The sequence below is a fragment of the Notolepis coatsorum genome, assembly GCF_963971535.1.
Source record: "Notolepis coatsorum genome assembly, chromosome: 1".
NCBI classification, from domain to species: Eukaryota; Metazoa; Chordata; class Actinopteri; order Aulopiformes; family Paralepididae; genus Notolepis; species Notolepis coatsorum.
The window spans coordinates 176,502,403-176,754,566 of record NC_140165.1 but is presented as its reverse complement, the minus strand read 5'-3'; the positions used below and the strand labels follow the sequence as shown (position 1 = coordinate 176,754,566).

The 252,164-nt window shown below is 44.2% G+C and overlaps 2 protein-coding genes across 2 annotated transcripts; both read right to left on the bottom strand.

Annotated features, from left to right (window-relative positions):
- Window positions 1-28,291: 28,291 nt before the first annotated feature.
- On the bottom strand, window positions 28,292-177,280 carry slc5a2 (solute carrier family 5 member 2; the record flags this gene model as incomplete). Its single annotated transcript, XM_084332380.1, has 15 exons — window positions 177,203-177,280; window positions 163,875-163,946; window positions 159,009-159,113; window positions 157,911-157,970; window positions 127,931-128,035; window positions 121,371-121,476; window positions 121,188-121,268; window positions 117,663-117,892; window positions 113,951-114,086; window positions 63,968-64,075; window positions 63,519-63,669; window positions 63,115-63,283; window positions 62,737-62,952; window positions 36,453-36,588; window positions 28,292-28,509 (listed from the first exon to the last, which is right to left on the bottom strand). The coding sequence occupies exons 1-15, from the start codon at window positions 177,224-177,226 to the stop codon at window positions 28,292-28,294; spliced, it is 1,917 nt and encodes a 638-aa protein (XP_084188506.1). The 5' UTR covers window positions 177,227-177,280.
- An 8,018-nt stretch (window positions 177,281-185,298) lies between these two features.
- Window positions 185,299-246,758, bottom strand: LOC311228121 (kelch repeat and BTB domain-containing protein 8). The gene is made up of 5 exons (XM_084314034.1): window positions 246,324-246,758; window positions 245,629-245,782; window positions 217,289-217,367; window positions 189,631-189,858; window positions 185,299-189,324 (listed from the first exon to the last, which is right to left on the bottom strand). Exons 2-5 carry the CDS (start codon window positions 245,780-245,782, stop codon window positions 187,803-187,805), a joined length of 1,983 nt encoding a protein of 660 aa, XP_084170160.1. The 5' UTR covers window positions 246,324-246,758; the 3' UTR covers window positions 185,299-187,802.
- Between the last annotated feature and the right edge of the window lie 5,406 nt (window positions 246,759-252,164).

Genomic DNA, 252,164 nt, shown 5'->3' with positions numbered 1-252,164 from the left:
CGTGTTGCAGACGACTCCGTAATAGCCATACTATACCGGTCCCCGTAACATTACAGTCAGCCTATCAAGACGCAGAGATCTTATTCCAATCAGGAGAGCTGACCCCAACTTTGCTGAGCGAAAAAAGAAAAACACACCGCTGAGCGCACGCCACAGAGGAGGGACATTCCTGGTTTACAGAGGTGAATTCTGGGAGATGAGAGGAGTTTTTAATTGAAAGGAGGAGTGAGAAACACTGGGGTTGGACTGGGAAGAAGAGAGAAAAAAGGAGCAATTTGATGTCACTTTGCAAAGGCCTGATGTCACTTTGTATAAAGGTTTGATTGATTTGCCTGTTTATCTATTTTCGTTAATTTCTTTTATTGTTGGGGTTGTTTTATTTTTCTTGGGGTGGGTGTGTGCGTGAGAGAATGTTTGCCATTATATTTCTGTTTATTTTGAGAACAGTGTTCTCCCCAGTATCATTCGTTGCCCCTCCTCCGCAAATCCATCTTTTTCATTTGAACCTACAACCCCCTTCTCTTCCTTTCCCCTCTACTCCAACAGACGTACAACCCCTCAATGATGCCCCCCATGCTACCCACCTCAAGCCTCTTAACCCCCCATGCTACCCACCTTGAGACTCTTAACCCCCCATGCTACCCACCTTGAGACTCTTAACCCCCCATGCTACCCACCTTGAGACTCTTAACCCCCCCCCATGCTACCCACCTTGAGACTCTTAACCCCCCCCCATGCTACCCACCTCAAGCCTCTTAACCCCCTCTGCTACCCACCGTAAGACTCTTAACCCCCCATGCTACCCACCTCAAGCCTCTTAACCCCCTCTGCTACCCACCTTAAGACTCTTAACCCCCCCATGCTACCCACCTTGAGACTCTTAACCCCCCCATGCTACCCACCTTAAGACTCTTAACCCCCCCATGCTACCCACCTTAAGACTCTTAACCCCCCCATGCTACCCACCTTAAGACTCTTAACCCCCCATGCTACCCACCTTAAGACTCTTAACCCCCATGCTACCCACCTTGAGACTCTTAACCCCCCCATGCTACCCACCTTGAGACTCTTAACCCCCCCATGCTACCCACCTCAAGCCTCTTAACCCCCCCATGCTACCACCTTAAGACTCTTAACCCCCCCATGCTACCCACCTTAAGACTCAACCCCCCCATGCTACCCACCTTGAGACTCTTAACCCCCCATGCTACCCACCTCAAGCCTCTTAACCCCCCCATGCTACCCACCTTAAGACTCTTAACCCCCCCATGCTACCCACCTTAAGACTCTTAACCCCCCCATGCTACCCACCTTAAGACTCTTAACCCCCCCATGCTACCCACCTTAAGACTCTTAACCCCCCCATGCTACCCACCTTAAGACTCTTAACCCCCCATGCTACCCACCTTAAGACTCTTAACCCCCTCATGCTACCCACCTTAAGACTCTTAACCCCCCCCATGCTACCCACCTTAAGACTCTTAACCCCCCCATGCTACCCACCTTAAGACTCTTAACCCCCTCATGCTACCCACCTTAAGACTCTTAACCCCCCCATGCTACCCAGCTTAAGACTCTTAACCCCCCCATGCTACCCACCTTAAGACTCTTAACCCCCCCATGCTACCCACCTTAAGACTCTTAACCCCCCCATGCTACCCAGCTTAAGACTCTTAACCCCCCCATGCTACCCACCTTAAGACTCTTAACCCCCCCATGCTACCCACCTTAAGACTCTTAACCCCCCATGCTACCCACCTTAAGACTCTTAACCCCCCCATGCTACCCACCTTAAGACTCTTAACCCCACCCCGACACACACTTTTGAAATGGACACAGACTGAACATGCACAGAAAAGTGTTCTAGCAATGATTTAAAGATGGAGGAGGGGGGTATGGGAGACCACTGTTAGGATACCAGACATGTACAATGCTAATGGGGGAAATATCTGCTTAAATAAAAACAGAAGTGATGATTAAAACTGGAAAAAGTTCCCAGACTTTCTCTGTTTTTCTGTGTCTGTGTGCAAGATGTGATTTGAATAGATTTTGTACGAATGAAGAGTCACATAGGAGTGTTTGTGAAGAGTTGCAGAGGTCTGATTGAAACCTTTCAGGAGGACAACATCCATTTTATACCATATATTATTCTTACATGCCAGGACAGTACAGTCGGTATTACATTTTTTTAACCACTTTTTCTCCTCCTGTTTTTCTGTGTTTTTCTCCCATCCCAATTTAGTAGTCATGCCAATTCCCCCCCTCCCTGGTCATTGCTCGCATGTTCCCCCCACTGGTCGCTCTAGGGAGGGTTGATGGATACTATCACATGTCCCCTCCGATACATGCAGAGTCAGCCAGCCACTTTTCACCTGCCAGCGCGGACTCTCATTGGTGAGGTGTAACGTGTGGGAGGCTCACACTACCCTCACCATCTCCCTTCCTCGCTGTGCAGGCGCCCTGACCGACCTGTAGGAGTCGCTGTTTACAACGACCAGATTACCACATACCGGCTTCCCTACCGCTGACTACCAATTGAGCCAGTATGACGGCCGGCCAAGCCGGAGGCAACGCTGACAGCCGGATTTGATACCAGTGTCTCGCGTTGGTGACGAGCGCTTAGTCCGCTGCGCCACCCAGCCTTTATTGGCTAGACTGAGAGGAAGGATGGGAGAAGATAGGGGGGGGGGGGGCATTCGGCAAATGTCGCCGGGTCCGGGAGTTGAACCCGGGCGGGCCTCGTTGCACTGAAGTGCGTTACGTAGTCAGTATTTATGAACAGAACACACACACTCCTCTCTCCTAAAACTAGAACTTTGAGAGAACCCTCCAATCGGTGACGTCACCTGTATGTAAGAACTGTGCACTAGACTCCGATATGACTGGGCCTCTGAAGAAGTACAGTGAATGGGCCCCCAATCATATATTAAACATGTTTATTGCTGGCCTAGCAGCTCGGCTCCGGAAATCCCCCCGCCTTATGGGCATTGGGCAGCCCTGATGACTATTGTACTTTATTTTATTTTTTTTTTTTTTTATATATCTTTTTCCCCCTCCTTCTTTTTCCGATTTTCTCCCATCCCACTGTTAGTCGTTATGCCAATTCCCAACCCCCTTCCTGGTTGTTGCGCACTTTCCCCTACTGTTGGTCCGAGAGGCCGGAGACTGTCGCATGCTTTCCTCCGACGCATGTGCAGCCAGCAGTCAGCCAGCCTGGACGCGCAGATTCTCACCGGGAGAGTGTAACGTGTGGAAGGTCGCACTACCTCTCTCCAGATCCTACCCTTGCTGAGCGACCTAACTGTAGGGGTCGCTGTCCACAACGCCCAGGACCCACCCACGGCTCCCCTCCCCCTAACTCAGCCAAACGAGTTAGTATAGCGATCAGCCCGAGCCAAGGCAATGCTGACTCTCCGGGAGTCGAGACCGCAGCCTCTTGCATTGGTGACAAGCACAATCTCCGCTACGCCACCTGACCGCCTTGTATTGTAAGTTTAACAATTGCTCTGAAATATTGCCTAAAAATGTGTCCTTAGAAAAAGCATGACTATAATAATAGTTTTCTGACCACCAGAGGGCATTGTAAATACAACATGTATAAACATAACATTGCCTTGCTATCACAATCTTACAGCTATGTTTCAACTACATACATAGCTTTCTGTTGGGCATATCGTAAACAAGGGTGATGATGGCCAATAATGAACATTAAATACCGGTACTTCATTTACAAACATGATACTAAGGCATATTAGGGCCACAACATTTTTAATGGTATTATGGAACAGGGTGAAGGGTAATATTCAGAGAAAACATTTGAGATTATAATCAGATTTTTTTGTTTTGATATAATCTAAGATTAAAGTCATAAATGTATGAGAAAATAATCTGAAATTGTGACATTGTCAGTAAATGTGTAGCTCCATGAGTCTGACGTCCATGCCCGGCAAAGGAAGAGCTGATGGAAAGTAAGCTCCTGAATAACCATGAAGGTTTTACGTGCCTGCAAAATTGAAAACGAATGAACCACATTGGATGTACAAGGGTCACGTCACGTGTCACCATATAGGCTACTATATTTCCCCTGATCATTTTACTAGCCACGAATACCCCCACCCATGACCCATGTTTGTCATATTTGGACATTGCGGCAATGTCTTGTTCCTCTTGAGTGAATCTTATTTGCACATATGATTTATACCTGGCTAGCCAGTTTGGTCCTAGATTGCAATGTGAGTCCCAGTGCGTCTGTACTGCATTGGGTAAACAATGTGCCAAGTTGCGCACATTAAGTATCAACTCCCCACATACATATCTCAGCCTGGGGCGGCTACATGGCGTAGTGGGCAAGGCGCTCGCCACGAATGCGGAGACGCTGGGCTCGCCTGTTCGAGCATTGCTTTCAGTTTAGCTGGTCGTTCATACTAATACACATTGGCCGTATTAGGGGGTGGGAAACTGATGGGTGGGGATCGGGCGTTGTGGACAGCGACTCCTACAGGTCGGTTGGTGCGCCTGCGCAGTGGAATCAGGAAGTGTCGGGGGCAGCGTGAGCCTCCCACGCGTTACTCCTCGCCACTGAGAGATCGAGCTGCGCAGGTGAAAAGATGCGACTGCTGTTACCTCAAGTACCGGAGGGGACTTGTGCTATGTATGACTTAGTCCACATTGCAGCCGGCTTGTGGGAGGCAAGAAACAGCGTTCGTGACAGGGGAGGGTTGAATTGGATGATACGAAATTGGGATGGGAGAAAATATAGAAAATGGGAGAAAAAAGGCGGTTAGGTGGTCGAGCGGAGATTGCGTTCGTCACCAGCCCCGGAGCTGTGAGCTTGGTTCGCCTGTTCGAATCCAGCTCACAGCTCCGGGGTTGTCACCAGCTTGGCTGGCCGTCTGCACTGATACAATTGGCTGTATCAGAGGGTGGGAGAAGCTGGCGGGGTGGGTCCGGGTCGTTGTAAACAGCGACTCCTACAGTTTGGTCGGGGCGCCTGCTAAGCGCGGATTGGACGTGAGGGGGATAGTGTGGTCCTCCCACACGCTACGCCCTCTCAATGAGAATCCGCGCTGCCAGGTGAAAAGAAGCGGTGATTGGCTGGACGTGTGTCGGAGGAAGCACGTGGTAGCCTCCACTCTCCCAAATGATCTGACTGTGGGGGGTAAAGCGCAGCGACCAGGAAGGGACTGGGAATTGGCATACGACTAACATTGGGATGGGAGAAAATCGGAGGAAAATGGAGGGGGAAAAAGACCAATAAAAAAAAAAAAAAAATGGGAGAAAAGGTGGATAAAAAAAAAAAACATATCTCAGCCTGGGCAGCTGTTGGACCTGGACTAGCCCCTTTCGTGACTGTGATGCACGCCAACATGGTTTGGCCGAGTCAATCCAGTCACTTGCTACTCCATAGCAAACCAACCTAGATTAAAAAAATATTTAAAATGTTTATTAGCAACGCTGAGCTTTCAAACCATCACGTTTCTGTCCGAAACCCTCGTGCAACTGTGAGTACCTTTGAAATTTCTCTGCGATACTTGTATAACAAACGGTTCGGGCAGAACCAGTTCTTCATGGTAAATCTAGGTTGGTTTGCTATGGAGTAGCAAGTGACTGTGGATTCACTCGGCCAAACCATGTTGGCGTGCATCACAGTCACGAAAGGGGCTAGGTAGGACCAGTTCATCATGGTAAATCTAGGTTGGTTTCCTATTGAGGAGCAAGAGACTGTGGATTCACTCGACCAAACCTTGTTGGCGTGCATCACAGTCACGAAAGGGGCTAGACCTTGTTTTAGAAAATATTAAAGGACAAAAGATGAGCCGTTGTATAAATCATTCCGAGTTATTAAAAAATACAAAGCATAGTTTAATTATTTCATCTGTGGCCACAATGAAAGGACAGTTTACAATCAGAGACAACATGTTCACACACAAGCGTGTGTAATATTCCCACGACAACCTGGACAGGAGAGCGTGCGGCTTTGAGCTGGGCACTGACTACTAGAGTGAACCATAACATCTAGTGTACATGTAGGGCGGCTATGTGGCGTAGTGGGCAAGGCGCTCGCCACAAATGACGGAGACGCTGGGCTTGCCTGTTCGAGCCCAGCGCTCCTCATTGCTTTCAGTTTAGCTGGTCGTCCGTACTAATACACATTGGCCGTATTAGGGGGTGGGAAACTGATGGGTGGGGATCGGGCGTTGTGGACAGCGACTCCTACAGGTCGGTTGGTGCGCCTGCGCAGTGGAATCAGGAAGTGTCGGGGGCAGCGTGAGCCTCCCACGCGTTACTCCTCGCCACTGAGAGATCGAGCTGCGCAGGTGAAAAGATGCGACTGCTGTTACCTCAAGTACCGGAGGGGACTTGTGCTATGTATGACTTAGTCCACATTGCAGCCGGCTTGTGGGAGGCAAGAAACAGCGTTCGTGACAGGGGAGGGTTGAATTGGATGATACGAAATTGGGATGGGAGAAAATATAGAAAATGGGAGAAAAAGTGGATCAAAACAAAAAAACATCTAGTGTACATGTGTTGTTTCTATAATCACTTCACATACTATGTAACCCAAACGGGAGTACTGACAGAGTAGGTTATGCTATAAGGACACAACTGCACACATGTGACTGTAGTAGTGTAGACTAATACCTATCTGTATGTAGCAGGGTGGATTATCCCTGCTTCGTGGGAACGGTTGCTGGCAGTCACGAGGTAGCTGGACACAGTAGAACTCTGTCTGACTGTACCCTCGTCTTTGGGCCTGGGGCGTCGACTGGAGGCTGGTAGTGTGAGTGGATGGGGCCCGGGATTTACCAACCTGGTCTGGTACTCTGGTCTTCCTTCCCTGCAGCAGGGCGGTCAGCAGTACTCCCCAACACGCTCCCACTCCCCCCAGTTGCTCCTTAAACCCTCCCACACCTCGTGACTGAATTGTAATCAAATACTCTGAGTTCCCCCCGCAAGCAGTACCCTCCCTCAATGACCCTAGAAACCTTACAATGAAGAGGGAACGGTGGAATAGGAAAGGGTTAATTATATTAACATTACCCACACCAAAAGGATTGTCAACCGGCCCATGGATAGACACACACACCAAATCTCCCATCCGATTCTTTAATGTTATGTACTGGTCAGTTACAATGATCTACTGCTAGTGGTCAATTGGACTGAAGTCCTACTATAGCTCCTGTGTGTAACTCAATACCTCATAAACACGTATATTATGCACCCACCTCTGGGTTAATACCAGGGATAATATACTTCACTGTGTTTGACTCATCACCCACGTCTGGGTCTTCACCCTGTATAATACCTCAAAAGGCTTTAATTATACGGCCAGAATAATACCTCTCTAGGCTTTATTTATAATACACCAGGTCTGTAACTTCCCCACAGGGAAAGGGTTAATTGGATGCGAAAATATTATTAAACACACATGTTATCACGCTCAAAGGAAAGGAACGAAAACAAAAGTGTGGGCCCACTAATACCTTGCAAAAAGCCCTATTCTAATGCCGGCATATATAGTCTGGGGTACCCCTTAGACACTGGTTGTTAGTGTTCACTTCGCCCGCAGGCCGCACCACACTGTGTAACGTGCAATAGATCCTGGGCACCGAAGCCCTAATGTTACTCTACCAAAATGGCGGCCGCGCCGCTCCACCACCGTCCTGGTGGCAAGATGGCGTTGAACGCTCTCGTCGCAGGTGCTAGCAAGCGGGGCTGGAGCAGGGGCAGTGATGGGTTGAGAGTGCGTGCTGTGTGCTGGCGACCTCTGCTGGACGGGACGACTCCCGTGCTGGCTGCTCCCAGCCGGGGCAGAGTTGATGCAGAACGCCGGTGAAGACAGCTGCTGACGGCCGGAGCAGACTGTTTGTAGGTCCACGCACGTATCTGGGCTTGCACTCTATACCGGCACAGTAACTGCTATAACCCGACTTCTAAGGACTCAGATATGTTATTAGCCGCACACTACTTATACCGCACACAGTAACTACTATAACTCGATAGTGTTAGTAACTTGTTCTATACCGTTTGCTCACACATTATCGCTGGTACTTCTAGGACGTCGCGTCCACTAGCAAGTACTTCCTATCACCCGTCACTATTCTACGGGGCTCTCCAGCTTCACTTCTTCAACAGGGCTATTCCAAAGCACACGCCCGCTGTGGCTGCGACCGTTCACGGCCAAGTCCAAAGCCGAAGAGGTTCTCCTTCCGTCTCTCAGTTCCATATATCTTCTCCCATCTCTCTCTGCCTGCTACTGCCCCCTGCTGGTCCCGCCTGCCAGTCACACAAGGGAAGGATGATGAATCGAGTCCAGTAATGCCGCTTATAATCCATATTCCAGCGATATAAGGAGTGTCATTGTTCGTGCGAATATCAATGAAACTAATTAGAATGTCTTGGTGCAGAAAGGGGAAACAAAAAGGCAAGTCAGCAGCTCTGAATAATAAGCAATATCTTCAGGCTGCTACATGTATATCAGAAAATGTATCCGCTCCCCCTCAGAAGTTAATTAACGTCTGACTTCAATATCACATGTACAGTAGTATGCGGAGTATGACGCAATGGCATTCCTCCGTGTGTCAAAGGATGGAGTGGCCCGGAGCAAAAGGACCGACTATATCGAGATGATCACTGGCGAGCAATGACCCACACAGACGCAAGAAGCGCAAGTGGCATTTGATAAAATGTGTGCTGTGGAAGGAAACTCCTATGGAATCGTCAACATGTAGCTAAATTCGAGACATGAGGTAAAACAATTATCCGTGGCCTTGCCATCTGTGACGGAGTCCTTCTCCTCTCCCCTCCAAACTCACACAAATGATGGCGTAGTCGAAAGAATTATCTTGGTGTTGTTTTATTTGCCGGCCATCCACGGTGCAGAGGTGATATTAGTTTACAAAAAGTGACAATCGAAATAACAAATTACACTATACTACCTGGAATATCAAATGAGTTCCACAATAACTTCATTTGATAAACAGACAAACAAAACTCTTACGGCACTTCCCTAAGTTACCTTCATTGTAACAGAGCAGGGCAAGCCCGACACAAAAGAAACAAAACTCTTACGGCGCTTCCCTAAGTTACCTTCATTGTAACAGAGCAGGGCAAGAACCCCAAACCTTGGGCACGCAGCCCTCATGACACCTGGACTCCTCCCCCTCCACAGGTGCCACACCTAATTAAATTAACATTACTAAACAGGTGCTACACATCAATTGATTTGCCGTTTCCTACACACATTATATAAAAACAACCTCCAACACCAATACCCTCACAACCCAATAAATAAATACATATACACAACCCAATAAATAAATATATGTACACCACACAACACAATAAATAAATAAATGTATGAATGGATATATGAATGTATGGTAATATGTATAAATGCATGTATGATTAGATTAATGAATATGTATGAATGTATATGATGAGTGAATGTTGTGTGTATGTGTGCGTGTGTGCTGCCCCGGTGTCAGTGACAGACCCACTCTGTCACACCATCCATTTGAGCACGGAGGAATGCTATTGCGACTTTATACTCTACCTCCACGGCTATAACATAGTTAAATCCAGATTGTGTCACGGCATCACGTGGCTTGGCCGCGGTCCAACATCAAGCAAGTCATAGGAACAAGACATTACTGAGGTTGGTTGTCCAAAATCACAAACGGTGGGATCCTGATTCGGGGCAAATTTCAATTAATGATCAGGGGAAGTATAGCACTGAGACGTGACCTCTCTACATCCTAATGGCCTAAACCTATGTATTAGTTGCATAATTAATTTGTCAATTTTGCAGGTACCTAGAGCCTTCATTTGCTATCATTTTTATGCTGACGACAGCCAGTTATATTTTTCTTTTAAACCCCAAAATGTTCATAAGCTGTCGGCTCTTGTTGATTGTTTTTCCAAGATCTATTCATGGATGGATAGTAATTTCTTACAGCTGAATAAGGGGAAAACAGAGTTACTATACTTCGGGCCGCCTGACACACAAAAAGCTGATGTTGTAACTGCACTTGGTCCACTAGCCGCTTACCTGAAGCCAAGCTCAAGAAATCTGGGGGTCATCTTTCATCAGTTTCAAAATGTTAACGAGCACTTATTAAAGTCACTCACCCGGTGACACCAAAATTGTGCCCTGTCGTGGAAAATATTATCATGTCATTATAGATCTGTGTTGAGATATCATTTTACAGCTTGACTGGTTCAGTGTGACCAGCTAGTGTAATGTGTGTGTGTCTCTTTAAGAGACTCCAAGGTACCAACATCTCCCCAGCCAGCCAAAGCAAGGTTATTATTACTTCCCGTAACTGGGAACCATTTTTATTTACTTTCATCATATATCTATTCTAATGTTACGTCTTGCAAGTGTGTATAAACTATGTTCTGCCAAGACCTCTTGGTCACTTTATGGCCAGACGCTAGTGTGTGAACATGATGTCTCTGTCTGTAAACTGTCCTTTCATTGTGGCCACGGTGAAATAAACTTTTCTATTATTAATAATGACTCCGAATGATTTATAAAACGGCTCATCGTTTTGTCCTTTAACATTTCCCATAACAGCCCCAATATCAATATCCCATATCATTGTCTTGAACAGGTTATTCATGTCTTTATTTCTTCACAAATTGACGACTGTAATTCTCTGTTCACTTACTTTAGCTTTGGCTAAACTTCAAACCATTCAGAATGCGGCCGCCAGATTGTTAACCAGAACCAAACACAGAGAACACATTACCCCTGTATTAGCCACGCTACATTGGCTACCTGTAAAATACAGGATTGGTTTTAAAATTGTGCTCACCACCTACAAAAGGCTTTAAAGGGTGAAGCCCCAAGCTACATTAGTGAGCTTATAACCTACTGCCCTAATAGGGCTCTCCGCTCCTCCGACCAAGGAGCGCTCATCGTCCCCCGGACCAAACTAAAAACCAAGGGTGACCGGGCTTTTTCAGTCGTAGCACCCAAGCTATGGAATCAGCTACCTTGTGAAATCAGGTCTGCTGTTAGTGCGGAGTCTTTTAAACAAGGTCTAAAAACCTTTTTATACAGTCAGGCTTTTAATTGATCATGTATGTGGTGTAACATTTGTGTATGTGGTTGTATTTTAATTAATTTAGTTTTTGAAGTATTCTACAATCTTGTATGTGATGTAACATGTGTGGTTATTTTATTCTGATTAACTTTTTACTGCCTGTAAAGCACTTTGTGATTTTAATCTGGAAAAGCGCTATACAAATTAAATGTACCTTACCTTACCTTCATGGTTGTTCCTGAAGCGCACTCTCCACCCGCCTTTCGGTTCCCCCAGTCTGGCGCTATGCAAGCTTTACCCATTAATTTCACTTTAATCTAAGAGAATATCAGAGTTTTTCGTTGTACATTTACTACTCTAATCTCAGAGAATATCCAAGTTTATTTCTTGTACATTTCTGACTTTAATAGAATCTCTGAATATTACCCCCTGGCTCTATAAGAAATGTATAGCCTACATACAACCCTAATACATCATAGTGTTCTGTAATTAAGATAATGATAAATGCATAGGTTTAATAAGCCTTAAGGCTGCTTTTCTTTATCATAAATCTATCAATAGAGACCGTATTAGATCCCTAATTATCATATCATGGGGTATCATTGGAAAGCCACACTCATTGGCTACAACTCTGTGCAAAGATTTCCGAGATCGCCAAATGATTGACAGAGCTAGAGCCCCGGGAGTCGGGGGTGGTAATGTGTACTTTTGCGTACTTTGGGGCACGCCTCACATATCGGCATGTAACTCGAGAACCGCTGAACGGATTTTGTCACCTGAAAGGGCAATCGACAGGCAACAAATAGGGCTTTAATTCTATATATATATTGTATTAAAAGAAATGCACACCCGAGCCACTAGAGGTCGGCAAAGAATCGTCCACATGTGGGCCCTTGGATGTTAAGAGGTTAATGTTTTTAAATATTCTTTTTGTAGCCAAGAGTAAAGACCATAACCCTATCAAAAACAGTAGTCAAAGTGTATACGATTTATCGGAAATACGAATTTATCGGAAAATGCTAATTATCGTAAAAACCGCAAGGAAATGACTAAATCCAGATTCAACCCTGCCATTGGAAAGAGGAGCATTTTCCCTATCCATAGATGTATGATTTGGCCATAATAAGGTCAAGGTCAAGTTCAGGGTTAAATATGAATTGATAATTAAAATCGATTATCATTCATTACTGTATCTACAAATCCTTCTGTTTTTTTTTTTTTGATAAAATTTTTATTATTATTCACATGAAACAAGACAACACATTAACCACAATCACAGTACATAGAACTTCACAAGAAAATAACAAAAACAATAATAATAATACAGACTAACAATTATACAGACAAGAGAAATGAAAACAGAGTTCAACCTTCTAAACTTAAATCCAAGGGGTACTATCTAATAAATGGTCTTTCCCAGTGTTCAGCCCCGATTCCCGGCCGTGTGACCCTATATTAATAAAACGTACATCTCCAATCCACCACAAGGACCATTTTTTGAGAACACGACCCGAAAACAGAGCAATGAACCTTCATGAAAAAACAAAAACCTGTAGAGGTGTTCCATAGACTCACAGAGACCGTGTAAAAGTGGCCAAACAGTGAAGAAATAGTTAAATAGCTGCCCCCCCATAATATCCCCAGCTAAACTCAAGATGACAAGACAAAAGACAAGACAGACAAAACATTTCCTCCTCCCCCTCCCAAGAGACCGCCGGACTCACCCGAACATGCACCTCAACCCCGCTCAGCCGCACACTGCGGTCTTTACCTTCTCAGCTGCTGCGAACCATAGGTCAATTCCAGCCTGCCCCACCCCAATCACCCGGGCTGTGGATATCTCAAGATAAATCACATCCAATAGAGTTAGGGACCAGTTAATCATTGTAAGCTTCTCAGGCTCCTTCCATCTCATTGCTATTAGCTTCTTCGCTGCTGTGACGCCCGCTAGGACAACCCTTTTCAGTTGTACGGACGCGGGTAGTGTCGTTATATCGTTCAGGAGTAGCGTAACAGCTGTGAATGGGATAGTTAAGCCACACAGATCTGAAAGTTTGTCCGTTATTGACCTCCAGAAGCGGGCCACTGGTGGGCAATCCCAATACATATGCATATAAGTGCCCGTGGCCTTTTGAGAGCACAAAGTGCACCGAGAGTCGGTTATCAGTCCCATAGCATATAGCTTCCTAGGTGTAAGATAGGTCCTATGAATATAATTAAAATTAATTTGCTGGTGATTGGGGTTGCGGGAAGATAATGCCACATTTGCCCAAACATCATCCCAGTCAAACTCGGGGTCCAACTCCGGGATATCCACACGCCAGATTGTATCCAATGATAAATTTTTATACGTGGATTGAATTAAGAGCGTATAAAAGTCGGAGACAAACCCTCTGGATGTTGTCCTGTCCACTATGAGCCTGAGGAAGGGGTGTGGGTGCAAGGCTTGAGCCCACGGTACGCCATGCGCCCTCAGTGCTGACCTTAGTTGAAGGTAAAGAAAGAAGGACTCGCCGGGAAGATCATAAAATTCTCTTAAGTCCTGAAACGCACGGAGGCCGTTCTTATCATAAATATCCTCCAGAGTATGCACTCCCCTCCTTTGCCATTGAGGAATATTAACCGGCTTGTGTCCAACAAGTAATTGCTGGTTATTAAAAATTGGAGAGTCCAGGTGCCAAGGGCATTTAACCCCACACGACCTCTGTACATTACGCCACGTTTGGATCACGTGAGTTATGATCGGTCCATACCTCAGCCGGCATTTCGAAATAGAGACAGTGGAGTACACTACATCCGGCAATCTTAGCGGAGATACCGCCGCCGCTTCTAAGGAGCGCCACGATACAGCCTCTACAGGGTCTAGCCAGCACATCAGAGGTCTCAGTGAAAAGGACCAGAAATAAAGTTTAAAATCAGGGATTGCGAGGCCCCCATCTTGTTTTCTACGTTGAGTAGTAGCCCTTTTGATTCTCGGGCGTTTGTTATTCCAGATAAACTTAGATACCATCGATTGTACCTTGCGCCAGTGGTCTATTGGAGGGGGCAGGGGGAGCATTGAGCTAATAAAATTTATCCTAGGCAGGATGTTCATTTTGATTATGGAAGCCCGGGCTTGTAAGGAGTTAGGAAGGGACGACCACCTGTCTAGATCCTGGCGTATTTTATCATAAGTACCCGTGAAGTTGTACTTAGTAGTTTGGTTCAGCGTGGGGAATATCTCTATGCCCAAGTATTTAAAATGTTCTACTATGGGGATATCAGCTGGTAGTCGTACCGCCTTGGCCAGATCATTAAGAGGTAGGCAGGCTGATTTGTTCCAGTTAATCTTAAAACCTGACAATTTACCAAAGTCGTCGATTATCCTCAATAATTTTGTGGCCGACCGGGAGGGGTCGTCCATGAAAATCAGCAGGTCATCCGCATAGAGAGCAATTTTGTGTGGAGTATTGTTGACCATTATGGGGACGATGTCCTCCGATTGCCTAATAAATTGGGCCAAAGGTTCGAGGGAAAGCGCGAACAGTCCCGGGCTCAGAGGGCAACCCTGTCTAGAAGATCTGGAGACTGGAAAGAGTGTGGAACAGTTTTTGCCTGTCAGTATCATCGCAGACGGCGAGGCATACAGGACTTTAATCATATGAATAAAACTCTTTCCAAGACCCATGACCTCAAGTACCTTCCACAGGTATGACCACTCAAGTCTGTCAAACGCCTTCATGGCATCCAAAGACAGAACTGTGGATGGAGTTGTATTGTCTTTACTGTTATCGATTACATGCAACAGCCTCCTAAGATTATCTGCAGCCAGACGCCCCGGGATAAAACCAGTTTGATCGCAGTGTACCAATACAGACATAAATCTCTGCAGGCGACGGGCCAGCACCTTGGCAAACACCTTTAAATCGGCCCCGAGAAGACTCAAGGGTCTATAGCTACCACAATCATTGGGATCTTTGTCCTTCTTGAGAAGTAAAGAAATCAACGCCATATTGACATCTCTTGAGAACTCCCCTTGTTCGATAGCGTAATTGATCATATCGAGCATCAATGGACCCAGTTGGTCCCAGAAAGCTAAATACACTTCGGGTGGAATACCATCCCAGCCCGGTGCCTTACCCCTCTGCATTTCAACAATCGTCTCCCTCAATTCTACGAGAGTAATCGGTCTCCCCAGTTCCTTGGCCTCTTCCTCAGAAATGTGGGGTATCTCAAGCCCGCCAATGAACGATTCAAATTTAGAGTCATCAAGATTACCCTCTGAGCTATATAACTGTGAGTAAAACTCTTTAAAAGTGTCATTGATCTTTTTCGAATCAGTAGTGACTGCACCCTGGCTCGTCCTAATCGAGGGGATATCCGAGAAATGATCATTTGAGCGTATTTTCATTGCCAATAGATGGCTAGGTCTGGAGCCGTGAAAATAGTAATTTTGTCTTGTCCTATGTATCAAGAACTCAGACTGTTGTTTAAGTATGGAGTTTATTTCTTTTTTGACTATCTTACGTTGTGTGTTTAGTCGTTCATTATAGTTAGTTTGCAAGGATGCGTATAGGTCCGCATATAATGATTCCAGTCCTTCTAGCTTTTTTGACCGGGATTTTCGCAAATTGGAGGCAAATAGTGTGACATGACCCCTGATAAATCCTTTCAATGCGTTCCACAGGACCCTAGGGTCTTCTACTGTGCCAACGTTGATCTGCAAAAATTCAGCTAGTTTACTCCTGAACTCAGAACAGAAGTCATCGTTCTTTAGCAAGGTCGAATTAAAACGCCATCTGGGAGCTCTTGCGGAGAGCCTGCCAAAGGTTGCCGTAAGGAAAATCCCCTTGTGGTCTGAGAGAGCCAAGGGAACCAATGAGACATCGAAACTATCAAACATATTAGGGGACGCGAATGCATAGTCAATTCGAGAGAAGCTTTTGTGTCTGTCTGACAGGTGAGAGTAATCTTTGAGGGTGGGGTTGCATAAGCGCCAAAGGTCTGTGAGCCCCGTGTCTTTGGCCCACATCCTAAGGGCCTTAGAGGCCCGTTTTTGGTCGCTCGTTTCAGAGGGCCCGGACCTATCCATCTCCGCATCCCAGCACGCATTAAAATCACCACCCACAATGAGAGCGTATCCATTAAGTTCCAACATATTCTTCGTGATTGTATTATAGAACGCTGAATCAAATGTGTTAGGGGCATACAATGCTATTATAGCCATCTTCCTATGCAAGAATTCAACTTTTGCTATAGTAATCCTTCCCTCCGTGTCCGACCATACATCCAAGATTTTGATATCAAGGTTACGTCTTGTAACTATGACTACTCCTTTCGTCTTATCATCGGCTGAGGATGAGGAGATAACGTGATATTGCCGATTTGCCAGTCTTGACACGTCACCTACCAATAAATGCGTCTCACTAAGGAGAGCAAGGTCAATATTTCTCCTCTTCAATAGCCAAAGGACACTGGCAAGCTTGTGTGGGGCGTTAAGCCCTCCTGCGTTCCAAATTAAAATATTCAATTTAGCCATGGTCGAGCTTGTATAAATGCGTAGAGAACATACCAGTGCAGCCAGGCTGAGTACAGAGGTGCTGATCCCGGCGGGCCCGGACGGTCAATCCCAGGAGTTCAGAGGAGGAACAATTACACACATATAAGACAACAGTACATAAAACACATAAAAATACCACCCCAGCTACAACCCCCCCTCCTTCTACTCTAAACCCTAACCCCCCCGTCCTATTATAAGGCCCCCTATACCCACTCTCCAATCCCCACCCTATGCCCCATCCACTGAGGATGGTCATCTTCCTATCACTTCCCACTAGAGACATGGATCAATAAGACGCTCCCCACTCCAACCCCCCTCTAGATAAACCCCTGAGTAAACCCCCACTAGTCCAATAAACACAAATAATAATAAAAATAAAATTCAATAAAGATATCGGTCGAAACCCACCTGAGCCCTGGCCCCAACATGAGACAACCATAATGGTAAAAATAGCCATTATTAAATAATAACTCCACATCAACCTGCAGCCAACTATTTCCGACTCTGCGCTTCAACGTCGCATTGTTATAGCCTAAAAGGGTATAGGAAAATTCAAAACAAAATTAAATTAAAGCATCCCAGCCGATAGTCTAAGGCAGGATCGGGTCACAGGTTAATTGTGCAAAATTGTGTGAACAATGTCAATTAAACAATGACAAAAAAAAGGAAGGGAGAAAAAAAAAGGGTTATGGTCAAAGTGCACCCCTTTAGCTGTCCCTCTGATCAGGCACAACGGCTGAAATGACATAACCTATGTAAGAATAGAATTAAACACATTCATTAATTAATCCGGGGATGGTAATAAGCAACACCTGACACCACCTGTTATCATACATTGTTTCAATAAAGATATCGGTCGGAGCAGTTAGTCCAAGGTAGGATCGAATCACAGTTAAATTGCTCATTCAAATGCCATTAAAACAGCGACAATAATTATTATATAATTACTCAGCATCAACCCTGTAACCATCTACCTTGGAGTCTGCATATTAATGTCGCAACGTTATAGCATAAATGGATCACGGAAAATTCAAAACAAAATTAAGGCAAACCAGCAGTTAGTCCAAGGTAGAATCGGATCACATTTAAATCGCGCATACAGATGACATAAAAACAGCGACAATAAGAAAGAAAAAAGAAAGGAAAAGAGGGTCATGGCTAAAGTGCAGGCCATATAACCATATAGCCATGAAGTGCAAGCCATACCCGACCCAACCTGTTATCATATATTGTATATGCATATTCAACCGACCTTGGCTTCTACTATGGATCCCAAAGCCCAAAACAACCTGGATATAAAAATAAAAGCATACCAGAAGTTAGTTAGGGATTCGATCGCTCTTGAATTGTGCAAACCAATGTCCCTTTGAACAGCAACAGCAACCAAAATACGTAACCGTTGACGGGTCTCGAATGTCTCAGCGCAGACTATAGACGAAGCCCGCTGGCTAGCCCGAGGCTAGCGCGTAAGCTAGTGATGAATCCGGATAGCACGTTAGCCTATTATGTACATTGTTCAGCTAGCTCGTTAGCTTCCAAAGAGGCGATACACAAGTATGACCATGAGGTCAGCTTTAGCAAGTAACAGAAGTCATTGGGAAGCCCCGCTAGTTGGATGGGCATTGGGCAGTTAGCATGTCTGGGCATGACAGCAAGTATTTGTGAATAGTCGGCCTAATCAATGTATATAGGCCCGAACCGCCAAGTCACTCACCCGCCATAGATATCAAGCAACAGACTCGGGTATCTCCGCGAGATATTCCTTCGCTTTAGCCAACGACCAAAACAAACGCTGACCACCGACCTTCTCCAACACAGATAATTTCGCGGGAGCGAATAACGTGGGCCTCAGGCCTAGTTTCCATAGCTTAGTCAGGACCACCTTGTATTCGCCTCTCTGTGCTTGAACCTCCGGTGTAAAGTCTTCGAAAATGGCCACTTTGTGATCGCCAAGCCTCAGATTACCCCTTCTGGTACGAGCCGACCGCATGATGAGTTCCCTCTGCTGGAGTCTGTTCAGCTTGACTATGATGGGCCTCGGCTCTTTGTTCACGCCGGGAGAAAACCTGCCCGCTCTGTAGGCCGATTCACAGATAGGAGGCGAAGGGAGGACGTCCGTCCCTAGTATTTTCTGCAGCAGTTCGGGCACGGTCTCAGAGAGACGGCCTTCACCGCTGGTCTCCGGTACTCCAACAATCCTGACGTTGTGGCGTCTATCCCGGGACTGCATCTCCTCCATTGCCGACTGTAGTTTGTTGACTTCAGCCTGCCTAGCCAGCAGGGCGGATTCGAGACCCGCCATCTTCTCGCACTGTAATGATACCTCCGTCGTTAGCGTGGCTAGTTCGTTAGCATTAGCCGAGGAGACAGCGTGCATCGTCTCCATCTTGTCTGTCAGCGGTACTACCGCCAGCCGTATTTCTTCTGATATCTCACGACGGAGGCTGACACAAAAATCCGCCAACACTTTCTTCTGTGCTTCAGCGATGCGTGTCTCAGAGTCTGCGTGTAGCTTGGTCATGACCAAGAGCACAGCTTCGCTTAACTCCCCGACAACGGGCGACGGTGCGGCCAGGCCCGGCGGTGATGGTTTGCTGGTTGGGGCAGTCATGGCTCTAGTTTCCACCCCCGTCATCGTAGAAAGTCGAAAAAAGTCGATGAATGTATACTAAACACGACGACCTAGCAACCAGATAAAAAACAAATAAAAATAAAATAAAGACTAATGGGGAGAAACGTATATTCAGCACGGTAGAAGGGAGCTCATGTGAAACACGTCTACTCCATGATCGCTCAGCTCCGCCTACAAATCCTTCTGTTTAACACTTTATCCATCCCTCGCCAGCTCTATTTGTCTATGGAGAAGTTCCCCTTCTTTGCAGGGCTATAACTTTTTAAATTCGATTGCTAAATTGCCATTATTATGGCCCATTCAATGTCCTATATGTATTGTTCAGGGTGTAGCAACGTTAAACTTTTTCATTCACATATTCATACTAAAATATGGTCTAAAGTATAAGTATGTTTTTATCGTTTTCTGCAGCTTTCTTCAGAACGTGATTTATAGCCCTAAATGCATTATATTGATGATCAAATACAGTTTGGTAGGAATCTGTGCGAGATAAAAAGTTTCAACTGGACGTGGTTCTAGAAGTTTCTACGCATCATCTGATGATGACCGGATGGGCGGGGGATCGTTTATAATTCCGTGGGCAGCGTTAGATGATTCATCCAGAGTGGGTCATATGTTCATCAGATCAGTTAGTATAGAATACGTTAGAAAATAACGCTGAATCTTACCGTGGCTTCCTCGCGCCGCTGGCAGATGAGCGTGGAACAGATTTTTTTCTATTATGGGATATAGAAATGCCCGATCCATTTCCAGGTTGTATAATAGTATATACGTCCAAATAACGTTGTTTATTGAGTTAGGGCGAGCGATCTATTATCAAGTGTTTCAAGATGGAGTCGCGGGAGCTATAGCGAGTGGCCGGACCACATATGGATGAGCACTACCGGTTCAAAGGTTAATATCCGGTTGGCGATCTGCCGATCGGCCACCAGATGGCGCTCTTGAACCGCTAGAGAGTTGAGAGGAGATCAGCAGTGTGTCTCAGGGCTCCGGAAAGGAAATATGATTTCGATGACAGATTTTTGAAATATTGACATCAAAGACGAGTTACGGCGTCTTCGGCAGAATGAGCATGGCTCGGAATGACGTGAAAACTCGTCCGCGGCGATCATAGTGTTAATCATCTTCCCTGTATTCATTTGCTTAGATTTTTTTGTACACATGATGATCTCAATAAGGTGGTGAATGAGCTCAGTGAGCATTTTCTCGTACCCCGCAGATTTAACATGATCAAAGATGCAAAAATCATAATTTATATTCTTGGGGGTGGCTACGTGGCGTAGTGGGCAAGACGCTCACCACGAATGACGGAGACGCTGGGCTTGCCTGTTCGAGCCCAGCGCTCCACATTGCTTTCAGTTTAGCTGGTCGTTCATACTAATACACATTGGCCGTATTAGGGGGTGGGAAACTGATGGGTGGGGATCGGGCGTTGTGGACAGCGACTCCTACAGGTCGGTTGGTGCGCCTGCGCAGTAGAATCAGGAAGTGTCGGGGGCAGCGTGAGCCTCCCACGCGTTACTCCTCGCCACTGAGAGATCGAGCTGCGCAGGTGAAAAGATGCGACTGCTGTTACCTCAAGTACCGGAGGGGACTTGTGCTATGTATGACTTAGTCCACATTGCAGCCGGCTTGTGGGAGGCAAGAAACAGCGTTCGTGACAGGGGAGGGTTGAATTGGATGATACGAAATTGGGATGGGAGAAAATATAGAAAATGGGAGAAAAAGTGGATAAAAAAAAATCATCATTTATATTCTCCTTTTCATCATTACAATTTACTCAGCCTAGTAACAGACACAATATTTCTGACACTGGAAATACATACCCCCAGGTCCCTAGATGTTCCTAGATACCAAGAACATGCTAATTGACCTTGCAGAAGTGGAGCAATCTTCTATTTACTTAGGCATGTACCTTTAGGCGAAATATTCCTATAGACTACAAGAGTCTTTCTTTTATTTATTTTTTATTTTATAACATATGGGAGTGGGTAGGAAAATAGGTGGAGCTAAAGCACGGTCTGTCAACAAAGGAAATAGATAATGGAATAACAACATAATTGCCGCTGTAATGCAGGGTTGATTGAGTAGGACACCATGACTCAATGAGGCCTTCTGATATCACTACTGCTTGACCTTACTCCTAAAACCCACCTCACCCCTGCCCATTTTGACATCCTAGGATGGCTTAGAGTAGACGATAGAGTACAGCAGCTTGCAATGGGCCTTGTAACTGAGGGGTACAATTCCCTGACTGTATTGATAAGTATGGTATCATTAAACCACTACCGCTTTATGTACTTTAACTACTGGCCATACAGTACACGATATCTAAATATGATGAACACTTTCCACAATGAAATCGGTTCCAGTCAAAGGTAATAATCAAATATTTAATGGAGCAAAAGGTACATAGAATATTTATCTTACATTTATCATTTGAATGCACTTGTAAGGCAAATGAGTACTCGTAGGCAAATCAACACTGAATGTCCAATCTCTGGTTACGCAGGAAGCAAGTATACAACCTGGCTCTTAGGGAATTATATCTATGGTACACTTAATGATATAGCGGGATATTCTGGAGGGGGTCCTCCCGGTTGTAAGCCGGTAGGGGGGGTAGGAGAGCCGTCGGTAGTAGACCGTCTGGTCAACGATATCTATGGAGACTTCAAGTACAGAAGACAGTGCAATAGACTCTTGATCCGTAGATGAATACACCTTGGTTCTCTTGTAGGCTGTAGCTCCACAATGAAGAAGAAGCTAGGCGACCTCAGTCTCTCTGAGCGCCGACTCAACTTGACTCCTCTCGGGGGTAAATCCAACACTCACAGGCGTCGGCGATTATCCGCTCCACAAATCACAGTACCAAAGCAAATATATATTCCAGCCGCATAGGGCTCAGCAGTCGTCGGGTAGGTAATCCAGTGTACATGTCCCTCGGTCCTCGCCTAGATCTCCTCGGATGAAAGCGCCATGTGGTCGGCCCAACCTGGATAAGACTCTAGATAACACGAGGAAGCGTTGGAGATGCTGGTCACTTTAGAACTCTAACCGCACGATGCACCATACACGATAGACTATTATTACTTGATAGAAATACGTCGCGCTCGACGGTACAGTGCCAAACTCTGACAATTCAGTTATTAATTCGCACGAGGTCTCAATGCTATTCTAAGGCCAAACAGGCCATACTTCACCGCACGTTGTATCGTGGGTGAGGCTTCACGTTCTGTTACTAAGTTGGGAAGAAGGGTAAGGGACTTCTACATTTACTTGCGCCATATTTATATGCACGGTGAACAAATAGTGCCACTCTCATTTCGGTAGCCGTATCCCTGAGCGGAGCCGGGGCTAGTACGGACATGTCTCGTCGGTACCTTTGAACTTGACGCCAGGGGCTGGTCCCCTGGCGCCTGGTCCTTTGTCCAATAAGAGAATGAACTATTATGGGCTATAGTAGGCTAAAGGGATATTCCGTGCATATGTACAAGGAATATACAAGGGATATCAAACGACATACAAATACTATTCAATATATATCCATAAATAAATATATATATTCGGTTTAATCTGATCCTTCGTAACAGGCCTTGTCTACAAGATACACTACACGACTAAGGTACCCATGTACATGTCGAAATAATTCCCAAAGGTCAGTGAATTCCACGACCACAACACCAGAGGGAGTTCCACAAATCATGTTCAACCCAGATTCGGCACAAACAAGGGACTAAACACGTTTTGCAATTATGCCACAACAATGTGGAACGCACTACCCAAAGCTGTAAAATAATGTGAATCCCTACCCACCTTCAAAACCACCCTCAAAGAAAACCTATGGGAGGCTGCAATTAGAAACTGGCCCCCGTAAATGTCCAAACACCCACCCACCCACCCAACCCCCTCCTAATGTACAGTTTCCTCCCCCTCGAATGTATATAGTTTCTGTTAGGATCTCTGTTAAACAGTAGGGGAGAGTGGGGTGAGTAGTGCCACTTTTTACTTAAAGTACCTTTAAAGCAAGAGGATTACAGTAATGCCCCCAACCAGGGGTGTAGCTCCAGATTCTGGGCCCCATGAAAGAATGTATTTGTAGGCCCCCAGTGAATGCGAGCGCGCGTAAGCGGAAATTTTTTTGGCCATTTTTTTATTGATGAAAACGCATAATATGGTTTTTACCTATACATTCGGATCAGCAGTTCAGCACCTGCACTGTTGGTGGGTGAGCCTAGTAAAGGATGTCGCATTGCGTTCATCTTCAATGAATGGACCAATGCAATAGTCTACCAAAGCCCCCCCTCTCTCTCTATATATCTCACACACACACACACACACACACACACACACACACACACACACACACACACACACACACACACACACACACACACACACACACACACACACACACACACTTCAGAAACAAACATAGTATCAATGAGAGCATCAATAATACACCTGAGTGATGTCTAGTAAAAAAAAAAAAAAAAAAAAATGGGCCCCCCCTCAGTGCTGGGCCCTTGGAATCAACCTAAGCTACCCCCCCCCCCCCCAGCTACGCCCCTGCCCCCAACTAAAATATGTACATATAGTTTAGGATGTTGTGCATCCCTGGGGACAATCACTTTGGATCTTAAATAAACTGTTTCAGAAATATAGCTTTAGAAAAAAAAGTTTTTGTGGCACAACTTGCCCCCGGTGTGGGGTAAGTTGTGACATTAGAGAGAATACACTGGGGTAAATTGTGCCATTGATCATTTTAAGTAAAACAGATCATTTTAATCTCAAAAGCGGTAAAAGCATCCTGCAGATCTTCATCTCCTTTCCAACCTGACGTATAGTCTTCCCCTGTTGCACCTCTTTCACTGCTCTTTCCAACTTCTCAAGAGGAGTTGAAACCCTGTCTGTCTTCCGTTTGTATATCTGCATGGCATGATGGATTTTGGTCTAAAATTAAGAATATCACATAGTTTTAGTGATCAAATGCAAGAATGCAATGTACAATAACAATAAAATACAATAAAGTAATATATATAGTTAATAAAATAAGTTGGGGCAACTTAACAAAGAGAATATCTGGCACAACTTAACCCAGGCCCTTTGACACAAATCACCCCAAGCCTACCATTTTGAAAAAAATGCATCCCCCAGCTGTTTTGAGCTAGCATCATGCTAACTGTATAGACTCATGGTGTAGCTTACTAAAGCACTAAAACATGTGTGAACTGTTTTCAAAGTTGTCTATAACCCAGTGAGCAAAAGACGTCTTTTCAACCAAGCGTTTCTGCATAGCTCTCGTATAACCGAGCCAAATCGTGTTTTTTTGTAGACGTATTTTAAACTATGCACTAAGTATATTATTTCAATGCATTAACATCTCCCAATATGAAAAATATGAACCACAGACGTCCTGTAAACGCACCTACAAATATATGAGCATGATATTTTCGAAGATTTTATGTGACGTCTATCCATCTCTCGCATTTAGCCCAGGATAATCTTGTCTAAGCTTAGACGTATTTTAAACTATGCACTAAGTATATTATTTCAATGCATTAACATCTCCCAATATGAAAAATATGAACCACAGACGTCCTGTAAACGCACCTACAAATATATGAGCATGATATTTTCGAAGATTTTATGTGACGTCTATCCATCTCTCGCATTTAGCCCAGGATAATCTTGTCTAAGCTTAGACGTATTTTAAACTATGCACTAAGTATATTATTTCAATGCATTAACATCTCCAAATATGAAAAATATGCACATGCAGATGTGACCCAGATGTGTGAGTGTAGGGAGGCGAGTGTAATGGGGAAGCTGCCCTCTGAGCAATTTTACGTTGAATAGACGTTTAAAAGACCATGGTGAGTCTGCTGTGCAGATGGTTTGCCATTTGATCAGCAGGTGGCGCTGATAGTGCTGGGAAACCTGACTGATCACAATCCTGCATGATTAAATAACATGTCTGAACGTTCTTCTGACTGTGTGTGTGTGTGTGTGTGTGTCTATCCATAGCTCTCATTTAGCCCAGGAGAATCTTGTCTAAGCTTAGACGTCTACCAAACTTTCACTTTTCACCCCATTTTAGACATTGTTTAAACGTCTAAGCTTAGACGTTCAAAACACGTCTAAGCTTAGACGTTCAAAACACGTCTAAGCTTAGACGTCTACCAAACTTTCACTTTTCACCCCACTTTAGACTGATTTTAGACGTCTATGTCATGACGTTGAAACAACGTCTAAGCTTAGACGTTCAAAACACGTCTAAGCTTAGACGTTCGAAACACGTCTAGAATAGACGTCTACCAAACTTTCACTTTTCACCCCATTCTAGACTGATTTTAGACGTCTATGTCATGACGTTGAAACAACGTCTAAACATAGACGTTCAAAAAACGTCTAAGCTTAGACGTCTACCAAACTTTCACTTTTCACCCCACTTTAGACTGATTTTAGACGTCTATGTCATGACGTTGAAACAACGTCTAAGCTTAGACGTTCAAAACACGTCTAAGCTTAGACGTTCAAAACACGTCTAGAATAGACGTCTACCAAACTTTCACTTTTCACCCCATTCTAGACTGATTTTAGCCTAGCCTTGATTGACATTTTTTATTAACAGATTGCATAATGGGTACAGTACAGTACAGCTCAATACACACAATTGTTAACCCTTTCACTGCCACACTACCAAACGGTTAACCCTTTCACTGCGACAATACACAGTATGTTAACCCTTTCACTGCATATATGTTAATTGTTCAAACACAGCAATCAAAAAACCTTGATCATACAAATTTTACTTTGGAGGGCAAAAAACTGTTTTTTGAACTTAAATGTGCTTACCTCTCAAGCCAGGTGTCTCCCTTCTCTGCAGGTTGAGTGAAATGGATGCCTCTTCAAAAATATGTTGTCACATGACCAACTTCTTCTATGGTTTTCTAGATAATAGGGGTGGAACTACATGCCCCATGGCACTACTCACCCCACTCTCCCCTACTGTATATTTGTATATCTTGTATGTCATAAATGTCATGATATATATCTGTATATCTTATGTTGTGTATGTCATAAATGTCATTATGAATTGAAAATGGGGGACCCTGACGTAAACAAGACGAAAGTCTTTCTCTGGTCTGCATCCCCTTAACAATTGTGTGTATTGAGACGTACTGTATTGTACCCATTCTGCAATCTGTTAATAACATTTTCAATCAATCAATCAATCAATCAATCAGGGTTGTTTGAGTGGTCATAAGACGTTTTGAAAATATGAAAAATGCTCTCAGAAAATAATCATTGCAGCTTTATAATTAGTGACATTTCCCCTTAAATTCAAACCATACTACAGTACACGGCAATGTTGGTGATAATTTATTTTCACATAATCCAGTAAACAAATTGCTTGTTTGGTTCAGTGTTTTAAAGTGCAGTGTAGAGTCGTCACCAGCAGATGGTGACGCAGGTTTATCATTACAGACTCTGGCATGATAGCGATTCGTGATCGTGATACCATCTCAAAACTATTTAATCCATCAAACGTTGAACCATATACATTTTCAGATGGAAAATATTTTCAAACTTAATTACATAAAGATGGAAAATTGGAGTGCTGTGTAATTAAATACAGCAGAGGTGATAGGTACTTGCTATCCATAGCTAAAGATTGCACAGGGAAGCCACGCCGTTATTAGACTGTCTTGTTTTTTCTTGGACTTTGATAGTTCCTCCAAAGAGGTACCGTCTGACATCTGACTTGAGCTGCTGTTACATTTAGTCAGGATTTCTGACTCTCTGACAAGTCTGAAATGCAGTTTAAGACAGGGTTCCTGCCATCATGGAAAACCTGGAAAATAGAATTTAACATTTTTACTTTCCATACCTGGTTATGTGAAATAAAAATGTATATCCAAAAGATGTTGTAATGTAATCATAATCTTTAATTTTATTTAATAATTTCCTCCAATCAGTTCTTCATAATCACGCTTGTCTATTAGTCAAATCTAAAGGAATAATGGCCCAAATAACACAGTTCTAGATTATATACAGTAAATCCCATAGTTGTTGCTAGCCAGATCAAGACCTGAGTTATTCAAATCAGCTTTTCTACCATGTAAAATCAATACACATACAATTACTCCACCTTTCCTATCTTTAACTAAATGTACACAATCTAATCTAATAGAACCCCTCAGACTGTTCTGAATGATTTTGAATCCAAATCAATAGGAGTGTCAATGTGATACATCAACATTAATGTTGATGTATCACATTGACACTCCTATTGATTTGGATTTAAAATAATTCAGAACAGTCTGAGGGGTTCTATTAGATTAGATTGTGTACATTTAGTTAAAGATAGGAAAGGTGGAGTAATTGTATGTGTATTGATTTTACATGGTAGAAAAGCTGATTTGAATAACTCCGGTCTTGATCTGGCTAGCAACAACTATGGGATTTACTGTATATAATCTAGAACTGTGTTATTTGGGCCATTATTCCTTTAGTTTTTACTAATAGACAAGCGTGATTATGAAGAACTGATTTGAGGAAAATTATTAAATGAAAGATTATGATTACCGGTACATTACAACATCTTTTGGATATACATTTTTATTTCACATAACCTTTCCAGGTATGGAAAGTAAAAATGTTAAATTCTATTTTCCAGGTTTTCCATGATGGCAGGAACCCTGTCTTAAACTGCATTTCAGACTTGTCAGAGAGTCAGAAATCCTGACTTACTAGGAAAAATGTAACAGCCGCTCAAGTCAGATGTCAGACGGTACCTCTTTGGAGGAACTATCAAAGTCCAAGAAAAAACAAGACACAGTCTAATAACGGCGTGGCTTCCCTGTGCAATCTTTAGCTATGGATAGCAAGTACCTACCATTAGCTTGGCTAATGTAAATATCAACCACTAGGGCAGCAAAACGACCATGGGCTTAGTTACTCTTTAAGATTTTTTCCAAGCCAGACCCCACCAAATAGGAATTTCCGACATCCAACTTTGAATGGAAAGTAGCATTAGGACAAGATTTGGTGGTGTCCAGGCTGCTGTTAGGCGTAGTAACCCCACACAAACACAGCTACAGCCATCATGATGAGAGCATTGGCATTCACTACATTTTTCCACACAGAGTCCTCGCTGATATCAGGCAGCTGTTTAGACGCCTCGGGAACTTCCTGCGATGCGGTCAGCTCGGGGTCCTCGGAGCTACCGCCCACACCACAGAACCAGCCAAACAGACGACAGACGCCCGACTTCTCCTCGGCCACTGAAGAGAAAGTGAAATGATTCAGAACTATGTATGTATGTAGATGTGTTTTGTGATAGGGTGTCTGGTGGGTGGTGGTCAGAGAGACCATTTAATAACCAGAAGGTCATGGGTTTGCAAAAGCCAATGGTCCTCATTCTCGAACGGACTTACAAGAAAAGTTACGAGCAAATTTCATCGTAACTCCACTTAGGGCCCGCGTCCACTTGGCGCATATTTCTGACCGCACGCATCTGTTTTCAATGTATTCCAATGGGGAGGGAGCGCATGCGGCCGCCTCTAGGAAGTGCGCTGCCGTCGGCTTCTTTTCTCAGCTTTTTTGTGCGGCCGAAAGTTGAAACTTTCTCAACTTTCAGAGCGATGCGCTGGAGCTCATTTTCAGACAACCAATCACAGCCATTCATCTACCACTCTGTTTGTAACCTGACACCGGAGCTGCCTGCCTGTCTGGCTGTCTCCCACAGACCATTGAGATTCGCGACAAAACTAATAATAATAACTACACGAATACACTACTAAAAAGCTTGTCTCCCACAGACCATTGAGATTTGCGACAAAACTAATAATAATAACTACACGAATACACTACTAAAAAGCTAATAAAAAGCAAAGGGCGAACTGTGGTGTCAGGCAATAACTATATATATAATTAATATACAATAAAGTTATTCAAATATGCTATAATATGTGCAAAACCGCGGCATGGCTGTAGATTTCTTTCTGTCATCTACGTTTTTTTCTCTGTCACCGCATGCATGCGCCCCGCCCCATTCTACCGGGGGCGCACTCCCAGCATGTTTCACGGAGAAATATGCGCTAGGTGGACGCGGGCCCTTACTAACCTCTCTGGTCGATTTTGGCATTCTCGAACAGTTCCTTTTCGGGGATTCGCTCATAGCTAAGAGCAGGATTTACGAGAGCGGAAAAGCAGTTGTAAGTAGGACAGACTTGTGTGCACCCGTGTTCTTAAGGGCTTCATTTAGGAGAAATCATGGTGATTGTGTTCATGTCGATTCTACAGACATCCTCAGATTTAAATAATTATAATAATAATAAATACGACAATATTTGTATCATTAACAATTACGATTTACATTTATAGTCATGACTCATGACTCAACGAGGCATTGTGATGTCTGAAAATAAATAAAAACACTACACAAACACTGCAAATGACAGTGAATGAAAAAATTTATAAATAAGAACTAAACTCAATCGTGCGGATATAGCTATAGTGGAATAGAATGGACACATACATTCTGCTCTCAGCACACCCCATTCCTTTCATGTAGGCTATATATTTGCCATGTTCTCTATTATTATTCATTGTTGGTTTTATTTATTTGGTACATTGAGAAACATTCACGAGTTGTCGGCGTATTTAGATCACTATCACTGGGGCACGTGCCCCAGTGTTGATCAGCTGTGCCCCAGTGATCCAGTTGATCAGGACTGCTGTTAATACTTCGCTTTGAAATATTTTGTATTTTATTTTTTTATAATTTTTTAAACAAACATATAAACAAACATGACAACACACGATAAGATATACAAGCATTAATTGTCAGGGCACATCCAATGAGATCACATTTTAGTTAGTTGTCTTATATAAGATATACCCCTAATACCTGTTATCTAAAAAAACCTACACACATATGCTCAGCTCGAACCCCCCCTCCCGGACCCCACCTTGAGAAGTACCTCCACTATCCCTCGCACCTAACCAGACACTACCATTATAAGCTAGCTTTTATTCTCTCCACCACTTCTAACCACATTGACATTTTGGATTCATTGAGACCCAGAATTCTTGCTGTAGATATTTCATGGTAAATTACATCGAGATATGTAAGAAACCAAACTTTACGGCAAATTTTTTCCGGTTGAAACCAGCGTGATGCGATCAGCTTTTTGGCTACTGTGATACCCGATAAAACCAATCTCTTTAGCTGTGGATTCACTGCAAACTCAAAAACATCATTCAATAGTAATACCGAGGGGTGTACAGGTATATTCCAAGATACGAGTTTTGATATTTGTTGGGTCACATCTTTCCAGAATGCCTTAACTGGTGAGCAGTCCCAATACATGTGCATAAATGTCCCTTCGTCCCCATTTGTACATTGGGTGCATTTGGAATCTTGTTTAAGCCCCATTCGGCACAGTCTTATAGGAGTCAAGTATGTCCTGTGAATATAGTTAAGATTGATTTGTTGATGATCCGGGTTCCTTGATGTAAGTCGGACATTTGCCCAGGCTCCTTGCCAATCAAAGTCATTTTCCAGGTCTGGTATATCCCTCCTCCAGACAGAGTCAAGTTGGAGGGTTTCATACGAGGACGTTAGTAATTGATGATAAAATTCTGAAACAAAACCTCTCGATGTCTCTCTTGCGTAGAAGAATTTGTGGTATCTGTGGTGTTCAATTGGTCTGTCTAATGGAACACCGTGAGACTTCAAACATAGCTCTAACTGTTTGTGAAAAAGCCATGTGGACTTGGTGAGATTAAATTTTTTTTTTTTTTTTTTTTTTTTTTATTATTGCAAAACAAAACTTATTAAAAGTCAGTACTCAACACACAATGTATAATGAAACTTTCAGTAAATGTGGTTAAAATATATGCAAGCTCTTCCCATATAGGGAATCTTATAGGTCGTTTTCCAATTAAGAGTGCATTGTTATTGAATAAGGGAGTATGATTGTGCCATTTTTGTGGGTTAGGATTTTTTTTTTGTGATTCACGCCATATCCGGATCGCATGAGTAATTATGGGGCCAAATTTTCGTTCACAGTGCTTGATTGGTAGTTTAGTGTATGCTATGTCCTTCAGTCTATGTGGGGCTACTATGTTTTCTTCTATTTTTCTCCAGGATGCTAATGCTTGGGAGTCAAACCATGTTGTCAATGGACTTAATGTGTACGCCTTAAAATATAGGAAAAAATCTGGAAATGCCATGCCACCATCTGCTTTATTTCTCTGTGCGGTGGATCTTTTTATACGTGGTGGTTTGTTATTCCAAATAAATTTGTATGTGGAGGAGTGTAATCTTTTCCAGTAACCCTCTGGAGGGGGTAACGGTAGCATTGAACTGAAGAAGTTGATTTTAGGTAGTACATCCATCTTAACTATTGATATCCGTGCTTGTACTGTGTTTTTAAGTTTTGACCATCTATCAAGGTCGTCTTTGATTTTGTTTTGGATTTTTGTGTAGTTGTGCTTCACCGTTTGTCTTATGGTAGGGAATATTTCCACTCCCAAGCATCTGAAATGTTTTACCATCGGTATCTGTCCTGGGAGGGTTGTATCTTTTTTTGCAGGGGTGTTAAGTGGAAGGAAAGCCGACTTCGGCCAATTTATCTTAAATCCCGATAAATCACCAAAGTCCTCAATCAACTTGAGCAGATGAGGCAATGTGGTGTTGGGGTTTTGCATGAACAATATTACATCGTCCGCATATAAACACATTTTTTGTTGTGTGCCCTTGATTACGATTGGTTCTATGGATTGGGATTGCTTTGAAATATTATAGTGAAATATTTTGCACTGTTGTCGCATTTATCTTGTTCAAATCCTCCAACAGGCTCTTTTTTGTAAGTTGACTGGTTTGCACACCCCTATGACAGCTAATACATGGTACATCCCAGCAGTCAGCTGGCCTCGCGCAGTTCACAGGTAAAATCACACAGTGCTGCGGTCGCATTCTGTCATGATGGCAACCCCGCCAGCTAAGAAAGTTAAAGCAAAAGAAATTCGGGCATTCCATTCCAGCACTTGTGGACAGACTACTACGGGTTTGTGTGTCAGAAGGACCAGGGCCGGACTGGGGAAATAATTCATACCGGGAGATATAGCGCGAAATATAGCCCCAATCAGGCCCTTTTTAAGCGGGGGGTCTGGGGGTCCCCCAACAGGAATTTGTTTGTTACAAAGACTTAATTTCCTGCATTCTGGTGAATTTTAGTGCATGTGAATCACAAACTAATGAGCCAACAATTGCTTAGTACAATGTACTGTTATGGACCTCAAATAAAACTGTTGTGGCACTAGCAATGCTACTCTCTCCACCTTCAAAAAGAAAAAAGCAAGAGCACAACATATTTTTCTATTTACTATTATAATACAGTTAACCACTCTCTCCTGTAAGGGCCTTTCTTTTTCTTTGTTTTATCCCTCTCTCCTCCACCCTCTCTCTTTCTTCCACTGTCCATCTTGACATCAACGTTAATTGACTTTCGCTCTCTGATCTCTACCGAGTTCCTCACTACCTGGCTCATTGCCTGGCTGTTATTCTGCATCTGAGTGCCGTCTGCCATTTCATTCGCCGCTTCCGCTGTCAATCAGTTGTATCGCCTGGTCCCGCCTCCGGCCCTCCACCAATCACAAGCGGCAGCACGGCTCCATTGTGTGTGTGTGTGATCCGCGTGAGGGAGAGAGTCAGATAGTTCTCCAACTCTGTCGCAGACAGTGAAATCCTGAAACAATGACGTGGCAAAAAAAAAAAAAAAAAAATTATTATAATAATTTTTTTTTTTTTTTTTTTTTTATAATTTTTTTTTTATCTGTGCAGGCCAGGCCACGGGAAAACTCCCGGTGCTCCCGATGGCCAGTCCGGGCCTGAGAAGGACCGTGCTGTGTGTACTTATGTTGAAGGCTTGCCAAACAAAGAGACAATCAAATCAAGGATAAAAGATATCCCCATGTCAGCTCGAAGTGTCGAGCGACGCATCAACGAAATGTCCGAAAATATCAGAGAACAGCAAACAGCTGGATTAAAAGATGCTCTGGTGTGCAGCTTAAAGGGACCAAGTAAGCAAAACAGTGCCAGGGATCTCAGGTAGGCTGCGGCAGCTGTTTATTTTCCTACACATGGCATGTTAACTTGAACGTCTTTCTCTCTCTCTCCCTCTCTCCTCTCTCCTCTCTCCTCTCTCTCTCTCTCTCTCTCTCTCTCTCTCTCTCTCTCTCTCTCTCTCTCTCTCTCTCTCTCTCTCTCTCTCTCTCTCTCTCTCTCTCTCTCTCTCGCTCTCTCTCTCCCTCTCCCTCTCCCTCTCCCTCTCCTCTCCTCTCTCTCCTCTCTCCTCTCTCTCTCTCTCTCTCTCCTCTCCTCTCTCTCTCTCTCTCTCTGGCCTTGCTCCGGTGGAGGGATTGGAGGAGGGTGTGCCATCATGTTAACGCAGCCTCAGTTAAACCTTGCGACGACTGAGCTGTGTTCTGGTCATGTGACACTACACATATTTAATTGAGACCCTTTATTATTTCAATTTAGCTGGAAATACATTGATACATCATTCAGTAACATTTTCAGAGCCTTATAACAAAAACATTATTACGGTCACTGTAACTGAGGGGTACAATTCCCTGACTGTATTGATAAGTATGGTATCATTAAACCACTACCGTCTTATGTACTTTAATTACTGGCCATACAGTACATGATATATCTAATGATGAACACTTCCCCACAATGAATCGGTTCTACACAAAGTTGTATTTAAGTATTTATTGGAGCAAAAGGTACATAATATACTTTACTTTACTTCACTTTGAATGCGCTTATAAGGCAAAGGAATGTGCGTAGGTAAATCAATAACGAATGTCCATTCTCATATTACGCAGGAGATAATCATACAACCTGAATCTTAGGGAATTATATCTATGGTACACTAGTAATATAGCGGGAGATACTGGAAGGGTCCCCCCGGTTGTAAGCCAGCAAGGGTAGAGGATTTGTCGGTAGTAGAGTCTGGGTCAACGATGATAAGGAGACTCCGAGTACAGGAGTCGGTGCAATAAGATCTTGATCCACAGACGAATACAGCTGTTCTCCGTAGCATGTAGCTCCACATGGAAGAAAGCTAGCCGGCCTCAGGCTTCTGAGGGACGGACTCGACGTGGCTCCTCACAGGGTAAATCCCACACACTTGTGGGTGTCGGCGATTCTCCGCTCCATTAATTACAGGACCAAAAGCAAATATAATCCAGCCGAAAAGGGCTATGCAGTCGTCGGGTAGATAATCCAGTGTACATGTCCACATGGTCCTCGTCTAGGGCTCCTCGGGTGAAAGCGCCGTGATAAGCAGCCCAGCCTGGATAAGCACTCTAGCTGATACGAGGAAACGTTGGTGATGCTGGTCACTGTAGAACTTTAGCCGCACGATACACTATACACAAATAGACTATTACTGACTTAATAGAATAGGTCGAATTCGACGGTACAGCGTTAAACTCTGACACTTCAGTTATTAATTCGCACGCGGTCTCAATGCTCTATTTGGGGCCAAACAGGCCATACTTCACCGCACGTCGTATCGTGGGTGAGGCTTCAACTTATTGGGTAACTCTCTAAGACTAAGTTTCTGTATTCACCTGCACCGTATTTATACGCTTAGATGAATAAACTAGTACCAGCTTTATTCCTGTCTCATATCCTTGCGCAATACCGTTCATGTCCAGGCATGTCCCCGGCGGTGACTTTGAACCTGACTTTGGAGGCATGGCCTTGGCGCCTGTGGACCGCTGTCCAATAGGAGAATGAAATATTATGGTCTGTACTAGGCTAAAGGGATATTCCGTGTATATGTACAAGGAATATACAAGGGATATCAAACGATATACAAATATTATGCAATATATATCAATCAATAAATATATATATTCGGTTTAATCTGATCCTTTGTAACAGTCACCATTGTGACCAGTGGGATTCTTTTTACTCAAAATGTGAGTATTACCAAGTCACCTTGTGTTCTTAAAACAATGACAATAAACATAGTTTTATTAGGTTGAAATAATGTGGTTGTGTACTTATTTTTTCTGTTAACTTATTATAGATTGAAAACTGAAAACCAAACAAAATGTGCTATATATAGCCTACCGTCTGCGTCGAATATGAAATAAAGGCATCTAAATGATAAATTTTTTCTTTAAAAAAAACAAGCTCAATCAAAAGATTCTACATGATTCCAAAATAGTGAAGAAAATGACTTTAGGAAGAACAAAGGCAGAGGCTCTGGTCCTTGCTCCAAATGCAGTGGGTGATGTTCTCAAGGCCTTAACATCAGACAAACCCCTCCCATTCTCCATACAGATGGATGCATCTAACCTAACCCTAACCCTAAAACCGAAATAAAGTTAAAAATAAAATAGTTACAAAATCTGCCCATTTTCGCCCAAAAACCGGGCAAAAGCGGCACAAAAAAAATTCACATACCTTGGTGCCCCCCTGTGCCCCAGTATAGTGCTTGGTCTAGATACGCCCCTGAGTTGAACCCACACAAATAACAACAGACACAAAGGATAAGTAACGGTTTCCATATAAATCTATAGTTTATGCAGGTGGCTTGGTGATGATGCACACAGAGCTGCGTGCTCCTGGGCCACCACACCTCCAGTACAGGTAATGTCCACCATGGGCACGTGCGCATCAAGGCACCCTCCCCATATCTCGTTTCCATATCTCAACAGAAAGCAATACCACTCCATCTTTCCTGGATATGCACTGTCCCCCTTCTGTCTGATTGTGTAGGTACTGAGGGTAGTAGGGTTAGTAGCTTCTGTCTGATTGTGTAGGTACGGAGGGTAGTAGGGTTAGTAGCTGCTGTCATTGTGTAGGTACTGAGGGTACTAGTAGGGTTAGTAGCTTCTGTCTGATTTTGTAGAGAGACACCCTACCTGCTCTAGGAGCACCACAAATGGCAGACTTTGTCCTCTGTCCCCTCTGGTGAAATGCCTACATGTATGTGCATCTCAGAGGGATATGCAAAGAAATACATTCATAATCACATTGTGTGGAATAGGGCCATTGACTGCTCCAGATTCTTCCATTTCTTAAAGAGGATTGAGAAATGTGTCTATATGTGTGCCTCTCCATCTGTTTGACTGTGACAGCTCTCTCTCTCTCTCTCTCTCTCTCTCTCTCTCTCACACACACACACACACACACCTGGGTTGCTCTCAGCTTTCTCTCTCTTCTTCTCCTCCGCCTCTCTGCGCGCTATCCTCCCTCTCTCCTCCTCCTTCCAGTCCAAGTCCTCCCTCTCCTCCTTGGAGTGGCGCAGACTGAATACCAGGCGATAGAGCTGAGAGAAGAGAGAGAGAGCGATCTCTGAATTCCATCACTCACTCACTATACAGTTATATTGTACATGTGCACGGACACACACACACACACACACACACACACACACACACACACACACACACACACACACACACACACACACACACACACCAGTCAGAACACACTCTTGTGAAAAAGTATAGTTTGATGGTAATTTCAGTTTTACTATGGTACTGCCATAGTAAAAGTTATGTATCGCCATGATACCACTTTTGGATTGTACTTCAAATTCAAGTTCAAGTTTCTTTATTAGTTGTCATACAAAAGTACAGAATACTTTTATATAAAATGCTTCTTTCTGTTTTGCGCCAGAGATTGTGCTAGATAAAAATAGATAAGTATAAAATAAGTATAATAAGTATAAAATAGAAGTCAAGTACGTAGACAAAAGTGTTCAATATATACAATGCAGAGTAGAAAAGTAACTGAGTTACAATACAATATACAGTACAATGCAGAAATGGGATGAGGTACAATTTAGGTACAATTTACAGTAAGGTGTAATGAGGTATGAGTTGTAGTGCAAATTCTTTACCAATAAATATAAAGTGTGTTAAGTGTCTGTTGTGAAGGGCCAGATTAAACCGAATATATATATTTATTTATATATATATATTTAATTGTATTTGTATATTCTCTAATATTCCCTGATATCCCTTGTATATTCCTTGTACAATATGCATTGAATATCCATTCTAGCCTACTGAACATCCCATAATAGTCTCCATTCTACTATTGGTCGAGACCTTGGTGCCAGGCTGCCATACCCCTCAGACCCAGTTCAAACGTACCGCTCGACATGTACGAACAAGTCCTAGTTCCGCGTAGGAATTTGGCTACCGCACCACTAATGGGACTATTTGTTCATAGTGCGTATATATACTGCGCTACTAAAGTAGGACTTTCTTTTCAGTCCAGTTTCTTACCCTCCAATAGAGTCACAGACGTAAAGCCTCCCCGCGATACCACGTGTGGGAGTAAGGCCAAGTTCGCCTACCATCGGTATTGAGACATCGTGTATATTAATATTTGAATAGTCATATTTGGCACTATATCGTCGAGTTGGACGTAGTCTATTAAGCTAATAATAGTCTGTTAATATATAGTGCTTTGTGCGGTGAGAATACTACCGTAGTCAGTACCCCATCGTTTCGGGCAGAGAACTGGCTGCTTACCCAGGGTGGTTGACCCTATGTGAAGCTGCACCCGAGGAGCCCCAGAGCCGACGAGCGAGTGGACCTGTATACCGGATTATTCTACCGACGACAGCCCGCCTTCCCAGGCACGGATTATGCTTTGGATACTTTGATTATTCTATGGATAAAGACCCCCGACACTACCGTGTGTTGGAACCCCCCCCCCCCCTGGAGAGGACGCGAGGTGAGGAGACGCTCTGCAAGACGAGGTCTCTCCACATCTCTCCCCCGTGGACCGGAGAGAGCCGGCCCACAAAGAGTCCACCTGCTTTCATCTGTGGTCCAAGGATCGCCGGCGCATTGAACGTCACTACAGTGGGTTCTCCTGGGATACCCTTGGCCGGACGAGGCAGCTGGATTCTACCCCCCCCCCCCCCCTCCTACTCCTGTCGGCTTACAAGCGACCGGATTAACCCCCTCTAGTGTATCCAGCCTATAATCATTAAAGTATCATTGCTGTTATTCCTTAACTATTCCAGGTCGTATATTTACCACCTGCGCCTTCAGAGATTGGACATTATCTATTGATATACCGACGAATACTCCTTGCCATAAAAGTGCATACTATTTCAATTCATAAATGTAATTAAGTGATTAAGTGTTTATTCTACACACCATCGCTGTGTAGGAGAATAAAGACCTATTTCTAATTCGTACATTTGTGTTGGATCCGTTTCATCTACGTGAGAGTGTTCATGATAATATATTTATGCCGTGTACTGGGTGGCCGAATATTAAGTACAAAGGTAGTGGTAGTAAGTATCATATCTAGTAATACAGTCAGGGAATTGTACCCCTCAGTTACAATTGGTCCTTCGAGCCGGATGGTAATCAGTGTAATATTAATATAGTGTTATTAATATTGAAATGGCCTATTATGAACACTCCACGAAACGATCCTCCTAACCAACGCCCGCAGCGCGAACGACGGCTCCCTCAGTACTTAGAGGCTTACGCTGTCAGTCAACAACCTAGTCTTCTACTAACAGTAAACGCGGTAAAACTAGAAAGTAAAAGTATGTCTAACCCCAACGCCCAGACTACCCCGACCATAGAGGCCCCTACGGGCTCTAATGTAACTGACCAAGTTCACGGTGGGGACCAGTGGGAACCAGACATGACTTCACACCCCGCCAGTACTGAAGAAGTAGTCCCCGATGAGTCCCGGGAGGAATACAACGCTACCGAGAGAGAACTCGGCACGGAAGAAGACGGGGAGAGCACCGTGGAGATAGAGCTCCAAGGCTCCGCAAGGAGTACCCCGAGGGAAGGCTCCCCTATACAACCGCCTTCTCCCAGCGAGGCAGAGAGGACCCTACAGCAGGCATTCCTCGTCAGCCTGAAAGCCTCTACTGAACGCGATAGACTCCAGGGTGAACGCGATCGATTGCAGATACAGCAACGGAGCGAAGAAGAGCACATACGCCTGGAAATAAGACGCATTCAGATGGAAGAGAATGTGACCCGAGACCGAGCAGACAGCCAGCGAGCAGCTGCTGGTGCTCTACGGGACGCAGAGCGCGACAGACAGCAAGCGCAACTAATAGAACAGCTGATCAGACGGACAACACCCTCTTCCTCCGCCAGAGGCTCCAGGAACTCGTCTAGACACACCTCCAGGGCGGCATCCCCTAGCCGAGTAAACAACCCTGAACTTGACCAACAGACGAGGTCTATACCCCCCACAGACCACCTCCCCCCACCGGTCCAAGCGAGACCTAGCAACCGGGAAGGAGCAGCATATCCTGTGGAGAGGCTAAACCAGAGACTACAAGCACTGGATGACCTAACTGAAGGCGAAGAGGAAGAGGAGGAGAACCGCGCCCGAAGACAGCACAGTACTCTACCGGACCAGGAGGTCCGGTACAGCCCAGGCTATACTCCCGCGGAGCTGCGCTACAGACCCCCGACTCTATACACGGGTGAGCACGACGCACGACCCGCACCGAGGAACAGCACCTGGACAAGCGGGCCATGGTACACTGCCGGTACCAGCCCATACCAAGGAGCGGGAGGAGACTCGCCTAGGAGGCCTCTCCCCCAACGCTCGCCGATGTATCCACAGTCAGCGTCATACATTGGCACGCCTATGGTACCCGACTTCACCCAAGAGAACCGGGCCCAGTATACAGAACTCCGCATGTGTCTGGAGACCATGTTGGTGGATGTATTGGATGAACGCCACAAATACGCCATCCTACTGCAGCACTTAAAGGTGCCCCGCGCACATAATATAGCGCTCGCCTACGCGACTTCCACCACCCCATACACAGCAGCACTGGTAGCATTGGACCAGAGGTATGGGCGCATATGGGATTACGTGATCCAGGAGATCCGACACATCGACCGCTTACCCCCAGCAATAGACAATCGAGCACTGGACGACCTGTCCATCAGAGTGCAGTCCCTGGTAGGGATGTTGGGAGCGCAAAGAGAGAAGGGGAAGTATGAACTTTACGCCAACTCAAATGTGGAAAGGATCCTGGAGAAGCTGCCGCCCGCTCGTCAGGAGCGCTTTAGGCGGCAGAGGGACCACAGAGACCCGAATGGCCCCGAACCGAACCTCCTCGATCTAGCAGACTTCCTGGCGAGAGAAGTCAGCAGCCTACGGCTAGATACATTCGGACGGAGCACCCCTGGCTCCAGAGAAGGAACCAGACGACTAAATGATGGAAGAAGATCGGTGACTGTGATGCACCAATCGGAGTCAGTACCGAGCAGCAGGAGCCACAGTACCCCCTCCAGAACGGAGAAGTGGAAGATAGTGTGCCCCTACTGTGAGAAAGAACACTGGCTAGCGCAATGTGACTCCTTCCCCAAGCTGAACGCGGAGGAAGCAGGTCAATGGATAAAGTCCAACAAGCGCTGTTTTCGCTGTGCGCGCTCACACATGGCAGCCGAATGCCGCTTAAAGAAAAGGTGCACCAAGTGCGATGGAGCCCATCTGGACATACTTCACGACAGTAACAGACGGCGCCCTTCACCTGCACCATCCAGCCGCAAAGCGAGCGTCATGTACATCGATCCCGCCAGCAGCAGTGGAGCCCGAGTACTCCTAAAAGTAGTGCGTGTGACACTAAGCTACCAGAATAAAGTCCTGGACACTTACGCCGTCCTCGATGACGGGTCAGAGAAGACCCTGCTGCTCGCCTCCGCTGCGGCCCAGCTAGGGCTGCGGGGAAGCGAAACCCAAATGACAATTCGGACAATAAGACGAGATTTGAAGACGATAAAGGGCGAGAATGTCTCATTCTCTATCGCAGCAAGCGGCCAGCCTGAGCGACGGTACCAGATTGCAGACGCTTTCACCAGCCAAGAAATAGGACTGTCGCGGTACACATACCCCGTCGCCAAGCTGATGGAGAAATATGCACATCTGCGCAAGTTACCGATCCCGCTCATAGACAATGCTATGCCGACCCTGTTGATAGGCTCCGACCATGCAGACCTCATTGTCCCGATAGACCGGGTTCATACCGGACCCCGAGGCTGTCCTGCAGCAGTCGAGACCCGTTTGGGATGGACTCTCCAAGGCCCGCTCGCCAAATCTCTCAACCGAAGTACAGCCACTAGATGTCTCCACTCCCGAGTCACAGAGGGAGAAACCGCACTCCTGCAACACGTAGAGCGGCTATGGAGCTTGGAACAAATGCCCTTTAAGAATGGAAAGAAAGACATTCGCTCTAAAGATGACATTTACGCCATTCACCTCCTCGAGACAGGGACCAAGAGAGTCCCGGTCAACGGCGTGTTGAGATACACCACGCCACTCCTGCGGCGAGAAGGAATGCCTACTTTCCACGCCAAGACAGACGCCATAGAACGGTACCTGCTGAACACGGAGCGGCGCTTAGCCAAGAACCCCGCCCAAGAGAGTGTATACCGCGCTGAGATTGAGAAGCTCATCACAGCGGGACACGTCACAAAGATGGACATTAAAGAGGCTGACCAGACCACTGAATCGTGGTACGTGCCCCACCACAAGGTCCATCACAACGGTAAAGACCGCATAGTATTTAACTGCAGCTACCAGATCGGATCCCAAAATCTGAATAAAGAGTTACTGCCCGGTCCCACACTCGGCCCCTCCCTACTCGGCGTTCTACTCCGCTTCCGCCAGGAAAGGGTGGCCATCAGCGGGGACATTAAAGGAATGTTCCTGCAGGTGAGATTAGTAGAGGCGGACAAGCCCCTGTTACGGTTCCTATGAAGAGAGAAGCCAGGAGATGAGCACCCAGCCATCTACCAATGGGAAGTCCTCCCCTTCGGAACGACGTGCAGCCCCTGCTGTGCGACATTTGCACTACAGAAACATGTAGCAGAGGACCCAGCAGCGGACGAAGAGGTCCGACACAGCGTAAAGAACAGCTTCTACGTAGACAACTGTCTACAAAGCCTTTCAACCCAGGAAGAAGCCGAGGCTCTCCTGATTAAACTCCGCGCCTCATTGATCAAAGGCGGCTTTGATCTCAGGCAGTGGGCCAGCAGCGATCCGCAAGTACTGCGCAGCCTCTCCTCCGAGGACAAGGCAGCCAGCAGCGAGACCTGGATGGCTACAATCCCGGGAGAAGCCCAGGAGATGACCCTGGGATTGGTGTGGCGATTCAAAACAGATTCGCTTCACTACAGACACAAGCCCCTGACTACGGAGCAGGGAAGGCCGGCGGCGGCGCCGACCACCAGACGGAGTGTGTACACAACACTCGCCCGACAATATGACCCGCTAGGATGTATTTTACCGTACACCACCAGGGCAAAAATTATTGTACGAGCATTGTGGGACAAGGACCAGGGCTGGGACGACCCCATTCCCGCACACCTTGCATCCACCTGGAGAGAGTGGGAGATGGAGCTCCACTCACTCCCAGGCGTTAATATGCGCCGAAGCTACTTCCCACCCACGGTGAGGCCAGAGACATGTAAAATGGACTTACACGTCTTCAGTGACGCCTCAGAGGTCGCATACGGATCAGTAGCCTACTTGCGGGCCCAAGACCAAGGGGGAGAGATCTACACAGCATTTGTCCTCGCCCGCTCGAGAATAGCCCCACGCAAGCAACAATCTATCCCACGTCTAGAGCTCTGCGCAGCCCTAGCCGGAGCGCACCTAGCCACGCTCATCCAACGTGAGCTCACCATACCGGTGTCTAGAACAATCCTGTGGTCAGATTCCACGACGGTACTCGCCTGGATCAAATCGGACTCATGCAAGTACAAAGTCTTCGTGGGAGTCAGAGTCACCGAGATTCAAGACTTAACCGAAGAGTTAACCGGAGAAACAGAGTGGCGCTACGTTGATACAAAACAGAACCCAGCTGACGTCATCACCCGGGGGATGCCCCTGGATGACCTCACCCGTCGCAATGTCTACAGTGACGGCCCCGCATTCCTAAGACTCCCGGAAGGACAGTGGCCCATGCCTATCCCGAGGGAAGCCAGTCCAGAGGAGGTGGAAATTAAGAAGTCTGTGTTCTGTGGATTGAGCACCGTAGCCTCCACCGACCCTAACATAAACGATTGCACGTCCATAGAGAGTGCACAACAAAGAACATTCCTGCGGTACCACCCGGAGTGCAAGTCCCCCGCTGATATGTCAGCGGCTAACTACGAGGAAGCAGAATTGCTTCTACTGCAGCGAGCCCAGAGAGACTCGTTCCCCGATGAATTGGCCTGTCTACAGGGAGGAAAGCCCGTCCCATCCGACAGCAGATTAATTCACCTGGCCCCCGAGAGCGACGCTCACACCCTCATCAGAGTGGGTGGTCGCCTACGCAGAGCCCCCAATCTACCGGATGACATTAAATACCCGATCGTATTGAACAGCCGACACAAGGTCACAGAGCTGATTATAAAGAAATACGATGAGGATGTACATCACGCAGGCGGCGAAAGAGAGCTGAGAGAGAGCTTCCAAGCTATGGGCCCAGAACTTAAGACCCACCTCGCTCCAGCACAGGTTGATTTCCAATTCAACCCCCCAAACGCACCCCACTTCGGTGGCACTTGGGAACGAGAAGTGCGCTCCATAAAGACAGCCCTGTACGCAGTACTTGGGGCCCAGACTGTGGCGGAAGAAGTCCTAATGACAGTCCTCACGGAGATTGAGGGAGTACTTAACTCGAAGCCCCTCGGATATGTCTCCAGTGATGTGGCGGATATCGACCCAGTTACCCCCAACACACTCCTGATGGGGCGGCTAGATCCCACATTACCCCAGACAATGTACCGGCCTGAAGAAGCGAACGGCCGACGAATGTGGAGGTACAGCCAAGTATTAGCCGACAAGTTTTGGAACAGTTTCCTACTGCACTACCTACCGTCTCTACAGACCCGCCAGAAGTGGGTAAAGGAGAGAGACAATTTGACAGAAGGAACAGTCGTCATGATTATTGATCAATCACTGCCCAGAGCTATGTGGCCGGCCGGCCGCGTAAGCAAAGTGATCACCGGTGCCGACGGCAAGGTCCGAGCAGCTGAAGTGCTCGTCTAGGGTCGCACTTACACCCGTCCCGTGGCAAGGCTCATAGAACTGCCTCTACTCCCAGACACAATCGATGATGACCATGACCCTACAACCCTATGACTTTGTGAAGTTGACTGACCCCTACAGCAAACCCTTATGTGTAAATAGACAACGCGATTAATCTGTCTCCGTTTAACTGATTAGGTCTGGGACCTATTCAGGGGGTGGCTGTTGTGAAGGGCCAGATTAAACCGAATATATATATTTATTTATATATATATATTTAATTGTATTTGTATATTCTCTAATATTCCCTGATATCCCTTGTATATTCCTTGTACAATATGCATTGAATATCCATTCTAGCCTACTGAACATCCCATAATAGTCTCCATTCTACTATTGGTCGAGACCTTGGTGCCAGGCTGCCATACCCCTCAGACCCAGTTCAAACGTACCGCTCGACATGTACGAACAAGTCCTAGTTCCGCGTAGGAATTTGGCTACCGCACCACTAATGGGACTATTTGTTCATAGTGCGTATATATACTGCGCTACTAAAGTAGGACTTTCTTTTCAGTCCAGTTTCTTACCCTCCAATAGAGTCACAGACGTAAAGCCTCCCCGCGATACCACGTGTGGGAGTAAGGCCAAGTTCGCCTACCATCGGTATTGAGACATCGTGTATATTAATATTTGAATAGTCATATTTGGCACTATATCGTCGAGTTGGACGTAGTCTATTAAGCTAATAATAGTCTGTTAATATATAGTGCTTCGTGCGGTGAGAATACTACCGTAGTCAGTACCCCATCGTTTCGGGCAGAGAACTGGCTGCTTACCCAGGGTGGTTGACCCTATGTGAAGCTGCACCCGAGGAGCCCCAGAGCCGACGAGCGAGTGGACCTGTATACCGGATTATTCTACCGACGACAGCCCGCCTTCCCAGGCACGGATTATGCTTTGGATACTTTGATTATTCTATGGATAAAGACCCCCGACACTACCGTGTGTTGGAACCCCCCCCCCCTGGAGAGGACGCGAGGTGAGGAGACGCTCTGCAAGACGAGGTCTCTCCACATCTCTCCCCCGTGGACCGGAGAGAGCCGGCCCACAAAGAGTCCACCTGCTTTCATCTGTGGTCCAAGGATCGCCGGCGCATTGAACGTCACTACAGTGGGTTCTCCTGGGATACCCTTGGCCGGACGAGGCAGCTGGATTCTACCCCCCCCCCCTCCTACTCCTGTCGGCTTACAAGCGACCGGATTAACCCCCTCTAGTGTATCCAGCCTATAATCATTAAAGTATCATTGCTGTTATTCCTTAACTATTCCAGGTCGTATATTTACCACCTGCGCCTTCAGAGATTGGACATTATCTATTGATATACAGACGAATACTCCTTGCCATAAAAGTGCATACTATTTCAATTCATAAATGTAATTAAGTGATTAAGTGTTTATTCTACACACCATCGCTGTGTAGGAGAATAAAGACCTATTTCTAATTCGTACATTTGTGTTGGATCCGTTTCATCTACGTGAGAGTGTTCATGATAATATATTTATGCCGTGTACTGGGTGGCCGAATATTAAGTACAAAGGTAGTGGTAGTAAGTATCATATCTAGTAATACAGTCAGGGAATTGTACCCCTCAGTTACAGTGTCTAAAGTTAAAGTGTCCAAGTGTCTAACTTAAACAATACCATCATCGTAGTGACCAGAAAATATACCTAGCCTGGGCTACACTATAAGGTTGAACTAGCCTGGGCTACACTATGAGGTTGAACTAGCCTGGGTTACACTATAAGGTTGAACTAGCCTGGGCTACCCTATAAGGTTGAACTAGCCTGGGCTACACTATGAGGTTGAACTAGCCTGGGCTACACTATGAGGTTGAACTAGCCTGGGCTACACTATAAGGTTGAACTAGCCTGGGCTACACTATAAGGTTGAACTAGCCTGGGCTACACTATTGAGGTTGAATTAGCCTGGGTACACTATGAGGTTGAACTAGCCTGGGCTACACTATGAGGTTGAACTAGCCTGGGCTACACTATGAGGTTGAACTAGCCTGGGCTACACTATGAGGTTGAACTAGCCTGGGCTACACTATGAGGTTGAATTAGGGCTCAGGTCCTGGAGCAACTCCACCCGGCGATCAAACCCCACCTAGACCTGTAATAAACACGGAATGTCCAGTCAGGTATCTTTGTTGAGGTAATACTGTATATAACGTTGTTGAGCATATACACAAGCGAGCCACATGCAGACAGTACGTAAGTCGGTCTAACGTCGTAAAACCCCGTGTTACCATGGTGACGTACGGCAGGTTACCGTAATGACTCTAATACTCTGACATCTCCCCCTTTTAATTTTACTTCCTTTGTTAACATAAACAAATACACTTTCTGTATTAACAAGGCTATATATAGCAAACAATAGGAACATCCTGTAAAGTGGAAACAGTGCTATTCTACTATAACATCAATAAACAATATTCAACATTCAGAGTAGCAAATGATTATTAAATCGCAACAGTTTACATTCTGGAACTCTTTTGACATTTGTTATGTGGTTATGTGGTTTACATTCTGGAACTCTTAACATTTCGTTATGTGGTTAACGTTACCACCTGGAACTCTTTTCCCTCATTTCCCCCCCCTGAAAGGCCATGAGTGTGACATCATGTCAACTCACAAGTCCAGTCTGACAACTGGCCTAAGGATCCGTCCAGACCTGGACTGTGACAGTCCTTCAGTACCAGCAGGCACGTCGACACTGTTACCTGGCTCTTGACCGGTGTCCTTGGGAACTGGTGAGACTGGTGCTGTGCTCCCAACTGGCCCTGGGGAGGGTACCCCCTGGAGGTGGCGCCGGAATGACGCTCCCTGCTGCGTCTCAATGATGTAAGAGCGTGGCGTGACACTCTCGCTGGTCACTACTGCAGGGGCTGTCCAGGATTTCTGGTGGTCCAGCTTGGTGAGGACATTACCACCAGGCTGTAGTGGAGGTAGGGGTCTCGCCCTGTGACGTCGGTTGTAGTAGAAGGCTTGCTTCTTCTTTTCAGCCTCGTCCTTCTGCTTGATCTGTCGCTTGTCTGGCCATGAGGGCTGCAAGTTCCTCTCGAGTGTAGGCAGTGTCGTTCTCATTTTCCGACCCATCAGAAGTTCGCTGGGCTGGCCCCTGTGGTGCTACACGGTGTCGACCTGTAGCACATGAGTGCGATGAGAGGGTCCTTCTGTTTCAGGATTCGCTTTGCGGTCTGCACCGCCCTCTCCGCGTGACCATTGCCTTGTGGGTTGTGTGGGCTTGAGGTGATATGTTTGAAGTCAAGCTCACAGGCTAGGTCTCGAAACTCAGCGCTCGAGAACTGTGGCCCGTTGTCATGTGCAGTATCTCTATATATCTAGAGTAGTAGTCTGAGATTATCAAGTAGCTCTGTTTGTTATGCTCACATAAATCTAGAGCTATACGCTCCCATGGTCTGTCAGGGAGCGGAGTCGAGATCAACGGCTCCCTCTGTTGCGCTCTTCTCAGCTCACAGCAGGACTGACGCCAGAGGCATCGACCACCTGCCCCAGGAAATGGATCTGCTTCTGCCTGAGCACGCACTTGTCCTTGTTGAGCTTGAGCCCAGCAGACTCGACTCTCTCTAGGACCTTCTGGAGGCAGAGGTCATGTTCTTCCACATCTTTCCCGTACACTATGATGTCGTCCATATAGACGGCGACGCCTTGCAGGCCTTGGAGTGTCTCTGTCATCTTCCTTTGGAATATCTCCGGCGCGCTTGTTATTCCAAACGGTAGGTGCCGGAAACAGTACCTGCCGAATGGAGTGATGAAGGTGGTCAGCCGGGCGCTCTCGCTGTGCAGAGGTATCTGGAAGAACCCTGAGGCTGCATCGAGGCTGGAGAACATTGTTGCTCCACTCAGCTTGGCTGTGATCTCTTCCGCTGTAGGTAGGATGAATCTCTCTCTCTTGACCTGTACATTTAGCTTCTTAAGATCAACACATACACGCGCCTTTCCAGTCTTTTTGAGCACCGGCACCATGGGGGCACATCAGTCCGTTGGCTCGGTTACCACCTCTATGATGCCGTTCTCCTCCATGCGGCGAAGCTCCTCCCTGACCTTGGGCATGAGTGGTATTGGGACTCTGCGTGCTGTGTGCACCGCGTATGGAATGGCGTCGTCCTTGAGCCTAATCCTTACTGGCTCTGTCTTTAGTGTGCCATGGTCTCCAAAGGCACCGTGGACCTCCTCAATCCGTTTCACGAGGCCCATCTCTGCTGCTGTGGACCGGCTGAGTAAGTTATTGACAGACTTCCCTCTGATGACAAACACTGGGAATGAGTATGATTTGTCCTTGTATGCAGTGCTGACTTGAAATTGTCCTTGACAATCTAATTTACCCCCTGGGCTGCTCAGTGATACGCTGGTCTGGCTTAGTTCCCTCTCTGGGATAAGCACATTAAAAGTCTCCTCGCACATAACACTAGCATCTGCCCCAGTATCAATCTTGAACTGCACTGGTGTTGCACCAATGAGGAGCTGCACTGTCCACTGCTCATTACCAGTGTTTGCATTCACTGATCCCAAGAAGTATTCACTCTGTTCATCTGTCTCTGTTACTTCACTCACCGCTTTGGATTTGCACTAACTATGCCAGTGCCCAGTCCTGTTGCATTTATTGCAAGTTGAATTTCGTGCGGGGCACCACTCTGGATCCTTGTGCACCATTTTCCCACAACGGCCGCACTTCCCTCCGTGTTCCGCGCCTTTTCCTCCTCCCTTGGCATAGCTCCTCCCTTGCCATCTGGGGTTCTCTCTCCGCGCTCCCCGTACCTCTTGTATGGCCGCGGCGGCTCCCGTAGTCTCCCCCTGTGCACTGACTTGCATGTTAACCGTCTCTGACTGGCGTACAGACTGTATAGTTTGCGCTAAGGTGAGGTCTGACATCATTTGCAATTTACGAGACTGTTCTTTATCCTGAATCCCCACTACGATCCGGTCTCGGATGTTTTCATCCCTACACTGACCGAACTCACAGTGTTCTGATAGATCGTAGAGCGCTCTGATAAATGTTTCTGCCAGCTCTCCCGCCCGCTGCACTCTCTGATGAAACACAGCACGCTCATGAATCACGTTTCGTTTAGGGAAAAAATAGCCATCAAAATTCTCCAACATTTTTTTTTTATGTGATTGGTGAACTTAGTGTATTTTTTATTTATTTTTTTTTTTAAACAAACACATAAACAAACATGACAACACAAGATTAGATATACAAGCATTAATTAACAGTGCACATCCAATGAAATCACCATTTAGATAAATGTCTTATACAAGATATACCCCTATCTATTACCCTACACACATATGCTCTTGCTCGCACCCCCCCCCCTGGACCCCCCCAATGGATAATCCATCCATTATCATTCGCTCCTAACCAGACACTACCATTATATGCTAGCTTTTATTCTCTCCACCACTTCTAATCACATTGTCATTTTGGATTCATTGAGACCCAAAATTCTTGCTGTAGATATTTCTAGATAAATCACATCGAGATATGTAAGAATCCAGACCTTCCGGCACATTTTTTCCGGTTGAAACCATCGTGATGCTATCAGCTTTTTAGCCACTGTGATACCAGATAAAACCAATCTCTTTAGCTGTATAGGTACTGCACACTCAAAAACATCATTCAGCAGTAATACAGAGGGGTGTACAGGTATATTCAGAGTTAAGAGATTTGATAATTGCTGGGTCACTTCTTTCCAGAATATCTTAACTGGTGGGCAGTCCCAGTACATGTGCATAAATGTCCCCTCGTCCCCATTTGTACATAAGGAGCATTTGGAGTCTTGTTTAAGACCCATTCTGTTCAGTCTTATAGGAGTCAAGTATGTCCTATGAATATAGTTAACATTGATTTGTTGATGGTCCGGGTTCCTTGATGCAAGTCGAACATTTGCCCAGGCTTCTTGCCAATCAAAATCTTTTTCCAGGTCTGGTATATCCCTCTTCCAGACTGAGTCTAGGTGGAGGGTTTCATACGAGGACGTTAGTAATTGATGATAAAAATCTGATACAAAACCTCTCGATGTCTCTCTTTCATAGAAGAATTTGTGGTATCTGTGGTGTACAATTGGTATCCTTAATGGAACACTGTGAGCCTTCAAACATAATAATAACTGTGCGTAAAAATAATATGTGGAACCGGTGAGATAAATTTTTTTTGTGTATTTCATCATAACTACAAATACCCTGTTTGTTGAAAACATCTCCCAATGTATGTATGCCTTGCTTTTCCCATCTAGGGAATCTTATAGGTCGTTTTCCAATCAGGAGTGCATTGTTATTGAATAAGGGAGTATGATTATGCCATTTATGTGGGTTAGAATATTTATTTTGTGTTTCACGCCATATCCGGATTGCATGAGTAATTATGGGGCCAAATTTCAGTTTACATTGCTTAATTGATACTTTGGTGTATACTATGTCCTGCAGTCTATGTGGTGCTACTATATTTACTTCTAAATTTCTCCAGGATACTGATGCTTGGGGTTCAAACCAGGTTGTCAGTGGTCTTAAAGTGTACGCCTTAAAATAGTGGAAACAATTTGGAAATGCCATACCTCCGTCGGCTTTGTTTCTCTGTGCGGTGGATCTTTTTATACGTGGTGGTTTGTTATTCCAAATAAATTTGTATGCGGAAGAGTGTAATTTTTTCCAGTAACCATCTGGAGGGGGTAACGGTAGCATTAAGCTGATGAAGTTGATTCTAGGTAAGACATCCATCTTAACTATTGAAACAGTTGTACAGTGTCCCCGACCCACCCCTCCTACCCAACCTCCCCCCACCCACCTCCAATGTACAGTACCCCCCCCCCACCTACCCAACCTCCTCCAATGTACAGTTTCTACGTCAAATGTATATACTTCTTTTCTGGACTCTTTTCGTATCACAAACAGTACTGTATTTGCAAATCTGGTATGTCATAAATGTATAGATGTAGCAGTACTGTCTATCTGTATGTCATATATGTTACGATGAATTGAAAATGGGGGACCCTGATGTAAACAAGACGAAAGTCTTTCTCTGGTCTGCATCCCCTTAACAATTGTATGTATTGAGCTGTACTGTACTGTACCCATTCTGCAATCTGTTAATAAAGTTTTCAATCAATCAATCAAAACCTGTGCCTGTACTGAGTTTTTAAGTTTTGACCACCTGTCAAAGTCGTATTTGATTTTATTTTGGATTTCTATGTAATTGTGTTTCACCGTTTGGCTTATGGTAGGGAATACTTCAACTCCCAAACATCTAAAGTGTTTAACCATTGGTATTTCTTCTGGAAGGCGTGTATTTTTTGCAGGGGCGTTCAGTGGAAGGAAAGCCGACTTTGGCCAATTTATCTTAAATCCCGATAGGTCGCCAAAGTCATCAATCAACTTGAGAAGATGAGGCATTGCGGTGTTAGGGTTTTGCATGAACAGTATTACGTCGTCCGCATATAAACAAATTTTGTGTTGTGTGCCCTTGATTACGATTGGTTCTATGAATTGGGATTGTCTTATATATTGTGCTAAAGGTTCTAGTGATAAATCGAATAGTCCGGGACTAAGAGGGCAACCCTGTCTAGAAGAGCGTGATACCGGAAAGATTTCGGAGGTGATTATACCTGTTGTAATCATGGCCGATGGGTCTTTGTATAATACTTTAATCATATCAATGAATCCTTTTCCTAACCCCATCCTTTCTAATACTGCCCATAGATATGACCATTCCAACCTATCAAAGGCTTTCATTGCATCCAGGGACAGCATCGCCTTAGGTGTGGTGTCGTCCTTGCTGGCATCTAGTATGTATAGTAGTCGTCTTATGTTGTCAGTCATCAAGCGGTTTCTTATGAAGCCAGTTTGATCCGGATGAACTAAAGACATCATATGCTTTTGAAGTCTGATGGCTAATACCTTAGAGAACAGTTTGATATCGGTTCCGAGGAGGCTTAAGGGTCTATAACTACCGCACTCGGTGGGGTCTTTGTCTTTTTTAAGGAGGACTGTTATGAGTGCAATATTGTCGTTCTTATGAAAGTTCCCCTCCTTGACTGAGTATAAAATCATATTAAGTAATAGGGGTCCAATTATGTCCCAGCATGAGAGGTACATTTCTGGTGGGATACAGTCTCTTCCAGGAGCCCTACCATTTTGCATTTCGGATATGGCCTTCCTGAGTTCCTCTAGTGTGATAGGTGTTTCTAACTGTTTAGCGTCATCCTCTGAACGTTTGGGGAGGTTAATTTGATTTAGATATGTGTCCATTTTGTTTTGATCGAAGTTCGTTTCTGATTTATACAAGTTGGAGTAGAACTCTTTGAATGTCGCGTTTATTTTTTTGGTGTCTGTTACAAGTCCTTGTTGTGCTTTAATGGTAGTTATATCTGCAAATTTTGCGTTAACTCTTAATCGCATAGCTAGTAGGTGACTTGGTTTGGAACCTTGATAGTAATGCTGTTGTCTTGTGCTATGTATTTGTACTTCAGATTGTTGTTTATAAATGGCGTTAATCTCTATTTTTAGTAAATTAACTTGAGATTCCAGTCGAACCGAGTCATTGTATTGTAAAGAAGTAAATAACGTAGAGTAAAGCGTTTCCAGTTCCGCCAGTTTTGAGCATCGATTCTTGCGTATTTTGGAGGAAAAGCTATCAGTGAAATCCTTGATCATTCCCTTTACCGACATCCATATTATTCTAGGGTCCGGCACCGATTTCACATTCTCTAGTAGGAATACTGAAAGAGCTTCTTTGAGTTGTGTAATGAATTCCTTGTTATTCAGCAGTGTCGTGTTAAATCGCCATCTTGGGGCTCGGGATGATAGTATACCAAATTATCCTTTTAGGAGTAAATAACAGTGATCTGATAATGCATTGGGTACCATCTCCACTTCATAGTTATCAAATAGTCTCAGGGTTATGAAAACATTATCTATTCTGGAAAGTGTTTTATGTCTTGCTGATCGACAAGAGTACTTCCGGGTCGTGGGGTTGAGTGATCGCCATAGATCATTTACACCTGTATTCTTCGACCAATCCTTTAACGCATTAGATGAATTTTTTTGTTCGTTGGAAAAGTTGGGATAAGATTTATCCAACCCAGGATCCCAAATGGCATTAAAATCCACACCAATTATAAATGAGTATTCTGGAAGGTCTAAAATGTTTCTAGTGAGTGCAGTGTAGAAATGAGTTTCGTATAGATTTGGGGCATATACCGCTACCAACGGTATTTTCCTATTCTTGTGTATAATCTTAGCTATGGTTATCCGACCATCTGCATCAGACCATACTCCCTTCAATTCAATATTCAATTTCCGTTTCACGACTATAGCAACTCCACGGGTTCTCGTTCCAAAGGAAGAGTGACTAATGTTATGGTATGTGTTGTCCGCTAACGTAGCTTTGTCTCCCACTAAAATGTGCGTTTCGCTTAAGAGAGCCACATCAACCTGTTTGTTTTTCATCAATGTGAGCACGCTTTTGCGTTTATGTTGATTATTTATTCCCCCAGTGTTCCAGATCATTATATTCAAACTAGCCATAATCTATACATATTGATTTGTATTTGTTGGTAATACTTCTGGAGTGCGAATTCACAATGGATTTACATCCCACTGTTGAGGTCCCGTTGAGAGCCGAGCATAAAAACATACATATATACAAATAAACCCCTGATCCCCCCTCCCTTACAGAGTCGTACAAGGTACCTATTTGATACCTCCTTCGCATACAACTTCTTCCTTTCCTGCACCTCCGGTCAGCCCAGAATGAGCAATTTATCCTAAGCTTTCCTATGTATACCATAGAATCTATACTTTTAATTCTAATTTAATAGAATGTCACCTGTGACCAAGCCTCTCTCCCGTTAATGTAATTAAACAAAATGAAAAATATACCTCAATTAGTATACTCATTTAAACCTCTTTTTTTTCTTTTTTTTTTAACCTTCTGCTAACATTTATTGGTTAGAACATTTCAGAATAAAGAAATAAAGAATAAGAATAATGATGTTTAGAATTAGATATCGAAACCCATATAATCCGGGAATATCTACTTAAATTAAAAAAAAATTAAATAACTTTGCATGTTTACACATCTAAACGACAATGAGATTTTTAAATACTTGTATGCAGATCGTTTTGATTAGAAGCATGTGCACGCACATGCACAGATGTGCACGTGCACACAGGAATGCGCTGCACTCACCAACTCGCTATAAGTACTACTTTGCATATCAATAGCGCCGGTCGTCAGGTGTGTTAAATACGTTCTCAGATACATTCACACCTAACTTGTGAATGAAATGTGTTACAGCCATGCATAGAGGCAATTAGGCACTGTCTTTAGTCTGTGCTTAAGCAAGGGAACATTTATGCGCACGCGCCGGGAGCACGCGTGCACGTGGCGTCATTAGCGTGCGTGCAATCAGAGTTGATATGAGGAACGCACCTCTGACTATCTAACGGGCAGACCACAGTATGTGCGCCTACAGAGCTGTGTGTCAGACAGACTGGCCAGCAACACCGGGGCCCCGCAGGGGGCAGTCCTCTCTCCCTTCCTCTTCACTGTCTACACCAACGACCAGAGTCCTGCCACCTTCAGAAATGTTCTGATGACTCTGCGATAGTGGGATGTATTAAGGACGGTGATGAGGAGGAATACCGGGCACTGGTGGTGGACTTCGTCACATGGTGTGAAAAGAACCACCTTCAGCTAAATTTGACGAAGACCAGGGAACTGGTTGTGGATCTGAGGAGGAGGAGGAGTGCACCTGTGACCCCCGTTTCCATCAGAGGGGGTCGACACGGTTGAGGATTACAAATACCTCTGTGTACACATCGACAATAAACTGAACGGGTCAAAACACCGACTCTACTTCCGACTCTACTTCTTCAAAAGGCTGAGATCCTTCAACATCTGTACAAAGATGTTGAGGATGTTCTACGAGTCGGCGGTGGCGGGCGCCTTCTTGTACGCTGTGACCTGCTGGGGCAGCAGACTGAGAGTGGGGGTCGCAAACAGGCTGGATAAGCTGGTCAGGAAGGCCAGTAACGTGATAGGGGTGGAGCTGGACTCTCTAGCGGTGGTGGCGGAGAGGAGGAGCCTTGCTAAGATCCACGCCATCATGGACAACCCATCCCACCCACTATACACAGACTTGGCTGACAGAAGGAGCATGTTCAGTGTTAATAATAATAATAATAATAATATATAATAATAATAATAATAATAATAATAATAATAATAATAATAATAATAATAATAATAATAATAATAATAATAATAATAATAATAATAATAATAATAATAATAATAATAATAATAATAATAATAATAATAATAATAATAATAATAATAATAATAATAATAATAATAATAATAATAATAATATCTTAAATTTATATAGCGCCTTTCAGGAGACCCAAGGCGCTTAACAGCTAAGGGAGGGGGACAGGGAACAACGTAACAACAAAATATTAATCAAAAGGAAGGAAATAAAGAAATAAAACGAAAGAAAAAAGGGGAAATCAGGCAGTCATTTACAAATTTGGTGAAAAGGTGGGTTTTGATTTGAAAGAGTGCAGGGATGTGGCACTATGGATGTTTGGAGGGAGTGAGTTCCAGAGGGTGGGTGTGGCCACAGAGAAGGCTCTGGTACCAACAGCCCGCATGTTGGTGGTGGGGATGGAGATGAGACCGGAGTCAATGGACCGCAGCCTCCGGGGCGGGATGTAGGGATGGAGGAGGTCCGCTAGGTACCGGGGGGCAAGGGAGTGAAGGGCTTTGTAGGTGATGAGGAGGATCTTGAAATTGATGCAGGACTTGACTGGAAGCCAGTGGAGGTGGATGAGGGTGGGGGTGATGTGGTGCCAGGACTTGGTGCGGGTGAGAACCCTGGCAGCAGAATTTTGCACATATTGTAGCCTGTTCAGGGCATTACTGGGTAGCCCTATGAGGACAGAGTTTGCGTAATCAAGACGGGAGGTGACGAAAGCATGGATGAGAGTCTCTGCTGTTAGACTAAGACTCCCAAGATGTAACACTGAACGGCACAGGAAGTCCTTCATTCCGACAGCCATCAGACTCTATAATGCATCACTGTGCCTCACTGCATCACTGAGCACAGGGTGACAGTACTATCTTCCTGGACTTTTACTTTACTCTTACTTTACTCTTAAATTGACACTGTACAATTCCACACTTTTTACTGTACACTTAATGTATATTTCTGTATATTTTGACTGTATATTTTACATTAGAATTAGGGCTGTCAGTTTATTGCCTTAATTAGATTAATTAATTATACAGCAAATTGTTGCGTTATGAAAATTAACTAAAAATTAATTAAATTAGGCGGCTGAGTGGTGCAGTGGGCAAGGCGCTCGCCACTAACGCAGGATATGCTGGTATCGAGCCCAGCTCTCTGCATTGCTACCGGCTTGGCCGGCCGTCATACTAACACAATGGGCAGTGTTAGAGGGTGGGAAAGCCGGTGGGTGGGGATTGGACGTTGTGGACAGCGACTCCTACAGGTCGGTTGGGTCACGGGTGACGCCTGTACAGCAGAAACAGGAAGTATCGGGGGCAGCGTGAGCCTCCCACGCGTTACTCCTCGCCACTGAGAGTTCGAGCTGTCTGGTGAAAAGATGCGACAGGGGCGGCTAAGTGGCGCAGTGGGCAAGGCGCTCGCCACTAACGCAGGAGATGCTGGGTTCGAGCCCAGCTCTCGGCGTTGCTTCCGGCTTGGCTGGTCGTTCATACTAATACAATTGGCAGTATTAGGGGTGGGAAAGCCGGTGGGTGGGGATCGGATGTTGTGGACAGCGACTCCTACAGGTCGGTTGGTGTGCCTGTACAGCAGAATCAGGAAGTATCGGGGGCAGCGTGAGCCTCCCACGCGTTACTCCTCGCCACTGAGAGATTGCGCTGTACAGGTGAAAAGATGCGACGGCTGCCTCCTCGTGTACCGGAAGGGACACGTGATGCAAGGCTTCGTCCACATTGCAGCCGACCAGTGGGAGGCATGGTCTAGCAACGTTCGAGACAGGGGAGGGAAGAATTGGATAATACGAAATTGGGATGGGAGAAAAATAGAAAAAACGGGGGAGAAAAAGTAGATTAAAAAAGGCAAAAAAAATAAAAATAAAAAAAGATGCGACAGGCTGCCTCCTCGTGTACCGGAGGGGACACGTGATGCAAGGCTTCTATCCTCACTACAGTCGACCAGTGGGAGGCATAGTCTAGCAACATTCAAGACAGGGGAGGGAAGAATTGGAAATACGGAGTTGGGATGTGAGAAAAATAGAAAACGAGGTGAAAAAGTGGATTTTTTTTTTTTTTTTATTAAATAATTTTTTTATTTAGAACGTAGAATGCACATTTTACAGATTTTTAAAAAAAAAAATTATTATCTTTCCCCCCCTCCTTTTTTCCGATTTTTCTCCCATCCCACTGTTAGTCGTTATGCCAATTCCCAACCCCCTTCCTGGTTGTTGCGCACCCCCCCCTACTGTTGGTCCGGGAGGCCGGAGACTGTCACATGCTTTCCTCCGACACATGTGCAGCCAGCCGGCAGCCAGCCTGGCAGCGCAGATTCTCACCGGGAGAGTGTAACGTGTGGAAGGTCACACTACCTTTCTCCAGATCCTACCCTCGCTGTGCAGGCGCCCCGACCGAACTGTAGGGGTCGCTGTCCACAACGCCCAGGACCCACCCACGGCTTCCCTCCCCCTAACTCAGCCAAACGAGTTAGTATAGCGATCAGCCCAAGCCAAGGCAATGCTGACTCTCCGGGAGTCGAGACCGCAGCCTCTTGCATTGGTGACGAGCACAATCTCCGCTACGCCACCTGACCGCCCTAGACTTTTTTTAATATGGGCCATTTGCATGTTCTTGGTATCTGATTCTAGGGACATCTATGGATCTCAGGGAATGTATTCCCAGTGTCAGAAATACTGTGTCTGTTACTAGGCTTGATTAAATTGTAATGAACCAAATGAGAATATCAATAACATTTTTTTTTTTATCTTTGACTGTGAATAACACCATGCTAAAATTGACCAGACCTGAAAAATCTAAGCAAATGAATAAATGGAAGATGATTAAACAGAAGGTTTTGTAGATACAGTACTGAATTCTGCCATCCGGACACATGCCATTTGAAATATGATTATAGAATATAGAATATCAGGCCTAAAATGGTCATGCGATGATTAAAATGTGATTAATTAGATTAATTAATTACAAATCCTGTAATTAATTAGATTAATTTTTTTAATCGCCTGACAGCACTAATTAATAATAATAATAATAATAATAATGCAGGTCCTCTTTAGAGGTCTTTATTCGGCATACAACGAACTGGGACATGCAATGGGAGCGGCACACACACACTGGAAATCTGGAATACACACACACACATGCATTGTCTTTTTTCTCAGTCACCGATGCGATTGAGCTCTGCGCTTAACCCATCCCGTCGTCCTTTTCCCCAAGGGCAGCCGGGAGCAGACAGGGCGTCGGCGAGGTACCGTGCCCGGGGACCAATCCAAGTGCTCCTGCCCGTCTTCATCAAGGACGCGACAGTGTCAGCGATCTGTTGTGTGCATGTTTTTCCATTGGGTTTATCTTATCGGGGGGAAAACCCTTGCGAGCACAGGGAGAACATGCAAACTCCACACAGAAAGGCCTGGGAGATCCCCCACCTGGGTACCTGGCAACGCGGAAACCTGGTCCCCAAGCGGGAATCAAACCCTGGACCTTATTATTAGAATGTATATACATAATGTATATCCCGGACGCGTGTAGCCTTTTTCCAACGCGTCCGTGTTTCCGGGTTCCCGTTTTGCGCTCTGATTGGCCGCTGACCTACGCTAGTACGCCCCCCCTCGCTATGAGCGTAGCAGGAGGACGGACGCTGAAATCGAACAGCTGTTAGCGCCATAGCCGCCGTTCTCGAAACCTAACAATGCCCGATCTAAACTGGTTCTCTCCTCTTTGTATACCTTTGTCCTCACAAGTATTCTGCCAGGGAACTTATGGACACGACAATAGTAATAAGTAATAACATTCTGCAATGTTAAATAACGTTTATCCATTCAACTAGCCGTACTAGGTAGCTAGTCTAGCCGCAATGCTATGGTCGATCCCATTCACGTTAGCATGTAACTAACAACAGCGTTAGTGCAGCTAAAGGGGCTATCGTATCAACATCAGCGTCCGTCCTGCTCAAACACCTTATAACTACTACTATTGTCGTGTCCATAAGTTCCCTGGCAGAATACTTGTGAGGACAAAGGTATACAAAGAGGAGAGAACCATTTTAGATTGGGCATTTTTTCGAGAACGGCGGCTATCACGCTAAGCTAAGCTACGTTAGCTACTCACGTTGTATACACAATATGTACAATTACACAATGATTTACATTATTACAAATATGGTAACGTGGTTGTGGATTCTGCCAGGGAACTTATGGACACGACCAGTGATGCCAGTAACGCGTTACTAAGTAACGCGTTATTGTAATCTGATTACTTTTCCCCGAAAATAGTAATCTAACGCGTTAATCTTTAAAAGCCAGTAATCTGATTGCAGTTACTTGTCCAAGTGGCTGTGCATTACTATTTCGTTACTATCTCATCATAAATTCATAATGCAGGCGGAATGCAGTATTTTATTTCGTTTTCGACAGTCAAAAATACATTTTGAGCTGTTTTTCTTTTGGGAGTGACGTGGTGTGGCAGTGAAAGGGTTAAATACAAGAATGTGTCCCGCGGCGTGACTGGTCCCTCTGTCTATGAGTGACTCTGCTTTGGTCCAATCACATTCCCCATCCACAGTCTGCGAATCAGAGGCAGAGTAGGGCGGGTCTTCACAGCACGCCATGTGACATATGCGCCAATCGTGTGACAGCAGGGCTCCGTCGTCGGAGAATTCCACCCCAAAACGCTTGGCAAAATTAAAAGTGAAACCGCAAGATTACTTTAGCGGTTTCTGTTCAGAATTCCACCCCAAAACGCTCGTCTAAACGTAGCCTCAGTCACTACTTCACGGCGGAGGAAACAAAATACTGTCTACCGCTAAAAACAGCACATCCAATTGCATTGAAAGCATCTGGAATCACAACACTAGCCGACGCTTCGACTAGGTACAGGAGGGTTGATGGTGGCAGAGCAAAAGCTCTTATTTGCCAGATTTACAGTTAATTTACATGTTAAAGAGAGACTGATTGTATGTTTATAGAGAGACATTTATAAAAACAATTTAATAGTTACAGTCGATATAATTGAATAGTTCAGCCTGCATTTGTTAGATGTGATACACTGGTTTTGTAAAACCACTGGCTGGCTGCTCTAATGCTGTGAGCATCATAGACTGTTGCTTTACCATACTTGATGGTACAGAAGCTGAAGCACTAGTTTAACAATTTACGTTATGTGCAGAGAAACAAGTTAAAAACAATTTATGCACTTTCAATAAAGCGTTTAAAAAAAAACTGTTGGGGGAACGACGACGACTTCGTAACCTAGTTACTTTCAAAGTAACTAAGTTACTCTGATAATCAAGTAATCAGTAAAGTAACTTAGATTACTTTTTAAAGGAGTAATCAGTAATCAGTAATCAGATTACTTTTACAAGTAATCTGTGGCATCACTGGACACGACAATAGTAATAAGTAATAACATTCTGCAATGTTAAATAACGCGTATCCATTCAACTAGCGGTACTAGGTAGCTAGCCTAGCCGCAATGCTATGGTCGATCCCATTCACGTTAGCATGTAAGCTAACAACAGCGTTAGTGCAGCTAAAGGGGCTATCGTATCGCCATCAGCGTCCGTCCTGCTCAAACACCTTATAACTACTACTATTGTCGTGTCCAAAGTATTCTGCCAGGGAACTTATGGACACGACAATAGTAGTAGTTATAAGGTGTTTGAGCAGGACGGACGCTGATGTTGATACGATGTTGTTAGGTTTCGAGAACGGCGGCTATCGCGCTAACAGCTGTTCGATTTCAGCGTCCGTCCTCCTGCTACGCTCATAGCGAGGGGGGCGTACTAGCGTAGGTCAGCGGCCAATCCGAGCGCAAAACGGGAACCCGGAAACGCGGACGCATTGGAAAAAGGCTACACGCGTCCCGGACCGTATTTTATTCTTAGTCTTATTTTTATTCTTATTCGTGACTTTTGTTTTTGACTTACCTAAATGTTTACTGTTTACTCTGAGCGATCTGTAGTGCCAAATTTCCCTTGGGATGAATAAAGTATTTCTATTCTATTCTATTCTATTCTAGGTCTCAAGATGGCGTTATCAAGACGGTGGCAGAATGAAGCCTTCTCTTTAGACATACTTCGTATGTGATCATAACGCACATGTTCATCCTGTATGGACCGAGTACAGTAGCTGACCAGCAGGGATCATAACTCACATGTTCATCCTGTATGGACCGAGTACAGTAGCTGACCAGCAGGGATCATAACTCACATGTTCATCCTGTATGGACCGAGTACAGTAGCTGACCAGCAGGGATCATAACTCACATGTTCATCCTGTATGGACCGAGTACAGTAGCTGATCAGCAGGGATCATAACTCACATGTTCATCCTGTATGGACCGAGTACAGTAGCTGATCAGCAGGGATCATAACTCACATGTTCATCCTGTATGGACCGAGTACAGTAGCTGATCAGCAGGGATCATAACTCACATGTTCATCCTGTATGGACCGAGTACAGTAGCTGACCAGCAGGGATCATAACTCACATGTTCATCCTGTATGGACCGAGTACAGTAGCTGACCAGCAGGGATCATAACTCACATGTTCATCCTGTATGGACCGAGTACAGTAGCTGACCAGCAGGGATCATAACTCACATGTTCATCCTGTATGGACCGAGTACAGTAGCTGACCAGCAGGGATCATAACTCACATGTTCATCCTGTATGGACCGAGTACAGTAGCTGACCAGCAGGGATCATAACTCACATGTTCATCCTGTATGGACCGAGTACAGTAGCTGACCAGCAGGGATCATAACTCACATGTTCATCCTGTATGGACCGAGTACAGTAGCTGACCAGCAGGGATCATAACTCACATGTTCATCCTGTATGGACCGAGTACAGTAGCTGACCAGCAGGGATCATAACTCACATGTTCATCCTGTATGGACCGAGTACAGTAGCTGACCAGCAGGGATCATAACTCACATGTTCATCCTGTATGGACCGAGTACAGTAGCTGACCAGCAGGGATCATAACTCACATGTTCATCCTGTATGGACCGAGTACAGTAGCTGATCAGCAGGGATCATAACTCACATGTTCATCCTGTATGGACCGAGTACAGTAGCTGATCAGCAGGGATCATAACTCACATGTTCATCCTGTATGGACCGAGTACAGTAGCTGATCAGCAGCACCAGGGCGGAGGTGCAGAGGAAGAGGAGCAGAGCAAAGTGCAGGTAGTGGAACCCGCACACGAAGCGGGGGCAGTCTGAGGGGAACAGACAGCTGCCCGTGCCGAACCAGAACTCTGGGACCATCCGACATAGACCCATGGCCAGGCCACCCATCAGACCCCAGAATGCTGCCTGAGGAGGAGAGGAGAAAAGAGGAGAGGGGAGGAGAGGGGAGTGGGAGAGGAGAGGGGAGTGAGGAAAGGAGAGGGAGGAGAGCTGTACTGTATTTCACCCACAAACACATCATGTCAGTTTAGTGGAATAGTGAGTGAAGTGACTCCAGCTCTGTCTCACCGGCTCATTGACCCTCTTAACGAACACTGCCAGGAAGAACACCGATGCGATGGGTGGAGCTAGATAGCTGGTCACCGATTGGATGTAATCGAACAGCTGACCGCTCTGAGCAGCCTGGACGACGGGGATCCAACAGATACTGATGGCCACTATAAACAACACCCAGACTCTGGAGAGGAGAGGAGAGGAGCCGAGGAGAGAAGGGGAGAGGAGGGGAGACAAGGAGAGGAAGGGAAAGGAGAGAGGTGAGACAAGGAGAAGAGGGAAGGAAGGAAGAAGATGAGTGAGGGTTTGAGTGCAGGAGATAAATGGAAAGGAGAAGAGTGGAAAGGATGAAGGTTTGGGGTCAATTCATTCCCAGTTAAAAACAAAACAGAAATTGAGCATTAACTCTATTCCATTACCTCCCCACAACCATGAGCTCGCTCTCTGGGGCCTGTGGTCTGATCCTGGTCCAGATATCCATGGTGAACAGGGTGCTGCTACTGTTGAAGATGGAGGCCAGAGAGGACATGAGGGCCGCTAGCATCACCGCCAGCATCAGACCTCGCAGACCTAGAGAGAGAGAGAGAGAGAGAGAGAGAGAGAGAGAGAGAGAGAGAGAGAGAGAGAGAGAGAGAGAGAGAGAGAGAGAGAGAGAGAGAGAGAGAGAGAGAGAGAGAGAGAGAGAGAGAGAGAGAGAGAGAGAGAGAGAGAGAGAGAGAGAGAGAGAGAGAGAGAGATGAAAGGACACAGATGGTAATATCATGGTATTTCCCTAATTATTTGGTCACTACCATCATCGTATTGATAAAGAAATTATAGTAATAGGATTCAGGCTATAATATAGTCAGTCACTGTATTGGTTTCTCACCGTTAGGCATGATGGACACCACCAGTTTAGGGTAGGCGATGTTGGAGCAGCCCACTTCAGTCCCACATACCTCCTGACACACTTCTGGTACCACACAGCCCACCTCGTCTGAGGACAGAGGACATGCACACTATTATTGGATACTTTTTATGGCCCTTTTAAGGGCCACCTTGCAGATTTTCAACCTCTATTGTTTTGTTGTGAGGAGGACAGTGGCTCAGGATGTAGAGTGGTCGTCTGGTAATCTGAATGTTCCCAGTTTGATTCCCACTCCTCCTGGCAACCTGGCAGCGTGTCGAAGTGTCCTTGAGCAAGACACTTGCTCCTAACTGCTCCCGATGAGCAGGTTGGCTCCTTGCATGCAGGTGGCCTCCGCCGTTGGTGTGTGAATGGGTGAATGTGAGGCATGAGTTGTAAAGTGCTTTGGATGAAAGCTGTTACGAAGGATCAGATTCAACCGAATATATATATTTATTTATTGATATATATTGAATAGTATTTGTATATCGTTTGATATCCCTTGTATATTCCTTGTACATATACACGGAATATCCCTTTAGTCCAGCCCATAATAGTTCATTCTCCTATTGGACAGCGGTCCACCGGCGCCAGGGACCGGCCCCCGGAGCCAAGTTCAAAGTCACCGACACGACATGTCTGTACTTGCCCGGCCCTGCCCAGGGATACGGCGACAGAAATGAGAGTGGCACTATTTGTGCACCGTGCGTATAAATACGGCGCAGGTGAATGTAGAAGACCCTTAGCCCCTTACCTCCGTACCCTTCGTGCACTTAGCATGTTACCGATAAGTTGAAGCCTCACCCACGATACAACGTGCGGTGAAGTATGGCCTGTTTGGCCTCAGAGTAGAGCATCGAGACCGAATTAATAACTGAATTGTCAGAGTTTGGCACTATACCGTCGAGTGCGACATATTTCTATTGAGTCTTTAATAGTCTATTCGTGTATAGTGTATCGTGCGGTTAGAATTCTATAGTGACCAGCATCTCCAACGCTTTCTCGTATTAGCTAGAGTTCTTATCCAGGCTGGGCCGACCGCATGGCGCCTTCACCCGAGGAGACCTAGGCGAGAACCGTATGGACATGTACACTGGATTAATCTACCCGACGACTGCATAGCCTTTGCGGCTGGAATATATTTGCTTTGGTCCTATGATTTATGGAGCGGATAATCGCCGACGCCTGCACGTGTTGGATTTACCCCGAGAGGAGTCAAGTCGAGTCGGCGCTCAGAGAGCCTGAGGCCGCCTAGCTTTCTTCACTGTAGAGCTACAGTCTACCAGAGAACCAAGCTGTATTCGTCTGTGGATCAAGAGACTACTGCACCGGCTTCTGTACCTGAAGTCTCCCTAGTCATCGTTGACCAGACGTCCTACAGATCTTCTACCCCCTTGCTGGCTTACAACCAGTGGGAACCCTTTCCAGTATCTCCCGCTATCACTAGTGTACCATAGATATAATTCCCTAAGACTCAGGTTGTATAATTACCTCCTGCGTAACCAGAGAATGGACATTCGTTATTGATTTGCCTTACGCATACTCCTTTGCCTTACAAGTGCATTCAAAGAATAATGTAAAGTATCCTATGTACCTTTTGCTCCATTAAATACTTGATTAATACCTTTGACTGGAACCGATTTCATTGTGGGAAGTGTTCATCATATTCATATATCGTGTACTGTATGGCCAGTAATTAAAGTACATAAAGCGGTAGTGGTTTAATGATACCATACTTATCAATACAGTCAGGGAATTGTACCCCTCAGTTACAAAAGCGTTATATAAAATGCAGTAATGTGATGAGCAGACATACAAATGACCAACGTGTTCTGTGTCTTTATTCTTACCCTAACCATATATATATATATACAGATGAAGCTCTTCAGATTCGGTGCTCTTCTACTGCTCTTGTACCACCCTTCTACCACTTTAGAACTAGCACTCAGGTGTTATATTTCGGGGGTGACTGAGGCCTTGTCCAGACGAAAACGATTTTGATCTTTTTCCTTTTTGATTCGTTTTCATTTAAAAAAAGGTTTCTGTAAAAACGGAAACTTCTCAATATAATAAGTGCGTGCCACAAATTTACTAAATAAATGTCTTTCCTGTTTTAGGTGTCGCTCTTTTATTTTGAAAACCCCAGACCGGAAGTGTTGTCGTTGTTTTCGATAACTTGAGCTACCGTAACGTTAGTTTTCCAAAGGAGTGGAGCGAGAGACAGAGACCGCGGCTCAAACTACCTGTGTTGTATTAAAGTAATTGATTGATGTTTAACTTGCCCCTGTGTCATTTCGACTAGCAAAACGTTTGTTGTCTGTATTTAACGTTACCTCAGGATACCACTGTCTATTGTAGTTAGTTGGTTAGCTATTTAGCTAATGTTGATAGCATTTTGAATAGCATCAATGCTAGCTGGCTGGCTACAGCTTTATTTACTAAATATGGAGGCTTTTTAATCGTCAAGGTAAGAGAGGATTTGTCATGATCAACTGAAGGCGTATGCTATGGAACAATATGTGCTTGGCTACTACTTGATGCCATTGTTGTTTAATAATAACTCCTGGTGTTTAATAAACACTTCTAGCCAGGACATATAAGACATATATGTATCATGTTTCTTTTTTTGTTGGCTGGGTTTGCATGCGGATTAAGGGAGATGTCAATCTGTTGTCGATGGTGGTAGTACAGGTGCAGTACATTTAGCTGTAAAAGCCTGATCAAGCTCAATAGCTTCTGTAACACGAACGCAACTACTCTGATGCCATTGTTGTTTAATAATAACTCCCGGTGTTTAATAAACACTTCTAGCCAGGACATATCTGGACATATAAGACATATATGTATCATGTTTCTTTTTTTGTTGGCTGGGTTTGCATGCGGATTAAGGGAGATGTCAATCTGTTGTCGACGGTGGTAGTACAGGCGCAGTACATTTAGCTGTAAAAGCCTGATCAAGCTCAATAGCTTCTGTAACACAAACGCAACTACTCTGTACGATGCCATTGTTGTTTGCACATGCGGGTTAAGGGAGAGGTGGGCCATCACGTCATCGGTTTAGGAGAAGACGCGTATCGCTTGTAAAGACGGTGACGCAAGGGGGGCGTTTTCAGAATTGCGCACTCTGAGAGCCGGTCTCAGAAAGTAGCATCTTCAGGCTGCCAGAACGCAGTTCCGTGTGGATGAAAGGTGCATACGATCAAATACTTTGACTGATACGACCGAAATCGGTTTCGTCTGGACATGGCCTGAGCTGACCCTGGGTCCCCAAGAGAACAAAGGGAAGGTACTTGACTCAAGTGCTCTCCCAGAGAGGGGGTTGGGGGCTCCTGCCCCCAGACCTCCAGAATATTTTAGAAGATATTTTAGAAGGTTCTGGGCAGTCTGGTTTGGGGTACTGCCCATATGGAAGTGACTCAATGTGTAATAATAATCGTGTGAAAAAATCGGAAAAGATCGGTTGGAGCTGGGGCGATTGGGAATAATTAAAGTCCATAGTGGGAAGCAGTCCCACTACTCTGAGGGGGATTTGCAAGGAGGGGGGCTGATGGCTCAGTGACTGAGCTGGCCCTGGCTCCCAAAAAGAACAAATGGAGGGTACTTAACTTAAGTGCTTCCCCAGGGAGGGGGTCAGGGGCTACTGCCCTCAGACCCCCAAGATAATTATTTATAAATGGGTTCGGGGCAGTCTGACTTGGGGTACTGTGTTACGATTCAAGGTAGGAGTTGAGTCCAATAGTAGAAGGTAATAAGGAGACAGAGATGTGGTTGCTCTTCTCAAAAATATGTGTTATTTTATTATCAGAATCACTAGAGCAAGATACTGTAACGAACAACGAATAAGTAGCCAGGCTACAACTGAGGGTATATAAGGGAAAGAGAAACTAAATAATAACAGCAAAGACAAGAGGTCCCACTTCTATCAAATAAAAATGTAAGATGAAAAAGTCTCCCCAGCCTGATACACTGTGGGAGGCAGTGGAGGTGTGAAATCTGGCCCGGTCCAGAACAATAGGAGTCACGAAATCAGTTTGGCCCGTGGAGTGGTGGAGGAGCGGTAGAGGAGCAGTGGCGGTTTGAGTCTGAATAGCTGTATCTGTATATATTCACATCTGTCTGTACCTACCTACATATAATCCTTTTTACATATCTGTCGATACTATATCTATATTTGTACATATCCCTTACTAGTTATGCTGCTGGCCAGTATGACTTATGTCGTGGAATATATTATCATGTCATTATAAACAGCTTGACTGGTTCACTCTGACCAGCTATGTAATGTGCTCAGATACTGGCAGACACGACTGTCCCTTTAATGTGGGGAGAGGATGACTTTTGACCTAATCTTTTTCTCTCCTAGCAAGGATTGTTTAGCATTCCACATAACAAACAACACCGCCTAGCCAAGGCTGGTTCTCCTTTGGGCAGACTTTGTTTACCTGTCTGGGTGTCTAGTGGACGTCATTTCAATTGTGTATTTAATATACGTGTGACTAGAGCTCTTGGTCATTTTATGGCCAGATGCTACTGTGTGAACATGTTGTCTCTGACTGTAAACTGAACTTTCATTGTGGCCACGGTGAAATAAACCTTTCTATTATTAATAATGACTCAGAATGATTAATGTAAACGGCTCATCGTTTTGTCCTAATATTTCCCATTACAGATGGCGATGAGAGATGTTTATGGGATTTTTTAAACTAGTTTTATTTTATTTTTAAACCGATGGGTGTCGAGGTCGGCCGCCAAACGGACTCTGCAGAGAGGGTGAATCCTGGGATTCCAGGGGAGCGCTGCCCTGTCTCGACCTCCTCCGCGCACTGGGGGGGAGAGAACCGGCTGCGCCGTCCGCTTGGCTTTCACCTCCGGCATGGACCTTGGACGTGTGATAAGGAACACTCGGTGGCTGTTGACATTCTGATTTCTGTTTAAAACATTTTTGTTTTTAAATTTATAATTAGTTATGTTACAATTAGATTAGGGTGTCTAGATTGACCAGACAGCGGGTGAAACAGAGCATTTAAACATTGCCGGCGAGCAATCCGGGAGTTAATATTTTTCCTCGCCTCAACCCTCCGAGAAAAGATAAAGGAGAGAGAGGACGCCTGGGTACCGACTGTCTTGTCATCTCTGGCAGATTTACCCGTGTGGATGCGTGCAGGAGTTTGATTTGGGCGAAGAGTTGTTGAGTTTCTGGGTCCAGATGTTGTCTAGGACTAGAGCATAGTATTGTTTTTTTGTGTGTTTCCCTCTTGCTTTCCTCTGAACACTTGGATTTAAAGGTAGGTTCCGGAAGTATTAGGCGAGAATTACATTTGTACCCAGACGTAAGGTGGGGTGCAAAGTTGTACTGCGTGTATACTGGAGATATTATTTAGGTCATACAACAGTCCCAGAAGTAAGGCGAGGGCTGGGGTTTCAAATATCTTTTTAGGCACTGCTCTGTTTTTTATGTTTTTTCCTCACAAAGAGGCGGGAAGTTGAACGTGCGTGAGAGACTTCAGTGTTAAAATGGAGGATATGGGCAATTTAGAGGGGCAGGGAGCAGCCTGTCTGTCGACATGGAAGACTGGGGAGAAGAGGGGAGTGAGGAAAGAGCCTGACACTTTGTTTTCTTTCTCTTCCCCCACGGCGGTGTTGTCGGGGCTTGCAGTGGACTCTGGCCTCAGTGCTTTCCCGTGTGCGTTACCGCCCCTCCCGCCACGTCAACTGCCTCATCGACGACCGCCAACTCCGCAGCAAGGAGATTGGCCTCGTATACCACCACCACCGCAACGGTCTGGCCTGTTTCAACGTCCACGCACAGGGCTGGATCAATAGCAACAGATGAAATGGCCAGGCAATTAAGGGAGCTGAGTCTGCATGTTCAACAGCTGATGGAGCGGTCACAATTGTCGCTGATAAAGACGGTCGGACAATCACAGTTCCCTGGTGGTGAGAACTTTCTCACAGCTTGCAAAGGACGACTCAGTTGGGCAGAGCATCCCGAGATGGGAGAGAAAGACTCAGCGCAAACGTACTGGTGCTTGTTTTGTATGCGGCCAGAACGGTCACTGGTATAAGGACTGTGCCTATAAAGAGCATTTTGAGCGGAAGAAGGCGCAATGGAGAGCAGAGTTGCCTCAAGGCGGGACGGAGCCATCATCACATTGACTGGGCGGCACTGCGGGAAGGCATCGACGCGGAGGACATGTGTAGCAGGCAGAGTATATAACACACACATGCTTACATGCACGCACGCTATGAAAAGGGAAGAAAACAATTCTAGTTTAAATGCAATTTTTCATTAGATATTTCCACTAAAAAACCCTATCAGATTTAGAACAGGCTTGATCCATTTCCAGGTAACTGCCTGTAGTGTCATAGAAGAGCACAGTGTACATTGAGGTCTGCACACAGCAAAGTGCTGATCGATAGAAATACAAGTACAGAAATCTACTAAGACCAGCCATGTAAACAAATCACTGACAATGGCCCTTCTGAATGTTAGATCATTGAGCAACAAATCTTGCTTAATCAATGATCTGATAACTGAAAGTAGTTTGCAATGCATGTTCCTAGTCGAGACCTGGCTAAATGGCATTATTTTTATAGCGCAGGTTTTGCTGTCCCCCTCTCCCCATGTTATGGCTGTTATGAGGCTCTAAACAGAAGAGGGGGAGGGTTGCTGCTATTTTATCTACATCGTTTGTATGTAATGTATGTAATGTATGTAATGTATTTAACTAAATAATATTTCTGTAGGAGTTCTCAGAAGCTAATCTCAGTTGGTATCCTTAGATATGGAAGATTAATCATACATGGAGATCTGAATATTCATATAAATAAGAAGAACGACCCCAAGGCTATTGAGCTTACCAACCTACTGAGCAGCTTTGAGCTAATACGACATGTAAATGAACCCACTCACCAACATGGTGACATCCTAGACTTAGTAATGGCAACAAGGTTTGAACATTGATAAAGTATCAGTAATCGAATTACCTATATCTGACCATCACTGTGTATTCTTCAATGCTAACCTAAACTTAACAGAGAAAAAAAAAAGGTAACCGTTGTAAAGCGAAGAGTATTAGATGACATTGCAGAAGCTGAACCGTCCAGGCTGGACTGTTCTTTAAACTGCATGGTTGATATATATATATAAGGAAGCCAGGACTGCCTATAACAAAGAAATACGAGTGGCAAGAAAGGACTGTTTTCCTAAGATTATCACAGATAACACTGCCCCCACCCCTCCACAGTCATCTGCATCAAAATGTGAAGAACTAGCATTATTCTTCAATAACAAAATAACTTCAATTAGGGCCAGCATTAGTCCTGATACAAACATGGACACGATCAGCAAAACCCTGCGGAAAAGTAACTATAGGAAAATGTGCTTGCGTTACATAAACTGAGCTTTACAAAACTGTCATGGAATGTAACTCCTCCACTCAGGGGTGTAGCTCCAGATTCTGGGCCCCATGAAATAATGTATTTGTAGGCCCCCAGTGAATGCGAGCGCGCGTAAGCGCGCGAGCGGAACTTTTTTTGGCCATTTTTTTATTGATGAAAACGCATAATATGGTTTTTACCTATACATTCGGATCAGCAGTTCAGCACCTGCACTGTTGGTGGGTGAGCCTAGTAAAGGATGTCGCATTGCGTTCATCTTCAATGAATGGACCAATGCAATAGTCTACCAAAGCCCCCCCTCTCTCTCTATATATCTCACACACACACACACACACACACACACACACACACACACACACACACACACACACACACACACACACACACACACACACACACACACACACACACACACACACACAAACATAGTATCAATGAGAGCATCAATAATACACCTGAGTGATGTCTAGCAAAAAAAAAAAAAAAAAAAAAAAAAATTTTTTTGGGGCCCCCCTCCAGTGCTGGGCCCTTGGAATCATCCTAAGCTACCCCCCCCCAGCTACGCCCCTGCCTCCACTTCCTGTATTGACCCTATACCCACAATATTGAAGGTCAAATGTCTGATTTAGAACCATAAAGGTGATGTTTTCAAAAATAAATTAGCAAATATATTTTTATAGGAGCCATTTCATTGTGAAATTGTTATTTGACTTCAAAGCAAAAGATGTTAACTTGTACATTACCCACTGTCAGCCCACACCGATTCACTGAGAAGATAACTTTGACGGTTTTAAGGCTTGAATTCTACCTGGAACCATTTCTGTGTACTGGGGTAATTAATTTGTAGCCATATTTGCAACATAATGTCAATCTCCACATCCAACAGTAAAATCGAGACCATGGAACTTATTCCCATTAGAGTCATTTCCTTATAGACTAAATAGCATGTATCATGAAGTTAAACTACAGTCCTGGTTAATATAGTTCCGGTAGTGTATTTTGTGTTTGTGTCCTTAATAGCACCGCTTAATGCCTCTCACTTCTTTCAAACATGCTTCTGAGTAATCAAACTATAATCACTGCCTTTTGGTCGTTATGGTCTTGTTTACGTTTGTTGGCTGTTGTCTAGTACCTTGTGTGAGGGGCCTTATTAACACGTTGAATGCCCATCACGAGATTTCTCAGTATTTTTTTTTTTTTTTTTTATTAGCGATCTGAAATCATATTGCATCAAGCGAGCCTACCGTTGGATATCCAGGCACCGCCGGCACTCAGATGTGAAAAAAGTGCCCCCTATCATCTCCCAGATGGTAAATCACCCTTTTGGAGTGGACTCAATGAAAGTGAATGGGAGAACGGATTTCTGACTCCACATTTTACTTCTCACTGACCGGGGTCTACCAGAGTTCATTCTGAAACCTTGGTGCCACGGCGAATATGTGTTATACTGTACACACGCTGGATCAATACAATTATCGATTTTTTCGAATGGTGATCAGGAATTGGAATATACCATTTGGATACCATCTGATGTCAGGTAAGGAATCTATGTTATCAGTCTTAGGATAATCAGACTCGTTTTCACAGAGATATAAGCGTTTCCACTATATGTGATATTGCTGTTTCACTGTAAAAGCCATCAGGAAATAATAGCAGCGATTATCAGCGCGCGGCATGAGCGTGCGTGCGCACACATATACTATCGATCATCTAGCGTTTATTTGAAAACGATTCATAAATAGGCCGACAAATGACAACATTCTGGAATATTCCAGTAAAAGACGATTATCATCATAGGGTTGTTTTTTCAGAGAAAACAAGTGATTTTCAAAATGCTATCAAACGGAAATGAAGCGATAAAAAAACAATCTGCCTTGACAATGTTGACTGGAAAATGAGTCTTTGATAAGCGATGGGCAGATTAGACACATAGCCATAATTTAAAACATAGATTAGGCGATATTTGGGCATCAAGGGGGTAAAAAGGAAAACATGGCGTGGCATCCAAAGTGTTAAAAGAGTGATAGACAGGTCATTCCCACATATCCTCATGTTCTTCTGAAAGGGGGGGGGGGGTTCAGATTTGTCTAATTCTGAGGACTATGTGTAATATATTTTCATCACTCCTAACAATTAACCTTGTGCACGGAAAACACAAACACAACCAATAAGGGCATTACAATATTTTTTTTAAATGCTGTGTGCCAGACTCTGGCCAATAGTGGCAGTTGTGGAATTAGATTAGCAATGCAACAGCTTATGTGCAGTCACTAATGCACAATACAATATGTTACAGTGCCTTTCAAATAGTTAGATGCCTATTCTAACTCATTAGTTGGGAGTGGGCATTCTTGAGATTTTCCGGCACAATCGTCTTCAAAATGCTAATTCAGCTAAACATAGTAATTCCTTTAGTTTTTGTCTCAAAGCACTGTCCTGGTGCCTGCCACCTCCAGTGAGGTTGTGCACAAATTGCAGCTTGTATCATTAAAATCTGGGTGTGACACTGAGAGCAGATGACAAGTTGGTACATACGATTAGTTTGCTTAATAGGAGTATGACACTCACACTAACGTTAGGTTATGACTATAACCAAGTTCTGTTAATTAGGGGTGACGCTTGGCATCACTACTGCACTCGCTCGCGTACGTGCACGCGCACTGAATAAATTCCACAAATGTACCTTTAATACCAGTATTAGTCTGACCACACCCCTCATCAGCTTACCTTCATAAGCAGGTGTGTGGTCACCTGCTCTCCTCCTTCCCAAGCTTTCACCACAAGGTGAGGTCAAGGGCTGCAGCGGCCGTCTGATGCCAAGCGTCACCCCTAATTAACAGAACTTGGTTATAGTCATAACCTAACGTTCTGTTTCATTAGGGGCTCTGCTTGGCATCACTACTGCACAAAGGGAGGCCAAGCGGAGCCGCTGGCTGACAAATACACCCCGCTGACAGCCCCCCAAAACCATCAGAACAGGGAGGGCCGAGCCCCCCCGACCCCCCCTAATGGAGGGTATCCCCCCTATTAGTCCATGGGCCAGAGGCCAAAATTTCACTTGTCGGTGCCACTCACGGTGAATAAACTTACATATCATTTTTTCGAATATCTATGTCTGTAGATGATATTTTTGTATGATAGCCCTTCCAGAGTGGTAGCTTAATCTTAATTATCAAGTCATGAAGTATACCTACCCCCTCAGGAAATTGCATTTCAGATGCTGGCGCATATCCTGTTTAGACTCACGTAGAGGACATCTGTCAATGTTTCACAATATTGTGTTTGGTATCATTTTAAAGGGGACTATGTAATCTTTCATTCAAGCTAAGATGTGAATCTTTCTGACCAATATAGAGGTCACTGGAGCTCTTTGAACAGTCAACAACACACATTTGACACGATTTCCGCCTAAATGATATACTATCTTTTAGCCTTGTGTCATCTAGGAGCAATAGGGACACAAAATACAAAATCTACAACACTCTCAGGACCATAAGGATTCAGGAAATGTATAATATGCCTATACTATTTCTTATCAGGGGTGATTGTGAGCCTTAAATTAGAAGAGCGGTATTAGGCTCCTATTAAAACTATACAGAACAGCCACTAGGATAATGTCACAAAGTGGTCTGTCTTTATCATACATATACAGGAGCAACAGGGGCACAAAATACAAAATCTACAACACTCTCAGGACCATAAGGATTCAGGAAATGTATAATATGCCTATACTATTTCATTGTTACGGGTCATTGTGAGCTTTAACCTGTCCATGAATGAACTTGCCAAAGAAAACCAGTCTCTTAAAAGGGAGCTTCAGACCTTGAAAAGTGCTAGTGCCCAAGATGTCATAGCCAACACAGCCATCAAGCTGAGAGAGGACATCAATAATCAAGATGTTCCTCAAGCCTGGCCACCTGACATCAAACCAGAAGCAGAATGTCCTGTCATTCCAGAATCCCTTAAGAGTCTTTCTGTGCTATCTACTCTCTGGCACTAATGATCCTGATCATGCATCCCAGAGAGTTTTGCGGCTCATACAGTCATTCGGCCATGACATGGTATATGCAGTGACAAGTGGAAGGATCAAACCGTCCAAGCACATAGTTTTGCCATTCAGTGTCAAGTCATTGACAGGGAATGTAGAGCTGATAAACATCCTCAACCTACTTGGTCACAGCGTGTCCTACTCACAGATGGAGGAAATCGACACTGCCTTGTGGCTGCAGAAACTCTCAGCATCAGGAAGTGACATTGCCTTACCAAGTAACATCCATCCTGGTGTATTCACAACTTTAGCCTGGGACAATATTGATCGTCTTGAAGAAACCATCAGTGGAGAGGGAACATCTCACAGAGTCAATGGGATTGCTGTGCAAGCAAAGATGGTCAACCCAGTCCCTGTCCAACCCATGCCCACACAAAACAAAGCAGAGAAGCATTGACTCATCCCAGCCAATGTTACCAACTTACAACGCTGGACAACGGGCTGGGCCACCACAAAGCAAAAGTGCAGATGCTGATACTGCTGCCAATACTCAGCTTGCCAGAGAGAAGAACCTTGTTTGGGTCCTAGCAAGAATGTCACAGCAAGATGACCAGTCAGTCAACATCCTGACTCGCGGTGATATGACAGTCATCCCTCACAGTGTAGGCTATCTGCCTACCATCAATGCTCCAGCGACACAAATGTCTACTGTCAACGAGGTGCTTAACCAGTCACTAAGCATCATGCAGTGCTTAGACCTGACAAAGATTGTCTGTGTCTTTGACCAAGCCCTGTATGCAAAGGCTGTTGAGATCACATGGAAACATGCTGGCAAGTTCCAGAATATCATCATCAGACTTGGGGTATTTCACACCATCTGCACACTGCTGGCAATCATAGGAAAGCGTTTCCAAGATGCTGGACTCCAAGACCTGTGCATTCAGTCTGGCATGATCGCAGAAGGCTCCATTGCTTGGGTCATGGGTGGCCGCAAGTACAACAGGGCAGTGCGACTACACAAGCTCTTGTATGAGGCTCTCATGCGACTGACATGGAAGGGTTTCCTCTCTTGGTTGGAAACAACTGAATGAGATGGTTTATTTGGATGAAACACTGAAGGTAATTGACAGCCTTGGGGAAAATGTCTCACAAGCCACTTTGAAGGAAGCCCTCGAGAACTGCTCTTGTGCACGCATCATAGAACTGTTTGAAGTCTACCGCAAGTTCCTCAGAGGTGGGAACAGCAGCCTCTCCAGCTTCTGGGTGTCCTATTTGGACATGGTCGAAATCTTGCTGGGGCTCATCCGAGCATCCCGAGAGGGAGACTGGATGCTACACTTGGCAAGCATTCGAGCAATGATCCCATGGTGCTTTGCCGATGACAGGATGAACTACGCACGCTACCTCCCCTACTACTACGCCCAGATGTCTCAGCTGTACATCACACACCCAGATGTGTACACAGAATTCATGAAAGGAGGCTTCTCTGTCCAACTGGGCCCCACTAATCCCTTTGGCAGGATCCCAGTTGACCAAGCTATAGAAGAAACAGTGAACAAAGACACCCAGACAGCTGGAGGGATGAAGGGATTCAGCTTGAAGTCAGGAGCTGTGGCCAAGTATTACCTAACCGCTGAGTATAGAAGCATGTACCTCAGACAGCTGAGAGACCTGACAGATCAAGGCACGTCCAAACTGTCCCATCCAGATCTACAGCGTCCAAGAATCAAGAGAGATTAAGCCGATGTCCAGTCTCTTCTTGACCTTATGCAGAACAAGTGGTTCAAACCTATGTCCCCTGATGAGAACGATCTGGTTAGCCTATCCACTGGCTTCATGGCTCCACCTGATGTGACAAGAGATCTCCTGAGAGCTCATGAGATAGGAGAAGAGGCATACCAGGTATTCAAACAAACAAGGTTAGATGAGGACCCACCATCTTTAAAGTTTTATGACAAGTCAGAGGATTGATGTTGTGTTTGATGTTTACCGCCAGACTTCAATCAAAGATGCTGAACGACAAAACCGGGGTGCAGACACTACGGTCCAATACAAGAACCTGGCAGGAGGACACCACGTACAGCAGTGGAGAACTTTCCTGTGCAGTCCTTCCAACAAGACCAGTCTCATCAAGTTTCTGGTGGAAGAGTGGAACCTCCCACAATACAGAAAGAGGCTGCATGGCAAAGTGTTGTACACAACCTGTGAGGAAACCTGCTACAGGTTGACAGATGGTGGGTGTGAAGAAGTAGCAGAACTGCAATCAACACATGAAGATGCTGACACTCGCCTGCTCCTGCATGCATCAGATGCTGCAAACATGGGCTCAAAAGCAGTCATCATCATAGCTGAGGACACTGATGTCATGGTGCTTTGTCTTGCCTTCCAGAAGGACATCACCTGTCCCATCTACATGAAGTGTGGGACCCAGAACCGCACACGATATGTGAACATCAGCAAACTTGCAAGCTCAGTTGGAGACAGCCTCTGTGACAGCCTAATTGGCTTACACGCCTTCACTGGCTGTGACACTGTCAGTGCATTCGCTGGCCGGGGGAAGCTGAATGCCCTGAAGATGGTGAAGAAGGATACTTCCTACCAAGAAACCTTCAGTGGACTAGGGCAGTCATGGGATGTGAGTGAGGAGCTGTTCCAGAGAATTGAGGAGTTAACATGTCGCATGTACTCTGCTAACAGCAGCATAGTAGAGGTGAACCAACTGCGCTACCAGCTCTTCTGTACCAAAAGGGGAGAGGTCGAGTCCAGCCAGCTTCCACCATGTAGGGACTGTCTCTTCCTGCATGTTGAACGAGCCAACTATCAGGCAGCAATCTGGAAGAGCAGTCTGCAGTCTAACCCTGTGGTCCCAAGTCCTACAGAGCATGGATGGAAAGACGATGAGGGCAAGCTGGCAATTTACTGGATGCGCTCCCCACCTGCACCAGATGTAGTCCTGGAATTGCTAAGATGCAAGTGTGTCCGTTCATGCAAAATGCCAAGCTGCACATGCTTATCAAATGGACTGGCATGCACAGATATGTGCAAGTTACAGACATGCAGCAACCAAAAACTGCAGGATGATCCAGAACCTGACTTCGAACTCGAGGAGTCGGAGGATGAGAGAGACGAGCAGTTTGAGTGATTCGATGTACATTTAGTATATAATGTTGTTCTGTTTAATAGGTTGTTCATAAAACTCTAAGTGGTTCCTTATCTCATTGTGGTGTCCTTTATGTCCTGTATATGTATGATAAAGACAGACCACTTTGTGACATTATCCTAGTTATCTGACCCAGTTAATAATGCCCATCTAATTTAAGGCTCACAATGACCCGTAACAATGAAATAGTATAGGCATATTATACATTTCCTGAATCCTTATGATCCTGAGAGTGTTGTAGATTTTGTATTTTGTGCCCCTGTTGCTCCTGTATATGTATGATAAAGACAGACCACTTTGTGACATTATCCTAGTGGCTGTTCTGTATAGTTTTAATAGGAGCCTAATACCGCTCTTCTAATTTAAGGCTCACAATCACCCCTGATAAGAAATAGTATAGGCATATTATACATTTTCTGAATCCTTATGGTCCTGAGAGTGTTGTAGATTTTGTATTTTGTGTCCCTATTGCTCCTAGATGACACAAGGCTAAAAGATAGTATATCATTTAGGCGAAAATCGTGTAAAAATGTGTGTTGTTGACTGTTCAAAGAGCTCCAGTGACCTCTATATTGTTCAGAAAGATTCACATCTTAGCTTGAATGAAAGATTACATAGTCCCCTTTAAAATGATACCAAACACAATATTGTGAAACATTGACAGATGTCCTCTACGTGAGTCTAAACAGGATATGCACCAGCATCTGAAATGCGATTTCCTGAGGGGGTGGGTATACTTCATGACTTGATAAGTATGATTAAGCTACCACTCTGGAAGGGCTATCATACAAAAATATCATCTACAGACATAGATCTTTAAAAAAATTATATGTAAGTTTATTCACCATGAGTGGCACCGATATCTGGTCTGGCCCATGGACTATATTAGAGGCTTCACGGGAAGGCGACGGACCCGACCGTGCGAAGAGGCACTCAAGCAACTCAACGCACAGGGTGAGCAGACCGTGGCTTGACCCCACGACTACACACACGCACAACCCGCATGCCACCCGGGAACGAACGGAGGAACAACCTTGTTACTGCCCCCAGAATCACTGGGTCAAGGGCAAACCCAACCCCGTGGCAAGGCCGTAGCAGCGGAGCGCGAAGGAAGACCCAGACCCACCAAAAGGACTGGACTCCCTGGAATGGGGGCCCGGAGAAGTCCATGATGTCAGCATCAAGACCCCACCAGGTGGGCACGTAGTGCCCCGCCCCCCACATCGCCAGCGTATTCAGACAAAGGCCCCTCAGTTACTGCACCTGGTATTCCGAGGCGGTATCCCAACCAAGTACTAATCAGGCCAGAACCTGCTTAGCTTCCGAGATCGGACGAGATCGGGCGTGTTCAGGTCGGTATGGCCGTAAGCCGAGCGGGCCCTGTCCCCCCAATAGTACACCGCCTGGCACACTGACCCTGCAGAACAGGCAGTCAGCATGGCCGTAAGCACACAAAAAAGGTTAACCAACGGAAGCAGGCAGCACACCGGGGAAAAACCAGGCAACAGGCTGTTAACCCTAGCCTGGAGACTGCGGACGAGACAGGCGCCAGAGGGGACAGCTGAACACAGCCGCCCCGGCGGAAGGAGCGTAAGCTGGCGGTGTTGCATGACCAAGCCTCCATTTAAAAACCCCCACCCAGAGGGGTCGAGGCAGAGAAGGCTGACACGATTGGCAGACGTCATGAACGTGCAGGGGCACCCTCAACCGGTGAACCCGGGAGTTGACACTGCTCCAACACACCAGGGAATCAACCACCTCGGTGTTACCCAATGCGGTGGTTGTTCCTATAACCCCTCAAGAAAAAACTCCAAAACACACCTGCGGGTATACACCGGCTATACCGCAGTACAAGTGTCTCAGTTTTCAAAAAAGGTTAACCCAGGCCTACGGGTCGACGAAACATTACTTCGGACCGGGCCTGGCGGTACGGGAAGCACAGGGTCACCAGAGGAGGTCAAAAAACCACCCCCACAGGCCCCTCATCGCCATGCGTGAGAGAGGAGCGAAAAAGAATGGAGAACCAGCCCCTAAGCACACCGTACTTGGTATTCCCAGGCGGTCTCCCAACCAAGTACTAACCAGGACCAACCTGTGTAGCGGCCGAGATCCGACGAGATCGAACGTGTACAGAATGGCATGGCTGTAAGCCATTACGACAGTGCTGAGTAAAAACGCACCCAACCAGGGTCTCCATAGCGCTTAACCCTGTGACACCCAGACCGACCTGGCATTTTTCCCCCTGAAAAAAGCCCAAGTCCCTCAGGGTACCAGAACAGCAGATCTGCATCCCCGGCGGACAACGGGTTCAACTGATCTGGACCAGCGTGACCAGAACCAGTCCCGTGCCCTAACCACGCCGGCATGCCTACTCCAGGAGAAGGGCAGATATGCGTGTTGATCTTAACATGAAAAGAAGGCGCCACCCAGACGTTCGGGTGAACCGCGCCTGGTGGCCCACCCCAAGGGCGTGAGACCCCTCTACATATGTTCAGATCCATTCCGTCATCATCCCCCAGATATGAACGAGAATCCGTCGAAAAACCAACCCAGGTCATGGGATTTGGTCGTCGGAAGAGGAAAAACCCCCATCTCAGTTGCTTTATAAAAACGCTGTTTCAACCACAAGCAACCAAGGCGTGCCAGTCAATCGCCTGTTTACAGCGAGCTAGCACTATACGTGCGTCGGGACACACCCCCATCAATGAACAGGCCATTTAGACCTGTCATTGAATCCCCAAGGCGCCCAGGGGAACGACAAGAGGGGTGTGACACTCCCTAACTCCAACACTTCTGGAATAGAAAAGAAGGAAGCATCAACAGTATGTATCCCAGTCTACACAGCCGGGGTAAAAAATGTACACATTTTTACATCCCACCACCCTCCCATAGGAAGGAGACGGGGATCCCCAGAGAGACTTCCCACGCGAGCTGTACAGATTGAAAAGAATATATTGCACCTTGAGCCATGTAAAAAATTGGTTTTAGGGCTCTCCGGGGAAGAGGCACTGAACCCATACACACTCAATAATCGAATTGAATCGAATACATATACAATAGAATAGGACCCTTCTAGAGGGTCCACTCACTTTGACAATCTGAGGAGGAAGGCTCTGTACTCTGATGGAGGCTCCCTCACATGGAAGAAGGAGTCCGAACTCACAGAAGGCCCGAATAGGCGCTTGGTGAGGAGGAGCCCTGACCACCCCCCCGAAACAGATCCATCACATGGACCTGAACAGCACACGGAAGTCCTACCAACAGAGACGCGCACGGTGACGTACTCTATGGCGGGGGAATTCCTGCGGTGCACACGCCCAATATACCAGGCAACTCCCCCCCCCCCCCCCCCCCCCCCCGTAACGTGCCGAACCGCCACGTGACGGGAACCTTGAAGGACAGGGGGTGTACCCCTGACCGACAGAAACAAGGGGGAGAGGAAAGGTTACCAGTTCACCCCTTCACGACCCCACACCCATGATACGATGTAATGACAAAAAGAGAATATGACACAGTCATAGTCAGCTCTATGAAGCGTTTGACAGCTCCACACAGCGCATGAGCTAACCTGCTATCTGATTTTTACTAAGGAAAAACACAGAATAGAGAGGGCTCTAAGAGCCCCGGTCCAACATACACATGTGCTTCTGTGGCCAGTCCAACCCAGTTGTAGGTCACACACACAACCCATCATCACCTACAAAAAATGGCAAAAAACACTCAACAGAGGAACGCCGTTTTTCACAATGAGAGAATACATCATTCTCGATTAGTATCGGCCACAGGCCTTGCTAAGCACACATGACAGCGACCAAACCATTTTTTCTTTTAGGAAAATAAAGTTTCTCCAGCAGATTTAGCACAACCTCAGCAATCAAGCTAAGAGTTACATCGCATCCCTACCACACAAAAGACACAATTAGTGCACAACATGTCTGATAGGAGGATGAAAAAGTCCCCAGGGAACCGGGGGGAAACACAATCCTCTTATTTTACCCTCAATACGGCCAGTTAAAACAGGAAAACCTGTTAATATGTGAACACACTGTTCATTGTCATCACAGGCTGAGAAAAGAACATTCTTTTACTCACTTGTCACCAAGCATAGCTTCATAGGTTAGTTACCTTAGTTGTGAGTACACGGTACATATAAACACCATGATGTTTCTCACACAACAACCAGATCATTACATCCCGATTTGCACGGAGAAGCTAACTGCCAGTGACAAAAACAGCTCACACATAACCCGCGCCGTATCCCAAATGCATTGCAGCAACACACGTTTTGGGAAAAACATCGTTATTCACAATACATTTAGAAAAGTAAAACCAGAAAACGTGTTATTAGGTCTGGTCAAACCTGTTCCTACCCGGAACGTAGATCAGCGAAGTGCAGTCACAGACACCGTAGGAACACAGCCGCTCCTGTGTTGATCGAACTGGGCAGCGTCGCCGCCCCAACCCGCACTACAGTCCTTTGTCCATGCAACCTTGCCGTCCTGGCTCTGGGCAGGGTCGACGAAACATCCCCTGTCAAGGATGACGTCGTAGTCAAGAGTGTAAAACATGTTAAAATCAAAGCACGTTCAACAGAATAGCATCAAGCTAACGGCCGCTCCAACCGTTCGGGTGCTACTGCTTCTGCTCGCGAGACGCCGAGCTAACGACGCATGCGATCAGAAGCGAGCCCACGGCGGCGCGCGAGAAGCTAAGCTACCCCGCGCCAGGCCATGGCCTATAGCAGCAAGCTAACGTTACCTAGCGATCACGACATGTTAGCACCGCAGCTAACAGCTGACTGGCTAACAGTAGCCCCACCTGAGCAGGCCATGTAGCGATCCCAGCAGGCTAACGCAGCAGTTAACAGCTGACTGGCTAACCGTAAGCTAAGCAGCTATCAATTGAACCTGTAACAATGACATAACACTCACCCAGACAGGCCGCCGTTCTGAACCTCTCCTCACTTTTTAAGAGAAAAGAGAAAACAAGATGTCAACACCGCTTCACAACGGTGATATTACCAACACCCGACGGAATCAGCACAATACCAACTGGCCTGTGTAGCTGACTTTGAACATGAATCTGCCGCTATCGCACATTCATGCACATATCCCCTCGTGAAGGAATACTCTCATTTGGATATGAAAGATGGGGCCTTAACACGGTGACAGAGAGAATCCACTCGTCCAAAACACACAGGGATCACCAGTGTTAATGGTCGCGGCCCACTAGTTAAAACTATAATGGTCTTCAGACCAAGGTCTTCTGTCGCCTAGGTGGCTGAACAAAGGACCCTAGCCTGGGGCCGGTTTCCATAAACATTGTCAAGTAGCCCCCATAGCACTAACAGACAAGTGGAGCCTGCCAGCAAACACTACTCACCCAACCTGGAACGCACCGCTTCTCACAACAGCGGCATGTCCGACAGTTCAGCTGTGGCCTGACAGGTTTCACCCCAACAAACACAGCAAGGAACTGCAGATGAGAAGCATGCAGCGGCGTGCTCCCAATACGAAAAACCGGTGGAGGGTTTTTAGAATGATCATCATCTTCTAGACACTCCAGTACGAAGACAATATCGCCGTATTTTCTCGAAAATAGTGAGAGAGAAAATAAAGATATGATGTCAACGTATCTCCTTCCTTGTAAAAAAAAATAAAAATAAAAAATTCCCTTAACAACACGTCAAGTGGGGTACTACCGAGGCACTTTCTTGTGGTGAAAGCGAGAAGGAGGAGAGCAGGTGACCACACACCTGCTTATGAAGGTAAGCTGATGAGGGGTGTGGTCAGACTAATACTGGTATTAAAGGTACATTTGTGGAATTTATTCAGTGCGCGTGCACATACGCGAGCGAGTGCAGTAGTGATGCCAAGCAGAGCCCCTAATGAAACAGAACAGTCAGTTTAATTAATTGGCGTTGTCGGCAGGACACCAGTCAGTTTAATTAATACACCAGATGATCCCCAATAAGAGTCCTCTAATCAAAACCAAGACTTGGGAACCACAGCTCCGTCTAGTAGTTAGAGCCACTGCTGCGGGTTAGTATGCAATGTGCTGAAAAGCTTAGGATCCTTATTGAGGATTCCCTGTGTGATGAGTAAAACAAAAGCAGGGTGTTTTGTTCATAGTTATCTTGCTTCTTGATGCGTGTATGTGTGAAACTTTATTTTGGATGATGTGCTGCATAATATGTGTATATAAAGGCAGCGCGCCGTGAGCTTGGTGCTGTTTAAACATTACGTACTGCGGCCTCTATAGGCCCCAGCAATAGAGTTCGCTTAGCAAGCATTATCCATATCCATGAGACGTTCTGTTTTCCAACAATAGTATGGCTGACTATTTAAAAACTACGTTAGATTTCAAATTGGACGTCTAAGCTTGAACATGGTGCCTGTCAGAGCTATTTGTTTTGGGTATATTACTGTGTGCTTGGTAGACTGACAATTGTTACCCGAAAGTAAGGCGAGGTGGAGTGTACCACGATTATATTGGAGATATTATTTTTAGTTCAGGCAACAGTTCTGAAAGAAAGGCGAGATCTTTTAAAACGCTGCTCTATTTTTACATGGGGCTTTTTTCTCACAAGGGGTAAGGAATTGGGACTGCGCATGGGGGAATCCACCTGTTGTCAGAAGAAGAGACAGCTGTTTTGCTTGTTTGTAACTGATTTCCTAATACCTTATCTGGTCAAAACTGTTGAATATTTACAGGGAACTGACTTTTCTACCATTTTATTTTGTGATATTATATGGGAGAGGCAACGTGAGCTGCTCTGTTCGTGGAGCTATTGCAAAATAAGAGAGAAGGTTTTTTACACTGTACTAAGTTAACTCTGTCTATTGTTTTATTACAGGTTCAAAACTGTCAGGTATTAAACTGTGTGTATCAAACAAGAGAAATGGTCAGGTATTAAACTGTGTGTGTATCAAACAAGAGGAACTGTCAGGTATTAAACTGTGTGTGTATCAAACAAAAGGAACTGCCAGGTTTTAGAACTGTGCAAAGGTATGGAAAAACCTATCAATAGGACTTAAATGCACCTCAGATCCTTCTTAAATTCCGGTGACAGTAGTGTTGCACTAAAAACAGTCAAACAGTTACAATAAAGCATACCAACACATTTGCTATGTATAGAAAAAGGTGTTATTCCCATAGCAGGAGTCGAACCCGCGCCTCCCTGTTGAAACCAGGGCATCCTTACCGCTAGACCATATGGGATTTGCATATGGTATACTGTACAGAACCTGTATACACTCCGACAGGGCTCCGGGGGGCGGATATTTATCTTTCTGTACACGTTTTTTAAGTGAAATATATTAGTAGGACTCTTTTTACATCATTCTATATAAGACTTGTAGATATATAAGAATATCTTATAGAACATAAGACATGTTTTGATATTATAAAATATTATAAAAACAAAATATAATCGATCCACTATACCCCTGGATTCACTATACAGTGAATCAGTCCGGATATTATACATTATTTTTACACAAACAGCATATTTATTGTGTGAATGAAGTAAATCTTTCATGTACAAATAAGACATGTCGACCATGTAACAATCAACAAGACCATCACTGAAACAATATGAATTGTTTTTGCTAGTAGCCTATGTAAAACCCTGCATAGTGCAGGGAACTTTCGCAGAGTACATTTCACATTCCTATCTCTGACTTCACAAGTCTGTCCAGGGTTAATGATGTTACTGAATGTATCCTGGATACATTCCTATCTGTGAACACTATAATCACGGTAAAACCTAACATTGCATTATTTTCATGGTTATAATGTATAAAATACATCTTTGTATTAAGATGTTTCATGCTAAATAGTTCTTAAAATGAATTTCCTTCAATCATCGGGACAAAAATCAAACAACCTCGCCGGTAATACAGTGCATTTAGCTTTTTTTCTGCAAAATTATTATGAATTATAATATTCTATCAACAACTCTAATAACGGCTTTATGTTACTTTCATACATGTTAGCCATACTATACACTAACTATGGTGAGTGAGTTAAAATGTATTTGCCTTAGAATTATCATCTTTGAGCTGTTTGAATTTCCTATCGTGTGTAGGATTTAATGCATATCGAGATATTGAGAGCATAAAACTCAGGGGGCTTTCTTATTGCACAAATATTTAGTGTGGCTAAAAAACTAGACACTGCAAAGTAATTCAGAAATGTGCTATTTGTTTACCTTAGAACAGGTTAAAGAAAATACATTTGGGGCTTGAGCGTACTAAAAAAATTCATTTGTATTGTTTTTACCTCATCAGTGTGTAAACGTCTGTTTTAAGTGTATCGGTCAGTTTCATGGTTTTAGATGTCGATTTCAAGTGTATCATTGACCCTCAGCCTATAAACAAAGAATTCAGAATTCAATAGGATTATGTGTTATCACGTAACGAGCAATAACACTATACAACAAACATCAAATGCACTCACAACACACAATTGGATTCAGTGATCATAACATGCTTGCTATGGCAAGAAAAGTCAAAGTCCCCAAAGCAGGTCCTAAAATCATACATAAAAGAATCTATAAACATTTCTGTGAGAATTTATTTATTCAAGACGTGCACAAGATAAAATGGGACAGTGTATTTGAGTGTAGAAATAAGACATATGAAGTTATTTTCCTCGGTCTGTGACAAGCATGTGCCCATAAAAAAACGTTTTATAAAAACTAAACACTGACCTAAGGAGCAACATGAAAGAAAGAGATAAACTGAAAATAATCGCTCTAAATTCACGGAATTCAGAAGATTGGTTAGCATATCGCTCTTTAAGAAATAAAGTGACCAAATTAAATAAACTGAAAAAAAGGCTATACTACCAATCCAGAATTGAAGAAACAAAATATGATGGTAAAAAAAACTATGGAGTACTCTGAATCAAATCAAGGGTAGAGACAAAATGGGTAAAATACCATCATTTATTGAATCGGGGGATGGTTTCATCACTAAACCCTTGGATATTGCAAATTATTTCAATAACTATTTCACAAATAAAGTAAATACTATAAGAGACAACATGCCACCTGTAAAGGGTAACTTATCAGATTCAATTATAAAAAGTCAGATCATGAAGGACAAAGAAATGTGAATTTGAATTTTTGCTCACAAATCTTTCAGAAATTGAAAGGCTATTGTCTGAATTGAAATGTGACAAACCCTCTGGTCACTACAATCTGGACAGTAGACTTGTGAAGCTGTAAGTATTGCTGGTCCGATATGTCATATATTCGAGTCTTAAGGAAGGAATTTGAAAAAATATAAAAAAAAGGAAGGAATTTATCCGCAAATATGGTAAATAAGGTCACTCCTCTACCAAAAGAAAATAGAAAAGAATCATTCACTGGACCAAATAGTAGGCCAATCAGTATTTTACCTGTTTTAGGTATACTTATGGACAGAATTGCATTCATACAAATTCAAAATGACTTCTCCCTTAATAACATAAATTCTGACTTTCAACATGCTTACAAACCAGGCTATTCAACATGCACCGCACTTACACAATTGGCTGATGATTGGCTAAGAAATATTGACTGTAAATTATTAGTTGGTACAGTACTGTTAGATTTTAGCGCAGCTTTTGATCTCATTGATCATGAACTGCTGCTTACAAAACTAGCTGATTACGGTTTCGAACACTCAGCTACTAACTGGATGAAAAGTTATTTATTCATGAGACAACAATGTGTCCTGTTTAATGGAACTTTATCAAGCTTTAAAACGCTACAATGTGGCATTCTTCAAGGAAGTTGCCTTGGACCATTATTATATTCAATATTTGTAAATGATATGCCACAAAATTTAAGAAATGCAAGCAGTTCCATTTATGCAGATGACACTACAATGTATGCTTAGGCAAGCAAAGTGAGTTAATGCAGATTTCTGAATGGGTCACGGTAAATAAGCTGAAACTAAATGCATCCAAAACAAAATGTCTAATTATTTGTTCAAAGCATGCTCACAGAGAGAATCACAGATTAAATATTTCTTTGCAGGGTGCAGATATTGAGCAAGTTAAGGAGGCCAGATTGCTTGGAGTTATAATAGATGAAACACTCTCTTGGTCAACTCACATTAACAATATTGTAACAAAAATGAGCAGAAGTATTTCAATTATTAGACGGAATGCCTATTTTTAACAGACACATCTACCATGCAAGTCATACAATCACTAGTTTTGTCACATCTGGACTACTGTCCAGCATTCTGGTCAAATGCATCCAAACAAGACTTAAATAAAATACAGCTTACTCAAAATAGAGCTGCAAGACTTGTATTGCATAGCTCAATTAGAAACAGTGTTGAGAAAACTTAAGACAATGTTGGTGAATGAGAGTCAATGAGAGACTAGTGTGTAGTCTTATTTTGTTTATGAGAAATATTTATACTTTACATAAACCTGTGTGCCTCTTTTTTCAGCTGGTGCTTATTAGTGATGGTCATGGCTATGGCACTAGACAAGGCTTGAGGGGTTGGTTCGCCCTGCCGAGACCCCGAACTGATGCCTTAAAGAAAACTGTAATGTACAGGGCACTGTCCTACTGGAATAGACTTCCACAATATTTGGTTTCAATTACCAGTAAGGTGGGATTCAAGAGGAGACTACGAGTGGGTGTAATGCAGAAAGAGATTGATTTTGGGTGGGTCTAATCTGTGTCTAATGAATGGGTTCTTGTGTTGGGTTGTTGTGAAGTGCCACAGAACAAGTGACACTTTTTGACAATGACATCCTGAGTCGTTCCAATACAGCCCTATATATCTATTTTTCACATGTAATCATATGCTTCATTTTTCCATTATTCAATTGACGATGGACAAAGACCTCACAGGATGGCAGAGTGGGTCACAAAACAAGCGACACTTTTGGACAATGACATCCTGAGTCGTTCCTATGTGACCAGTATAATCTTTAAACTGAACTTTGGAAGATAGCTTTATGCTGGCTCTACTTATAAAAAATGGAAATGAGCCTTTAATATCTGCAAGGCATGTGGGCCTCAGCAGAGGGGAGAGGGGAGAGAGAGAGAGACATAGTGTGAGAGAGAGACACACACACACGCACACACACACAAGGAGAGAGACATAGTGTGAGAGAGAGACACACACACACAAGGAGAGAGACATAGTGTGAGAGAGAGACACACACACACGCACACACACACAAAGAAAGAGACATAGTGTGAGAGAGAGACACACACACACGCACACACACACAAGGAGAGGAGAGAGACATAGTGTGAGAGAGAGACACACACACACGCACACACACACAAGGAGAGAGACATAGTGTGAGAGAGAGACACACACACACGCACACACACACAAGGAGAGAGACATAGTGTGAGAGAGAGACACACACACACGCACACACACACAAGGAGAGAGACATAGTGTGAGAGAGAGACACACACACACGCACACACACACAAGGAGAGAGACATAGTGTGAGAGAGAGACACACACACACGCACACACACACAAAGAAAGAGACATAGTGTGAGAGAGAGACACACACACACGCACACACACACAAGGAGAGGAGAGAGACATAGTGTGAGAGAGAGACACACACACACGCACACACACACAAGGAGAGAGACATAGTGTGAGAGAGAGACACACACACGCACACACACACAGAGATATAGACAGAGAGACAGACAGAGATGGAGAGAAGGAAAGAGACATAGACAAAGAGAGAGAGACCGAATAGTTGTATGGTATTAGGTAGAACAGGGAATTGAACCCTATACCAGTATCGTATGTGTGAAATGCCACAGTTTATATAAATCTTTAAAACTAAACTCTGGAAAGAATATGATGGAACTGAGCCTTTAAATGTCTCCATAAAGAGAGGTCTGTTCTCCACAGTGCTTCACAGGCAAAAGGGAGGAAACCTGCGGAATGTGGGCCCCAGCGAAGGAGATAAGAGAGCTGTAAGATGTTAACCCTTTCAGACGGGAAGGGTTGCTGGTTGAAGTCTTGAATCAGAAGAGGAAGGAGAGGAGAGCAGACTATAATGACTATAATGTAATGTAAACTAATGTAATATAGTACACCGAGTACTGTATTGTACCTGTAACCTATTGTACCTGTATATATCTGTATATGTATGTGTTGGGCTATGTAAGATATATTACGGCAGTCTGCCTCGTCCTCGTCTCAGAACGAAAGAGGCCCCATGCAGTAGGGAAGTGACCGGCTGGAATGCAAGGCCAAGAAGAGGGAGCTCTAGTCAGAGGGGCATTGTATTCTTATGAATTACTTGATTTGATATGTAACTGCAAAGTAACAAATAACTGAAGGAGGGATATGACACGTACTGTACAGTGATTGGAGCTATGTACTGATGATGGCGTGACGTGACGGACCTTATAAAAAGGGCCAACTGGCGAGAGCACAGGGGATTTTTTACACTGAGTGTGGAGAGAGAAGAAGAATGGTGCTTAGAGACTTTTTTGAGAGATTTTGAAGTTTTTACCATTGTGTGACTTGGAAGACAAGATGTTGCTTGCGGGCACAAGACGTGCCAGATGAGATGTTTTTTGTTTTATACTTCTTTTAAGCTGTAATGGATATTTTAGCTCGAGTCTTTTTCTGTAACTTCATTGAAATAAAAATGACTTTTTATAATCCATTGAGTTCGTGGACTGATTCCTGCCAGCAAATACCAGCCGCGCCCTGATTTCCTCTGAGGTGACTATGTCCTGAAATACAGATTGAATCAATTGACTGGTTAATGCTTTTCAGCTAAAAAATATATATATATATATATATATATATATATGTATATGCTATGTACTGATAAGAAATACTATGCATGTAGATGGGTGTTGTTTGCGGGTTCCGGTGTCTCTGTGTCCAGACGGACTCTGTCTTATGTGGGACCTCGACCGTCTGAATCACTGCAGGGTTCAAGACGGTCGGTTCCGCTGACGGAGGAGGAGGAGGAGGAGGACAGGAGGCGCCGGGGAGTGCAAACAATGATTACGTGTTAGTACAGTGGTAATACTTATTAAAAAAGTAGTAATACAACCAAGCTTTCAAATGAGCAGTATTACAAGCCCTTTCGTAAAATGATGATAATAATAATATTATTTTTATTACAGGCGATAATGGTTCTCCTAGACATATATTCGGTTTATTTCAAACAAGAAGAGATTAACAACTCTTCATGATTACATTTCATATCAACTGGATATCACAAGACCAGTGACTTGAAGTAATCTAGACAGAAATAGTAAAATGACTCGAGAACTTGGCGAGTTTAGCACCTCGCCAGGGGATATCGAGCGGCCGCAGGTTTATATCTCGAGTAGGTGATTGAGATATATAGAGGCGACCTGTAGCTTTCAACATGGCGTCCCTGGTTAGGGCTGAGATCGGTAAGATAACAGCCAAAATAAAATAAAATAGAAATATTGGAGAAAAAAAAAACGGAGAACCGAGTTTTAGAATACACCAGTCAAAGGATATTGATCTGTAGGGCCCTCGATGGAGAGCAGTGGCAAATTAAAGGCATCTGCATAGTGGGGGCATTGCTGGTGGAGCGGTTGAGCCCGCAAAATTGGATTAAAAAAAAAAAAAAAAAAAAGGGGTAAAGAAAACCCTCTCTCTAAAATGTCTGGCAGTTTAGAGAGACAGAAGCGCAGTCAAACGACCGTTCACAGAAAGGCGAGGGCTCCCTAGCCCAGAGACACCCTGTAAGGAGCGGAGTGTGGATGTGAAGCGAGCCAAAACGGCCGTTCACAGAAAGGCGAGGGCTCCCTAGCCCAGAGACACCCTGTAAGGAGCGGAGTGTGGATGTGAAGCGAGCCAAAACGGCCGTTCACAGAAAGGCGAGGGCTCCCTAGCCCAGAGACACCCTGTAAGGAGCGGAGTGTGGATGTGAAGCGAGCCAAAACGGCCGTTCACAGAAAGGCGAGGGCTCCCTAGCCCAGAGACACCCTGTAAGGAGCGGAGTGTGGATGTGAAGCGAGCCAAAACGGCCGTTCACAGAAAGGCGAGGGCTCCCTAGCCCAGAGACACCCTGTAAGGAGCGGAGTGTGGATGTGAAGCGAGCCAAAACGGCCGTTCACAGAAAGGCGAGGGCTCCCTAGCCCAGAGACACCTTGTAAGGAGCGGAGTGTGGATGTGAAGCGAGCCAAAACGGCCGTTCACAGAAAGGCGAGGGCTCCCTAGCCCAGAGACACCCTGTAAGGAGCGGAGTGTGGATGTGAAGCGAGCCAAAACGGCCGTTCACAGAAAGGCGAGGGCTCCCTAGCCCAGAGACACCCTGTAAGGAGCGGAGTGTGGATGTGAAGCGAGCCAAAACGGCCGTTCACAGAAAGGCGAGGGCTCCCTAGCCCAGAGACACCCTGTAAGGAGCGGAGTGTGGATGTGAAGCGAGCCAAAACGGCCGTTCACAGAAAGGCGAGGGCTCCCTAGCCCAAAGACACTGTTTGTAAGGAGGGGAGACTGGATGTGAAGCGAAGTCAAAAAGAATTCACAGAACTGCAAGCTAACTAGCACTACATCGGCTAACAAGCCAGTGCTAACACCCATGAGCTGGCCGTAGCCAGACGGAAGCTAACTAGCTCACCATCGGCTAACAAGCCAGTGCTAACACCCATGAGCTGGCTCTAGCCAGACGGAAGACCCATGAGCTAGCCAGACGGTGCGACCCATGAGCTGGCTAGACGGAAGACCCAGGAGCTGGCCGTAGCCAGACGGAAGCTAACTAGCACTACATCGGCTAACAAGCCAGTGCTAACACCCATGAGCTGGCTTTAGCCAGACGGAAGCTAACTAGCTCACCATCGGCTAACAAACCAGTGCTAACATGATGTCTCACAATCATTCCCACATCATAGAGGAGGAATCACCCTCGGATAAGGGATTGGGAGTGTCCATACCCGACCTGGGTCTAGACTACCTAGGAGAACGGGAGGAACACCCAGAGTCCCCTGAAACGTTTGCGGGAAGTAAGGAATTCACAGAACCAAGCAAATCACAATATCCAGAGCTGCCGGCTGTACAGCAAGCAGTAATTGGCACAGGAGAGAAACCTTACTGTTGTGCCCAGTGTAAGAAGACCTTCAAGACGAAGGGAGAGCTTAAACGACACCACTTGGTACACACAGGAGAGAAACCTTACTGTTGTGCCCAGTGTGGAAAGGCCTTCAAGACGAAGGGAGAGCTTAAAAATCACTGTGTGATACACACAGAAGAGAAACCTTACTGCTGTGACCAGTGTGGGAAGACCTTCAAGACGAAGGCAGAACTTAAACAACACCACACGGTACACACAGAGGAGAAACCTTACTGCTGTGACCAGTGTGGAAGGAGCTTCAAGACGAAGGATCACCTTAGACGTCACCACGCGGTACACACAGAAAATAAACCCTACGGTTGCGTCCAGTGTGAAAGGAGCTTCAAGACGAAGACTCACCTTAAACATCACCACCTAATACACACAGAAGGGAAACCTTACTGCTGTGGCCAGTGTGGGAAGAGCTTCAAGAGAAAGGAAAACCTACAAATACACCACATGTTACACACAGGAGAGAGACCTTACTGCTGTGCACAGTGTGGGAAGACCTTCAGGACGAAGGGAGAGCTTAAAAATCACTGTATGATACACACAGAAGAGAAACCTTACTGCTGTGACCAGTGTGGGAAGACCTTCAAGACGAAGGCAGAACTTAAACAACACCACACGGTACACACAGAGGAGAAACCTTACTGCTGTGACCAGTGTGGAATGAGCTTCAAGACGAAGACACATCTTAAAATACACCACATGGTACACACAGAAGAGAAACCTTACTGCTGTGCCCAGTGTGGAAAGACCTTCAAAACGAAGGGAGAGCTTAAACGACACCACTTGGTACACACAGGAGAGAAACCTTACTGTTGTGCCCAGTGTGACATGAGCTTCAAGACGAAGACGGATCTTAAACGTCACCACATGGTACACACAGGAGAGAGACCCTACTGTTGTGACCAGTGTGACATGAGCTTCAAGACGAAGACACATCTTAAAATACACCACATGGTACACACAGAAGAGAAACCTTACTGCTGTGCCCAGTGTGGAAAGACCTTCAAAACGAAGGGGGATCTTAAAAGTCACCACGTGGTACACACAGGAGAGAGACCTTACTGCTGTAACCAGTGTGACATTAGCTTCGAGAGAAAGAAAAACCTACAAATACACCACATGTTACACACAGGAGAGAAACCTTACTGCTGTGCACAGTGTGGGAAGACCTTCAAGACGAAGGGAGAGCTTAAACGACACCACTTGGTACACACAGGAGAGAAACCTTACTGTTGTGCCCAGTGTGACATGAGCTTCAAGACGAAGACGGATCTTAAACGTCACCACACGGTACACACAGAGGAGAAACCTTACTGCTGTGACCAGTGTGGAAGGAGCTTCAAGACGAAGGATCACCTTAGACGTCACCACGTGGTACACACAGAAAATAAACCTTATGGTTGCGTCCAGTGTGAGAAGGCCTTCAAGACGAAGAGAGAGCTTAAAATTCACCACACGGTACACACAGAAGAGAAACCTTACTGCTGTGACCAGTGTGGAAAGAGCTTCAAGGCGAAGCGTAACCTTACACTACACCACATGGTACACACACGAGAGAAACCATACTACTGTGACCAGTGTTACATGAGCTTCCGGAACCTGCAAGGGCTTAAGAGACACAGACGGCGGAGGCAGCCATGCAAGGTGCCAACCTGCTTAACGGGGGCAGTAAGGGGTGATGTGTCTCGCTCAAGAACACTGCGACGCACTATCGAAGATGAGTGTGGAAATGGAAAAAACCAAGAAGACGATGTAGTCATTCTTCCTCTTTCTGAGGCGCCAGGCTCCACCTCAAAACGAGTATCTCCCTCCACTGACATAGAGGCGTTCAACTCTCTAGACGAGTACCTAAAGGCCAAAAACATCAATTATGAGCACTGTTCCATTTTCTATGGCTCAGAAGAGGAGGATGGCGACATTCAGATCAAGGATCAGAACCCGAGGCCACAGATGACACCTTCAGGTGAAACTGAGTCTGAGCCTGAACAAGATGGGGAGCTAAATACCTCTGAAACTGAACACAGTTCTGATTACTCAACATATTGAGTAATAGCTCAAGAGAAGCTAGCACAAGAGAAGCTAGCTCAGGAGGAGCTAGCACGAGAGAAGCTAGCTCAAGAGGAGCTAGCACGAGAGAAGCTAGCTCAGGAGATGCTAGCCCAGGAGAAGCTGGCACGGGTAGCTCAGAAGAAACTGGCGCAGCAGATGCTAGCTCATGAGAAGCTGGCGCAGCAGATGCTCGCTCAGGAGATACAAGCACACGAGACGCTAGCTCGCATGTTGAGACATCTCAAAGGACTAGAGATCCCCGAAAGGGCCTCAATGGACCAACTGATGGAAAGAGAAGTAAGGACCCCCGGTCAAGATCCAGGGTATAAGATGGTGGAGAAACTAATCCCAGAACAGCAAGCAGAGATGAGGGCAACAAAGGGAGAAATTACCTTCGGGGGCCCTGACACGTGACACTCAAGCAAGTGCAAACTGCACTTGACATACCGCTCATCTGTCAAGAGGAAGAATATGTAGTGTTATTGTCATTTAGGAAGGAACATGACATAGAATACTACATGCATTTTGTATATATTTTAAGTATAATATGTAAAGATGTCCGTCCTTGCTCTAAACCCAGAGTAAAGTAAAGTGAATTTGTAATCTATTTCATTCAGAAGGGATTTCCTGACAGCAACCATTTGGTAGGTTAGCACCCTACCAACCATATCAGCTGCATGAGATGTACACTCACCAGCGCCTATGGGTAACAAATTGAGACTCTGCAAACTCTCATCGAGCTTAGCACCTTGACGCGGGGGGACAGAGCGAGCATCAGGGTCTCTGTATCCGACGGGCCTATCAGATTTGTGGAGACTTGGAAGCCTCAGCATACAGGACGCTGTGGTGCTTAGGCGGCCAAGTCACTGGTTTATAGGTCTGTCAAAACGGATTGGAGGTTCCGGGGCTTAGAACATGAGTTCAAGTGAGTTGGGCTGTATACTAATTAAATAGGTATCAACAGCCGAAAGAATATTAACTGAAATAACTGCTGTCAGGTGTCTCTGGAGTAGAATTAGTTACAGATTTGAGTCAACCTTACTCAAGATTGGTCTTATCGGCAGAACCTCTCCAACCAAGACTCTTCCTAATGTTCGAGATCTGGAACACTGGTGACGTAGATGGTCTGCAGAGCGCAGCAGACAGCCAAAAGTATATTGGTAAAAAATCTATCAGGAACAAGAGAGGGTTGATAAGTAACGACTTGAAGTAGCGGTTACTCATGACTAAAAAGTTACGTAATGTTTTCTTACAGTCAAAAACGTAGAAGGTTCTACTTAAAGAAAGAATCACAATTAAAGTATATTTTTGTGAAATACGGTAAAAAGGTTTACTCATGACTTGAAGTAACTAAATGCTTACTTAAAGTCAGAACTTAAGTAGAAAAAACTCTACTTTGTGAATAGCAGGCTGAAATAGCCATTGCAAATAGCAGGCTGAAATAGCCATTGCGAATAGCAGGCTGAAATAGCCATTGCGAATAGCAGGCTGAAATAGCCATTGCGAATAGCAGGCTGAAATAGCCATTGCGAATAGCAGGCTGAAATAGCCATTGCGAATAGCAGGCTGAAATAGCCATTGCGAGCAGGCTGAAATAGCCATTGCAAATAGGAGCGAATAGCAGGCTAACTAGCCATTGCTAACAGGACGAGGCTACTCACATGATCAGACAGGTATATGATAACCCTGGACATGCCGGAAGTAGGAGGATGTTGGTATACCTGAGAACTAACAACATTCTCATACATAAAGCCAAACAAAGAGCGATAACAGTCCGAAAGGCCTGTGAACAATGTGGGCTGGAAAAGGTGCGCTGGTAAAGGGACAAAACCTGAACCAGTGCCGCATTCTTAGACAGGGGGGGCTGTCCCCCGAAGTCAGTGGACGACGCAGCGAATGGCAAGAAGGAATATACTGACTCAGGTCAGAAATCGGAAATGGAGGAAGACCGGGATAGGTCAAGCTACAGAGCATCCTCAGGGTCCTCATCTAGACCTCCCAGACCTCCCAGACCTCCCAGACCTCCCAGACCTCCCAGACCTCCTAGACCTCCCAGACCGGACAGAGAGACATCGGCCTGGACCCAGGTTACAGGGCGACGAGAGCCCTGAATGGACCTGAAAGAGAGAAAAGAAATGAGTCCTCTGTGGACTGTATCTGTGATGTCCTGCGAGGCCTACGGACAGGGTCACACGACCAGGCCAACCACACTTCAATAGAGGACTGCTGCTACAATTCTCGGGGACCCGTGGGGGTCGCCCGAGAAGTGACAAATCAACCTACCTCAAACTATGGGAGAGATCCAAGAGGTCAGAGGGGGCGACCCCAAGACGACCAAGATGACCAAGATGACCAAGATGACCAAGATGACCAAGATGACCAAGATGACCAAGATGACCAAGATGACCGAGACGACAACAGCCTGGGTGCATCGGCCGGGAACAACAGATGCAAGTCTTCCCGCCGGATACCAAGCAACAACGTGACTCCTATCCTGTCGAGCCGTCCAGCCAGGGAACAACAGATGCAAGTATTCCCGCCGGCTACCAGGGTAACAAGGTACCAAGATGGCAGAGGGGGTGTGGAGAGTCACAGCCACGTGACCCCACAATCGCCATCTCGTCCCCCAGTACAGACGCTATTAAGACAATGGAAAATGACCGCCCAGGATGACAGAGTGGGTGTGAAGTGCCACAGAACAAGTGACACTTTTTGACAATGACATCCTGAGTCGTTCCAATACAGCCCTATATATCTATTTTTCACATGTAATCATATGCTTCATTTTTCCATTATTCAATTGACGATGGACAAAGACCTCACAGGATGGCAGAGTGGGTCACAAAACAAGCGACACTTTTGGACAATGACATCCTGAGTCGTTCCTATGTGACCAGTATAATCTTTAAACTGAACTTTGGAAGATAGCTTTATGCTGGCTCTACTTATAAAAAATGGAAATGAGCCTTTAATATCTGCAAGGCATGTGGGCCTCAGCAGAGGGGAGAGGGGAGAGAGAGAGAGACATAGTGTGAGAGAGAGACACACACACACGCACACACACAAGGAGAGAGACATAGTGTGAGAGAGAGACACACACACACAAGGAGAGAGACATAGTGTGAGAGAGAGACACACACACACGCACACACACACAAAGAAAGAGACATAGTGTGAGAGAGAGACACACACACACGCACACACACACAAGGAGAGGAGAGAGACATAGTGTGAGAGAGAGACACACACACACGCACACACACACAAGGAGAGAGACATAGTGTGAGAGAGAGACACACACACACGCACACACACACAAGGAGAGAGACATAGTGTGAGAGAGAGACACACACACACGCACACACACACAAGGAGAGAGACATAGTGTGAGAGAGAGACACACACACACGCACACACACACAAGGAGAGAGACATAGTGTGAGAGAGAGACACACACACACGCACACACACACAAAGAAAGAGACATAGTGTGAGAGAGAGACACACACACACGCACACACACACAAGGAGAGGAGAGAGACATAGTGTGAGAGAGAGACACACACACACGCACACACACACAAGGAGAGAGACATAGTGTGAGAGAGAGACACACACACGCACACACACACACAGAGATATAGACAGAGAGACAGACAGAGATGGAGAGAAGGAAAGAGACATAGACAAAGAGAGAGAGACCGAATAGTTGTATGGTATTAGGTAGAACAGGGAATTGAACCCTATACCAGTATCGTATGTGTGAAATGCCACAGTTTATATAAATCTTTAAAACTAAACTCTGGAAAGAATATGATGGAACTGAGCCTTTAAATGTCTCCATAAAGAGAGGTCTGTTCTCCACAGTGCTTCACAGGCAAAAGGGAGGAAACCTGCGGAATGTGGGCCCCAGCGAAGGAGATAAGAGAGCTGTAAGATGTTAACCCTTTCAGACGGGAAGGGTTGCTGGTTGAAGTCTTGAATCAGAAGAGGAAGGAGAGGAGAGCAGACTATAATGACTATAATGTAATGTAAACTAATGTAATATAGTACACCGAGTACTGTATTGTACCTGTAACCTATTGTACCTGTATATATCTGTATATGTATGTGTTGGGCTATGTAAGATATATTACGGCAGTCTGCCTCGTCCTCGTCTCAGAACGAAAGAGGCCCCATGCAGTAGGGAAGTGACCGGCTGGAATGCAAGGCCAAGAAGAGGGAGCTCTAGTCAGAGGGGCATTGTATTCTTATGAATTACTTGATTTGATATGTAACTGCAAAGTAACAAATAACTGAAGGAGGGATATGACACGTACTGTACAGTGATTGGAGCTATGTACTGATGATGGCGTGACGTGACGGACCTTATAAAAAGGGCCAACTGGCGAGAGCACAGGGGATTTTTTACACTGAGTGTGGAGAGAGAAGAAGAATGGTGCTTAGAGACTTTTTTGAGAGATTTTGAAGTTTTTACCATTGTGTGACTTGGAAGACAAGATGTTGCTTGCGGGCACAAGACGTGCCAGATGTGTTTTTTTTTGTTTTATACTTCTTTTAAGCTGTAATGGATATTTTAGCTCGAGTCTTTTTCTGTAACTTCATTGAAATAAAAATGACTTTTTATAATCCATTGAGTTCGTGGACTGATTCCTGCCAGCAAATACCAGCCGCGCCCTGATTTCCTCTGAGGTGACTATGTCCTGAAATACAGATTGAATCAATTGACTGGTTAATGCTTTTCAGCTAAAAAATATATATATATATATATATATATGTATATGCTATGTACTGATAAGAAATACTATGCATGTAGATGGGTGTTGTTTGCGGGTTCCGGTGTCTCTGTGTCCAGACGGACTCTGTCTTATGTGGGACCTCGACCGTCTGAATCACTGCAGGGTTCAAGACGGTCGGTTCCGCTGACGGAGGAGGAGGAGGAGGAGGACAGGAGGCGCCGGGGAGTGCAAACAATGATTACGTGTTAGTACAGTGGTAATACTTATTAAAAAAGTAGTAATACAACCAAGCTTTCAAATGAGCAGTATTACAAGCCCTTTCGTAAAATGATGATAATAATAATATTATTTTTATTACAGGCGATAATGGTTCTCCTAGACATATATTCGGTTTATTTCAAACAAGAAGAGATTAACAACTCTTCATGATTACATTTCATATCAACTGGATATCACAAGACCAGTGACTTGAAGTAATCTAGACAGAAATAGTAAAATGACTCGAGAACTTGGCGAGTTTAGCACCTCGCCGGGGGATATCGAGCGGCCGCAGGTTTATATCTCGAGTAGGTGATTGAGATATATAGAGGCGACCTGTAGCTTTCAACAGTTGTGTGTTGTTTTGGAATGTGTTTGTCTAGTGGTTATGAGGAGTATTAGAGTATGAGTGTATGGAATGTTGTGCTGTTTTTGAGCACGTTTTAGTTTTCTCTGAGATGTCTTTGTTGTTTTATTGATATTTGTTGTTTTATTGATATTTGTTATTGTTCTATATTAGAAAATTTGGCATACATGTTTGGTTGTATGTCTGATTTTGATTGGTTTAATGTTCTATAATTGTTTGTATATTTTATTGGTGTTTTATTGATATTTGTTTTGTTTTTATGTTGTTTATTGATTATTCTTGTTTAATTTTATATGTTTGGATCCAGACCCCAGGAAGAATAGTCGCTGCTGAGGCAGTGACTAATGGGGATCTGAAATAAAGAAATAAAGAAATCCTACAGTTACACCTTGGGGGACTGTGAGTTTTCTTGGCAATCATGTTATGATCACTGAATCCAATTGGCAATTTACTAATTGCTGAATTAGTAAAAATATGACAGAAGGTGAATACACTAGTTTCGAGCCATCCCATTAGCCCTCGTTAAACTACTATGACAGCTAAGGGGGATGTCACTATCAGAATTTTCAGAGAACCTGCATCGTTTCATTTCAATCTGCTGAGAGACACTTGAGAGAACACACAGCATGGGGAGAATTCTTTCTACACACCAACAGCAAACAGACACATTTGAAATGCTTATTCTTAAGATACACTTATTCTGAACACAGATATATTGAACATTTCTGAAGAAGAATAATACATTGTATTTTACATTTGGAATTTGGAATACACAAAATGTATTTTACATTTGGCATTTGGAATACACAAAATGTATTTTATTCTTAATTCTGTAACTTAATTCTCACACACAGTTTAAATGTTTAATCTGTACACCTTGGAATACACACATTTATTGTGAAGATACACAAATACATATTGTGAAGATATTGTATTTTTCTTAAGACTTTTGGAATACAGAAAATGAAATACATATTGTGAAAACCTTGGAATACACACAATCTGTAAATAAAAAAAATTTGAATCTTTTATTTTGAACTTTTTTTTTGCAAAAAAATAAAACTTTTATTTTGAAAAAATTCTGAAAACTCCTCCCCTTCCGTAACCAGATGTCCCTCCCCTTATGAAACCGGATGTCCCTCCCTCGAAACCGGATGTCCCGCCTCCTTGAATCATCGACCAATCAGAGAAGGGGGCGGGACTTAGGGGGTCATAAACCATCTCAAAAGGGGGCGTGGTTACAATCAATCAAACTAAAAGGGGCGTGGATATATGCCCTTATAAGGTCTGACACATTGTGTATCCCTAATCTCTCTCTGTGTATCAAACAAGAGGAACTGTCAGGTATTAAACTGTGTGTGTATCAAACAAGGGGAACTGCCAGGTTTTAGAACTGTGCAAAGGTATGGAAAAACCTATCAATAGGACTTAAATGCACCTCAGATCCTTCTTAAATTCCGGTGACAGTAGTGTTGCACTAAAAACAGTCAAACAGTTACAATAAAGCATACCAACACATTTGCTATGTATAGAAAAAGGTGTTATTCCCATAGCAGGAGTCGAACCCGCGCCTCCCTGTTGAAACCAGGGCATCCTTACCGCTAGACCATATGGGATTTGCATATGGTATACTGTACAGAACCTGTATACACTCCGACAGGGCTCCGGGGGGCGGATATTTATCTTTCTGTACACGTTTTTTAAGTGAAATATATTAGTAGGACTCTTTTTACATCATTCTATATAAGACTTGTAGATATATAAGAATATCTTATAGAACATAAGACATGTTTTGATATTATAAAATATTATAAAAACAAAATATAATCGATCCACTATACTCCTGGATTCACTATACAGTGAATCAGTCCGGATATTATACATTATTTTTACACAAACAGCATATTTATTGTGTGAATGAAGTAAATCTTTCATGTACAAATAAGACATGTCGACCATGTAACAATCAACAAGACCATCACTGAAACAATATGAATTGTTTTTGCTAGTAGCCTATGTAAAACCCTGCATAGTGCAGGGAACTTTCGCAGAGTACATTTCACATTCCTATCTCTGACTTCACAAGTCTGTCCAGGGTTAATGATGTTACTGAATGTATCCTGGATACATTCCTATCTGTGAACACTATAATCATGGTAAAACCTAACATTGCATTATTTTCATGGTTATAATGTATAAAATACATCTTTGTATTAAGATGTTTCATGCTAAATAGTTCTTAAAATGAATTTCCTTCAATCATCGGGACAAAAATCAAACAACCTCGCCGGTAATACAGTGCATTTAGCTTTTTTTCTGCAAAATTATTATGAATTATAATATTCTATCAACAACTCTAATAACGGCTTTATGTTACTTTCATACATGTTAGCCATACTATACACTAACTATGGTGAGTGAGTTAAAATGTATTTGCCTTAGAATTATCATCTTTGAGCTGTTTGAATTTCCTATCGTGTGTAGGATTTAATGCATATCGAGATATTGAGAGCATAAAACTCAGGGGGCTTTCTTATTGCACAAATATTTAGTGTGGCTAAAAAACTAGACACTGCAAAGTAATTCAGAAATGTGCTATTTGTTTACCTTAGAACAGGTTAAAGAAAATACATTTGGGGCTTGAGCGTACTAAAAAAATTCATTTGTATTGTTTTTACCTCATCAGTGTGTAAACGTCTGTTTTAAGTGTATCGGTCAGTTTCATGGTTTTAGATGTCGATTTCAAGTGTATCATTGACCCTCAGCCTATAAACAAAGAATTCAGAATTCAATAGGATTATGTGTTATCACGTAACGAGCAATAACACTATACAACAAACATCAAATGCACTCACAACACACAATTGGATTCAGTGATCATAACATGCTTGCTATGGCAAGAAAAGTCAAAGTCCCCAAAGCAGGTCCTAAAATCATACATAAAAGAATCTATAAACATTTCTGTGAGAATTTATTTATTCAAGACGTGCACAAGATAAAATGGGACAGTGTATTTGAGTGTAGAAATAAGACATATGAAGTTATTTTCCTCGGTCTGTGACAAGCATGTGCCCATAAAAAAACGTTTTATAAAAACTAAACACTGACCTAAGGAGCAACATGAAAGAAAGAGATAACTGAAAATAATCGCTCTAAATTCACGGAATTCAGAAGATTGGTTAGCATATCGCTCTTTAAGAAATAAAGTGACCAAATTAAATAAACTGAAAAAAAGGCTATACTACCAATCCAGAATTGAAGAAACAAAATATGATGGTAAAAAAAACTATGGAGTACTCTGAATCAAATCAAGGGTAAAGACAAAATGGGTAAAATACCATCATTTATTGAATCGGGGGATGGTTTCATCACTAAACCCTTGGATATTGCAAATTATTTCAATAACTATTTCACAAATAAAGTAAATACTATAAGAGACAACATGCCACCTGTAAAGGGTAACTTATCAGATTCAATTATAAAAAGTCAGATCATGAAGGACAAAGAAATGTGAATTTGAATTTTTGCTCACAAATCTTTCAGAAATTGAAAGGCTATTGTCTGAATTGAAATGTGACAAACCCTCTGGTCACTACAATCTGGACAGTAGACTTGTGAAGCTATCAGCTGTAAGTATTGCTGGTCCGATATGTCATATATTCGAGTCTTAAGGAAGGAATTTATCCGCAAATATGGTAAATAAGGTCACTCCTCTACCAAAAGAAAATAGAAAAGAATCATTCACTGGACCAAATAGTAGGCCAATCAGTATTTTACCTGTTTTAGGTATACTTATGGACAGAATTGCATTCATACAAATTCAAAATAACTTCTCCCTTAATAACATTAATTCTGACTTTCAACATGCTTACAAACCAGGCTATTCAACATGCACCGCACTTACACAATTGGCTGATGATTGGCTAAGAAATATTGACTGTAAATTATTAGTTGGTACAGTACTGTTAGATTTTAGCGCAGCTTTTGATCTCATTGATCATGAACTGCTGCTTACAAAACTAGCTGATTACGGTTTCGAACACTCAGCTACTAACTGGATGAAAAGTTATTTATTCATGAGACAACAATGTGTCCTGTTTAATGGAACTTTATCAAGCTTTAAAACGCTACAATGTGGCATTCTTCAAGGAAGTTGCCTTGGACCATTATTATATTCAATATTTGTAAATGATATGCCACAAAATTTAAGAAATGCAAGCAGTTCCATTTATGCAGATGACACTACAATGTATGCTTAGGCAAGCAAAGTGAGTTAATGCAGATTTCTGAATGGGTCACGGTAAATAAGCTGAAACTAAATGCATCCAAAACAAAATGTCTAATTATTTGTTCAAAGCATGCTCACAGAGAGAATCACAGATTAAATATTTCTTTGCAGGGTGCAGATATTGAGCAAGTTAAGGAGGCCAGATTGCTTGGAGTTATAATAGATGAAACACTCTCTTGGTCAACTCACATTAACAATATTGTAACAAAAATGAGCAGAAGTATTTCAATTATTAGACGGAATGCCTATTTTTAACAGACACATCTACCATGCAAGTCATACAATCACTAGTTTTGTCACATCTGGACTACTGTCCAGCATTCTGGTCAAATGCATCCAAACAAGACTTAAATAAAATACAGCTTACTCAAAATAGAGCTGCAAGACTTGTATTGCATAGCTCAATTAGAAACAGTGTTGAGAAAACTTAAGACAATGTTGGTGAATGAGAGTCAATGAGAGACTAGTGTGTAGTCTTATTTTGTTTATGAGAAATATTTATACTTTACATAAACCTGTGTGCCTCTTTTTTCAGCTGGTGCTTATTAGTGATGGTCATGGCTATGGCACTAGACAAGGCTTGAGGGGTTGGTTCGCCCTGCCGAGACCCCGAACTGATGCCTTAAAGAAAACTGTAATGTACAGGGCACTGTCCTACTGGAATAGACTTCCACAATATTTGGTTTCAATTACCAGTAAGGTGGGATTCAAGAGGAGACTACGAGTGGGTGTAATGCAGAAAGAGATTGATTTTGGGTGGGTCTAATCTGTGTCTAATGAATGGGTTCTTGTGTTGGGTTGTGTGTTGTTTTGGAATGTGTTTGTCTAGTGGTTATGAGGAGTATTAGAGTATGAGTGTATGGAATGTTGTGCTGTTTTTGAGCACGTTTTAGTTTTCTCTGAGATGTCTTTGTTGTTTTATTGATATTTGTTGTTTTATTGATATTTGTTATTGTTCTATATTAGAAAATTTGGCATACATGTTTGGTTGTATGTCTGATTTTGATTGGTTTAATGTTCTATAATTGTTTGTATATTTTATTGGTGTTTTATTGATATTTGTTTTGTTTTTATGTTGTTTATTGATTATTCTTGTTTAATTTTATATGTTTGGATCCAGACCCCAGGAAGAATAGTCGCTGCTGAGGCAGTGACTAATGGGGATCTGAAATAAAGAAATAAAGAAATCCTACAGTTACACCTTGGGGGACTGTGAGTTTTCTTGGCAATCATGTTATGATCACTGAATCCAATTGGCAATTTACTAATTGCTGAATTAGTAAAAATATGATCTATATTTTTTATCTATGATTTGTTGTCATTAATGAAGTAATTGGGACAAGTTGCATACCGTGGCTATGTCATTAAGCTTTCTTCTCATAGAGCAGGTATTAGATAACCATTCTATGTTTAGGTTTCAAGTTTCAAGTTTCTTTAATAGTTGTCATACAGAAGTAAAGAATACTTTTATACAAAATGCTTCTTACTGTTACGCTCCAGATACTGTGCATTGGGGGATTATCCATGAAAACAGACACCCTCACACATATACACGCATAGCCACACACACACCCACACACACCAAACTGCCAGAAAGGGGAAGTCGCAGGGTCATAAATCTGCTTTTGACAGAAGGTGAATACACTAGTTTCGAGCCATCCCATTAGCCCTCGTTAAACTACTATGACAGCTAAGGGGGATGTCACTATCAGAATTTTCAGAGAACCTGCATCGTTTCATTTCAATCTGCTGAGAGACACTTGAGAGAACACACAGCATGGGGAGAATTCTTTCTACACACCAACAGCAAACAGACACATTTGAAATGCTTATTCTTAAGATACACTTATTCTGAACACAGATATATTGAACATTTCTGAAGAAGAATAATACATTGTATTTTACATTTGGAATTTGGAATACACAAAATGTATTTTACATTTGGCATTTGGAATACACAAAATGTATTTTATTCTTAATTCTGTAACTTAATTCTCACACACAGTTTAAATGTTTAATCTGTACACCTTGGAATACACACATTTATTGTGAAGATACACAAATACATATTGTGAAGATATTGTATTTTTCTTAAGACTTTTGGAATACAGAAAATGAAATACATATTGTGAAAACCTTGGAATACACACAATCTGTAAATAAAAAAAATTTAAATCTTTTATTTTGAACTTTTTTTTTGCAAAAAATTAAAACTTTTATTTTGAAAAAATTCTGAAAACTCCTCCCCTTCCGTAACCAGATGTCCCTCCCCTTCCGAAACCGGATGTCCCTCCCTCGAAGCCGGATGTCCCGCCTCCTTGAATCATCGACCAATCAGAGAAGGGGGCGGGACTTAGGGGGTCATAAACCATCTCAAAAGGGGGCGTGGTTACAATCAATCAAACTAAAAGGGGCGTGGATATATGCCCTTATAAGGTCTGACACATTGTGTATCCCTAATCTCTCTCTGTGTATCAAACAAGAGGAACTGTCAGGTATTAAACTGTGTGTGTATCAAACAAGGGGAACTGCCAGGTTTTAGAACTGTGCAAAGGTATGGAAAAACCTATCAATAGGACTTAAATGCACCTCAGATCCTTCTTAAATTCCGGTGACAGTAGTGTTGCACTAAAAACAGTCAAACAGTTACAATAAAGCATACCAACACATTTGCTATGTATAGAAAAAGGTGTTATTCCCATAGCAGGAGTCGAACCCGCGCCTCCCTGTTGAAACCAGGGCATCCTTACCGCTAGACCATATGGGATTTGCATATGGTATACTGTACAGAACCTGTATACACTCCGACAGGGCTCCGGGGGGCGGATATTTATCTTTCTGTACACGTTTTTTAAGTGAAATATATTAGTAGGACTCTTTTTACATCATTCTATATAAGACTTGTAGATATATAAGAATATCTTATAGAACATAAGACATGTTTTGATATTATAAAATATTATAAAAACAAAATATAATCGATCCACTATACCCCTGGATTCACTATACAGTGAATCAGTCCGGATATTATACATTATTTTTACACAAACAGCATATTTATTGTGTGAATGAAGTAAATCTTTCATGTACAAATAAGACATGTCGACCATGTAACAATCAACAAGACCATCACTGAAACAATATGAATTGTTTTTGCTAGTAGCCTATGTAAAACCCTGCATAGTGCAGGGAACTTTCGCAGAGTACATTTCACATTCCTATCTCTGACTTCACAAGTCTGTCCAGGGTTAATGATGTTACTGAATGTATCCTGGATACATTCCTATCTGTGAACACTATAATCACGGTAAAACCTAACATTGCATTATTTTCATGGTTATAATGTATAAAATACATCTTTGTATTAAGATGTTTCATGCTAAATAGTTCTTAAAATGAATTTCCTTCAATCATCGGGACAAAAATCAAACAACCTCGCCGGTAATACAGTGCATTTAGCTTTTTTTCTGCAAAATTATTATGAATTATAATATTCTATCAACAACTCTAATAACGGCTTTATGTTACTTTCATACATGTTAGCCATACTATACACTAACTATGGTGAGTGAGTTAAAATGTATTTGCCTTAGAATTATCATCTTTGAGCTGTTTGAATTTCCTATCGTGTGTAGGATTTAATGCATATCGAGATATTGAGAGCATAAAACTCAGGGGGCTTTCTTATTGCACAAATATTTAGTGTGGCTAAAAAACTAGACACTGCAAAGTAATTCAGAAATGTGCTATTTGTTTACCTTAGAACAGGTTAAAGAAAATACATTTGGGGCTTGAGCGTACTAAAAAAATTCATTTGTATTGTTTTTACCTCATCAGTGTGTAAACGTCTGTTTTAAGTGTATCGGTCAGTTTCATGGTTTTAGATGTCGATTTCAAGTGTATCATTGACCCTCAGCCTATAAACAAAGAATTCAGAATTCAATAGGATTATGTGTTATCACGTAACGAGCAATAACACTATACAACAAACATCAAATGCACTCACAACACACAATTGGATTCAGTGATCATAACATGCTTGCTATGGCAAGAAAAGTCAAAGTCCCCAAAGCAGGTCCTAAAATCATACATAAAAGAATCTATAAACATTTCTGTGAGAATTTATTTATTCAAGACGTGCACAAGATAAAATGGGACAGTGTATTTGAGTGTAGAAATAAGACATATGAAGTTATTTTCCTCGGTCTGTGACAAGCATGTGCCCATAAAAAAACGTTTTATAAAAACTAAACACTGACCTAAGGAGCAACATGAAAGAAAGAGATAAACTGAAAATAATCGCTCTAAATTCACGGAATTCAGAAGATTGGTTAGCATATCGCTCTTTAAGAAATAAAGTGACCAAATTAAATAAACTGAAAAAAAGGCTATACTACCAATCCAGAATTGAAGAAACAAAATATGATGGTAAAAAAAACTATGGAGTACTCTGAATCAAATCAAGGGTAAAGACAAAATGGGTAAAATACCATCATTTATTGAATCGGGGGATGGTTTCATCACTAAACCCTTGGATATTGCAAATTATTTCAATAACTATTTCACAAATAAAGTAAATACTATAAGAGACAACATGCCACCTGTAAAGGGTAACTTATCAGATTCAATTATAAAAAGTCAGATCATGAAGGACAAAGAAATGTGAATTTGAATTTTTGCTCACAAATCTTTCAGAAATTGAAAGGCTATTGTCTGAATTGAAATGTGACAAACCCTCTGGTCACTACAATCTGGACAGTAGACTTGTGAAGCTATCAGCTGTAAGTATTGCTGGTCCGATATGTCATATATTCGAGTCTTAAGGAAGGAATTTATCCGCAAATATGGTAAATAAGGTCACTCCTCTACCAAAAGAAAATAGAAAAGAATCATTCACTGGACCAAATAGTAGGCCAATCAGTATTTTACCTGTTTTAGGTATACTTATGGACAGAATTGCATTCATACAAATTCAAAATAACTTCTCCCTTAATAACATAAATTCTGACTTTCAACATGCTTACAAACCAGGCTATTCAACATGCACCGCACTTACACAATTGGCTGATGATTGGCTAAGAAATATTGACTGTAAATTATTAGTTGGTACAGTACTGTTAGATTTTAGCGCAGCTTTTGATCTCATTGATCATGAACTGCTGCTTACAAAACTAGCTGATTACGGTTTCGAACACTCAGCTACTAACTGGATGAAAAGTTATTTATTCATGAGACAACAATGTGTCCTGTTTAATGGAACTTTATCAAGCTTTAAAACGCTACAATGTGGCATTCTTCAAGGAAGTTGCCTTGGACCATTATTATATTCAATATTTGTAAATGATATGCCACAAAATTTAAGAAATGCAAGCAGTTCCATTTATGCAGATGACACTACAATGTATGCTTAGGCAAGCAAAGTGAGTTAATGCAGATTTCTGAATGGGTCACGGTAAATAAGCTGAAACTAAATGCATCCAAAACAAAATGTCTAATTATTTGTTCAAAGCATGCTCACAGAGAGAATCACAGATTACATATTTCTTTGCAGGGTGCAGATATTGAGCAAGTTAAGGAGGCCAGATTGCTTGGAGTTATAATAGATGAAACACTCTCTTGGTCAACTCACATTAACAATATTGTAACAAAAATGAGCAGAAGTATTTCAATTATTAGACGGAATGCCTATTTTTAACAGACACATCTACCATGCAAGTCATACAATCACTAGTTTTGTCACATCTGGACTACTGTCCAGCATTCTGGTCAAATGCATCCAAACAAGACTTAAATAAAATACAGCTTACTCAAAATAGAGCTGCAAGACTTGTATTGCATAGCTCAATTAGAAACAGTGTTGAGAAAACGTAAGACAATGTTGGTGAATGAGAGTCAATGAGAGACTAGTGTGTAGTCTTATTTTGTTTATGAGAAATATTTATACTTTACATAAACCTGTGTGCCTCTTTTTTCAGCTGGTGCTTATTAGTGATGGTCATGGCTATGGCACTAGACAAGGCTTGAGGGGTTGGTTCGCCCTGCCGAGACCCCGAACTGATGCCTTAAAGAAAACTGTAATGTACAGGGCACTGTCCTACTGGAATAGACTTCCACAATATTTGGTTTCAATTACCAGTAAGGTGGGATTCAAGAGGAGACTACGAGTGGGTGTAATGCAGAAAGAGATTGATTTTGGGTGGGTCTAATCTGTGTCTAATGAATGGGTTCTTGTGTTGGGTTGTGTGTTGTTTTGGAATGTGTTTGTCTAGTGGTTATGAGGAGTATTAGAGTATGAGTGTATGGAATGTTGTGCTGTTTTTGAGCACGTTTTAGTTTTCTCTGAGATGTCTTTGTTGTTTTATTGATATTTGTTGTTTTATTGATATTTGTTATTGTTCTATATTAGAAAATTTGGCATACATGTTTGGTTGTATGTCTGATTTTGATTGGTTTAATGTTCTATAATTGTTTGTATATTTTATTGGTGTTTTATTGATATTTGTTTTGTTTTTATGTTGTTTATTGATTATTCTTGTTTAATTTTATATGTTTGGATCCAGACCCCAGGAAGAATAGTCGCTGCTGAGGCAGTGACTAATGGGGATCTGAAATAAAGAAATAAAGAAATCCTACAGTTACACCTTGGGGGACTGTGAGTTTTCTTGGCAATCATGTTATGATCACTGAATCCAATTGGCAATTTACTAATTGCTGAATTAGTAAAAATATGATCTATATTTTTTATCTATGATTTGTTGTCATTAATGAAGTAATTGGGACAAGTTGCATACCGTGGCTATGTCATTAAGCTTTCTTCTCATAGAGCAGGTATTAGATAACCATTCTATGTTTAGGTTTCAAGTTTCAAGTTTCTTTAATAGTTGTCATACAGAAGTACAGAATACTTTTATACAAAATGCTTCTTACTGTTACGCTCCAGATACTGTGCATTGGGGGATTATCCATGAAAACAGACACCCTCACACATATACACGCATAGCCACACACACACCCACACACACCAAACTGCTAGAAAGGGGAAGTCGCAGCGTCATAAATCTGCTTTTGACAGAAGGTGAATACACTAGTTTCGAGCCATCCCATTAGCCCTCGTTAAACTACTATGACAGCTAAGGGGGATGTCACTATCAGAATTTTCAGAGAACCTGCATCGTTTCATTTCAATCTGCTGAGAGACACTTGAGAGAACACACAGCATGGGGAGAATTCTTTCTACACACCAACAGCAAACAGACACATTTGAAATGCTTATTCTTAAGATACACTTATTCTGAACACAGATATATTGAACATTTCTGAAGAAGAATAATACATTGTATTTTACATTTGGAATTTGGAATACACAAAATGTATTTTACATTTGGCATTTGGAATACACAAAATGTATTTTATTCTTAATTCTGTAACTTAATTCTCACACACAGTTTAAATGTTTAATCTGTAAACCTTGGAATACACACATTTATTGTGAAGATACACAAATACATATTGTGAAGATATTGTATTTTTCTTAAGACTTTTGGAATACAGAAAATGAAATACATATTGTGAAAACCTTGGAATACACACAATCTGTAAATAAAAAAAATTTGAATCTTTTATTTTGAACTTTTTTTTTGCAAAAAATTAAAACTTTTATTTTGAAAAAATTCTGAAAACTCCTCCCCTTCCGTAACCAGATGTCCCTCCCCTTCCGAAACCGGATGTCCCTCCCTCGAAACCGGATGTCCCGCCTCCTTGAATCATCGACCAATCAGAGAAGGGGGCGGGACTTAGGGGGTCATAAATCATCTCAAAAGGGGGCGTGGTTACAATCAATCAAACTAAAAGGGGCGTGGATATATGCCCTTATAAGGTCTGACACATTGTGTATCCCTAATCTCTCTGACTCACTTAATTAATTACATATTAATACTATAAACTATGTACACACATCTGATTAGCACTATTACTCAGTAGTACTATTAATCACTTGTACATTGTATATTACTATTGCACCTTACTGTTACATTTCCACTCTGGTTGGATGCCAAACTTATTTTCGTTATACTTGTGCTGTACAATCAGAGGTGCGTTGCTCATGGGACGGGGTTGCACGCCGTGCAACCGCACTCTGTGAGCAGAAGCACGCGCACGCACGGATGTGCACGCGTGTGCACACAGGAATGCGCTGCACTCGACTGATGCGCCAACTCGCTAAGTACCCACTTGGCTACTTTGCATATCAATAGCGCAGGTCGTCAGGTGTGTTCAAATATGTTCTCAGATACATTCACACAAAACTTAACATTACATTCCATTCGTAGAGGCAATTAGGCATTGTCTTTAGTCTGTGCGGATGCGAGGGAACATTTATGCACATGCGCAGGATTAAAACATTGTGCAGCCAGCTTTGAAATGAGGAACGCAACACTGTGTACAATACAATACATTTGAATCTAATCTAGATTAACTTCCTGCTGTTATCGCCCCCTCCTACAATACATACAGTTATGTGAGTTCTGGACTAAATCATATCTAATGACTAAATAATCTTGTCAGCTGATGGTCACACAAACACATGCACACACACACCCCTACCTGGGTACAGGATCCTGCTGATCATGCCTGGGAAGACCATTAGAAACATGGGCAGCAGTTTGAGATAACCACACATGATACAGCCTGCCTTCACATGAGTCAGACTACGAGCTGCCAAGCACCTCTGAACTATCACCTAAAGAGAGAGAGAGAGAGAAAGGGAGAGAGAGGGAGAGAAACAGAAAGTAGAGAGAGAGAGCGCATGCAAGAGAGAGCGAGAGAGAGAGAGAGAGAGAGAGAGAGAGAGAGAGAGAGAGAGAGAGAGAGAGAGAGAGGAACAACAGTACAGTAAATATTTCTCAAAAGGAACTCCAAATTAAGACTTAATAAAGAGTCATGACAGGCTGAAAACATCTGAGATCCATACGGACAATGAACCTGAAGCTGCAGCTGGTCACATGTACAGTAGGGCTTAACGATATCAAATAAATATTATATTGCGATTCTTTTGACAGATATTGCAATTGCAATACGCTTTGTGATATTAGAGGGAATGTCAATATTTTCATTTAGAAAAAGTATTCAAATGATGATGATGATAATAATGATTGTAAGTTGAAGGACTCTCATGCAGTGGAGGTTTCTCTATGACAACACGTGAAATACAAATTCACTCATAATTCATAATTATTATTAATTTACATAACCTATATATATATTTTTTTTTTAATTATTATTATTTTTTTTTATTATAAATGTTTTCCTCTGTAAAAAAAATGCCAGTGAATTTTTTTTTCTTCAAAAATGGCCAAAATTGACAGCTCTGAGCAGGCCTGCACTGCAGTATTGCCTGCAGTAATTATTCGTGAAGAAAACTTCACAGGTGTGACCCATTGTTAATAAATAATAAATAACAGCGAATCAAAATAGGCTATTAACTTCATCTAAGCACGGTCTGTGCAGTTAAACTCTTGCCATTGAATGGATAACAAGGCTGTCAATCATTCAATCCACCAATCAGCTAATGGTTTCTCTTTGGCTGTTCTGTGGCTCTGCAGCTAGCATGATTGACAGCCTTGTGGCCCAATCAGATAATGGTTTCTCTTGTGCCGTACTGTGGCTCTGCAGCGAGCTTGTTTTCAAAAGAATTTTTATCTCAGGAAGATAACTTGTCGACGTCGTTACGCAAGTCTTGTGAATGTCTAAACAGGGCTGATGACATTGATGAAGATGATATCAATAACAACAATGCCTCTCCATTGTGCATCGTTTGATGATATATATTTTTTTTATCTCAGTCGTTGTAAAACGAAAGCCTGCAGTGCTTAGCCTGGACGCAGCCGAAGTGTAGTAGTTCTAACGTCACTCGGGAGACAAAAGCCAAACATCAATTTGATGCAACAAGCTGGCTCGCGATGCACTATTGTTTACATTTTCCATGGGATTAATGCAAGTGGCTCGAGTCGGACTCATCACATGGAGAAGCTGCACTATTCAACGATATGGGTAAGTCGTGTCTTCTTGGCTTTAGAATGTCAGTTTGTGTAACGTTACTGTAACCGAATTGAAACCGCATCATAACTCCTACATCGACCATGTCACTTTTCAAAAGGCATGAATGAATGAAAACTTTATTTAACAGATTGCAGAATGGGTACAATATACAGTACGGCTCAATACACATAATTATTAAGGAGATGCAGACCAGATAAAGACTTTCGTCTTGTTTACATCAGGGTCCCCCATTTTCAATTCATAGTGAAATGTATCTTGTGTTATTAGGAGCCCTGCTAAAGTTGGTAGCTAACGTTATATTGATAATGTTTCAATATTATCAGGTTGATATTATTAGGTTGATAATGGTGTCAGTGTTTCAGATAGCAAGGTGGAGATCTTTGTTAACTAGTAGAGCTTTGGTTGAGAGAGATTACAGTGCTGTCTCTTAAAACTCATAAACAAGTATTGAGCAAGACGAGTTAGTCTGTTGTGTTGTGCGTATTGTATGGGAGGGATAATGATGACTGTGTGTAACTAGGAGGGATATGAGGACTGTGTGTATGTGGCACTGAATTGATGTAAACAAGACGAAAGTCTTTCTCTGGTCTGCATCCCCTTAACAATTGTGTGTATTGAGCCGTACTGTATTGTACCCATTCTGCAATCTGTTAAATAAAGTTTTCATTCATCATTCATTCATTCATTCATTCATTCATTCATTCATTCATTCATTCATTCATTCATTCATTCATTGTCCTTGTGTTACATAAAACCCATCTGTGGCCTTGTGCAGAGGAAGGTGGTAAATACATGTTAGATATTCCAATGTACAGTTTTGCATACCATTGACTCTAAGGCTACGTTTAGACGAGCGTTTTGTGAACAGAAACCGCAAAAGTCATCTTGCGGTTTCACTTTTAATTTTACGTTTAGACGAGCGTTTTGGGGTGGAATTCTCCATGCAGACGACGCTATAACGACGGAGCCCCGCTGTCACACGATTGGCGCATATGTCACATGACGTGCTGTGAAGACCCGCCCTACTCTGCCTCTGATTCGCAGACTGTGGATGGGGAATGTGATTGTACCAAAGCAGAGTCACTCACAGACAGTGGGTCCACTCACGCCGCGGGACAGATTCTTGTGTATTTAACCCTTTCACTGCCACACGACAGCCGGTTGTGTGATAGTAAAGGGTTAACCTTCTGTCGTGTGGCAGTGAAAGGGTTAAAAGTACTGCCAATGTAGCCTTCAGGTGATCTCCGTTGATAATAGTCAGACATACTTGCTTTGTTTACGTCTCGGCTACTGGCGCATACCTGCTACCTGTGACGTAAGCAGTACGCGCGACCAGAGCCGTGACAACCCTTTCGTCATCGTTTTAACAGATTTATACGGTTTTACAGTTTAGACGAGAGCGCAAAGCTTTTGCGTTTCTAGGAATTCCACCCTGGAAGGTAGTCTCACTTTTTTGCGGTTTCACCCCGTAAAAACGCTGTTTCCGTATAAACGAAAGGCACATCCGAAAAAATATTTTTGCGGATTCACCTGCTAGCGTTTCCATCTAAACGGGGCCTAAGAATGGTCTGTGTTATTGAAATCGTCACAGCAATATAGTTTGTTTATACTTCAGAAGTATGATATTTAAACATGGTCCCCAAAATGAATGGAAGCGAATGAGGAGCCTGACACCTGGGAGGAATGGGGGTGTTGCAGCGTTGGGGATGTTTAAAAAATATAATTTAATATATAATATAATATAATAATTTGTGCTTCACCTAAAAATTTGGTCAGCAGCCTCCACTGCTCTCATGATATATCGCAAAGACAGCTGTTGTGCAAGGTTATGGATACAGGTCTTCTCTGCAGCACCAAAATGTTATTTTAACACACATTTGGTTTCTATAAAAAATCCTGCAATTTGGATATTGTACTAAGCCATATTACAATTCCAAACACACATACACACACAGCAACACCAGGCGAAACTAATGTCAACCCCTCCCCTGCCATTTAGATGTGTATTGGCTAGATCTCATTGCACAGAAAGACTGTGACGTGGAAGTGGGCCATCACTTGTGGGCCAAGCTGCAAAGTCATAATTAATCATTTTATTAAGTAATAAGTAATATAAGTAATACTTTTTACCTTTCACTATGAACCTATATCTCCCCTTAACCATGGCCTTAACCTCACCAATCACAGCCAGGTCCTCCCGGGTCATGGGACACTACCATATCCCAGTCCCTGTAGTCAAGAGAATCAGTGAGGTCACCTGGTCTGTGCACCAATACCAGCCTCCGACGATAGCGATCCCAAATAGCACACCGGGCCAGGGCAGGTCCCCTGTGGTGGGGTCTCTCAGCAGGTTGAAGGCATCCGATCTGGGGGTGAAGCACTGGGGGGAGATGTTGTAGCGCTGGGGGTCCAGGGTGGTGGTGGCGGCCGGCAGAGCGGAACTGTAGCGCTCTAGCAGCGCACTGTAACCTCCCACCTCCACAAAGGCTGGGGGGAGGGGGGGGGGGGGGGGTGACAGAGAAAGGAGCAGCTCAGTGACAGTAGAGGACTGTGGTTGTACTGGGCACGTCTCAGGTCACAATGTGTGGAACTGAGTGTAAAGCAAGAGGATGCTTTGTGGGCCTTGCACAGAATGTTTGTGTAGCACCCAGATGCTAAGTAGACCATTAGCCTGCCTATTACTCTACTCTGAAAATGTTTCCTTTCCCTCCTACTCTGCAATTTCTTTACCTCTCTTCCTCCCCTACTTCACCGTTCTCCCTGCTATGCTGACACTACAATGTGCCTCATACCTATCTCAACACTCTGCTCCTCCAGACCAGATTCAACCCACCCACAACAGTTTTGTAGCAACCCGGCTAATCTCTCCTACCCCCCCACAGCCACAAATATACCGGTCACTGTACATGGAGGCTTATGGAATTGTCAATCAGCCGTCAGGAAAGCTGACTTCATTACTGCCTACACCCATAGTCAAAACCTACAGCTTCTGGCTCTAACCGAGACCTGGATAACGCCCAATAACTCGTCAACACCTGCAGCCTTATCTACAAACTATAACTTCACTCACACACCTCGACCTTCCAGACGGGGTGGAGGCACTGGCCTCATGACATCTCCCTCATGGGCTACAAACTTAACACCACTCTCAGCGCTGTCACTCTCCTCTCTTGAATATCATGCAGTATCTGTCTAATCCATTCAATCTCACCATTGTTACACTCTATCGCCCTCCAGATCCGCTCGATCACTTCCCAGATGAGCTGGACATGCTTCTAAGCTCCTTACCAGAAGATGGTACCCCCCCTCCTTCTAATGGGCGACTTCAACCTGCCTGACTCATCTCAGTCAGACACAGTGGTCATCCCCCTACAATCCTTTGACCTGACTCCCACTGTCATGCCTCCCACTCACAAAGCAGGCAACTCCATGGATCTCATATTCTCCCGTAACTCCAGCATCATTAACACCATGGTAACTCCCCTGCATGTGTCTGACCATTCCTTCATATCCTTCTCACTAACTCTCATGCTTAACTGAAAGCCCTCCACTCCAACTCAAACCGTCTCATTCAGATGCAACCTGTGCTCCCTATCCCCCATCCACCCTCTCCTCTGACATACTATCCGCTCTACCTTTGAGTGACACCTTCTCTGCTCTCCCCCAGATACGGCAACCTCCACCCTCCTCTCAGCCCTCTCAACCTCCTTCGACAAGCTCTGTCCCCTCGCTGAGAAACCTGCCTGCCGTTCCCCACCCAGTCCATGGCTGATGGATGCAGTGAGAGAACAAAGACAGGTCCTGAGAGCGGCTGAGAGGAAGTATAGAAAGGCACGCCTCACTGCTGACATCGACACATATCACAACCTCTTGTTAGCATTCTCCAAAACCATTACTACTGCCAAAGCTTCTGTTTTTCACCATAGGATCGAGGCCTCTGCCAAGAACCTTCGCAAACTGCATGCTACCATGTCCTCCCTCCTCACTCCCCCCCACCTCCTCCCCCCTCATCTCTCTCTGCCGAAGACTTTGCGATCTTCTTTGAGGAAAAAGTGGACCGCATCTCCTTCTCCCAACCCCCACCCATTCCTAATACTGAAGCGAGAACCTCATCCTTCACTCTGTCATTCTCTCCCATTACAGACGCCGAGATCCTGACACTGGTAACATTGAACCGTCCGACTACATGCCAGATGGATCAGTTACCCACCCCACTCCTCCAGACCATAGCACCAGACATTCTCCCATTCCTAACTGCAACCATCAACTCCTCCCTCATCTCGGGGGTGGTCCCCACCTCCCTAAAACAAGCCAGAGTCACACCGCTCATAAAAAAAAAAAAAAAAATTCGATTCCCAGAGGGAGAGTCGAACACGGGTCTCCCACGCCGTGGGCGATAACATAGACCGCTGCACTAAGAGGTGAATTCACTCCTGGATACCGTACCGTATCTATGTGTCTATTAACCCTGTATGGGGAAGTGAGTTTAACTCTCAGCCCGCTTACTGCCACAGTCACTTCTCAACACACGCGTTTATCATGACTGTGGATATTACTCACGGACCTCCGTTACACTCACCTCCCTAAACTCACGTCACCTCAGGACATCCGGGTCATACGGCACCAGTGTGACAGATCGTAAGTGACTCCTCTGCATTGTGTATTAAATGTAGATGCCCCGAGGGAGAGTCGAACACGGGTCTCCCACGCCGTGGGCGACAACATAGACCGCTGCACTAAGAGGTGAATTCACTCCTGGGTACCGTATCTATGTGTCTATTAACCCTGTTATGGGGAAGTGAGTTTAACTCGCAGCCCGCTTACTGCCACAGTCACTTCTCAACACACGCGTTTATCGTGACTGTGGATATTACTCACGGACCTCCGTTACACAGGCTTCAGGACTGGTCACTCCACAGAAACAGCCCTCATTGAGGTCACAGAGACACTTCACTTAGCAAAAGCAAAAGGCCTCTCCTCTGTCCTGATTCTCCTAGACCTGTCTGCAGCCTTCGACAACCATCAGATCCTCCTCGCATCCCTCGCAGGAATGGGAGTGGCTGGCACTGCGCTGACATGGCTGACATCATACCTCAATGGCCGCTCCTACCAAGTGTCATGGAGAGGGACCCTGTCGGACACCCACCCCCTGCGGACGGGTGTCCCCCAGGGCTCAGTCCTTGGACCCCTTCTCTTCTCCCTCTACACTAAATCTCTGGGTAACATTATCACGTCTCATGCCTTCTCGTAAAAAAATAAAAATAAAAGCGTCAGCTAAATGACAAAATATAAATGTAGTTCTCCTTCTTCCAGCATGGCTGCCTGTAACCATTGGTAACCACTTTCAAAAGAAAATGCCTAATTTCTGTTCAGTGGTAAAACACTGGAAAAGCACGATATTACGTTTTGATTAGTTTACAAGACACCAATTATTATGTTTTTGTAGATATATTTATAATATCAACACATAGCATTGCCATGTAGAAAACAATGTGGTTGCTATGTTCTAGGCAGCCATGTTACATTCCATGCAAGGCCTTTGTTACACTAGGTATAAGGTGTTTGCCCTCAAAATAATAAAGTAAGAAAGAAAGAAAGAAAGAAAGAAAGAAAGAAAGAAAGAAAGAAAGAAAGAAAGAAAGAAAGAAAGAAAGAAAGAAAGAAAGAAAGAAAGAAAGAAAGAAAGAAAGAAAGAAAGAAAGAAAGCGGGTTAACAAACAAAACTGTAATGTTTCAATGCAACACAGGTTCAATACTTGAATAAAGTGCATTTCTGACGTACAGAAGGCGGTGAGAATCAAGGCCCCCACGATGATCACACAGGTCTGAACCGTGTCTGTGTACATCAGAGCTGCTAGGCCACCTGCACACACACACATACACAAATAGTACCATACCATCATTTCCCACTGGCTTAACATGATGAGGATCTTTTATACAGTATATACAATATTCACACAGGCACCTGTGACGGTGTACAGTGCTGTGATGGAGAGGAGAGCAATGACTGCAACATAGATGTTCCATCCTAATGCCTGCTGGATAAACACTGCTCCTGAAAACATGTCCACCTTGAGAGAGAGAGAGAGAGAGAGAGAGAGAGAGAGAGAGAGAGAGAGAGAGAGAGAGAGAGAGAGAGAGAGAGAGAGAGAGAGTGTGTGTGTGTGTGAGAGAGAGAGAGAGAGAGAGAGAGAGAGAGAGAGAGAGAGAGAGAGAGAGAGAGAGAGAGAGAGAGAGAGAGAGAGAGAGAGAGAGAGAGAGAGAGAGAGAGAGAGAGAGAGAGAGAGAGAGAGAGAGAGAGAGAGAGAAGTCAAGTGAAGTCAAGAGTTTTATTTGTCACGGCATACAAGTATACAATGAAATGCGGGGGGTCTTGCCCGCAACGATTGTGTGGGCAAGAGAGAGAGAGAGAGAGACATGGATCAGACGGATCGATGCTTGGCACTTGTTTTATGACTAGCCTTCGAACCACGTTTAAAAAAGGTTCTTACACACAAATGTTGTGTTAATGACCAAATCTAAACCAAAGTTTTGATTTATCAATAAGATATCTTGATGTCATGATCAGCTGTTCATATTTGTTTATATCAAAAGCCACATTTCCTTTTTTTCTTTTTTATCCACTTTTTCTCCTATTTTTCTATTTTTCTCCCATCCCAATTCCATTGTGCCAATTCTTCCCTCCCCTGTCTTGAACGTTGCTCGCATATGCCCCCCACTGGTCGGTTGTAGGGAGGATAGAAGCCTTGCGTCACGTGTCCCCTCCGGTACACGAGGAGGCAGCCTGTCACATCTTTTCACCTGCCAGCGCGGACTCTCAATGGCGAGGTGTAACATGTGGGAGGCTCACACTACCCCCGCCATTTCCTGTCTCTTCTGTGCAGGCGTCCCCAACCGACCTGTAGGAGTCACTGTCCACAATGTCCAGATTACCACCCATCGACTTCCACCCCCTAACTCTGCCAATTGAGTTAGTATGACGGCTGGCCCAAGCCGGAGGAAACGCAGACAGCTAGAGTCGAACCCGGTGTCTCTTGCCACATTTCCTTTCTATCATTACCAAAAGTATCAATGTTGTATTTATAATAAAACACAACATACTTCTTGTGCCCTAATGATAAGGATAAGCACTCAATGAAGAAACCCAATCTCATTTCCAAAAGAAAGTCTGACATGCCTATAAACACTTGTACTATGAAATTACACACCATAGATGTATTACATGGTCCATAACGGCCCCCAAACAGCATTGACTATAGATATAATATAATAGATATATACTACATATATATAGACTTAGGGTAAGGTAAGATGCTACTACATGGTTTCAACCTTACAACATGCTCTACCTATGGAGCTATAAGGGACTTGCTCAACTGCATTTTTCTTACCAATTCCACTGGCTATTTGTACTGCTTGGCCAAGTGGTGCTGACTGATAAGCAATTTGTAGGTTATCAGATAATCCCAGAAGCGTGAGAGAGGTGAGTTTCATGTGAACACAGGTTCCCTCCACTCAAAAACATGTTTTCTTTCATTCAAGTGTATTTATCTCCTGATTCTGTCACCGGTTGACAGGACCCCTGCTTTACAAACTGCAATTTCCCTTTTTTACGAATGAACTATGTGGATTTACTCGGCCCATAGAGACTAGAGACATTGAATGTGAATAGGCTCAGGTGAACAGCTGAAGGAGGGGGGGGGGTTATGTTTTCCCCCCGGGGTTGGCTAGAAGTATTTTTGGGCCTGCCTCTCTTCCCTCCCTTGCTGTTCTCTCAAGCTTTCATATAGGATTGTGATGACATCATGGGTTGGCACCTGGGACTTGTGTATAATGACGAAGGAGACTGGTTCTACGAGGTGGTCTCACGACAACACGTTGTCTGTTCCACCTGCTTCACCATCTGCAACGCTCACACCCACTACCTCCAGTCCAGCCATCCACTACTCATTCAACTCTCCTTTTATTGTTATTGTTATTATTATTTATTGTGTTTTAGAGCAGGTAAGATTCCCCGGCCAGGTAGTACTTTTAGCCTTCCCTGTGTGTCTTCCCTTGTTGCCCCCCCCCCCCCCCCCCTCTAGTGTACACAGACCCTCAAGGTGCCCTCAAGCATAGCTGAAGGGGACATCTGTGTGGCTGAGGTACTACTGTCCCCTAACCCTATACAGCCCACTGAGCGAGTATTGCATGTATTGCATTAAATGCTGTACAGTGAAATTATGGACTAATCAAGTGTGTTGCTGAAGTAGCATTAGTTTAGCTCCTGTGAGTCTTCCTTTTGCTTTGTATCAGAGTGGCCCATCATGGCGTGCTTGTAAGACGTAATGCTTTGTGTATGTTTCTGCCTAGTGAGAAGGGCTCGCGTATTTGTGACGCCAGTGCTAACCCAACCTCCACCATTTAGGCCAGACCTGGGCAATTTACGGCGTGAGGTCAATCAGAACATGAATGAAAATATTTTTTTATGCCGTTGATGCTATACAAGTGTGTTGCTTATGGACGCACGTGCGTACATCTACTGTATGACGTGCGTGCGTGAACAGAGACAGGTGATGCCATCCAAATGTCAGCTCACGCCAAGAAAAGAAAAGTTGATACAGAATGCCGCGTTCAACAAGACATGGACTGCTAAATATTTATTTATAGAAGTCAAAGGTAACGCGGTGTGCTTAGTTTGTGGTACACAGGTCGCCGTATTCAAAGATTACAATTTAAATCGCCACTAATTGACCAAACATGAGGAGAAATACAAGAACTTGTCTGCTGAAGAGTGTGCAAGGAAGTCGGATACTTTGCTAGCTAAACTGCAAAACCAACAAGTACTTTTTACAAAACGTTGCGCACCCAGAGAAGCAGCTGTCAAGACAAGTTATGCCATAGCCTATCCCACAAAATCTCCAGAAAAAGTAAGTGTTTTTCTAATGGAGAGTTTATTAGAGTGTTTGTTGGACTCTGCTCATCTTCTTTGATTGATTGATTGATTGATTGATTGATTGATTGATTGATTGATTGATTGATTGATTGATTGATTGATTGATTGGAAATTGTATTAACAGATTGCAGAATACGTGGGATAACTGCAGACTTTAAAATCACGGAGGAGCTGGCAGCCATGCAGTCATGAAAGGGACAACAACCGGGAGTGATTTGTTCACGGAGGTAAATGCATGTTTGGACAAGTTGGGACTTAAATGGGACAAGCTGGCTGGTGTGACAATGGATGGTTGTTCAAATCTAAGAGGGAAACTGTTGGACTTTTGAGGAGAATGCAGGATAAAGTGACAGAAATTAACCCTGAGCAGAAATTGACATGTTTGCATTGAATTATACATCAGGAGGTGTTGTGTAAGTCAGTGTTAAAAATGAATCATGTTGTTGATGTTGTAACTAAAGTAGTTAACTTAATCAGGGCGAGAGCATTTAATCACAGACAGTTTGTTGCACCTTTGGAGGAAAATGAGACTGAACATCGTGACCTAATCTACCACATAGCTGTCAGGTGGCTCAGCCTGGGCAAAGTGCTGAAAAATGTCTGAGACCTGAGATAGGAGATTCAGGAGTTCTGTGTGAAGAAAGGAAAATATAGCTTTCAGATGCAGACTGGCTGGCTTTGTTTTGCTAGATGTGACTGCACTAATGAATTAACTAAATGTCAAACTGCAATGCAAGGGCCTTTTTGTGCATGAAATGTACAGATAAAGTTGCAGCTTCTTTTAAGCCAAATGAAGGACAACAATCTTACCCACTTGCCAACACTGAAGGAAGCCACACTATCAGCTGATCACCTCCACAGATACTCATCCAAGGTAGAAGCACTGTATGGTGAGTTTCCAAGGCGATTTCAAGACTTTAAAACAGTTAGTGAGTGAAATGCACATGGTTTCCTCTCCCTTCACCTGCAGTGTGGATAATGCACCCAGTGATGTTCAGATGGAACTCATTAACCTGCAGTCTGATACACTTCTGGCAGTCTCACTGCTGGATTTCTACTCTCCTCTAGAAGAGGATAACTTTCCACACATGAGGAGGCATGGTCAGAAGATTCTAGTCCTCTTTGGATCTACCTACGTATGTGAACAAACATTATCAGTGATGAAGTTCAACAAATCCAGATACAAATCCTCTATGATCACCTCTCAGCTCTCCTTCGCATATCCACCTCAGATATTCAGCCAGATTTCAATGCACTTGTTCAAGCCCAAGCCAGACTGGATTTCTCTCACTGAACAAGTAAAAATAACTGACATGTATTGCTTTTTGTATAAATTTGATCAATTGCATAATTATCTTTAACATACTGCAAAACACCTTTTCAGTGTTTGTGAAGATTAACAAGTTAAAAATAAAATGTAACACTGATGTAATGATTGTTTTTGTTTTTACTGTTTATTACTTCTATATTTGTATATATTTATTCTTCTGATTACCAGTAGCAGCTAATCAAAATATATAATTGACTACTTTTTACAATGGGAGATAATGAATATTGAGCAGAAAGATCGTTGGTTCGGCCCTCCAACACAGTTCAGGTTTCTTGCCCACCCCTGATTTAGGCAGTAACAGTGAAGCTAGCCTGTGAAGCTAGTAGGGTTAGAGGACCCTGATGTAAACAAGACAAACGTATTTTTCTGGCCTGCATCCTCTTGGCAGTTGTTTGTATTTAAGCATTACATCACGCGCAGGAGTGGTTTGTGAAAAATAACCCATGCCTAGGGGTGGTTGTTAGACCCCCCTAGGCATGGTTTATTTTTCACAAACCACGACTGCAAGTGGTGTAATGCTTTTATACAACTGGCACATTCATCCAACCTTATTGCTATACAATAAACACACATTAATCGAAGATTTATTGAAAAAACCATCCGCCAGAAAAAGTAGTTCCCACAACAACAAAAAAGAGAAGTTGCCTCCATGTGGAAGCAACTCGGAAGTGCATCCAACTGTTCTCAGTAGGACATCCAACAAACTAACACATCCAACTGTCTTTCAACTAAGACATCCAACCAACTAACACATCCAACTGTCTTTCAACTAAGACATCCAACCAACTAACACATCCAACTGTCTTTCAACTAAGACATCCAACCAACTAACACATCCAACTGTCTTTCACCTAGACATCCAACCAACTAACACATCCTACGTTTCTTTAGTTTTTAACATACTTTCTATAGAACTTCATTCTTAGATGCTTCTATATAAAGTAGGTAAAACAAATTTAAAAAAGTTTTCTTTGCCCTATAGGAATTTTTTTTATTTATTATTTTTTTAAACCTACTTTCTATAGAAGCAGCTGAGGTGCGCTGTTTTAAGTGAGCGTGGGTTATTGAATTGATTGATTGCTAATTTTATTACTGTCCGCCTTGTTTCCAACTGGTTAAGTTTAGGCCCTCTTTCGAAGTTGGTTAAGGTTAGAGTTTGGAACCAGGGCTGGTGGTCTATCGCCCTGCTCTAAAGACAAACTCTAACCTTAACCAACTTCGAAAGAGGGCCTAAACTTAACCAGTTGGAAACCAGGCGGACAGTAATAAAATTAGCAATCAATCAATCAATCAATCAATTCAATAGGCCATGCTCACTTAAAACAGCGCACCTCCCAGCTGCTTGAAAGTAGGTAAAAAAATAAAATAAAATTTGCAAATTAATCAATCAATCAATCCGTGCGATTTTTATTTTGTTCCACAATGACTCATGACCCATCAATTACATCATCCAACATTGTTTAAAGAACTAAGACATTCGCCGTGACAGAATCGGTTTATATTTAGTCGTTATGACGCTATCAACATATCCATTTGTTAAAGATTATTGTCCGCCATCTTGTTTTTTCCTAAAAATCCGCATGGCGGAGTGATTGTAATTCGGTTGTGGGCGGGTCCTGGGACCAGGAGCGTGGAATTGTGAAGAATACATACGTGTAAATTGACTGTTTCAGCCAATCAGAATCGAGAAATTTGCATGCCGTTGTATAATGAGCTATACTGTATTGTACCCATTCTGCAATCTGTTCATAAAGTTTTCAATCAATCAATCAATCAATCAAGCCCTTCCCCTTTGTTCCTGTAGTGCTGCTGCTGTCCACTGGGGGGCCCCTGACACCACTTTGGCTCCCCTGCACTGGAGCGAAAAAGGGACATTTCCCAAACTTGTGATTGTGATTTAAAGTTTTGTACAATAAAGATTGTTCCTGTGTTTTCTCCATCCATTGTGTCTGTCTTTCTCTAGGTAGAGCTGTTGTCTGGTAATCGGAAGGTTCCCGGTTCGATTCCAGCTCCTCTCCTTGAGCAAGACACTTAACTCCTAACTGCTCTCCATGAGCAGGTTGGCACCTTGCATGGTTGCCTCTGTCATCGGTGTGAGTGAATATGTTAATGTAAGGCATACGTTTTAAAGAACTTTGGATAAAAGCGATATATGAATGCAGTCCATTTACCATTTACTACGTCAGGTCGATTCAGACCTGTGACAATTCCTCATCTGAAGAGAGCTACAGTACCATTTTCTTAGGCGTGATGTACTCACAGAGATCTTGGTGAAGATGTAGAGGAACAGAGAGATGACTGACAGGTAGAGGCTAATCCTGGATCCACCAAACCTCTTCTTCAGATACTGGGGCATGGTGATCACCTATAGGAAAACAGCAACACATTGGCACATAAGATAAGATAAGTAAGGCTGTCAATCGATTAAAATATTTAATCTGATTAATCGCATGATTGTCCATAGTTAACTCTTGCCTTACCTGCATTACTGCACAGAGGTATGGGGTAACACATACAAAACAACCATAAATACATTGACTATCCTACTAAAAAGAGCAATAAGAGTAATAAACAATGCAGGATATCGGGACCACACACACACACACACACACACTGTTTCTACAATCACACATTTTGAAATTCATTGATATGGTAAACTTTAAAACTCTGCAAGTTATGTACAAAGCAAGAAATAATCAATTACCGGTAAATGAAAGAAGCACATTTCTGGATAAAGAGATACAACCTCAGAGGACCATTGAACTTCAAAACACCTGTGATGAAAACAAACCTGAAAATAATGTGTATCTCCTCTTACGGAGCCACCCTGTGGAATGGGCTAGGCTAGAGGATGAACTTAAATATTGTGAAAACATAAATCAATTCAAATCTAGACTAAAGGGAAGAAGAGCTTTAATTACATATTAATTAAAAAAAATACGTATGATACTGTATTGTACGTTATATCATATTACATTATATAATCATATTATAATTAATTTGTATATTATATTGAACTATATTTGCACGGTGGTGTAGTGGTCAAACACTATCGCCTCACAGCAAGAAGGTCCAGGGTTCGATTCCCGCTTGGGGACCACTGGTTTCCATGATGCCAGTTACCCAGGTGGGGTATCTCCCAGGCCTTTCTGTGTGGAGTTTGCATGTTCTCCCCGTGCTCGCAAGGGTTCCCCCCCCCCGATAAGATAAACCCAATGGAAAAACATGCACAACAACAAGATCGCTAACGCTGTGGCGTCCTTGACGAAGACGGACAGGAGCACTTGGATTGGTCCCCTGGCGCGGCTCACGTTGACGCCTGTCTGCTCCCGGCTGCCCTTGGGGGGGAAGGACGATGGGATGGGTTAATCGCAGAGACGAATCGCATGCATGCATCGCATGTGTGCCAATTGATGACCTCTGAGCAGGTCCTAAATTATTATTATTTTATATTATGGTATTATATTGTATATATCATGTACTATATATCTCATATCACATTATATATGTGCTGTATACACTATTATGTACTATATACTATATACTATTATATACTGTAGCTATACTATACTGTAATGTGTACTGTAATGTGTACTATATGTGTGTACTGTAATGTGTACTATATGTATGTACTATGTATGTATGTAAATGAAAAAACTAAAGAAAACGAAATGTAAGTCTTCAGGGGTAGGGCCCGATAAGCTAGTGCTTCTCCCTTCAGCCCTTTTCGGACAATTGGACAATGCTGCAATAGCAGCTGGTAAAACGTTGGCGATTTATGGAATGACCGTTGTTATGTGTCCAAAGCCCGAAATAAAAAATAACTGAACTGAACTCTAAATTAATCGCAAATTAATTGCATATTTTGTATCTGTTCTAAATCTACCTTAAACGGATCTTTTCCAAGTTGTAATACTCTTATCAACATGAGTCAACAAATGCTTGCTTTATGCAGCCATTTAACACAAAAGGATGACCTTCATGCATTGCAAATTTGCATAAAATTCAAAACAGAGTGATGCACATAATAACTTAAGGCCATGCTCAAAACCCACCTTTTCGCCATAAAAAATCCATGAGCTAGTTATTGTATTGTAATATGACTGCCTGGTGTATTATGTCTGTCCGTTCTCTATCGGCTTGGTTGGCTTGCATGTATTTTTTTCTGTTTTCGTATTGTTCCTGTCTTTCTGTTCTGTATCGTATTAGCTCCGCTCAGCGTCAACTGCACAGATCTCACTCCAGTGACGTGCACTGAATAAAAACTCACAAATGTACCTTTACATACCAACATCCATCTGGCCACACCCCCATCTGCTACCTACATAAGCAGGGGTGGGGCCACACACTCATCTCCTTCTCAAAATTCACCACAAGAGAGTGCCTGTATTGGCTGTATACACCACTTGACGGGGTGTTTAGCTGAAGAAGGAAAACAGAAGAACAAGGAGATACGTTGGCGTTATATCTTTATTTTCTCTCTCACTATTTTCGAGAAAATACGGCGATAATGTCTTCGTCACTGGAGTGTCTGGAAGATGATGATCATTCTGACCTCCACCGGCTTTTTCGTATTAGGGGCTCGCGTCGCTGATATACTCCCCACCTGCAGTCCTCCTTGCTGCGGCTGGATAGGTATTGAACCTCCGGTCATACAGCTGGACTGTGGGAGGCACCGGCTGTTGTGAGAAACTGGTTGCTTCCGAGCTGGGTGAGTAATGTTTTGCTTGCGAGCGCCAGTTGTCTGCTAAATGCTATGGGGGTTAGCTGACAATTTTACGAAGGCCGGCCCCAGATTGGGGTCCTCTGCTCGGCCTCTTAGGCGGCGGACGGAGGCTCCTGGTCTGACGCCCATGATGGTCAAACTAGTGGGCCGCGACCGAGACCTGGTTTGAACCCGGGATTCTCTGGACAAGCGGATGCTTCTCTGTCCCGTGCAGGCCCCATCGTTCATATGAATGTGAGAGTACACCCTAACGAGGAAATGTGGGTATGGATCTTCTTTATCGGTAGTTCCATGCTCAAGTCGGCTGCAGCCCGGATGGGAATTGTGCCGGCTCCGCTGTATGTCTGGTAAATCACAGTTGAAAACTGTGTTGGCATTTCTTTTTCTCTTCTCTCTTAGGATGAGGAGGGACTCAGACGGCGGCCTGCCTGAAGTGTGGCTTGTTATGTCGTTGTGTACAGTTCAGGTGATAGCTGCTTAGCTTGCGTGCTAGTTTGTGGCCTACTGTTAGCCAGTCAGCTGTTAGCTGCGGCGCTAGCTCGTTGTGTTCACTAGGCTAGGAAACGTTAGCTTGTTGCCATCAGTCGGGAGCGGCTGTTAGCTTAATGCTACACTGTTGAACGTTACTGTGAATATAACATGCTTTAAACACTCTGACTACGACGTCATCTTTGACAGAGGATGTTAGTCGACCCTACACCGGGTGCCATGCCAGCGAGGACTTTGTCAACATGGAGAACGGCGACTGGGTGGGTGGCGCAGCGAACATTACCCTTGTCACCAACGCAGGAGACGCCGGGTTCGACTTCGGTGTCCCGTTAACCTGTGTTGCAGTCCTCTCGGCCTGCGCTCAGGGTAGGAGTCCTGACCGGACTTTAAACACTTCTTCTTTCCTTCCCTTCTAAATGTTTTGTAATAACGATGTTTTCCAAAACGTGTGTTGCTGCAATACATTGAGGATACGACGCGTGTTGTGTGTGAATTGTCTTGTCACTGGTATAGCTTCTCTCTACATAGAAAATCAGCGTTGTTTTTTACATGTGTAAAAATGAACTGGTTAGTTGTGATGAGAACATGTGTGTTCATGTAACGTTTGTAACGTGGGTGAACTCACAATTAAGTGGGTTAATTAACCTGTGAAGCTATGCTTAGTGACATGTGATTGAGGAATGAATCCTTTTCTCAGCCTGTGATGAAAATGAACAGCATATTCACATATTAACAGGGGTACCTGTTCAACCTGGTCGTATCAAGGGTAAGGTAGGAGGGGTGACCCGCCCGGTTTCCCTGGGGCTTCCCCCCCCTCCTCTCAGACATGTTGTTTACAATATATTGTGTCACTGTGTTTGTGGGGATACGATGTAACCCTCAGCTTAGGCTGCTGGGGTTGTGCTTCCGCTTGAGAAACGATTATTTTCCTAGGGAAAAGGTTGTTTGGTTGTTTGTGTGCTTAGCAAGGCCTGTGGCCAATACGTAATCAAGGACTTATGTCTCTCTCGTTATGAAAAACGGCGTTCCTCTGTAGTAAGAGTGTACTTTTGCCATTTTTTGTTGTGATGAAGGGTTGTGTGTGTCGTTGAGATCTACAACTGGGTTAGGTTTTGGCCCACAGAAGCACATGTGTAAGTCTGGTACCGGGGCTCTTAAAGGGGCCCTCTCTGTTCTGTGTTTTTTCCTTAGTAAAAATCAGATAGCAGGTTCGCACATGAGCTATGTGAAGCTGTTAAATGCTTCATGTAGCAGGCTATGACTGGTGTCATGGCTCTACTTTGTCATTACATCGTATCAGGGGTGAGGGGTCGTAAAGGGGTGAACTGGTAAACCTTTCCTCCCCTTTTCTGATTGGTCAGGGGTTAAAACCCCCTGTGTTGTAAATTCCCCACTATTTGTTATGCTGTGTATTGCTATTTCCATGCAGGCACTTCTTTGATGGCCCAGGGGCCCTATTATTTATAGTCGAGCATCTCTCTGGACAGCCCGGGGGTCCTAATGGGTTTAAATACAGTGGCCATCTTGCCGCCCATGTGTTCCATTGCTGTCTGCTTTCCCAGTGAGAGTGCGTTCATGAAATAAGTAAGTCACCAATAGCCTACAAATATAGTGCCTATGGTAATGATAGATACATGTCATATGTAGCCTGCCTTGTGTGTTGAGATGCTGTGACATGCATGTGTGACTATGATTTGGTTTGCTACGTTGTGTTGATTCATGCTGCTAATTGAGCTATGCTAATGCTAATAATGCTATAGCATCTCTTCAGTTGTGTGTATTCTGGATGCCATTGCATTCTGCCAATTACTTGTGTTATGTTTGGTCCATGCGGCCAATGCTAATATGCTAGATAGCATCTTTAGTTGTGTGTGTTCAGGTTATGATTAGTAAGTATGTACCTCTGTTAATTATTGTATGTTCTGCTTATCTGTTGCAGAATACCACTCACTCAATCTTTGATTGCTCCATCCAGCCCTACGACCTGGATGGAAGCACTCTTGAGATATCACTCAACAACAGAATCCTTAATAAAATACGAAAGGACTGTTCTCTGTGTCTGCGTCCGCTCTCTGACCGGGGTGTGCCGTTCTGGATGAAGTGGCTCCAGCAAACCTTGCAAACAAACATTATATCTTCAATATTGGTTCTTCGAGCTGGAGAACTTCACCCACAACAGCGCCATGGACACGCAGAGCACAGCAGCAGATGAAAATGGAAGACGAGGAGGAAGGCTGCGACAGCTTCCAGCACACCTGCAAGGCTATCTGGTTAGCTTACCACAGTCCCTCATGCCTAATACTGCACCGCCTCTACCAGATGACAGCGAAGGTGCCACCGCACAGCAGCTGCGGTCACTCAACCTGCAGACCGAGTTTGCAGCTATAGGTGACCAGCTCCACACTGCGCTATGGCCCCCTCCCTGCCTCTCATTGCCGGGAGCAGTCGATCAGATGCGACACTGGGACCTATCACCGTATGCTAACACCCGGCCTGACCAGCGGGAAGTGTGTGTGGGGCTCACATCGCCATCCCCATCAGAGCAGAGCCATCACAGTCGGAGCCTAACAGGTGGCACCTCTGACGCAAGAGGACCTTGCTCTACCATGCCCCTACGCCTTCCACCACCATTGTCACATCATAGTCTGAGCTAATACCGCTGCTGTGCCCAACAACTGCAACGTTACAGTCTCAAGCCACAACCTGTACACCGGGCCAAAGGCAGCAAGCCTACATGTCGACTCAGTCTCTACCGCCGACAGTAACCTCCGCACCGCTGTTCGGGGCAGCTCCGAGGCCCCCAGCCCCCACCGCGATAAGTCGGGTCATGCCACAGTCTGACTTCCAGGTGATGCAAGCAGTGGGTCACGTGGGCCAGCAAATGCCAACGGTACCAAGTTACCAGCCTCCCTACCAGTCAAACCAGCCTGTGTCATCGACTGTGGAGAGAATGCATGGCAGCACACCAGCGGCCGCACAGACCCGGTATGAGCTTACGCCAATGAGATCTGCATATCAAGTGCATCAATATACTACAGCTACGCCTGCACAGCCTAATTATCAACCTCAGACTGCAACAGCACTCTACCCTGCACGATGGTTACCCACTGCAGCTGCTCTCCAGCCAGTGGGCCAACATACAGCAGGTGCACCTCAGCAGTCTACCTATCAACTACGCTCCTGGACAGCGCCGCCTTCACCATTCACAACCGCTGTCGCAGCAGCGAGGGCACATCAGCCTCCACCAGCATTCCCTGCTCAGCAAGCGTATCAAGCGCTGCCGCACCAGCTGAGCCACCATCAACAATCATCATATCAGCCTCCACTAATCAACACTGCTCAGCAATTGCATCAAGCACTGCCGTACCAGCAGAGCCATCAACAACCAGCATATCAGCCTCCACAAGCCATCCCTGCTCAGCAAATGTATCAACCACTGCCACACCAACTGAGCCACCATCCACAACCAGTGTATCAGCCTCAGCCTGCTGCATCGACTCAGCCAGCCTATCAGCTGGTGCATCCAACACCTGGTCCAGCACCCTACTATTCTGTACCAGTTCCACCGGTCCAGTATGTCCGTCAGCCTCGGTATACATCACTACAGGATTCATACGCTCTCCAGCCTCCACGGCAGCCGGTCCCTGTACCTAAACTGCCTAACCTGGTCCATGACAGCGAGAGAGAATTCACTGACCTTAAGATGGCGCTGGACCACCTACTCGATGCCCACACTGAACTTTCTGAGCACTACAAGTACCGTGTACTTATGGAGCAGCTGGTGCTGGATGAGGCTAAGCTAATAGCCCAGTCCTGCAGGCATTACGCGCAACCCTACACCGCCGCCATGCAGGCCTTGCAGCGGCAATATGGACAGCCACATCAGCTTGCACAAAGCGAGATTGCCGCAATACTGAACGCTCCTGATCTCAAAGCGGGAGATACCAAAGCCTTCCAGAGCTTTGCCCTTAGCATCGACTTGCTAGTGGGAATGCTGACATCGCTGGAAGGACCTAACGGGATGGAAGTCATGTGGACCTGCCATGTGGACCGGCTCCTTAGTAAGCTCCCTAAGCAAGTGAGGGACGGCTTTGTGGAGCACCTACTGGCTCAAGGTCGCCTCAACACGACTAGCCTAAACCCGTACAACCTTCGAGACCTCGCCGACTGGCTCAGGGTAAAGGCCGAAGCTCAAAGACTGTCAGAGAGAATGGCACAGCGCCATCGGATGGAAGGGACACAGTTCTCTAACAGAGACAAGCAAGATCCCCCACCCAGACCTTGCAACCAGCCTTTCTCGGTTTATTATGGCTCCGCCAAGCCTAAACAAGACAGCCACCAGCCTGTTGAGACATCTCAATCAGAAGCCAAGAAGCAGAAGTTCAAGAGGATGTGTCTCTTCTGTAGGAGTGCTGAGCACTACCTATCGCAGTGTCCAGACATTGTCCAATGCTCGCCGGGAAAGGTTGAGAAGTGGATAGCAAATGGCAAACGTTGTCGTCATTGCGGTCGTACCAGCCACGAGCAAGATGCTTGCACCTTGAGGAAAGCATGCAGTGAGTGCCAGGAGGTCCACCTCAGAGTTCTCCACGCTATTGCCAAGCCAGGCCCCCGCTTCCACCTCATCACACCGAAGGAGGGCGCCTCTCTCTCCAACTCCAGACAAGGAGGAAAGGTGTACCTTAAGGTGGTACCAATCGTCATTACTAACGGGAGCAAGCCACTGCACACTTATGCGATCCTAGACGATGGAGCTGAACGCACGATAATACTGCCAGCTGCAGCTCGACACCTGGACCTTAAAGGCGAAGCGGAGTCCCTCGCACTGCGGACGATTCGCCAGGACGTGGTCGCCTCACTGGCAAGTCTGTGACATGCATGTGTGACTATGATTTGGTTTGCTACGTTGTGTTGATTCATGCTGCTAATTGAGCTATGCTAATGCTAATAATGCTATAGCATCTCTTCAGTTGTGTGTATTCTGGATGCCATTGCATTCTGCCAATTACTTGTGTTATGTTTGGTCCATGCGGCCAATGCTAATATGCTAGATAGCATCTTTAGTTGTGTGTGTTCAGGTTATGATTAGTAAGTATGTACCTCTGTTAATTATTGTATGTTCTGCTTATCTGTTGCAGAATACCACTCACTCAATCTTTGATTGCTCCATCCAGCCCTACGACCTGGATGGAAGCACTCTTGAGATATCACTCAACAACAGAATCCTTAATAAAATACGAAAGGACTGTTCTCTGTGTCTGCGTCCGCTCTCTGACCGGGGTGTGCCGTTCTGGATGAAGTGGCTCCAGCAAACCTTGCAAACAAACATTATATCTTCAATACCCTGTCCTTCAGGGTTCCAGTCACGTTGCTGTTTCGGCACGTTCCAGGGTAGGGGGGGGGTTTCCTGGTCCCACGCCCTGAAAGATTGGGCACGTGCACCGCGGAAATTCCCCCGCCATAGAGTACGTCACTGAGCGTGTTTCTATTGGTAAGACTTCCGTGAGTTGTTCGGGTTCCATGTTATGGATCTGTTTCAGGGAGTTGTCAGAGCCTCCTCCTCACGAAGCTCCTCCTCAGGGAGAAGAGCCTTCTGTGAGTTCGGACCCTCCTTCCCAGTGAGGGAGCCTCCTCAGAGTTTCAGAGCCTCCTTCTCAGATTGTCAAGGTGAGTAGAACTTCAAAAAGGAGTTCTGCTCTATTGTATTCGATTCAATTCGATTATTGAGTATGTATTGGTTCAGAGCCTCCTCCGCGGAGAGTCCTAACCCAGGTGTTACATAGCTCAATGTTGCAATATTTCTTTTCAATCTATACAGCTCACGTGGGAAGTCTCTCTGGGGGTTCCCCGTCCTCTCCTTGGAGGAGGTGGACAGGGTATTGTTTAGGGTTTACGTCGCTCACCGTCCCCTCTTATGAAGTGTGGTTGACGGGGTAGTGTTTCCCTCAGCCGCGTCGCATGGGACCCATGTCCGTATTATTTTTTCTTTTTTCTGAAAAATGTAAAATAAAAAAAACGGCTTCTTGTCGTTCCCCAGGCGGCTTGGAGGAACGGTATCTGGTGTCTTGTTAGACTATCCATTGATGTGTTTTGGGTCTCGACGTGTACATAGTGCTGGCTCTGGGTGTTTCTGATAGGAATCACGCATGAGGCTGGTGCGCCTTGGTTGCTCGTTATTAAAACAGCGTTTTTATAGGGCAACTGGGATGGAGTTTTTCTCTTCCGAGCGCCAGTTTACTAGGTTGTCTCGACGAATTCTCGTTCATATCTGGGGGATGTTAACGGAATAGATCAAAGCATACAGTAGGCAGAGGGGTCTCATGCCCTTGGGGTGGGCCACTGAGCGCGGTATGAATAGACCGTCTGGGTGGCGCCCTCTATAATGTTTTAGATCGACACGCGTACCTACCCCCCCTCCTGGAGTTGGGGATGTCGGCGTGATTAGGGCACGGGACTGGTTCTGGTCACGCTGGTCCAGGTCAGTTAACCCGTTGTCCGCCGGGGACGCAGATCTTCTGTTCTGGTATCCTGAGGGACTTGTGCTTTTTTCAGGGGGAAAAATGCCAGGTCGGCCCGGGTGTCACAGGGTTTGATATTATGGAGATGTCTCCATTCTTTTCGCCCCTCTCTTCTCCCGCTTACGCATGGCTGAGAGGGGGCTGTTGAGGTGGTTTTTATAGTACTCCTCTGGCATCCCTGTGTACGTCCCGGTCCGCTGGGCCCGGTTCGAAGTCGTTTTCGTCGACCCGTAGGCCTGGGATAACCCCTTTTTGAAAACTGAAACACTTGTACTATTCACCGCCGTCTGTCCGTGGTCCTGTCAACTGATTAACAGACTGTTAACAGATTAACAGTCAACGCGGTTTCATTGCTGGGTTAAGTACTTCTATTCTATTCACATAATACGCTTACTTCATATATCTACTCCATTCACATATATGCCTACCACTTGTATCTATTGCTATGTCCGCCTACTACAATCTCATGAGCTGTCTAACGCCTGTCCCGTCTCCCTGTCTTCCTATGACTTGCTGTCCTGGAGTATTGACCGGAGTGTTGGACGTCCCGTGACGAAGGCCGGGAGATTGCGACCCCCTCTGCGTGCCCCCCTGTCTCCGGAGGTCTCGTAGTGGTGACCGGAGTGCCGGATGTCCCGCGATGATGTCGAGGAGTCCGCGACCCTCTCTGCGCCACCCCCTATCTCCCTGTCTCCGGCTGTCCCTGAGCAACGACCGGAGTGTTGAATGTCCCGTGACTAAGACGGGGAGGACGTGACCCTCTTTACGCCGCCCCTGTGCCTCAAATAGATCCGCTATCAACTCTATCTTTAATCTTTCAAAATGTTCAGTTGCTATCGCTATTTGCTCTATCTTTAATTTTTCAAAATGTACAGTTGCTATTGCATGCACTCATCTGTGTTTCACCACACACATGAGTGCATGCTTACCAACTGTCCGTCTGCAACACTACTATCACCAACATCTAAGAAGGGAGATCCCCCCTTGAATGGCCCTTCTAAGGTTTCTCTCCTCCACACCGCCTGTGGAGCTTTTTTCCCCTATTGTTAGGTTTTAGTGAGTTTTTCCTTACCTTCGCGTGCATTCTTTCATTTATTTGCATTCATCTAAAAAAATGTTTGGACCCTATTGTGTTCTTGTTCTGTTCTTGACTTATTGTTATGTTGTCTTCTTGACTTGTTTAAAGAAGACCTGTACGGCCCATGGGGACATTAACGTGTGTTGTCGGGCCCTATAAATAAATTTGATTTGATTTGATTTACTGCGGTATAGCCAGTGTATACCCGCAGGTGTGTTTTGGAGTTTTTTCCTGAGGGGTTATAGGAACAACCACACCGCATGTTGAACCAAGAGGGTGGTTGATTCCCTGGTGTGTTGGAGAAAAGTCAACTCCCGGGTTACCCGGTTGAGTGTGCCCCTGCACGTTCATGACGTCTGCCAATCGTGTCAGCCTTCTCTGCCTCGGCCCCTCTAGAGCGTCTGGGATTTTTTGGTGGAGGCTTTGACATGGTGCTCAAACAATGCCAGCATACGCCCCTTCCGCCGGGGTGCTGTTTTCAGTTGACCCCTTTGGCGCCTGTCTCGTCCGCTGTGCTCCAGGCTCGGGTCAAGTGCCTGCTGCCTGGATTGAGGGATCGGCCTCTTCTGGAGGTCGTGTCCCCGGTGCGCTGCCTGCTCCCTCTGTAGTGTAGCCTCTTGAGTGCTTCGAGTTACAGCCATGCTGACTGCCTGAGTATGCCAGGGTCAGTGTGCCAGGCGGCGTGCTAGTGGGGGGAAGGGCCTGCTCTTGGATGGGCCCTGTCCGAATCCGCTGGCGATGTGGGGGGCGGTGTCACTAGTGACCGCCTGGTGAGGTCTTGATGCTGTGGCGTCATTGGCCTCTCCGGGCCCCCTTTTTTCCGGGGGGATCCAGTCCCTTCTGGGTCTCGGTCTTCCTTCGCGCTCCGCTGCTACGGCCTTGCCACGGGGTTGAGTTTGCTCTTGACCCCGTGATTTTGGGGGCGGTAACAAGGTTTGTTCTTTCCGTTCGTTCCCTGGTGGCATGCGGGTTGTGCGTGTGCGTAGTCGTGGGGTCAAGCCACGGTCTGCTCACCCTGTGCGTTGAGTTGCTCGAGTTCCTCTTCGCATGGTCGGATCCGTCTCCCTCCCGTCCTCCAATAGGGAGGGTATCCCTCCATTAGGGGGGGTTGGGGGGCTCGGTCCTCCCCGGTTCTGATGGTTGTGGGGGGCCTCAGTGGGGTACATTTGTCGAGCTTCAGCTCCCGCTCAGCTTCTGTTGTGCAGTTGACGCTGAGCGGAGCTAATACAATACAGAACGATAGTTTATGAATATAACCGTAGTTAGTATTAGTGACGCTCAGTGTCACGACGCCACTGCAGCCCTTGATCTTACCTTGTGGTGAAATGATTGAGAAGGAGATGAGTGTGTGGCCCCACCCCTGCTTATGTAGGTAGCAGATGGGGGTGTGGCCAGATGGATGTTGGTATGTAAAGGTACATTTGTGAGTTTTTATTCAGTGCACGTCACTGGAGTGAGATCTGTGCAGTTGACGCTGAGCGTCACTAATACTAACAGAACTATGGTTATATTCATAACCTATCGTTTTTCTTTCTTTCCCAGGCTGCTGCCCCGGGCCGATGTAAAGTGGTTGAGGGGCGCAATATAAATAAATGTATCATCATATCATATCATATCATATCATGACAAAGAGGGATGTACAGAACTGAAGAACTAAGACAAGGTTTGAAATGAGAACAATTTCTTTGTACACTGACCAAGTGATTTCTGTCATGAACGTAAAACGTCTGGGAGATTATTAAAGTTATTAGCTGTTACAAAACAGCAGTTTTTGCATTGGCAATCTGAGATTCTGGGAAACACTGAGTGATGAATATCTAGTAATTCGATTGCTTCACATTCCAGTCAATTTAGCAAATAACTTGCTAATTTGATTCAATGTTTTGATTCAAACTATTTTGCCCTAGAGGAATTTTCATTTGATCGTTTTCTACTATGCCTCTGAATCATTTATAGGGTGGAATGTTTAAATTCTAACTGAGCAGTGTGAATTTAAATTGGTTTAAAAAAAGGTAAACATTTGTGTAAAGATGTTGTTACCTCAGGTTCCCTGCTCAATGCTTCCACAGTGCAGATGACACGTCCTCTCAAATGTACTTATGTCATAAGCAAAGGTCTTAAAGGAACATGTACAAATGATGGGAAATGTGCTTACTATCTTCTCTACAGTCAGACAAGAAGATAGATTATAGATACCAATTTCCTCTCTGTGCGTTCAGTAGAAAGCTATCTAGCTGCAAGCTAGCCTTGCTTAGCACAAATGAATGGAAACGATTATGGACCACTAGTAGCATAAAGCTCCAGGAGGGTTTGCTGGTCCATATCCCTTCCATTAATTTGTGCTAAACTAGGCTAGCTTGCAGCCGGATAGCTTTCTACTGGATGAGAGGAAATTGGTATCTTCTTGTCTGACTCTGTTCTGAAGAAGTGAATTTGTGGCTTTCATTAAAAGTAATTTAGTTATCTTTGATCATACCTGTATCTGTATGTAACCTGTATAGAGTCTTTCTGCATCAACTGTATCTGAACTGTATTAGAAAAAATACAGTCTACAATGTGTAGACTCTCTGTGGGAATTAAAGCATAATCGAAGCACACATTTAATTGAAAAAACTAAAAAACAGATTGTAGCCGAGGCAGTTATATTGGTGGGGAGTCGTAAGCCACCCAGGACGGTGCTCAGGTGATGGTATGATCAGCATGGACCACCCAGGACAGTGCTCAGGTGATGTATGATCAGCATGGACCACCCAGGACAGTGCTCAGGTGATGGTATGATCAGCATGGACCACCCAGGACGGTGCTCAGGTGATGGTATGATCAGCATGGACCACCCAGGACAGTGCTCAGGTGATGTATGATCAGCATGGACCACCCAGGACGGTGCTCAGGTGATGTATGATCAGCATGGACCACCCAGGACAGTGCTCAGGTGATGGTATGATCAGCATGGACCACCCAGGACAGTGCTCAGGTGATGTATGATCAGCATGGACCACCCAGGACAGTGCTCAGGTGATGTATGATCAGCATGGCCCACCCAGGACAGTGCTCAGGTGATGTATGATCAGCATGGCCCACCCAGGACAGTGCTCAGGTGATGTATGATCAGCATGGCCCACCCAGGACGGTGCTCAGGTGATGTATGATCAGCATGGACCACCCAGGACGGTGCTCAGGTGATGTATGATCAGCATGGCCCACCCAGGACAGTGCTCAGGTGATGTATGATCAGCATGGCCCACCCAGGACAGTGCTCAGGTGATGTATGATCAGCATGGACCACCCAGGACGGTGCTCAGGTGATGTATGATCAGCATGGACCACCCAGGACGGTGCTCAGGTGATGTATGATCAGCATGGACCACCCAGGACGGTGCTCAGGTGATGGTATGATCAGCATGGACCACCCAGGACGGTGAAAGACACCAGAAAGAAAACCAGTCTCTTAAAAGGGAGCTGCATACCTTGAAAAGTGCCAGTGCCCAAGATGTCATAGCCAACACAGCCATCAAGCTGACAGAGGACATCAAGAATCAAGATGTTCCTCAAGCCTGGCCACCTGACATCAAACCAGAAACAGAATGTCCTGTCATTTCAGAATCACTTAGAGTCTTCCTGTGCTATCCACTCTCTGGCACTATTGATCCTGATCATGCATCCCAGAGAGTTTTGCGGCTCATACAGTAATTTGGCCATAACATGATAGGGGAGAGTGGGGTGAGTAGTGCCAATTTTTACTTAAAGTGCCTTTAAAGCAAGGGGATTACAGTAATGCCCCCAACTAAAATATGTACATATAGTTTAGGATGTTGTGCATCCCTGGGGACAATCACTTTGGATCTTAAATAAACTGTTTCAGAAATATAGCTTTAGAAAAAAAAAGTGGTTTTGTGGCACAACTTGCCCCCGGTGCGGGGTAAGTTGTGACATTAGAGAGAATACACGGGTAAATTGTGCCATTGATAATTTTACGTAAAACAGATCATTTTAATCTCAAAAGCGGTAAAAGCATCCTGCAGATCTTCATCTCCTTTCCAACCTGACGTATTGTCTTCCCTTGTTGCACCTCTTTCACTGCTCTTTCCAACTTCTCAAGAGGAGTTGAAACCCTGTCTGTCTTCCGTTTGTATATCTGCGTGGCATGATGGATTTTGGTCTAAAATTAAGAATATCACATAGTTTTAGTGGTCAAATGTAAGAATACAATGTACAATAACAATAAAATACAATAAAGTAATACATGTATATATAGTTAATAATTATAAGTTGGGGCAACTTAACAAACAGAACACCTGGCACAACTTAACCCAGGCCCTTTGGCACAAATCACCCCAAGCCTACCATTTTGAAAAAAATGCATCCCCCAGTTGTTTTGAGCTAGCATCATGCTAACTGTATAGACTCATGGTGTAGCTTACTAAAGCACTAAAACATGTGTGAACTGTTTTCAAAGTTGTCTATAATTGTTCAAACACAGCAATAAAAAAACCTTGATGTTAAAGTTATGTGATGTGTACGATTGCATGTAACTGTCTAACTGTTTCCACAAGAGGGCGCTATAGGTGGAGTAAAGCCAGGTAAGAGGTATAAAAGGAGATGTTAACTCCCCCTCTGTCTCTTCCCATCTACCTCTCACAGAAAGAAGGTCTCATGTGCTAGTATGCTCCATGTGATAATAAACCACGCCGATTAATGGCTAAGTGAGAGGACCTTGTCGTCATGACCAACTTATTGTCGCCCCATAAGTGACTCTGTCAACAGGTTATGGGCCCAGATCACGCAGGGGCGAAATAATAAGGGTAGCAAGTTTAGCTGAAGTATAGGCTAGGTTAGCACCGGGAGCACCGTGTGGCTAAAGGCTAGGCCAACAGGAGCTAAAGCTATGCCTACCATCAAAAAGAGGATGGCGACAAGAGGAAGCAGCGAGTGGCCCTCGTTCAACGGAATGGCAGAGGACTACGAGCTCTGAGAAGAGCGAATATTGTGCTGTATGCATGGAGTGGGACTGAAGACAACGATCTTGACGGCCCCCACGGGAGAACTAACGGCGGAAGCGCAAGCCCAGGATACCAAGCTAAATGCTGACGCATACTGCAAGTTGGCACCACTGCTGGACGACACGAGCTTGGGGCTGATATTCCGCGACACAAAGGACAAAGGCCGAGAGAGCCTGAAAGTGTTGAGAGAACACTTTGGTACTGCTCTTCTAATTTACAGTTTTTCTCAGTCGCTTTGGTGCATTTCTCACATCACTATTTACATTTGCACAACAGTTAGTGCATTTCTCAAAACAATTAGTACAAACTGCAAAACCTAGTTGATAACCTGCAAAAGCGTGTCACTTGCTCAAAATGGATAGTTTTGTCTTCAAAAGCAAGTATTCATGTCAATGAAAGTGTCAGTGTCATCAAAATGAAAAGTCCTGACACCATTGTTTATGAACGAGATAGTCAAATGGCTTTGTCATGTTTTCATTATGACAGATCACTCTGTAAGTGTTTTCCAATGCAAAAAAGTCAGATCTGGGTGACACTACCTGAAAATGCTCAAGACAGCACTAAACACTATTTGCACAGCCATTTGACATCTACAGTTACACATTACTGTACACACTGTACACATTGTAATATTCCCTCCTTGTTGGTCTGGGACAATGGTTGCTCTCTGTCCAATGTGATTTCTTCCACGCCTTCTACCTTTTTCCAGATTGAAACCCGCCTCATCAACGTATAATGTGTGGAGCGGTTCCTTGGTACACGCTTTATCCCAGAAGAGAGAGAGAGAAAAACTATAAACTTTTCCTGCGTAACATAATGCATTTTGGACAACATATTGTACAGTATGAACTGTCATGTTAGTGTACTGCATGGCACTACACAAAGTAACCAGTTTACAGCACTGAACATTAGAGTATGTGTAGCAGTCTGGAAAATATGGTATATTATTCAGAACTGCTGACTGGTGTTTTATATCCCTTTGGTACACAAAGACATTCTAACTAGTTTCATTGATATGCACACGAACAATGACACAAGCGTCCCCTTCATAAGAGCACTGGAATATGGATTATAAATGACAGTACTGGATCATATTCTACAATGCGTCTCCCCTTGTGACTGGCAGGCGGGACCAGCAGGGGGCGGTAGCAGGCAGAGAGTGGCAGAGAGAGTTGGGAGGTGATATATGGAGGAGGCAAGCGGAAGCCGTCCTCTTCGGCAGTGAACTTGGACAACGAGTAGTCGCAGCTAACGGGGGCTCTGGAGAGCCCTGTTGCTGACGTTATGCCAGAGGGCCCCGTGAGATAGCAACGGGTGATAACAAGTACTGGCTAGTGGACACGATATCCTAGCAGTACCAGCGATAGTATATGAACAATTAGTGCAGAGCCAGGCACTAGCAATCGGGTTATGATAGTTACTGTGTGCGGTATAAGTAACGTGCGGTTAACCAAGTATCCAAGTCTTTAACCACCGAGTTATAGTAGTTACAGTGTGCGGTATAGAGTGCGCGCACCAGGACGAGCGTGGGCCAACAACCATTCTGCTCCGGCTGACTTCGACCAGACCTGCACCCGGCTGCCTGCATTCAGCTTGCTCCGGCGGACTTCACTCAGACCTGCACCAGGCTGCCTGCGGCTAACGGGAGTTCCTCCCATCCAGCAGGGGTCGTCATCGCTCAGCACACGCTCTCAGCCGGCGCTGCCTCTCTGCCCAGCTCCGCCTGCTAACATCCTCGCCGAGAGCGTTCGACGCCATCTTGCCTCCCGGACAACAGTGGAGTGGCGAGGCGGCCATTTCGAATGAGTACAAATGAGCATTGATGCTCCCGATTCCTTATACAATACACAGTGTGGTGCAGCCTGCGGGCGAAAGTAACATTGCTACTACCATTCCATAGGGGTACCCCGAACAATATATGCCGGCATTAAGATAGGACTTTACTGGTATTTTGTGGGCTCACTCTTTTGTTTCATTCCTTTTCTTTGAGCGTGATAAGGTGTGTGTTTCATAATATTTCCCGTTCAGTGAATCCTTCTATTTTCCTCCCCTATGTTCCCCCTTCCTTCCCCATATTACCGACCTGGAGCAGTATATGTAATCCCTTAGAGAAGGTAGATACTGTGTTCAGCCCAGACGTGGGCAGCACTTAGTCTGGGTACCGTGAGAGCACTTGGTGCCTGGGTGTAATTATATAATTGATTATGCCAGTGTAATCATTGTGTGTTGATACCCATGGTGCAATAATCACCAGACGTAGCATTGTTGTAACTAGGACACATTACAATAACACTCATCCAGAACGGGAGCACTGTGTGTGTGTCTTTTATTGAGCCTAACCCTAACCCTTTGATGCGGGTAATATATCCATTGTTAACCCCTTCCTATTCAACCTTCCATTTCCCACTGTAAGGTTTCTGGTGTTACTGAGGGAGGGTACTGCTTGCGGGGGGAACCAAGTTATTTCTTTACCATCCAGTCATTAGGTGTGGGGGGGCTATGGAGACAATTGTGGAGGGTGAGGGTGTGTTGGGGAGTACTGCTGACTGCCCAAGAGAGAGGGAGGAAGACCAGAGTACCGGACCAGGTTTGTAAATCCTGGGCCTCATACACTCCCACTGCCAGCCTCCAGTTGACGCTCCGGACCCCAAAGACGGAGGTGCAGCTGGCCAGAGTGCTACTGTGTCTCGCTACCTAGTGACCGTGCACCACAGTTCCCACGAAGCAGGGATAATCCACCCTGCTACATATGCATAGAACACATAAATGTTTTACTTGTACATACTGGTGGCGGATCTCCTTCACTCTGTCGCTGTTCCGGTCAAATGGCACATTGTACTACAATTGTTTCATGCGCATTTAATTTCCCCTGAGCACTCTGTCAATTGTAGCGATTGAAACAGATTCAATATTCCCAAAGATATTGTCATCCTCTATAACAGCGCTTTGTATCTCTCTCAACCTTATGGCATTGTTTGCAATCACCATTGCACAAATGGCTTCCTCTTGTTGCGGAGTAAAAAGGGGCCCTCTTCCACCTCTGCGAGGTTGTCTTGCAATCCTATGTGGTGCAGAGTAAAATTACAGTAATGTACAGCAAACATGAGATATTGTAACACTTCCCCCGGTCCTGTGGGACCAGCCGGCAACCCTCCGCCCGGTTCGGTTGGTCCAGGACTCAGACATTCACAACCCCCCTTTAATACACTTCACAATACAACATTGGCAACCGGTGGGCTGAGCCAGATGTGGCAGATCTGGCATCAGCTCACGCACCTAATTAACATTGTCATCTGCCATTTATGTTTGTTATGTTCATTGTCTATGTTGTTGTTGTTGTTGTTTCCATTTTGTTAGATTTGTGTTTCCCTGTCTGTGTTTTGTAAATGTGTTTTAGTCTGTTGGTCTCAGTTTGTTCTATTGTTATTGTTTTCCCCTGTGTGCTCTGTGTTCTGTGCTCTGTGTTCTGTTAGGTTTGTCTACCACACCTGTGTCCTGTTTGCAATTACCTTTTGTCTCTAATTAGTGTTTGTATATTAAGTGTCTGGACCAGCAGAGACTTGCTGGTTCATTGTCTAAATGTTACCTGTGTTTGTCAGTCATGTATCCTGTCTTGTGAGTAAAACATTGTTATCGTCACCACGCCGTCTCTTATCTGCTCATTTCAAGCCTTCTTTCGTATTCACTCTGCTATCTGGGTTCCAATCACCATGCCGAGTAAGCGCACTCGTAACAGATATACTGCTTTACAGTAACCCATATTACTGTAGTGTACAATAACAGTGCTTCCCACTTGTAAAATGCTGCAGTACAGTACCATACTGTAAATATGGCAAATATTTACTGTAACACTACTTTACACTACAATACAGTAAATCTGTGCTGCAGTAAAGCTGTCTAAATGTCAAATGTAAAAAGTGACAAGTTCTTGTCCCACTGCAAGCTTCATGTATGACACAATGGCAGTAGTGCAGTGCAGATTGTTTAGTGCTGAATTACTGTCCAGTATACACACCTGCTCTCCCGACGAAATGTTTGAATACAGTAATTTTATTTGCAGTGGTTCTCTCAACATTTGGCTGCACCCTTCAACCAGCCTCAGCCATTGTGAGGCCGTGATTGACAGATTTTGACAACTAGTTCAAAATGTTTGTATGTAATGACTTAAGTAATGAAATTAGGACTATTAGTTTTATAGGGAATGACTATTCAGCTGTCATAAGTATAGTTAATTTTATTTTTTTTAAAGCAAAAGTTTTTATTGGTGAAGCAAGTTTGTACAATTACAAAGTCAGAATTATTCATTCACCCTTTTTTCCCTTTTTTTTTTATAATCTACCCCACCCATCCCACCCCCAAACCCACCCCCAAACCCACCCCACGAATCAACAGGTAGGGTTACATACATAACATGCAACCAGAGAATTTTTTTTTACAGACAATAATAACAATTGCTACTTACAATGATACAATTAAATTAAATAATACAAAATACAAAAATAACAAAGACAAATTAAATAATATAATAAAAAAAAATAAAATAAAAAAAAAAAAAAAAAAAATAATAAATAATAATAATAATAATAATAATAATAATAATAATAATAATAATAATAATAATAATAATAATAATAATAATAATAATAATAATAATAATAATAATAATAATAATAATAATAATAATAATAATAATAATAATAATAAACAAAAGGAAAATAGTCTGAGTCAGATATGGTACATTAATCAATTATAGAGTATCTACATAGTTATCTGGTGGTATTACATAGTACTGTTGGGCCTGGTTAGATGGGAGGATCATTCAAAGAAGGAAGACACTCAGTCAGGAGGGAGAACAGATAGGCTGTTAAAGTAAGAAATGAACGGCTGCCACTTCTTAAAGAATTTTTCGTTAACTCCTCTAAGTGCATACTTAATCTTCTCTAGTTTTAGAAACGAGACCATATCTTTTAGCCAGGCGGAGAAGGGGGGAGGTGTAGACAGTTTCCAGGCTAGGAGTATTCTCCGTCTGGCCAAGAGCGTGGCAAAAGCCAACATGTCGGTATCGTTTGGCTTAATAGGGAGAGGCTCAGCCGGTACGCCGAAAATGGCCAACAGTGGACAGGGCTGTATTGTGGTATCTAGTACTATCGAGAGCACATTGAATATCGAGGACCATAATGGTCTAAGCCCCGGGCAGGACCAAAACATGTGAGAGAGATCAGCTTGTGGGCTATTACAGCGGTCACAATTGGGATTGGAGTCTGGGTAGATTTCAGCTAGTCTTGCTTTGCTGTAGTGTACTCTGTGTACCACCTTTAGCTGTATTAGGCTGAGTCTGGCACAAGTGGAGGAGGAATTCACCCTATCCAGTGCTCCCCCCCACCACCCCTCTGTCAGTTCCACCCCCAGCTCTTCCTCCCACCTGGATCTCGTCTTAGCGCTTTTGTCTTTGGTCAAGCACATAGTATTTTGATACATTTCAGATATAAGCCCTTTTTGGTTTGGTGATAGACCCAAGAGTCTCTCCCAATTTGATTGTTGAGGGGGGCTAGGAAATGAGTCAAATTGTGAACGTACAAAATGACGTATCTGAAGATAGCGAAATAAATCGGAGCGTGGAAGACCAAATTGGAGACACAAGGAGCTAAAACTGGAGAAAGTGTCACCGTCATATAGATCCTTGAAACTATTTATTCCAAGTCTGTTCCAGCGTGTAAAAGACGAGTCCAGAGTGGAGGGAACAAACAGGTGGTTATTACTAATAGGCCCCAAGACTGATGCTGCACAGAGTTTAAAGTGGCGACGAAACTGTATCCAAATCTTTAGAGTGGACAGAACAACAGGGTTTGAGGAGTGCCGGGAAGGAGAGAGAGGGAAAGAAGAGTAGACCAGAGCTGCCAGGGAGGATGAACGGCACGATTGCGCTTCTAAGCTACACCAGTCAGTTTCTGGGGCTTTCAACCAAAGAATAATTTTATGGATGTTGACAGACCAGTAGTAGTGCATGAAATTAGGGAGCGCAAGTCCACCTGACCCCCTAGGTCCTTGTAGGATGGCTTTGCCTATTCTAGGGATCTTTCCCCCCCAGATAAAGGCAGATATTGCTTGGTCTATTGTGAGAAAAAAGGATTTGGGTAGAAATAGAGGGAGACATTGAAAGACATACAGGAATTTGGGCAGGATATTCATTTTAACACATTGTACTTTACCGGAGAGTGAGAGGGGCAGGCTGCTCCAACGTTGAAAGTCAGCTTTCATGTTAGTGATTAATGGGGGGAAGTTAGCTTCAAAAATAGAGTTTAAGGTGTGGGTGATCTTTATGCCCAGATATTTAAAGCCCGATTGTGACAGACGAAAGGGAATTGAAGATTGTGTAATTTGTAAGGCTGAGTTTTTAATGGGGAAACATTCACTTTTATGAAAATTTAGCTTATAGCCTGAGAAAGAGCCAAACTGTCTTAACATAGATTTTATGTGATGGATGGAGGTAATAGGATGCGTCAAATAGAGCAGAAGGTCGTCAGCGTAAAGGGAGACCCTGTGTTCGACTCCGTGACGGGTGATACCACGGAAGTGGGGCGAGGACTTGAGTGCAATGGATAGAGGTTCAGCGGCGATGGCAAACAATAATGGAGACAAAGGACAACCCTGGCGTGTCCCTCTGGAAAGTGGGAAATAAGGGGAATTTATAGAGTTGGTAGTGACACAGGCCAAGGGGGCGGAGTAGAGTAGCCGGACCCATGAAATAAATGTGTCCCCGAACCCAAATTTCTGCAGAGTCGTGAACAAGTATTCCCAAGTATAGTTAATTTTGACTGACATGACATAAGCAAATGATAATGTTATAAAACAGCAGAGAATTGTATGAAAGCAATTGATGCATGTCCAAAAGCATTTGCAATTTGTTCGGAGGAATAAGAAACTGATACTATGATGTGCACAAATGACTGCATAGCTGTGTTTACTGGAGATGGAAATCCTTTAGTTAGTGTTGTACCTGAGATGATGTATGAGATGTATTGATTTGACAAAGGCAAGCCTGTGTTTCATTGTGTACTTTCAACTACAGTATATGGACCCACCGGTGGGCCCATCAAGTTCAGCATTCACTGCATTCACTGTGATGTTGACTGTTGGTCAGGCTCATAGTCTGGATCGCTGTTGTCTTCCATTTCTGAGACATCCTCTATCTCTGGTGCAAGCTCCTTCATCTGGTTCAAGAATGAGGTCCAGAGCCTCTCTGACAGAAAGTCGCCTGATCAGTCGCCTACTCATTGTGTCAATGAGTCAAATGAGAGCAAGGCACAAATATATATGCATGAAAGAGGCATTTAGCGCGAGAAAGTGGGAGGTTTTTCTTTCTCGAGGGGCACAGAGCTTGCACCTGTGAGAAGATATGATACATTTATATCATCAGCGGAACGAGAGCGCCTCCAAGCGCAACAACAGAGTGCGCGCGAACAGTCTGCAGTGGAGCGCGAACGTCTCCAAGCACAGGCACTTAGTGAGCGCGAACACTCTGCAGTGGAACGAGAGCGCCTCCAAGCGCAACAACAGAGTGAGCACGAACGCATCAGACTGGAGGAGAGGCGCCTCCAGACTGAAGAGAACATTCAGCGAGAACGCGCCAATGCACAGCGCGAAGCGGAGCGCGACCGTCTGCAGGCGCAGATGATAGAACAATTGATCCAGAGGGCGACCCCCCCCTCCTCCACACGGAGCTCCCGGAGATCATCACGACACGGGTCTAGGGCACCTTCCCCTACCCGACAAATCTACACGGGACCCGGCCAACAGGAAGAACCTGCCTACGGCGCCGAGCCCCCTCCCCGACCGGTCTATACGGGACCCAGCCAACGGGGAGAACCTGCCTACGTCGCCGAGCGACTAACTAGAAGACTCCAGGACCTAGCGGAGGACGAGGAAGGACAGCAAGCCCACCAGCACGAACCTACTTTGGCCCAGGAGGCCCAGTACAGCCCCGACCCCAGCCCTGAGTCACTGCGTTACAAACCCCCAACCCATGGGTGAGTTTGATGCACAGTCAGCACCGAGGAGCAGCACCTGGGGGCCCGGCCTCTGGTACCCACCCAGCACTAACCCACGACCACCCGTACGGGGAGACTCGCCCAGGAGGCCTCTCCCCCTACGCTCATCGGTGTCCCAGCCATCCATGGCATCTTACCTTGGAACACCGACGTTCCCAGTCTTTACGCGCGAGGACAGAGCACAGTACACAGAATTACGCATGTGTTTAGAGACTATAATGTCCGATGTCCACGACGAGTCTTATAAATATGCCATCCTCCTCAAGCATCTCAAAGTGCCCAGAGCACATAACATAGCGCTGGCATATTCGAACTCAAGAACCCCCTACTCAGATGCTCTGGTGGCCCTCGACGCGCGCTATGGACGCATATGGGATTACGTGATCCAAGAAATACGAGATATCGACCGCCTCCCCCCAGCCAAAGACAATAGAGCACTAGATGACCTCTCTATCAAGGTACAATCCCTCGTGGGGATGCTGGGGTCACAAAAGGAGAAGGGGAGATATGAACTGTATGCAAATTCCAACGTGGAGCGGATACTGGAGAAGCTCCCTCCAGCCCGTCAAGAGCGTTTTCGGCGGCAGAAAGACCACCGTGACCCCAACGGCCCAGAACCATCCCTCCTAGACCTGGCTGATTTCCTCGCCAGGGAGGTCAGTAGTCTACGATTGGACACATTCGTGTGGAGTGGCTCTAGCCCTAGAGATGGACCGCGGAGGTTCAATGACAACCGCCGGTCAGTGACAGTTATGCACCAGGCCGAGTCAGTGCCGCAGCACAAGAACCACAACACCCCCCACGCGAAGGGAAAGTGGAAGATTGCCTGCCAGTACTGTGAAAATGAACATTGGCTGTCTCAATGTGACACCTTCAAGAAGTTGACTGCTGACGAAGTGAGTCAGTGGATCAAAGCGAACCGCCGCTGCTTCCGCTGCGAGCGCAGCCATATGGCAGCTGAGTGCCGCCTGAAGAAAAGATGCAGCAAGTGCGACGGCGCCCACCTGGAGGTTCTGCACGACAGCAACAAGAGGAGACCCGTACCACAAAGCAGCTCGAGAGTAAATGTCATGTATATAGACCCTGCGAAGAGCGGGAGCTCCCGAGTGTTCTTGAAGGTGGTCCGAGTGCTCCTAAGCTACGAGGACAAGGTCCTGGACACTTACGCCGTCCTCGACGATGGGTCTGAAAAGACTCTCCTCCTCGCTTCCGCCGCAGCCCAGTTGGGCCTGCGGGGTACCGAAGAAACAATGACAATCCGTACTATTCGGCGAGACCTAAAGACCATAAAGGGTGAAAACGTCTCATTCACAATAGCAGCGGTCGAGCAGCCCGAGAAGCGGTACAGCATCACTAACGCCTTCACAAGCCATGACATAGGTCTGTCACGTTATACCTACCCCATCCCACAGCTGATCGAGAAATACGTGCACCTACGTCAACTACCTATACCGTTCATCGACGGCGCCACCCCGACCCTGCTCATAGGATCCGACCACGCAGACCTCATCGTCCCAATGGACCAGGTCCACATCGGACCTAGAGGCTGCCCAGCAGCGGTCAAGACCCGCCTGGGTTGGACGCTACAAGGCCCCCTCTCCGGGTCTTCCAACCGACCGACAGCCACCCGCTGCCTCTACACGAGGATAAGCGAAGACGACACCACCCTCTTGCAGCACGTCGAGAGACTATGGACATTAGACTCGATGCCCTTTAAGAACGAACGGAAACTAGTTAGTTCAAAGGAAGACACGTATGCCATAGCTCTCCTCGAGCAGAAGACAAAGAGGGTCGAGGTCGACGGAGTGATGAGATACGCAACTCCACTCTTGAGGCGAGAGGGGATGCCCACCCTCCACGCCTCAAAAGAAGCGACACAACGCTATCTACTGAACACCGAGCGGCGCCTAGATAAAGACCACACTCAAGCCACTATATACCGTGCGGAGATCAACAAACTGATCACAGCGGGACATATCAAGAAAATTGACAATCAAGAGGCAGACCAGACGACTGAATCCTGGTACGTGCCCCACCACAAGGTCCACCACAACGGCAAGAACCGCATTGTATTCAACTGCAGCTACCAGATCGGACTACAGAACCTGAATAAATTGCTCTTGCCCGGCCCGACACTCGGCCCCTCCCTCCTCGGCGTACTACTACGTTTCCGCCAAGACAAGGTGGCCATCAGCGGTGACATCAAAAGGATGTTCCTGCAGGTGCGACTGATGGAGGAGGACAAGCCCCTGCTGCGGTTCCTGTGGAGAGAGAGGATCGACGATGAACAACCCTCCATCTATCAATGGGAGGTCCTCCCCTTTGGCACCACATGCAGCCCATGCTGTGCCACGTTCGCACTACAAAAGCACGTGACCGAAGACCCTGGAGCTGACGAGGAGGTCAGACAAAGCGTAGAGAGGAGTTTCTACGTGGACAACTGTCTACAAAGCGTATCAACGCCAGAAGAAGCCGAAGCCATCCTACTTAAGCTCCGAGCCTCCCTGATCAAAGGCGGCTTCGACCTTAGGCAGTGGGCCAGCAGTGACCCTCAAGTACTTCGCAGCCTCTCCCCAGAGACAAAGGCAGCAAGCAGCGAGACCTGGATGGCGACCACCCCAGGTGAAGCACAGGAAATGACATTGAGCCTCGTCTGGCGCTTCAAAACAGACTCGCTCCATTATAAGCACACACCCCTGACCCAGGAGCAGGGAAGGTCGACCCTTCTACCGACCACTCGACGGAGCGTATACAGAACACTCGCAAGCCAATACGACCCGCTGGGGTGTATCCTACCTTACACCACTCGGGTGAAAATGCTTGTGCGAGAACTGTGGGACAAGGAGCAGGGCTGGGACGACCCCATACCCGACCACCTAGCTTCCACCTGGAGAGAGTGGGAGAGAGAACTCAACTCGCTCCAAAATGTGAACATTCGCCGGAGCTACTTCCCACCCACAGTGCGGCTGGAGACGTGTCAGATGGACCTGCACGTCTTCAGTGACGCCTCAGAAGTAGCTTACGGTTCGGTGGCTTACTTGAGAGCCCGAGAGGAGGGAGGAGAAGTACACACAGCTTTCGTCCTGGCTCGCTCAAGAATAGCCCCCCGCAAGCAACAATCTATCCCGCGTCTAGAGCTCTGCGCAGCTCTGGTAGGCGCGCAACTCGCCACGCTGATACAACGTGAACTCACCATAACGGTGCAAAAGACAATCTTGTGGTCAGACTCCATGACTGTGCTCACATGGATCCAGTCCGATTCTTGTAGATACAAAGTCTTCGTCGGAGTCAGAGTCACCGAGATTCAAGACTTGGTAGGATCAGCGTGCTGGAGGTACGTTGACACCAAGCAGAACCCAGCAGATGTCATCACACGGGGGATGTCTCTAGACGACCTCACACGTCCCAACATTTACAGTGACGGTCCTGAGTTCCTCAAGCTCCCGGAGGAGGAGTGGCCTACCCCCACACCACGGGAGGCTAGTCAAGAGGAGGCAGAGATCAAGAAGTCTATGTTCTGCGGGCTGACGCACGTCCCAGCTCCAACAGACCCTAACATAGACGACTGCTTAACCTTTGAGAGTGCGCAGAAAAGGACATTCTTGTGGCACCACCCTGAGGTTCCCCCCACCACAGACATCGACGCATCGAACTACGCAGAGGCGACACTCCTTCTGCTACAGCGAGCCCAAAGAGACTCATTTCCAGATGAGCTAGACTGCCTGCAGGGGAAAAAGCCAATCCCTTCAGACAGCCGACTGCTCACGTTGGCCCCCGAGCTCGACGCCCATGACCTCATCAGGGTGGGTGGTCGTCTGAGACGGGCCCCGGACTTAACGGATGACGTCAAGTATCCTATCGTCCTCAACAGCCGACACAAGGTAACCGAGCTTATCATAAAGAAGTACGACGAGGATGTGCACCACGTGGGGGCAGAGAGAGTCTTCGCTGAGATCCGACGCCGTTACTGGATACTGCAAGGGAGAGAAGCAGTACGTCGCTTCCAACGGACCTGTCTAGACTGTCGCAAGTGGCGAGCACAGCCCAGTATACCTATGATGGCGGACCTGCCTCCCTGCCGCCTCCGACTCGGCGAGAAGGCCTTCCACTCCACAGGCATGGACTGCATCGGCCCGCTCTACGTCAAGAAAGGAAGAGGGACAGAGAAGAGGTGGGGCATTGTATACAAGTGTATGACCACACGGGCCGTTCATATAGAGATCCTCCAGACCATGAGTACGGATTCATTCCTCATGTCCTTCCGGAGATTTAAATCCCGAAAGGGAAGCCTGTGTGTGTTGTTGTCCGATCAAGGGACAAACTTCAAAGGCGGAGAAAGAGAACTGAGAGAGTTTCCAGGCCATGGGCCCAGAACTTAAGACCCACCTCGCTCCCTATCAGGTCGAATTCCAGTTCAACCCCCCGAACGCCCCTCATTTCGGGGGAACCTGGGAAAGAGAAGTCCGTTCTATAAAGACAGCTCTGTACGCCGTGCTTGGGGCCCAGACCGTGGCGGAAGAAGTCCTCACGACAGTCCTCACGGAGATCGAGGGCGTCTTGAACTCGAAGCCCCTTGGTTACGTCTCAAGTGATGTAGCAGACTTCGACCCAGTCACCCCAAACTATCTCTTGATGGGGCGGCTGGACCCTGCCCTTCCACAGGCAGTGTACAGACCTGAAGAAGTGAACGGCCGAAGAATGTGGAGATACAGTCAGGTATTGGCCGACCAGTTTTGGAACAGTTTCCTCCTCCACTACCTACCGTCCCTCCAAGCCCGTCAGAAGTGGGTAAAGGACAGGGACAACCTGAAGGTGGACACAGTCGTTATGATCATAGACCAGTCACTACCCCGAGCTATGTGGCCGGCCGCGTAAGCAAAGTGATTACTGGTGCCGATGGGAAGGTCAGAGCGGCAGAAGTCATAGTCCAAGGGCGGACCTACACCCGACCCGTGGCGAAGCTGATAGAGTTGCCGGAGATCCCTGACTCCCCTGATGACGACCATGACCCATGTCGCAACATGCCCGGAGACAGCGCATTGATTCGAGACGAGAACTGAGGTTTGGCACTAGATAGCCACTTAAGTATATATACGGCGGCAGGTGCGAACAGTAGCTGTTCATCAAGTTCGGTAAAACAGTGAAGTGAGAAGCAGTGCGTCTAACAGAGCGTTGAGAACCATGTGCGAAGTGAATAGTAAAAGTGTCAGATTTAATGCAGTAACGTCAAGTTCGACTTAGCTTAATGTGAAGTAAAGAGTCGTTAATTATTGTGTATCGTGCCCACAGCAGTTCGTTCGTGTGCAGCATTACCCAGCAGTTCGTTCGTTTAGCTAGTGGACCTTAGCCAGTGCGCGTGGACTAAATACATTGGTACCAGCACACAAGGAGGCCTAGTCGGAGAACCTACTGGACATGTGCACAGGAGAACCGACGGCGGCGATTGCAGAACCAGTATCGGTTGGATTATATTGATTGTGGAACGTACTACCTGGAGAAGAGCATCGTTAATCTCCACTGTCGTTTGGATTTAACCACCCTGAGGATCTACATTCGGGCTGGCCTCATGGACCGAGGCTAGCTGGCTATCATCATTGCTATCGGGCAATTGGATTACAGTTATTGCTTTGATGCTGAGCTTTGGATTACAAGGACTGGCTTCTGTACGTGAATCCCCTTCTTCTTCAATTGATCAGACTGAGTATCCGAACATTCCTCTCTCCTCCAGAGCTTACAACTCTGGGAGGAACCCCATTGTCTCCAGCGGTACCAGCGTTTCCCCCTATAATTGCCACCCTACGCCAGGCGGCGTTAGCCTAGTACCCCATCGTAGGAATTATTCTATTCCCATTGACTTATGCTACTGACTGACTTATGCATATTCTTCGCCATACAAGCGCGACCCTAATTCTCATATCTGTAACATTTACTGCATAATAATAAATACCCTCAAATGATATTTCTTTGTCAGTGCCGTGTTATTATGAGTGTCTGCCATATATTAGATGTACTGTCTGGCCAGTAATTAAAGTACATAACTAGCAGTGGTTTAATCTATCACAATCTTTAATACAGTCAGGGTTTTGTAACCCCTCAGTTACACCTAGTGTGGAGGATAACATAAGGTCTTGAGGCAATTGGATGAAAAACACAATATCTATGATTACAAACGAAGTCACTCGGTCAGATTTGACCGGAAACGCAAGAGAAGGGTTAAATACCCTAAACCGCCTCATTCTCCTGTGCCTTGTGTTCTGCTCTTGGGTTCTCTAGACACCACCCTAACACTACTACTTTTAATAACCAAAGTGATTCTGCTCTTCTGTTCCTGAACTCATCACCATGACATCATCCTACAGAGAAAAGGAGGGTACTACTTACGCCTGCTGTGAGGTAGACGGGGACAAACAGCCAACCCAGTAACAGCACGATGAATAAAGCCTGGTGGATCAGAGAAATACTTATGGCATGGCTTCCTGAGCATAGCTGAGTGATTAACCAATATTAACATTTCTGTTATGGCCAATAACCGATATTACCAATATGATCTGTATAAATAAAACACATTTCCATGATCGATAATATAAAATAACATTTTGTACATACTATTTTTGTACATACTGAAACAATGCTATCCCACAATCCTGTGCTGCGTCATTATCACATGCAAGTAACGTTACCCAGACAAACTGTGCGGCCAAATGAAAAACACACACACAGCTAGACAGAAAAATTATCATAATTTGTTTACATCGACCCGGTTTTGCTCATTGGACTGATGCAATCAATACTGATATGGTCACTGCTATTGTGCATCTCTAGTAGTCATAACTAAGTAAGTAATCAATGCATCCTCATTAATCTAAATTAAATTGTCTTATGTGATTAATTTATAAACATAATATTATGAATTCATAACTTTTTCTAAGGTTTTAATTGCAGGTATTGCATTATTGCTGACCGAATCAGTCCTGTCACATTAAAGGGATTAACATTAAAGTTTAGATTTTTGGACCACTAGCCATATTCTTTACTTACCAATGATGATGTTGATCAGTAGAGTCCTTTCTCAGCACAATCCATGCTGTTCCTCGTACTAGCTCCAAATACTTTGCCACACAAACTAACGCAAAGTCAATGGGGTCGAGCTTGGGGTTTGTGTGCACTGTGGAGTAAATTTCAGTGAGTTTCATTCAGCTTGCACAGGAGCTCAACCCTATTGACATTGTATTAGTTTGTGGTTAACTAGCCGGGGCTATCATGAGGAACGGCATGGATTGTGCTGAGAAAGGACTCTAGCAATCGACAACATCATTGGTAAGTAAGAAATGGGGTTAGGGTTCCAAAAATCGGAACTATCCCTTTAAGTATTGAAAGTAATCAAACTGAACTGAACAAAATCTAAATGTAATATAAATAATAAATACTTTCTAGACTGAATTCCCAACACCCACACTAGCACAGGGTACAGGTACTTACATTCCACTCAAACCCTCCCACAGCGATACCGCTGGCTGCCCCGGTCCCCGCCAGGCCCACAAAGTGCCCACTACCAATGTTACTGGCAAACAGAGACGCGCCCACCTGGGAAAGGAGACATACGTAATCAGTACAGATCACATCAAGAGTCAGTCCAGATAATGCGTAGTATGTGAATGAAAGTACACAACCTCATCACCACAACATGCTTCTGCTAAACTGTGAGCCTGCCTTCATATTAGGGGTGTGCGGAGACGTCATTATCTGTATCTGTATCTGTATCTGTTCAACCAACACAATTATTTGTATATGTATCTGTATTTGGATAGAAGACAGGAAGTTGCATGGTTTATACCGGAACGGAACAACAGAAGTTATTTCTTTATTATTATTATTTATATATATATATATATATATATATATATATATATATATATATATATATATATATATATATATATATTTATTAAGGCTGTCAAAGTTAACGCGATATTAACGCGTAAACTCCCGATTCTATTAATGCCACTATTTTTTTTAACTCAAGATTAACACTTTAACCGCCGAAAACGCCTTTGGACGTCTTTCCTAGCCATGCTCATTCTGCCGAAGACGCCGTAACTCGTCTTTGATATCAATAATTCAAAAATCTGTGATCAAAATCATATTTCTCCTCCGGGGACCTGAGATGTACAGCTGAGCTCCACTCAACTCTCTAGCGGTTCAAGAGCGCCATCTGGTGGCCGATCGGCAGATCGCCAACAGGAAGTGACTCGTCAAACAGGAAGTGCTCATCCATATTTCGTCCGGGCACTCGCGATCATTTGCAGGACTCTATCTCAACACACTGGATAATCAATCGCTCGCCCTAACTCAATAAACAACGTTATTTGGACGTATATAGTATTATACAACCTGGAAATGGTTCATCAGGATCAACATCCCATAATCGAAAACTGTCTACTCCAAGCTGATCGTCCAACGGCGCGAGGAAGATACGGTGAGTTTCAACGTTATTTTCTAACGTCTTCTATACTAACTGATCTGATGATCATATGACCCACACTATATGAATGTTATAACGTTGCCCACGGAATTATAAACGCCCCCTCGCCCATCCGGTCAATATCAGATGATACGTAGTAACTTCTAGAAGTACCTCCAGTTGAAATTTTTCATCTGGCACCGATCGCTACCAAACTGTATTTGATCATCAATATAATGCATTTGGGGCTATAAATCAAGTTCTGGAGAAAGCTGCAGAAAACGATAAAAACATACTTGTACTTTAGACCATATTTTAGTATGAATATGTGAATGAAAAAGTATATCGTTGCTACACCCTGAACAATGGATATAGGACATTGAATGGGCCATAATAATGTCAATTTAGCAATAGAATTTAAAAGGTTATAGCCCTGCAAAGAAGGGGAACTTCTCCATAGACAAATAGAGCTGGCTAGGGATGGTAAATTATGAATTTAACCATGGCAATCAAAGTGTTAACAATTTTTTTTTTCTTCTTTTTTTTTACTAGATTTCACTCGGGTGTATTATTGATGCTCTCATTGATACTATGTTTGTTTCTGAAGTGTGTGTGTGTGTGTGTGTGTGTGTGTGTGTGTGTGTGTGTGTGTGTGTGTGTGTGTGTGTGTGTGTGTGTGTGTGTGTGTGTGTGTGTGTGTGTGTGTGTGTGTGTGTGTGTGTGTGTGTGTGTGTGTGTGTGTGTGTGTGTGTGTGTGTGTGTGTGTGTGTGTGAGTGTGTGTGTGTGTGTGTGTGTGTGTGTGTGTGTGTGTGATATAGAGAGAGAGGGGGGTGAGAGATGAGGGCAAGAGAGAAAGAGAGCTGGGAGAGTGTGTGTGTGAGAGAGAGAGGGGGGTGTGTGATTAATCAGCCCTTGTGTGTGTGAATGTAACAAGTTCCTAACGTTTTCTTTCCCCTATTATTTCATGCACACTTTATTCATTGTTTTAAATTATTATTTTCTTTTAAGTTATTTTGTGCATCACACTGTTTTGAATTTGATGCAAATTTGCAATGCATGAGGGTCATCCTTTTGTGTTAAATGGCTGCATAAAGCAAGCATTTGTTGACTCGCATGTTGATAAGAGTATTACAACTTGGAACTTGAAAACTTAAAAAAAAATAGAAAAAATAAAAAAATGCGATTAATTTGCGATTAATCGTGAGTTAACTATGGACAATCATGCGATTAATCGAGTTAAATATTTTAATCGTTTGACAGCACTAATATATATATTATTTTTTTGCAACAATTATTGTACAATGCTAGATGGGAACAGATGTAATCAAATTAATAATTAACGTTAGGAGCAGCTGAGATACTGAGAAAAAGGAGACTAGGGCAGCACAGGCTCCATTCACCTCAGTGACACCTAGGAGACCAGGGCAGCACAGGCTCCATTCACCTCAGTGACACCTAGGAGACCAGGGCAGCACAGGCTCCATTCACCTCAGTGACACCTAGGAGACCAGGGCAGCACAGGCTCCATTCACCTCAGTGACACCTAGGAGACCAGGGCAGCACAGGCTCCATTCACCTCAGTGACACCTAGGAGACCAGGGCAGCACAGGCTCCATTCACCTCAGTGACACCTAGGAGACTAGGGCAGCACAGGCTCCATTCACCTCAGTGACACCTAGGAGACCAGGGCAGCACAGGCTCCATTCACCTCAGTGACACCTAGGAGACTAGGGCAGCACAGGCTCCATTCACCTCAGTGACACCTAGGAGACCAGGGCAGCACAGGCTCCATTCACCTCAGTGACAGATGGAGAGGTTTTGGCAAAGTTTTGGTATTATTTTCTTTACCATAGAAATCTAGTAGAAAATGTAAAAAGTTAAATTTTTCTGACCTGTGGATCCAGGCAAAACAAGTTTGTTATAGATGTTGCCAGCGACCTCACAGCGTTAACATTACTGCCCACTTAGGAGAAAGGAACTGTTCCACTGTTTGCATAAATCCTAATTTATGCAAATGACGTGTCATCAGCTTGTGACTGCAACTTGTTCCTGTTTGCGGACGACTCAGCCCTGCTGGTCTCTGACAAGAACAAGTTACAGGTTGAAAAAACCCTCAGCTCGGAACTAGGTAAAATCTGCATATGGCTCGCCGACAACAAACTATCATTACACATGGGCAAAACAGAGTCCATTCTCTTCGGTTCAAATAACAAACTCAGCAAGACCGACGGCTTCTCAGTTACAGTGGGTGACAATATTGTCACAAGGAAAGATGAAATTACCTACCTGGGTTCCATCCTAGAGGGTAGAGGCTAATCTTTCCTGTGACAAAATGGCATCCAATGTAATTAAAAAAGTCAACCAACGAACTAGATTCTTGTACCGGATCTCCTCTCTGGTAAACAAGAATACCCTGAAGACTCTGGCAGGAGCACTCATTCAAGGGTACTACGACTATGCTTGCAAGTTGCACCTCATGGTACCAAAGCACCTCAAAGGCACTAAAAACCAAATTACAAACATCTCAAAACAAACTGCTTGACCTGACTCCTAGAACCCACCTCACCCCTGCCCACTTTGACAACCTAGGATGGCTTAGAGTAGACGACAGAGTACAGCAACTTGCAATGGGCCTGGTCTACAAGATACACTACACGACCAAGGTACCCATGTACATGTCAAAATACTTCCCAAAGGTCAGTGAATACCACGACCACAACACCAGAGGGAGCTCCACAAATCATGTTAAACCCAGATTCGGCTCAAACAAGGGACTAAACACGTTTCGCAATTATGCCACATCAATGTGGAACGCCCTACCCAAAGCTGTAAAGGAATGTGAATCACTACCCACTTTCAAAAACACTCTCAAAGAACACCTACGGGAGACTGCAATTCGAAACTGGCCCCCACAAATGTCCTAACCCAGTTGTACAGTAAATGACCAAGTATGGCTTTGTCAGTATTCCAATGCACAGTGTACAGTGTCCCCCACCCACCCACCCACCCCCTACCCAACCCCACCCCACCTACCCAACCTCCTCCAATGTACAGTTTCTACGTCAAATATATATACACTATTTTTTTTTATCACAAACAGTACTGTATTTGCAAACCTGGTATGTCATAAATGTATAGATGTAGCAGTACTGTCTATCTGTATGTCATGTGTGTCATATATGTTATGATGAATTGAAAATGGGGGACCCTGATGTAAACAAGACGAAAGTCTTTCTCTGGTCTGCATCCCCTTAACAATTGTATGTATTGAGCCGTACTGTACTGTACCTATTCTGCAATCTGTTAATAAAGTTTTCAATCAATCAATCAATCAATCAATCAATCAATCCATTGTCCTCTCATTGGTGCAGCTTTTAATGTGCCATCTCCCTTCTTTGGTGTATTATGATTGGCCAGAAGAAGAGGTGGGGTATTCAGTAAGCCTAGACTACATTCCTGATTGGTGGGTGTGTTATGACAAGTCCAAAACATTCATAGACAAGTATTGTATGTGGTCTGTTATATCCAGTTAATGTAAATAGTTAGCTAACTGTTTTACTTGAATGGATTTCACTGTAACTGTGTGTGTTTCACAGTGGCAAGGCTGTTTTGGTGTGGGCTGTATTTTGTAGATAACGTTTTACATTTCCTTATTTTTTTAATCTGTATTAAGAATAATTATCAGTGCTAAGAATGTTTCACGCTTTTGAAGATCGTGCAGTCTCTAAAGTACGGTACAAGAGGGTTTGAACCAGCGGGAAGAGGGTTGCGTCACACCTGTGGTCTTTTTCAAGGGGACTCGTGGGCCCCGTCCCCAAGGTACTAACCAAACTAGAAGATAATTAGATTTAGAAGATATAACCAGTTAGATATTTGAACTCACAGGCCACCATGTCATGGTCCGTCCAGCCAGGAAGTACCCGCCCACTGTTCCCCGATTGGTCCGGGACATGGACTGAAAGACACACACACACACACACACACACAGGACAATTACTGCTACCTGAACAAAAAACGAGTACAGCTTACTGAGTACATTAGTACCAGGGTTGAGATCGATTCACTTTCAATCAAAACTTGCCCTATTTCCTACTTAACCCCTGTTTGTCATACTAGTTCCAGGTAGTGAGCTACAAACCAATACAAAGTCAACAGGGACGATCTCCTGTCTGTACAAGCTGACTGAGGCTCACTGAAATCTACTTTGTGTGAACTGTGGAGTAAATGTCATTGAGTCCCACTCAGCTAGTACTGTATGACAAACAGCTTTGACTGTGCAGAGAAAAAATCAACATCATCACTGGTTAAGTAAGAAATATCACAACAAAATATAATTAGATACTTTATAACACCAGAAATACAGGGCAATTACACACCAGCAAAGAAAACATGTTGGAGGGAGTGTGGACAGGAAGGGGCGAACCATACACACATATTCTGGGGATGTCAGAAGATAAGGCACTACTGGGAAGAGATAGGAGGGATAATAAATGAAATAATAGGATACGAAATACCCCAGGGAGGCCAAGTGTTGTATTTGGGGAATCTGTCACAGGAAGGAATCCAAGGGGAAGACAAATATTTGATTAAGATATTGATAGTGGCAGCCAAGAAAGCTTTAACTGTGGTACAAGGTAGAAGTGCTGACAAAGGATCAATGGATAGAGTTGGTAGAGGGGATACAGGAAATGGAGAGAATCACACATCTGCTGAGGCTGCAAGAAGAAAAGTTTGAATGGAAATGGGGAAATTGGGAAGAATACAGGAGGGGAAGTAACGACATCACAGAGGTTTGAAAAGGATACAAGGAAATGAATAAAAATTTAAATAAATAATGCAAATGTAGAATGGACCGAAGGACCCATGTCACACTTTTTCTTTACTCATTTTTTGTCTATTTGTTTTAATTTATGTACTGTGTATTGTCTATGAATGTTGTCTATGTATGTTGTTGAAAAAATGAAAATAAAAATTTAAGTTTAAAAAAAATTAAAATATCACAACAATCCAGTTATATAGCATTACTGGCAATCGCGTCTCGCTCTTCGCCATAATGAGATATCTTGTATCTCCAGCACCTACTGTGCTCATGAACAAAACAAATGCACCCATGCACCTGACCAGTCCACGCCCCGGCGTCCTCCTAAGATGCCGGACATGGTCACACTCCCCCTTCCTATTTTTTTTGTTTCCATCATGGACGCTGCAGTGCACTCCATGAACTAGTTGTTATGAAATGCAGAGAGAAATTGAACAATGTTGGGTTTTCGCCGGAAATTCGCCAGCCCCTGGAATCTTCTCGGCACATCCTAACAGCGCATTGGGTCTGTCCTGGGTTTCCTCGTCTCGTGACAGCGGACCGAGGGACGTCGCGCGGCGGCTAGCTGTCGGGCTAGGTCACGCACAGGTAGGGCCTGCGCTGCCAGGCATTAATGCTAGCATTTGTTATACTACTCGTTGTCCCGTGAGACAGCCGAGTTGTGGGGGGCAGGATATTTGGGAAAACATGGTCGTCATGACTCTGTTTTGGGTGTTTTCCCAGCTATCCTAGTGTTTCAAGTTTCAAGTTTCAAGTTTCTTTAATAGTTGTCATACAGAAGTACAGAATACTTTTATACAAAATGCTTCTTACTGTTACGCTCCAGAGACTGTGCTAGACAAGATAAGTATCAATAACATAGTATAGCATGTAAATTAGAAGTAGAAAATGAGGTCACAGTGTTCAGTATAGACATATGTACAATGTTCGATGCAGAATAGACGTAACTGAGTTACCATATAATATAAAATACTATGCAGTGTACTAATATACAATACTATATAGTGCAAAGCAGAAATGGGATGAGGTACAATTTAGGTACAATTTACAGTAAGGTGTACGAGTTGTAGTGCAATCCTTTATCAATAAATATAAAGTGTGGGGAGTGGGTGCTACAGTGTGTTTGTTTAAAGTGAGTGTGTGCTATAAAGTGTGGGGAGTGGGTGCTACAGTGTGTTCAAGTCAAGTCAAGTCAAGAGTTTTAATTGTCACGGCATACAGGTATACAATGAAATGCGGCTGGTCTTGCCCGCGACGATGTGCAATACAGTGGTACAACATATAATAGAATCCAATAAAATACAGTGGTACAACATATTAATAGAATCCAATAAAACAGTGCAATAAACAGGTACATGGTGTGCCATCTCGGTATCTGTACATTAGTATTTACAGAGCATATAGGACATGCTAGGTAGCTTTAGTAGTGCAATACACTGTTCCTGATGTTATACTACTTTAAGTGGCCTTTCCTCTGGCCATAAGTGTGCGTGTGTGCGGCATGAGTGTTAAAGTGGCTGCTAGTGTGTGAGCGTGCTCAGCGTGCGTGTCGTGTATGTGCTTGTGTGTGGATAGTTCAGTTTCTGTGTCTCTCAATGTTCATTGTTCAAGGCTCTGATGGCCTGGGGGAAGAAGCTTAGCCTAAGCCTCTCCGTCCTAGTAGCTGGAGTTCGCAGGCGTCTGCCTGACCTCAGCAGCTGGAACAGGCTGTTATTGGGGTGGTGGGGGTCTTTCATTATCCTGCAGGCTCTGGATTTGCACCTCTTGTTGTATAGAGCCTGCAGGGGAGGTAGCGCAATACCCGTGGTATGCTCGGCTGAGCGCACCACTCTCTGTAGGGCCTTCTTGTCCTGTGCCGTGCTGTTCCCATACCAGGCAGTGATGTTTCCGGTCAAGATGCTCTCTACAGCTCCTGAGTAGAAGGACTGGAGTATCTTCCCCGATACTCTGAACTTCCTTAACTGTCTCAGGTGGTAGAGGCGCTGCTTCGCTTTCTTTACTACTGTGTCTATGTGTGTTGACCATGTCAGGTCCTCTGAGATGTGGACCCCCAGGTACTTGAAGCTGCTCACCCTGTCCACGGTAGCCCCGTTAATCGTCAGTGGTGTGTGTGTCTCCTGCTGTCCTCTCCTATAATCCACGATCAGCTCCTTGGTTTTACCAATGTTCAGGAGCAGGCTGTTGTCCTGGCACCAACGTTCCAGTACCTCAACCTCCTCTCGGTAGGCCTTCTCGTCGTTGTCCGAGATCAGCCCCACCACCACCGTGTCGTCGGCGAACTTCACAATGGAGTTGGAGCTGAACTTGGCCGCACAGTCGTGTGTGTAGAGTGAGTACAACAGGGGGCTTAGAACACAGCCCTGGGGGGACCTGATGCTCAGGGTGATGGTGTTGGAGGTCTGACCCCCCACCCTGACCGCCTGGGGTCTTTCACTCAGAAAGTCCAGTACCCAGGCGCTCAGGGCGGAGCTCAGGCCTAGCTCGATCGCGTCATCAGTGGACCTGTTTGTCCTGTATGCAAATTGCATAGGGTCCATATCACTGGGGAGAGAGGCACAAATGTGGTCCTTGACCAGCCTCTCGAAACATTTCATGACCACAGAGGTGAGTGCCACCGGTCTGTAATCATTTGGACATGTTGGGGAGGGTTTCTTTGGTACAGGGATGATGGTAGACATCTTGAAGCAGGCAGGGACTACTGACTCCGCCAGGGATTGATTAAATATGGCGGTGAACACCGGGGCAAGCTGGTTTGCACAGGACTTAAGTATGCGTCCTGTTATACCATCTGGGCCTGCAGCCTTCCTGGTGTTCACCTGCATAAATGCTCTTCTCACACTGTGTTCCGACAACGAGAGAGCGCCCCCGCCCCCCCGCGGTTGCCCCCCCCCCCCACAACAGCCGGTGCGCCAGTGACGTCACTAGCCAGAGGGCTAGCGGCGACACTGTCTACACCGAACCGAGCGTAGAAGGAGTTGAGTTTGTCCGCTAGAGAGGCGTCATCGCTCCCCATTGAGGGGGCGCTGACTTTGTAGTCAGTTATTGTCTTCAGTCCCCTCCACAAGCCTCTTGTGTCGTTTTGTGCCATTTGTGTCTCCAGTTTCTCAGCATATGTTTGTTTAAAGTGAGTGTGTGCGTGTGGATGTGTGTGCTATGTGCGTTTGATGGTTGTTGTGTAGTGTTCATTGTTCGTTGAGCAGCCTGATGGCCTGGGGATAGAAGCTTCTTCTGAGTCTTTCTGTGCTCGCCTTGAGACTCCGGTATCGCTTGCCTGACCGCAGCAGTTCAAAGAGGCAGTTGTTCGGGTGACTGGAGTCCTTAATGATTCTCTTAGCCTTGCCCCTGCACCGCTTGTTGTAAATGTTCTGGAGGGTGGGGAGCCCCCCTCCAATTGTGCGTTCGGCTGAACGCGTCACTCTTTGTAGTCTGCTTCGGTCTTGTGCAGTGCTATTCCCAAACCAGGAGGTGATGTTGCCAGTCAGGATGCTCTCTATTGTACATGAGTAGAAGTTCTTAAGGATCTTCTGACTGACTTGGAACTTCCTTAGGCGCCTGAGGAAGTAGAGGCGTTGTCGTGCCTTCTTCACAACACTGTCAATGTGTGTGGTCCATGTCAAGTCCTCGGATATGTAGGCTCCGAGGTACTTAAAGCTGTTCACTCTCTCAACCGGTGCCCCGTCGATGCTGAGGGGGCTGTAGTCCTTGACCCCCGACCTTCTGAAGTCCACAATCATCTCCTTTGTTTTGCTGACGTTCAGGGAGAGGCTGTTTTCCTGGCACCATCCCGCCAGGACCTTGACCTCATCCAGGTAGGCCCTCTCGTCGTTTGCAGAGATCAGGCCCACCACCACTGTGTCGTCAGCAAATTTGATGATTGTGTTGCTACTCCGCTGAGCCACACAGTCGTGTGTGTACAGGGAGTAGAGAAGGGGACTGAGAACACAGCCCTGGGGGGCCCCTATGTTGAGGGTGATGGATGAGGAGGTGCAGTTGCCTGCTCTCACCACCTGGGGTCTGCCCGTCAGGAAGTCCAAGACCCACTGGCAGAGGTCATAGTTCAAGCCCAGGTCCCTGAGCTTGGCTATGAGTTTGGAGGGGACTATGGTATTGAATGCCGAGCTGTAGTCGATGAATAGCATTCTCACATAGTTCCCCTTCCTCTTGTCCAGGTGTGATGCTGCTGTGTGCAGCACATGGGCTATGGCGTCCTCCGTGGACCTGTTGGGGCGGTATGCAAATTGCAGGGGGTCCATGTTGATGGGGAGGGAAGAGCAGATGTAGCCCTTTACTAGCTTCTCAAAGCACTTCATGGCTATGGAGGTGAGAGCTACAGGGCGGTAGTCGTTGAGGCAAGCAGGCTTGGATTTCTTGGGTACAGGGATAATAGTGGACTTCTTCAGGCAGGTGGGGATGACAGCCTGTTCTAAGGACAGGTTAAATATGTCAGTGAATACCGGGGCCAGTTGGTCGGCACAGACTTTTAGGACGCGGCCGGGGATGCCGTCCGGTCCTGCTGCCTTCCTGATATTCACTTTTTTAAAGGTCCGCCTCACCTCATGCTCTGTTACCCTGAACACTGAGTCTCCATCAGCAGCAGACCCCCCCCCCCCCCCCCCCCATTGCTGTGGCTTGTGGGCTGGTGTTGTTATTACCAGCATCAAACCTCGCATAGAAAGTATTGAGGTCATTTGCTAAGGAGATGTCACTGTTCAGTTTGAAGGAGGTGCCTTTGTAGTCCGTCATCGTTTTGAGCCCCTGCCACATAGCTCTGGAGTCGGCCTGTTCAAACTGGAGTTAAATTTTATCCCTGTAGCGCCGTTTTGCCTCTATTACTGTCCTCCTTACGTTGTATCGCGCCACCTTGTGGTCATTCATGTTGCCTGTCACCAGGCCGTCGTTGTATGCTTTGGTGCGCGCTTTCAGAGCAGACGGATTTGTCTACCCAGGGTTTTTGATTTGGGTAAACTTTAATTGTGGTAGTGGGGATTGTTTCTTCCACTAAAGTACGAACAAAGTCCAGCACTGTCTCCGTGTAGACATTAATGTTATCTGTGTCGCGGAACACCCCCCAGTCTGTGCACTCAAACGCAGCTTGGAGCGTCTCCTCTGACGTCACATCCCATTTCTGCACCTCTCGCGAGACTACAGGTGTGCTCTTGATTCTTTGTTTGTACTTTGGAGAAAGAAAGATGGCCGCATGATCAGACTTCCCAAAGCCACTAGCAGAATGAGCCTTGTATCCACCCTTAAATTGCGAGTAACAGTGATCTAAAATGTTACCGCCTCTGGTGTTACAAGTCACATGCTGATAGAAGTCAGGCAAAACCTTTCTCAGATTGGCGCTATAGAAATCACCCACTACTACAATGGCGGCGTTAACGTTCGCGGCTTGGAGTTTGTTTACCTCATTGTGAAGTCTGGAGAGTGCGACACTATCGCTGGCTTGCGGTGGAATGTACACTCCTACAAGGATAATCGCCGTTAACTCTCTCGGAAGGAAGAAAGGACGACATTTGATTGTTATATATTCCAGGTTGGGGCAGCAGTGGTTCGATAATTCCTTCACGTTGGCTGGATCACTCCAATTGTTGTTCACCATGAAGGCGATCCCACCTCTGCGCTGTTTGCCGGATTCAGCTGTTCTATCCTTGCGGTGGATGAAGAAGTGATCGGCCGGTTGGATGGCGTGGTCCGGGGTTTCTGGCGACAGCCACGTTTCAATGAAGCAGAGAACATTACAATCTCTAATGTCTCTCTGGAATTTAATCCTTGCTCGGATGTCGTCTAATTTATTGTCAATCGATTGTACATTGGCTAGCAATATACTGGGTAGTGGCGTTCGGTGTCGTCTGGTTCTCAGTCTGTTACGGATCCCAGCTCTCTTCCCACGCCGTCTGATGGTTCCTTTGTTCCTGGGGTCAAGACCTGGTCCTGGTGTCCTCAAGATCTCAACAGGCCATTGCTGCGGTTCAGAAAGCTGATCCAGGGAGTAATCTAGTCTGTAAATTTCCCGTAATCCGATGTCTATAAGTGACTGACGGTCATACACATTAAATGCACCTACTGTTGGTACAGACAAAACTCTTAAAACTATAAATATTAGCAAAAGTAAGCACAGTCTCGACGGAGCGCACAGACAGGCGGCCGGACGTAGCGGCGCCATCTTAATCTCGCGGATAATGCTAATGCTACAATGATGGGTCTCCGTTCTTGTTCCCCGCCGAGGGCTGTCTTTTTTAAAAGGTCTTCCCTCCTCTTAACCATTCATGCTGAAGGTCAATCGGTGTCTACTGTTGGGAGTTTTGACGGGGGCTTGTTTACCATTTCATGGGTGGATGGGCTGAGGCCTAGGGCTGGTGTGCTTTTTGTGAATCTATGAATTGTGTGCGGGACTGGTGTTTCTCTGGTCTGCATCCCCTTAACATTGTGTGTATGGGCTAGCCCATTCTGCAGTGTGTTAGTGGAGTTTTCGTTCATTTATTCATTTACCCCTTCATGGGTGCACACCACAGTGGAGGCAGTGCTTTCACTAGTAGTAGTTTTTTGTTGCGGCCACCACTGGTGCTCCGTGCTTGTGAAGCAGGTGGCATCAGTCCTTTGCCTCTGACATGGTGGAACGGTTTTGAGGTTATTAGCTTTGACCTAGCCACAAGCTATAACCGCAGGGAGGGCTAGGATGCTGTCAATGCTTGTTTACAGACATCTTGGTTGGATCAGTCTCCCCTTGAGGGGGAGAGACGTTTTTTCCCTCCTCAGGGCTCCCCTCTCCGCAGAGGGACTTTGGTCTTTCCGCAGGAGCGCGGGCGGTATTTGACCTAGGCCCCACACCGCCTCACACCGTGCAGCCAGAGGTGAGGGCGCGGCTTCGCCAGCGGCTGTGGCGAGGCCCTCAACCAGCGGCCATGTTTCCCCCACCTGAGGTACCCTGGACACAAAGAAAACAGGTGATCGCAAGGCCGACAGCCTTGGCGGCCGAGGGATCAACTACATTAGATGAGCACGCCCTAAAAAATCTTCGCCGTCTAACTGTGTCCCCCCCCCCCCCCAACACCAGCGGGATAAGGGCTCTGATTAGTTTCCTTTGGCTGCGGGCCGCGTGCCTTCAATGAAGCGCAAGCGGCCCCACGTTTAGCTTCTCATGGGGACAGGGGCTGACACCCAGTTGCTGGCTAGGCCTGGGTCTGTCCGTGAGAATGTTGTGCTGTCAAGCGGTTCCCATGCCACACGTTCTGTGTCTGTGTTTGGTGAGCCTGGTGTTGTGTCTGTCAACAACAAAGGTTGTCAGCGGGGGAGCTCGAGGCCCTTGGGGTCGAGCACGAGTTCCCCCAGCCCCGTCCTCGCCAGGCCGGGTATCACATTAGTGTTTCCCACGGCCGGAAGACCGGCGGTGGTCTGGCAGGCGCGCGTGATTTGGGTGGTAGTAATATCACTGCAGGGCTACAGTGTGTAGGAACCCACCCTATCGGGCAGTGTGGGGACCTCACGTCTTGCATGTCCAGCTGTAGAACAGTTCCTCAGCAATCCATGCTTTTGCTGGGAGCTTTTGTCACCCAGTGTGATGTCAGCTTCCCCCGTATCAAACCGGCCCTTTCTGTCGGGGTCCCCCCTTGGGTGCGATTGCCTCATTGGTAGTGTCGGGGTGCGGTATCCCAGCTCCACGAGACGCCCTGCTCGCGTGGTTGGCGAGTCCAGGGTTGGCCACGCACAGTGGGTGGGACCGGGCCGCCTATCTATGGTTTCTGGCGGACCAGTGCCAAGTGGCGGCGGTTGCGCTTGGGATTATCATCACATATGGCTACAGCAGTGCCATATGTCGAGGTGGATGGAGAGAACGCTGAGGCGGGGACTTGTGTTTACACAACCCCACCCATTTTCAGGTTTGGTACAGACCCTATTGTCTGGGTCAACAGCAGTGACAGCTCTGGCCGACGAGATCCAATCTCTGTGGGCGAAGCAAGCCATCGTCGTGGTCCCAAAGGAGGACGCGATGCGTGGTGTTTCATCCCGGTATTCTCTGGTGCCCGGGGGGGGGGGGGGGGTGTCAGACCCATACTGGACCTGTCCCATGGAAGGTTCAGAATTTTGACCATCTCCCACCTGTTAGACGCTGTCAGGTGGGGGCCTGGTTCTCCTCCATAGACCTGAAGGATGCGTATTCGCATCCCGATCTTCCATCCTAGGGCTTACCTACGCTTCCTTTGCAGGGCTTAGTGTACGAGTACCTGAGGCTGCCGTTCGGCCATTCTCGGGCTCCCCGCATCTTCACCAAGTGTGTGTAGACCACACTGGGGCCTCTGCGTCGTCGGGGGTTACGAAGTGTATTCTGCCCTGGATGACGTTCTGGTCCTTGGCCGGTCAGGGTAGATCGCCAGGTCTCATACCAGGCAGGTGGTGTCTCACCAGCCTGGGTTTAGCTGTAGACTGGAAGTAGAGTTCTCCTCTTCCCAGTCAACGGGTGGAGTACTTGGGCTTTTTCTAAGCTCAAGGTCTATATGGGCATCCCTCTCGGAGCGGCGGCGAGTGATTGGGTTCTCGGCGCGCTCGGGAGGTTCCGTCCTAGGGCGGTTACGGCGCTGTCCGTGATGCGCCTGCTGCTGGGGTCCCTCTTGGCCTCCTCTTCATGGGGAGGATGCAGAGGTGGTTTTTTCCAATATGAAAATGGGCCCGGTTTGAGACATATGGAAGCGGCTGAAGGTTCCCATGTCAGTACTGGGGGACCTCGTCTTCTGGGGAGGGTCTGGTGCCCTCACCTGCCTTGGGCAGCAGGCTGTCACACGTCATGGTCTTCACCGTGGGATGGGGGGGGGGGCGTGTCGGACCAACGCAGTAGGGGGCAGCTGCCATGCTGCCCGGTCTGCGCTACATTCAATGTGTTGGGATTGAAGGCGGTCCTTCTGGTCCTCAAACGGCTCGACCACCTTGTGGTGGGAAAGCATGTTTTGGTCAGGACGGACAACACGACGTCAGCATTGTATATTGTCAGACAGGGTGGAATGCGCTCTCCCCGTCTGCACCGGGCGGCGGTCGGGCTCTGGCTATGGGCATTCTCCATCTGCTCTGCCTGAGGGCTCTCCACATCCCCGGCAGGGCGAATGTGGGTGCAGGTGTGATGTCGCGGGGCGGTCCTCACCCTGACGAGTGGGGATTACGTCCAGGCATAGTCGGGCAGGTCTGGGACCGATTCCGTGGCCGTCCGGGATTCTGTACGCTTTCCCCCCCTTACACCTGATAGCTCAGCTGTTGGGGTGGGTACGTCGGGAGCGCGGGACTTGGTCCTGGTCGTGCCGGGCCGGGGCTCAGCTGTGTGGTCCCCGGCCCTGATTCAGCTCTGTGTGGCCCCGCCGTGGCCTGTTCCGTGGTCACCGCGGGCCCTCTCTCAGGCACGCGGAACTCTGTTCTGCCTTCCTGTTCTGGCGCAGCCTCTAGGCTTGGCTGCTGACGGTGTGAATCTGGTGGGGATGCGTCTTGACTATTCTGTGGTTAACGCTATCCGGTACGCGTGCGCTCTGTCCTCTACCACGGCTTACGCTGGGGAGTGGCGTATGGTCGAGTGTGGGGGTGGAACGTTGTTCAGCCACCCTCTCGTGGGACGTTCCTGCTTGGCACTCGCCATCTCAAGCCGGTGGAACGTTCTCTGTTTCCGAGTGGGACCTCCAACTGGTCCTCGGCCGGTTGTCTGAGGCCCTGTTTGAGCCTCTTGAGCAGGCGTTGTTGGAGCAGCTGTCTTTCAAGACTGCGTTCCTACTGGCCATCACCTCCGCTAAGCGCGTGGGTGAGCTGTGTGCTCTCTCGGTGCGGCCTGAGTGCTTGTCTATTCGTGCCAATAGCGGTGCGACTCTGAGGCCTAATCCAGTCTTCGTGCCAAAGAATATCCGGAGCTCTTTTCGCTCCAGGGATATTGTGATTCAGGCGTTTCATCCGCCTCCTCACGCTAGTGGGTTAGAGGCGAGCCTTCATCTGTCGTGTCCTGTCCGTGCTTTGGGGGTTTAACTCAGTCGGACTCGGGATCTCAGGGCTACCGATCAACTTTTTGTTTGTTACGGTGGCCCTCGCGCTGGTAAGGCACTGTCCAAGCAGCGCCTGTCACATTGGTTGTGCGAGGGCATTGCCCTTTGCTACACGTTGGCTGGACAGGCCCCCCCTGGGGGTGTCAGGGCGCACTCCACTCGTGGAGTGGCGGCCTCTGCCGGCTTGTTAGGGGGGGCCTCGGTGGAGGACATCTGTGCTGCGGCCTCCTGGTCCTCCCCGGGTCCCTTCGTTAAGTTTTACCTCATGGACATGACTGGGGGTTCTGTCTCCCAGGCGGTTCTGAGGTCTGGGACCTCCCCTGCGTCCCGCCTCTCGTGGGTTAGCAGGGGTGTGTGGGTGTGTGCCACGGGGTGATGTGTCACACGTGGTCCCGCCTCTACTGTGCGTTTTTAAGGGTCTCTGGTTCCCTCTTTTTCGCACTTTGGTGGAGTTGACTGCCGCCCCCCCCCCCCCCCCCCTTCACTAGGACGGGCGGGTGGACGGGACTCCCCTCCCCCTGGTAGTAGGGCTTGCGGGTCCTCAGGGGGTACACTTGTCGGGCCACGCGTCTGCTCTGCCCCATATCTCATTATGGCGAAGAGCGAGACGCGATTGCCAGTAATGCTATATAACGAAAGGTTATCCTATAACCTAGTTATATGAATACTGGCTGAGCGTCTCGCTCTTAGCGCCCTGAGGTCCCTTGGTTGGGTTTTCAATGTTGGAAACTTTTTTTTCTGAGGAAGGGGGAGTGTGACCATGTCAGGCGTCTTATAGGAGGACGCCGGGGCGTGGCCTGGTCAGGTGCATGGGTGCATTTGTTTTGTTCATGAGCACAGTAGGTGCTGGAGATAAGAGATATCTCATTATGGCGAAGAGCGAGACGCTCAGCCAGTATTCATATAACTAGGTTATAGGATAACCTTTCGTTCATAGTTTGAATTAGAACTTTGAAGAAAGTGAACTTCCTGAATTCACTTAATTGAAAAGTTAACTGATCCCAAACCCACACTACACACAGGGAGGTTCGGCGTGTGAATATCATGGAAAAGTGGGAGCTAGCATGGAGGGGTGGTTCTGGGACACTGGGACTAACCGTTGAGCCTGCCTGAGGTGTCGTGGGCCTAACTTGGGTTATGACAGCCATTGGGTTTCTTCATTGAGCGTTTATCCTTATCATTAGGGCACAAGTATCTCGTGTTTTATTATAACAATACACACAGACACACTACAGATATACACACTACACACACACATCTCACAGTACATACTAGTCACACCTCATAATACACACTACAGTCACACCTCACAGTACACACTATAGTCACACCTCACAGTACACACTATAGTCACACCTCACAGTACACACAGTACACACTATAGTCACACCTCACAGTACACACTATAGTCACACCTCACAGTACACACAGTACACACTATAGTCACACCTCACAGTACACACTATAGTCACACCTCACAGTACACACAGTACACACTATAGTCACACCTCACAGTACACACTATAGTCACACCTCACAGTACACACTATAGTCACACCTCACAGTACACACTACAGTCACACCTCACAGTACACACTATAGTCACACCTCACAGTACACACTATAGTCACACCTCACAGTACACACTACAGTCACACCTCACAGTACACACTATAGTCACACCTCACAGTACACACTATAGTCACACCTCACAGTACACACTATACAGTCACACCTCACAGTACACACTATAGTCACACCTCACAGTACACACTATAGTCACACCTCACAGTACACACTATAGTCACACCTCACAGTACACACTACAGTCACACCTCACAGTACACACTACACAGTCACACCTCACAGTACACACTACACAGTCACACCTCACAGTACACACTATAGTCACACCTCACAGTACACACTACAGTCACACCTCACAGTACACACTATACAGTCACACCTCACAGTACACACTATACAGTCACACCTCACAGTACACACTATACAGTCACACCTCACAGTACACACTATACAGTCACACCTCACAGTACACACTATACAGTCACACCTCACAGTACACACTATACAGTCACACCTCACAGTACACACTATAGTCACACCTCACAGTACACACTATACAGTCACACCTCACAGTACACACTATACAGTCACACCTCACAGTACACACTACACAGTCACACCTCACAGTACACACTACACAGTCACATCTCACAGTACACACTATACAGTCACACCTCACAGTACACACTATACAGTCACACCTCACAGTACACACTACACAGTCACACATCACAGTACACACTACACAGTCACACCTCACAGTACACACTATACAGTCACACCTCACAGTACACTCACCCAAATACCAACACAGATGACCATGACGAAGTATCCTACGATGACAGCGATATCGGCTGGGTTACTGATGGTCACCTTTTCTGACGTGTACGGCTTCGAGCTGGGATTCTCCATATCGCTCTACGTGATACCAGAGTGATACACCTGGATGACTCTGTAACCTTGACTACACAGAAAAAATACCACCAATACTTGATTTGTAACCTGCACTGATAGACCTCATTTACACCAGTATTACCTCACTTCTAATGAAAGTCAGAGAGTCAGAGAGAGAGAGAGAGAGAGAAAGAGAGTAATGGACTACAGGGCCAGGGGTGACCAGGACAGTATAGGCTGAGACCTTTGGTCAGCAGGGAGAATTAGCCAATTCAGCAGTTTATTAATGACAGGAATTATTAACATCCAAATCCACTAAGATCTTCACAAACAACAGTTGGGATGCACTTACGTTTTTTATAAAACAAACTCGTATAACCATTGCTCACAAAAGGTGAATGAATGAATGAATGAAAACTTTATTTAACAGATTGCAGAATGGGTACAATACAGTACGGCTCAATACACACAATTGTTAAGGGGATGCAGACCAGAGAAAGACGTTTGTCTTGTTTCCATCAGGGTCCCCCATTTTCAATTCATATAGACATTTATGACATACACAACATACATGACATTTATGGCATAGGGACATATAGGTATTTAGTACTGATACATTTGTGACATAAATGGTATTCAAATATACAGTACTGTTACCCCTAGATCCTGACAGAGTATATACATATGATGGGGAGGGGACTGTACATTAGGAGGGGGTGGATGGGTGGGAGGGAAATATACATTCGGCGGGGAGAGGATATATACATGCGGTGGGGAGGAGACTGTCTATTAGGAGGTGGTGGGGGTTTTGGGCATTTACGGTGGCCAGTTTAGAATTGCAGCCTCCCGTAGGTGCTCTTTAAGAGCGGTTTTGAATGTGGGTAGGGATTCACATTCCTTTACAGCTTTGGGTAGGGCGTTCCACATTGATGTGGCATAATTGCGAAACGTGTTTAGTCCCTTGTTTGAGCCGAATCTGGGTTTAACATGATTTGTTGAGCTTCCTCTGGTGTAGTGGTTGTGGTATTCACTGACCTTTGGGAAGTATTTTGACATGTACATGGGTACCTTAGTCGTATAGTGTATCTTGTAGACCAGGCCCATTGCAAGTTGCTGTACTCTGTCGTCTACTCTAAGCCATCCTAGGTTGGCAAAGTGGGCAGGGGTGAGGTGGGTTTTAGGAGTAAGGTCAAGTAGTACTGTAGTAGTCTGACCAGTTTGTTTTGTGATGTTTGTAATTTTGTTTTAAGCGCCTTTGAGGTGCTTTGGTACCATGAGGTGCACGCATAGTCGTAGTACCCTTGAATGAGTGCTCCTGCCAGAGTCTTCAGGGTATTCTTGTTTACCAGAGAGGAGATCCGGTACAAGAATCTAGTTCGTTGGTTGACTTTTTTTATTACATTGGATGCCATTTTGTCACAGGAAAGATTTGCCTCTAGGATGGAACCCAGGTAGGTAATTTCGTCTTTCCTTGTGACAATATTGTCACCCACTGCAACTGAGAAGCCGTCGGTCTTGCTGAGTTTGTTATTTGAACCGAAGAGAATGGACTCTGTTTTGCCCATGTGTAATGATAGTTTGTTATCAGCGAGCCATATGCAGATTTTGCCTAGTTCCGAGCTGAGGGTTTTTTCAACCTGCAACTTGTTCTTGTCAGAGACCAGCAGGGCTGAGTCGTCCGCAAACAGGAACAATATTAAAAGTTGCAGGTATCATGGTAGTTTGATGGTAACTTTAGTTTTACCACGGTACCATGGCCATCATGTAAATAATTTAGGTTGGTACTGCCATGGTACCAAATCTGTACGTAAATTATACCACAGTGAAATTCAATTCAAACCATGAAACTATCATTCGAACCACACATCAACAAGACATGCTACTTTCACCTCAGGAACATTTCACGCATTAGACCACTACTGTCCCCCTCCGAGACTGAAAAGCTGGTTCATGCCCTCATTTTCTCCCATCTAGATTACTATAATGCATTACTCATTGGCTCAACATCAAAATCCCTCCATAAACTCCAACTAGTTCAGAACACCTTAGCCCGCATCATCACCCGCTGCCCCAAATTCTCCCACATCACACCTGTCCTCTCCTCACTTCACTGGCTCCCTGTCAAGTATGGGATTGACTTTAAGAGTGGTCTCCTTACAAAGCCCTCCACTCCCTAGCACCTGATTATCTACAACCTCCTTCAACACTACACTCCCTCCCGCTCATCTAACTTTTTCTTCCTTTTTTTACTGTACATAAATGACATGTCAGCAGCATGCTCATGTAACTTGTTTTTATTTGCAGACGACTCAGCCCTGCTAGTCTCACAAGGATCAGAACACACTAGAACAGATGCTAGGTGAAGAACTTGCAGGGGTCAGCAGGTGGCTTTCGGACAACAGGCTTTCTCTTCACCTAGGTAAGACAGAGGCAGTACTATTAGCCTCCAAGCCCAAGCTCAGGAAAGCACAGGAGTTTAATATCCAGCTAGGAGCTGTAACCCTAAAACAGCAAAAAAAAAAAAAAGCTAAGTATCTAGGCTGTATGATAGACGGGAGCCTAGATGGGGAGGCTATGGCCTCCCAAGTACTGGGCAAAGTCAACGCCCGCACCAGGTACCTAGCTAGGAAAGCCAACCTCCTTGGCAGAGATAGCCTCAGGCTACTAGCAAATAGCCTAGTACTCTGCCACTTTGACTATGGTAGCGTATCGTGGTTCGAGGGCCTGACAGTGAACATAAAAAAGAAGCTTCAGGTTTCCCAAAATAAGCTAGTAAGGGTGGTAATGGGTCTTGGCCCTCGCACCCACATAGGGAGGAGTCACTTCCAGGAGCTAAACTGGTTCCTGTGGAGGCCAGAGTTACCCAGCTCAGACTGAACATAGTGCACAATATTATAAACCAAAGGTCCCCTAGATACCTCCAGAACTACTTCACCCCGGTCAACGAATCCCACAACCACAGAACTAGAGCAAGCATAGCAAACCTGAAGCCTGCTTCTTTCCGATCCAAACTGGGCCAATGCTCCCTTACTTTCTCTGGAGCCCAGGATTGGAACAAGCTGCCTATCCCCATCAAGCAGAGCTTGAGCCTCCACAGCTTCAAGAGAAGAGTCAGGAAGTGACTCATGGACAGAATAGAACAATAGCCCCCTATAGTTTGAATGGGTTTCCAATCAGTTTTTAGTTATTGTGGGGTATACAATTTTAGCGATAGGTTAGTCTTATAATGTTTTAAATGTATGAGTGTTGTGTTATTGTCGTGTTTTTGTTGTGGCCTAACAGCCCTGGGACCATGACGGAAATAAGGGTTTTACTCTTTCTCATGTTATCCTTTGGATCCTTGTTGTGTGTTTTTAATCCATCAATAAAATAAAATAAAATCAAACTCAGCCCTTCTGAGCACACCACACTACCGCCTTAAGTCCACAGAAAACAAATCATTCTCCTCCGCTGCTCCCCGACTCTGGAATCAACTCCCATTACACATCAAAGAAGCCCCATCCGTAGAAACATTTAAGTCCCACCTCAAAACCCACCTGTTCAATCTTGCATACCCTCACCCATGACCCCCCAACCCCTGCATCACTTAAATTTTCACATCTGTACACCTATATTTTAGTATTATTATTTATTTTAAAATGTTTTCTCTGTCTTGTCTCTAAGCTGTCTCCCTCTCTCTGTATTATCCCCACCATGTCGTCATTGTGAAAGTCCATGTACTGTGTTTGTCCGTATGCTATGCCATGTATGTAAAGTGCTTTGAGATGCCTAATGTAAGGCGCTACATAAAATTTATTTATTATTATTACTGGTGGTAATATGATGGTATTATTTCTATCATCTATACAATCATCTTAGTAACCAAAATAATTATGGGAAGTATACCTTTTTGAAGATACCACTATCGATGTAGCCTTCTTTTATTCTTGTGCATTTTCCATGCAACCACATGTTGTGGTTGTCAACAATTTTATAACAATGAGGCACAAAATTGCTGAACTTAAATGTGCTTTATGTAGAGTAATAATATAAAACATATATAATAAATCCACAGAGCTTTTAGAAAGGTGTTGAATAAAAGTATTGCTCCCACTCACAATAAATTATTGGTTAATAAAAGATATTGTGGGTCAAAAATGAACATTGTTGTTTACATGTTGTGTGTATGTATCCTCTCCCTGCTTTCCATGTGGAATGCACCTGGTTGGATAAATGACATGTTGGTGATCTAGTGGCTGAATGTTATCTCTATAGCACCTTTAAATTAACATTTATTTAACACTAATGTTATCGTCTGTCTGCATTGTCTCTGTTTGCTCTGCAGTGATCTTATTTTAAGTTCACACAGCCTGCTCATATCATCTACCATGTGACTAACATTAGAGGTGACACCGGTGTGACAGAGTGGTGATTCCGTCCCACAAATCCACTATCGCTCATTAAACACTGTGCCAAGTTAGCTTGGTGTATTGAACATACACACACACAGAGGGAGAGGGAAAAGCAAGCACACAAATGCAAGATGTGTCTGCAGACATTTGTTGTTTATCGGGCTCATGAGCACAGGAATCGACCGATCTCAAAATAGATACAAATTGATACCAGAGAATGACCATACCATCATTAAAAACACTTATGGTGTTGAAGACACTGGTTCTGTCCACTCCTCCATTCTGTAACTCTTATCTACAAAGGTCTGCACACAACAAGCATATCCTTAAAGGGGAATGCCACCCATTTTAAAGAATTCACGTTCTTCCTGTGCCCTTTGTTAACACACATAACCATCTCCTAAAGCTAGGAGAGAAATCTGTGATGTCAAATCTGGGGCTGCTCTATACACCCAAAAGAGGGTTTAATTCCAATTCAGACCTTCTAACAATGCTAGCATATAAACTAATCAGGGTTTAAGAGCTCACACAAACAATGTATGGCCTAATACAGTCAGAGCCCCAGAATTTACATCCCAGTGACATCACCGATTGGAGGCTTCTCTCATTTCTAGCTTTAGGACAGAGTGGTGCATGTTTCCAAACACTGACTGAACCGTCCTGGGGTGCAGGAACTATGCACATTCTTAAAATGGGTGGCATTCCCCTTTAAGAACCCATGTGGGGCAACGTGGCACCTAATGTAGCAATGTTACAAGTTATTCAACATCCAAAGCCCATTCACTCAATCATGAAAGTTTCACATTACATATTAAGCTAGTTAGTTTGTTTTTTATTTGGTCATTGATCAACCAAGCTATTGGTCAAGGCATAAATGACCACAAAATGTTCAGACAGAAAAAAAGCAGTTGTAATGAGAATTATCAAGAAAACAAAAGCTTTGTAAGCAAATATTCCTTTAATAATTTTGTAGCATAGCTGTCATCAAAATATCCATTTGCCTTACAGTTCAAAAAAATCAACATCATCAGTTCACACAAATGAGGCCCAGTTACTTTACTATATGGAGGAGGGTCAATGTGTTGAAATTGATTAATTTCCCCGACGTGCACACGTGCACGTCACAGCTCAAAACATAACCTATAAGCACACGCCTCTGCTGGTGATGTAAAAAAATTAAAGAAAACAGAAACTTTCATTACAAAATCCAGTTAATAGCATTTCATGGGAAAACGAGACTGCAATATGTGGATCTTTCAAATCGACACAGTAGAATCTCATCAGTCAAGCTCTTCTGAACTGACCAACCTTCCAATGAAATTAACTAAAAAGTCTCTCCAAGTGCATCATATCCTAGAATCTGCATTTAAAAAGGGGACATATTATGTATCTTCTCAAATATGTTATAAGATTTCCTTGAATCTGTGGAATGTATTAGTTTTTTTTGCAAAGAAACTAGTCTAAATTGTAATTATTTATTTTCCAGGACCTTTCTTCCCTTGTATTGAACACAAAGCAACTGCTGACTGTTTTGTATGGACACAGTTGTCTCTATACGGCCAAGTCTTCTTTGTTGAAGACATGCTAAACCCAATCTTAGTTTAGGTCTTTCCTGTACCTCCTTCCTTGCAAGGATGGCACTAAGGGCAATCCCAGGGCATTTCTAAAAAGTTTTACATTTAGTTCTTTATCCTGCTTTACTGCTAGCACCTGCAGCGGCGGAATGATCATTCCTGCAAGTTCACCTTCACAATAAAAGTTAATCCTGATGTGTTGTACTCTTTATTCTCCCTTTTCTTTTTTCTACTGTCAGCTGCCCAACAATGCGGGAAAAATGCAAGTTTTCCAATCAATTTGAAGGCAGGTACTGTGTTTTGGCTTCGGCAGTGGTTACCGCATGGGTTGCAGGGGAAAAAACAAATGTGTAAAAGGTACACATTGATGCATATTGCGTTTTAATTATTGCAAAGTACATGCAGAGTCTAACACAAGGATCCCGGTTTAGGTCACGCATCCGTTTCAATGCAAAAGTAGGATAAGGGCTCATTCACATCAGACAGTGCAGCACCTCGCCTCAGGGTAGTGGGTTGGTGTGGATGGGCCATTTGTGTGACATCATGCTGTGAGCTTTTTAAGTTTATGAGGGTTTCTGTGTTGTGTGGACAGAGATTTTCGAAAACACGTTGGTGTGGACGGGAATCTTTTGGAAAATGGAGGGGTGAAAAATGCTTTTTAGTCACATTTGCACTCGTATGATAAATTGACATGCAATTGACATTTCAAGACATATTTAATTGAATATATAATTTCAGACTGAATTATATGTACGGATCTAATTAGCCGATGACCAATTAATGTCTTCACAGTCATAGCTACAATCAACCTATATAAGCCAACTAAAAAATAAAATAAAAATTTTTTTTAAAGAGACGTCCACGCAGGGACAACTGTGTAAGTGTTCGTCCAAATGGTCAATAGAGTCACAGCTGTCTCGATTAAGGGCTAAATACAAATGAGACTAACAAAGAATTCAACAATTAAGCCACCAGTCAACTACCAGTTTCTCAGTAGCTGAAATTACAAATTCATATTTTGTGGTACACACCACTAACATGAATTGGTTTTTGTCAAAAGGATTTTCAAGGTATATATGACTATAGATATTGCGCGTTTCAACAATTGAGGGAATCTTGAAAGACTGAGCTGTCGCAGGCAATCATGGACACAGTATTATGTAATTATGCAACTATACAAGTCACTTTGAGGTTGGCTTGAGAGAAACCTCCACTTCACTGTAATAAACCAGTGCAGGTGATATTGCGGGTGTTTACTTTTTTCTTTGGATATGGATCTTCGGGGGAATTGATTCTTTGCACCACAGAAGAGACAAAGCAAGAGGTGTGTGTTGTTGCTGCCTTCTATATTCATCTTGGTTACAGTTGCAGCCAAGAACACTTAGTGTTGACGTTCCCAAGATATTAAAGGAGAAAAAAAATAAAAAATAAAAAATAAAATTCAAATTCCAAAACACATGTTTTGTCTATAATAGAGTATTAAAGAGTGCACCAACTTCTGGAAACTTCATCAAGAGCAGCCATGAGAGTCAACGGGGCAGTCGAAGCTCAGTGACACCATTGAGGAACCCTCGAAAGTCTATTTCAAAATAATTATTCTTTAAAGAAAAACTGAAAATCCCAACTAACATTTCAATAAATACAGCCATGTCATTCATATGATAACATACACCCCCGTCGATTCAATCTCTTCAATGAGGCCGTGTGAAACAAATTATACTTGGTAGATCCCCTCTGCGAAAGATTCACAGCATGATTTGAATTTGTTAAGAGCAAAAAAAAAAAACATGTCTTGACAGACTTAACTTATGACCGTCTCAATTGGACACTAGTAGAAGAAAACAAAACAAAACTTGGAATACATAATTCAAGGCCTTTTTTTTATTAACCTCTCCATCTTAAACTGAAAGACTTGAGTGTTCAATGTTGTGGCAAATGTGTTTTTTTTTAATAGGTTACATTCAGGTACAAGTTCTCCTGTTCCCCATCTGACCCCCCCCCCCCCCCCCCCCCTCCCACACACACACACACTCACTCACTCATCGTCTTCTCTTTCTGTATCAAGTAAATTCCCAATGTCTGTTTCTATGAGTCCATAAGAGTACTATGATTCTAGAGCCCTATTTGCACGGGACTAGTATTACCTGGGGACCTCTAGTCATTTGTATTAATTGTGGAGGACGTCTGTGATCTCCTGTGCGAATCTGCAGTGTCCGTAATTTGTAACGTAAAAGTTCCAGCGCACATTACCTAGACATATTTCAGCAAAACACAGAGGTCATCTGATATTAGTCCTGTGCGAATCTGCAATCTCTAATTTGGGGTCCTACTAATCACCACAAAGTACCAGAAAATACCCTAAAGTACCCCAAAGTACCCCGAAATACCCCAAGGTACCCTAAAATACCCCAAAGTATACCCCAAAATACCCCTGTGGGTGTGATGGTAGAGAGAGAGCAGCTGGAGGAGTGGGTGTGATGGTAGAGTTATATCAGCTGGAGGATGTGTGATGGTAGAGAGAGAGAGCAGCTGGAGGACTGGGTGTGATGGTAGAGTGGTACATTGAGGTATACTTGGGGAACATTGAGGTTCTTTGGGGTATTTTGTGATACTTTGTGGTATTTTAGGGTATATTTTGGGGTATTTTATGGTACTTTGTGGTGATTAGTAGGACCCTTAATTTGGGATGGTAATTTGGTAGTAGTACAAATCTATACAGGAAGGTTTTAAATGCATTTTCAGTGCATTCAACCTGCTTCAATTCAGCATGGAGATCAATGTCAAAATGTATTTCAATCTAGAAGAGGTTCACATACTGTAACCGTTATCCAGTTCATTATCCCTGCTGGATTGTCATATTCGATTTTTCAATGTAAAATAAATTGTTGCCGTTGTCATAAATTAGGTAGAGGTACCATTTTGAAACGATAATGTTTAATCTCAGGACGCTTCAGTAAAAATGTATCCCATGCAAATGTGTGTCTGGAAATCACAGAGGTCAGGGGTCATTTTATATTACCCCACGTAACACTAGTCCCATGTGAATAGGGCTCAAGGCTGCGTTCCCACTGGATTCAGAAATGGTCTTTTCCTTGTAACATCAGTCTTATCGTCAAAGTTTGCTTCGCAACAACAAGGATTTGATAGAGATGCACACACACACCACCAAGTGCTATGTTGCCAACGATACAGAGTTAAGTGATTTGATCCATTCATTTTATATAACAATACAGACTTGAAGGGGCCCAAAATAAAAATGTAATAAAAAGATATTTGGTGAACGGTGTGAACAGCAATGTCTCATTCCACAAATCATGACCTGGACACTCAAGATAATCCAGACATTGTTGTGAACAGTTTCATTTAGGAGGAACTATTTTCTACTAGGGATGGGAAAAACTCACAAAATTACTAATCAATAGTCACTGGGAACTATTCGATTACTAATAAAACCAGTGAAACATGGCAAACGTACAAAACGTTGCTACCATGTAACATCTCCAGTCTCTTTCTTTTCTGTTCTGCCAGCTGTTAACAGGCCGTTATGCTACCTGGTTAGCGAGCTGTACCCAGCATGCTGTTCAGCGGTGTAACAGTTAATAGGGTCCCCTCTAAATACACTACACGGTGTAGGTGCTGGTAAAAACAAGGGGAATATAACAAAAAACGATATTCGCATAAACTAATAATTTTCTTTTTTTGATATATTTGAAGAAGAAAAAAATCGATGCCCATCCCTATTTTCTACCAGTGCTTGAAGTGGGACGTTTTTTTTAATTATTCTTATTTTTTTTTTTACAGAAAGTGTTTTTCGATTATGGTCCTTCAACATGCTAAGGGATGGCTAATGGGTTCTGAAAAAAACTATAGACAATTTTCTTCCTGGCCATGAGTCTGCAAATACTGGGTGAGTCAAACGATTTCTCTCCATGTGTGTGTTGTCTCCACTCTCCAGCTGTAAACATTGAAGGTGTCTCATGAAGAGGTAAAGTGCAAAATACACCCAGAAATATTGTAACCCACCCCCACTTGGTTATTTCCACTTCAAGCACCGCTTCTTATTCTATAAATAATATATGGTGGGTATTTACCTTGGTAAAAACAGTTCCTACATGAAACTTGCCCCTTGAAGACCATGAGTTTGGACTAATTGGACATGATTGAGATGTAATAAATGTTTCAACATCAGAGACTTAGTATCCAAATGGCTTTGCTGAAATTTCTCACATATTAGACATGTCTCTCTTGGTATCAAGAGTTTTGGTAGTGGGAGGATTCTCTCCTATAGATAACCCTGTGTTTTAGGATCAGATAAGATGCCACCACACATCACCTGAAATCTAAACCTTGGAGTTGGTGCATCTCTAGCTCCATCATCAAGTTCAACATGTGCTTTAGCAAGAAAAATAATTTGTTACAAGGAAAACCTCTGAGCATTCTGTAGCCCAGTCTGAACGCAGCCTTCACACCTCCTCTTCTACTGTGTGGCTGGCTGTCATCTTCAGTCCAACCCTATTGGTCATGGGAAACAGGGCGGAGTCAGTCGGGGTCTTTCTTGCAGTTCTCCCGGGCCAGCCTGAGTCTGGACAGGATGTGTTTCTTGGGGAACTTCATGGTGGTGCACCCGAACTGGCTCACCCCTCCTGTCTCTCCGGGGAGCTTTTCCCTCCTCTGGACCCAGCTGCGCCAGCCAGGCTTCCAGCAGTACACGCTGTCGTAGTAGCGCGAGCCGTTCTCGCCGCCAAGCACGTAAATCCTCCGCTTCCAGCGTGCCACGCCCCCGGCCGCGATCCGCCGTGGCAAGCCGGGGAACACCACGGGACTGGGGGCGCGGTCGCTCCCCCTGCTGCCTGCGGCTCCCCGCTCCCCCCCGACGACAGTGCTGCCTCCTGCTCCTCCTGCTGCCCCTCCCGCGGTCACCTCCCTCTCCACCCCAGAGCCCCTGCCCTCTCTGAAGAACAGCACACGGCCGGTGGCGTCCAGCGTCTCCAGGTTGGTGTAATTCCCATCCAGGAACTTGGTGGCGTCCCTCATGTAGCCTCCGATGGCACAGACTCCGCCGCGCACCGCCACCCCTCCCGCCAGGCAGGTGGCGCCGGAGTCCAGGGGCACACGGGTCCAGGAGTCTGTCAGCGTGTGGTAGATGAGCACTCCGGAGTGCACGGCGGCGCGGTTCTGTTCTAGCGTGGTGCCGCCCAGGAGGTAGAGCCGTCCGCGGAGGGTCGCACAGGCGAAGGAGCGCAGGGGGAGCGGTAGCCGTGGCCCAGGGGCCCACTGCATAGTAGCCAGGTCCAGGGTCTCACAGGAGTCCAGCAGGGCGGAGCGGTTACAGCCACCAAGGGCGTAGAGCGAGTTCCCGCAACCCAGCAGCCCAAACATAGCCCTGGGCTGAGCCATGGAGGGCCGTTCTATCCAGCGGTCCAACACTGCGTCGTATTCGTGAACAGCCGCAGACACGGAGCCCGTCCGGTGGATTCCTCCAGCTATGAACAAGCGACTTCCTACAGCCGTGCAGCCGGGACAGACCAGCGACCCCAGTGCCGCCAGTTTCTCCCACTTTCCTGTCCGAGGATCAAAACAGTCCACCGTGTAATTATTGTCCGACATGTTACCATCCTCCCGTGGCTTCAGATCCACGCACACAATCTTCTTCTCGAACATGCCCTCCCGCGGCCTCAGGGGACCCCCGAGGCCCTCGCCGGCCGCCGCGGGTCCCAGCTCCTGGCTCAGCCGGCGGCTCTCCTCCTGGGACAGCAGGCCCGGTCGCAGGTGGTGGAGCAGCGCCGGCATGTGGGCGTAGCGGACCAGGGGCTGGTGCTCGGCCCAGCGCCGCGCCGCGTCGTACACCTCCGTCTCCGAGTCCACGCCCAGGCGGTCCGAGCCCAGCAGGCTGCCCAGTGTGCCGGGGTCCAGCAGCAGGAAGTCCTTCTGCCTCGCCACGCGGGGAAAGTCGTGTGCCACCAGGCGCAGGGAGGCACGCAGCAGCAGCTGGTCGTGGTGGGAGCGAGCCAGAGAGTACATGCCCAGACAGTTGTCGACAGAGAGGTGCTCAAACAGGAACCTGGGAGGACAGAGGAGAGGGAGGAGAGTATAGGAAGGGAAAGAGGAGGGGGAAAATGAGAGAAGAGGAGAGGAAAGGAGGTGGAAAAGAAAGTGCAGGAGAGGAGACAGAAATGTGGGCAGAGAAAGGGATACATTAGCAGCAGAAAGAGTGTCTTGTTTAAAATGCAGGTCACACTGTATTGGTAACTATAACGGTCTGGTAAAAAACCACTGCCTACTCAATCGAAAAAATATACAGCCTCACGTGTCCCGCGATAACCAGGACAATACGTCAATGTCGGACCATAACTACGGCAACGGCTACCTGGAGCACAGATCCTGCAGGGGCATGACTTGAAGACGATTGGCCGCCACAAACAGGTCCTCTGCCGTGTCCAGGGACAGTCCTGCCTCGCCCGTGTAGACAAATTGGATTACGGTCTCCATGACGGACGGTGTCACCTCCTCCAGTCGGATCTCGTTGAGGCGGGATTCCACTAGAGGGCTGGTGAACATGGCGCGAAAATACGGGCTGACCGCTGCCAAGAGCACCCTGGCAGAGAGATGGAGAGAGTGGAGGAAGTGAATCAAACATGCCATTTGGTTAAACGGACCAGAAAAGCCATTTGTGGGCCGCATCAAACCAAATGTCTGTGATCGAAACCACTGTGAAGAGTTCAGTTTATATGTTATTATCTACCCAATATCTGATGGTGAAACGCTGTGCGTGGGGTACCTGTAATTCGGACACCAGGTACCCTGAAAGACTGGATGGAGGAGTATATTTTGTACCTTTTCCGAAGCCCAAAAGAAAACTTGGCAAATGCAAGCAGTGGATTCTGTTGTCGTCGACCACATACACAACTGAATGTGAAGACTAGGGCTGCAACTAATGACTATTTTGGTAGTAGACTAATCTGTCGATTATTTTTTGATTAGTCGACTAATCGAAAAACAATTATATAAAAAAAATTAAAAATGTGCACTACCTATCTTTGTGAAAGTGGCTTCTCAGCTCTGGTCCGGCTGAAGACAGAGCAGAGGAACAGATTGGACATTGAGCATGACCTCAGAGTTGCTTTGAGACTCTTGTCAGGACCAAACAACATCCCCAGTTATCCCATTAGTTCCCCCAAAATTACTGTCGGTCTGTTATGTTATGAAGTCATCAGCTGGCTGGACCAGAGCTGAGAAGCCACTTTCACAAAGATAGGTAGTGCAAAAAAATAATAATAATAATAATATTTTTTTTATTTTTGAATGACTAATCGACGCAACAATTCCTCGTCGACGATTTTTTATAATCGACGTCGTCGATTATGTCGACTAATCGCTGCAGCCCTAGTGAAGACCATTACCAAGGACACTTATGTTTGCTCAAAGGTAAGGTAAATTCATAAAGACATAATATTTGTATTTTGTATTTATTGGTTTAAAATACAGAGACAGTGCATATTAAGGAACATTTGACTGTAAATATGCCAGTTTAGCCAAGTTGGCTAATTTTCAACTGTAGTCTCTGGGGCAGGTGACATTTGACGGCATGTATTAGAAACGTAGACCAAACTATTAGTTTGCTAACGTTTGACTTTGACTGCCAACTAGCTAGCGTATATCCAGCCCAGCTAGCTAACGTTAGCTGCCAACATGTTTGCCGTCTACTTCCGTCCTCGCTAGTTAGCTGGTGCTTTTGCTAACTGTCTTTTCACCCCAAAGCACTTCAGAGATGGGAAGCCAACTCTGGAAAATCCAGATCCCATCCGGGCTCTCGTGTCTGCTCCGAAAAGACACAGACCCTCACCCAAAAAAAGGTAACGTTACAGTCAGCCAGGTGCATAACAGTGGAAATGATGACCAACAAGGACAGTTATAGTTATAGATGTAATGTAGTGACCACCATTGATAGTATAAAGAACTGGCTAACAGACAACAGGTTGTCACTGCATCTTTAAAAAAGAAAAAGAAAAACTGAAACATGAATGAACATAAACATGAATGAACTGAAACATGAATACTACTACATGCACTAAGAATGCTCGATGCACTTCAGATGCCATAGTGCCACTTGAAACCAGTAACAACAGGGACAACGATGTAAATAAGTCCTGGACTTTTCATTTTATCCTTGACAAGGCAAATACAAATGTTGATATGTCAAAGTTGTTATGTTTGTTGTCAATAAAATCCACTTTGAGCTGCATTTTATGTATGAAAGATGCTCCATAAATGAACTATTATTATTATCCATCTATGCCAGGGGTAACCAGTCCGAGACTAAGAGCCACAAAAATTACTGTGGTACCACAAAGAGCCACACCATATACCAGCGTTTCTCAACCTTTTTTTTCAGTCACGGCACCCTTCATGTGTTTATAGGTCTCACCCTCTGAAGTTGCTAATGTCTTTTTTATTTGGGCCTCACAGGGTTAAAAGTACCCTGTGAGACCCACGGTTGCAAAATCACTTTGCCATTTAAAAAAAGAATGTTTATTTAAATTTTTTTAAAGGGGAACTATTTTACAATTTCTTTCACTATTTGGGCACTTTTACACAATTCCTGTGAGTCTATGGAACACATGTGGGGGGAAAAAAATCATTGTTTTGTATTTCTAATCAAGTACTCAAAAAACGCATTTTTCTACCTCAAGATCTTAAGCCGTTTTGAGGCTGGGCTCCAACCACTGTGTGGCCTGGTGCCAACTGCCACATTATTATGCAGCTGAGAAATCTCTGACATCACAGATATGCACATTTTCAGATGACTCAGTTCAGTGAATATTGCGAGAGGAGAATTGGAAGAATGCGCCAATATGAGAATTAGAGACATAGATCCTATTAATATAAGTCCACATAGCTAAGAAACAATGGTAAACACTGAAAAAGGCCATTTATAAGATAGTTCCCCTTTAAGCACATGTATAGTCAATTGGTCCTGTAGGCGCCATTTCATTTGATTTAATAGTTTTGACTAAATAGCGCCGCCACTGGTCGCCTCGTAAAATGGCACCATGGTCCTCCTATTAATTATGGCCCAGCTGTGTGTAAACGCACGCCAGACGAGAAACAGTTTTTCAACCGCTCGCTTGCTACACACACACACAGCGCAGATTGAATGAATGAAAGACTGAAAAGAAAGACTTTGTTTAGAATCATTTTGAGTTTATTTGAAACCCTTTTGCTGCGCCTGTTTGTTTTGAAACCCTTTTAGTACAAGTCTGGAGCCTGTTTTGTTTCATTGTTTTCTCCGTTATTATTTGAAACTTTACGCAACTCCTTCCATAAAACTCAACCGGTTCGAACCCATCGGATGCAACTATCAACAAACATCAAACAGTGAGTAACAAACAGCCCAAGTCAATGTGGTGTGAGCGCGTTGAAGACGTATCCTGGCTTAGATAGGCAAATTGAGCCTACATTCAAGTTGAAAAACTTTGTGATACGGACACAATGAATGGAATTTGATGGATCAAAAGGATCTAATGGATGTGTCACGCTATTGAGAACAATGGAATGTGCAATACAATTGGATAATGAACGCGAAAGATGCGCACTTAAAATGGTATCAAACGGATCTACTGGATGTGTCACGCTATTGAGAACAATGGAATGTGCAATACAATTGGATAAATGAACGCGAAAGATGCGCATTTAAAATGGTATCAAACGGATCTAATGGATGTGTCACGCTATTGAAAACAATGGACTGTGCAATATGATTGGATAAATGAACGCGAAAGACGCGCACTTAAAATGGTATCAAACGGATCTACTGGATGTGTCACGCTATTGAAAACAATGGACTGTGCAATATGATTGAATAAATGAACGCGAAAGACGCGCATTTCAAAATGGAATTGGAGGATCAAAGTATCTAATGGATGTGTGATTCTATTAAAGATAATGCAATGTGCGATGTCATGTGGATAAATGAACACCAAAGACGCGCATTTAAAGTGGATTTGAAGGAATATATGTCGTCATCAAATAAACCTGTGCACCGTTATAAATAGATAAATAGATGCTTAACGATGTCTGGACAAGATAAAGAGGAATTGGGCCATTCTGATGCAGCTGCTGTGATTGTGACTGAAGGTTCTGATGCAGCTGCTGTGATTGAAGTTACCACCGTTCACACTTCTGATACAAATGTTAACTTGCCTGTGGTTGAGGGAAAGAGACAAGTGAAACCCACGCAACGGGCACTTGAGGCTAATTATACAAAACAATGTAATCGAAGAAAAGCTAAACTTGGACAACTCACAAGCAAAAGAAATGTGTTACAAGCACTTATGGTTGATTACAATAATGTGGAATTGGTTAAACAAGAATACAATGAATTTAATTCTAAAACAAATGACTTCAAATCACTTCACAAAACAGTACAGCAGCTATTATCAGAAGAGGAAGCGGCAGAAGAACAATATCAGTGGTACATGCCGAAGTTCAAAATCATATGTGAATTTCATGATAAGGTTATAGAATGGATAAATAATGCCCCTGCAGCTATGGCACAAAAGCCACCAGAAGTGACACCAGCACAAAGTGTGAAATCATTTGGCAATAATTCAGTTGGCATGAAATCCACTTCAAGCACCGCAGCATTAAGACAGGTAGAGGCCGAAAGAGCCAATCTAGCCACACGTTCTGCTTATCTCAAACAAAGACAAGCATTTGAATTTCAGGAGGCACAGCTCAAAGCAAGAAAGGAAGCATTTGAATTGGAAGTGGAAATTGCAGCTGCTGATGCCATGTTAAAAGTTCTGGATGTTACTAAACATGTAGACACCAGGCTTGATGTTAACCCCTTAATCCACATCAATGAATATTTTGACTCAATGCAATCCTTACCAGTGGACAGCCATAAGGTTAATTATAGATTGGATGATGAAGAGGAAGATGATGACTATGAAGAGAATAATGATGGATGATGAAAATTATGAATTTGAAGGAGCAGCTTCCCATCCACCACTGAGACGAAGGTCTCAACATGCCCCTAGTGGCCAATTACGGCAGCCACAGAAACAAATGGCTCAGCAGCCTACAAGGTCACGAATGCCTGTTGCTCACCAACAACCCCAACAGCCTAACCCAAACTTTGGCTTGCAAGATGGTGCTCAGGTTAATGTTCAACCAGGCGGAGCCATGATGGACATTTTGAGAAAACAAAATGAAATCACAGAAATGTTCATTCAAGAACAGAGGTTCTCACTCTTGCCTTCTAGAGAGATTCCTGTTTTTAAAGGTGATCCATTAAGTTATGTCTCTTTCATTAGTACATTTGAACATTGTATAGAAAGCAAGACAACAACAGAGATCGACTGCTCTTTCTTGAACAGTTTACAGATTGAGAACCAAAGGCAATTGTGAGAAGCTGCCTTCACATGGATTCCCAAAAAGGCTATGTGAAAGCAAAACGGCTGCTACGCAAACATTTTGGAAATGAGGTTTTCATTGCTGCTGCCTATCAGGAACAAATTCTGAATTGGGATACAATCCGATCGGAAGATGGTAAAGCCTTACACAAATACTCACTCTTCTTGAGAACATGCTGCAATGCTATGAGCAATAATGAAATTCTGCAAGACATGAACAATCCTACACACTTGAAATCTGTCTTGTCAAAACTGCCATTCAAGCACAGAGAGAGGTGGAGGACAGTAGCATATGGTTACTATGAGCGTACACACAGAAGAGCTAAGTTCCCACAACTTGTAAATTTCATTGAAAGGCAAGCAAACATTGCCATTGATCCCCTCTTTGGAGAAATACAAGACACAAAACCGAAAGACAAGAGGACAATCCCTTCTCCCCGAAATAGTAATTTGAAATACATACCAGTTTCATCATACACTAAGAGCAGTTTTGCCACAGTAACCGAATCCTCAGAACCAAAGTCACAGTCAAGCACAAGTAGCTCTGCAGCCGTGCAACAGAAAACATGTTTCTTTTGCAAAGAAAACCACAGCACAGACCTGTGCAAGACATTGGATAAGAAAATACACAAAGACAAAGTTGAGTTCTTTAAAGTAAATGGTTTATGTTTCGGTTGTGTGACTCAAGGTCACATGAGTAAGGACTGTGAAAGACGTGTGACTTGTAAGATATGTACAAAGAAGCATCCTACTGTGTTGCACATTTAATTTAAAAAAGATACAAGTCAAACTAGTCCAAGCACCGATAGCATGTCAGTGGGCAGTGCATTAGTCACCATGAAAAGGCCTATCCATACTGGGGCCGGTGACCAACACAAATTGTCAATTGTTCCTGTGCAAGTCAAGTTGTCAAATTCGAATCAGGTACTTCAAACGTACGCTTTCCTTGATCCAGGAAGCACTGGAACCTTCTGTACTGAAGCTTTAAGGAAGCAACTGAATGCTAAGGCGACACCAACTGGAATCATACTTCGTACTCTAGGACAAGAAAGGGTCATAAGTATTAACCGAATCAATGGGCTGGAAGTGTCAAGTCTTGAAGGAGATGATTTCCTAAAACTGCCACCACTCTATAATCAAACAGAAATTCCTGTAACCAAGCAACAAATTCCCACTCAGGATGATGTGCAAGAATGGAACTACCTAAAAGAGGTTAAGTTGCCATATATTGATGCAGATATTGGACTCCTGATTGGTAATGATGCAGCTAAGTTTATGGAACCGTGGGCAGTAATTAATAGCAAGGGTAATGGGCCCTATGCTGTAAAGACAAGACTTGGATGGGTGGTTAGTGGGCTTCTACACAAACCCACAATAAGCCATAAGCAGCCAACCCATATTTCCGGCAATCGCATATCAATAATACATTTGAATGACCTCATGATCCAAATTCAAGAAAGATGTGGAGTTTCACAAAGAGTACACTGACTTTCTTGAAAGTGTCATTCAAAAGGGACACGCTGAAGCTGTGCCACAAGAGCAGTTAAATCTAGAGGAAAGAAGGACTCACCATAGAGTACGCCACCCAAAGAAACGCAGACTGCGTGTAATCATGGCAAAGGCAAGAGACGCCCCCTTGAAACGGGTTACAACACCCAGAATGGAACTTACTGCTGCAGTACTAGCAGTGAAAGTGAACAGGAATGTGGATGAAGATACATTCAGAACCCAAGTGAACACCAAGATCAACCCTGCAGACCATGTGTCCCGAGGTCTTACAGCCGATGCATTTTTAAAGTGTGAAAACTGGAAGAAGGGACCGGACTTCCTACAGGAAAAAGAAGAGACATGGCCTAACTTACCTGCTGATCTCACCCCCATACCAGCCCACGATCCGGAAGTCAAAAGAGAGAAGGTTGCAGTCAATACCATTCAGATGATGGATCAAGATCCTACTAGCACTCTCATACACCACTACTCAAGTTTCTACAAATTGAAAAGAGCTGTAGCATGGATGCTGTATTTGAGAACTCACCTTTTGCAGTTGAGTAAAAAAAGGAAAGATCTGATGCAAATTCAAGAACCAGACGCAGACAAACAAAGACAGACAATTGAAGTGGAGATGAAAAAATTCAAAAACACTGTAAAGGCACACAAACTCTCTCTGGATGAACTGGACATTTCAGAGATAGCCGTTGTAAAATTCTGTCTCAACCAAGGATTTCAAGAGGAAATCAAAACATTGCAGAAAGGAAGTTTGAACGTGCAGAAACACAGTTCAACCTACAAGCTTGATCCCAAACTTGAAAACGAAGCCATAAGAGTGGGTGGGAGATTAAGCAGAGCAGCCATGCCAGAAGATGCAAAGCACCCTGATATCCTCCCAAAAGACCATGTGTATGCAAAGCGCCATTGGAGACAAGTACCTGTCAGATCTATTTTGGACCAGATGGATAAAAGAATACCTACCTCTTATGAATGTACGTCAAAAATGGAACCGCATCCGCAGGAACTTTGAAAAGGAAGACATTGTGATCATAGCTGACACGAATGCACCAAGAGGATCCTGGATGTTGGCTAGAGTCCTGGAAACAATGCCAGACTCAAGAGGACTTGTGAGAGGTGTGCGTCTTCAGACAAAAACCAGTGTACTTGAAAGGCCCATCAGCAAGATTTGCCTGCTGGTGCCAAACTCAAATTAGGTACTGAAGATTCAAACAGGCCTATACACCATGCCTGTTTCCACCAAGTATTTATTTTGTTTTGAACATTTTGTATGGCTCCAGCAGTTTTTTGATTTTGTATTGTTATTAGAGCCTGCCCATAACAATAGGGGCCGGGTAAGTAGGAGCCATTTCATTTGATTTAATAGTTCTGACTAAATAGCGCCGCCACTGGTCGCCTCGTAAAATGGCACCATGGTCCTCCTATTAATTATGGCCCAGCTGTGTGTAAACGCATGCCAGACGAGAAACAGTTTTTCAACCGCTCGCTTTCTACACACACACACACACACACAGCTTGAATGAATGAAAGACTGAAAAGAAAGACTTTGTTTAGAATCATTTTGAGTTTATTTGAAAGCCTTTTTCTGCGCCCGTTTGTTTTGAAACCCTTTTAGTACAAGTCTGGAGCCTGTTTTGTTTAATTGTTTTCTCCGTTATTATTTGAAACTTTACGCAACTCCTTCCATAAAACTCAACCGGTTCGAACCCATCGGATGCAACTATCAACAAACATCAAACAGTGAGTAACAAACAGCCCAAGTCAATGTGGTGTGAGCGCGTTGAAGACGTATCCTGGCTTAGATAGGCAAATTGAGCCTACAGGTCCTGTTGTTCAGCCTCACAATGCTATTTGATAGTAAATGTGTTTATATGTCCCACCCTCTGGCCTCTGAAGTTGCTAATGTCTTTTTAATTTGGGCCTCACAGGGTTAACCTCTTAACACTTTGATTGCCTAAGGCTAAATTCATGATATACCATCCCTTGCCAGCTCTATTTGTCTATGGAAAAGTTCCCCTTCTTTGCAGGGCTATAACTTTTTAAATTCTATTGCTAAATTGCCATTATTAGGGTCCATTCAAGGTCCTATATGTATTGTTCATTGTGTAGCAACGTTAAACTTTTTCATTCACATATTCATAGTAAAATATGGTCTAAAGTATAAGTATGTTTTCATCTCTTTCTGCAGCTTTCTCCAGAACGTGATTTATAGCCCCAAATGCATTATATTAACGATGAAATACAGTTTGGTAGGAATCTGTGCGAGATAAAAAATTTCAATTGGACGTACTTCTAGAAGTTTCTACGTATCATCTGATGATGACCGGATGGGCGGGGGATCGTTTATAATTCCGTGGGCAGCGTTATATCATTCATCTAGTGTGGGTGATATGATCATCAGAGCAGTTTATATCGAACACGTTCAAAAATAACGCTGAATCTTACCGTATCTTCCTCACGCCGTTGGACGATGAGCGTGGAACTGAAATATTCCTATTATGGGATGTATAAATACACGATCCATTTCCAGGTTGTATAATAGTATATACGTCCAAATCATGTTGTTTATCGAGTTATTGGCAACGGATCGCTATGTATTGTGTCGAGATCGAGTCCCGGGACCTATAGAGAGTGCCCGGAAGTAATATATCAGCACTTCAACCACATAACTTCCTGTTTGGCGCTTCTGCCGATCGGCCACCAGATGGTGCTCTTGAACCGCTAGAGGTTTGAGAGGAGCTCAGAACTGTGTATGAAGGCTGCGGATGGAAAATATGATTCCGATCACAGATTTTTTTAAATATTGATATTAAAGACGAGTTACGGCGTCCTCGGCAACTTGAGCATGGCGGGGAAGGACGCCTAAACACGTTTTCGGCACTTAAAGTGTTAAGCCCGAGATATACAGTAAAAGTGTATATTTTCAGCATTACATTTGTTTACCAATTATTTTAACTGTTATTAGTGAAATATAAGATTATAGAAATCTCAGGGCATTGAGTCGGAAACCGGCGCATATTGACAGGAGGAAGTGGCACATCCAAAAGTGAGTGTAGTCTTTTGAAGGAAGAAACTCAGGGCTTTCAAATTTCGAAAAACTACCCTACCCAGCTCACACCAGCCCCCTGTCAATCATCTGACTTCTGGATTTACTTTTTTATTTCTCTTATTTTTTGGGATTATCTCCCACAAACCTGAACGTTATTGCCATAAAACAGAACACAGTTAGTTTCTCTACCTTTCTGTGAACGTCTTGCAAAAAACTGTGTTGCAATACGATGAAAAATGGTGGAGAAATTTACATTATAAAAAAGATGGCAGAATTCAGTACTGTATCTACAAAACCTTCCGTTTAATCATCTTCCCTTTATACATTTGCTTAGATTTTTCAGGTCTGGTAAATTTTAGCATGGTGTTATTCACAGTCAAAGATATATTTTTTTTTAAATAGAATTGATATTCTCCTTTGGTTCATTACAATTTACTCAAGCCTAGTAACAGACACACTATTTCTGACACTGATCCATATATGTCCCTAGATTCAGATACCAAGAACATGCAAATGGACCATTTAAAAAAAATGTTTAAATGTTTATTCTACGTCCTTGAGTGACGTAGAATATGTATGGATGGAAGAGCCGCACATTGACGGGCAAAGAACCGCATGCGGCTCGCGAGCCGCGGGTTGGCCACCCCTGGTCTATGCTTAGCTAATACTCAGCTTTTTGTGTTTTTTTCACAGAATGAGGTGTGCTGGAGATGTTACTGCCCTCACAGAGACGACACAGGTCAACCCAAGACAGGACATGAGTGACAATGAAAGAGGTCCGATTTATGTTTTTGGACTAAAGTGAGCATCATGGAATGTGTGCAGCTTGTTACGACCCTGGCTCAAGGGGAAGCAACATTAGTGCACACAGACATCAATGGTCTGTGTTTAAACCAAAAGACTATTCTAATTATGATAACTAGCTCAAACTAAAGATAAAAAATTGTGAAAAGGGAAGAGACACTGTTTCAACAATCTCTTCTAGCAACAGTCACCCTGCATGTGTGGGTGGGGAAGTGCCTTTAAGCCTGCAGGCAGGTGTCCAATTAGCAGCAATCAGCTAATTAGCAGCAGTCAGCTGCAGCCCAAGACACAGGACTAACATGGTACATAACATCTCCCCCACCAAAACGGTTGCCCAGGAGGCAACCACTACACATCAAACCACCAAACAGTGAGTCACTACCAAAAAGCGGCCATGGGTCGGCCCCTGTCGAGCACGACCATCAACCTCGTCGAATGCTCCCCACTGTGGAACATTCGACAATGCTGTTTAAAACAAAAAACAACACTGTCCCGACTCTCGGGCAAGCGAGACCTCACAAAAGGTTCCTCCACTGCGGTATATGGCTGGAGTGGGGCAGGCTCATCCTCCACTGAGGCGTAAGGCTTAGGACCCCATCAACAAACCTAGACCTTATCACATAATGAGCTCCATTTCAACAGGCCTCTCCACCGATACCGACCTGTCAAAAAGAGACTGCAAACCAAAATCAATATGAGAGCTAAGCTCACTGCGCTCAACAGGACAGAACACAGACGAACAAAAATCATAGGTCTCTGATACCACCACAGCGCCCATATCCATTCCTCCTGGCACTGGCAGTTCAGGATACTGCAAACCGTGAACATCCAGAGTAGGATGCACCGCCTCAGGTACAGCCCCACCGTCCCTGGAACATGGCAATACATCAGTCACAAAAGCGTCTGGAATACCATCCAAAATGGCGTCACACAAAATAACATTGTCTTGATCAAAATGGTTGCCACTCATCAGACCAGGTCGTGAAGGCGGCTACTGCTGTACAGGGGAGCATGTCTATGTTCCCCGGGTTCTATGTTCCCCACTTTGATTGATTGATAGATTGAAAATTTTAGACCACCAGCCCTGATTCCAAACTCTAACCTTAACCAGTTCGAACGAGGGCCTAAGCTTAACCGTTCTAAACAAGGCGGACATTAATAATTAATAAAATAATAAAAATGTCAACGGTGTCACATGAATCAACAACATCTCTCATAGCATCCTTCCCACTCATCCTCCAATTCGTCCGTGGCCTCAGCCACCGTACAGGCTGGGAAGACCTTGAGACACTGCGCTGCCAGATCATCTCCTGCCACATACATATCCGGCACGCATGTCACCTTCGGTTCCACCACCGGGTCTGACCCAAAGGCACAATCAAGAAAATCATTATGCAGAGGTACATCCACAGTGTGCATTCCAAAATTCTCAACAGGGTCACTTTTCAATTCAACAAAGAATGTGTCACTAAGTGTAATGTCACAAGTTGAAGTATCAACAACATCACTTTTGTCCTTTGATATTGCCCGTGTCACAGCACACACAGGGAACACTCCTGGATGTTTCTGTGCCAGCTCATCAGGGACCTCAGAAACCACAGGGATGTGAATTACAACTGGAGTAACCAGCACTTTGTCACCAGCCAAATCATTCCCTAGAATGAAGGACACACCTCTTATGGGGATGTGAGAACATACCCCCACAACAACATTGCTTGATACTAAGGGAGAGCTGAGTGTGACCTCATGCAAAGGTGCATCCACAAATCCACCTGCAAAGCCACAAACAACGACACCGGAATGCAATGAAGACTTTTCTGAAAACGGCAAAATCCCCTCCAGAATGAGGGACTGAAAAGCTCCGGTATCTCTCCATATTGTTATAGCCTGCTTTGACTCTAGTGCATCAGTCAGGGAAACAAATCCATCCATCATAAATCTTGAGGAGCCCTCAACCTCTTTGTCCACACCTGTTATACTTCCCCCATCACCCTCCAACGTCGGCATAGGTATTCTGCATATGGATTCCACCAGAGCCACAGTTTTGAAATGTTTCTGTTCAAGCACAGGGCACCCAGCAACGATATGACCAGGCTCCTTACAGTAGAAACATATAATCCCCTCTGGGAATGCACTAGCAGAACCACCATGCCTATAAGGTGAAGTAAACTGACCAGTAGACACAGGTTTTGGGAAACGGCCCCCCTGAAAAGGACGCCTCCCCCTGGACTCAACACGGTAGTCCTCCACAAAGACGGACTTGTGTGTAGGGATGGGAATTGATAGGATTTTATCGATACGATTCCATTATCGATTCTGCTTATCGATTCGATTCTTTATCGATACCCTTATCGATACCTGATCAATTTATAATTTACATAAATAAATTGGAAATGCAACAGAACTACATTTACATTTACATTTAGCTGACGCTTTTATCCAAAGCGACTTACAAGTTCTGTACGACAAGCCATCAGGAAGGGCACAACTCTATCAGCTGAGCAACAATGTTCATCAAAGTGTTGAGTGCTACAGTGTAGGTTAGTTTATTAGGACAAGTGCATGACAGTACGGTTAGTTAGTAGGGCTGCAACTAATGACTAATTTGGTAGTCGACTAATCTGCCGATAATTTTTTCGATTAGTCGACTAATCGAAAACCAATGTAAACAACAAAAAAATTAATTAATTACCTATCTTTGTGAAAGTGGCTTCTCAGCTCTGGTCCAGCTGAAGACAGAGCAGAGGAACAGATTGGACATTGAGCATGACCTCAGAGTTGCTTGTCTACCATCACCCCAGACTTTGAGACTCTTGTCAGGACCAAACAACAACATCATAACATGATGATTGTTGTGAAGGATCAGATTAAACCGAATATATATATTTATTTATGGATATATATTTAATAGTATTTGTATATCGTTTGATATCCCTTGTATATTCCTTGTACATATACACTGAATATCCCTTTATTCTACTACAGCCCATAATAGTTCATTCTCTTATTGGACAAAAGGACCAGGCGCCAGGGACAAGCCCCTGGCGTTCAAGTTCAAAGGTACCGACGAGACATGCCTTTACTAGCCTCAGCTCCGCGCAGGAATACGGCTACCGAAAGCAGAGCGGCACTACTTGTCCGCTGTGCATATAAATATGGCGCAAGAAATGTAGAATTCCTCTTAGTCCTTTACCCTTCTACCCAACTAAGTAACAAGACGTGAAGCCTAACCCCACGATACCGCGTGCGGTGTAGTACGGCCTGTTTGGCCTTAGAATAGCAGTGAGACCTCGTGCGAATTAATAGCTGAATTGCCAGAGTTTGGCACCGTATTTCTATTAAGTAATAATAGTCTATTATGTATGGTGCATCGTTCGGTTAGAGTTCTAAAGTGAGCAGCACCCCCATCGTTTCCTCGCGTTATCTAGAGTCTTAACCAGGCTGGGCAGACCACGCGTGGTGCTTTCATCCGAGGAGTTCTGGGCGAGGACGAGTGGACCTGCACATTGGATTACCTACCCCGACGACTGCTGAGCCCTATACGGCATGGAATATCTATTTGCTTTGGTGCTTTGATTTGTGGAGCGGATAATCGCCAACACCGGTGAGTGTTGGATTTACCCCGAGAGGAGCCAAGGTGAGACGGCGCTCAGACCAGACTGAGGTCGCCTCGCTTCTTCTTCGTTGTGGACCGACAGCTACAGCTATCGTCTACAAGAGAGCCCAAGTGTATTCATCTGTGGATCAAGGTTCCACGGGCACTGTTTTCTGTACCTGAATTCTCCCTGGAAATCGTTGACCAGACGGGATACAGCCGACGGCTCTCCTACCCCCCCTACTGGCTTACAACCGGCGGGACCCCTTCAGTATATTATCCAGCTATAATCATTAAGTGACCATCGCTATAATCCCCTAAGAGCCAGGTTGTATACTTGCTTCCTGTGTAACCAGAGATTGGACATTCAGTGTTGATTTGCATACGAGTACTCATTTGCCTTACAAGAGCATTCAATTCAAATCATAAATGTAATAAGTAATTATTATATGTACCTTTTGCTATATATTAAATATTTGACTATTACCTTTGTGTGGACCTGATTTCATATGTGGGAAAGTGTTCATCATACTTAGATATCGTGTACTGTATGGCCAGTAATTAAAGTACATAAAGCGGTAGTGGTTTAATGATACCATACTTATCAATACAGTCAGGGAATTGTACCCCTCAGTTACAATGATCCCATAGCAAATTAAAATAATGACTCATGAAACATTTGAATTTGGATCTTTAAGCCACTTTAAATGAAAATGTATTTGAAGAACAATACAGCAATCACTCATAACAAGATAAATAAATTAAATAATACAAATTAAAGTGGAAGTGTACTTTAAATAACGTTTGTTTGCTGTGTGTGAGAGGAGTCCGTGTGTGTATGTGTGTGTGTCTTACTCTGATCGCTGTGTGAGTGAGAGGAGTGTGTGTACTGTGTAATTTGTGTGTGTGTCTTACTCTGATCGCTGTGTGAGTGAGAGGTGTGTACTGTGTAATTTGTGTATGTGTGTGTGTCTTACTCTGATCGCCGTGTGTGAGTGAGAGGAGTGTGAATGTGTGTGTGTCTTACTCTGATCGCTGTGTGTGAGTGAGAGGAGTGTGAATGTGTGTGTGTCTTACTCTGATCGCTGTGTGTGAGTGAGAGGAGTGTGTATGTGCGTGTGTCTTACTCTGATCGCTGTGTGTGAGAGAGAGGAGTGTGAATGTGTGTGTGTCTTACTCTGATCGCTGTGTGTGAGTGAGAGGAGTGTGTATGTGTGTGTGTCTTACTCTGATCGCTGTGTGTGAGTGACAGGAGTGTGTATGTGTGTGTCTTACTCTGATCGCTGTGTGTGAGTGAGAGGAGTGCGTGTGTAATGTATTGTGTGTCTAGTCTGATCATCATCTCCTGCAGGGGAACAATGTTTTCAATGTCCAAAATTTGCTATGGGATCATCATGTTATGATGTTGTCTGGAACCCTGAGAAGCCACTCTCACAAAGATAGGTAGTGCACAAAAAAAAAAAAAAAAAAAAAAAAATTTAATGACTAATCGACGCAACAATTTCTCGTCGATGATTTTTTATAATCGACGTCGTCGATTATGTCGACTAATCGTTGCAGCCCTATTAGTTAGGGTTAGATATATTTTTTTTTATTCAGATAATGGTTGAAGAAGTGAGTCTTTAGTCGACGGCGAAAGATTGGACGTGATTCGGCTGTCCTAACTGGGGTGGGTAGTTCATTCCACCATTGTGGGGCAAGGACTGAGAATAGGCGACTTCTCTTTGATGACCCTCCCGGAGCTTGGATAGGAGTAGGTCTGAGGCGGCCAGAAGATGCAGAGCGTAGGGGTCTAAGCTGGTTAGAATAACAACATGCAACTTGACATTTCTGATTGTCATTTATTGTTGAGCCCCCATGTCAGAAAAATACAAAAACTTTAAAAAATAAAACATTAACTATAGCCTACACTTAAATAAAATAATGTATTTGAGATTCTCTTAAAATGTATTTTATTTTTTTATTCTTAAACTAATTTAATCTATTGAATAACAGGTCGTTATTCCTCCGACTTCTGTCTCACACACACACACACACACACAGACAGAGACAGAGCTCCCTCCCCGGGCCCCTGTCCTAGGGGTGGACGGTATAAACGGTATACGGTATAAACGGTATGAATTTGCTCTACGGTATGGATTTTGACTATACCGTGTAACCGGTAGGGCAGCTCTAAAATAGCAATGACGTCATGTAACCACAGCGCGACTATTTCAATCGCATTTGCCCCTAAAAATAGATTGAATTAGTCATAGATAATAGATATGAGCAAACTGGAAAAAGTTATTTAGGAGGCTTCGCGCAGTGGGCGCACTGGGCGTGTCAACACGCAATTGTCATTTCATAATAAACACATATCACCGTGGTGCACAGCAAGTTTCAATTTCAGTTCCTGGCATTTTTAACCAGTGGAGAAAGGTAAGAGATCTTACCTATCGTTTTTCTTATATGAATTATTCTACGTTAATAAAACATACCTGGTGATCAACTACAGTTTGCTGTAAACATTATGATATGTGTGTAGTGTTATGATAACGACGGGAGGACGGCTGCTGCAGCAGTGGATTTGCGAAATAGCATGCAGCTGCAGAGCCGCAGAGCCAGTGGCTCTTTCAGGTCTGGTCACAGGCCCGCTCAACAGCGCCCCCCCACCAAACGGCTGAACGACCTGAAAGAGCCACTGGCTCTGCGGCTCTGCAGCTACATATGCTTCTAGCAAAATCCAGCCCCGCTGTTTGCAATGGGAGCAGCACGGAGTCTCGACTCGGGACTTATTTTATTTGGAATATAATGACTTTATACGCAAAAGTAGCCTAGTTTTAAGTTAAAATATTATAAATCTACATGCCTTGAGGATGTCATTCTTTATATAGCCTGCCTATCAGGCAAAAAAAATTATTCTAACGGAAACACTGATACCGTGATATATACCGTTACCGTCTATGCTTCAAATTATACAGTGATATAAATTTTAGACCATACCGTCCACCCCTACCCTGTCCTATAAGGTATTGGCTTGTGTTGCTACACGGACACATTTGTATGTTGCACCACCATGGTACTTCCTGGCTTACAGTGTAGACTTGTAAACAAACACTGCGGCTCTTATTATATGTGAACTAAAGAGTACAAGGTTTACACAACAGCCCCCACTTGCTGTTTTATTGTATTTGTACCTGTACTATCCGCTGTCAGCTGTTTATCTCTCTTTGTGAGCTTGATTAAATAGCGTTAGCTCACGTTAGATAGCGTTAGCTCCGCGGCTAATTTTAGCTCACCCTGACCTAAATCAATGACTAGGTTCTAAAGCAGGGAGGGGCAACTGGCGGCCCGCGGGCCGCATGCGGCCCTCACCGACGTTCCATGCGGCCCCAGGCCAATATTTATAAAAAAAAAAAAAAATTATTTTTAATTTTTTTTATTTTTTGGTATTGTATTCGACTAAGAAGAGTTGGCAGTCAACTATGGCTCCTTTCGATCGATTAGTCGACTATTTGACTAATAGGGGTCAGCCCTAGTGTGGACATATGAAACGCTGTTGAAAGTGCCGTGCAGCAATATGGGGGTTTTGATAAACTGTCGGCTGTTGTTACCGATGGAGCACCGGCAATGAAAGGAAAACGCACAGGATTCGCCGGGCTTCTAAGGCAGAGTGGCGTTGAGTGTCCAATGCTGCACTGCATTATACATCAGGTAAGTTCGCTAACATAATTTCCATCTATTGTGGGTCACTAATAATGACCAATGCGAGTCGAGTGTAGTAAAATTATATGCGAGTCGTTAAATCGTTTTTATTTTTTTTTATCTGATATAGGAGGCTCTCTGTGCCAAGAAGCTTGACTACAGCCATGTTATGGATTTGGTTACCAAGGTTACCAATCTAATTCGTGGAGGCAACAGGTCACTAAACCATAGAAAGTTTGTCTCCTTTTTGGAAGAGATGGACACTGATTATGGCGACTTGCAGCTACACACAGAAATCCGATGGCTGAGCCGTCGGAAAGTACAGGAAAGACATTGAAACACTGCAAATGCAATTCAATGATCGGTTTGAAGATTTCAACGGCATGCAGTCACGGATAGCGCTGTTTGCCGGCCCCCTCACCGCTACGGTGTCAGAGCAGCCCCCACCGTTGCAGCTTGAACTGTGCGAGCTACAGTCGGATCCTTTTTTCAAGCAAAGAGAAATGAGAGGGGAATTTCGTTTTGGAAACTGCTACCTGAGCCCCGCTTCCCACTCCTCAGGGACTTTGCCCTCTCTATGGCCAGTATGTTTGGGAGCACATACATATGTGAGAGCAATTTCTCAAACATGAAGCACATCAAGTCAAAGGAGAGAAACAGGCTGTCGGATGAAACATTATTTCATCTGATGCAGATTGCATGCACAAACATTGAAGTTGACATTCCTGCTATTGTGCGCCAACAAGAGAGACCACAAGTGTCTCATTAAAGACAGGGGGGGAGGAGATGATGAAGAGGTGTAGAGGGGGGGGGGAAGGAGATGATGAAGAGGTGTAGAGAGGGGGGGGGGGGAGGAGATGATGAAGAGGTGTAGAGAGGGGGGAAGAGATGATGAAGAGGTGTAGAGAGGGGGGGAGATGATGGAGAGGTGTAGAGAGGGGACCATTATTATTATTATAACCATTATTGACCCACTGTGGGGCGAGGGTGAATGTCATGCCAGTTTGATAAAGGGTCAATGGGAGGCATGTAGTATTGCACTTTACTTTACTTGCACTTTACTTGTTTACTATAGTGTTCAGATAACACTAATAACACAAACACAAAGCAGCATTCCTGCTGCATTTCACTACAACAGTAAATCAAAAGTGCAATAATAAATGATTGTTAAATGTATACACTTTTATCCTGCTACTAAACAAAACATTCCTGAGTGCTTCATATCCATAACATGCATTTCAGTGTTATAATGTTTTGTTTAGTAGCAGGATAAAAGTTTATACATTTAACAAAATCATTTATTATTGCACTTTTGATTTACTGTTGTAGTGAAATGCAGCAGGAATGCTGCTTTGTGTTTGTTGAGCAGTGGGCTTTAAGTTCATAAATTTATTTTATTAGAAGCCTTAATTATAATTGATCATTTTTGTATATATTTGGGGTTACACAGCAATACTTTTAAATTCAGCTGTTTATAAATTCATAAAGTTGAAATTGCATTACTAAATGCATTTGAAATGGAATAAAAACAAAGTTACAACAAATTATAATTGTTTATATACCTTGTGACTATTAGGGCTATTTGAGTGATGGGGTACTACTGGCGGGACTGCCGATAAACAATGCGGCCCCCCAGATTGATTGTGGACATTTTGTGGCCCTCACCATATACAAAGTTGCCCACCCCTGTTCTAAAGCATTCAAGTACCGTACTTTTCGGACTATAAGCCGCGGCTTTTTTCCCAATTTTTCGACCCTGCGGCTTATATAACGGTGCGGCTTATATGTGACTCGACGTGACCAAACCCGAAAATGTAAAAATCAAAATATTGCTTTTTTGACTGCATTGAAATGTTATTTATCTGTTCCCTTATTTGCTAAACTTAATACAACTTGTAAATGAGTTAATTCTTGTTATTTGTCCGACAGTATTGTGTCCCAATGCTAATTACATATGGTAATTAAACATTAAAACACCTGCGGCTTATAGTCCAGTGCGGCTTATATATGTACACATCATTCAATTTAGCTGCTGCGGCTTATAGTCAGGTGCGGCTTATAGTGCGAAAAGTACGGTAGTTTTCACTGCACATAGAAGTAGCCAAACAGCGGGAGCATTTCGGGAGCATATTACCAAAATCCAGGCAATTTCGAGCCCTTAAGGAATCAAATAAGTCTGCCATGGCTACATGCTAACGCTAACGTTGTTTTGAAAACCTGGCAGCGATAAGGGAATCGAAAGTCACGGGAGGCACACGGTTCCAGGCATCGGCCAATTAGGAACCGGTTTTCGATTCCCATCCCTACTTGTGTGTCAACACAAACTCATCAGCCAAGACGGCAGCGTCGCCCATCTTCAATACCTTACGCTCGTTTAGATGAGTGGAAACGATATCAGGAACACATCTTTTAAATTTTAATATAAAGGGCACATGGGACATTCTAAATAAGGTAATGGGAAATAAATCAGCGTCCATAAAAATGCCTAGCCATTTCATTAGTAATAGTAAGACTATATTCATATACTATGAATGAGGTGGTTAATGAATTCAACTATTTTTTTGTGAATGTGGGGCCACATCTGGCAGATGCCATTGAAAAACACGATGAAAGAGTCAAGAGTCAAGTCAAGTCAAGTGTTTTGTAATGTAACCATTACAGGAAGGATGGAGAGGAGATAGTAAAGTACTGCAGTTTTTGGGAAATGTCAGTTAAGCTAGGGTTGGGCGATATAACGATAACGATAAATATCGCGATATATTATAATAATCGATATCGAATAAAAAAAAAAAAAAAAAAAATTTTTTAAATATATATATATATATATATTTTTTTTTTTGACCTGCAACAGGGCAGTTTTAAAACCAGAGACAGTGGACAGACTTGTCTTTCTTGCCTGCAAATTAAAGTAATGGCTTTGCTTGTCCAAATGACAATACTGACCAAATTGAGATTTATTTTTCTCTTGTCCAATTATTTTGTTTACTTTCTAATTTAAAATACAGTTTGAAACAGTCTGTACACAGTAGGCTATGTGTTCAAGTTCAAGTTTCAAGTTCAAGTTTCTTTAATAGTTGTCATACAGAAGTACAGAATACTTTTATACAAAATGCTTCTTACTGTTACGCTCCAGAGACTGTGCTAGACAAGATAAGTATCAAATAACATAGTATAGCATGTAAATTAGAAGTAGAAAATGAGGTCACAGTGTTCAGTATAGACATATGTACAATGTTCGATGCAGAATAGACGTAACTGAGTTACCATATAATATACAATATACTATGCAGTGTACTAATATACAATACTATAAGTGCAAAGCAGAAATGGGATGAGGTACAATTTAGGTACAATTTACAGTAAGGTGTACGAGTTGTAGTGCAAATCCTTTATCAATAAATATAAAGTGTGGGGAGTGGGTGCTACAGTGTGTTTGTTTAAAGTGAGTGTGTGCGTGTGGATGTGTGTGCTATGTGCGTTTGATGGTTGTGGTGTAGTGTTCATTGTTCGTTGAGCAGCCTGATGGCCTGGGGATAGAAGCTTCTTCTGAGTCTTTCTGTGCTCGCCTTGAGACTCCGGTATCGCTTGCCTGACCGCAGCAGTTCAAAGAGGCAGTTGTTTGGGTGGCTGGAGTCCTAGCAGAGCTAGTCTCCAGTCATGAGTCACGGTGCACATGTGCGGTGGTTTGTCCACCAAAAAAGCACCAAAAGATAGAAAAGAAACTAGCAGAGGCAGAACTGTTCAACTCCCCTGGAGCCACAGCCAGCAGAGAAACCGGTTTACTTTCGCTTTCAAACCAGCTGCAGCCTGAGAACTGGAGTGTGAGGGGATGTAACACTAAAGATGGCAGCAACGACAAAGAATTGCTGCAAAATAAACATACATCTGTTTAATAAAAAAATGTAATACCGTACTTTTCGCACTATAAGCCGCACCTGACTATAAGCCGCAGCAGCTAAATTGAATGATGTGTACATATATAAGCCGCACTGGACTATAAGCCGCATGTGTTTTAATGTTTAATTACCATATGTAAGGAGTGGAGACTGCGGCTTAATTTGACTCAACACGGGAAACTTCACCCGGCCCGGACACGGAAAGGATTGACAGATTGATTGCTCTTTCTCGATTCTGTGGGTGGTGGTGCATGGCCGTTCTTATATTGAGCTTTAAGTTCCCACCTCTACAGAGAATGACTCCCATTGGGACACAATACTGTCGGACAAATAACAAGAATTAACTCATTTGTATTAAGTTTAGCAAATAAGGAAACAGATAAATAACATTTCACTGCAGTAAAAAAAGCAATATTTCGATTTTCGTCCACATATAAGCCGCACCGTTATATAAGCCGCAGGGTCGAAAAATGGGGGGAAAAGCCGCGGCTTATAGTCCGAAAAGTACGGTACTCGATTTTTTTTATTTATCGAGTGACATGATATTGTTATCGATATCGTTATCGCAATATCATTTTTGGCCATATCGCCCAGCCCAGGGCCCTCTTTTTTTTATTGCGCGAGCGCCTCACGCTGCTTTCACCAGCTGTCATCAGAGATCAGAGAGTCAGAGCCTCGTGTCTTTGAGTCGCGATGGATAAGTTAACAGATTGGGAACTTTCGTTCCCAATGAGTCTGGGAAAGCTGCATTTTTGGAAACATTTGGATGTAATTACCGCGGGGAGAATTCGAGGACAGTAGAACAGTGCTGAATGACATCAACGGTGGATGGTGAACAAATGAACAGCAGACCGAAGTGGTTCAATAACTTCAATTGTTGTTTGAAGTTGGAATATAGCCAGTTGGCAAACGTTTTAATTTGTTCTTGGATGTAGCAGCTGGTTGGCGAAGTTTTGTTAATGTTATTCAACGCAAGACGTTTTTGTTGCTGACGTCAACAGTGTGGTGAGTCCTGATTTATTTTATATATATAATTGGCTGCTGGTCGAGTTTTTTCTGTATACTGTTGTGTCATGATGACATTAATGTTTTAGTCTGTGTCTGCCAGTACCTCTGTATACTCGCTACATCGGATTCGGTAGCATCCAAGCAGTTTTTGGACTGATTGTGATAACGAGGCACCGTGAGTCAGTCTAACACACGTGCTGGGAAATGGAAATAGACAGCATTCGAATAAGAAAGAAGCGAAACAGGCTATATGCCTATAATGCTTGTTAGTTTTCAGCGTGATATGCGTTATTTAGGTAGACCTATTGGACATTTTCATTTGTTTATCTATTAAGTTAATAATATAATAAATATAATAATATTATATAAACAGTGTTTCGAATATTTAAAACAAAATAATTATTTAATATTTGGCTATATAATATAATGCTTCATTCGTTTTCAGCGTGATATGCGCCTATCTGTTATTTAGGTAGACCTATTGGACATTTTAGTTTTGTTTATTTATTAAGTTCATATAAAACCATGTTTAGAATATTTAAAACAAATAAATTAAAAAATTTATTTTAAGTAGAATATTATTCTAAAAATGTTGGGCTTTCACTCGGGCTAGGGCTTCAAATGTTGCATTACAGTCAGGCTTATTTTCGGGGAGGGCCTGAATGTCATGGGCTCGGGCTGGGCACGGGCCTAATTTCAAGGCCCTTGCAGACCACTAGTAGAGATTTAAAACTGAACCATACAGTAGAGATGTGAAACTGAATCATATACAGTAGTGTTGTCACAATACCAATATGTTGACTTCAATACCGATAAGTATCGTGATACCGATTCTAAAATGATACCACGGAAAAACCTAAAATATCAGGACAAGTAATGGAATATATTACATTTAGTCATTTAGCTGACGCGTTTATCCAAAGAGACTTACAAGTTCTGTACGACAAGTGATCAGGAAGGGCACAACTCTTATCAGCCGAGTAACAATGTTCATCAAAGTGTTGAGTGCTACAGTGTAGGTTAGTATATTAGGACAAGTGCATGACAGAGTAAGGTTAGTTAGGGTTAGAATATTTTATTTTTTCTCTCATTTCAGATAATGGTTGAAGAAATGAGTCTTTAGTCGACGGCGAAATATTGGATGGGTTTCGGCTGTCCTGACTGTGGTGGGCAGTTCGTTCCACCATTGTGGGGCAAGGACTGAGAATAGGCGGCTTCTCCTTGATGACCCTCCCGGAGCTCGGATAGGAGTGGGTCTGAGACGGCCAGAGCGTAGGGGTCTTGAGGGTGTGTAGTTGGAGACCATTGACCAGAGGTAGGCGGGAGAGGTTCCCTTTGCCGCACGGTATGCCATATTAGATGACAGAACATGGAAAATTCGTTATAAAATTCTTTAATTAATTATAATATTTTGACGCTGTTGAAAAGTAAATACAATTATTCCGTTACTGCTGCTGAGGTATATTTGTTATTATGTGTAATCTCTCCACTCCACACTATGTTAGTGCTTGTGCAGCACAGGAGATAAGATTATATTAAAAAAATACTAATTATATATAGGGGTGTAATGGTACACGTATCCGTACCGAACCGTTACAGTACTGGACCTTTGGTTCAGTATGCGCTGTGTACCGAACTAATGCAACGGTACGTTAACCACTAACGGAACGCACGTGCAGAACTTTTTTTTGCGTGCAGAATAGATTGTATTAAAAACTCCAAATTCACCCCTTCCCAAAATATGTTTGTAACACAGCAGTGTCATTAATGAAAATGTTCATCCTTTTCTTGTTTGCCAAATAACACACACCCCCACAACTTTCAGTCACAGCTGCTGCTGTGTTTAAATCCAAAATATTGATAAATCCTCTGCCATTGTTGTGTAACAAGTCATCTCTTCTCTAGTCTTCTTTCTCTGCTTCACGTGAAGTTAAATCTACTCTAGAAGTGAAACTTAAAAAGGTTACGCTGGTGGCGGTAGCCAATTAATTTACTCAGTGGATTATAATAATAATTATAAATATATAATAATTATAAATATTTGTTCCTGTTGTGGGCGGCTACATGGCGTAGTGGGCAAAGCGCTCACCACGAAATGCTGGAGACGCTGGGCTTGTCAGTTCGAGCCCAGCGCTCCACATTTGCTTTCAGTTTAGCTGGTCGTCCGTACTAATACACATTGGCCGTATTAGGGGGTGGGAAATTGATGGGTGGGGATCGGGCGTTGTGGACAGCGACTCCTACAGGTCGGTTTGTGCGCCTGCGCAGTAGAATCAGGAAGTGTCGGGGGCAGCGTGAGCCTCCCACGCGTTACTCCTCGCCACTGAGAGATCGAGCTGTGCAGGTGAAAAGATGCGACTGCTGTTACCTCAAGTACCGGAGGGGACTTGTGCTATGTATGACTTAGTCCACATTGCAGCCGGCTTGTGGGAGGCAAGAAACAGCGTCCGTGACAGGGGAGGGTTGAATTGGATGATACGAAATTGGGATGGGAGAAAATATAGAAAAATGGGAGAAAAAGTGGATCAAAAAAAATATATTTGTTCCCGTTGTACCGAACTCGTACCGAACCCCAAAACCGAGGTATCTACCGAACCGTGGCTTCTGTGTACAGTTACACCCCTAATATACACAGATATAAATAAATATCTTCCTTTTGAATAAAATGGTTTCAGGAATCAGGATTGTTAGCCTAATTCATATGAGAGAGAGAATCGGCCCCTCCCCTCCCTCACTGTAGGAGAAAGAAACCGCTTCACTCCCAGTTCCCAGCTCCAGGATTAGTTGTAACCGTTTTGGGACCAGCTTGGACATTAGCAGCTAACATTAGTTTAGGTCATCGAACTGTCACATATGCTCCTAAATAATTTTTCTGGTTCGCTATTTTTGTCGCAAATGTGAGTGAAACACTTGCACTGTCGAGTCTCGACTTTAGGCACATGGCACACATTACAGCTGCTGAGCTATATACTATAGCTCAGGGGTGGCCAACCCGCGGCTCGCGAGCCGCATGCGGCTCTTTGCCCGTCAATGTGCGGCTCTTCCACCCATACATTTTTTTTTTTTTTACTTTTTTTTTTTTTTATGTCACTCATTCCATAAGGACGTAGAATAAACATTTAATTTTTTTTAAATGGTCCATTTGCATGTTCTTGGTATCTGAATCTAGGGACATATATAGATCAGTGTCAGAAATAGTGTGTCTGTTACTAGGCTTGAGTAAATTGTAATGAACCAAAGGAGAATATCAATTCTATTTAAACAAATTTTTATCTTTGACTGTAAATAACACCATGCTAAAATTGACCAGACCTGAAAAATCTAAGCAAATGAATAAAGGGAAGATGATTAAACAGAAGGTTTTGTAGATACAGTACTGAATTCTGCCATCTTTTTTATAATGTAAATTTCTCCACCATTTTTCATCATATTGCAACACCGTTTTTTGCAAGACGTTCACAGAAAGGTAGAGAAACTAACTGCGTTCTGTTTTATGGCAATAACGTTCAGGTTTGTGGGAGATAATCCCAAAAAATAAGAGAAATAAAAAAGTAAATCCAGAAGTGTGAGCTGGGTAGGGTAGTTTTTCGAAATTTGAAAGCCCTGAGTCTCTTCCTTCAAAAGACTACTCACTTTTGGCTGTGCCACTTCCTCCTGTCAATATGCGCCGGTTTCCGACTCAATGCCCTGAGATTTCTATAATCTTATATTTCACTAATAACAGTTAAAATAATTGGTAAACAAACGTAATGCTGAAAATATACACTTTTACTGTATATCTCGGGCTTAAGAGGTCCTGTGAGGCCCAAATTAAAAAGAAATTAGCAACTTCAGAGGCCAGAGGGTGGGACATATAAACACATTTACTATCAAATAGCATTGTGAGGCTGAACAACAGGACCAATTGACTATACATGTGCTTAAAGGGGAACTATCTTATAAATGGCTTTTTTCAGTGTTTACCATTGTTTCTTAGCTATGTGGACTTATATTAATAGGATATATGTCTCTAATTCTCATATTGGCGAATTCTTCCAATTCTCCTCTCACAATATTCACCCTCACTGAACTGAGTCATCTGAAAATTTGCATATCTGTGATGTCAGAGATTTCTCAGCTGCATAATAATGTGGCAGTTGATGTGGCAGTTGGCACCAGGCCACAGTGGTTGGAGCCCAGCCCCAAAACGGCTTAAGATCTTGAGGTAGAAAAATGCGGTTTTTAGTACTTGATTAGAAATACAAAACAATGCATTTTTTTTTTAAAGAAACCTAGGTGTTCCATAGACTCACAGGAAGTGTAAAAGTGCCCAAATAGTGAAAGAAATAGTAAAATAGTTCCCCTTTAACATTTTTTAAATAAACATTATTTTTTTTAAATGGCTAAAAGTGATTTTGTAATTTTGCAACCGTGGGTCTCACAGGGTACTTTTAACCCTTTGAGGCCCAAATAAAAAAGACATTAGCAACTTCAGAGGCCAGAGGGTGAGACCTATAAACACATGAAGGGTGCCGTGACTGAAAAAAAAGGTTGAGAAACGCTGGTATATGGTGTGGCTCTTTGTGGTACCACAGTAATTTTTGTGGCTCTTAGTCTCTGACTGGTTGGCCACCACTGCTATAGCTAATGTCCATTTGTTATTATGTGTAATCTCTCCACTCCACACTATGTTAGTGCTTGTGCAGCACAGGAGATGGGATTAAATTCACACACACTGCTCAGTACAGATATTAAACTGAAGTAGAGATGTTAAACCTGCTACACTTGACCATGAACAATGTTCAAGGACCCATAAAGTCAACCATATTGGATTTCCCAGAATTCTGAAGTTTTTAGAGTTTTGGCTTTTTTGTTCCTGCACCAATTTGAACCCAACTTGCAGCATATCTTTAGGGCCCAGTTATGAATTTTCATGTCCAACGCAGCTGAAAAACATGGGTGCTGTGAACAAACACATTTTGTGAAACTGGCACAAAATTCATGCATGACCACATGAATCAAAAGTTGCTGCATGACTTGGTTTCCAATACAGAAGTTGTTCAGTGATGTCCATGGATTACAACACCTACCTGTGACACATGAACCTCTTCCCCTCTACCAGCAGGGTGACATCACACAGCTGCTGAGCATCAAGAAGCTGCTTCAGTCCTGTGATAGGCCAAGAGGGGGAGGGGGGGCAGGTGAGGTGGAGAGGTGGGATGAGGGAGAAGAAGTTAAAGAGTTAAAACAGGGATGATAAATTAGAATGAAAGTGGAGGGATGAGTGGAGAAGAGGGATGCAAGTGAGGGGAGATGAGTGGTGAGCGTGAGGAGAGAAGAGGGATGAGATTGAGGGGAGAAGAGGAATGAGGGGAGAAGAGGAATGAGAGTGAGGAGAGAAGAGGGATGGGATTAGGAGAGAAGAGGGAAGAGAGTGAGGGGAGAAGAGGGATGAGTGAAGAATATGGATGAAAGTGAGGGGAGAAGAGGGATGAGTGTGAGGGGAGAAGATGGATGAGTGGAGAATATGGATGAAAGTGAGGGGAGAATAGGGAAGAGAGTGAGGGGAGAAAAGGGGTGAGGGGAGAAGATTAATGAGAGTGAGGGGAGAAGAGGGTGAGGGGAGAAGATGGATGAGAGTGAGGGGAGAAGAGGGGTGAGGGGAGAAGAGGAATGAGAGTGAGGGAAGAGGGATGAGGGGAGAAGAGGGATGACAGTGAGGGGAGAAGAGGGATGACAGTGAGGGGAGAAGAGGGATGACAGTGAGGGGAGAAGAGGGATGAGGGGAGATGAGGGATGACAGTGAGGGGAGAAGAGGGATGAGGGGAGAAGAGGGATGAGGGGAGATGAGGGATGACAGTGAGGGGAGAAGAGGGATGAGGGGAGATGAGGGATGACAGTGAGGGGAGAAGAGGGATGAGGGGAGATGAGGGATGACAGTGAGGGGAGAAGAGGGATGAGGGGAGATGAGGGATGACAGTGAGGGGAGAAGAGGGATGAGGGGAGAAGAGGGATGAGGGGAGAAGAGGGATGAGGGGAGAAGAGGGATGAGGGGAGAAGAGGGATGAGGGGAGAAGAGGGATGAGGGGAGAATATGGATGAAAGTGAGGGGAGAAGAGGGATGAGGGGAGAAGAGGGATGAGGGGAGAAGAGGGATGAGGGGAGAATATGGATGACAGTGAGGGGAGAAGAGGGATGAGGGGAGAAGATTAATGAGAGTGAAGGGAGAAGAGGGGTGAGGGGAGAAGAGGGATGAGAGTGAGGGGAGAAGAGGGAAGAGGGGAGATGAGGGATGACAGTGAGGGGAGAAGAGGGATGAGGGGAGAAGAGGGATGAGGGGAGAAGAGGGATGAGGGGAGAAGATTAATGAGAGTGAAGGGAGAAGAGGGATGAGAGTGAGGGAAAAAGAGGGATGACAATGAGGGGAGAAGAGGGATGAGGGGAGAAGAGGGATGAGGGGAGAAGAGAAGAGGGATGAGGGGAGAAGAGGGATGAGGGGAGATGAGGGATGACAATGAGGGGAGAAGAGGGATGAGGGGAGAAGAGGGATGAAAGTGAGGGGAGAAGATGGATGAGGGGAGAAGATTAATGAGTGAAGGGAGAAGAGGGGTGAGGGGAGAAGAGGGATGAGAGTGAGGGAAGAAGAGGGATGAGAGTGAGGGGAGAAGAGGGAAGAGGGGAGAAGAGGGATGACAGTGAGGGGAGAAGAGGGATGAGGGGAGAAGAGGGATGAGGGGAGAAGAGGGATGACAGTGAGGAGAGAAGAGGGATGAGGGGAGAAGAGGGATGACAGTGAGGAGAGAAGAGGGATGAGGGGAGAAGAGGGATGACAGTGAGGGGAGAAGAGGGATGAGGGGAGAAGAGGGATGACAGTGAGGGGAGAAGAGGGATGACAATGAGGGGAGAAGATGGATGAGGGGAGAAGAGGGATGAGGGGAGATGAGGGATGAGGGGAGAAGAGGGATGAGGGGAGAAGAGGGATGAGGGGAGAAGAGGGATGAGGGGAGAAGAGGAATGAGAGTGAGGAGAGAAGAGGGATGAGGGGAGAAGAGGGATGGGTGTGAGAGGAGAAGAGGGATGAGGGGAGAAGATGGATGAGAGTGAGGGGAGAAGAGGGATGAGTGTGAGGGGAGAAGAGGGATGAGAGTGAGGGGAGAAGAGGGATGAGTGAGGGGAGAAGAGGGATGAGAGAAGAGGGATGAGAGTGGGGGGAGAAGAGGGATGAGAGTAAGGGGAGAAGAGGGATGAGGGGAGAAGAGGGATAAGGCATACTTTTTAGGGATGCACCAATATCAACAGTTTTGCAGATAATACAGTACATTTTCTGTTATGGCTGATATTGATGCAGTCTATTTTAAAAACATTTCCTACAGTAATCCAATTTTGTACATACTGTAAGTGATGAGCATGAACTGTACAATGAAAAATAATGTCAGTTTCAGTCCATTTCAAAGCTATTGGTGCAAAGCTACGTGCAAGAACTATGGATGGGCGTGAGTAATCGATTACTCGTAGATATGAAAATATTATATAAATATATACGTTTTTTTTTACACATCTTTTTGTGTAAGATTATAACCGTTTGTTGGTTTCCTTAAACATATATATGTGAATGAAAAAAAAAAAAAATTAATAAATAACTTTTCGAGTAATACACGATCAATCGAGTATAGCATGCGATCAATCGATCTGGATTTTTCTTTAAAATGCCCATCCCTAGCAAGAACCCAAACGAAACCCACGTAGCAAAACAACTCTAAATGATGTGCAGCTTGACAGACATAATCATCATAAAAATCACTGACATCGGCCGATATATCATGGATCCATAATACCTTTATTGTCACTATTCTAGCCCTGGAATGGCTGATGTTCCATACACTACACGCATTCCATAGAACGCCCAATGCACTTCCTAGGAGGAATGCACCCACACGACATTCTGCTTTGTCATGCTCCGTTTTACCTGCCCTTCTGTTAAACGAACACGCCAACATTATGGGAAATGTGTTGTGGAAAAGTAGATATATTTTATTAAACGTGTGTTTTCAACCAAAAATTTCAAAAGGAATTTGATTTAATTTTTTTTATTCGAATGTTGATTTAGAATTCCAATGCTAACGTAACGAACGAAGGTCCAAACGTTCGGGCTCAGCCCTACTAGACACAAAGGATATCGGTTGTCAAGCTGCTTTTGTATGTTGTCACGATACCAACATTTTGACTTCGATACAGATAGGAAAGGTATTGGAATATATTATTAGATGACAGAACATGTAAAATTCTTTATACAATTCTTTAATTCATTATAATTTAAACCAGTCCTGGGCAATTTACGGCCTGCGGGGCACATCCGGCCCGCGGGCATCTGTGTCCGACTCCGGCCCGCGGTCAATCAGAGCGGCGTACCAAACTTCTTTGAGCAGGAGCAGGCCGCAAGTCTGCACTCCGGAATGCGTTCCACACACCTGGCTACTTTGCATAACAACAAGCGTTGGAGCCTCGGAGGGGTGTGGTCTGTGAGCGCCTATCAGCTCAGTGTGTGTGTCTCTCTAAAATACGTAGCTCTGAGCAGACAACACAGCATTAGCGTTGGCAGCAGCTATCAATCGTATTGGAGAATTCTGTGTTCACAGCGAAGAAGCCAGATATTAGGCCATTATTATTATTATTATTTTGTAGGGATGCACCAAATATTCGGCCACCAAAAATTATCGGCTGAAAATGGTTAAAAAGGGCACTTTCGGCTGAAAGGGTTTTAGCACCAAAAAAATAGCACCGAATGTCAAAGAACAGGGTTATGTTCGTAACCTACCCAGCCGTTACGTGTCGTTGTGATTCAGTCATTACATGCACAACGCAAGCTCTTCAGTCCTGCGTTCTACAGCCTGTGATAACTCCTCTTGGGACTCGGGAGTCGCACTGTTTCTATGTAAACTCCACCAGCAACGCGTCCAATAAATGAGTCTTTAACATGCTTTATATCCTCGCCATTACTATATGCCTGTCGCGGTTAAAAACCTTTTTAACTAACGTTAGCGTTAAGCTAGCTAACAATGCTTCCATTCCTCACTTTCACCAGCCTCTCTTAGGCCATGGTTAGACTAGTGTTTTTGTGGTCGTTTTTTGAATACGTTTGAATACGTTTGCTGTCCCTATTAGATAGAAATGCCGTTTTGGCAGGAAACGTTTTGGCCCTACTGAAAACGCTAAATTGTGTTTCCGTTTTGGAATAACGCCAAAAACTCGCCGACAACATGTCGTGTAATCTGCACGGAGCCGTTGTTGCTCAGCGCCCATGCGCAGTAGATACCATCTGCTAGAGCCATATGAAATCAGTTTTATTTTTTTCCAAATTCCATTATATTTTTTGTCCAAATTCCGTTTTTTCCGTTTTAATATTTCAGAATTCTGTATTTTGCTTTGTACGCTCATTTTACCATCAGAAATAGTGTCTAATAAGTGTGAATGAATAAATGTCCACAATTTAATAAGATATAACAGTCCATTTAATAGGGCTGTCTTAAATACTTCGAAGCTTCGTTCGATGGGCATGGGATTCGAATATGAAAATAAAATTCGATTATATATTAACACTTTGACTGCCTAAAAACGCTTTACAGCGTCATTGCTGGCCATGCTAAAGTTGCCGGGGGACGCTGTCCTTATATCAATATTTCAAAAATCTGGAATCGGATTCATATGTCCCCTCCGCTGGCCTGAGATTCACCAGCAGGACCCACTGAGCTCTCTGGCGGTTCAGGAGCGCCATCTGGTGGCCGATCGGCGCAACCGCTTAACAGGAAACGCAGTAGAGGTTTTGCTGGTCGGCCCTATTACTTCCGGGCACTCGTATAGGTTCCGGCACTCTAGCTCGTCACACTACATAGCGATCGATTGCCAATAACTCGATAAACAACATGATTTGGACGTATATACCATTATACAAGCTGGAGATGGACCGGGTAATAATATATCCCATAATGATAAAATTTCTACTCGACGATGATCGCCCAACGGCGCGCGGAGACTGGGGTGAGTTTCAGCGTGTAACGTTACCATCTTCGATACTAACTGCTTTTATCAACATTTGACCCACATTAGATGATTGGTATAACGCTGCCCACGGAATTATAAACGCCCCCTAGCCCATCCGGTCAACATCAGATGACGTGTAGTAACTTCTAGAAGTACGTCTAGTTGTAATTTTTTATATCGCGCTGATTGCCATCAAACTGTATTTCATCATCAATATAATGCATTTGGGGCTATATATCACGTTCTGGAGAAAGCTGCAGAAAGAGATGAAAACATACTTATACATTAGACCATACTTTACTATGAATATGTGAATGAAAAAGTTTAACGTTGCTACACAATGAACAATACATATAGGACTTTGAATGGGCCCTAATAATGGCAATGTAGCAATAGAATTTAAAAAGTTATAGCCCTGCAAAGAAGGGGACTTTCTCCATAGACAAATAGCGCTGGCAATCTATGGTATATCATTAATTTAACCCAAGGCAACCAAAGTGTTAAAAAAAAAAAAAAAAAAAAAAAAATATATATATATATTTTTGCAAAATCAACTCTGCCTCCCTTTGTTAACTACAACAAGCAATGCTGTTTGTTATTTAAGATGAGGTCGGACTCGGCACTGACAGATGTGTTCATTGTGCTGCTTTTATAAAGCCTCAAATGACGGCTTACAATATTTCATCAATGTTTTGTTTGTCTAAGATTTATAAAGGTTTAAACTTTACAGCACTGACAAAGTTGAACAAAGTGCTGTACAAGTCCAACAACATTATAAAAAAAAAAAAAAAAAAAAAAAAAAAAGGTTTATAGTCTATTCCATTTTTATTGCTCAATTCCGCGATTCCGTGATCGCGGATTCCTTATGGCTCTACCATCTGCGTGCCCTTCCGGTGACAACAGAGCTGTCCCAAATAGCTGCAGCTACCATGTGTTGTCAAGTTATTGTTATAAGGACCCCAGTCCAAGCTACAACAGTCTGCATTCCCTTAACAATTGTTTGTATTGAGCCGTATTGTATTGTACCTGATGCACGATATATCGGCCGCCGATATAATATCGGCCGATGGTCATTTTTTTACACATCGGTATCGGTCCGATGTCAAAATAGGGCCGATGTGAACAGGCCGATGTGACCATTCCTGTGTTTACGTGTGTGTATGCTTAGATGCGAGTGTGGGGGCGGGGCCGAAGTACTGCTGGAGGAGGAAGAAAAAAAATTTGGTGAGAGAGCAGCATGTCGTCTGTTTTGGTCATTCTTCACAGTGTATAAAGAGGATCCTCACTATGCTGTATGCAATGATTGTGAGGGCCGGGTAATGCGAGGGGGAGTTCATGTAAAATAGTTCAATACAACAAATTTGATAACACTTAAAAAACAAGCATCCCGAAGTCTACAAAGAATATGATAAACTAGCTCATGCTAACAAGCAGCGGAAGAACGCTACACCAGCACCAGCCGGTAGCAGCACTAACACCATAGAACAAGAGTTGGAAAAGAACAAGAAATTCAACAAGAACCACCCAAAGCAAAAGGCATTGACCATGGCAATAACCAAGATGATCGCTGTTGATGACCAGCCGTTTTCAGTCGTGGAAGACGAAGGATTCAGTGAGGTGCTTGAGGTCGCTGAGCCCCGCTACGACAAGCCAAGTCGTCGTTATTTTGCGGATATCTCCCTGCCTGCCTTACACGATATCGTAGCCACCAACGTCCACAAGTTACTCGACAGCAATGTCAATGACATCAGTTTTACAACGGATATCTGGAGTTCAGATCTCAACCAAGCCAGCATGTTGACTCGAGCCTCACTGCTCAGTGGATAGACGGAAACTTTGAGATGAAGAGAGCTGTGTTACATGCCCAAGACTTCCCTGGCTCGCATACAGGTAGGCCTGGCAATTGTTTAGCCATTTAGCCTGCTACATGGGTTTCTTGTTCGAATGCATTTAATTATTTATATTAGACTGTAAGACTGGTGTATTTTTTCTTCCACGAAAAATGTAGCCTCTAATAACAGATTGCCCAAAACGTAAAATACACTGTAAAAGATAAGCTAAAAACACATACAACGCTGATAATTCATATCTGTATAAGTATATAACCAATGCACGGATTCGGTCGAGGCAGGTAGCGTTATTCCGGGGAAATCGATATCTAATATAGACTGGTCTATTTTTTTCCCCCACGAAAAATTATGTAATAGTTATTATTGCTAGAAACTTAAAATACCCGATACGCTAAAAACACAGACAACGCCACAGTAGCTCAAGTATATACTTTGCCCTGGTGCCTGGCAGTGTAAAAAGGTCATGGTGCAAGATGACGGTATATATGCCCTATGTTAGGTCGCTTTCACACAGGGGCTGTTTGGTCCGGACTTTCGGACCAGAATTCGATAGTCCGGTTTTTCGGGTTTGTGTGAATGCGTGTCGAACTCGGTTCGCGGACCAAACAGGCGAACTCTGGTCCGCCTGAAAACGTAGGTCTCGGTTCGGCTTCAGCGGACCAAACGCAAACCAAATATAGGAAGTGATTATTATTACCACTGCTCGCAGCATTCATTCACTGCAAAACAAGCACACTGCATCTATCTCTCTATCTCTCCATCTATCTATCTATCTATCTATCTATCTGTGCATCTTGGGAAGAAGGAAGAGAAAACGCGGCTTATTATATTATTAATAAAACAGCTACTTGTGGGCTCTCATAAAAACACTGTGGTCTACAAGTTGTTTAGCGAGAGGATGGTGGTAATGTGCTTCAATAGAACAATGGATCAATGCCATGTCAAAACTCGCTCCGCTGATCTGGAGGGCTCGCAGACAGTCCACACACAGACACGCACGCGCGTGCGCACACACGGGCTCGCAGCCACACACATTTCCACTGTCCAATAGCCGAGCGCCCTTTTCGACCGCGTGACATTGTTCAGAAGGTCTCGGTCCGCCTCACAGATTTCTATGTGAACGCAGGCGAACCAAATGAAGAATGCAACAATGTTGCAACTTCACCCCCAGAACCGCACCGAGTCCACCAAAACTATATGTGAAAGCGACCTTATATTTGCCCTATAAATATATATATACACTCTCTCTATGGGGTCTCAGCTGCTTTCTGCCCTGAGACTCACGCGCATCCTATTGTGACGTTGCCAGAAACCCATGTATTATATCATGATAAATTAATGAAAACTTTATTTAACAGATTGCAGAATGGGTACAATACAGTACGGCTCAATACACACAATTGTTAAGGGGATGCAGACCCGAGAAAGAAGTTTGTCTTGTTTACATCAGGGTCCCCCATTTTCAATTCATATCGACATTTGACATACACAACATGCATGACATTTATGGCATAGGGACATATAGGTATATATAGTTACTGTACTTACAATTCAGAAGACTGCAAAAGCCAGTGTCTGTTCAGTTTATTCTGGCTCCATTTTATCTTATAAATGCTTATACATACCAATACTGTTGGCTTTGGCCATTTAAGGCCTACTACTGTCCTCAAAAGTTTTGAACTGTTGTACAATGTATTTTTATTTAAATATTTATTTTCATTTAACATGTTTGGTCTTATATTGTTTAAAAATATCAGTCATTTCTGAAAATAAATTACAAAAGTAAAAAAAAAAAAATGCGTTTTGGAAAATAGTTATTTATTTGATTATCATAAAAAAGTGTTTTCTATACAGAGATATCGACATCGGTAAATATCGGTATCGGCCAAAACAGCAATATTAATATCGGTATCGGCCAAAATGTTCACATCGGTGCATCACTAATTGTACCCATTATGCAATATGTTAAATAAAGTTTACATCCATTCATTCTGCTAGCATTACCGATTGCATGAGCAGCTGGCTAACGTGAGCTAGCGTTAGCTATCAGACCCTGTTAGCTCAAGCTCCTCTTTCAATCTTAACAAGCATTAAACAAAATGGCCCAGTCATCTATTCACCTTTGTTTAATACACAAGGCGTTGTCTCTAATGTTATCTAGCTACTGATAGCTCCCGATATCATCAGTTTGGTGCTGGCTGGTTAATGTGAGCTAGCGTTAGCTTCTAGCCACAATGCTATACTATACTGTTATACTGGCATATTCCATTCACGTTAGCATGTAGCTAACAATGTAGCCAACAACATCGCCGATCCTTTTTGAGACTAAACTATCCGCTCTTGGTGGTCACTTGTGTTGATGTTAGTTTTGTTTCATCAACAAATGAGGCAGAACACAGAGTGAATGTATCCGTTTTGTTTATTGCACTTTTATTACACTTTGCTGAAAAATAAGTGCTGCATTGGGTAAATAGGCATTTAAAGATGGCGGCTTGTTGACATTTTCTTTGCAGGAAGTGTATTGGCACATTCAAGTTCCGATTGGTTGAAAATTGCCTTCATGTTCGCCACCTACTACCACCTACTGCTTTGGCAGTGTACTACATCACTGTGCTCAGGTGACAAAACGAAGGTGTGACTCGCCTATCGGCTACGTTGCAACCTGGAAAAGCGAAACTAATCTGAAAACGAAACTCAGTATAACCGCAGCCTTAAGCTACATCATCCCCCGCTAAGAGTCACGGGAGATGTAGTAATATACAACAGTCCTTCCATGTAGCAGGGCTCTACGCTAACCTTTTTCCCAAGGAGCACATGTGCTCCTAAATGAAAAAATTTAGGAGCACACTAAGAAATTTAGGAGCACCCAAAAATATTTAGGAGCACAGTGAAAATATTTCAAGTAAGAGTGTTTTTTTTTCTTTTTCTTTTTTAATAAATGTATATTAGGTACTGTGCGTGCAAATGCATGTGCAAACGGGAACGGGACACACATCTGTGCAATAGCACATACCACCAAAGTCACTGGCCCACTGCGTGCGTGTGTGTATCTGCGTGTGCAAACGGGAATGGGACACAGACATTTTAACTATTTAGTGATAAATGCCTACTGTGGCAAAGTTGTAGCCAACAACTAGGCCTAATAAAAAAGGCAGTGACATTGAACAAAAAGGAGAAACTGGCATTACCACCAGGGCCATCAGTAGAGGGGACTGTAAGGTGCCCTTTCGGTATACTACCTTTGCTAAAACTGTGTTCTCTGTTAAAGGTGGTAACTACTGGAATAGCCTACCAGTTGTGATTAGAGTGCCCCACATACTCCATGTTCAAGACCCATCTTAAACTGCATCTTAAGGCAAACCAGAACTGTGATCATTTTTTATCTGATTTAGTTTATGTAACTTGTTTCTTGTTTTTATTGTTGTTTTTATCATTGATTGTCACCATGCTTTTACCCTAAGCAGGCTATTTATTTATTGAAAGAGTTTTGCTGTCTCCTGGTGTAAATTAGCTCTTGCTACAACCCTGCACGTTTACATTTTGTACTTGATGTTCATTAACATGTGCTGTCCCTATCAAATAAACTATCAAATCAAACTACTGCTACAAAAGTAACAGTCACTTAACTTTAGCTTTTGCCCCTTTTATGCATACAATGCCTATGTTTTGGCTAGTGTTGCTCTTCTAGAAAAATAATCCTTTCAGGGTTGCCTATTGAAATACTGTACACCTCCAGTACAGAAACATTGTTTGAGTTTGCGTGTCAGGTAGACCATTGATTGACAGTCGATTCTGCCAATTACGTCACACCGCTTGCACTCCGGCCGTCCGGCGCTGCAGCTGGACCCTATTGCCCACCTCTGCTGTTGATAACGCTAGCAAAGTTAGCTGTACACACATACACAGTGGGCCAGTTACTTTGGTGTAGGGGTGTAACAATGCATCGATCCTATGGGGAAAATTCAACTGCATCGATTTGAAAATGTTAGAATCGATTATCGCAATTTGAATGTGTAGTGTACACAGTGTTATGTTGTTATCATGTCCGTTACAGTCAACACAACGACATACGCAGGGACCGAAACTAGAGAGCGCCGCCCGCCATTTGCGGGCAGTTTTTACGTTTGGCGCCTCCCACTTAGAGGACTGACCGCCGTGTGGCGGCCAATCAAATGGTCATGTGAAAACCGAAAATCATGATCCAATTCTGAGCGGAGTTCTCACTCGCTGTCTGAGCGCATTGCTGCTCCTAAACCTCCCCTACCTGTTTCTGTATGCTGCATGTAAACACACAGTCACCGTGACTGATGTTAGTCTACTCTAGTCAGAGAGACCTCCGTGAGCTGATGTTAGCTACTGTTACAAAATGACCCAGTCAACTATTCACTTTTAGTTTAATACATGAGGCATTGTGTAACGTTATCCAGCTGGCTAGCTTCTGATAGCTCCCGACATAAACAACTGCAAGTGTCCAGTTACGAGGCTGCAGCGCTGCTGACTAGGGTCCAGGTGCAGGGTAGGAGAATCCTTTCATGCTGAATGTAAGAGTTTAGGGTCCAGCTGTAGCGCCGGAGAATCCTTGCTGGAGCTGGAGGCCACTAGAGTATACACACAGACAGTGGAGCTGTTTGCAGACAGCGAGGTGGCGATGTCTCGCAGATAATACAACTACAAGTATGATTATATAATATATATATTTTGTTAAAAAAAAATATTTTTATATAAAATAATAATTTTTTTTTTTTATCAAAAAAAAGTTGGCAGGTAAGCAATCTGCTTGGCGGGTAGATTCTTCCCATCTACCCGCCACTGGCCGGTGAGTCAAAAAGTTAATTTCGCTCCCTGGACATACGCTACTGCATTAACGTTATGATTAACAAAGCAAGGCATTAGTTTGTTGCATTAACGTTATATTACTATTGCTATCGCTAAATCTAGGTGTTCTAAAATCTATTGCTATTTGGTAAGACTATAATAAGTTAAGTGTCTCGGAAAACGCTCGCATATCGCAATGGCCGACTTTCAGGGAGTAAACAAGCCAAATGAGAGCTTCCGATTGGTAATTTGCTTCATTTCCCATGAAACCAGTCACGTCACTCTACTGTGATTGGACCGTTGGCTTGAGTGCAATGTGGGACTTGTAGTTTAACGATTCTCAGCTGAGAAAAAAAAGAACGACTGAGGCTGTAAACTGCACTCGCACGGGTTCGCACACATATTTTTAGGGGCATATGCGAGCAATATGTTCGCACTTTAGAGCCCTGTGTAGGCTAGAACGCCATGAATTGACAGTTCAAGTTTCTTTATTAGTTGTCATACAAAAATACAGAGTACTTTTATATAAAATGCTTACTGTAGCCACTACAGTAACATCATTAAGTCTGCTATAAGCTATTCTCCCTCTCGTGTGTGCAGATCTTTATGCAGTTTTAAAGCACCTTGGCTTTGTTCTGAATGCACTTTGTTGTAGTTATCCTACAGAGAAAAGAAAATGCACTTGACTTTAATGCACATTTTGTTGTATGCAAAGAGAAAAATTTCACTCAGTCTGGAATTAATGTATGCATTCAAAAGTGCTGAATAAATGTTTTATGGACCCATAATAGTGATTATTAATATTATTTAAGTTAAGTTGCGCCATAATCAGGTAGCTGAACCAAAAGAAATTATAAAAAATACATTATATATATATAGATAGATAGATTTCTATTAATAATTTTCGGCTTTTCGGCATTCGGTTTTCAGCCAACTGTTTCCTATTTTCGGTATCTGTTTCGGTCAAGAATTTCCCATTCGGTGCATCCCTATTATTTTGTCTCCGTCTCAATGAAGACTGAGCCGGCGAGCGAGAGTGAATCCAATGATGACTTTTCCTAGCTAACCCGCACAGTCCACTTCCATTAATTGTGCTAAGCTAGGCTAATAATAATAATAATAACTGGACTGGAGAAGTCAGCCAGATAGCTTTCTACTAGGGGTGCACCGATATGAAAATTGGCCACCGATACCGATTGTTCAACTAACGCAATCGGCCGATACCGATACTTGTGGCAAAAAATAAGTATTTGTAATTTTTTTTAATATTTTTTTTAATAATGAAACTACTGTATATTTGTATGTGTATATGTTTGTATTTGTAGGCCTCTTTACTTACTTAAAAAAAGGAAACATCAAGAAATATGTTTATGGTATCACTATCTCCCAGTATCGTCTGGCGGCCTGCAGAGGGATACTATTTTCTCAACCAGAGCTTTCAACCAATGCAATGGAACCATTCTGGCGGCCTGCAGCGGGATACTATTCTCTCAACCAGAGCTTTCAACCAATGCAATGGAACCATTTTGATTGACAGTCGATTCGGCCAATTACGCCACACCGCTAGCACCCACCTCCTGCTGTTCTTGATTGATTGATTGATTGAAAAGTTTATTAACAGATTGCAGAATGGGTACAGTACAGTACATCTCAATACATACAATTGTTAAGGGGATGCAGACCAGAGAAAGACTTTCGTCTTGTTTCCACCAGGGTCCCCCATTTTCAATTCATCATAACATATATGACATACATGACATACAGATAGACAGTACTGCTACATCTATACATTTATGACATATCAGATTTGCAAATACAGTACTGTTTGTGATACAAAAGTGTCCAGAAAAGGAGTGTATATACATTTGGCGTAGAAACTGTACATTGGAGGAGGTTGGTGGGGTGGGGTTGGGTGGGTTGGGTGAGGGCTGTACATTGGAGGTGGGGGGGGGTTGGGTAGGGGGGACACACACATTTTACACTGTACATTGGAATGTTGACAAAGCCTTACTTGGTCATTTACTGTACAACTAGGTTAGGACATTTGTAGGGGCCAGTTTCGAATTGCAGTCTCACGTAGGTGTTTTTTGAGAGTGTTTTTGAAGGTGGGTAGTGATTCACATTCCTTTACAGCTTTAGGCAGGGCGTTCCACATTGATGTGGCATAATTGCGAAACGTGTTTAGTCCCTTGTTTGAGCCGAATCTGGGTTTTACATGATTTGTGGAGCTCCCTCTGGTGTTGTGATCGTGGTATTCACTGACCTTTGGGAAGTATTTTGACATGTACATGGGTACCTTGGTCGCGTAGTGTATCTTGTAGACCAGGCCCATTGCAAGTTGCTGTACTCTGTCGTCTACTCTAAGCCATCCTAGGTTGTCAAAGTGGGCAGGGGTGAGGTGGGTTCTAGGAGTCAGGTCAAGTAGTAGTCTGACTAGCTTGTTTTGAGATGTTTGTAATTTGTTTTTTAGTGCCTTTGAGGTGCTTTGGTACCATGAGGTGCAAGCATAGTCGTAGTACCCTTGAATGAGTGCTCCTGCTAGAGTCTTCAGGGTATTCTTGTTTACCAGAGAGGAGATCCGGTACAAGAATCGCGTTCGTTGGTTGACTTTTTTTATTACATTGGATGCCATTTTGTCACAGGAAAGATTAGCCTCTAGGATGGAACCCAGGTAGGTAATTTCATCTTTCCTTGTGACAATATTGTCACCCACTGTAACCGAGAAGCCGTCAGTCTTGCTGAGTTTGTTATTTGAACCGAAGAGAATGGACTCTGTTTTGCCCATGTGTAATGATAGTTTGTTGTCGGCGAGCCATATGCAGATTTTGCCTAGTTCCGAGCTGAGGGCTTTTTCAACCTGTAACTTGTTCTTGTCAGAGACCAGCAGGGCTGAGTCGTCCGCAAACAGGAACAAGTTGCAGTCACAAGCCTCTTACCACCAATCGGCAAGCGTTTATTAACCACAACAAGCTAATACGTTAGCTGCCCGGCAGTGCCCGCCGACCAGCGCGCTCCACAGGATGGCCAAACGAGACACAATGATTTTACTGCAACAAATGTTATAATAAAACAAAGCCTTTCTATACATTTGTCTGGTTGAAAACTTTATTAACAGATTGCAGAATGGGTAGTTGGGTACGGAATGGAACCGAGCTATGAACGGCTTGCTTGCTATCTTCGGGTAAATACTATGCTGATGTAATTGAACGTGTAACTAACTATATAACGTTAATGCCACAAAACGAATGTTTGTGTCATTTTAACAGCAGATACTTAAATGCCATCCTCCCGACAGAGCGGTGTTGATGGGGAGCTCTGAGGGGTTCGCTTGGTTGTGTTATTAGTAGGGATGCCCCGATCACGTTTTTTGCCACCGATACCGATCACCGATCGTTGTGAGCCATATCGGCCGATACCTGCGAGACAACGCCACCACGCAACAAGTCAAAATGCTCACTATCTGCAAACAGCTCCACTGTCTGTGTGTACTCTAGTCTAGTAGCCCAGCTCCAAAAAGGATTCTCCGGCGCTGCAGCGGGACCCCATTGGTAACGTTAAGTGCTTTGGTCATTTCACATTCAGCAAGCCCTCAGCTCGAATACGCATTAAATCAATGTTATAAGACATTGATATCAAGAGCTATCTGTAGCTACTGCTAGCCGGCTAGATGACGTTAAGACAGAACTTTAGTTCAATGGGACATTTCGTTTTGAACAGTAAACGAACGTCAGCTAACGCAAGCTAACTGAGGTATGAACATGAACTACTAGACTTTCTGGATCATTTGTTGATATCAGGAGCTATCGGTAGCTAGCCGGCTAAATACCGTTAGACAATGCCTACTAAACGTGAATAGTTGACTGGGTAATTTTGTTTAAACAGTAACGATAGCTAGGTAGCTAATGTTAGCGCAGGTCGAATGCAGTGCACTACAGACTCGAGCAGAGGAGCCGCACCTCTTTGTTTACAAACTCTACACGGGGCGGGCGGGGCTAGGGAGGAGGAGCAGCGGCAGTTTGCAGGTCGTGTGTGTCTGAGACAGACAGCGAGTGAGAGCTTCGCTTGATCGGTTTCCGCTATCGGCGAATATGACTAATTATCGGAATTCACAGATTGCATATTTATACTGAGTATCGGCCGATAACGATCGGTGGCCGATCGATCGGGGCATCCCTAGTTATTAGCATTGAACAGCTAACCGAAATCTAGCGTTAACTAATGTTAAAGGTTTAGCCATAACGTTACGTTGGCTAAAGTTGGGGCTATTCATAATCCAGCAATAATGGCTGCAGACCTGCAAGCAAAGTACAGCAAGTTGGCAAAGGAGTATTCCAACGTAAATCACATTTTCACCAGTAACGTTAGTCTTCTGCCTCCCGGTAGCTCATGCTGCAACGGAATGGAACCGAGCTATGAACGGACTCGGAGTAATGCCTTGCTGCTATGGGTAATAATAATATGCTGATGTTATTGTCCGTGTAACACTAACTATATAACGTTAATGCCACAAAACGAATGCCTTGTTAATCATAAGTAGTAACTGATGCAGTAGCTTGTGTGTGTGTGTGGGGGGGACGGCGGGCGTTGTGCAGGTAGGTCGCAAGTGAACTTCTTTTTTTTTTGCCTTTTGACGCTACACAAATTGATGGTTATTTATCGGCGACTGCTATCGGCACATTTGAGCTTATCGGCCGATAGGCCGATAGCAGTCAACAAGGCACTTATCGGCCGATACCGATACCCGACCGATATATCGGTGCACCCCTACTTTCTACAGAACGAGTCAATGAATGAATCACGCTAGAAATAAATAACGCCTACATGCTGGCTGTGTGTGTGTCTCTGTGCATTCAGTAGAAAGCTATCTGGTTGCACGTTATTAGGCTAGTTAACCGGCACTATCCGCTTCCATTCATTGTTCTAAGCTAGGCTAACGTGCAGCCAAGCTAGGCTAACGTGATAAAGCCCAAGACATCATCACAACTACTGTATTGCTTTTTGTATAAAGTTGATCAATTGACCTCATTTTCTTCTTCTAAATTCATGCTATATTATGTTATTATGTTATTTGATACTATCTTGTCTAGCACAGTCTCTGGAGCGTAACAGTAAGAAGCATTTTGTATGAAAGTATTCTGTACTTCTGTATGACAACTATTAAAGAACTTGAACTTGAATTGCATGTCTTTTAACATACTGCAAAACATCTCTTCAGTGTTTGTGAAGATTAACAAGTTGAAAATAAAATGGAACACTGAGTTTTTACTGTTTATTACTTCTATATTTCTATGTTTATTCTTCTGATTACCAGTAGCAGCTAATCAAAATATATAATTTACTACTTTTTACAATGGGAGATAATGAATATTGAGCAGAATTAAGTTCAAGTTATCATTGGTTCGGCCCTCCAACACAGTTCAGGTTTCTTATGTGGCCCCTTGTAAAAATAATTTTTTTTCCCACGCTATTGAAACATAAATAATTAAAAATACAATTATTCTGTTACAGCTGCTAAGCTATATACTAGCTACTGTCCATCAATATCTTCCTTTTGAATATATATATGAGAGCGAGAGAGAGAGCGAGAGCGAGAGCGAGAGAGAGTCTCAGCCCGCCCCCTTCCCTCGTCTATTGGATGCCTCTGAGCGTTCCCAGGGATAGCTTACAGTAGTTAGCGTTAGCAGGTTAGCTTAGTTAAAAGGCCATTTATAAGACACGTTTAATGATTTTACAATATTTTTGCTAATGTAGTGAAATATTTATTATCATCAACTATCAAGTTCGTTTTTATAGTGTAAATTGTGGCTACTTCATTGATCATCATCATTTAACGTACAGAGAGAAAGAGAGGGAGAGCCGCCGGCCCCCCATGAAACTTCTCCTGTGAGCTAGCTTAGCTTAGTTAGCAGCTAACGTTAGTAAAGGTTTTTAACCGAGACGGCATACAGGAATGGCGAGGATATAAAGCATGTTAGACGCATTTATTGGACCTGTTGCGTGCAGAGTTTACATAGAAACAGCGTGACTCACAAGAGGAGTTATCACAGGCTGTAGAACGCAGGGCTGAGGAGCTGCCATAGCTTCTAAACTGTAAGGTGTGGGTATCAGGCTCAGCCCCTCCCTTCCATCTGGAGTGTAACACGGAAGTTATCAAATGTGACTGTCGAGTCCTGGCTCTAGGCAAAAACACAAATAGTGGTTTAAGAGTTAATTCTATTTTGAACGTGATTCAATGCGCATTAGTTAGATTACATGTTGCACATGTTATGATTTTGAACGTCTGCCATTTCCACCGCAAAAGGCACATACAATTAACAATACGATGCTGTGATCATGAATATGCAAATCGACGAAATTGAAGTCGACGAATCGTGACAGCCCTAGTTAGCAGCTAACATTAGTTATGGTTTTTAGCGTGACGTGGGTATACAGGAATGGAGAGGATGCAAAGCATGTTAGACCATTGGACCCGTTGCTCGCAGAGTTTTCGTTGTACATAGAAACAGTGTGACTTGCGAGATGAGTTGTTACAGAGCTGAATAGATGTCATAGCTTCTAAAATTGATGATCCGCACTGCTGTGTCTACTATGAAATGACAATTGTTCAAAGATAACTTCTAGGGGTGGAACGGTACACATTCAAACACACCCAGAGACAGAGGCGGTAGCTAAGCTAACCGTGGAAACGCTCACAGCGAAGTGACTCCACGACACCAGTTCCCAGTGTTTCCCCTACCATTGCCATGGCGGGGCAGCCCGCCCCGCTAACGGTAACCCCCGCCCCCCCTGAAAGAATTATAATTTAAGAAAAATAATTTATAAACTTTTTTTTTTAATTTATTAATGTTTGCTTTAATCACAGTAACGTTGGCGAGCTAGCCAAATTATACATAAATCGGTTTTCATATAAATCAATCGACTTTAAAACGGTGGTGCGGCACAGTCTAAGGAGACGCAGAAGAAAACTACCAAATCCATTCCGAGACAACTCCGAGACGGACTAGCGTTGCGCGTAACAAGTCTCAGTCTCTCTCTCCTTCAAGTAACTATAAAAACGAACTGGATAGTTGATATAAGTTGATATATGAATTGGATAGCTCGTATAAGTAGGGATGCCCCCCGGACCCCGGTTTTGAACGGGAACCGGTACTATATTAGAAAATACCGGAGTATTTATAAGCTCCGACATCCTCGGTACTGCTATCGATACTCTAGAGAAATTATTATTATTATTATTATTTAAAAGTTGCGAACGATCCTCTCTCTGTCTCTGCACGAGAAGCGAGCCGCAGCGAGTCATTATTATTACACACACTCCTCGCGAGTCGCTCGCTAGTGCTACACTGTACATACGGGTACTTCTTCTACATACGGGTACTCCTTAATGAAAGTGCTGTCTCCGTGCTGAAGCGCGCTGCACACAGACACAGACGGCTCTGAGTCTGCATGCACTGAGTCGTGATGGCGGATAGAGCGAAGCGTTCTAAAGTATGGATATACTTTACAAGGGTCAATGCCGACAACGCACGTTGCCACAAGTGCAACAAAACATTTGCCAGTAAGGGTGGCAATACGAGCAACCTATCAAAACATTTGTTGGCAAAACATGATATTAGTGTGCAGAAATGCGCCGTATTCGACTGCCTTGCGCGCAGTGGTCCATCTGCATCCACGTCCACTGCAGCCGGTAAGCCAAGATACGGAGTTTCCTAGGCTAATAACGAATTATTACAAATAGGCTAATAAACAAAATAATTGTTTAGCTACAAATACTACAATCTAAAAAAGTTTTATAGATCGTCAAGCTGAGGCGTCAGCCACAATGTAGCCCAGTGAGCCCAGGGCCACCACACATCCTTTCTACCTCCACCACCCAAAGTCCTTTCTCCCTAGCAGCTAGAGGAAGGATGACGGAGGATAGGGTGAACGAGTGTCACAGGGCTGTGACAAAGTTTGTTGTCAAAGGCCTGCACCCGTTCCCTACAGTGGAGTCCAAGGACTTTAGGTAACAACTAATCATTCAGTGTATATAGTTTTTTTTGTATACATACAGTAGTTGTCTAACTTGTCTGTTGTTGTTGTTGTTGTTGTTGTTATAAGTTATTATTGAAGCAGCTATTCCCACCACTCCACACAAATTTACAATAATTCAATCATTTCTAATCTTTACTGTAGGGAGATGACCAATGCTCTCAACTGCAAATATACCCCTCCCTGCATAAATTATATTTATTTATAATACTTATTTATAAAGTTGTATAAATAATAAAGCAATGTCGATTCTGTTATTAATTAATTGTCTTTTTTTCTTGCAAAAAATTATCAAAAAGAACCGATAAGAGTATCGATAAAGTACCGAACCGTTAAGCAGTATCGATAAGAGTAGTAGTATCGATAAAATCCTAACGATACCCATCCCTACGTATAAGCCATTCTCCCGTTCTGTGTGTGTGCGCGCAGGGCCCGTCCCAACTCTGGTCTTTGGAAAGTTTGATAGTATTTACTGAGGATGGCCAGATAATGTTGATATATAAACTTAAAAAATAATTATACAGAGAGAAGCTTTAGCAAGTACAAAACGTTGCTGACAGACAAAAGAGAATCCCTCACTGAGGAAAACACAAAGGCCTAACAATCATGTATCACACAATGGTGATGTCAGCCAGAGATGGGGAGAAGCATGAACCTTTGATTTCTTTTAAACAAATGATTATTTTGTATTATTTAACTATTTCATTATTATTTAGTTATTGCACTGCACTGGCAGTTCAACTGCATTCAACTGAATTTAATTGAAAAAAAATAAACCTCATAACCTAACTGGCACTGAACATTGAACTACACAGGCACTGTTTGCAGATGTACGGTTATTAAAGTTAGTTAAAAACATAATTTTGTATTGTTTTTTTGGTTAAATCCAAAAGAAAAAATCAAAGAGAAATCCGAAAACGTGAAAATTAAAAACAGAGAAATTCAAAAATAGGGCCCTAGTTAAGATGAGTTAATAAATTCACTCTGAAAATCTGCTCCGCTCTGATAAACTGACTCTTTGGTCAGAATGTCCAGTGTGCACTCAGAATTTCCGAACAACTTGAGTGCGCTCGCTCTGACACTGGTTGTAAATAGTTATGAGTATTGTATGTGCCTCCCTCAGTGTTTCCCATTAATTACCTAGACTGATACATTGCAAATAGGGATGTATCAGTAGTATTGGCAGTGGTAGTAGTCGTAATAGTAATCTAGTATATTTTTATATTTTCTAAAAAAGAAACCAGTTCAACACAGGTAACCACTTTTGTTTCATTTCTTTGATGGCTCAAATGTATGCTCTATAGGGATGGGAATCGAAAACCGGTTCCCGTTGGGAACCGGTTCCTAATTGGCCGATGCCTGGAACCGTGTGGCTCCCGTGACTTTCGATTCCCTTATCGCTGCCAGGTTTTTCCTAGTTGCGCAATAATGTTAGCGTTAGCATGTAGCCATGGCAGACTCTATTTGATTCCTTAAGGGCTCGAAATTGCCTGGGTTTTGGTAATATGCTCCAGAAATGCTCCCGCTGTTTGGCTACTTCTATGTGCAGTGAACACTACTTGAATGCTTTAGAACCTAGTCATTGATTTAGATCAGGGTGAGCTAAAATTAGCCGCGGAGCTAACGCTAGCTAAAGTGAGCTAACGCTATTTAATCAAGCTCACAAAGAGAGATAAACAGCTGACAGCGGATAGTACAGGTACAAATACAATAAAACAGCAGGTGGGGGCTGTTGTGTAAACCTTGTACTCTTTAGTTCACATATAATGAGAGGCGGAGTGTTTGTTTACAAGTCTGTAAGCCAGGAAGTACAGTGGTGCAACATACAAATGTGTCCGTGTAGCAACACAAGCCAATACCTTATAGGACAGGGGCCCGGGGAGGGAGCTCTCTCTCTCTCTGTGTGCGTGTGTGCGTGCGCGTGTGTGTGTGCGACTGTGCGTGTGTGTGAGAGAGAGTGTGAGAGAGAGTGTGAGAGAGTGTGAGTGAGAGACAGAAGTCAGAGGAATAACGACCTGTTATTCAATAGATTAAATTAGTTTAAGAATAAAAAAATAAATACATTTTAAGAGAATCTCAAATACATTATTTTATTTAAGTGTAGGCTATAGTTAATGTTTTATTTTTTACAGTTTTTGTATTTTTCTGACATGGGGGCTCAACAATAAATGACAATCAGAAATGTCAAGTTGCATGTTGTTATTCTAACCAGCTTAGACCCCTACGCTCTGCATCTTCTGGCCGCCTCAGACCTACTCCTATCCGAGCTCCGGGAGGGTCATCAAAGAGAAGTCGCCTATTCTCAGTCCTTGCCCCACAATGGTGGAATGAACTACCCACCCCAGTTAGGACAGCCGAATCACGTCCAATCTTTCGCCGTCGACTAAAGACGCACTTCTTCAACCATTATCTGAATAAAAACAAATATATCTAACCCTAACTAACCGTACTGTCATGCACTTGTCCTAATAAACTAACCTACACTGTAGCACTCAACACTTTGATGAACATTGTTGCTCAGCTGATAGAGTTGTGCCCTTCCTGATGGCTTGTCGTACAGAACTTGTTAGTCGCTTTGGATAAAAGCGTCAGCTAAATGACTAAATGTAGTTCTGTTGCATTTCCAATTTATTTATTTAAATTATAAATTGATCAGGTATCGATAAGGGAATCGATAAAGAATCGAATCGATAAGCAGAATCGATAATGGAATCGTATCGATAAAATCCTATCAATTCCAATCCCTAATGCTCTAGTAGTCGATTTTGTGTTTTGAGCATCCCCCCAGACCCTCCTAGAGTCCGAGGTTCACCCACCACAGTCTCACAAAATCCTGTGGGAAACACTATTGTAAATAGTCCATATGCGTGTCGTCACTCACTACTGTATGTATAATTGTAAATACGTTAATTTATGTGTTGGAAATAAATAGTTAATATTTATTTACCTAATTTATGTGCAATTGTTTCATTTCAGCTCAGTGTAGAGAAATGCACCGATACTAACAACCGCCTTACTGCACGCGTCTATGACGACACTGTTGACACCGCGTATCCGTGAGACGCGCGCCCCGCGACAACACTAGTAGTTTTGGGGGGAAACACTGAGTTCCATTAGTGGGAGAAGGGGGGGGTATATTGACGTGGCTTGACAACAGAGGTTCAAAGATAACTTCAAATGTATTGCCGTTCGTTTCTATATATCGCTTCATGGCGCATCAGGCTCGTCCAGCTTCCAATTCCGTGTTGACTTCTCACTTTGTGTGCCGTCACTTAAAATACGGCTACCAAGACACTCAAACCTAATACATCACAGGGGAGGGGGGCTGTATCTCTCTTTACTACATGCAGTGGAAAACTAATAAAAGAGAGTCTAGTCGAGTAGGTAGTGGTACCAATACCATGCAGTGGAAAAGAGAATAAGAGGAATAAGAGAATACTTCATAATGTGTCATGAATTAAAAAGTAAATATATATTTAGTACACATGATTTATTTATTTATTTTAAATAACAGTGCCACTTTTCCTTTTTGATAAGAAATCCAGCCATATTCCTTTCATTGTATTTCAAATACTGCACTTTAATTTCAAGCGGAAAACTAATATTTCCATTAATAACTGACCATCGGGGAATTTAAACATTGTTGACATTGTTTTTTTTAAAGGAAAGTCTAGTGCTGGTTGAGCATATGCATACTTTATGGTGATGGCCTTTGTCTATTATGTGGCCACAAAAATAGAAAGGTTTAATTATTTTGTTTGTACGCACTAAGTTAATACTTTGACAAATGTAACCTATATTTTTCAGTCAGTTCGGTCTTTATGTGCCAAACATTGAGGCAAACTGCTGTAAACTTTTTTTTTTTTACCAAATAAATGAGAAGCATGTTTAAATCAGCAATCCTCCCCTCTTGCTGTACCAAAATCTCTCCTAGCTCTAACCGGTCACTGTCAAAATGATGTGCCTGATGTCAAACTGCAGAAAAAATAAATAACGCACATCCTCCGTTTGTTGGTGCTGAGCCAAACTGTAAAAACAGTAATACATAACTAAGCAGGGCTCGCAACTCACTTGTAGTTCCAAGGTGTTTTAATAGACCACTACACTTCCGCGTTACATTGAAATCGGGGAGATTGAATGTGGATGAGGTTGCAGATATGGCTGTGGGGGTGCTAGAGACCTGATCGAATAGACTTTTATGCGCCTCAATCTCCTGAACACGGCGCAACCCATTCCTAAATCGTTCAGAACTAAATTGGCAGAGAAAAAGCCAATTTTAAAGCACCTATTCCCCATGCACATGCGCAGATTTCCCACGGAGTCTGGACGACGCGAGATGACGCACGAATGAATGTGGACTGTTCCATCAGAGGGGGGAGCTTCGGTGGCCACCAGTGTCCTTTCAGCCGAACAGGATAATGAAAAAATTATCCCACTAAATGGCCAGACGCGTCTTATGGCGACATCTACTATTACCTCATTGAGTCTCCAGGTAGACTAATGTTTATATTTAAGTGCAGCGGTCTGTAGCCACTCACACTACCACCGAAGCTCCGCCCTCTGATGGAACAGTCCACATTCATTCGTGCGTCATCTCGCGTCGTCCAGACTCCGTGGGCAATCTGTGCATGTGCATGGGGAATAGGTGCTTTAAAATGGGCGTTTTCTCTGCCGATTTAGTTCTGATCGATTAGGAATGGGTCGCGCCGTGTTCAGGAGATTGAGGCGCATAAAAGTCTATTCGATCATGTCTCCAGCACCCCCACAGCCGTATCCGCAACCACTTACATCACGGCTCTCATCCACATTCATTCAATTGCTCCCCCCGCTATCTCCTCCACGATTTCAGAATCCCGGAAGTGTTGCGGTGGTCTATAGACAAAAAAAGGCAGTAGATGAGACGTTTCGACCTTACCGGTCTTCCTCAAGCATGCATACAACACAAAATTACATATTTTTATATGTCTCATCACTAAGATACCTTGGAATAGAGAGAGTGCATCTTCCAAGACAAGGGGGAGATATAGATAATCTCCTACTGAGGAGAGAAGTATGGTGGATCCATTATCTTAAAACTATGGCACCAACAGGACTCAATGAGGACTTTGACATTAGACCTTATTTATAAATTTTTACTTATAGGAGGGAGACACAGTCAATACTGTTTTTTCTAGGGATGCCCCGATCGATCGGCCACCGATCGTTATCGGCCGATACTCAGTATAAATATGCAATCTGTGAATTCCGATAATTAGTCATATTCGCCGATAGCGGAAACCGATCAAGCGAAGCTCTCACTCGCTGTCTGTCTCAGACACACACGACCTGCAAACTGCCGCTGCTCCTCCTCCCTAGCCCCGCCCGCCCCCGTGTAGAGTTTGTAAACAAAGAGGTGCGGCTCCTCTGCTCGAGTCTGTAGTGCACTGCATTCGACCTGCGCTAACGTTAGCTACCTAGCTATCGTTACTGTTTAAACAAAATTACCCAGTCAACTATTCACGTTTAGTAGGCATTGTCTAACGGTATTTAGCCGGCTAGCTACCGATAGCTCCTGATATCAACAAATGATCCAGAAAGTCTAGTAGTTCATGTTCATACCTCAGTTAGCTTGCGTTAGCTGACGTTCGTTTACTGTTCAAAACGAAATGTCCCATTGAACTAAAGTTCTGTCTTAACCAGCGTTTCCGTTAGCCGGTAATTACCGGTATTTGACTGGCAAAATCTGTTGAAGTCCGACAAATTTAATCTCTCCGGTCATAGTGTCCGGTGAAAATAGTTCCCTCTGGGCACAGTTTGATTATTTGAATTGTATTTGGATGGGCTGGAGTTGGGTGGCCTATGCGATGAACGAAACAATCATTGCGTTTGTTGTCGTTGCATCGCCAAGCAGCCGGTCTGGTAATGACGACGCTGTGTCAGTGAGAGCTTGCTGCTGGATTTGCGGAAGGCATGCAGCTGCAGACCCACAGAACCCACCAGCTTTGCTGGCACAGTGCGGTCCCCAGACCTGGAAAGCTGCTCTGCGGGTCTGCAGCTGGATGCTTCTTGCAAACTAACTGCGGCCGGCTCGCGCTGATATTGTTGGACCGGCTGCTTGGTGGAGCAACGATGAAACGAATGTAATGAATCGTTCGTCGCATGGGCTATTTAATTTTGGCCTGTTTTGGTACGGTTCGGGTGGTCAAGTTGTGCTTGGAGGGAGTTGTTTTCACCGGACATTATGACCAGCACCAAGTCGTTGGGGGGGTGGAGATATACATCACGCAAACCCACGATAATGTTGCCGTCTCTCTGCCAAATTTCTCAGTTCTTCGCTTGATATAATTAATACAAATGTCCAATATAACGGAATTTGTTAGCTCATAAAAATGTGATTATAACAGACTGCTGTTTAGTGTCGGACCGACTGCCCACATACACGGTCTATTTTATTTCAAGTCAGCAGCAGCACGGAGTATCGAGGGACTTATTTTATTTGGAATATATTAATGACTGTATACGCAAAAGTAGTCTAGTTTTAAGTAATAATATTATAAATCTACATGACATTCTTTATATAGCCTGCCTATCAATTGTTTTAAAGCTCAATAAACTATGACCGGAATTAATCTCATTTGTCCGGTAGATTGAAATCTTGCAGGTCACGGAGACCGGCAACAATTTTTTCTAACGGAAACCCTGGTCTTAACGTCATCTAGCCGGCTAGCAGTAGCTACAGATAGCTCTTGATATCAATGTCTTATAACATTGATTTAATGCGTATTCGAGCTGAGGGCTTGCTGAATGTGAAACGACCAAAGCACTTAACGTTACCAATGGGGTCCCGCTGCAGCGCCGGAGAATCCTTTTGAGCTGGGCTACTAGAGTACACACAGACAGTGGAGCTGTTTGCAGATAGTGAGCATTTTGACTTGTTGCGTGGTGGCGATGTCTCGCAGTCGCAGATAATACAAGTACAAGTCTAATTATATAATATATATATTTTATAAAAAAAAAAAAAAAAAAAACTTTATATAAAATAATTTTTTATTTCTTTTTAATCAAAAACAATCGGTATCGGATCGGTATCGGCCGATATGGATCACGACGATCGGTGATCGGTATCGGTGGCAAAAAACGTGATCGGGGCATCCCTAGTTTTCTCATTTGTTTGTTTTCAGTGGCTATGACTTGTACCTTACACACTGCTGCCTATCTGTAAATTATGTCTTAATACTGTGTTTAGTATAGATATTTATTTATCAAAATTCGAATGAAAAGATAAATTGTTACTTAATCATGTATAAAATTTATCAATCATGCAAGTCTTGGGACCGCCCCTGATCACCAGGTGGGGCTGATTTTTCAATCTATTTCACTTCCTGTATAAAAATATGTCATTTTGTGTTGTATGCATGCTTGAGAAAGACCGGTAAGGTCGAAACGTCGCATCTACTGCCTTTTTTTGTCTATTAAAACACCTTGGAACTACAAGTGAGTTGCGAGCCCCGCTTTGTTCGGATGTCAAACTGCCTCATTCTTTCAGTTTTTGCATGACTATGTCCTTGAGAATAACTGAAAGGTTGGATTATTTTTAGGCTATATATCTTATGCTGATTTATGGTATTTTTGGAGTGTTTTTTAAATTAAAAAACAACGTATACCGAACCGAAAACTCAAAACCGTGATACGAACCGAACCATGGTGGATTTTGTGAACCGTTCCACCCCTATGTAGCCAGCAGAGAGCAGACACGCACCTTCTTCCACTATATACCTACTGTAGTGCTTCACTAGGTAGCCAGCAGACAGACTCACCTCCACTATGAACCTACTGTAGTGCTTCACTAGGTAGCCAGCACACACTCCCCTCCACTATATACCTAGTTTACCTACTGTAGTGCCTCACTAGGTAGCCAGCAGACACTCTCCTCCACTATGATACAATATACCTACTGTAGTGCCTCACTAGGTAGCCAGCAGACACTCTCCTCCGCTATGATACTATATACCTAGACCCGCTATGCATCAGCACTATTATAGCATGCAGGGCAGCACGTGGTGTAGTAGTTAGCACTGTTGCCTCACAGCAAGAAGGTCCTCGGTTCAATCCCGGCAGCTTTTGCATATTCTCCCCGTGTTTGTGTGGGTTTCTTCTGGGTACTCCGATGTCCTCCCACACCATGAAAAAGGTATGCATGCATGCTAGGTATAAACTCCTGCCATAGCCCTACTGGGATTACAACTGGAGTTGGTCCAGGCACTGCAGTGTGTGCGTCTGTCCAGTGCCCACTGCCCCTAAATAGTCAGGATGGGTCAAATGCAGAGGATGAATTTGCCCAAGGGGATTAATAAAATAATGTATAATTTAACATGCCTGGATTTCAAACCGCATCTCCGGCATGGGAGGGACATCTAGCAGTAAGCCAAAGGTGATGACAACCAACCCACCCCCTCTCTCTTAACAGGGTAAGAGAGAGATACAGTATTAGGCTTACAGGCAGGGCTACTCCTTCCAGGAGAGGCTCAAACTCCATCCTCTCCTTCTGTGTTTGGGTTTTTGATTGATTGAAAACTGTATTAACAGATTGCAGAATGGGTACAATACAGTACAGCTCAATACTAACAAGCTAAGAGGATGAAGACCAGAAAAATACTTTTGTCTTGTTTACATAAGGGTCCTCCATTTTCAATTAATCAAGAATTAATTCTTCTTACCATGTGTGACATAGTCACCCAGAGGGGTGGTGCTGTCGTCAGGAAAGTCCTCCTCCTCAGAGTCGCTGTCCGACAGGGGATCCCCACCACCCCCGTCACCGTCCTGCCACGGCTGGGGGCGCCAGGTGGCCGTGGCCCCCCGCACGGCACTCATCTGAGAGAAACAGATATATATACACACACGTGTGCATGCAGACACACAAATGACATGTAGAGATGTGAGCAGGTTTGGGGTGGATTGGTCTCTGTGTGTGTGGGGTACATAATATCTGTATTTGGGGCCCAACACCATAGTTTGACTGACATGGGATGGTGGGTTCACAGTATACCCGCCTAGTATCTGCCCAATATCATCCAATCATATTGGATGGTGAGGATCACACACAATATCACTTACTCAACTAAAAGTAGTGTACACTGGCTCTACAACACTGTAAACAATACAAGAGCTAAAGCCTACATCTATAGCTTTACACCAATACGACAGCTACCTAGTATTTCAACTAAAGGCCTACTACATGAATGAATAGCCTAACCGGCTTCACCTTTCAGCTTCGCCATTTAGTAAATTACATGTATACTGCCCCCACCCCCCTCCCGAATCAGAACACGCAAGAAATCCCTCGCAAAATGGTGACAAATCTGTAACCGTTATTATAGTCCTTAAAATGTTTTGACATTTAGCTACAGTGTACCTTTGCTCTTCTTCTGGTCTCCACGGTGACGGTTTACGTGTACAATTTCAACAGGAATCGGGTGAGACAGTTTGCAACAAGGCTCCCGTTTTTAGTTAGTCTTCTTCAGACCAGGAGGCTGGTTGTGTGGCGCCTCGTCCTCCGCGCTCCTCCTCGCCCGGCCTGGAGGGAGAGAATACGGCCTTCGCTAGTGAAAAGGCGCATCACGCTACCCGCTTCATATGCACACAACACGAGACCGACGGAGCTACTAGCTCGCCGAGTAAACTCTAACGACCAGATAGCCCCCCTCCTCTTTATCCTGCATTTTAGTCAATCATGGCGTAACCTCGATACTTTCACAGCGGCAGTTGGTTTGGACCGGGGTGCAGTTCTTTAAAGCCTTCAAAAATGCAGAAAGATGTGTGACTTCTTTACACGGGCCGCACTTGTCATGTCTGAACCGCATTACCGCAGAGTAAGGCTTCCGCTTATCTCATTGGCTGGCCTTTGAACCGTGACGTTTTGTTTGGTTCTTCTTCGTCCTGTGTTTGGTTTAACGGGGGTTGGCATCCGCAATGTGTTGCATTACCGTCATCTACCGGACAGTAACGACTTATTTTGATGATACATGCTATTCGTAATCCTGTGTATCTCTCTACTACCTAACAAAACCAAATAAAACGACTAAATAATAAACCAAAACACAACAAAAACGATTCTATTCAGGACTGAGATGGCGGGAAATCCCCTCTTATTTCCTCCAGTTATTGTGCTGAAAAGTACGGAAGCGTATTGCTGCCAGCAGCCAGTGCCACACCAGAAACAGAAGAAAATATCAGTATCACGTGATTGATTGATTGATTGATTGAAACGTTTATTAACAGATTGCAGAATGGGTACAGTACAGTACAGCTCAATACATACAATTGTTAAGGGGATGCAGACCAGAGAAAGACTTTCGTCTTGTTTACATCAGGGTCCCCCATTTTCAATTCATCATAATATATGACATACATGACATACAGATAGACAGTACTGCTACATCTATACATTTATGACATATCAGATTTGCAAATACAGTACTGTTTGTGATACAAAAAGTGTCCAGAAAAAGAGTGTATATGTGACAACGTCACCTCAAACTTCGATGCTCCGAGTGGGAGTCGAACCCCGGTCTCCCACGTCGCAGGCAACAACACAGACCGCTATACCAAGAGGTGAATTCACTACTTTGCAACGTGTCTATCTGTCTTTGAGGATGTGAGAGTGAGTTTAACCCATAGCACCGCTACTCACCCCAGCCCTTCTTGACTGCGCTTCACGATACCATCCGTTACACTCACCCTCTCAAACTCACTCCACTCCACCCAAGGCACTTCGATGCCCCGAGTGGGAGTCGAACCCCGGTCTCCCACGCCGCAGGCAACAACACAGACCGCTATACCAAGAGGTGAATCCACTACTTCGCAACGTGTCTATCTGTCTTTTTGAGGATGTGAGAGTGAGTTTAACCCATAGCACCGCTACTCAACCCAGCCCTTCTTGACTGCGCTTCACGATACCATCCGTTACACTCACCCTCTCAAACTCACTCCACTCCACCCAAGGCACTTCAATGCCCCGAGTGGGAGTCGAACCCTGGTCTCCCATGCCGCAGGCAACAACACAGACCACTATACCAAGAGGTGAATTCACTACTTTGCAACGTGTCTATCTGTCTTTGAGGATGTGAGAGTGAGTTTAACCCATAGCACCGCTACTCCATGATAAAAACTGCAAAAAAAATTTCATCAATGACAAAACTGAGGAAAACAAAAATAAACCACGCGAACTTTGGAAATTACTCAATAATCAACTAGGCTGCAGTAAAAAACTTAAAACCAGGTTCTCAAACATAAACATAAAGACGGACAACACAAAAGGTTCAATCTTAAATTATAATTTTTTTTGATAGGTTTTGCTTCTGTTGCTGGTTGGTTCTCCTCAGCTTCTCTCTGGTACTGTAGGAGAGGATAGATATGGCACTTTTGAAACCCTTTGTTTATCTTTAGATCATACATTTGGAAATAACTGTTCATCTCACTTCAATCGTTTTTGTTGCAGAGCATGGTGTTTTCTCAGGCAGACAGATGTAAACACTGGTCTGTGTTGCATGTGCCTGACGGGCTGAACTGTTTGTATTGCAGTCATGTTCCGACTTAACTGAATACACATGTGTGTGTGTGGACTGCTGTACTATTGCGGGTATTGAAGTGAACAATGCAACTTCCTTTTTTTTTTTTATGAATGATTAGGTGTCGATATTTCGGAAATGAGTATTGAAACAGTTTTGGGTATTCAGAATCGATATGTGTCGATTTTTTGATATTTTTGACAACACTACTATGTATGTGTGTATGTATATATATATGTATGTGTATATGTATGTGTATATATGTAATGTGTGTATATATATCAGAGAATCAGCCCCTTGCGTCCTTAGTGTATAAATTATGACATGGTGTATGTTTGTTCATTGATGTGACAGTGTCTGGCAACATACTGTTTGTGTTCTTTTTATTTATTTTTTATTTTCTTTGTGTTTGTGATTTGTCTTGATGTGTGTTTGTGAAACTATAAAAGCTGAAAATAAAATATTATAAAGACAGACAACACACTCATCACAGACAAACTGGATGTAGCCAATTACTTAAACACTTTCTTCACAAACATAGCCACAACACTGGTAAACAAACTACCCTCCCACTCGGGGCAGTATGGGGTAGAACACATAGTAGCATACTACAAGAACCTAGGCGTCCACAAAGACGATTTCAAACTGAAAATGGTAACTACAGATGAGGTACTCAATAAACTGAGCGCCCTCCAACCGAACAAGGCCACTGGCCATGACAACATCCCCTCCAAATTCCTCAGAGACTCAGCAGCCGCCATCACCCCAGTCATCACACACATAATAAACCTCTCCATAAAACAGGGACACGTCCCCAAGGACTTCAAAATAGCGAGAGTAACACCCCTGCACAAAAATGGCAGCAAATTAGACCCAGGCAACTACCGCCCTGTTTCTATCCTTACATCCATCTCGAAAGTCATGGAAAAAATAGTATACGAACAGGTCGAAAAGTACCTTGCGGATAAAAATCTAATCTATGAATTCCAATCTGGCTTCAGAACATCCCACTCCACTGACACATGCCTTCTCTATTTGAACGACCACATCAAGCAAGAGGTGGACGCGGGCAAATACTGCGGCATGGTCATGCTGCAGCTAGACCTACAAAAGGCCTTCGACACTGTCAATCACACCATTCTGATTGACAAGCTAAAAGCAGTTGGCTTTGATAGTTTATCAGTGAGCTGGATACAATCCTACCTGGAGGGGAGAGAACAGATGGTGGAGGTAAACGGTACCCTACCCCCCCCCCCCCCCTCACAGTGAACTGTGGTGTTCCACAAGGAAGCATACTAGGACCACTACTGTTCCTAATTTATGCAAATGAAATGTCGTCAGCTTGTGACTGCAACTTGTTCCTGTTTGCGGACGACTCAGCCCTGCTGGTCTCTGACAAGAACAAGTTACAGGTTGAAAAAACCCTCAGCTCGGAACTAGGTAAAATCTGCATATGGCTCGCCGACAACAAACTATCATTACACATGGGAAAAACAGAGTCCATTCTCTTCGGTTCAAATAACAAACTCAGCAAGACCGACGGCTTCTCAGTTACAGTGGGTGACAATATTGTCACAAGGAAAGATGAAATTACCTACCTGGGTTCCATCCTAGAGGCTAATCTTTCCTGTGACAAAATGGCATCCAATGTAATAAAAAAAAGTCAACCAACGAACTCGATTCTTGTACCGGATCTCCTCTCTGGTAAACAAGAATACCCTGAAGACTCTGGCAGGAGCACTCATTCAAGGGTACTACGACTATGCTTGCACCTCATGGTACCAAAGCACCTCAAAGGCACTAAAAACCAAATTACAAATATCTCAAAACAAACTAGTCAGACTACTGCTTGACCTGACTCCTAGAACCCACCTCACCCCTGCACACTTTGCCAACCTAGGATGGCTTAGAGTAGACGACAGAGTACAGCAACTTGCAATGGGCCTGGTCTACAAGATACACTACACGACCAAGGTACCCATGTACATGTCAAAATACTTCCCAAAGGTCAGTGAATACCACGATCACAACACCAGAGGGAGCTCCATAAATCATGTAAAACCCAGATTCGGCTCAAACAAGGGACTAAACACGTTTCGCAATTATGCCACATCAATGTGGAACGCCCTACCCAAAGCTGTAAAGTAATGTGAATCACTACCCACCTTCAAAAACACTCTCAAAGAACACCTACGGGAGACTGCAATTCGAAACTGGCCCCTACAAATGTCCTAACCCAGTTGTACAATAAAGACCAAGCATGGCTTTGTCAGTATTCCAATGTACAGTGCCCCCCCCCCCCACCTCCAATGTACAGCCCCACCTACCCAACCTCCTCCAATGTACAGTTTCTATGTCAAATGTATGTCAGTATTCCAATGTACAGTGTGTGTGTCCCTACCCAACCCCCCCCCCCCCACCTCCAATGTACAGCCACACCCCACCTACCCAACCTCCTTCAATGCACAGTTTCTATGTCAAATGTACACTCTTTTTCTGGATTTTTTTTAGTATCACAAACAGTACTGTATTTGCAAATCTGGTATGTCATACATGTATAGATGTAGCAGTACTGTCTATCTGTATGTCGTGTGTGTCATATGATGAATTGAAAATGGGGGACCCTGATGGAAACAAGACGAAAGTCTTTCTCAGGTCTGCATCCTCTTAACAATTGTATGTATTGAGTTGTACTGTACTGTACCCATTCTGCAATCTGTTAATAAACTTTTCAATCAATCAATCAATCAATCAATCAGTGATTCACATTCCTTTACAGCTTTGGGTAGGGCGTTCCACATTGATGTGGCATAATTGCGAAACGTGTTTAGTCCCTTGTTTGAGCCGAATCTGGGTTTAACATGATTTGTGGAGCTCCCTCTGGACTTGCAATGGGCCTGGTCTACAAGATACACTATACGACCGGGGTGCCCATGTACATGTCAAAATACTTCCCAAAGGTCAGTGAATACCACAACCACTACACCAGAGGAAGCTCAACAAATCATGTTAAACCCAGATTCGGCTCAAACAAGGGACTAAACACGTTTCGCAATTATGCCACAACAATGTGGAACGCCCTACCCAAAGCTGTAAATGAATGTGAATCCCTGCCCACATTCAAAACCGCTCTTAAAGAGCACCTACGGGAGGCTGCAATTCGAAACTGGCCACCGTAAATGCCCAAAACCCCCACCACCTCCTAATAGACAGTCTCCTCCCCACCGCATGTATATATCCTCTCCCCGCCGTATGTATATTTCTCTCCCACCCACCCACCCCCTCCTAATGTACAGTCCCCTCCCCATCATATGTATATACTTTGTCAGGATCTAGGGGTAACAGTACTGTATATTTGAATACCGTTTATGTCACAAATGTATCAGTACTAAATACCTATATGTCCCTATGCCATAAATGTCATGTATGTTGTGTATGTCATAAATGTCTATAAATATATGAATTGAAAATGGGGGACCCTGATGGAAACAAGACTAACGTCTTTCTCAGGTCTGCATCCCCTTAACAATTGTATGTATTGAGCCGTACTGTATTGTACCCATTCTGCAATCTGTTAAATAAAGTTTTCATTCATTCATTCATTCATTCATTCATTCATTCATTCATTGTGATCGTGGTATTCACTGACCTTTGGGAAGTATTTTGACATGTACATGGGTACCTTG

What these genes read in the sequence shown, in the direction of transcription:
- LOC311228121 (XM_084314034.1), bottom strand. Translation starts at nt 245,782, where the DNA reads ATGAGTGCCGTGCGGGGGGCCACGGCCACCTGGCGCCCCCAGCCGTGG. An exon ending in GGGTGACTATGTCACACATG is followed by an intron (nt 217,368 to 245,628) that starts GTAAGAAGAATT and finishes GGCCTATCACAG; the next exon opens with GACTGAAGCAGCTTCTTGAT. An exon ending in AAGAGGTTCATGTGTCACAG is followed by an intron (nt 189,859 to 217,288) that starts GTAGGTGTTGTA and finishes TCTCTCTGCCAG; the next exon opens with GGTGCTCTTGGCAGCGGTCA.